This window comes from Lithobates pipiens, unplaced genomic scaffold, assembly GCF_037356315.1.
Source record: "Lithobates pipiens isolate NorthernLeopardFrog02 unplaced genomic scaffold, aLitPip1_a1.2 Scaffold_8, whole genome shotgun sequence".
Classification (NCBI taxonomy): domain Eukaryota; kingdom Metazoa; phylum Chordata; class Amphibia; order Anura; family Ranidae; genus Lithobates; species Lithobates pipiens.
The window spans coordinates 551,207,813-551,496,170 of NW_027507903.1; the positions used below are offsets into that span (position 1 = coordinate 551,207,813).

The 288,358-nt window shown below is 43.4% G+C and overlaps 5 protein-coding genes and 2 long non-coding RNA genes across 14 annotated transcripts in view; 4 read left to right on the forward strand and 3 right to left on the reverse strand.

Annotated features, from left to right (window-relative positions):
- Positions 1 to 36,866, reverse strand: part of LOC143960888 (tumor necrosis factor receptor superfamily member 6-like) — a 60,512-nt gene extending 23,646 nt beyond the window's left edge. For both annotated transcript variants that reach the window (XM_077469876.1, XM_077469875.1), the window contains exons 1-4: positions 36,670 to 36,866; positions 19,501 to 19,618; positions 8,019 to 8,147; positions 4,296 to 4,410 (exon numbers count right to left, since the gene is read on the reverse strand). In XM_077469876.1, the coding sequence (XP_077326002.1) occupies positions 4,296 to 4,410; positions 8,019 to 8,147; positions 19,501 to 19,618; positions 36,670 to 36,762 (455 nt within the window). In that variant the 5' untranslated portion in view covers positions 36,763 to 36,866. The remainder of the gene's footprint in view (positions 1 to 4,295; positions 4,411 to 8,018; positions 8,148 to 19,500; positions 19,619 to 36,669) is intronic.
- Positions 36,867 to 99,515: 62,649 nt separating this feature from the next.
- LOC143960889 (tumor necrosis factor receptor superfamily member 26-like) lies at positions 99,516 to 153,836 on the reverse strand. Of its 2 annotated transcripts, XM_077469878.1 has the most exons (7): positions 153,698 to 153,836; positions 133,538 to 133,643; positions 119,339 to 119,470; positions 116,906 to 117,020; positions 115,455 to 115,537; positions 109,987 to 110,088; positions 99,516 to 100,842 (listed from the first exon to the last, which is right to left on the reverse strand). In XM_077469878.1, the coding sequence occupies exons 1-7, from the start codon at positions 153,830 to 153,832 to the stop codon at positions 100,829 to 100,831; spliced, it is 687 nt and encodes a 228-aa protein (XP_077326004.1). In that variant the 5' UTR covers positions 153,833 to 153,836; the 3' UTR covers positions 99,516 to 100,828. The 2 variants fall into 2 exon arrangements, with proteins under 2 accessions (XP_077326004.1, XP_077326005.1); XM_077469879.1 differs by lacking the exon at positions 109,987 to 110,088.
- A 156-nt stretch (positions 153,837 to 153,992) lies between these two features.
- LOC143960890 (uncharacterized) lies at positions 153,993 to 160,133 on the forward strand. 2 transcript variants are annotated; one of them, XR_013270381.1, is made up of 3 exons: positions 153,993 to 154,154; positions 155,404 to 155,651; positions 158,241 to 160,133. It is a non-coding gene; the product is annotated as an uncharacterized LOC143960890 (long non-coding RNA). The 2 variants fall into 2 exon arrangements; XR_013270382.1 differs by having other exon boundaries at positions 153,997 to 154,154; positions 155,494 to 155,651.
- A 2,261-nt stretch (positions 160,134 to 162,394) lies between these two features.
- CHMP7 (charged multivesicular body protein 7) lies at positions 162,395 to 199,173 on the reverse strand. 4 transcript variants are annotated; one of them, XM_077469882.1, is made up of 13 exons: positions 199,073 to 199,173; positions 197,014 to 197,135; positions 192,494 to 192,755; positions 187,879 to 188,047; positions 186,015 to 186,200; positions 185,793 to 185,926; positions 180,691 to 180,739; positions 177,946 to 178,065; positions 176,616 to 176,714; positions 173,631 to 173,691; positions 172,747 to 172,899; positions 167,677 to 167,769; positions 162,395 to 165,493 (listed from the first exon to the last, which is right to left on the reverse strand). In XM_077469882.1, exons 3-13 carry the CDS (start codon positions 192,742 to 192,744, stop codon positions 165,459 to 165,461), a joined length of 1,350 nt encoding a protein of 449 aa, XP_077326008.1. In that variant the 5' UTR covers positions 192,745 to 192,755; positions 197,014 to 197,135; positions 199,073 to 199,173; the 3' UTR covers positions 162,395 to 165,458. The 4 variants fall into 4 exon arrangements, with proteins under 4 accessions (XP_077326008.1, XP_077326009.1, XP_077326006.1 ...); XM_077469883.1 differs by having other exon boundaries at positions 167,677 to 167,718; positions 192,494 to 192,769; XM_077469880.1 differs by having other exon boundaries at positions 192,494 to 192,769.
- LOC143960892 (uncharacterized) lies at positions 175,876 to 186,161 on the forward strand. The gene is made up of 3 exons (XR_013270383.1): positions 175,876 to 176,010; positions 184,844 to 185,073; positions 186,026 to 186,161. It is a non-coding gene; the product is annotated as an uncharacterized LOC143960892 (long non-coding RNA).
- Positions 199,174 to 199,292: 119 nt separating the features above from the next.
- Positions 199,293 to 221,109, forward strand: GINS4 (GINS complex subunit 4). 2 transcript variants are annotated; one of them, XM_077469885.1, is made up of 8 exons: positions 199,293 to 199,439; positions 202,872 to 202,979; positions 204,800 to 204,886; positions 204,961 to 205,074; positions 210,025 to 210,122; positions 213,354 to 213,442; positions 215,245 to 215,335; positions 220,419 to 221,109. In XM_077469885.1, exons 2-8 carry the CDS (start codon positions 202,884 to 202,886, stop codon positions 220,513 to 220,515), a joined length of 672 nt encoding a protein of 223 aa, XP_077326011.1. In that variant the 5' UTR covers positions 199,293 to 199,439; positions 202,872 to 202,883; the 3' UTR covers positions 220,516 to 221,109. The 2 variants fall into 2 exon arrangements, with proteins under 2 accessions (XP_077326011.1, XP_077326012.1); XM_077469886.1 differs by having other exon boundaries at positions 199,304 to 199,432.
- A 48,120-nt stretch (positions 221,110 to 269,229) lies between these two features.
- On the forward strand, positions 269,230 to 273,169 carry LOC143960895 (protein phosphatase 1 regulatory subunit 3C-like). Its single transcript, XM_077469888.1, has 2 exons — positions 269,230 to 269,417; positions 271,701 to 273,169. Exon 2 carries the CDS (start codon positions 271,725 to 271,727, stop codon positions 272,397 to 272,399), a length of 675 nt encoding a protein of 224 aa, XP_077326014.1. The 5' UTR covers positions 269,230 to 269,417; positions 271,701 to 271,724; the 3' UTR covers positions 272,400 to 273,169.
- Positions 273,170 to 288,358: the final 15,189 nt, after the last annotated feature.

A 288,358-nucleotide genomic window follows, 5' to 3' on the forward strand; every position in this document is an offset into this window, starting at 1 on the left:
TACAAGAAAATGGCCGCGATCTATACCCGGTATTTAAGGGGCAGCGTCCTCCTACAATCTATTCCCTGATGAAGTCACATGTCCAAGTGACGATACGCGTAGGATTGGACTAGGAGGATACCGGAAGTGACGTTCGTAGTACACACTACCTGCTCGTTCGTTTGATGCTGTCGCTTCGTGTAAAGTTTTTTGCATTTATGGTTTATGCTAAATGTGAGTACCCTGGACTGTGTCCTTTTTAAAAAATAAAGTTCGGATTGCATTACATACTTCACTATTAGCATTTTCTCTTCTCCTATGGATGTATATGCTACCTTTGACTGAGGACCGAGAGAGGGGGGCATCCATTGTTGTTTACATCTACCACCTGCTCAAAAGGATATATGCTGTTCCCTTACAGCAGTAAGGTAAGGTAGCCATTGCTACCAGTGTGTGGACACCTTGCACGCTATCACCTATGGAATAAAGAGTCACTCACGGGATTAGCAGATATTTGCACACAGAGTGGACTTTTTTCAGTGCATGATCCGATACGGACTGTGGAATATACTTTATACAATACATTAATCTGTCTATAATTTTATTGTTATATATATTTTTTTCTCACTCACGGGATTACCAGATATTTGCACATAGAGTGGATTAATATATTTTTTTGCAGTGCATGATCTAATGCGGACTGTGAAATATACTTTATATAATTTATTTATTTTTTTGATTTTATTGTCATATATGTATTTTTTCCTTGTTGCACCTTTGATATTAGATTATTGAGTGTTTTTTAATCACGTTGCAGATTCTATTATCACTGCAATCTGTGCACTTTGGATATATTATGTACCTACCCGAGCACTTGTATGCACTTTACTGAATGCACCTTTTTTTCATGCGTTTATAGTTTGTAGGAATATTCACTTTTAATTTTGTACATTGTGTACTTCACATATTTACTGCTATATTTATTTAAGGAGCGCAACACCACTTTCATACATTTGACTTCTGTATAGAAGTCAATGCAAGTCGCCCCAAAAGTCGTACAGGAACCTTTTTCTAAGTCGGAGCGACTTGAGTCGCTCCGATTAGAACGGTTCCATTGCATAGAGCAGGATGCGACTTGTCAGGCGGCTAAGTCGCCTGACGGGTCGCCCCTGTGTGAACCGGCCCTCAATGTACTAAGAATGTATCTAAAACCAAAAAGATTTTGTTTTTAGTTTTGGATTTAGTAGTGAGGGGTTAAAACCCTGGTCATGTTTGTAGATCTGTCTGTGTCCCTATTATGGAGAGTTACTCTTTCAATTTGCCCTGATGACCACTGGACCTGAAAGCATTGAAGAAATGCAAAAACTTGAGCTGTCACCAGAAGAGGAACAGAGAGGAAATCCCAACCGGGACACTTGTTCCTCTCATAACTATCTAACATGGACCTTTGACACTTTGGAGAGATTTGCTCTCACTTCCTGTTGTATCTACAGGAAGTGCCCACCAATGGAACACAGAGGGCAAAAAAATAAATAAAAAAAAATCTGACTGGTTTTAAACCATTCCCTAATTTATTCAAAATGAAAAAAGTTAAAATGGACACAGACACCACTCTCAATTTGACATCCATGTGGGTGCAGATGCATGTGTGTGTCTTTGAACACACTGTGTGTTTGGGAACCAGCACCTGCACGCACACGGATGTCAAATTGGGAGCACCAGCTGTGCAACCAGCCTTACAGTGGTTGCAAGTACATATACACCTCCACACATATCAGTGTTAGGGTTGCACTGATACCACTTTTTTAAGACTACAGCACTGAGTACAAGCACTGATACTTTTTTTTCAAATACTCGCCGATACCGGTTACCAATACTTTTTTTATGTCATGTGATAGTGGCACTTATACGCAGCACTGATGTGCATCAGATGAGGCGTAGAGTAGACTGTCAGTATTTTTTTTTTTTTTTACAAATTTTATTTTTTTACAATGCTTTTTTTTTTTGGGTGGAGGAGGGAGTGTCAGTGTTTTGTTTAATTATTTGTATTATTTTTATTAATTTTACTTTAAAATGTTTAAGTTGTTTCAGTTTTTTTTTTTTTTTTTATTCAACCCTGTTGGGAGGAGGGCTTTGATGAGATGTCAGGGGTTTAGGCATCTCCCCTTTGAGACATGGAAGAGGACTGAGGATAGAGATTCCCCAGTCCCTTTCTCAGCAGCCTCAGCTGCACTAAACATTAATGGACAGGAGACAGGGGCTCCTCTCTCCATTCATAAACTGAAGCATCGTAAACACAGTTTATGTTGCTCAGTTATGTGAATGGATAGAGTCAGTGATCATTGACTCTGTTTATTCAGAAAAGGAAGGAGCCAGTAAATTACATATTTACCGGCAACTTCCTTCTGCTCGCTATCCTGAAAGATATGGGACGGGGGGCGGAGGAGGAGGGGGGGACCAGAGGAGGACAGGAGGAGCACAGAGGAGGCCACAGAGGGGAGCTGGAGGAGGATAGAGGGGACATTCGGGAGCAATCAGTGCAGCGATGGGGGGAGGAGGGTACAAGCACCGATCTCCCTGTGTGGCTTTCAATAAAGCGTGGAGGGGAGAGGAGGAGAATCGGCTGTCCGCTGCTTTATTGAAAGCCACACAGGGGGATCGGTGATTATAACTTTCCCTGCCGCCGCACTAAACTTACTAGTATCAGTATTGGTGCAGCCCTAATCAGTGGTACCAGAAAATTTTAAATAGTTTTACTAATGTAAATTAATGTACTTTAACAAAACCACACTTAAAAAAAAAAAAACCTGCAAGACAATGGCATCTTGTGCTAGTATGCATCACATATAAGCACCTTATAAAATACTTACATTAGAATGAAGCCCTCCAGCGATGAGCTGTCACCGCTGACAGGGCTTCCATCTTCACCCGGTCTTCCTTCTGGGTTTGAGTGCTCCAGCTGTCTGATTGGCCGAGTCATGTCACAGCCGCGGCATGGAGCTCTGAAGGAATGGCAAAGGTATGCCATCCCTTCAGAGCGCATGCACCGGTGACCTCACCGGCTGCATACAGAATATCTCCTAAACAGTGCAAGTTTAGGAGGTATTCGATGTGCCTACAGGTAAGCTTATAATAAGGCACAAGTCAAAGAGATGACTTTACTACCACTTTAACTTTAAACTGATGAGTAGTAATCAGGCATGTACTGGCCATCGGGACTACCGGGAGTTTCCCGGTGGGCCGATGGCTCAGTGGGCCGGTTTCAGTGACAGAGGAGGAGAGAGATACACAGTGCCAAGTGTAGCATTAAAACAACTTTTATTCCACTAAAAGAATGTTACTGACAAAGGGAGTAGGGTGAAAGGCATTAAGACACTGTGCAAGAGTCCAGGCTTATCATCAGTCTTCCTGGTGGCGGTGGAACGCATGATGGGGCGGACATGATGTCAGCAGCCGGAAATGTGGCCCAAAGAAGGAGCGCATCCCACGGCTTGCATAATTTCCAGCTGATAACATCACGTCCGCCCCATTGTGCGTTCTACCGCCACCAGGAAGTAGAAGAACACACCGGTACTCTGCATCTACTGGCACGATAGGTGGGTCCTAATTCAGATTGATAAGCCTGGACACTTGCACAGTGTCTTAACGCCTTTCACTCTACTCTTTGTCAGTAACGTTCAACACACTGCAGCTGCTGACAAGAGACACGGCAAGTGACGCGCTGCATCTGGTGGCAAGTGACACGCTGCATCTAGTGGCAGGCAAAGGTGGCAAGTGACATGCTGCATCTGGTGGCAGGCAAAGGTGGCAAGTGATACACTCAGGGCTCCCATGAATTCTGCATTATGGTGAGTTGAGCTATTTCATTTTATATGACAATGTAATAATAGAAATAATGCACTTCAATCATCCTAACACCATATCAACCATGGTGCCACGATGATTGAAGCGCCAACATCAGGTGTTTTGAGTAAAGTGGGTCGGTCTGGATGAGGTCCAGGGCCAAATTTTTGACCCAGTCCAGGTAGTAATGTTCAAATTCGTCACCTATTTTAAACCCAGGTGCATTTTTTTTTCTCATTTATTCAAGCTAATGTCCAGCAAAAATCTGCATAACCAGTTGCAACATATATCAGGCAGCTGTTTTACCAGCCAAGAGATTTGTATTTCTCTGCATTACAAAGCTTTGGCTGATTAAGAGTATGCAGACAAACTCTGCAGTGCGGTTGTTCTTGTACTCCATCCACATCGTTGCACACTGTATCGACTGTCACCTTGTAGAGAATTGTCTGATGTATAACACAATGACAACTTACCTGCCTGTGCAGGGCATGCATATCTCACATGGCTGGTCTGAAGGACAGAAGGTTCCCTTCTTGCATTGGCAGACAGTGTTCTTATTGATGAAACAGTGGGAGACTTCTTCCTGATCTGTAATGACACAAAGATAAAGTACATTGAGGGTTCATATGTACTAGAGCGTACCTGTGAGCATACCTGGGATCGTTTTCTCTGGATTTACAATATAGCATACTTGTGTTTATAGGCTCAGTACCTCACAAAAGTGAGTAAACCCCTCACTTTTTTGTAAATATTTTATTCTATCTTTTCATGTGACAACACTGAAGAAATGACACATTGCTACAATGTAAAGTAGTGAGTGTACAGCTTGTATAACAGTGTAAATTTTCTGTCCCCTCAAAATAACACTCAGCCATTAATGTCCAAACTGCTGGCAACAAAAATGAGTACACCCCCTAAGTGAAAATCTCCAAATTGGGCCCAGTTCGTCATTTTTCCTCCCTGGTGTCATGTGACTCAGTGTAACACACGCAAGTGTGTTAAATTTGGTTTTATCGCTCTCACTCTCTCATACTGGTCACTGGAAGTTCAAAATGGCATCTTATGGCAAACAACTCTCTAAGGATCTGAAAAAAAGAATTGTTGCTCTACATAAAGATGGCCTAGGCTATAAGAAGATTGCCAAGACCCTGAAACTGAGCTGCAACATGGTGGTCAAGACTATACAGTGGTTTAACATGACAGGTTCCACTTAGAACAGGCCTCGCCATGGTCGACCAAAGAAGTTGAGTGCACATACTCAGTGTCATATCCATAGTTTGTCTTTGGGAAATAAACGTATTAGTGCTCCAGCACTGCTGCAGAGGTTGAAGGGGTGGGGGGGTCAGCCTGTCAGTGCTCAGACCATATGACACACGCTGCATCAAATTGGTCTACATGGCTGTCATCCCAGAAGGAAGATGATGCACAAGAAAGCCCAAAAACTATTTGCTGAGGACAAGCAGACTAAGGACATGGATTACTGGAACCATGTCCTTTAGTCTGATGAGGCCAAGATAAACTTATTTGGTTCAGATGGTGTCAAGCGTATGTGGTGGCAACCAGGTGAGGAGTACAAAGACAAGCGTGTCTTGGCTACAGTCAAGCATGGTGGTGTGAGTGTCATGGACTGGGGCTGCATGAGTGATGCCAGCACTGGGGAGCTACAGTTCATTGAGGGAACCATGAATGCCAACATGTACTGTGACATACTGAAGCAGAGCATGGTCCCCTCTCTTTGGAGACTGGGCCACAGGGCAATATTCCAACACAATGACCCTAAACACCTCCAAGACGACCACTGCCTTGCTAAAGAAGCTGAGGGTAAAGGTGATGGACTGGCCAAGCATGTCTCCAGACCTAAACCCTATTGACCATCTGTGGGGCATCCTTAAATGGAAGGTGGATTAGTGCAAGGTCTCTAACATCCATCAGCTCTGAGATGTCATCATGGAGGATTGGAAGAGGACTCCAGTGGCAACCTGTGTAGATCTGGTGAACTCCATGCCCAAGAGGGTTAAGGCAGTGCTGGAAAATAATGGTGACCACACAAAATATTGACACTTTGGGCCCAATTTGGACATTTTGGACATTTTAACTTAGGGGTGTACTCACTTTTGTTGCCAGCGGTTTAGACATTAATAGCTGTATGTTGAGTTATTTTGAGGGGACAGCAAAATTTACACCATTATACAAACTGTACACTCACTACTTTACATTGTAGCAAAGTTTAATTTCTTCAGTGTTGTCACATGAAAAGATATAATAAAATATTTACAAAAAATGTGAGGGGTGTACTCACTTTTCTGAGATACTGTATATACAGCATACCTGTGTTCATAGTCTCAGCCCTGAATTACTTATAACATGCCTGTGTTCATAGACTCAGTCTTGATTTATATACAGCATATCTGTGTTCATAGATTCAGCCCTGACTTTTATATAGCATACCTGTGTTTAATTAGAAATTGCTGATTAATCAAAATGTCCTGGGTGTGGAGTTAATACAGTAATTTCAACTGTTGAAATTACTGTATTAGCTCCACACCCAGGCAAACAGAGGCGTCCATGTGAAAGGGGCCTAAAGGTAAGCTACACCAAAAACTGACACTGAATCAGCCATCACCATTATATGTTTTCTGGATTTGTTGACTCAGTTTCCAGTAGCTTCTGCTGTAATCTCTATCTCCATTCTCTCCTTTGAGGCCAAAATAAAGGTGTCACCCTCTTCCTGGTGGACTTCCAGCTATTGTTTACCCTACATCATCTATCAGAGAAGAGTGACACCATCACTTGGTTATGTAATATATAATAGTCATTGAGCCGTGACAAGCCTTGGCTGTGATTCAACATCTGGACATTACTGTGATCAAAGAAACCACAAGAGTTGGGTGGGATTGACCTTTAATTCATGAATCACAGAACAGGATAGTTATACATTAATAAAACCTAGAACACACAGGCCAAATGTCAGGCGGCATCAGCCAGTTGAATAGAAACGGTCCAACAGTCGGCCCGTGTGTACTGGCGTCGGTCCAACAGAAGCCTTTTGGCCTCATGGGAAAAAAAAGTAAATTATCAAAAATGAATTAAAAAAAAAAAAATCGCAATGTGCTTAAAATGAATGTCAGGGCATGCCAATGAACTGTTGTTTTGAGTGCATTAAGCCCTTAAAATATGTTGCTCATGTACTGATTTCCAGCTAACATCATCAGGGCATGTACACTGATTACACAGAAACATTGGCCTCATAGATGTATTATGGAGGCTTTTTAGAAGCCACAAATGAAGGGGAAACAGCACCTTTTCTATCAAAAACAGAAACCAAGCATGAGAACCTAATTATTGTTGTAGCTAAACATGAAATGTTCTGTCGTGCCCAAATTTCATTTTTAAGAAGGCACCAAGGATCAGTCCACATGAATGAACATTTGCCAGATTCAACTCCCATTATCTATGGTCCAGACAGTGATGGGACCACTCCATAGGATAATATACGTTCAATTTTATGGATTCTGTCCCTGGAAAAATGCTACTATTGAGAGCACTGCCAATGTGACATTAGACTAAGCATCATCTCAAGGTTCTGCGACTTTAACAGAAGCAGGAAGCTTATGGCCTTGTTCTCTATTCCTGGAATGTCTGAGAAGGCAAACTCTCTATAACAGCAGGACATTAAAGAGGAACTGCAGTCTGCTCACATTATTTGTAATAAAAACATCTTTGCCATTCTGAAGCTTCCCTCCAACCACTTTACATATTATTTTATATATACTGTGATTCTGTACTTGCCAAATATGCTGCAGAAATCTCCCTCCACTGAGTCTGGCTGCATCCATTTCAACAGTGGGCAGCTGAAGCTGCTGCCTGTTCACTTCCTGGATTTACACTGACACACAGAGGCCCTAGCTCTGCAACTCTCATTGGCCCTCTTATGACTTATCCCCCCTCCCTACCTTGCAAACTCTCATGAGAGAGAGAGAGAGATGTGCATGAGGTCATAAGCCTAGGCTTTTTACCAGTCAAGGAACAGGAAGTGTGCTGTATAAGGTATTTACTGGCAGAAAATATTTTTTTTACAAAGTTAAAAGAACAAAGGCAGAAGATTTAATAAATCAAAAAATGGAAAAAAATTACTGAAGTTCTGCTTTAATAATACCTGTTGCATTCAAATTTGTGTTTATAAGGAAGGTACTTACCATCACGGCATGTGTCGCATCTGAGGCACTCAGACAACCCTGACGCATATTGGCTGAAAGTACCTTCCTGGCAAATCTCACACGTTCCTCTTGTGTACTGCACAGTGCAATCTTCTTTGACATAAGTACCTTCAAAAGAAAAAAAGGTTCATCAACATTCTGATAAATTTATAAGAGCTGGTTGATTATGCAGAGAGAAAATCCCCACTGGAAGACATGCAGGACAACGAAGAGAAAACAGGACAAGAAATAACGCCTTATACCAAAAGTGTATCCATGGCTGCTCTTAGGATACTCAGTGGAGCATACCCCCACATATTGAACCTGGTAATATGTTTTATGTGCTGTAGGCATCCATCCACAGGAGGGCTTTAATACTAGTTTTGTGCATTCATTGTGCATATGGCCCATCGTGGCTCTCTTAAATCTTTTGTATTGTGAAAACTTTGAAAAAAGAATTAAAGCGGAGTTCCACCCACTATTACAAGGTGGTCTTAAACTAAAGACCACCCCTCCACCCCTCCTTTTTTATATCTATATAACAGTCAAATATATCAAAATCATTCGTTTCAGCTGTTTTTCTCTAATGTTTCCTAGTTAGTGAGGTTGAATAAAGACACCAGTCCATCCAGTTCAACCCGAGTGAGTGTCTACAATTGCCCCTATCTCAGTACATTGCTACCCTCAAGGAGCCCACAATCCAAGGTCCCCATTCATATACTAGGGCCAATTTTGGACAGAAGCCAATTAACCTACCTGCATGTTTTTGGTGTGTGGGAGGAAACCTGAGGAAACCCACGCAGGCACAGGGAGAACATGCAAACTCCAGGCAGGTAGTGTTGTGGTTGGGATTCAAACCCGTGACCCTTTTTACTGCTAGGTGAGAGTGCTAACCACCACGCCACTGTGCCACCCTGTAATGTCTACAGATTAAACCTAGGGTGACAGTAAGATGTGTAGTGCACTCCTTTCATAATATACCAGTAATAAAAGAGACAGAACCCTTCAGAAAAATCATCTTTAGTCCAAGTGCACCACCCTGGAATCCCCTGAATGCAGGGCGTATCAGCATGCAAATACCAACTAAAACACCAACCCAAGTTAAATCTCAGGCATTTCTCAGGTATGCCCTGTAGACATCTTTCTATAGACATCTAAGGTGCATGCATTGCATTGTTGGGTGTGGATCTAGTATACCTTGTATTTGCATACTGAGCATGCTCTGTATTCTGGATGCTTGAGGTATGAAAAGAAGGAATCAGTTTTTGTACCATTATTATTGGGCCTAGCAAGGTCCCTTTTTTCACTAAACTATGGACTTGATAACTTGACTGATACTTGGCTAAATTCTTGTTCCTAGTTTTTATCCTGAAGAGGCAATGGAGGACACAAGGCCAAGTGATAGATGACAGAAGGTCACTAAACCTATCCCAATTCTTTAGTTCTCTACATCCTCTAACTGCTGCAACTTGGTTATCTCTAGCAAGTGTGCTAATAGGCAAAAGACAGCTGTTTGAAGGCAATATAACATCTAAGCATTGGAATGGAGAAAAATGTATTGCGTTACCCACAACAGCTCACATTTTTTTACTTGGTAGCCTTTAAAGAGGAACTAAACTGTCCTATATTTTACAGCCAAGGAAGCTGCCATGTTAGAATTTATTTCATCTTCAGTTGCCATGGTACTGCACATGTGATCTGCTACGACATCAGTCATCTGATGGCTTGACAGTTTGGCTTAGAGCTAACATAAGCACATTATAATATATGTATAACAGTCATCATTCACACCATGCCTTGAAAGTAACTGTTTTGTTAAACAGTTAAATCGGTGGGTTTAATTCAACGCTCAAAAGAAAACAAATAACTACCATCTGATTGGCCTGTAAGGGCAAAACTACCTTCCTCCACTGCACTATGCATCCTGTGCAAATGACAGTTCCAATTATGAAATTATAGTCTTGATATAAAGTTTCTGCCAATTGGAAAACGCCCAGAGAGGTATGTGATATTACATTCATTCTTGAAGCCATAATTAGCAATAAAAGTTTGAATAATTTAATACACAGGTGATTCCAATCATCCTGATCTAGGTAGCAAGCACTCTATTAACCACTTCAGCCCCGGAGAAACTGGCTGCTCAATGAACAGGCCATTTTTTGCAATGCGACAATGCATCGTTTTAACTGACAATTGCGCGGTCGTGCGATGCTGTACCCAAACAAAATTGACGTCTTTTTTTCCCCACAAATAGAGCTTTCTTTTGGTGCTATTTGATAATTTCAGCGGTTTTTATTTTTTGTGCTATAAACAAAAATTGAGCGACAATTTGAAAAAAAGAACACAATATTTTGTACTCTTTGCTGTAATAAATAGCCCCAATTTTTTTTTTTATCTATTTTTTTCCTCAGTTTAGGCTGATATGTATTCTTCTACATATTTTTTGTAATAAAAATCGCAAAAAGCGCATATTGATTGGTTTGCGCAAAAGTTATAGCAACTAAAAAATAAGGGATAGATTTATGCCATTTTTATTATTATTCTTTTTTTTACTAGTAATGACAGCAATCTGCAATTTTTATCAGGACTGCGACAATATGGCTGACATATCAGACATTTTCGACACATTTTTGGGACCATTGGCATTTCTACAGGGATCAGTGCTATAAAAATGCACTGATTACTGTGTAAATGTCACTGCCAGGGAAGGGGTTAACACTAGGGGGCGATCAAGGGGTTAACTGTGTTCCCTAGTGTGTGTTCTAACTGTGGGTGATGGGACTGACTATAGGAGATGAGAGATCATGGTTCCCAGCTCCTGGGAACTCATGATCTCTCTCTCCTCACAGAACTGGCATGCGTGTGTTTACACACACGCGTCCCTGTTCTGCCTCTCATGACCGGCGGTCATGAGCATCGGCACCCCCGCTGTGAAGCGGACACATGCACGCGCCTGCTATCCCACTTAAGTGACCAACGTACAGTTACACCGGTTCGCGGGATCATGCCGACCTGCCACAGTATGACGGCAGCTGGTCGGCAAATGGTTAAAGTACTAGTGATCCAGAAATAGATTTCTTTCTAATATCCAATTCTTCGAAGTATTGGAGAGCATATGACCTTCCTCATTCCTTCCAAAAGTTAGTGTATGGGCCTGAGGGGCCAACTGCCCTACCCGAACAATGTTAGGTGCGGGGAGGGAAGGGGATCATAAAAGTATGTACGTAAACCCTGACAATTAACTTTTTTTTAACCATTTCAATACCGGACACTTTCAGCCCCTTCCTGCCCAGGCAGATGTATTTCAGCACTGTCACACTTTGACAATTACTCAGTCATGCAACACTGTACCCATTTTTTTTTTGCCATAAAATGAAAAAATAACAAAAATTTAAAAATAAAAAAAAATTTACCTTCAGAAGTCACATAATTAGTGAAATGATGTGCACCTGTGTGCAATCTAAGTGTCACATAATCTGTCATTACATATACACATCTTTTTGAAAGGCCCCAGAGGCTGCAACACCTAAGCAAGAGACACCACTAACCAAACACTGCCATGAAGAAGACCAAGAAACTCTCCAAACAAGTAAGGGACAATGTTGTTGAGAAGTACAAGTAAGGGTTAGGTTATAAAACAATATCCAAATATTTGATGATCCTTAGGAGCACCATCAAATCTATCATATCCAAATGGAAAGAACATGGCACAACAGCAAACATGCAAAGAGACGGCCGCACACCAAAACTCACCAGGCAAGGAGGGCATTAATCAGAGAGGCAGCACAGAGACCTATGGTAACCCTGGTGGAGTTGCAGAGTTCCACAGCAGAGACTGGAGTATTTGTACATAGGACGACAATAAGCCGTACGCTCCATGGAGTTGGGCTTTATGGCAAAGTGGCCAGAAGAAAGCCATTACTTTCAGCAAAAAACAAAATGACACATTTTGAGTTTGTGAAAAGGCACGTGGGAGACTCCCAAAATGTATGGAGGAAGGTGCTCTGGTCTGAGGAGACTAAAATGTAACATTTTGGCCATCAAAGAAAGTGCTATGTCTGGCGCAAACCCAACACATCACATCACCCAAAGAACATCACGCTGTGGGGATGTTTTTCATCAGTCGGCACTGGGAAACTGGTCAGAATTGAGGGAAAGATGGATGGTGCTAAATACAGGGATAATCTTGAGAAAAACCTGTTCCAGTCTGTGTGTGCTTTGAGGCTAGGACGAAGGTTCACTTTCCAGCAGGGCAATGACCCCAAACACACTGCTAAAACAACACTTGAGTGGTTTAAGGGGAAATATGTAAATGTGTTGAAATGGCCTAGTCAAAGCCCAGACCTCAATCCAATAGAAAATCTGTGGTCAGACTTAAAGATTACTGTTCACAAGCGCAAACCATCAAACTTGAAGGAGCTGGACCAGTTTTGCAAGGAGGAATGTGCAAAAATCCCAGTGGTAAGATGTGGCAAGCTTATAGAGACTTATCCAAAGCGACTTGGAGTTTTGATAGCCGCAAAAGGTGGCTCTACAAAGTATTGACTTGGGGGGGGGGGGGTGAATAGTTATGCACATTGACTTTTTCAGTTATTTTGTCCTATTTGTTTTTGGTAATTAAAAAAACATCTTCAATGTTGTGAGCATGTTCTGTAAATTAAATGATTCTAAGTTGTGAGGCAACAAAACACGAAAAATTCCAGGGGGGTGGGGGGGGGGGGTAGTTTTGCAAGGCACTGTATATCTGAAAATTGATCTTAATGTACTGACGGTCTATCTCATTTTATAAAAAAGCTAAAATACCAGGACAGTACAAATACCCCCCCAAAAAACATTTTAGGAAAATAGACTGTACAGGGTATTTAGTAAGAGGAATAGCGAGTTTTAACCATTTAAAAGTGTTTTTTTTTTATATTTGTACAATGAGTGCAAAAAATGCCTGTTGGTTTTGGCAGCAATTTGCTGAGCTTGTAACTTCCTGTGCTTTCTTCCTGTACATAAGGAGGGTCATGGAGATGAGAAATGAGGGAGGAGATGGGTGGAGGTTTGTGTTTCTTTGCTATTTATTAGAAATTAAAAAGCCAGGGCTGGCACAACGTGCTTGATAATTCAGAGCCAACATATGCACTGTGTTGTCATATCAAGGAGGAAAGTAGGGCATACTATATTTCTGGAACATCAAATAACCTTTCTGCACGTGCAGCAAGTTTAAAGTGTAACTAAAGGCAAAACTCAATTTTCTCACACTTCCTCTTTTGGCTATGGGACAGGAAGTGAAGGGATATTTCCCCTATGGAACACAGATGGAAAAATTAAAGTGACAGGGGCTATAACCCTCCCTTACTCTATCCAAAAGTTACACTTCATAGCACATGGGGAATGTCCATGTATTGCAAATATTTGTTTTCTTATTTGTCTTATGCTTTACCTGTGGATTTTACACTCACAGCTCCAACAGAAAGCTGTATCCGAATCACAATAGCAAGTTAGAGGACATTTGTGCAAAGCAAGGGGCATTTCATTGGATCAGTTGTCCATAATGAAAGATTTTCCCTCACCTTGTGTTTTGGATGTACTATCACATTCTGACAATGATCACCAAGACAAGTAGAAAAGGTGGGAGTCTAACTAAGGCAGGCCATACATTCATTTTCCTTTCTTCAACCAGATGTAAGAATGCTCCTAGCAGTTGGGCGCTTTTTCAGCTGTCCCTGAACTCTCCTCTATGTTATCTTATCAGTATATGCACACAGGGTCATTTATAGTAGTTTCCAGGCAGTTGAGTTTAGAAGCATTTTTTGGAATGCAAAAAAATGTATTCAGGATGGATGTTCAAAGGCATTTGAAATGCCAAAGGGCTGTAACAGATTCTAAATATGTGTAAACGTGGTAACTTGTGTTTAGCCATGTTTCGTTTACAGGCGTTTTTCATTTTTTCACTACTTGAAAACATGTAAAAAATATATATATATTTTTAAATGCAAACAAGGCAAAACGCTGCTAAACGTGACAAAATGGAAGTTTTTAAACGTCGATTATATCTGTCAAGCTAAATCGTTCAGGACAGGTTGTAAAATGTCCCATGTACATGAAGCCTTATCAGGTTACAGACAGCCATTAAAAAAATGGTAGGAGTTCTACAGCTAGCCATAAAACCACATAAAAGGCAGGCCCTTTCCCAGTCGAAGCCTTGTATGGGGAAACGCGTCGGACGGAGCTACAGAACTTGACGTCACTGCGCACCAGCTAGCATGAACCTCGGCTGGTTTTGAATACCATTTTGTTTGGCTGTCAGTGCCTATGATTTTTTAAGAATAAATACATTTTTTCATTTGAGTACTGCACATGAAGCCTCTTCATTTCATTTTATAAACACATCCTGTGGAGGAATCTATGGTACTAGAAGGCTCTGAGAGGAGTGTTTTTAAGCAGAGAAAAAGCTGCTACAGGAGGAGGGATGCTGCTATTGGAAAAGTCAGTGGATACAACGCCCTTGGCAAATTGATCCTTCCTCTGTGTGTACCTATCCGATCTCTATAATTTGAGATCCATCACATCCGGTGCTGTTTTTACTTTGCTTGATGAACAGAAAAATCGCTTGTCTTTCTGAAAAGTTCGTTCTGATTGTCCATATTGGGTCGAGCCCTTTCCGACTATACATCTACACTAAAAAAAAATTTTTTTTTCATATTTGTATTTTTTATATTAGTGGAGCGTGTGCTGGCATTTGTATTTGCCTCCTTGTTTGATGTTTTGAATTGCGCATCTTTATTGGATACATACAGCCATAAACACAGCATGGGTTGAGGAATCGGCACTGCCAGCTATTGTATTCAGACAGCAGTCTAAATACCAAACTGTGGCTACATCTGATAGAATGCAGTCACTGTTTGGCCAATAGTTTTCTATCTGGCTTAGTCAGTATTTGAATGAACTTTTGCTGAGCTGGAAGGAGGCTGACGGGGCCACCCACACTAATTTGGCAGCATTTGGACACATTTTGAGCCAGGTATGGCTAGCTTTACCCTTCCCTACCCCCTCCAAAATGTTTTGGCTGTACATATAATAAAAAAATAATAATAATAATATAAAAAACATGAGAGTCTGTGTCTCCCACCAGTTTCATATGAATATTGTCACGTTTTAAGGTTACAAGGCATTCACATCTCACTAATTTTCATTTTTTCTGAAAGGTCAGTTCAAGAATCAAATTGCAATCACATGATTCCTTTTAAAATAACTGAAAACCCCGTCTCCTCCCTCAGAAGTCAGAATTCCCCGGATAGGAACACAAGGCTTGTATCCTTCCTGTACGTTGTATATCATGTGTGCTACCTATTGTATGCAAACAACGTTACACAACTTCTACGCCCCCCTGTTTTCAGGCTGCAAATAAAGCCATTGCTACATCATGTATTGAGTTATACAAGGCTTTGGCCTTTTTTATTTTTTTAAGGCACAATTTGGAATTTTGTGTGACACATTCATTGTCTTCATGTACTTTTTTCTCTACTTCTCAAAACCAAGTTAACCCTTCCCATAAAATTCTGGACACCCAGATTGCTATCAAAGCACATAACTGTATTATCTACTAGAATTTAGCTCATCTGGATATTGGGCTGGTCATACATTGATCCCCCAACAGCCAGCATTCAGTATTATTGTCTTCTGATAGCATGGACTCCTCCGCTGTCAGAATACACACTGATTGTCTGCAGGCACTGATCAAATAAAACATTATGAACAGCCCCATTTGAATGAAGCCAATCCTAAAACCTCATGCACACTGGGCGTTTTCACAGCTGCTGTTTTTGGCTTAAGGCGTTTTGTTTTTTCTGCGGCCAATTAACTCCCCAGCATGTTATCCTATGTGTCCGTGCACACATAGCCCAGGAACTAATGCGTTTTTAAGAGGATTTTTTCCAGCTGTAAAAATGCTCTAACGCTGATAAAAGCTTAAAAACGCAGATATTTGCCATTTATCAGCGTTTTTGAGCCATAAGCTTTTGTGGGAGTAAAGTTTTGCTACAAAAGGAGCTGAGAAACACTGAAAATGCTACAGCAAAAATGCTGCAAAACTCATTCTACAGCTACAGCCTTCTACAGCTAATACTACTGGCATAATTTATAACCTCCAGTGTGGAAGAGGCCCTAGATCGACTTCTCTCAAGCAAGAATGGCCACAGATGGTCACATACCTCCCAATATTTCAAGATAGGAATAAGAGACACCTACTAATAAAAATATGTAGGCATAGGACATGCCCCCTGCAATGCCCCTTAAAGGGGACATAACCAATACAAAAGTTTAATAAAATCCACAAGTGCCTTTTTTACCACTAATATTCCCTTTATATTGGCTTTTAAAACTAATTGCAGCAATTTAGAAATTGGATGAAAGGTTTAGCACTAGGAAACACTTTTTGAAAGATAAAAACTTAAAACTATATATAGTTCAAACCAAAATGAGGGAAAAATGAGGAGGAATGAGGGACAGAAGGACACTGCTCCAAATCAGGGACAGTCCCTTGAAATCAGGGACAGTTGGGAGCTATGGATGGATCACAATTTGTCCAGTCCCTGCTGAACCAGCCGATTTTCAATAGTAGGAGTTCTACAGCTAGCCATAAACCCACATAAAAGGCAGCCTCCTTTTATGTGGGAAACGCGTCGGGGGAGCTACAGAACTTCACGTCACTGTGCACCAGCTGGCTGGCATGAGCCTCGGCTGGTTTTGAATACACTGTTTGGATGTCAGTGCCTACGATTTTTAAAGAATAAATACTTTTTAAATGTGAGTACTGCACATGAAGCCTCTTCATTTCATTTTATAAACACATCCTGTGGAGGAATCTATGGTACTAGAAGGCTCTGAGAGGATTGTTTTTAAGCAGAGAAAAAGCTGCTACAGGAGGAGGGATGCTGCTATTGCAAAAGTCAGTGGATACAACGCCCTTGGCCAATTGATCCATCACATCTAGTAAGCGGCGCTGTTTTTACTTTGCTTGATGAACAGAAAAATCTTTTGTCTTTCTGAGATGTTCATTCTGATTGTCCATATTGGGTCAAGCACTTTTTGGACTATACATCTATACTTAAAAAAAAAAATCTTTTTGTGTTTTTTCATATTTGTATTTTTTATATTTGCATTTTTTTTTTTTTTTTAATACTTGCACCTTTTTGAGCTCATTGGTTTGTTGGAGCGTGTGCGTGTGTTGGCATTTGTATTTGCCTCCTATTTGATGTTTTGGATTGCGCATCTTACACACAGCCATAAACATACAGCATGGATTGAGGAATCAGCAGTCTAAATACCAAACTGTGGCTACATCTGATAGAATGCAGTCACTGTTTGGCCAATAGTTTTCTATCTGGCTTAGTCAGTATTTGAATGAACTTTTGTTGAGCTGGAAGGAGGCTGACGGGGCCACCCACACTGATTTGGCAGCGTTAGGACACATTTCGAGCCAGGCTTTACCCCTCCCTACCCCGTCCAAAAAGTTTTGGCTGTATATATCATTTAAAAAAAACAAAAACAATAAAATTAAAAATAAATATAAAATAACATGACACGTTTTACAGTTGCAAGGTATTCTTTCACATCTCACTAATGTTCATTTTTCTGAAAGGACAGTTCAAGGATCAAATTGCAATCACATGATTCCTTTTAAAATAACTGAAAACCCCGTCTCCTCCCTCAGAAGTCAGAATTCCCCCGGATAGGAGCACGAGGCTTGTATCCTTCCTGTACGTTGTATATCATGTGTGCTACCTATTGTATGCAAACAGCGTTACACAACTTCTACGCCCCCCTGTTTTCAGGCTGCAAATAAAGCCATTGCTACATCATGTATTGAGTATACAAGGCTTCGGCCTTTATTATTTTTATTTTTTTTTTAAGGCACAATTTGGAATTTTGTGTGAAGCATTCATTTTCTTCATGTACTTTTTTTTTCTGCTGCTCAAAACCAAGTTAACCCTTCCCCCCCCCCCAACAGCCAGCAGGCAGTATTATTGTCTTCTGATAGCAGGGACTCCTCCACTGTCAGAATACACTGATCGGCTGCAGGCACTGATCAAATAAAATATTACCATCAGCCCTATTCCCTATTTGAATGAAGCCAATCCTAAGACCTCATGCACACTGGACATTTTTACAGCTGCTGTTTTTGGCTTCAGGCATTTTTTTTCTGTGGCCAATAAACTCCCCAGCATGTTATCCTATGTGCCCATGCACACATAGGCTGTTATCAGCGTTTTTTGGCAGGGGTGTTTTCTGGCTAGAAAAAAAACCCAGGAACTAATGTGTTTTTAAGAGGAGTTTTTCCAGCTGTAAAAACGCTCTAATGCTGATAAAAGTTTAAAAACGCCAATATTTGGCATTTATCAGCGTTTTGCTACAAAAAAAAGTCGAGAAACACTGAAAAACGCTACTGCAAAAATGCTGCAAAAGTCATTCTACAGCTACAGCCTTCTACAGCTAATGCTACTGGCATAATTTATAATCTCCAGTGTGCAAGAAGCCCTAGATCGACTTCTCTCAAGCAGGGATGGCCACAGATGGTCACATACCTCCAAATATTTCGAGATGGGAATAAGGGACACCTACCAGAAAACATATGTAGGCATAGGACATGCCCCCTGCAATGCCCCTGCTTTTTTTTTTTTACCACTAATATTCCTTTATATTGGCTTTTAAAATTAACAATTGCACTACTTTAGAAATTGGATGAAATGTTTAGCACTGGGAAACACTTTTTGAAAGATAAAAAAATCATTTTATATACAACTATACAGATAAGACCAAAATGAGGGACAAATAAGGAGGAATGAGGGACAGAGGGACACTGCTCCAAATCAGGGACAGTCCCTTGAAATCAGGGACAGTTGGGAGCTATGGATAGATCAAAACTTGTCCAGTCCCTGCTGAACCAGCCAATTTTCAATACATCTATGGCTATCTTTAGTCATGAGAAAAATAGATTTTTCACTTAGGGCCCATTCACAATATCTGCAGTGACATATCTGCGCCTAAAAAAAATCCAATCCTTGAAGGGCACATAAAAAAACAATTGATTTCTACGTGCCCCATTTACACCATAATGCTGGTGTGAAGTGCAGTGAGGTGCCGACATGGTGCTTTTATTGCAAAAAATAAATGCATTGATTCCCCCATCCACACATGAAGGGTGGATGGAGAAATCCTCCCCACTGTGCCATTTGTACCCTGACAGAGGGACTCTGTTAGAATATGCCTTTTGGCCACAACTGGCTAATCGACAAAAGTTTTCCAACAGTCCAAATCGACATAAGTCAGTTGTAGATAGACTTCTGTCCAGTGGGAACAGATATAGGTAGACCGAAATTCAGCCAATTCCTGCTGAGCCAGACAAATTTTGATGCATCTATGGGCAGCATAACTTAAATTCCTCATTTGGCTCCAGACATCCATATGTAAAAGATCATAAAGTGGAGTGAATTACCTGCTGGGCAGAGGAGACACAAGATTTGCCCATCCTGTCCGTCTACTGCATAGAACAGATCGTTCTCGGATATCAGTCTTTCTGTCCTTGTAGGGAGGCCATATGCGGTTGGAAGTACCTGCAGAGAAAAGAAGACACCACTGATCAGCTACACCTCCTCCTAGCACCAAATGCATTCATTTCATATTTCATTGCCTTGTAAAGTTTGTAGCATATCATTGTCTGAACCTTTAAAGCATTTCTCCACTTTTGTTGAGAAAAAAAACATTCCCTCTGGGTGATCTATGTACATTGCAGGGACTATAACAACCTTTGTTTCAGATTCCTACCTTTTGTTATTCTTAAGAAATCACTGTGTTCCTCTGCGCAGAGTGGGACTAATGGGAGTAGTTTCATAATTATCTATCAGCTGTGCAGCTACAGAGCACTAATGAGGAAACCTGCTAAGTCTGCATCCATTTAGACGTGTTCCTATTGGAAATATCTCACTAAAAATTTAATTTTTGTTGCAGGGTATGCCTGAAATCTGAATTGTATCTTAGGCAGTCTTCTGGGAAAATTGGTGAGCCAATCACACAAGCAGGAAATGATGTTTCTGGGGAGTGGCCAGTACACATTCTGTGTACAGAACAACTCCATGTAGCCATATTGCATTGTATTTTCAGAAAAATTGCAGTGGCTGCAGATTGAAAAGGAAAGGTAATTTTTATTAACATTCAATTACAATATGACTTATGTCGCAATTGTATACGCTATATTATTTTTTCTTTCTTTATTTGCATTTTTTTCTCCCTACGAAAGTGGAGTTACCCTTTAATGGAACAATAAAGTCAAATGCAATGCATGTTTGTAGCACTGGGGTCCTGGGCTCAAATAACAGAAACCATTCTTTCTGTCCTGTCTTCAAACAGTTTGCATAGTCTTCCTAAACTTCTTAGGGTCTTCCATGACCCTGAACTATGGCAGCAGATAGGAAGAGTGGATAACCCCAAGCTCCAATGTTGTAATATATGCGCCTTCACAATAATTGGACCAGTGGGGTCATCCCTCTCCTCCAGACAGCATATGTGTGTGCAGCAAAGTCTGATTGGCTCAGAGAAATTACCTTTCTACTCTCATTCTAATGTACAGTGCATTATAGGTGGCTATTATCAAATTCAGATTTGAATGCATACACTATTACACCATTTTACCCCATCCCCTCCTCTCTACTCAAACACTCATGTGACATTATGGAGGTGGGCATGGCCACAACCATTTTATTCAATGTCGCTAAACTTAGCTCCACCTAGCAAAAAATTCAGTGTTTATGTTTTTTAGTACCCTCTGTTGTTCTGATACGTACAGTATATGATATGTTATACTACTGTGTAAATCAAAATGTTTGAGTAAATATCATTGTCCCATGCCCATGTTCATTAAAATAAATAAAACATTTTCGCAAATTCAAAACGTGCCATTTTGTTTTTTGCTGAAAGTAATGCTGCCATAAAGCCCAACTCTATGGAGCGTATGGCTTATTGTCATCCTATGTACAGATACTCCAGTCTCTGCTGTGGAACTCTGCAGCTCCTCCAGGGTTATCTTAGGTCTCTGTGCTGCCTCTCTGATTAATGCCCTCCTTGCCCGGTCCATGAGTTTTGGTGTGCGGCCGTCTCTTGGCAGGTTTTCTGTTGTGCCATGTTCTTTCCATTTGATTATGATAGATTTGATGGTGCTCCTAGGGATCATTAAAGATTTGGATTTTTTTATAACCTAACCCTGACTTGTACTTCGCAAACAACATTGTCCCTTACTTGTTTGATGAGTTCCTTGGTCTTCATGGCAGTGTTTGGTTAGTGACACCTCTTGCTTAGGTGTTGCAGCCTCTGGGGCCTTTCAAAAAGTCGTGTATATGCAATGACAGATCATGTGACACTTAGATTGCACACAGGTGGACATCATTTCACTAATTATGTGGCTTCTGGAGATAATTGGTTGCACCAGAGCTTTTTATGGGCTTCATAACAAAGGGTGTGAATACATACACACATGCCAATTATCAGTTTTTCATTTCTGAAAAATTGTTTTATGTATATATTTTTCTAATTTTACTTCACCAACTTAGACTACTGTGTGTCTGATACATCACATATAATTCAGATTAAAAAAATTGAACTAAAGGCTGTAAAGTAACTAAATAGGTAAAAAGCCAAAGGGGGTGAATACTTTTGCAAGGCACTGTATGTCTGCATTTAATTTTGTAGTTTACATCTCCTTCATTTCTCCTTTAATAAAGGATTGGGTTAGAGGGTAAAGTTTGGTTATGGCTCCACATTCCAAAGTTGGGTGTAATGGATAAGAGAGTACAATGTGCAGGGCTGTAATCACCCGACAGTAATCTAAAGCAACTAGGAAAATGTCAATTTGCTGTAAAAGGAGTGGTAAAAGATTAAATCTTTGGTTTACCACTTTTCATGTGCAATCATTACACTTTTCGAATTAGGTTGGCCACAGATGTTTTTTTCCAATTTGTATCTTTATATCTGTAGCTCAGTGATTGCCCATTTTGTATCTTGTTCAATTAATGATCTGCATGGCAAAGCACAGTAGAACCTTCCTAAAACAGATATTTCTTCCAACACAAATTCATAGTGGTTTGTTCTTCATTTTAGGAAAGCATCCCTTTAGGTCCTATGGTTCACTCGGAACTGCTGGTTTACAGGATAGATACAGCCTAATATTACAGCCAATTATCACAAAGTGCATACATTAGCATTCGTATAATTAATTATTATTCCAGACTTTTATGGTGCCAAAGGTATGAGTAGCACTTTACAAAATAAGGTCAACAGTACATTTACAATACAATAAAGGAGGGTTTGGAGGGTCCTGCTCATGAGAACTTACAATCTAAAAGGGAACACCAAGTAATACAAAATAATTATTATTAATTATTTTTGCTTACAAAAACTTCAAAAGCTCTGGCAGGTGTTTTTGGCGAAGTTTTGGTGCGATTGTGATACGTTAAAATTCATCTACTTCTGTCATTTTCCATTGTGGAGCAGTTTTAACCATTCAAACGCTACGAAACTACACATAGGGCATTTAGGGAGCATTTTTAATGCTTGTGAAAAACTCCCAATTCTAAAGCTCATTGGCGCCTGTCTGACGCCCATAATAACGCCCTACAAACACTATAGGAGCGTTTGTTGAGCGCCAGAAATTGAGTCAAGTGTGAACAAGCCCTCATATATAGGGTCACCTTCATCATTCCGGCAAGCCTAAAGCAAGTGGTAGGTCAGGGATAGAGACCCTGCTGCCTGTTCACTTCCTGGATTTACACAAACATAACCAAGACAGCTGTATAAGGTATTTACTGGCAGAAAAAAAATAATGTTTTACTATCCAAAGTTAAAACAACAAGAGCAGAAGATTTAATAGATGGAAATTTGAAAAAATGACTGAAGGTGCGCTTTAACTTTCGAAAATTCTCATACGATAGAATCCAACTTCTGAAGTGATGTAATGTACTGATACTTTCTATTGTAAGAAATACTGTGCTTTACCCTGGTTATATTAATATTTGCCTTGAGATGGGCTTTATTATTTTTAGATTGTAAGCTTTAATGAGCAGGGCCCTCTGATTCCTCTTGTACCAAATTGTAATGTAACTGTAATGTCTGCCCTCATGTTGTAAAGCTCTGAGCAAACTGTTGGCGCTATATAAAACCTGTATAATAATAATAATGATTATTATTATTACATGTACTTACATAGCGCCAGCAATTTAATGGAAGGTTTTTTTAGTCCATCTCACCATAACCAGTCCAGTTATGCATTCTTCTGTAAAAATTATATAAACTAACCACAAGTAAAGTAAATATGTTACATCATATCACAAAATAAAATAAAAAATTTTTGTATCTCCGTGTCACGTCTCCCTTCATCACTGTGTTTTGTATCTCCTGCAGCATTTTGCAAAATGTCTGTTATCAGCCATGCCAGATGGAATGACTCATACGTGGTTTCCAGAATGCCGCAACCTTCACGCAGATAGTAGCGTGTCCTCCGGTGACAAGCAGGGTGTGTACTGTACTTCAGAGGCTACATGAGTAATGTGGAATGAGGACAGGAAATTGAGCCCTGGTTCACACTACACAAGATTCACTGCGTTTCCTCAAATAACACAGGGTCCATGCAATCTTCTGTGGGTGTCAATGTTAGAGTAATGACACCCCCCGAAACAGATTGAAAAATTGAAAAACACAGTGCAATTCCCATGCGATGCTATTCAGGTGCGTGGAAAAAAAAGCGGTCTGCGCCATTTTGGTGCGAATGCGATTTAAGACATACACAATATATGGCTCAAATCGCACCGCACAGACATCACATTGATGTGCACAGGAATGCAGTGTTTTCCACGCACCAGTGTGAACCTAGCCTGAAGAAGAAGATCAATTCAAAAAAGGACCCCAGACTAATATCTACTGGTATTCTTTGTTATACAATTGACAAGTTAGCAAAAAAAAAAAAAGTTTTTGTGCTTGAGTGTTTTGGAGCGTGGGCTCTGTGGTCCTATGACACCTACCTGAAATAAACAGTTGACTTTCTTTCTTTGTGTGCAAGAACCACAGAGCTACAAGATCGCATCGGTACAACATTGTATTTTTGCTTGCTCCTCTTGTAACAAACAAAAATGTGTTGCCAAATTAATCGCATTTGGCGACCCGGCTGATTACAAGCAGTGCTGTTGTAGTAAAGCTGCATGTCCAGACATGCCCTGTCAGTCTAAAATACAAGATTTCCTCAGTTTGCGGTATACGTTTTAACAATACTTAAAGTTGAAATCCAGCCAAAACCGTTTTTTCTCGTATGGTTTGTAAGTAGGGAAGTGATAAAACCTTCCCTAAAACCTTTGTCATTTTATGTCAGGAAGTCCAACGCAGAGAGAATAGGAAAGGCTACTGTGTCCTTGTTGGGGGAATTTTCTACAACTTCCTGTGGTGCCACCTGTACAGGAAATGATGAAAAGCCTCTGCAATAGGAGTACAGATATCTTAAAAAATTTTTTATAGCGGTTCTAAAATCCCATGCAATATCCAAAATGGCTGCAGTTCTACATTAACCACTTTCAGACCGGACCATTTTGCTGGTAAATGACCAGAGGTCTTTTTACACTTTGGCACTGCGCTGCTTTAACTGGTAATTGCGCGGTCATGCAATGTTGTACCCAAACAAAATTTGCGTCCTTTTCTTCCCACAAATAGAGCTTTCTTTTGATGGTATTTGATTGCCTCTGCGATTTTTATTTTTTGCGATATAAACGTAAAAAGACCGCAAATTTTGAAAAAAAATGATATTTTCTACTTTTTGTTATTAGAAAAATCCAATAAACTCAATTTTAGTCATACATTTAGGCCAAAATGTATTCAGCCACATGTCTTTGGTAAAAAAAAAAGTCAATAATTGTATATTTATTGGTTTGCGCAAAAGTTGTCACATCTACAAACTAAGGTACGTTTTCTGGAATTTACGCAGCTTTTAGTTTACGACTGCCTATCTCATTTCTTGAGGTGCTAAAATGACAGGGCAGTACAAAACCCCCCCAAATGACCCCATTTTGGAAAGTAGACCCCCTAAGGAAATTGATAAGAGGCATGTTGAGCCCATTGAATATTTTATTTTTTTGCCTCAAGCGATTGAATAATGACAAAAAAAAAATTTTTTTTTTTTTTTTACACAAAGTTGTCACTAAATGATATATTGCTCACACATGCTATGGGCGTATGTGAAATGACACCCCAAAATAAATTCTGCTGCTTCTCCTGAGTACGGGGATACCACATATGTGGGACTTTTTGGGAGCCTAGCCGCGTACAGGGCCCCGAAAACCAAGCACCGCCTTCAGGCTTTCTAAGGGCGTAAATTTTTGATTTCACGCCTCACTACCTATTACAGTTTTGAAGGCCATAAAATGCCAAGATGGCACAAAACCCCCACAAATGACCCCATTTTAGAAAGTAGACACCCCAAGCTATTTGCTGAGAGGCATGTTGAGTCCATGGAATATTTTATATTTTGCCACAAGTTGCGGGAAAATTACAAACTTTTTTTTTTTTTTTTTTTTTTTCACAAAGTTGTCACTAAATGATATATTGCTCATGCATGCCATGGGCATATGTGAAATGACACCCCAAAATAAATTCTGCTGCTTCTCCTGAGTACGGGGATACCACATATGTGGGACTTTTTGGGAGCCTAGCCGCGTACGGGGCCCCGAAAACCAAGCACCGCCTTCAGGCTTTCTAAGGGCGTAATTTTTTGAGTTCACTTCTCACTACCTATTACAGTTTTGAAGGCCATAAAATGCCAAGATGGCACAAAACCCCCACAAATGACCCCATTTTAGAAAGTAGACACCCCAAGCTATTTGCTGAGAGGCATGTTGAGTCCATGGAATATTTTATATTTTGCCACAAGTTGCGGGAAAATTACAAACTTTTTTTTTTTTTCACAAAGTTGTCACTAAATGATATATTGCTCACGCATGCCATGGGCATATGTGAAATGACACCCCAAAATAAATTCTGCTGCTTCTCCTGAGTACGGGGATACCACATATGTGGGACTTTTTGGGAGCCTAGCCGCGTACGGGGCCCCAAAAACCAAGCACCGCCTTCAGGCTTTCTAAGGGCGTTACAGTTTTGAAGGCCATAAAATGCCAAGATGGCACAAACCCCCCCCCCCCAAATGACCCCATTTTAGAAAGTAGACACCCCTAAATTTAGGGGTACACTAGTGAGACTAGGTAATAAATGGCGGGTGCCCTGAAACTATAAAAAAATAACTAACCAACCAGCGTCACCTGTAACAGTTATATGGTGATCACTGGTGAAAGGGTTAACTAGGGGGCAATCAGGGGGCTTTATGCGGTAGTATATGGGGGTCCCTGGCGCTATAAAAAGCTGCGGCGAACCTAAATACCTACCTGCCTAACTAGCGTCACCTGTGACACTAATACAGCGATCAGAAAAACGATCGCTTATTAGGCTGGGTTCACACTGGAGCGATGCGGGAACGCCACGAATGCGCGGCGGGTTCCCGCATCGCATGCCTCCCGGCGGCAGTTCACACTGCCCTATGCGAACTGCTGGGAGTGTCAGTGAAATGTTAATGACACCCCCAGATCAGTTCGCATATCGCAGTGCGATCTGCAAACTTGGATCGCATGGTGTGAACACCCATGCGATCCGATTCTGCTGCGGACCAAAAAAAGGGTCCCGTGCGAGTTTGCGGCGGGTGCGGCGGGTGCGACACGAATTCAGCCATACTATCTGTATAGCTGAACTCGAATCGCACAGAGATCGGATGTGATTTGCACTGCAGTGCGGTGCGAATCACATCCGTTCTCATAAACCGCTGCAATGTGAACCCAGCCTTAGTGACACTGGCGACGGGGGGTGATCACGGGGTTAAACCTTTATTGGGGGGGTTAGGGGGGTACCTTAGAACTAAAGGGGGCTAACCCTAACTGCCCTAACAGTTATTAGTCACAAATGACACCTGCCGGGTGATCAGGGGGTTAAACCTTTATTAGGTAATAAATGGCGGGTGCCCTGAAACTATAAAAAAATAACTAACCAACCAGCGTCACCTGTAACAGTTATATGGTGATCACTGGTGAAAGGGTTAACTAGGGGGCAATCAGGGGGCTTTATGCGGTAGTATATGGGGGTCCCTAGCGCTATAAAAAGCTGCGGCGAACCTAAATACCTACCTGCCTAACTAGCGTCACCTGTGACACTAATACGGCGATCAGAAAAATGATCGCTTATTAGGCTGGGTTCACACTGGAGCGATGCGGAAACGCCGCGAATCCGCGGCGGGTTCCCGCATCGCATGCCTCCCGGCGGCAGTTCACACTGCCCTATGCGAACTGCTGGGAGTGTCAGTGAAATGTTACTGACACCCCCAGATCAGTTCGCATATCGCAGTGCGATCTGCAAACTCGGATCGCATGGTGTGAACACCCATGCGATCCGATTCTGCTGCGGGCCAAAAAAAGGGTCCCGTGCGAATTTGCGGCGGGTGCGGCGGGTGTGGCGGGTGCGGCGAATGGCTGAACTCGAATCGCACAGAGATCGGATGTGATTTGCACTGCAGTGCGGTGCGAATCACATTCGTTCTCATAAACCGCTGCAATGTGAACCCAGCCTTAGTGACACTGGCGACGGGGGGTGATCACGGGGTTAAACCTTTATTGGGGGGGTTAGGGGGGTACATTAGAACTAAAGGGGGCTAACCCTAACTGCCCTAACAGTTATTACAGTCACAAATGACACCAATGCAAAAAAAAAAAAAAAAAATGACATTGGTGTCACTGTGACTGGGGGGCAGGGGTAATTGGGGGGGTGATCGGGGGGTAAAGGGGGGGTGTGAGTGTGCCTGGCATGTTCTACTGTGTGTGGGATGTGTTGGTGCAACTCACTGATCCGCTCTCCTCCGTGTCGGAACGAAAAATACCGACACGGAGGAGAGAATACATCACTTCCTCTCCTGTGTTTACATTACAGGAGAGGAAGTGATGTCACCGGGGATTTCCATTCGTCGGGAGCGATCGCGAGGGGGTGGCCATGAATGAATGGCCGTCCCCTCGTCCGGGATCGCTCCCGAACGAAAACCGACCGCCGCAGGCACCGGGCGGGGGCCCGATCGGGCCCCCGACCCGCGGGAGGCAAAGGACGTACATGTATGTGCTTATGCCTGCCCGTGCCATTCTGCCGACGTACATCGGCGTGCGGCGGTCGGCAAGTGGTTAAAACAAACCCGTACCTCCCCAAATCTTACAAAACCTAACACAGAGGTGTATACAGTATATGAGCAGGGCCCTCTATTTCCTCCTGTATTGTATTGTAACTGTACTGTCTGCCCTCACGTTGTAAAGCACTGCGCAAACTGCTGGCGCTATACAGGCATACCCCACTTTTAAGTACACAATGGGGTTTATTTACTAAAGCTGGAAAGAGCAAAATCAGGCTCACTTCTGTATAGAAACCAATGAGCTTCTAACCCCAGTTTGTTCAATTAAACTTTGGTAATAAAACCTGGAAGCTCATTGGTTTCTATGCAGAAATGAGCCTGATTTTGTACTTTCCAGCTTTAGTAAATAAACCCCATTGTGTACTTAAAAGAGGGGTATGCCTGTATAAATCCTGTAACTATATATATATATATATAATAAATAATAATATATGCAGTCTTTAAATCCCTTAAAGTGCTGATATGTGCTAGATCTGGGAGCTGTGGGTGTCAGCTGTCGGAATACAGAGGAAACCCACAGTGCAGACTTGTCACCCAACACCCACATTGCACATTGGTCTAGCCATGCTGTTTACTATGGATGGGGGAATCAAGTTACTTCTGTTCAGTAAACACAAAATCCTAATGTACATGGTCAGCTTTAAATGACATCAGTGCCAATGTAATGTCGAGATCTTTGTTATGGTTCTATGAAAACTTTAATAAAAATCATTGAAACATAAACTACATCAGTGGTCTCCAAACTATGGCCCCGGGGCCAGATGGGGCCCTTTGCTTGCTTTTATCTGGCCCCTGGGGCACTGTTTCCATCCACTGATACCAACAATGAGGCATACTTTCTCCCACTGACACCAATGAAGGGTTCAGAATTCCTCCTAATGACACCAATGATGGAGCACAATTCCACCCAATGACACCAACAATGAGGCGCTATTCCTCCCAATGACACCAAATATGGGGCATTGTTTATTCCCACTGACGTCGAGACCTTTTCTACTCCCAATGTCCACAGTCTGCCCCCCCCTTAAGAACAGTAAACTGGTCCTTTGTTTCGAAAACTACGGAGACCCCTGGTCTACATAAAGTGCTAATAGATCCTTTGGAAAATACTATGCAAATATCAGATTAATGAAAGTCAATATTTGCACAGGCATAAGCAGGCACCTCACTCTGCACAACAATGGTCAGACCTGGCAATTCGTTGCTCAGACACCAAGCACTGTGGTGGTAAAGGGACTACTACACTGTATCCAAAAAATCCCAAACACTACACTGTATCCCAAAAATCCAAAACACTACACTGTATCCCAAACTTATCCCAAAATAAGAATACTTCACAAGGCATTTAAAGTGTATATGAAACCAAACCCTTTTCACAATTTTGATAGCACAAGGAAGGATCAGAATCCCTCTTGTGGTTTTATTGCTCTCTAGGACTCCATTAGAGAGATTTACCCCCACTTCCTTCCCTGCTAACAACAATTTCACCAGACAATTATTGAAGGAATATCTGAAACTGGGATCCAGACAAAAAAAAAAACTTCCTCTTTACTACTAAAGATAAGCCTTTTTACTAATGTATTACTATTAGAGAGTTGCTCTCACTTCCTGTCTGATAAAACAACATCAGCAGGACAGGAAGTGAAGATAAATCGCTACAATAGAGCCTTGGATAGCATAGGGCCCTAAGCCCTTCCACACTCTCTATAGAAAATCAAGAAAATAATTTGGCTTGAATAACACTTTCAGTAGAATCCTGGAAAGTTGAAGATGAGATCTGCCATTTTATTGGGCCTACTCTAAGGGTTTGCTTTTAGGTTAGGAAAGTGAACCTGTCACAATCATACGAACAAAAAGCATATACTGACTAATCTTTCTTTTTTTTTTTCGAGGAAAAGTAGCATGATCTCAAGTGACTTCCACTGGTGAGAAGTTCTAGTCTTTGTAAGAAATGTATTCAGATTCATTCACACCACAGCGCGTGCAGTACTTCTTAATAGCACAACAATGCACATGTACAGCGCACTACCACCAGAATACACACACATGAGTACCACGAACAATGCTCTGTGCTACGTTGTACAAAATAGTGCAATACTTATTTTTTCTCGCATTGAGGTGTTTGGACAGCCCATTCAAAACAAATGTGCTGCCTAATGCAATGCATCTCAACACACAACAATGTCTGCATTTAGGTGTGTGTGCGTTATGGTACGCACAGGCCTGAAAATGCTAATTTTACTATGCTTACATGCTACTTTGGGGCAGAGTCATCACTCACAGCTAATTACCTTGAGCAAGAGCATGCATAGGTTACTAGTTACGAGAGGTGGCCATTTTGCCCACCCAAACATTCAAACGCAAATGCAATCTCTGGAAGGAGTGTCTGTGCCATTTTGCCCTCCCTCCCTTTGGTTGCTAGGACGGTGGAGCTGCAACCAATGTGCAGCTGTGGGTCATTGGTTGCTAGGGGAATGGTGGCTGGGCCACACAGCATCAATGGCTGCTAGGACACTGGGATGTACAGTGTTAATGGTTGTTATGTTGCATGCGGCTGCCTGCATCATAACAACCAATGGGGCTGTGAGGCCCAGCCTAAGGCGTCCTAGCAACCAGCTCAGTAATGCTGCTCTGTGTATACAGGGCAATGTTACTGAGCTGCAACGAGCGCTACTTGGGGTGGTCACCTCATTCTGACTCATTGGTGGCATGCCCTTGACCCTGAGATTTACCACCCTAAAATTAGCCCACCAACCATCATTATGTCAGCCACATGTGTAAAATTTTCTAACCCCTGTCACCATGGAAGGACATTATGCCCTGTGTATGCTATGTCTCCTGTACATAGTATCAGCAGATTATATCTGTAAACAGTATTTGCATTTACACAACATGAAAACCAGAATGGTAGCCACTTCCTATTCTGTCTCAGAGTTAGAACCTGTGGTTACAAAGTAGGGCTGGGGTGAAATCTGAGGTCACATGACACAGAAATGAACGCAGACTGGCAATGAAAGAGTCATACAATGGTAACGTCACCTCACCAAATCAGTGTTCATTTTGGCATCAAATTTCCAACTTTTGATTTAATTTTTGTTGTAATCTTTTGCTTAAATGCCATTTTCGTTTTAGTTGCATTTCAGTCATCTGCAATTGTTTTGGTTTTAGTCATATTTAGTCGACTAAAATCTCAAGTACATTTTAGGTGACTAAAATCCTGAAAATTAATAATGAAAATGTTTTCGTTAACAAAAATGAACACTGCACACAACTTGGCTTCCTGAACACCGCCCTGCGTTATCTCGCACTACTGAGGTCATGAGAGAAATATGTGGCCTGCCATTCCGAAAACCATCCTAAACCAGAATGTCTAGTTCTTATGAGGAGGTAGAGGTGTTTGTACAGTCACAGCGAGGCTCCATTCAGCTGCAGCTTTTACAGACCGCATTCCACACATAGGTGCTCATCGGTCACATTCTTCACTCTCCCACCTCACTTTATACACCTCGTCCATTACATTCTCCACAGGAGCAGGAAGCCAGCAGGTCACCCAGTATATGTGGTATTCATAAAGATTATGCAGTTAAATGGCCGCCACCTGTAATTGTTTTCTGAATTCTGCTAAACTTGGCTTCAAACTGAACCTGGAGCCAAACTTAAGCTCATCTCTAGTTAGGGGCTGGAGTTACTTTAGGTCAGTGAGGAACTGAGGATAAACAAAAAAGATAACGGTACTTTCTCTGAAATCGCACATATCCAAAGTGTTTATGTATTTAAAACTTTAAATAAAAAATATTGGATACAGAAAGAAGGGCCAAAAGTCTTACTAGTTTATTTTGTGTAACTCAAAGTGTAACTATCACTCACACCCATGCCCACAGAGAGCTTTACCCATACCGCTGTGCTTAGTGTGCCATGTGTGTAATGGTGGATTACAAAGAGCGCATCACAAGCCGCTACCCAGGCCCAGACTCCAGGGGTATGCTAAAAAATGTTCAAACCCCCGTGCATTTCATGTAAATTAATTAGTGTTTAGACTTTTCTCAGAGTTAGATTAACAATGCCAGGCTTTGTATCTCACTCCATGTACCTGGAAGAAGTGTTTGATAATATACTTTATGCTACTATATTATATCAAAATGTCTATAACAAAGTATATAACATTTGTACAACTCCAAAGTTGGGCTGACTTTGGAATGCAACTTTGATGCAACTTTGGATGGGTGCAATTTGGTTATGACTTTGGCTTTGACCAGTGATAATGGACAATTGTTGTACAACTGTTGCATTGTATAACATTCAGGTACGACTTTCATGAAAGTCGGAGCAAAGTAGTGCATGAACTACTTTGAAGTGGCTGCAACTTTAAGTCGTACATATATGAATGAGTATCATTGGAAAACATGGTGAAATGACTTGTCATGTGACTCTGATGTCCAAAGTTGCATGACATGTCGCACAAGTGTGAACGGAGCCTTAGGGGTTGATTTACTAAAGGCAAATAGGCTGTGCACATTCCAAAGTGCGGTTGCATTCTGCAAGTGCAATGGCTCCAGAGCTTAGTAAATGAGCCGAAGCTCTGCTGACTTCCATCATCCAATCATGTGCATGCAAAAATGCTTATTTTTTATTTTCTGTGCACTTGATTTACCTCATTTACTAAGCTCTGAAGCAACTGCTCTATTTGCCTTTAGTAAATCAGTCCATTAGCATCTGTAAATGGCTCTCTTGTGAATAACAAATGCATCCAATGTATTAATCAGTAATATAAAGCCAGGTACACACCATGAGAATATCGGACAAATGATCGTCTTTTTTTTTTCTTTGCAAGTTAGTCTCATATCAAAAATGAAGATGTTACAGGCATACCCCACTTTTAAGTACACAATGGTGTTTATTTACTAAAGCTGGAAAGTGCAAAATCAGGCTCATTTCTGCATAGAAACCAATGAGCTTCTAACCCCAGCTAGTTCAATTAAGCTTTGGTAATAAAACCTGGAAGCTCATTGGTTTCTATACAGAAGTGAGCCTGATTTTGCACTTTTCAGATTTAGTAAATAAACCCCCTTGTGTACTTAAAAGTGGGGTATGCCTGTACTCAACTTACAAAAATTCTTGTACAACAGAATACAAATTCAGAAGTGATGTAATATATTGGGGGGGGGGGGGGGTTATTTACTAAAACTGCATGGTTTTATTGCCAAAGCTTAATTGAACAAGCTGAAGTTAGAAGCTGATTGGCTACCACTCACCACTGCACTAGATTTTGAGTGCACCAATTTGTTTTTTTGGACCAATACTGTACTGATTAAGCAAAAATTGTATGATCTAGTATCGCACAAGAAAAAAAAAATTGCATTGGTCCCTTTGGATCATTTCACATGCACTGTCATGATGTTGAAAGCTCTGTACTAATGATCAGATTATTGTACTATCACTTGGAAAGCGGTATTTTTGGTCTGAATTTATGATCGTGTGTACTAAGAGTACACCAACCAATTCATGGTTATCAGTCTCCCCTGCCAGGGAGTTCAGTGTGACTGTGAACATTTCCAAGCAGGATCTTATCTCCTGTCCCTGAAACTATGAGTTTATAGGGTGAGACATCTTCATCATGTAATGGGCGTGGATTAATACAGGCGGCTGAGCTCATCTGACGTAAATGCTGACGCAGGTGCAGCATACAGCCTTCCATAGACATGAATGGCTGCGCGCTCCTGTACTTTAGGTATATGCTTGTGTTATCGTAAACAAGATGCAAAAAACAATAGAAAACTTGTCCCAGATGTGCTCAGCTGCCTGTGTGCAAGAGACTAATAATGCTCCTAGTACAAAAAGAGTTGAGCAGATGAAGGGAGTTGTACAGTGCAAAACATGAGCCAAAAATCTGTTCTAGGAACTGGTACCAGGATGGTGGTCAGACATGATAACATATACTAATAATGACACCCAGCATAAAGAATATGAGTGCAACCAAAAGAATCCATACATAGAGAATAAGAAGCCGGACTATGTCACATTTCTATACAAAGAACAGAAAGTTCTATTAGTGTGGATAGCAAAAGACATTCAATATCTTATGTCCCTATGTACAATGTGTCAGATATTAGAGACACCAACCAAACTGCAACATATCAGTTACTTGTTATATAGTGTATTTATCAACATATCAGTTACTTGTTATATAGTGTATTTATCAACATCAGTTACTTGTTATATAGTGTATTTATCAACATATCAGTTACTTGTTATATACTGTATTTATCAACATCAGTTACTTGTTATATACTGTATTTATCAACATATCAGTTACTTGTTATATACTGTATTTATCAACATCAGTTACTTGTTATATACTGTATTTATCAACATATAAGTTACTTGTTATATACTGTATTTATCAACATATCAGGACTATCCCGGTGTCTTGTCAATTAGGGTCCTCTATCAGATGCTGTCCTCTGCGTACTGCGCATGCGCAGTACACAGGAGCACAGATTCCGAAAATTGCCGAGGACGAACGGCGCCTGCGCCGTGAGTCCAGGTTCTATCCCCACTATCCAAGTGGACATAGAGTTAGAATAAAAAAGAGCCGAGCGCAGCGAGGCCGAGCCCGAAGCGTGGCGAGCGAAGCTCGCCCGCGAGGGGCCCTCTAAAATTCTAAACCCTATGTCCGCTTGGATAGTGGGGCTACCTCCTCCACTCACGGCGCAGGCGCCGTTCAGCTTCGGAGATTTTCCGAAGCTTCGTCTGCTCCGTACTGCGCATGCGCAGTACGGAACGGACGCATATCGATGGCCGGACTCTATTAGGCAGAACACCGGCCATACACCACTCTGCTTTCATTGCTTTCTGGTTTATCTCTTTCATTTCTCTCTGGATCATTTTTTCTGTCCTTTATTTCTCTTTCTCTCACTAATCTTTGTTCTCTCTTCCCTCTCTCTGGTATTCCCTTTCATTCCTCTCTCTTTGCTGTCTCTTCTCTATCTCACTGTCCTGTTCCTTCTCATTCCTGCCATCCTCTCTCTCTCATCTCTCACACTCCTGTCCTTTTCCATCCTGCTTCTCTCTTTGCTGTTTCCTTCTCTCATCAGTCTATGGTAATACATGCACACCGTATCTATACATAGAGTATTATATACAGACTATATATCTATGTCTAGAGTATTATATATTGTCTATATATCTATGTATATATTATTATATACTGTCTATATATCTATGTAAAGAGTATTATATACAGTCTATATATCTATGTATATAGTATTATATACAGTCTATATATCTATGTATAGAGTATTATATACAGTCTATATATCTATGTATAGAGTATTATATACAGTCTATATATCTATGTATATAGTATTATATACAGTCTATATAGCTATGTATAGAGTATTACATACAGTCTATATATCTATGTATATAGTATTATATACAGTCTATATAGCTATGTATAGAGTATTACATACAGTCTATATATCTATGTATATAGTATTATATACAGTCTATATAGCTATGTATAGAGTATTATATACAGTCTATATATCTATGTATATAGTATTATATACAGTCTATATAGCTATGTATATAGTATTATATACAGTATATATATCTATGTATATAGTATTATATACAGTCTATATATCTATGTATATAGTATTATATACAGTCTATATAGCTATGTATAGAGTATTACATACAGTCTATATATCTATGTATATAGTATTATATACAGTCTATATAGCTATGTATAGAGTATTACATACAGTCTATATATCTATGTATAGAGTATTATATACAGTCTATATATCTATGTATATATTATTATATACTGTGTATATATCTATGTATAGAGTATTATATACAGTCTATATATCTATGTATATAGTATTATATACTGTCTAAATATCTATGCATAGAGTATTATATACAGTCTATATAGCTATGTATAGAGTATTATATGCAGTCTATATAGCTATGTATAGAGTATTATATACAGTCTATATATCAATGTATAGAGTATTATATACAGTCTATATATCAATGTATAGAGTATTCTGCGATCTGTGAATACAGTGTACACCTGGAGCAGCACAGCACCCCTCCTCTCCGGAGTACAGAGTCCGATGTATGGGGGGGGGGGGGATATGGAAAGCCCCGATTACTATGGATGATGTGTCCGGGCTCTGGGAATACAATGGATGGGTAGATGAGGTGATCTTTTGAAATATTTTGAAATATGGGTCCCCACAACCTACATCCATCCACGGACTAATATCTCCCATACAGCCCATACCATCCGCCAGTGTGAGCCCATACACCACCCGTTCAGGATATAGATAGATCGGAGTCCAGTGTACTGACCATGGGAAGGAGGAAGAAGAGTGTCCCGGTGATCAGAGCCAGGGGGTCCGGTCCAGGGGTCACAGGTCGACGGGGGGCCCCTCTTGGGGCCATAATGATCCAATCCAGAGGAGGAGGAGAGTCCAGGAATGTCACAATGTATTCCCAACCAGAGATCGGCGCGATATACCAGCTCAATGTCAACGGGCGCAGAACATCGACCGCTTATAGTACTTTAACTCCTCCCCCTAGAGGGACGTCATGCCTGCTTGTGTCCTCCAGTGTTCTCATGTTCACCTGTCACCCCACCCCACTCCACCCCACACCACTGTATACCTATATATATATATATATATATAAATTATCAGAGAGCCTAGAGAATAAATGGCAGTCATTGCAATTTTGTATATGACATGGTATTTGCGCAGTGGTTTTTCTAATTTTTTTGGGGGAAAAAATACACTTTAATTGAATCTTAATGCAAACACATAGACCCCCGTCCTATTTATGCAGAGTAACTAGATACACAACATGTCACACTTTACAATTGCGCAGCCTCATGGAATGGTGACAATGATGATACTTAAAAATCTCCATAGACAACACTTTCATTATTTTTTACAGGTTGTCAATTTATTAGTATTGTATATGTAATATAATAGTATTGCTCTCACTATGACATTCATGCTGATATTTCACATGTGGTGCAAACACCATTTACATATGCGTTCACTTCTGCATGTGAGCATGGGGGGATGGGGGTGCTTTAAAAAAATGTTATTCGATTATTATTTTCTTTTTTTGTATTTACACTGTTCCTTTAGGCTCCGGTCACATCTTGGCATTCCGAATTGCCGGCAGGATTGCTCACATTTTGCCTGCAATTCAAAATAGTGGCAAATCGCGGCGGGACACTCATGCGATCCCCTTTACTTCCAATGGCACCCTGATTACGGTGCGATTTTGCCATAATTCGTCGGGCAACAATCGCAGTAAGATTGTGCAAACAGAATCGCAGAACGCCTTTTGCCAAATAGTTTGCCTGTAAGACCCCAAATCTCTCCTCTACCTTTGAAAGCATCCAATCAAAAAAGAAAATGGTGTAGTTCTGCCCTAGACCGGAAGTGACGTCATGTAACGATGTCGTTCCTGGTTCTCCTAGATCATAGAGGTGAGGAGAGATGATCTGGTCTCTCCTCACCTCTGTGTCCAGCTGTGTGAAGCGCCGTATCATTTCCCGGGCTCGCCCCTGCTTCTAAAAGCAATCCAGCAGCTACTCAGCCTCTCAAATCACTTTTACCTGAAAAAGAATCACCAGTTAAAAAAAAAAATACCAGCGTTATAGCTGCCAGCCATAACCCTGGTATACTACTAAATGCATGTTAGGGGGTTTGAAGTGGTTAAAATGTGAATCTGAAATATTACCCTGGTACATGGGTTGGGAAAAAACATGTTTGTGAATCTTCACAATCTTGCCTAATTCAGAAGATAAAAGGGTAGAAACAATACCCTCAGAAAACATGATTCAGAATAAGGTAAAAATAAAAAACCTCAGACAGCCAGATCCAGAAGAAGGTAGAAATGAAAACCTCAGTCAACTGGATAAACTGGAAGGAAGAAATAAAAACTTCAGACGACTGGATAGAGAAGAAGGAAGAAATAAAAAACGAATACAACCCGATCCAGAGAAAGGTAAAAGGAAACTCTCAGAAGACCAGTGTTCTGCCAAAAACTGTCCCTCCATTGGATAGTGTCCGCCCCATACTGCGCAGGCGCAGCGCTTGCGCAATACGGAGGACAAGGAGACTCCGAAAGTCTCCGAAGATGAACGGTGCCTGCGTACTGAGTCCAGGTTGAAGCCCCACCATCCAAGTGAACATAAGGTAGCACTTATTAACAAGGCACCTCGCGGTCTCGCTTCACTCGCCACGCTTCGGGCATGGCCTCGCTTCGCTCCGTAATTTTTTATTCTAACTCTGTGTCCACTTGGATGGTAGGGCTTGATCCAAGCGCAGTACAGGGCGGACACTATCGTGGGGGAACAGTATTCGACAACACCGGATCCAGAAAAAGGAAAAAATAAAATCCTCAGAAAGCTGGATCCAGAAGAAGGAAGAAATAAAAACCTTAAACAACCTGATCCAGAAGAAGGAAGAAATGAAACCCTCAGAAAACTAGATCCAGAAGAAGGAACTGATAAAACCCTCAGGCCGCGTACACACGGGCGGACTGTTCGCCCAACCTTGTCCGCTGAACAGTGTTTGGGCGGACAGTCCGCTCGTGTGTGGGCTTTCAGCGGACAGTTTCAGCGGACAGTTGGACGGACAATGTCTTTCGGAAATTCCGAAAAACTGTCCGCTGAAACTGTGTTTGAGCGAACAGTCCGCCCGTGTGTGGGCTTGTCCGCTGTACTTTCGAAATGAGCGGACTGTTCCCGCTCGGAAAGTCCGCCCATTTCGAGCGCGTGTACAGGTAGGCGGGGCCCGCGAAGGAGACGTCGCGGGCTCCGCCGCCTGGAATGGGCTTAAAGGGGAACCCCAACGCCGAAAAAAATCGGCGTGGGGGTTCCCCCCAAGTCCACACCAGACCCTTGTCCGAGCACGCTACCCGGCCGGCCAGGAAAGGGGGGCGAGCGAGCGCGCCCCCCCTCCTGAGCCGTACCAGGCCGCGTGCCCTCAACATGGGGGGTGCCTTGGGGAAGGGGGGCCGCGCGGCCCCCCCACCCCAAAGCACCTTGTCCCCATGTTGATGAGGACAAGGGCCTCTTCCCGACAACCCTGGCCGTTGGTTGTCGGGGTCTGCGGGCGGGGGGCTTATCGGAATCCGGGAGCCCCCTTTAAGAAGGGGGCCCCCGGATACCGGCCCCCCACCCTATGTGAATGAGTATGGGGTACAATGTACCCCTACCCATTCACCTGTGAAATAAAGTACAAATAAAAACACAACACAGGGGGAAAAAATATTTTATTGCACAGCCGGGGGTCTTCCGTCTTCGGGGGTCTTCTCGCCGGACTCCTCCGCTATGTGTGTGTAGCTCTTTTGCCAGCGGAGGAGTCCGGCTTTCTTCCTCCCCGCCGCCGGCCTCTTCTCCCGACTTCGGGGGTCTTGTCCCCCTCTTCGGTTCTTCTGCCGGGCCACCGCGCCTGGTCCGGTGGCCCGGTCTTCTGTCGCCGTCTTCCGTTCTTCTGTCGCCGCCTTCGGTTCTTCTGCCGGGCCACCGCGCCTTCTTGTAGCTCTTTTACAGGCGGTGGCCCGGTCTTCTGTCGCCGCCTTCCGTTCGTGTTCTTCTTCTTGTTCTTCTTGTTCTTCTCCTGGAGATGTTGACTCGACGAGCTCTCCGGCCGGAATGCCGGGGACGCGCTGTGCGGTCACTTATATAGTGACAATGGGGCGGGGTCACATGGTATATGTCACATGGGTTGGTCACATGGGTTGATGTCACATGGGGACTATGACATCGTAAGGGGGCGGGGTCACCATGTGACATCAACCCATGTGACATATACCATGTGACCCCGCCCCATTGTCACTATATAAGTCACAGCGCAGGGCGGCTCTGGCATTCCGGCCGGAGGGAGCGACGTGTCAACATCGCCTGGAGAAGAACAAGAAGAACAAGAAGAAGAACACGAACGGAAGGCGGCGACAGAAGACCGGGCCACCGCCTGTAAAAGAGCTACAAGAAGGCGCGGTGGCCCGGCAGAAGAACCGAAGGCGGCGACAGAAGAACGGAAGACGGCGACAGAAGACCGGGCCACCGGACCAGGCGCGGTGGCCCGGCAGAAGAACCGAAGAGGGGGACAAGACCCCCGAAGTCGGGAGAAGAGGCCGGCGGCGGGGAGGAAGAAAGCCGGACTCCTCCGCTGGCAAAAGAGCTACACACACATAGCGGAGGAGTCCGGCGAGAAGACCCCCGAAGACGGAAGACCCCCGGCTGTGCAATAAAATATTTTTTCCCCCTGTGTTGTGTTTTTATTTGTACTTTATTTCACAGGTGAATGGGTAGGGGTACATTGTACCCCATACTCATTCACATAGGGTGGGGGGCCGGTATCCGGGGGCCCCCTTCTTAAAGGGGGCTCCCGGATTCCGATAAGCCCCCCGCCCGCAGACCCCGACAACCAACGGCCAGGGTTGTCGGGAAGAGGCCCTTGTCCTCATCAACATGGGGACAAGGTGCTTTGGGGTGGGGGGGCCGCGCGGCCCCCCCTTCCCCAAGGCACCCCCCATGTTGAGGGCACGCGGCCTGGTACGGCTCAGGAGGGGGGGCGCGCTCGCTCGCCCCCCTTTCCTGGCCGGCCGGGTAGCGTGCTCGGACAAGGGTCTGGTGTGGACTTGGGGGGAACCCCCACGCCGATTTTTTCGGCGTTGGGGTTCCCCTTTAAGCCCATTCCAGGCGGCGGAGCCCGCGACGTCTCCTTCGCGGGCCCCGCCTACCTGTACACGCGCTCGAAATGGGCGGATTTGCCTCCTCCTTACGTGGGCGAGTCCGTTCATTTCAAAAGTTGAGCGAACTGTTTGCCCAACCTTGTTCGTCAAACAGTCCGCTCGTGTGTGGGCAAGTCCGCTCATGCAAATTTTGAGCGGACTGTTTGACAAACTGTTTGCCGAACAAGGTTGGGCGAACAGTCCGCGCGTGTGTACGCGGCCTCAGACAACCTGATCCACAAGAAGGTAAAAAAAAATCTTGCATCAATGGTTAATTGATGTCTCTGTGAATCAAGCTACAATAAACTGTATATAAAAAAACTAATATAAATTGTATAGGCTAAAAAAAATATATGTATCTTGGAAGTCTTTTGGTTTGCAGCTTCTGTGGTGGAAGCAGGTGCCTCTATGGACATGCAACTCTAAGCAGATTATACAGTATCTCACAAAAATGAGTACACCCCTCACATTTTTGTAAATATTTTATTATATCTTTTCCTGTGACAACACTAAAGCAATGACACGTTGCTACAAAGTAATGAGTGTACAGCTTGTATAACAGTGTAAATTTGCTGTCCCCTCAAAATAACTCAACACACAGCCATTAACCTCCCTGGCGGTACGATTATTTCGGATTTTAGGTGCTAAAAGCGGTACCATTATTTTGCATGAAAATTTGGCGTTTTATATTGTAGTCCTGCAATTCTTAGGAATAACTCTCTTAAATCTGTCCAAACCAGAGTCTAGCAGACATCCCGGGTATGATAAAGTTTGAAAAATTAAATCATAAATTATAATATAATAAATAATTATAAATAATTGTACCAAATAATAATATAACAATAATAAAAATTATTCAATAATGTAATCAAATCAAAAACACTGAAATTTGCTCAGTTGCAGAATTGTCACTGTCATTACTTTTCAGTATTTGATGACGGATCTCCCACAAATCGCTATCGCTCAATTCTGCGAGTGATTCTAATTTATTATCGCTGTTTTCTAGCTGGTCTAAAATCATTTTTGATGTACAGTGACAGTTTTGGTTGCTATGGGCAATCTCCAGTTTCCAGGCATAAAGAACAGTTTTTATTATATAAAACTGCATGCAGGACACTGGACAGACCACTAGGGACAACGGGGATGTGAAATATTTACATACAGCAATGTAATCTGTAAGATTACATTATACTGTATGTTTACTGTTTGTTTCACTTTTTGAATTTGGCGCCGATCTCCGTCCCCGTGCGTCGCAACGCTCGCAGGGCACGGAGATCGGCGATGTAATGCATCGAGCGAGACACGGCTCGCTCGTACAGCGGGGAGACAACGCTGGATCCGAGGGAGAAGGTAAGTAAACCTCCTCCTGGATCCAGTGATGCAGTCCTGAGTCTGACTCGGGGATACCGCTCTTGGTATAAAAAATCCACCCCGAGTCAGACTCGGGAATACCGTCAGGGGGGTTAATGTCTAAACCACTGGCAACAAAGGTGAGTACTCCCCTAAGTGAAAATGTCCAAATTAGGCCCAAATATCCATTTGCCCTCCCTGGTGTCATATGACTCATTAGTGTTACAAGGTCTCAGGTGTGAATGGGGAACAGGTGTGTTAAATTTGGTGTTATCGCTCTCACTCTCTCATACTGGTCACTGGAAGTTCAACATGGCACCTCATAGCAAAGAACTCCCTGAGGATCTGAAAAAAAGAATTGTTGCTCTACATAAAGATGGCCTAGGCTATAAGAAGATTGCCAAGACCCTGAAACTGAGTTGCAGCATGGTGGGCAGGCCATACAGCGGTTTAACAGGACAGGTTTCACTCAGAACAGCCCTCGCCATGGTCGACCAAAGAAGTTGAGTGCACAAGCTCAGCATCATATCCAGAGGTTGTCTTTGGGAAAAAGACATATGAGTGCTGCCAGCATTGCTGCAGAGGTTGAAGGGGTGGGAGGTCAGCCTGTCAGTGCTCAGACCATATGCGACACACTGCATCAAATTGGTCTGCATGGCTGTTGTTCCAGAAGGAATCATCTTCTAAAGATGATGCACAAGAAAGCCCGCAGTTCGCTGAAGACAAGCAGACTAAGGACATGTAGCCGGGACAAGCGAAGGAAATGAATGTCGCCGCCTCCTTCGGCGAGATTGACACCTTGCTGGCCCCATTACCTGGTATCGATTTAAAGGGGAACCCCTATGCCGAAAAAATAGTGTGGGGTCCCCCCAAAGTTCATAGCAGACCCTTATCCGAGCACACAGCCCAGCCGGTCAGGAAAGGGGTTGGGGATGAGCAAGCGCCCCCCCTTCTGAGCCGTACTAGGCCGCGTGCCCTCAACATGTTGATGAGGACAAGGGCCTCTTCCCGACAACCCTGGCCATTGGTTGTCGGGGTCTGCGGGCAGGGGGCTTATTGGAATCCGGAAGCCCCCTTTTATAAGGGGGCCCCCAGATACCGGCCCCTCACCCTATGTGAATGAGTATGGGGTACGATCTACCCCTACCCATTCACCTGGTGAAAAAAGTGTAAATAAAAAAACACAACACAAGTTTTTAAAATAATTTTTTAGACAGCTCCAGTGGTCTTCTCTTCTTCCGTCTTGGGGGGTCTTCTCTCTGCACTCTTCGTCATCGCTGCCACCATCCAGGGGTCTTCTTTCAACTTCGGGGTCTTGTCCCGCTCTTCGGGGGTCTTGTCCCGCTCTTCAGTTCTTCTGGCTGGGCCTCCACTATCTTCTTATAGCTCTTTTACTAGCGTTGGCCCGGTCTTCTGTCACCACTGCCGCCTTCTTCTCTTCTTCCTTGCGATGTTGACACAACGCTCTCTCTGGCCACAATGGCAGGGACGCGTTGTGCGCCGACTTATATAGGAACAAGGGGTGGGGTCCCCTGGTTATGTTACATGGTGACCCCGCCCCTTATGATGTCACAGTCCCAGCATTCACTTCCTTCGCTAGTCCCGTCTACCTGGAGCCACGTTCAAAATGAACGGACTTTTCTCCGTGTGGGTAAGTTTGTTCATTGCAAAAATCCGGCGGACTACCACACAGATTGGCGGATTGTCCGCCGGACTGCCGAGTCCAGCAGACAATTTTGAGTCAAAACTTCTTTCTAAGTCTGCCTTTTGGAAAGAAAAAGTCCACCTGAGCCCACACATGGGCGGATAGTCCGATCGTGTGTATGCGGCATAAGATAAACTTATTTGGTTCAGATGGTGTCAAGCATGTGTGGCGGCAACCAGGTGAGGAGTACAAAGACAAGTGTGTCTTGCTTACAGTCAAGCATGGTGGTGGGAGTGTCATAGTCTGGGGCTGCATGAGTGCTGCCAGCACTGGGGAGCTACAGTTCATTTAGGGAACCATTAATGCCAACATGTATTGTGACATACTAAAGCAGAGCATGATCCTCTCCCTTCGGAGACTGGCCCACAGTGCAATATTCCAACATGATAACGACCCCCAACACACCTCAAAGATGACCAATGCCTTGCTAAAGAAGTTGATTCTAAAGGTGATGGACTGGCCAAGCATATCTCCAGACTTAAACCCTATTGAGCATCTGTGGGGCACCCGCTAACGGAAGGTGGAGGAGCGCAAGGTCTCTAACATCCACCAGCTCTGAGATGTCATCATGGAGGAGTGGAAGAGGACTCCATTGGCACCCCTTGTAGCTCTGGTGAACTCAATGCCCAAGAGGGTTAAGGCAGTGCTGGAAAATAATGGTGGCCACACAAAATATTAACACTTTGGGCCCAATTTGGACATTTTCACTTAGGCGTGTACTCAGTTTTGTTGGCAGCAGTTTAGACATTACTGGTTGTGTGTTGAGTTATTTTGAGGGGACAGCAAATTTACACTGTTATACAAGCTGTACACTCACTAATTTACATTGTAGCAAAGTGTCATTTCTTCAGTGTTTTCACATGAAAAGATATAATAAAATATTTACAAAAATGTGAGGGGTGTACTCACTTTTCTGAGATACTGTATATATAAATACACCATACTGCTACTATAAATAAATAATAAACTAGATCCCAATGCCAAAGTGTAGGTGGACAAGTGAATGTGAAAAAAATAGATCAATCTTGATCTCTTTTTAAAAAAATGCCATAAATCTATACCCTATCGTGTGTGTGTGTGTGTGTGTGTGTGTGTGTGTGTGTGTGTGTGTGTGTGTGTGTGTGTGTGTTTTTATGCTGCCTAAAACACACTGACACTAACTGACACTGATACCAATTAAAAAAAATGTTAAATTCTACCAAAGATATGCTGACCGTGAGCTTTGACCGCAACCTTGACCTTTGAACCCGACCTTGACCCTAATGCCCCTTACACACGGTTGGACTTTCCGGAGGAAAATGTGCGATCCGATCGTGTTGTCGGAAAATCCGATCGTGTGTGGGCTCCATCGGACTTTTTTCCGTCTGAATTTCTGACACACAAAGTTTGAGAGCAGGATCTAAAATTTTCCCACAACAAAATCCAATCGTTTAAATTCCGAACGCGTGTAGACAATTCCAACAGACAAAGTGCCACGCATGCTCAGAATAAATTACAAGACAAAAGCTATTGGCTGCTGCCCTCTTTATAGTCCTGACGTACGTGTTGTACGTCACCGTGTTCTGAACAATCGGATTTTCCGACAACTTTGTGCGACCGTGTGTATGCAAGACAAGTTTGGACCAAAACCCGTCGGACGGATTTTGTCGTTGGAATGTCCGACTGTGTGTATAACACTAACCCTTGCAACCTTGATCTTTTTTTTTTTTCTTTTTTTTTATTAGTTTTTTTTTCTTGTTTGTTTACAATTCTTCTCCTGAAAGAAGAGGAAGATACAATTTATCTTTCTCTTTATTCAGAAAACTCAGGGGCGGGATCACAGTGACTGATCACTGTGATAACCAATCAGAGGCTATCACAGCGATCAGGTGACCCGGAATTGACAGTCATTAGTACAAGACCCGAGGCTGTGCGGTGCAAAGGGAGCTACGCATACACGCGGCCCCACAGAAAAAAAAGCATATTTTCACTTTTGCAGTCAAAAGGAAACCCCTCTGTATATTTGTTATGTGTTCCCATGCACACAGCATACCTAAAATAAAATAAAAAATATATTTCTTAGCTTTTAGAAGGTGTTGTGGATGATTCTAAAAATGTCTGTAGGGTCTCACAGTGTCTTTTTCCCCACACAGACTAAGCTATCCTTTAACCACTTGAGACCCGCGCTATAGCCGAATGACGGCTACAGCGTGGATCTCCTTTGCCGGGACTATGTCTATTGACGTAGTCCCGTGCACGAGCGGCCTGCGCGCCCCCTGAGGGGCGTATGCGGCGCGCTCTGTGATCGGCGAGTCTATGAGACTCGCCTGATCACCGATCCGAGCAAGGGGTCGATCCCGACCCCTTATCACGTGATTAGCTGTCAGCCAATGACAGCTGATCATGTGATATAACGGAGCCGGTAATCGGCTATTATTCCTCCTCGCGCTGACAGCGCGAGGAGAAAAAAAAAGAGCCGATCACCGGCGGCCGTGATCGGGACATCAGTCCCGATCACGGCCAGCCCTGCCAGTACCCACCTGCCCCCTGCCAGTGCCCACCTGCCCCCTCATCACTAAGCATAATAAAAAAATAAGTGCCCCCCATCAGTGCCACCCAGCAGTGCCCATAGTGCCACCCAGCAGTGTCCACAGTGCCCACAGTGCCACTCAGCAGTGCCCACAATCTGCCTCAACAAAGGTGCTGCACCCCAGTGCCACATATCCGTGCCCATCAGTGTCATCTACCAGTGCCCATCAGTGCCCAGCAGTGCCGCCCATCAGTGCCCAGCAGTGCCACCTATCAGAGCCACCTATCAGTGCCACCTATCAGTGCCCATCAGTCCCATCTATCAGTGGTACCTATCAGTGCCCCTTAGTGCCACCCATCTGTGCCACCCATCCGTGCCATCTTATCTGTGCCCATCTTTGCCCATCAGTGCCGCCTTATCTGTGCCCATCGGTGCCGCCTTATCTGTGCCTATTAGTGCCGCCTTAACTATGCCTATCAGTGCCCACCAGTGCAGCCTATCAGTGCCCACCAATGCAGCCTATCAGTGCCCACCAATGCAGCCTATTAGTGCCCACCAGTGCAGCCTATCAGTGCCGCCTCATCAGCGCACTTCAATGAAGGAGAAAAATTACCTGTTTGCAAAATTTTATAACAAACTATTAAACATGATTTTTTATTTTTTTTTGCATCTTTTTTTGTTTGTTTAGCAAAAAATAAAACTCCCAGCTGTAACTAAATACCACCAAAAGAAAGCTCTATTTGTGGGAAAAAAATGATAAAAAATTTATTTGGGTACAGTGTTGTATGCCCGTGCAATTGTCATTCAAAGTGCATCAGCGCTGAAAGCTGAAAATTGGTCTGGGACTGAGGGGGGTTTAAGTGCCCAGTAAGCAAGTGGTTAATAAAATACAATGCAGGAGGGATGTTTCTACATTTTTACCCCTTTGTTAGAAAGTATTCAAATCTAGTTTAAAACTGATAATAAGAGAACTGTGAACACAGAACAGACAGGGATAATTATGTTAAATATTACTTCACAGTCCCCTTCTAAACATTACAAAGCAGGGAGAGCATGGAAGGATTTTTAACCACTTGCTTACTGGGCACTTAAACACCCTTCCTGCCCAGACCAATTTTCAGCTTTCGGTGCTCTCACAATTTGAATGACAATTACTCAGTCATGCAACACTGTACCCAAATGAATTTTTTGTCCTTTTTTTCCCACAAATAGAGCTTTCTTTTGGTGGTATTTGAACACCTCTGGGGTTTTTATTTTTTGCGCTATAAATGAAAAAAGACCGAATTTTTTTTTAAAAAATGCATATTTCTTTGTTTCTGTGACAGAATTATGCAAATTATAAATTTTTCTTCATAAATTTTGGCCACAATTTATACTGCTACATATCTTTGGTAAAAATAACCCAAATTAGTGGATATTATTTGGTCTTTGTGAAAGTTAGAGAGTCTACAAGCTGTGGTGCGAATCGCACAAAATTGATCACATCTGATGTACTGGTGGCCTATCTCGCTTCTTGTGACCCGAACAAGCCAGGAAAGTACAAGTACCCCCCAAATGACCCCTTTTTGGAAAGTAGACATTCCAAGGTATTTAGTAAGAGGCATGGTGAGGTTTTTGATGTTGTCATTTTTTTCCCACAATTCTTTGCAAAATTAAGATTTTTCATTTTTTTTCTCCACAAAATTGTCATTGTAATAGGTTATTTCTCTCACGTGGCATGTGTATACCACAAATGACACCCCCCAAAAAATTCTGCTACTCCTCCTGAGTATTACAATACCACATGTGTGGGACTTTTTCACAGCCTGGCCACATAGAGAGGCCCAACATGCAGGTAGCGCCATCATGTGTTCTAGGAACATAAATTACACATCTAACTTGTTGACTATTTATTACACTTTTGAAGCACCAGGACAATGACACGTGACACTGATGACAGATGGCACTGATACGTGGCAATGATGACACTTATATGTGGCACTGATGACAGGTGGCACTGATGACAGATGGCACTAATATGTGGCACTGATGACAGATGGCACTAATATGTGGCACTGATGACATGTGGCACTTATACGTGGCACTGATGACACATGGCACTAATACGTGGCACTAATACGTGGCACTGATGACAGATGGCACTAATACGTGGCACTAATACGTGCCACCGATGACAGATGGCACTAATACATGGCACCGATGACGCGTGACACTGATGACAGATGGCACTCATAAGTGGCATTGATGACACGTGACACTGACAACAGATGGCACGTGACACTGACAGGTGGCACTGATGACAAATGGCACTGATACGTGGCACTGATGACAGGTGGCACTAATACGTGGCACTGATGACAGGTGGCACTATGTGGCACTGATGACAGATGGCACTTATACGTGGCACTGATGACAGATGGCACTTATACGTGGCACTGATGACAGATGGCACTGATGACAGATGGCACTGACAACAGGTGGCACTGGGGTGGATGGCACTGGGGGCAGGTAGCACTGGGGTGGATGGCACTGGGGGCAGGTAGCACTGGGGTGGATGGCACTGGGGCGGATGGCACTGGGGCGGATGGCACTGGGGCGGATGGCACTGGGGGCAGGTAGCACTGGGGTGGATGGCACTGGGGCGGATGGCACTGGGTCGGATGGCACTGGGGCGGATGGCACTGCTGGGGGGAGGATGGCACTGCTGGGGGGGAGGATGGCACTGCTGGGGGATGATGGCACTTTTTATTTTATTTTTTTACTTTTTTTTTTTTTTTTTTTACTAGAGGCAGAACGGCTGCCGCTGCAGCCGTTCATCTCTCCCCTCTCACACTGTCTGTGCGAGGAGGGAGAGCGGCGCTGAGAGATGATCTCATATGTTTACATATGAGATCATCTCCCATTGGACACGCCGATCACGCTGTAAACGGCCGCTGTGATTGGGCGTTTACAGCGATCTGTGTTTGCCTGTCCACGGGGGACACGGCGAACACAGAACTTCCGCGATGCGCGCCCGCGGCGGCGTGCATTGCGGAAGTAAACATCAAGACGTCCAGGGACGACCACCCGGACGAACGCGCCTGCTCTACGGCCGTCATTCGGCTATAGGGCGGGCGCGAGGTGGTTAAGCAAGTAAAAAGCATTTTTTTAAATATATTTTTATGTTTTGCTATGTTAAAGCGTAACTAAAGGCAAAACTTTTTTTAAGCTTTGGATAAAGTGGAGCTGGATTAAAACCCCTGTCAGTTTTTTATTGCTGTCTTTGCCCCCACTAGAGAGATTCCCTTTCGCTATTTGTCCTGTTTACCATTATCATTAGCATTATCATTGAAAATGAAAGTAAAAAAAAATTCCAAATTTTGGGTTAAAATCAGAACCCAAATAGAGAAGTCTTTCAATGGGGACACTAGTTGTGGTGACACCCCAGGATTGCCTCACTTTGGAGGGATTTCCTCTCACTTCCTGTTTTGGCTATGGGACAGGAGGTGAAGGGAAATCTCCCCAATGGAAAACAGATGGCAAAAAAAAGCTGACGTATAACCCTCCCTCACTCTATCCACTTATCTACTTTAATGGGAACATGTAACAAATATAAAGTAGGTACTATCCTGAATATAGGTGTGTTAAGTTCCATTATCTAATAAAATTTGTAGGAAATGTTAGGTGATTGACAATATAGTTCACAAAACACATACATCACGCAGTGACGCAGAGGGAATCTCAGCATTAGATTGTGACAGTACATTTGTGACTATGTGGAAAGATGTGACAATTTACACATATGAGGCTTTCCTAATGCAAGAGAATAGTGTCACTACAATGGCAGCTATGACAATATACAGTCATGTGTGGTACTACTGGACATTTGTACCAATACATAGGAAAACGTACCAATAAATAGGAAAATGTGGCAGCTGTGAATCAAATCTGTACTAATACATAGGAAAATGTGCCAATAAATAGGCAAATGTAGCAGCTGTGAACCAAATCTGTACTAATGCATGGAAAATGTGCCAATAAATAGGCAAATGTGGCAGCTGTGAACCAAATCTATACTAATACATAGGAAAATGTGGTAAAAGGCAGCTGTGACAATTTAACTTCAATCCTCACTAAAAATGCTACAACACATAACACTAGGATTTCCATTACTTTTAATGGTGTCCATTCACACCTGTGCATAGTGTCCCTTGAATCTCATATACTAGCTTCAGGATATTTCAAGTGATCAGTAATTACAGTAGAAGGATAAACTTCCCTGTAATCTTCTCACGAGTAGCTTTTCTGGGGGTAGCAGGGTGTTTCTAGGATGTTGACTGCTCTGTAACAGCAATCTAAAAAGCAACCTCTGACAACTGGTTCCTCTGTGAAGCAAATCAGGATCCCTCTATAGCACTGCCCCCTTGAGGACTGCTAAGAATTATCTGATCATCTGCACGGCCATGACCAAGTGAATCTTCCTGCCCACCTGACACTCTGGGTTCAGATATCCTGTTAATACTATAAAGCAAGAATCAAACAACTCAGTAGTATAAGGTTATGAAATATTTTACTGGAACCAAGTATGAAAGTTATTTCACAAAGAAAGGAGTAGATGCACTGAATGGTGATAACAGCGCCAACTCAGCAAACAGACTCCTCCCAACACACAACAATGGTTGAACAATGAAGAATGTTATTTATGCAAGGCTAAACTATATGCAGATCCAAATTCACCTACTGGTGGATGGTTCAGTTAACTACACTAATGGTCACACTAAGACAATAAGATAAATGTAGTCTAAATAGCCTATGCTATATTCCTGCGAGAGCTAATCTCCCGCTGGTGTTAGATAGATATATCTCATATATATATATATATATATATATATATATATATATATATATATATATATATATATATATATTTATTTATATATATATATCCTATTAGGGATAGCAGTAGAGTTCCTGGTGGCAGATCTGTTGTTCTTTGCTAGCTTAGTTGGAACTCATTAATTGTAATCCGTTAGGTGGTGGATGAAATGATAGATTCCAAGTAGTGAAAGCCTAAGGCTTCTGAGTACAGTGTTCGAGCAATTCAGTAAAGTGTTCATGGGTGAAGATGTGTGCGCACTGTGTTCTGTAGTGGTGGTAGTGGATAGATAAAGTTTGAGCAGATTGCAGTCCCAACAGACCCATAAGGATGTTAATGGTCCCGGTGTCCTATCATATACAGTCCCCCATCGGATAGTTTCTGCTATGTACTGTGCATGCTTTCCTGTGCAGGAGCTGACGCCAGCTGGCAGCTTTGGTAGAGGAGCGGGTCGTAGGCGGGTTTGGGCAGTAGCTAGCCCGATGATCGCGCCCTCCTCAGCCATATGCGGGTGTCCTTGGGGAGATGTAGCAGCCCAGGACAGCGGGATTACGAGACTCGTGCAGGGCTTTATGGGGCCGTCCAGGTGTGCGGCTCCAGGACTTAGCGTCCATCTTGGATCCCACGCGCATGCACACCCCCCTTCAGTTTTTTTTCCCATTTCTTTTATTGTGCTTGGAGCACAGCTTTCCCTTAGTACTCCCAACTAGCTCCCTCATTGAGGTCCCTTGAAGTTTCCCGCTGGGAAGCAGAGTTTCTATAACACTCTCAGAACTTCATTAAGCAGTTGGGGGTCGACACTCTCCTTGGGACACTTGGCTCCGAAATGCCTGGCTTCCATAACACCTCCTCTCTAGTCATGGGTACTGTTTTGGTTCCCCTTTACGAGTCCCTTGGTCTTGAACTTTTGCTTGGGTCTCCATTACTCCCATAAGCGTGTGGTACATTTGAGTCTGAGCCTGTGCTACCTGTGCCATCAGTTCTGTTGGCCCTAAAGAGGGGCAAAGGGACTTTCTTCCAAATCAGGGACAGTTCCTCTAAATTAGGGACAGTTGAGAGCTATGCTAGTGAGCTAGATGACAGAAGCACAAGGGACACATCACACTAAAGGTAAATAATGTCCCTTGTGCTTATGTTGTATTTTTTTAGGTAATATTAGTCTTTAAGTATAACTAAGGGCATATTTTTAGCTTTGAATAGAGAGAAGAGGTATTAGAGCACCTGCCAGATTTGTATTGATGTCGGTGCCCTTGTCTATTTGTCATGTTTACCACTATTACCACTAAGAGTGAAAGTGAAAAAAAATCCCAAATGTTGGGTTGCCACCAGGACAGGAATACTAGGGTCACTATTTCTGGTGACCCTGGTGACAACCAGGGATTCCCTCACTTCCTGTTTTGGCTATGGGACAGCAAGTAAAGAGAAATCTCCCTAATGTGACACCCTCCCTTACTCTAAAATAATTCTAATTCTATCTAAAATAGAAAAAAAAAGTTTTGCCTTTATTTCTTTATTTCTTTTTATTTTAAAAAAAGGGTGACAATCTATTTTCATACTTAAAGTGGTAGTAAACTACTTGAAGAAGAAAAAAAAGTGGGCTCCTGAGTGGTTTAAACCATAATGTGCTAGTGTGCTCCACACACTTGAACATTATGACAGACCAGAGGCAAAACTAGAACCTTGCCCTGGTGCAAAAAAACATAAATGGACTCCCTGACCCCACCCCCCCCCTTCCATTGGAGCCCTTGCTTCCCGTTCTGAGAGGGCATTTATGGACATCCTCCTAGAACTCAGACGCAGCTGATCATAGATCATGGGACAGGGCCAATCACAGCTGATCACATGTAAACAGACTTGCCAGTTATTGGCAGTCCATTCCTCCCATGCTGTCTGTGTGGGGAAAAGAGGGCTGTTAACCTGCAAGACTGTCAGTACATTGTTTACACTGATAATCGGGGTACTGATCATCAGTGCCCTGACTATCAGTGCAGCCTATCAGTGCTATTGATTAGTGCCACCTATCAGTGCCCATCAGTGCCACCAATCAATGCTCATCGATGCTGCCTATCAGTGCCTCCTCAGGACTCCGCCCAGGACTCTGAGCAGAGACCGTCCCTCTCATACAGCCCAGAGCCTGCACTCAGTTTTCCCTCCCTACTACCTCGCACAATCTGCTTCTTCTCCTCCCGCCCCTCTCCTCCTGTGTGTGCACCGTGAGAAATATGAAGCCCAGCAGCTGAATGATTAAATTCAGCTGCTTAGCTTTGCACTTCCCTCAGTGCACACAGGAGGAGAGGGGCGCAAAGAAAAGGAATAGATTACCTCTCTCCTGTCCCATCTGTGCAAAGGAGGAGGGAGGGGGAACTGTCAGTGCAGGCTCTGGGCTGCATGAGCCTTATGGTCAGCAACCCCCCTGGGGCCCCCTAACAGTGGCAGAACGCACTTGCGACCTTTGTGACCATGGTAGTTCCGCCACTGTGACAGACTTACCTTAATTTGGACCCCTCCAACCCCCCCTTCCTTCCGAGTACATGGGCTCCAGCTGAATGGCTGAACCGTGATGATGTCATGCCCACGCATGCACATGAGAGTCACAGCCACTGCACGGTGCTCTGAATTGATGCCTCACTCCTTGTACTGTCGATTCAGAGCACAGTACGCATGTGCCGGTGACATCACTGGCTGCTCCCTGTGTAAATATCTCTAAAACATGTTTAGGAGATATTCACTGTACCTTATTATAGGCCTACCTGTGGGTAAAAGTGCAAAAGTGAAATTTACTAGTACGACAGATTTACAGATTGAAGTTTGACTGGTTCAGCAGGGACAGGCTGAATTTCGATCAGTGTGTGTCCCTTACATTGGCTTCTGTTGAACAGACACACTGGAAAAGTTTTGTTGATCAGCGGCTACAGCCAATAGGCATATTGTGGCAGCTCCAGGTCCCGCTGTCAGAATACAATGTCCCAGCAATGGGGCAATGCCTCTTTTCACCCCATTTGTGTGGATGGAAGAATCTGTTTGTTTTTTGGCTGAATGAAAAAATGTACCTATCAATGGCCAGCTTTATTCTCATATAGAGCTGATATTGTAACCTTGAAACAGAATCTGTTTTCTGCCAGACACCACCCATTACCACATCTCATCACATCTCCTTTCCTTTTCCCCTTCACTCCTTTTTTCTTTATAGTTTAATGAACCCAACTCTAAAGCCGCGTACACACGGGTGGACTGTCTGTCCAACTTAGTCCGCTGAAACACATTTCAGCGGACAGTCCGCTCGTGTGTGGGCTTCAGCTGACTTTTTCAGCGGACAGTCTGGCGGACTAAGTCTTTCGGAATTTCCGTAATATTGTCCGTCCAACTTTGGTTTCAGCGGACAGTCCGCTCGTGAGTAGGCAAGTTGGACGGACTAAGTATGGCGCATGCTCAGAAAGGATTTACACGGCGAAAGGTTGCATTGCTGTGTATTGGACGTCCTATTTCTAGTCCCGTCGTACGTGCTGTACACGTCATCGCGCAAGCTTTCAACGGACTGTCTGTTCATCGTGTGTGGTCAAGTCCGTTCATTCAAAAGTAGGACGGACTGTCTGTCGGATTGTCTGACGGACTTAGTTGGCCAGACAGTCCGCCCGTGTGTACGCGGCTTAACAACCATCTATGAAGGTTTTTATGGTCTTCATTTTTTTTCATTTTTACAAATATAATTTAGGGAAAAAGAATTAGGGGGAAAAAAAAAGATACCAAGAACGGCTCTACATCTACAGCTTGTTTTCAGGAAATGACACTGACAACTTAGACGTCTTTGGTAAAGCTCTGGAACACACATTTGTTCTTGTAGAACAAATAACAAAACTGACCACAGCGGAGTGTTGAAGAATGTCTATTCAAGCTAGGAATATCCCCTGGTCCTGTGCCAACCGGTCATCTGACTTGTCTGTAGACATCATAGGAACAGTTGGCTGGATGTATTGCCAGTTGTGTAGTAAGATATTCAGTTATTTCATCAGATCCCCTTGTAAGCTGAATGGTTAGACATTCTTCATAGCCTAGTGCAAGAGCAGAAGGGGAAACAATCATTTACATTATCTTTATAGATGGAAGAGTGGGACAACTTATAGGACAAAAAAATGGGGCAATGATCAAACCCTTGAGCCATTCCCCAATCTCGCAGACCATAATAAATTTACAAATAACAGTGGCCATACACACTTCGATTTTATTATCTGATCCATGTGTGGTTCAATCAAAACAATCGAACAGGCAAACAATGGAATAGCCATAATTTCCATTACATGCAATAGTGACAGATGAGCTTACTATCATTGTCAGCACTGTCATAAGCCTGAGCAGTGGAGTATATGGAGGACCAACTGATGATGTCACAGGCTGGTGGTGAGAAAGATGCAGCAGCAAGGGGACCTACATGCCGCTACATTTTAGATTGATTCTTGCCAGATTCTTGCCAGAGGCCAAGCTGTGCTAAACAAACAGAAAGATCACATCTTATTACATAGCTGTGACACAGAGGCATAACTAGAACCTTCAGGGCCCTGGTGCAAGAAACAATGAAGGGTTACCCTGACTGTCAGGCCCTCTCTATCGGTCCTGGGGTCCTTTACTCCCCTCCCTGCTGCGATTTGAGTGCCATAGACTGCAATGTTAAATCACAAAAGTCGCAAGCAAGTTGCAAGACTTTGTGGTCGCAGAAGTGTGAACCGAGCTGTACAGTGCAGCCGGGGCCCTTTCACATGTTCTGCAGCGGCCTCCTTCATGCCTCTTAGGGCCCCTCCACAGTGGCAGAACTCCAGGATCCAGTCACAAGTGCAACCTTTGCAACCCTAGTAGTTCTGCCACTGCAGTGAAACCTGTCCTGGCAGCTCTGAACACAGATTTGCCTCCACAGGGTCTTTACACATGTTACCCTTTACACTGTCACTTTTCAACCCAAAGGCATGGAGAGAAATTGATGCATAATTCGCAAGGTCTCACACCCCTGTTGTCCAGGCCCAGTCCCCTCTCCTGAACTGGCTGATTCTCTTTTATCTCTCTCCAATACCCAGATAGTTATATAGTTACAACCTTTGTTCCCTGTTCCCATACGCTGTAGGATTCCATTCTCATTATGAATGCAGACAATTCACTTAACCAGTGTCTCCATTTACTTGACTTACTTTTCTGATCTATATAATTGTATATAAAACGCATTATTTATCTATAAAAAAAAAGTGTTTTTCAGAGCTAAACCTTTCATTTAATTTCTAAATTGCTGTATTTGTAAATGCCAAAAGCCAATATAAAGAAATAGCGGTAAAAAAATGCACTTGTGGGTTTAACCAATCTTTTTTTATACAATTCTCCTTTAACTACTTACGCACCGCCCACCGCAGTTGTACATCGGCTGTTTGAAGAGGAATACCGTTGTTATGGCAGCAGATAGCTGTCATAACCCCAGTATCCTCTTCTTCAGCGGGCGGTCCGCTTTAAGATAAAATTGGTCTCAGCAGCAGATTTGCAGCGAGATCATTTTTTTATCGGTGGCGGGAGAGGGACCACGCTCTGGTCGTCTCTGCCGCTTACCGGAGCCGCCGGTAGCGGCGGAGACGATTGGGTCCTCTTTCCTCACAGGCTGGATGCAGAGTGAGGGAAAGATGGCCCCCGCTCGGCTCCACACCATTGGACTGCGGAAGTGACATCCGCCCTGTAATTTTTCATATAGCCCTATAAATTATTCTTATAATGTAAACTGAAGGTTGCCTATTTTGTGGTAAAAGTACCATCATTCTCAAGCTGTAATATCATTTTGGTAGCAGGTTATTACTCTTAGGGCCAGTGTCGTTTGGCTTTTATTGGCATCAGAACTGCTTTCTCTTCAGATAAGTCAATAAGCAGCTTGAAGATAATTGATGCAGCTTAGAAGAAAGTCAAATGCAGGTCAGAAGGAGGTCTACTGCAGGTCCAATGCATCTGTCAATGAACGGCAAATAATCTGACAAGCATCTAAGGCCTCATTCACGCAGGCGTAATGATCTGTACATCTGTGCAAAAGGGGCGTCTTCACATGTGCTGGGTGTTCTATGCAGACCTGTGCAGGTGGCTGTTCAGATCAATGACAAGCAGGTGGCTGCATGGACCTGCATGTGTATGTGGTGTGCAGCATGGTGCGATGACAATAATTCACACAGACGGGTGCAATAAATACCTCGTATTGAAGAATGCAGTAACAGTTCACAACAGAGCCTGATTTGCAGCAATGAAGATGAGGGGATGCTCTGCCAGACTGACAATGTTTGTAAGCAGGATGTGGCCTGGCCATCCAGTGCCCAATCGGGAAGGTGTCCAGAGGAGTCACAGACCATTCAACAGGTGGGGTACCTTTCCCTATGCTAGCCACTTGCATACAGTGCACCAATCCTGAGAGCAAGGGCCTTAAATAGGCTCTGCCTGACACAAGTTGGCTGCTAGAATCACATGGGACAGCAGCATCCAATGGAATAGCTTCCCCAGTGACCCAAGGAAACCATAGAGGAACCATGTTCCTTTTGACTTCCTCCTCCAACAACAGTGCTGCTACCGGAGAGCGCCACCTGTCCTGGAGAAAGTAGACTCCACCTGCCTACACACGGATCTTCATGCACATCCTGTAGTGTACATCTGATGCATTGATCAGACAGACTCCAGGTCCATGCAGCCTTCCACCTGTCATTGATTTGAACAGGCTGCCTGCATGCACAGGTCTGCACTGATAACCAATACATCCCGCACACGTGCAGACGGCCCCTTCACATGGGTGGATCGGTATGCCTGGGTGAATGAGGCCTTAAAGTAATATAATGCTTTTATTGAATGAATAGCTAACTGCATGAAATGTTTTATATCGGCATGGAATTTATGCAAAGTATTCACACCCCACCCTGTCAGTCACGCCATGTCGGTTCAGTGGAATTCACTCTATTGCACTCCATTAATTTCTTCTTCTGTTTCCTATTTTTCAGCTCTGGCCCATCAGCCAGATTTTATACTCTTTCAGTGTGTTACTAAAAATAGATGCACAGGATATGTGGCAATTCTGTGACCGCCTGTACCTTGATTGAACATGTAGAAACCGGTCTGAGAAAAAAAAAGCAACCTCATCGAAACTCAGCAACTTGTCTCCAACTTATCTACGACAATAGACATTGTTTCTTGATTTGTTTTGTAAAAGCAAAAAAAAACAACAAAGCCTAAAGTTGGACTCCAAGTAGAAATGCACAGTTTTATTGCAAATATGGAAACTGTGCTACCAGCTAAAGGATTCTGTGCAGACAAGATTTCATCCAGGCACCACTGCCAGAAAGATTAGCACGATCCTTAAAGCGGAGTTCCACTCACAAATTCTACACCTCGGCATCCCTCACTAGTCTGTGCACTAGAGACAAATTGGCATTTATTTATTTTTTCTGCATCACTTACTGTATAATTCCTGTATTCATTTTCAGGGCCAATCGTAGGGTCACAGACGTCTGGGTGCAGAAATATTTCTGGCGCCCCCACATGGGCGTGATCATCTTACCAACTCCTCCCCTTTACAAATGTTTCTATGATAATGACTCAAGCACAGAGATGTTCCCCTAAGAAGTCTTTGTTACCCCGGGATCTTCCCATGATCTTTTACCAATAAAGAAAATACAGGAAAAGCGTACACTAACGAGACCTGGAGGGGAGTCTCTCTGATGCACACAGAGGGGGCTTTTGTTAGAGAGTCGGTTAGAAAGAGCCCCCCGAACATAGTACAGGAGATGGTCAGAGACTGTAGACATGATACAAGAGACAGTCAGAGACTGCAGACATAATAGAGGAAATGGTCAGAGACTGCAGACATAATACAGGAGATGGTCAGAGACTGCAGACAGACATAATACAGGAGATGGTCAGAGATGGCAGACATACTACAGGAGATGGTCAGAGACTGCAGACATAATACAGGAGATGGTCAGAGATGACAGACATAATACAGGAGATGGTCAGAGACTGCAGACAGGCATATTACAGGAGATGGTCAGAGACTGCAGACATAATACAGGAGATGGTCAGAGACGGCAGACATAATACAGGAGATAGTCAGAGACGGCAGACATAATACAGGAGATGGTTAGAGACGGCAGACATAATACAGGAGATGGTCAGAGACGGCAGACATAATACAGGAGATGGTCAGAGATGGCAGACATAATACAGGAGATGGTCAGAGACTGCAGACATAATACAGGAGATGGTCAGAGACTGCAGACACACATATTACAGGAGATGGTCAGAGACTGCAGACATACTACCGGAGATGGTCAGAGACGGCAGACATACTACAGGAGATGGTCAGAGACTGCAGACATACTACCGGAGATGGTCAGAGACGGCAGACATACTACAGGAGATGGTCAGAGACTGCAGACATACTACCGGAGATGGTCAGAGACGGCAGACATACTACAGGAGATGGTCAGAGACTGCAGACATACTACCGGAGATGGTCAGAGACGGCAGACATACTACAGGAGATGGTCAGAGACTGCAGACATACTACCGGAGATGGTCAGAGACGGCAGACATACTACAGGAGATGGTCAGAGACTGCATACATAATACAGGAGATGGTCAGAGATGGCAGACAGACATACTACAGGAGATGGTCAGAGACTCCAGACAGACATATTACAGGAGATGGTCAGAGACTGCAGACATAATACAGGAGATGGTCAGAGACGGCAGACATATTACAGGAGATGGTCAGAGACTGCAGACATAATACAGGAGATGGTCAGAGATGACAGACATAATACAGGAGATGGTCAGAGACTGCAGACAGGCATATTACAGGAGATGGTCAGAGACTGCAGACATAATACAGGAGATGGTCAGAGACGGCAGACATAATACAGGAGATGGTCAGAGACGGCAGACATAATACAGGAGATGGTTAGAGACGGCAGACATAATACAGGAGATGGTCAGAGACTGTAGACATGATACAATAGACAGTCAGAGACTGCAGACATAATAGAGGAAATGGTCAGAGACTGCAGACATAATACAGGAGATGGTCAGAGACTGCAGACAGACATATTACAGGAGATGGTCAGAGACTGCAGACAGACATATTACAGGAGATGGTCAGAGACTGTAGACATGATACAAGAGACGGTCAGAGACTGCAGACATAATACAGGAGATGGTCAGAGACTGCAGACATAATACAGGAGATGGTCAGAGACTGCAGACATAATACAGGAGATGGCCAGAGATGACAGACATAATACAGGAGATGGTCAGAGACTGCAGACAGACATATTACAGGAGATGGTCAGAGACTGCAGACATAATACAGGAGATGGTTAGAGACTGCAGACATAATACAGGAGATGGTCAGAGACGGCAGACATACTGCAGGAGATGGTCAGAGACTGCAGACATAATACAGGAGATGGTCAGAGACTGCAGACATAATACAGGAGATGGTCAGAGATGACAGACATAATACAGGAGATGGTCAGAGATGACAGACATAATACAGGAGATGGTCAGAGACTGCAGACAGACATATTACAGGAGATGGTCAGAGACTGCAGACATAATACAGGAGATGGTCAGAGATGGCAGACATACTACAGGAGATGGTCAGAGACTGCAGACATAATACAGGAGATGGTCAGAGATGACAGACATAATACAGGAGATGGTCAGAGACTGCAGACAGGCATATTACAGGAGATGGTCAGAGACTGCAGACATAATACAGGAGATGGTCAGAGACGGCAGACATAATACAGGAGATGGTCAGAGACGGCAGACATAATACAGGAGATGGTTAGAGACGGCAGACATAATACAGGAGATGGTCAGAGACGGCAGACATAATACAGGAGATGGTCAGAGATGGCAGACATAATACAGGAGATGGTCAGAGACTGCAGACACACATATTACAGGAGATGGTCAGAGACTGCAGACATACTACCGGAGATGGTCAGAGACGGCAGACATACTACAGGAGATGGTCAGAGACTGCAGACATACTACCGGAGATGGTCAGAGACGGCAGACATACTACAGGAGATGGTCAGAGACTGCAGACATACTACCGGAGATGGTCAGAGACGGCAGACATACTACAGGAGATGGTCAGAGACTGCATACATAATACAGGAGATGGTCAGAGATGGCAGACAGACATACTACAGGAGATGGTCAGAGACTCCAGACAGACATATTACAGGAGATGGTCAGAGACTGCAGACATAATACAGGAGATGGTCAGAGACGGCAGACATATTACAGGAGATGGTCAGAGACTGCAGACATAATACAGGAGATGGTCAGAGATGACAGACATAATACAGGAGATGGTCAGAGACTGCAGACAGGCATATTACAGGAGATGGTCAGAGACTGCAGACATAATACAGGAGATGGTCAGAGACGGCAGACATAATACAGGAGATGGTCAGAGACGGCAGACATAATACAGGAGATGGTTAGAGACGGCAGACATAATACAGGAGATGGTCAGAGACGGCAGACATAATACAGGAGATGGTCAGAGATGGCAGACATAATACAGGAGATGGTCAGAGACTGCAGACATAATACAGGAGATGGTCAGAGACTGCAGACACACATATTACAGGAGATGGTCAGAGACTGCAGACATACTACCGGAGATGGTCAGAGACGGCAGACATACTACAGGAGATGGTCAGAGACTGCAGACATACTACCGGAGATGGTCAGAGACGGCAGACATACTACAGGAGATGGTCAGAGACTGCAGACATACTACCGGAGATGGTCAGAGACGGCAGACATACTACAGGAGATGGTCAGAGACTGCAGACATACTACCGGAGATGGTCAGAGATGGCAGACAGACATACTACAGGAGATGGTCAGAGACTCCAGACAGACATATTACAGGAGATGGTCAGAGACTGCAGACATAATACAGGAGATGGTCAGAGACGGCAGACATATTACAGGAGATGGTCAGAGACTGCAGACATAATACAGGAGATGGTCAGAGATTACAGACATAATACAGGAGATGGTCAGAGACTGCAGACAGACATATTACAGGAGATGGTCAGAGACTTCAGACATATTACAGGAGATGGTCAGAGACTGCAGACATAATACAGGAGATGGTCAGAGACGGCAGACATAATACAGGAGATGGTCAGAGACTGCAGACGTACTACAGGAGATGGTCAGAGACTGCAGACGTAATACAGGAGATGGTCAGAGACTGCAGACATGTTACAAGAGATGGTCAGAGACTGAAGACATGGTACAGGAGATGGTCAGAGACTGCAGACATACTACAGGAGATGGTCAGAGACTGCAGAGCAGCGGGGTTCTCTCTCTGATGGTGTTCTCTCAGCACTGTCCTCTCCCTCTGGAGTCCTGGGTGTACTTCCCTGAAAGCTTTCCTGGGCTCCTGGCTCCCTCTCTCTCTCCCATTCAGCTAAGCATGCTGTGTGGGCTGCAGTTTCCATGTTACAGTGGGGCTGCCAGTGCTTGGGACCACATGTCCCACAATACTCTTTGCTCCTTTCTTTTTTCTTCCCAGGCCAATATGAAGGCGGGGGAAGAAACATAGTGTGCCTCTCATTAGTACAGTTACAGCATGAGGAGGAGAGGGAGAGGGGAAATAAGAACCCACGGCTGCAGTGGCGTCACTAGGGTTGGTGTCACCCGGTGCAGTAAAACATGGTATCAGCCCCCCTCCACCAACTATAGTCGCCCCTCAGTATAGACCCTCCTCCATTAAGTATAGACGCCCTCCGTCAGTGCAGACCCCCCACTAAGTATAAACACCTCCCTCAGTACAGACCCCCTCATCAGTATAGACCCCCCAGGACAAACCACCCCCCCATTAGTACAGACCCCCTCAGGTCAAACCATCCCCCCTCCATTAGTACAAACCCCCCAGAACAAACCACCCCCTTCCATTAGTACAGACCCCCCCAGAACAAACCACCCCCTACATTAGTACAGACCACCCCAGAAAAACACCTCCCCTTCATTAGTACAGATCCCCCCAGGACAAACCACCCCCTCCATTAGTTTAGACCCCCAAGACAAACCACCCCCCCACATTAGTATAGACCCCCCAGGACAAACCATCCCCCCTCCATTAGCACAGACCCCCCCAGGAAAAACCACCCCCCCTCCATTAGTACAGACCCCCCAGGACAAACCGCCCCCCCTCCTTTAGTACAGATCCCAGGACAAATCACCCCCTCCATTAGTATAGACCCCCCCAGGACAAACCACCCCCCCACATTTGTATAGACCCCCCAGGACAAACCACCCCCCACATTAGTATAGACCCCCCCAGGACAAACCCCCATTACATTAGTACAGACCCCCAAGGACAAACCACCCCCCACATTAGTATAAACCCCCCCAGGATAAACCACCCGCCACATTAGTATAGACCCCCAGGACAAACTCCCATTACATTAGTACAGACCCCCCAGGACAAACCACCCCCCACATTAGTATAGACCCCCCAGGACAAACCCCCCCACATTAGTATAGACCCCACAGAACAAATCCCCCCACATTAGTATAGACCCCCCCAGGACAAACCACCCCTACATTAGTATAGACTCCCCAGGACAACCCCCCCACGTATAGACCCCCCTAGGATAACCCCCCTACATTAGTATAGACCCCTCCAGGACAAACACCCCCCAACATTAGTAAAGACCCCCCAGGACAAACCCCCCTACATTAGTATAGACTCCCCCAGGACAAACCACCCCCCCCCCCATTAGGCAAATTAAAATCACCCAGGCGGCAACTGGAGAGGAGAGCAAAGTGTGCAGCCGCACCGTCTCTGGAGAACAGAGCATGTGAGGCTTGTGCTGCTGGGCAGCAGGCAGGAGTTACACACAGGATGAGAAATGAAACATGTCGGGCTCGGCCTCGGCCTCGAACTTGACTGGCCTGCACAGACTCCTGACCTCAACCCCCATAGAACACCTTTGGGATGAATTTGAGAGGAAACTGTGAGCCAGGCCTTCTCATCCAACATCAGTGCCTGACCTAACAAATGCGCTTCTGAAAGAATGGTCAAACAATCCCATAGACACACTCCTAAACCTTGTGGACAGCCTTCCCAGGAGAGTTGAAGCTGTTATAGCTGAAAGGGGTGGGCCAACTCAATATTGAACCCTACGGGCATCCCAATACTTTTAACAATAGTGTGAAGGTGGAGATACGCTTTAAGGCAATCACTGCAAAAATATCTGAAAGTATGTGTTCATTTTAAGTACGTTGTTCTTACCATTTAAAGAGGAAGTAAACCCTTTCAAACCACTTTGACCTACAGGTAAGCCTAGATTAAGGCTTACCTGTAGGTCCAAGCAATATCTCCTAAACCTATATGGTTTAGGAGATATTTGCCCGAAAATGTGTGGAGAGCTCGTCGAGTCAACATCTCCAGGAGAAGAAGAAGAAGAACAAGAAGAAGAACAAGAACGGAAGGCGGCGGCGGCGACGACAGCGGCGACAGAAGACCGGGCCACCGCCTGTAAAAGAGCTACAAGAAGGCGCGGTGGCCCGGCAGAAGAACCGAAGGCGGCGACAGAAGAACGGAAGGCAGCGGCGACAGAAGACCGGGCCACCGCCTGTAAAAGAGCTACAAGAAGGCGCGGTGGCCCGGCAGAAGAACCGAAGAGGGGGACAAGACCCCCGAAGTCGGGAGAAGAGGCCGGCGGCGGGGAGGAAGAAAGCCGGACTCCTCCGCTAGTAAAAGAGCTACACACAGATAGCGGAGGAGTCCGGCGAGAAGACCCCCGAAGACGGAAGACCCCCCGGAGCTGTGCAATAAAATATTTTTTCCCTGTGTTGTGTTTTTTTTTGTACTTTATTTCACAGGTGAATGGGTAGGGGTACATTGTACCCCATACTCATTCACATAGGGTGGGGGGCCGGTATCCGGGGGCCCCCTTCTTAAAGGGGGCTCCCGGATTCCGATAAGCCCCCCGCCCGCAGACCCCGACAACCAACGGCCAGGGTTGTCGGGAAGAGGCCCTTGTCCTCATCAACATGGGGACAAGGTGCTTTGGGGTGGGGGGGCCGCGCGGCCCCCCCTTCCCCAAGGCACCCCCCCATGTTGAGGGCACGCGGCCTGGTACGGCTCAGGAGGGGGGGCGCGCTCGCTCGCCCCCCTTTCCTGGCTGGCCGGGTAGCGTGCTCGGACAAGGGTCTGGTGTGGACTTTGGGGGAACCCCCACGCCGATTTTTTTCGGCGTTGGGGTTCCCCTTTAAGCCCATTCCAGGCGGGCCCCGCCTACCTGTACACGCGCTCGAAATGGGCGGACTTTCCGAGCGGGAACAGTCCGCTCATTTCGAAAGTACAGCGGACAGGCCCACACACGGGCGGACTGTTCGCTCAAACACAGTTTCAGCGGACAGTTTTTCGGAATTTCCGAAAGACTTTGTCCGTCCAACTGTCCGCTGAAACTGTCCGCTGAAAGCCCACACACGGGCGGACTGTCCGCCCAAACACTGTTCAGCGGACAAGGTTGGGCGAACAGTCCGCCCGTGTGTACGCGGCCTTACGGAATTTCCGTAAGACAGTCCGTTCAAACTTGGTTTTGTCCATCCAAACTTGGTTTCAGCGGACAGTCCGCTTGTGTGTAGGCAAGTTGGACGGACTAAGTATCGCGCATGCTCAGAAAGGGTTTACACGGCCGAAGGTTGCATTGCAGTGTATAGGACGTAGTTTTTCTAGTCCCGTCGTACGTGCTGTACACGTCATCACGCACGTTTTCAGCGGACTGTTCGTTCATCGTGTGTGGTCAAGTCCGTTCATGCTAATTTTGAACGGACTGTCTGTCGGATTGTTTGACGAACTAAGTTGGGCGAACAGTCCGCCCGTGTGTACGCGGCCTTACTCTCTTTAAAATGAAAAAAAAAATTGTCTTAAGTTCTACTTGAATTATTTGTAATCGGTATAAAACTGCATTCCTTACAACTTCCTAAGGTTCAGCTTTAAACAGAAATCTTTTTGACTAAAAACTCTCTTTAAAACTAAGTATTGAAAAGCTTCAGTCTAACCACACATCCTTTACCCCCTTTCCCCCCCCTCCACTCCTTCTACCCCTACCCGATCATGGAGGTGCTTAACATTGTTACCCTTAATGCGAAGAGACTAAGGCTGCATTCACACCTGAGCGTAGCGTGTTTGAACGTTTTTACCGGCGTTTTGTCGCGCGACAACGAGCGTTTTGTCACACTACAACGCGCGACAACGAGCGTTTTGTCACACTACAACGCGCGACAACGAGCGTTTTTTAACTTCGGCGTTTTTTTTCAGCCAATAGGAAAAATAGTTTTCATCTGCTTATTTTTTCTTGAGCAGATACAGCGTCAAAACGCCTGTAGAAACGCTCGTTGTTGCGCTAAACGCTCGAATCGAGCGTTTCCATTAGTTTCTATGGGAATGAAAACGCCCAAATCAGCCCAATTCGCACGACAAAAAAGGGTCCGGAACTTGTTTGAGCTTCAGGCGTAGGGCTTCAGGCGACATGGAGTGGAGATGTGAACCATCTCCATTGAGAATAATGGATTTTTTCCCCTCCAGCGTTTTGTAGCTTCAGGCGTAGGGCTACAAAACATTCAGGTGTGAACGGGCTGTTAACGTCCCTGAGAAGAGACGCATGTTGCTGAATAGGGATGAGCCGAACACCCCCTTGTTCGGTTCGCACCAGAACCTGCGAACAGACCTAAACTTCGTGTGAACTTTAGAACCCTATTAAAGTCTATGGGACTCGAACGTTCACAATCTAAAGTGCTCATTTTAAAGGGTAATATGCAGGTTACTGTCCTAAAAAGTGTTTGGGGACCTGGGTCCTGCCCCAGGGGACATGGATCAATGCAAAAAGAAGTTTTAAAAACGGCCGTTATTTCAGGAGCAGTGATTTTAATAATGATTAAAGTGAAACAATAAAAGTGTAATATTCCTTTAAATTTCGTACCTGGGGGGTATCTATAGTATGCCTGTGAAAGGGCGCATGTTTCTGGTGCTTAGAACTGTCCCTGCACAAAGTGTCATTTGTGCAGGAAAAAAAGTATTTTAAAATCACTTGCGGCTAAATTGTCGGCTCCCCGTAATACAGAGAACACTCAATGAGTGTTCTCGTTATTAGCCGACAATTCATTCATTCAGGTCTGACATGGATATTAAGGGGAACCCCGTGTCAAATTTAAAAAAGAAATTGGCGTGGGGGTCCCCCTAAATATACATACCAGACCCTTCAGGTCTGATATGGATATTAAGGGGAACCCCGCATCAAATTTTAAAAAAAATTGACGTGGGGGTCCCCCTAAAAATCCATATCAGACCCTTTATCCGAGCACGCAACCTGGCAGGCCGCAGGAAAAGAGGGGGGGACGAGAGAGCGGCCCCCCTCCCTCCTGAACCGTACCAGTGAAAAAAATAAAAAAAAGATTCCAGCGGTGCTAATCCATTCTTGCTATCCAGCGACAGATCTCCGGGGTCCAGCGGTGGATGATCATATACAGCGACAGGGGATCTCTCAGTCCAGCGCTGTCCATACATCCTTCTTCTGTCTCCACTCCGGAGACACTGCAGAGATCCCAGCGCTGACGTTTCTTATATTAGGAGGGCGGGGCCACCCGTCACCTGACCCCGCCCCCTCTGACGCTGGTGAAGGGAGCCATCTCTGGACCCCGGAGATTCGTCGCTGGATAGCAAGAGTGGATTAGCACCGCTGGAATCTTTTTTTTATTTTTTTCATTTTTAATAAAGGAATTTTTCAAAAGTGTGTTTGTCTTATTTAACCATTTTGACACTTTCTTTGTGAAATGGTAGGGGTACTTTGTACCCCCTTACCATTTCAAATAGGGGGGGCCGGGATCTGGGGGTCCCCTTGTTAAAGGGGGCTTCCAGATTCTGATAAGCCCCCCGCCCGCAGACCCTCACAACCAACGGCCAGGGTTGTGAGGATGAGGCCCTTGTCCTCATCAACATGGGGACAAGGTGCTTTGAGGGGTCACAGACCCCCAAAGCATCCTCCCAATGTTGAGGGTATGTGGCCTGGTACGGTTCAGGAGGGAGGGGGGGCCGCTCTCTCGTCCCCCCCTCTTTTCCTGCGGCCTGCCAGGTTGCGTGCTCGGATAAAGGGTCTGATATGGATTTTTAGGGGGACCCCCACGTCAATTTTTTTTAAAATTTGATGCGAGGTTCCCCTTAATATCCATATCAGACCTGAAGGGTCTGGTATGGATATTTAGGGGGACCCCCACGTCAATTTTTTTTTTTAATTTGACACGGGGTTCCCCTTAATATCCATGTCAGACCTGAAGGGCCTGGTAATTGAATTTAGGGGAACCCCCACGCTTTTTTTTTTTTTTTTTTTTTTTTTAATCAATGAATGAATGAATTGTCGGCTAATACAGAGAACACTCATTGAGTGTTCTCTGTATTACGGAGACCCGACAATTTAGCCGCAAGTGATTTTAAAAGACTTTTTTTCCTGCACAAATGACACTTTGTGCAGGGACAGTTCTAAGCACCAGAAACATGCGCCCCTTCACAGGCATACTATAGATACCCCCCAGCTACGAAATTTAAAGGAATATTACACTTTTATTGTTTCACTTTATTCATTATTAAAATCACTGCTCCTGAAAAAACGGCAGTTTTTAAAACTTTTTTTTGCATTGATCCATGTCCCCTGGGGCAGGACCCTGGTCCCCAAACACTTTTTAGGACAGTAACCTGCATATTACCCTTTAAAATTAGCACTTTAGCTTTCTCCCATAGACTTGTATAGGGTGTTCCGGCTTTTCGAATTTGCTGCGAACAGCCCAAATTGTTCACTGTTCGCTGAACAGGCGAACAGGCAATGTTCGAGTCGAACATGAGTTCGACTCGAACTCGAAGCTCATCCCTATTGCTGAATGACATGAAACGACAGAACACTGACATTGTTTTATTACAAGAGACTCACTTTAGGGAAAACAAGTTCCCTATCTTCAAAAAGCAGATACTACCCGACAGTCTACCACTCCACATACACGGAGGCCAAATCTAGAGGGCTCTCTATTCAAATAGCGGCCAGAGTACCGTGGACTCTGTTGGACCTAAAATCAGACCCAGAGGGACGGTTTTTATTCCTTAAAGGCCTGGTTGGTGGTGTGAAGGTTACCATTGCTAACTTATACGCCCCTAACAGCAGACAAGACCTGTTTGTGAAGAGACACATAAACCTACTTCAAAACTTTACGGAAGGCCAACTGATCATAGGCGGTGACCTAAACATCCCCCTAATACCCGCAGAGGACACCTCCACAGGGCAGTTCTCCTTCCCGGGGGGCATGCGGAGAGCCGCCCACGCAGCTTTACATGCTGCACAATTGGTGGATGTATGGCTCCTCTTCCACCCCGGGGAACGGGATTACACCTTCTTTTCTAGACCGCACCACGGGTACTCGCGCATCGACTATTTCTTGATGCCACGCAATCAGCTACAGGCAGTCAAAGGATCCACCATAGGGTCCATCACGTGGTCTGACCATGCCCCGGTTACCTTACAGACTTTTAGAAGAGACAGAAGAAGCCGTGGAGACTCAATGAGAATCTCCTCCAGGACGCCACGGTAGTGTCAGAAGTGACGACAGAAATATCTCATTACTTCCACACTAATGGTACGGGGGAAAGCGATGCGGGCCTAGTTTGGGAGGCACACAAGGCGGTGATTCGCGGGGTACTGATAAAACACGGCGCACGACTTAAAAGACAGCGAACAGCCCAACTGTCTGAGTTATTCGGTAAACTTCAAATGTTAGAGGCTAACCATAAACAGACACACTGAGTACTCCCTTGAGTAGTGAGCTGGATACGATACGCTCCCAGATAAATGACCTCCTCCTTTTTAAAGCTAAGGCAGCGCTCCAGATCTCCCGTAAAAAAATCTATGAATAAGGTAATAAATGTGGTAGATTACTCGCGCAAACTTTGAAAACCCAATGGGCGGCATCCTATATCCCTTCTGTTCTCTCCTCCCAGGGGACGCGAGAGACGCTACCCCAACAAATTACTAATACATTCAAATCCTTTTACGAATCTCTCTACAACCTAGACACTACCCGACCCTCCCCAGTACAAATAGCTGACTACATAGCCTCTTCCAATATGCCCACCCTGTCGACGGAAATACGGGTCGTCTTGGAGGAGCCTATAACACTGTCCGAAATCCAACAGACAATTAGTAACACCAAGAGGGGGAAGGCCCCAGGTCTAACACTACAATATTATAAGACCCTACTCCCATCTCTTGGACATCATCTTTTACACCTTTTCAATGATCTTACTAAGGGGAGCAGGCTCCATGAGGCCACGTTACAGGCTCATATAGCTGTGATTCCTAAAGAAGGCAAGGACCCGTCTCAGTGCGGGAGCTATCGCCCAATTTCTCTTTTGAACACTTTTTCATTTCTGCCACACTACGCCATATAGGACTGGGCAACACCATGTTAGGATGGATCCAGGCCATATATACCACACCGTCGGCCAGGGTTAGGGCCAATGGGGTACTGTCCGAACCATTCCGGATTACAAATGGGACGCGACAGGGTTGCCCGCTTTCACCCCTCCTATTTGCGCTGTCCCTCGAACCGTTCCTTTGCCACATTAGATTAAATCCCAACATAACGGGCATTTCGGTTAGACACACCCAATATAAAGTGTCAGCCTACGCGGACGACTTGATGTTCTCACTCTCCAACCCGGTGGTATCCCTCCCAAATTTGATGCAGGAATTTGAAACGTACGGGATGCTCTCAAATTTAAAGATTAACTTTGCCAAGTCTGAGGCAATGGGCGTGGGGATACCGGCGGCGCAGCTTAATCACCTTCAAGCCAGCTTTGCCCTGAAGTGGACGAACAGGGCTCTGAAGTACCTAGGTACGTACATCCCACATACACTCTCAAAGCTGTACAAGTTTAACTTCCCTCCACTACTGTTGGAAATAAAAACACTCCTGTCCCAATGGCAGTCGGGCATGCACTCCTGGATGGGACGTTGCAACATCTTAAAGATGTCTGTCCTCCCGAAAATCCTCTACCTGATGCAGGCCCTACCTATACATATACCTTCCGCCTTCTTTAAAAGGGTTTGTTCCGCATTCACAGAATTCGTCTGGGCGAAAAAAAGACCTAGACTCGCCAACAAACTTTCGGTGCTCCCCAAATTACATGGCAGCTTAGCCCTACTGAATATTCGAGCCTACTATCAGGCTGTTCATCTGGGGAGACTCATAGATTGGTGCCACCATCAGGGTACCAAGCTGTGGGCCCAGCTGGAACAGTCCCAAAGTGTGATTCCGCTCCGGAGGGCGCCATGGTGCTACTCGGCTCTGCCAACTGCGATAAAACGTCACCCACTGATTGGTAACTCAGCGAAGGTCTGCGCACGGATAATTTCGCAAACGCCCCTCTCTTCCCCGAACTCGCCCCTCTACCCCGTCATAGGCAACCCCTTATTTACTCCAGGTCTTTACGATGGGAGTCTTCGGAACCTGGGGGAGGCGGGACTACATCAAACCTCCCACTTTAGTTCAGGGGGGCACTGGAAAACGATGGCAGATTTTCTGGACCCTGCGGGTCCGTTCCATCTAGACTTCCTGAGGACGCTCCAACTCATACATTTCCTCTCTACGATTCCACCCCCCAAGGCAGACGCTCAGGCGCTCACGACCCTGGAGGTGCTCTGCACTGACACGGGTGTCCTTTCACACACACTCTCACTGACCTATAATCTTCTAAATGCTCCCTCAGCAGACTTTATTCCCCCGGGACTACTTAACTGGGAAAAAGAGTTAGCTTGCCAATTCAACAACACCAAGAGACAGCGTATACTCAGATTTACCCACAAATCTTCGATCTGTGCCAAGATCCAAGAAACAAACTACAAAATTCTTTCACGTTGGTATAGGACCCCTTCGCTACTCCATCGGCTCTACCCGAATACATCAGACCTGTGTTGGCGATGCCTTGCCGTCAAGGGGACCATGCTACATATCTTTTGGTCATGCCCGAAACGTACACACTTCTGGAAAGTGGTGCGTGAGACAATTCAACAATTCACGGCCCAGCCCCTCACAGACAACCCAGCATTCTTTCTCTTACATGCCTCCGACATACCTGATAGGAAATACCAGAAATCAATGATCTGCCATCTACTTGATGCGGCTAAGGCCTGCATACCACTCCATTGGAAATCGTCCCCCCCGCCGACCATTGACCTCTGGCTTCGTAAAGTGGAGGAAATCAGGAAAATGGAGGATCTTATCCTCACAGCGCAAAATAGAGAGGAGACCTTCACTAAAACCTGACAGGGCTGGACTGTGTTCATATACTCGGCTGAGGGCCAGGCCCTGAGATGTTCTGATACAGACGGGTGACACCGCATGCAGTGTCCAGGATATGTTGAGCCTGGGGGCCATAGGTATAGGCCCCGTATCTGTACTTCCGAATGGTCATCTGCGCACTCCATGATCGGGTAACACACCTTGCTCCCCTTTTCAACCCCCCCTTCTCCTTTTTTCCTTTTTCCTTTTCTCCCCCCATCCCTCTCCCTGTATCCCTCGTACTTGATATACCCCCTTTTCTTCTCTTCGCCCCTCTGTTTTTCTTCCTTCATTGCTTCTCCTCCTTTTCTCCAGTACACTGGAAGTGGTGTCAATGTAGATACCCAGTCAGTTAAAAAGAAACTGGGAAGTGAGACCACAAGATGATGTGAATTCCCAACTCCACATACATACTGCGGTTTATTTTTCTTGGCGCTAATGCTAGCAGGGTATTGATGTTGTATTCCATGTACTGCCTCGCTATCAGTAAGCTATGTGGAAAGTCTGTAACCTGTTGGTCTATGTGGACCCATTTCCTGATATAAATAAAAAAAAAAAAAAAGAAAATCATCAGTCTCTATTTCTGACAATGCTAAGTGCCTGGCTGCATCTGGCTATACTGCAGGTCACTGACCCAGAAACTGATATGAAGCCAGAGGGGTCAGAATTCATCATTGCCATGGTTATGTTGAGTCATTGACTCTAGGCAGCCAGGTAACTTGTATTTTCAGATAGAGGCCTCATAGTCTTTTAAATACAATTGTCCTTTAATGACTCCTTCTTTCATGAGAGTTTTGGAAAGGGTGTACGTTGTATAATTGAGAATATTGCTCTCTGCTTTATGAGTATTATTGTAAAAATATTCTGATTTTATCTTCTCTAAACATTTACAGTATATGTTGGTATATCAATGACAGCAAGACCTATTTTGCAAATTTACAGTGTGTGTTTAGTGGCCCCTTTATGTACAGTTAGGTCCATATATATTTGGACACAGGCACAGTTTTCATACTTTTGGCTCTGTATGCCAGCAGAACAAAATTAAAACGAAGCAATACAAATTAATTTTAACTGCAGACTTTCAGCTTTAATTGAAGGGGTTAAACATAAATATCAAGTACAAATTTTAGGAACTGCAACCATTTTTGTACACCCCCCCCCCCCCCCCCATTTTCAAATGTAATTGGACAAATTAATATAATTATAAATGTTAATTTTTAATATTTTGTTGAGAATCCTTTACTGGTAATGACTGCCTGAAGTCTGGAACCCATGGACTTTACCAAAGACTGGGTTTCCTGATGCTTTGCCAGGCTCTAATGGCAGCTGTCTTCAGTTGTTCTTTGTTTGTGGGTCTTTCTGCCTAGTTTTGCCTTCAGCAAGTGAAATGCATGCTCAATTGGGTTGAGATCAGGTGATTGACTTGGCCATTGCAGAATATTTCACTTCTTTTCCTTCAAACATTTCTGGGTTGCTTTTGCAGTGTGTTTTGGATCATTGTCCATCTGTACTGTGAAGTGCCATCCAATCAACTTTGGTCCATTTTCTCTAAATCTGGGCTAACAGTATATCTTTAAACACTGCAGAATTCATCCGGCTGCTTCTGTCACATCATCAATAAACACAAATGACCCAGTGCCAATCCTCTGTATTTGCTCTCATGAAGTCTTCTCTTGATTGTAGACTTTGAGAATGATCCACCCACCTCCTGGAGAATGTCCTTCACTTGTCTGCAGGGGTCAAGTCCTGGGAAAAAAAGTGTGGGAACTCCCACCCAAGATCCATTCTCCCACCAAAAAAAAAAAAAAAAAAGTACGCTCATATGCATATATACTTCACAGAAAATACAGTACAACATTTATTGTAAAGTGCCAGTTTACAAAAACAAAATAACGTGTCAAACAAAACAATCAACACAATGGGTGATGATCTTTCCCTCGCAGGGAATTTCTACCACAAATACACCCTGTTCCAAATTCTGTTACACAGCCCATTAGAAAATATCCCACAAACAGGAATAAGTATTGGCAGAGTATTGAAGAGTATTGGCAGGGTATTGCAGAGTATTGATAGGGTATTGCAGAGTATTGGCAGGGTATGTATTGAAGAGTATTGGCAGAGTATTGCAGAGTATTGGCAGGGTATTGCAGAGTATTGGCAGGGTATTGCAGAGTATTGGCAGGGTATGTATTGAAGAGTATTGGCAGAGTATTGCAGAGCATCGGCAGGGTATGTATTGGCAGGGTATTGCAGAGTATTGATAGGGTATTGCAGAGTATTGGCAGGGTATGTATTGCAGAGTATTGGCAGGGTATTGCAGAGTATTGATAGGGTATGTATTGTAGAGTATTGATAGGGTATTGCAGACTATTGGCAGGGTATTGCAGTGTATTGGCAGGGTATGTATTGGCAGGGTATTGCAGAGTATTGATAGGGTATTGCAGAGTATTGGCAGGGTATTGCAGAGTATTGGCACAGTATTGCAGAGTATTGATAGGTTATTGCAGAGTATTGGCAGGTTATTGCAGAGTATTGGCAGGGTATGTATTGTAGAGTATTGGCAGAGTATTGTAGAGTATTGGCAGGGTATGTATTGGCAGGGTATTGCAGAGTATTGATAGGGTATTGCAGAGTATTGGCAGGGTATGTATTGCAGAGTATTGGCAGGGTATTGTAGAGTATTGATAGGGTATTGCAGAGTATTGGCAGGGTATTGCAGACTATTGGCAGGGTATTGCAGAGTATTGGCAGGGTATTGCAGAGCATTGGCAGGGTATTGCAGAGTATTGATAGGGTATTGCAGAATATTGGCAGGGTATTGCAGAGTATTGGCAGGGTATGTATTGCAGAGTATTGGCAGGGTATTGCAGAGTATTGATAGGGTATTTATTGCAGAGTATTGGCAGGGTATTGCAGAGTATTGATAGGGTATGTATTGCAGAGTATTGGCAGGGTATTGCAGAGTATTGATAGGGTATTGCAGAGTATTGGCAGGGTATTGCAGAGTATTGGCAGGGTATGTATTGCAGAGCATTGGCGGGGTATTGCAGAGTATTGATAGGGTAGTGCAGAGTATTGGCAGGGTATTGCAGAGTATTGACAGGGTATTGCAGAGTATTGGCAGGGTATTGCAGAGTATTGATAGGGTATTGCAGAGTATTGGCAGGGTATTGCAGAGTATTGGCAGGGTATTGCAGAGTATTGGCAGGGTATGGCAGGGTATTGGCAGGGTATGGCAGGGTATTGGCAGGGTATGGCAGGGTATTGATAGGGTATTGCAGAGTATTGATAGGGTATTGCAGAGTATTGGCAGGGTATCGCAGAGTATTGATAGGGTATTGCAGAGTATTGATACTGATAGGGTATTGCAGAGTATTGGCAGGGTATCGCAGAGTATTGATAGGGTATTGCAGAGTATCGGCAGGGTATCGTAGAGTATTGATAGGGTATTGCAGAGTATTGGCAGGGTATTGCAGAGTATTGATAGGGTATTGCAGAGTATTGGCAGGGTATTGCAGAGTATTGATACTGATAGGGTATTGCAGAGTATTGGCAGGGTATCGCAGAGTATTGATAGGGTATTGCAGAGTATTGATAGGGTATTGCAGAGTATTGGCATGGTATTGCAGAGTATTGATACTGATAGGGTATTGCAGAGTATTGGCAGGGTATCGCAGAGTATTGATAGGGTATCGCAGAGTATTGATAGGGTATTGCAGAGTATTGGCAGGGTATTGCAGAGTATTGATAGGGTATTGCAGAGTATTGATAGGGTATTGCAGAGTATTGGCAGGGTATTGCAGAGTATTGGCAGGGTATGTATTGCAGAGCATTGGCGGGGTATTGCAGAGTATTGATAGGGTAGTGCAGAGTATTGGCAGGGTATTGCAGAGTATTGACAGGGTATTGCAGAGTATTGGCAGGGTATTGCAGAGTATTGATAGGGTATTGCAGAGTATTGGCAGGGTATTGCAGAGTATTGGCAGGGTATTGCAGAGTATTGGCAGGGTATGGCAGGGTATTGGCAGGGTATGGCAGGGTATTGGCAGGGTATGGCAGGGTATTGATAGGGTATTGCAGAGTATTGATAGGGTATTGCAGAGTATTGGCAGGGTATCGCAGAGTATTGATAGGGTATTGCAGAGTATTGATACTGATAGGGTATTGCAGAGTATTGGCAGGGTATCGCAGAGTATTGATAGGGTATTGCAGAGTATTGGCAGGGTATCGTAGAGTATTGATAGGGTATTGCAGAGTATTGGCAGGGTATTGCAGAGTATTGATAGGGTATTGCAGAGTATTGGCAGGGTATTGCAGAGTATTGATACTGATAGGGTATTGCAGAGTATTGGCAGGGTATCGCAGAGTATTGATAGGGTATTGCAGAGTATTGATAGGGTATTGCAGAGTATTGGCATGGTATTGCAGAGTATTGATACTGATAGGGTATTGCAGAGTATTGGCAGGGTATCGCAGAGTATTGATAGGGTATCGCAGAGTATTGATAGGGTATTGCAGAGTATTGGCAGGGTATTGCAGAGTATTGATAGGGTATTGCAGAGTATTGATAGGGTATTGCAGAGTATTCGCAGAGTATTGCATAGTATTGATACTGATAGGGTATTGCAGAGTATTGATGAGTATTGGCAGGGTATTGCAGAGTATTGATGAGTATTGGCAGGGTATTGCAGAGTATTGATAGGGTATTGCAGAGTATTGATAGGGTATCGCAGAGTATTGATAGGGTATCGCAGAGTATTGATAGGGTATTGCAGAGTTTTGGCAGGGTATTGCAGAGTATTGATAGGGTATTGCAGAGTATTCGCAGAGTATTGCAGAGTATTGATACTGATAGGGTATTGCAGGGTATTGCAGAGTATTGGCAGGGTATTGCAGAGTATTGATACTGATAGGGTATTGCAGAGTATTGGCAGGGTATCGCAGAGTATTGATAGGGTATCGCAGAGTATTGATAGGGTATTGCAGAGTATTGGCAGGGTATTGCAGAGTATTGATAGGGTATTGCAAAGTATTGATAGGGTATTGCAGAGTATTCGCAGAGTATTGATACTGATAGGGTATTGCAGAGTATTGATGAGTATTGGCAGGGTATTGCAGAGTATTGATGAGTATTGGCAGGGTATTGCAGAGTATTGATAGGGTATTGCAGAGTATTGGCAGGGTATTGCAGAGTATTGATAGGGTATTGCAGAGTATTGGCAGGGTATCGCAGAGTATTGATAGGGTATTGCAGAGTATTGATAGGGTATTGCAGAGTATTGGCAGGGTATTGCAGAGTATTGATAGGGTATTGCAAAGTATTGATAGGGTATTGCAGAGTATTCGCAGAGTATTGATACTGATAGGGTATTGCAGAGTATTGATGAGTATTGGCAGGGTATTGCAGAGTATTGATGAGTATTGGCAGGGTATTGCAGAGTATTGATAGGGTATTGCAGAGTATTGGCAGGGTATTGCAGAGTATTGATAGGGTATTGCAGTGTATTGATAGGGTATCGCAGAGTATTGATAGGGTATTGCAGAGTATTGATGAGTATTGGCAGGGTATTGCAGAGTATTGATGAGTATTGGCAGGGTATTGCAGAGTATTGATAGGGTATTGCAGAGTATTGGCAGGGTATTGCAGAGTATTGATAGGGTATTGCAGAGTATTGATAGGGTATCGCAGAGTATTGATAGGGTATCACAGAGTATTGATAGGGTATCGCAGAGTATTGATAGGGTATTGCAGAGTATTGATAGGGTATTGCAGAGTATTCGCAGAGTATTGCAGAGTATTGATACTGATAGGGTATTGCAGAGTATTGATGAGTATTGGTAGGGTATTCGCAGAGTATTGATGAGTATTGGCAGGGTATTGCAGAGTATTGATGAGTATTGGCAGGGTATTGCAGAGTGCAACTTACACACTAGTGACTAACCTGGTATTCTCTTCCCTTCTGTTCTCCGGGGAGAAGTAAACTGCGTTCTCATGCGTTCCCGCAGGACTCGAGCCCTGCTTGTCTGGATGTTGTGAATAGGTTTTTCTTTACCATAGAGAGGATGCTTCGATCATCCACCACTGTTGCCTTCTGTGGATGTCCAGGCTTTTTTATGTTGCTGAGCTCACCAGTGCATTCTTCTTTCTTCAGAACGTATCAAACTGTTGATTTGGTCACTCCTAATGTTGCTGCTATCTCTCTGATGGAGCTGTTTCATTTTTAAAGCCTTACAATGGCCTGTTTCACTTGCATGGACAGCTTCTTTGAATGCATGAGGTAGATTCACAGCAATAGATTCCAAATACAAAATACCACACTTAGAATCAACTCCAGACCCGTTACCTGCTTAACCACTTCCCGACCAGCGCACGACGATGTACGTCGACAGAATGGCACGGGCAGGCATATTGGCGTACAGGTACGTCCAATATTCAATGCCGCCCTGCCATCGGGAGCGCGCCGGCGGCGGCGCGCTCCCGCGCTGGTCGGGACCCCCGTGAGTCCGGTCGCGGGACCCGCGGACTCGATCGCCGCGGGCATCCCCGCGATCGTCTCACGGAGCGGCCGAATGGAGGAAATGCTGTGTAAACAGCATTTTTCCATTCTGCCTAGCAACTAGTGACGCTGATCTCTGCTCCATGTGATTGGAGCAGAGATCAGTGTTCACTAAATGAAAGCCCAACCCCCCCACAGTTAGTAACACACCCCTAGGAACACTTAACCCCTACACTGCCACCCACTGGTTAACCCCTTCACTGCCAGTGTCATTTACACAGCAGTATATATAGCATTGATTACTGTATAAATGACAATGGTCCCAAAAATGTGTCAAAAATGTCTGATAGGTCCCCCACAATGTCGCAGTCACAATAAAAATCACTGATCGCCGCCATTACTAGTAAAAAAAAAAGATAATAAAAAATTATTAATAAAAATGCTATAAAACTATCTCTGTTTTGTAAACGCTATAACTTTTGCGCAAACCAATCAATAATCGCTTATTGCGATTTTTTTACCAAAAATATGTAGAAGAATACGTATCGGCTTAAACTGAGGGAAAAAAATTTTTTATATATATTTTTGGGGGATATTTATTATAACAAAAAGTAAAAAATAATGCGTTTTTTTTTAAATTGTCGCTCTATTTTTGTTTATAGCGCAAAAAATAAAAACCGCAGGGGCGATCAAATACCACCAAAAGAAAGCTCTACTTGTGGGGAAAAAAGGACGTCAAATTTGTTTGGGAGCCACGTCGCACGACCGCGCAATTGTCAGTTAAAGCGACGCAGTGCCGAATCGCAAAAAGTGGTCTGGTCTTTGACCAGCAAAATGGTCCGGTCTGCAAGTGGTTAAAGCTGAGTTCCACCCAAAAGTGGAACTTTTGCTCATTGTACTCCTCCCCCCTTCTGGTGCCACATTTGGCACCTTTCGGGGGGGACACAAGATACCTGTCTTTCACAGGTATCCTGTCCCCACTTCCGGGAGCCTCAGCCCCGAATATTTACGTCACCACTCGGGCTCCCTTCTCCTCCCTTACTCGTAATGGAGGCGACGGCACCCGACAGCTGATGGAAACCTCAGCTGCAGTGCAGACATCGCTGGACTCCAGGACAGGTAAGTGTCCGATTATTAAAAGTCTTTTAATTTTTGCAGCGGTGGGCTGACCTCGGCTTTAATAAGATGAAGAAATAACAAAAGAGTAGCCCACATCTGGCCATGAAACAGCTTTTGGCTCAATTGTTCAATTACTTTTGGTCCCTTAAAAAACAGGGGATGGCTATTCTTAAGAGCTGTAATTCCTAAACCCTTCCTCTGATTTGGATGTACATACCCTAAAATTAAACCTGAGAGTGTGCACTTTCACCCCATATCCATTATATAACTATAGCTTGAATATGTTTTGGTAAATACCTGAAAAAATATAAAATTGTGCCTGTGTCCAAATATATATGAACCTAACTGTATATTCACAATTTAGTTCAGCCCCACTTTTATGTAGTTTTTCTGTGTTGTATTGAACTGTATCAGGGATTTATTGTTTTGTAGTATGCTGTCATCCAGTAACAGTTTTAGGCCACTACAACTAGTTTACTATGTGATTTGGGTTTCTTCTTCTGTCCTCCCCTTATGTCTAGTGCTGGTTAATTTAGTTCTAGCTAGACCCGCTCTTCTTCCATAATCTCTCAGTCAGTGTTAGTTCATGGCAGAGACAAGGCTCAGGAAAGTTATTGTGTTCTTACCCTTTATAATACAAGAAATACTTCCCCTGTTCGGCAGCTGAAGTAAAATTGTATTGGATTCAACTTCTGTATCTTATAGAAGACTAAGGCCCCTTTCACACTAACGTCCCGTTCAGGCCCGCCTGTCAGTTTTTCAGGCGGACCTGAACGGGTGCTCCATAGAGCTCTATGGAGCGTCGGATGTCAGCGGTGACATGTCCGCTGACATCCGACCCGCTCCGATCCGAAAAAGTGTGACGGAGGAAAAAGCTATTTTTCCATCCGTCTGCGGATCGGATCGGATGACGACGGGCACTGCGGTCCGTCGTCATCCGATCTCCCATAGGGGAGAGCGGCGCTGTGACAGGTCCGTCCCTGCACAGTGTGCGGAGACAGACCTGTCATCTCCCTGCTCAGCGGGGATCGGCGGAGTGATCCCCGCTGAGCAAACGGACATCCACGGGGCGGATCAGAACTGATCCGCCCCGTGTGAAAGGACCCTTAAGCTATGAAAAGTACAGGCAGATAACCAAACTGGGCAAACAGACTGGGCCTAAGGAGGTATGTCAATGCATAAACGGGCATTTGAAACTGAAAAGGGAGTTGTTGCCAATGTTATTATTGGACAAATATCATAAGGTCATTCATTTTTCCCAGAAAAGGAGGCAACCTTAGTAAAGAGGAATAATCAAGTTCTCCTTTTTATTTTTAAAGCATTTAAAACTGTGTTCCAACCACAAAATATTTTTTTTAAAAGTCAGCAGCTACAAAAACTATAGCTGCTGACTTTTAATAAGGACATTTACCTGTCCAGGGAGCCTGCGATGTCAGCCCCCTGAGGCCAATCCGTCCATCAGATCGGGTGCAGGTGCCACCATTTTAAATAAGGGAAACCCGTTTCCTACTGCACATGCATGAGTCACTTTGTGAATGGCCTGGCTGTCTTCTGGGACACACACGGGTCCCAGAAGACAGCGGGGGGGGGGGACTCGCTGAAGAAGAGGATATGACATCTTGCTCTGCGGACTGGATAGATCAGAAGTACAGGCTGTACATCATAAAAAGGTACATTCGAAGAAACAATAATAATTTTACTAGCCAAAAACGAGGGGTGGAATGGTGGTCTTACATTTAAGACCACCTCTCAAAAGTGGGTGGAACTCCGCTTTAAGTGTTTATTGAGAAGTTCTTTTACCACATCAGTTTAGATCCCAAAAACGTATTTTTATGGTTGTACAAAGACTGGAGAGGTTTTTATTAGGGTTTTTATTGCTGTATGTGCCATTGGGGAGATTTACACTCCCTTCCTATCTTGTTTAGAGGATGTCACTAGGACAGGATGTGATGGGATATCACTCTGATGGGGACAGAGACAGCAACATAAGCACTTTATTTAGTAGAGTGGTGAGGTGTCAGAACATCTATCAGGTTTTTTGCTCTCTGTGTCTTCCATTTATTCTCTCAGATTTCTTGTCATGGTGTCACTGGGACAGAAAATAAGGTGAAATCTCCCTGATAAGGACATACTGTAGATCTCAATAAATAATTGAGAGATGTTTTAATTCTTAGCCACAGGCAGTATTGTTTTATTCTGTTGGTGGGAGAATGCCAAAAATGCCATAATTTCAATGCTTTTGAATAGACCCTCCAGATGAATACATGGTTCATTTCCATGTTACCTCATTTATAGAGGTATGGATGTGGGATGTTTTTGTTTGACATGCGTCACGCTTCCATGTGCTCATTGCTGTTAAAGCCAGTTAGGGGTTGGGGCAGTTGCCGTTTGTTTGTACTGTTTCTTATTTGGTGGGGGGCACACTGGACACCTTTGCGGCCATTGTGCTATTTGCTGGGTGTCCTGTGTGCCCCTGTACCTTTAAGGAGGAGTGGGGTCCCTCCAGGCAAACCTGCCCTTAATCCATCCATCACTATACTGTATGTGCTTCTATGGGGGCTCTCAAAACTTAGGACTGCAGATAATACTGGGGTGCTTTGTTGTGGCCTCTGCAGCTTACGCATGTATTTGCTAATGTGTACAAACTAAACCCCTATTTTTAATGTGAACTGTTTGACAGGACGATTCGATATATTGCAGGCAGGTTGGTAAGTTGAGCTGGGAATTTTTCTTTGATTTTGTTTCACAAGCGTCACCCTTTTATGTGCTCTTTGCTGGTAAAGTGGAACTTCAGTAATTTTTTTCATCTTTCCATCTATTTAATCTTCTGCCCTTGTTATTTTAAAGCGGGAGTCCCGCCTTTTTTTTTTTTTTAAAGTCAGCAGCTACAAATACTGCAGCTGCTGACTTTTAAAATAAGGACACTTACCCGCCCAGCTCGCCTGCGAAGTCGGCACACGAAGCCGATCTCTCAATCGGCTCTCGGGTGCTGCCGCCATCTTGGGTATGGGAATCAGGAAGTGGAGCCTTGCGGCTTCACTTCCCGGTTCCCTACTGCGCATGCGCGAGTTGTGCTGCGCAATAAGGATGGTCCCCGCTGTCTCTGGGATCCGTGTGTTTCCCAGCAGACAGCGGGGGACCCACAGGAAGTGGCGTAAATATCCGCAGATTCTGCGGATATCTATGCCGAAAGTGGGTGCAAATACCTGTACTATACAGGTATCTGCACCCCCCTCCCCCCTGAAAGGTTCCAAATGTGGCGCCGGAGGGGGGGAGGGTTTCAATGAGCAGAAGTTCCACTTTAGGGTGGAGCTCCGCTTTAACTTTGGATAGTAAAACATTTTTTTTCTGCCAGTAAATACCTTATACAGCCCACTTCCTGTTTGTTGTCTGGAAAAAAGCCTAGGCTTATTACATCATGCACAGCTCTCTCTCTCTCTCTTCAGAGAGAGAGAGAGAGGGGGGGGGAGAGGGGGAGGGAGAGAGAGAGATGGGGAGGAGGAGAGAGAGGGGGAGAGAGAGAGGGGAAGAGAAGAGAGGGGGAGAGAGAGGGGGGAGAGAGAGAGGGGAGAGAGGGGGAGAGAGAGAGGGGGGAGAGAAGAGAGGGGGGAGAGAGAGGGGGTGAGAGAGAGAGAGGGAGAGAAAGTTTCCCAGGAAGAGGGGTGGGGTGATTCATAAGACGGCCAATGAGAGCTGCAGAGCTGGAGATGTGTCTGTGCATATTGCAGGAAGTGAACAGGCAGCAGCTTCAGCTGCCCACAGTTAAAATGGTTGCAGCCAGACTCAGTGGAGGGAGATTTCTGCAGCATATTGGCAAGTACAGAATTGCAATATAAGTAACATAATATACAAAGTGGTTGGAGGGAAGCTTCAGAATGGCAAATATGTTTTTATTACAAATTATGTGAGCAGACTGCAGTTCCTCTTTAAGGCCAGTTATGGGTTGGGGCAGTTATTGTACAGCGTATATAGGGTGGACTCTAACCCTTGGCCAATTACCTTTGGATGGGTTACCTGTTCTGGTGTGAAGAGAGTCATTGCCTTTTAAAGTAGCCACTGGCGTTATCAATGAGTTAGTTCCGATGACTGGATTGGGTTAGGAGTTGCGATATCAGTGCAACGATCCAATCGCAAAAAAGTTCAAACAACACAGTTGCTGCAAAATGGATTTATACAACCATTCAGTCAGTCCCCAGGGGGTTTTATAATAGCAAGATGTACCATTTTGCAACCACATAGAGCTCAGATTGCCTACTATCAGAAGGAATAATTGTAATCTCCCAATGCCTAACATTTAGGATTTTATTGGAGATGAAATATATATTCTCTCTGATTAAAGAAAATTGCATGGTGTGAGCAGTCAGTCTGCTCCCTGCAGTATGGGATGACCTCACCCCTCCGCTGATTTTGGAGCTGCCAGGTCTAAAGGATTCTTTTAGGGACATGAGATATGATACCATTTTAATGTCTAATGTGATAAAGACACTCCTGCAATGGACTGGATTGTCTTCTCACAGAATTTGGGCTGCTCTGCATTTCTTTACAGATAGCTTTTACATTTGTGTTCAACAGGCAATTCTTCTAGGGGGAGGGGGTCCAGGTATTATAAGCAGGTCTTTAACCACTTAAGGACCAGGCCTCTTTTTCAGACTCAGTGTTTACATGTTTAAAACTGTTTTTTTTGCTAGAAAATTACTTAGAACCCCCAAACATTTTATATTGTTTTTTTTTCTAACACCCTAGAGAATAAAATGGCGGTCATTGCAATAAATTTTTTCACACCGTATTTGCGCAGCTTACAAGCGCACTTTTTTTGGAAAAAATTCACTTTTTTTGGAAAAAATTCACTTTTTTTGAATAAAAAAAAATAAGACAACAGTAAAATTAGCCCAATTTTTTTTTATATTGTGAAAGATAATGTTACGCCGAGTAAATTCATTCTCAACATGTCATGCTTCAAAATTGCGCCCGCTCGTGGAATGGCGTCAAACGTTTAGCCTCAAAAATCTCCATTAAAAAAATTCTACCGGTTGCATTTTTTACATTACATAGGAGGTCTAGGGCTAGAATTATTGCTCTCGCTCTACCGATCACGGTGATATCTCACATGTGTGGTTTGACCGCCGTTTTCATATGCGGGCGCTACTCACGTATGCGTTCGCTTCTGCATGCGAGCTCGTCGTGACGGGGTGTTTTTAAAAACCTTTTTTTTTCTTATTTATTTTAATTTATTTTATTTATTTTTACACTGTTTTAAAAAAAAAAAATGAATCACTTTTATTCCTATATATGTAAACATCCCTTGTAATAGAAAAAAGAATGACAGGTCCTCAGTATCAGATCTGTGGTCAAAAAGTCCTCAGATCTCATATTTGGACTTAAATGCAAAAAGAAAAAAGGTAATTTGAAAAAATGACATTAAAAAAATATACCTTTATACCTTTATACCTTTAAAACGTTACTTCCGCCCTCCTATGGTATAGAGACGAGTGGGGACCATCTTAGCCTCACTCGTCTCCATACCCAGCTAGCAAAAGGACCTGATCGCCTCCACCGCTACCGACGGCTCCGGTAAGCAGCGGAAGGCATGGGAGGGCGGCGGGAGGGGGGGTGGCACCTCTCTCGCCGCCGATACCGGTGATCTCGCGGCGAACACGCCACGGAGACCACCGTTATCGTACAGACGACCGGCGCCTGAAGAGATGGATATCTCGGTTGTGGCAGCAGCTGCTGCCGTTACCGAGATATCCCTCTTCAAAAATAGATCATATAGCACATATTTTTTCCCATAAAAGATGGCACATTTAGTGAAGGGGAACCTTTATTTTCTCTTTTTAAACACCAATTTGAACCTATTTGTAGTATTGGATATCTACCCCCTCAAGTACAGCAAGAGTAAGGTATTCAAAAGTAGCCATGTTGTATTTTACACATATTTTTAGAGTAAAGTTTTCTAACTGGTTGACCAAATAAAAAACTGCAACAATTAGCATACGTTTTATAAAATGCTTTTTGAAAAGAAAAAAAGTCACCTAAGAGCCGGTTCACACTGCGGGCGATGCGAGGCGACACGACTTGCCTCGCCTCGATCTAACAAGTCGCCCCCGTTCTGTACAATGGAACCGTTCTGAGAGGAGCGACTCGAGTCGCTCCGACTCAGAAAAAAGGTTCCTGTACTACTTTCGGGCGACCTCGGGGCGACTTGCATTGACTTCTATACAGAAGTCATCTGCAAGTTGCCGCTGAGGTCGCGGCAGGTCGCGGCGAGGCAAGTCGGTGTCGCCTCGCATCGCCTGCAGTGTGAACCGGCCCTTACTCTTTAGGCAATAGAGCCACCTAGTGGGATTAGGAGATGTCATTAGTGAAGCTGGGCACAAGAGGGAGCTATTGTAGTGCTCCAAAGAAAATGGGTTATGCATCACTTACAATCTGTATATATATATACAAATATTATAATTTTACATGCAACATGTCTCCAACTGTAACAAATCTGCAGTTTCCTGTATGATGTCCATAGACAGTCTTCTGCGTTACATATAAGAACAATACCTGGTATTTGCAAGAAATACATGTATTAATCATAAACCTTTCTTTTCCTATGTATACTTCTGCATGCCAGGCACATACCACAACTATAGACCTTCTCATAGGAAAATGTATATTTTTTTCTTGTTAGATGGATCTATGATACGTGGGGCTAATATATTTTTTATGTATGTTTAAATAATAATTTGTTACAAAATAAATTTGTTTATGTTGAGTATAAAAATGATTGACTATAGCCCCCGATGGACTCCATTATATATATTCTTATAGGCAAGGGGTCTCCAAGCTTTCTAAACAAAGGGCTGGTTTCTTGCCCATCAGACTTTAGGAGGCCTGGACTGTCGCCAGCAGGAGTGAACGTTTTCCTGGCATCAGTCTGAGTAAACATCGACATCATTGGTATCATAGGGGGGAATAGTGTCCCATTATTGGTGTCAGCGGGAGAAATGGTGTCCCATTGTTGGTGGCAGAGGGCAGAATAGTGTCTCGTATCAGTGGGAGGAATAGTGCCTCAAGGACTGGATAAAGACAAGCGAAGGACCACATCCAGCCCCCCGGGACTCAGTTTGGAGACCACTGTTATAACAATGAGATCACTTCTGTCCATATTTACCCGCTTGCCGACCACCGCATACAGATATACATTTGCAGAATGGCACAGGCAGGCAAATGGGAGTACCTGTATGTCCTTTTAAATTTGCCTCGTATCAGTCGTGCGCCCACCGCACGCCCGGGAGCGTGCCCGAGGTTCAATGTTTGCCGGTGGCCCTTGATTGCGGTGTGGATACGTAGAACAGGGAGATGCCTATGTAAACAAGGCATTTCCCCATTCTGCCTAGTGACATGACAGGGATCTACTGCTCCCTGTCATCGGGAGCAGTGATCGCTGTCATTTCAGTTGTAGCCCATCCCCCCAGAGCTAGAATCACTCCCTAGGACACACTTAACCCCTTGATCGCCCCCTAGTGTTTAACCCCTTCCCTGCCAGTGTCATTTACACAGTAATCAGTGCATTTTTATAGGACTGATCGTTGTATAAATGACAATGGTCCCAAAATAGTGTCAAAAGTGTCCGATGTGTCCGCCATAATGTTGCAGTCATGATAAAAATTGCAGATCGCTGCCATTACTAATAAAAAATAATAATAATAAAAATGCCATAAATCTATCCCCTATATTGTAGATGCTATAACTTTTGTGCAAACCAATCAATATACACTTATAGTGATTTTTTTTTAAACCAAATATATGTAGAATAATACATAGCCTAAACTTTGTTTTTTTTTATATATATATATATATATTTTGGGGGGATATTTATTATAGCAAAAAGTCAAAAATATTGTTTTTGTTTCAAAATTGTCGCTCTTTTTTTGTTTATAGTGCAAAAAATAAAAACCACAGAGGTGATCAAATACCACCAAAAGAAAGCTCTATTTGTGGGGAAAAAAAGGACGTCGATTTGGTTTGGGTACAACATCGCACGACTGTGCAGTTGTCAGCTAAAGCGATACAGTGCCAAATCGCAAAAAATGCTCTGGTCATTAAGGGGTTAAAACCTTCTGGGGCTGAAGTGGATAAAGCAATCTACTAAGCTTGCCAGAACCACCTCTGGAGGGAGTCTATTCCACATTTTCACAGCTCTTACTGTTAAGAAACCTTCCTTTTTTGGAGAATAAATCTTTTTTCCTCTAGACGTAAAGAGTGCCCCCTCTGTGATGACCTTAAAGTGAATAACTCAACACCAATTCATTATATGGACCACTTATGTATTTGTACATATTGATTATATCCCCCCTTAATCTCCTATTCTCAAGATGGAATCAATTTAGTTCCTCTAATCTTTCCTCATAGCTGAGCTCCTCCATGGCTCTTAACAGTTTGATTGACCTTCTCTGCACTTTCTCCAGTTCCCCGATATCCTTTTTGAGAACTGGTGCCCAAAACTGAACTGCATATTTCAGATGAGGTCTTACTAATGATTTGTACATAGCCAAAATGATATCTCTCTCTCTGAAGTCCATACCTCTCAATACAAGAAAGGACTTTGCTCGCTTTGGAAAACGCAGCTTGGCATTGCATGTTATTATTGAGCTTATGATCTACCAAAACCCCCAGATCCTTCTTCACTATGGATTCCCCCAATTGTACTCCCCCTAGTATGTATGATGCATGCATATTCTTAGCCCCCAAGTGCATAACTGTATGTTTATCAACATTAACCACTTAAGCCCCGGACCATTTTGCAGCTAAAGGGCCAGGCCCCCTTTTGCGATTCGGCACTGCGTCGCTTTAACTGACAATTGCACGGTCGTGCAACGTGGCTCCCAAACAAAATTGGTGTCCTTTTTTTCCCCCACAAATAGAGCTTTCTTTTGGTGGTATTTGATCACCTCTACGGTTTTTATTTTTTGCACTATAAACAAAAATAGAGCGACAATTTTGAAAAAAATTCAATATTTTTTACTTTTTGCTATAATGAATATCCCCCAAAAATATATGAAAAAACATTTGTTTTCTTCAGTTTAGGCTGATACGTATTCTTCTAGATATTTTTGGTAAAAAAATGTGTAATAAGTGTTTATTGATTGGTTTGCACAAAAGTTCTAGCATCTACAAAATAGGGGATAGTTTTATTTCATTTTTATACATTTTTTTTTTCACTAGTAATGGCGGCGATCAGTGATTTTTATTGTGACTGCGACATTATGGTGGACACATCGGACAATTTTGACACATTTTTGGGACCATTGGCATTAATACAGCGATCAGTGCGATTAAAAATGCCCTGATTACTGTAAAAATGTCACTGGCAGTGAAGGGGTTAACCACTGGGGGGCAGTGTAGGGGTTAAGTGTGTGTGTGTCTTTTTTTTACTCTAGGGGGCGTGGCTTGACATGTGGCGTCACTGATCGTTTTTCCCTATGACAGGGAACAGACAATCAGTGACAGGCTCCCTAGGAAGCACGAGGAGAGGTTTGTTTACACTTACTTCTCCTTGTTCTTCAGCTCTGTGACCCGATCGCGGGACATGGAGCTCAGGACCGGGTCACGAGTGCGCCGGCGGTGCGCGCACGACCCACGGCTGGGCACTTAAAGGGCAACGTACCTGTACGTGCTTGTGCCCAGCCGTGCCATTCTGCCGACGTATATCGGCGTGAGGCGGTCCTTAAGTGGTTAAACCTCATTTGCCACTTAGTTGCCCAATTAGACATGTGCATTGAGGCCGGCTTGTAAATTGGTGACATACTGTAAGGACGTTACTCCACTGCATAACTTAGTGTCATCTGCAAAGACAAAAATGTTACTTTTAATCCCAGACCCAATATCATTTATAAAGATATTAAAAAGTAAGGCTCCCAGCACTGAACCTTGGGGTACACCACTGATAACCTTAGAGCATTCAGAGTTATGCCCCGTACACATGATTGGACTTTCCGAGAACAAAACCATGGAATTTTGTCTGAAGGGCATTGTCCCAAACTTTTCTTGCATTCACACGGTCACACAATTGTTGGCCAACAATTACGAATGTAGTGATGTACTAGACGTACTACCTGTTTTTTCAGCTCTTTAGCGCCACCCTTTGCGCTCCTGCTGCTAATTTCGCTTTTCTTTTTGCGTTTTTCATTTTGTGCTTTTCAGTTCTTTTCTGAATGCCGTTCATCAACCAGCCATGTTGCGGAATTGGAGGAGATAACTTGTTAGTTATTATTGGCCTTGGAGTTATTGATTTGACATTATTTTTTGGGTTGAATAATGATTTGATTTAGTATATTTCCTATATTTTTGGATGCATAGAATGCACTTTTTGGTTAAGTTCTATTAGCAGATAACATGTCTAATTGTATTTGTTTTCTTTTTTTCATGCACAATAAAAAAATTGTGTAGAATGATACTTGGCTATGTGTTTTACTTCAAATTACATTTTGGGAGTAGGCAGTTACATTTTAAAAAATACAATGTAAAATTAACAAGGAACACCAACATTTGTTGTATCTTTGATCTTAAAAACTACGGGATAATGGTGTTGTGGTAACTTGCCCAAATAAAAAAATAAAAAGCATAATAATATTATTCTTGATATCACTAGAAAAAAAAAAGCCTTTGAAAATTTGTTTGCAATAACTCCATCAGTATCACCAGCAAAGCAGCTTCATTATTATCCCTTTAAAGAAGAAGAGAATTGTACGCTACATTTCAAGATTTCATAATTTTCCACATGTGATATCTCTATTACGAGCGCTAGTTTACAAGACCGACTGCTTCTGGCTCGTCCTTGTTTCCGAGCATGCGTGTTTGTACTTTGGACTTTTGTCCGGCGGAATTGTGTACACATGATTGGAAAATCCAACACACATTTGTTGGCGGAAAATTTGAACACCTGCTAGCTAAGATTTTTTGGTGGAAAGTCCAACAACAATTGTCCGATGGAGCATACACACTGTCAGATTTTCTGCCAACAACCTGACATTGAACATTTCCTGTCGGAAAATCCAATCGTGTGTACGGGCCTTAAGAGTTATTAACCACTACTCTTCTTAATTCTGTCTTTTAGCCAGTTTTCTATCCATTTACAAACTGATCTTTCCAAGCCTGTACACTTTACCTTACACATGAGCCGTGTTTGGAGAACTGTGTCCAATGCTTTTGCAAAATCCAAGTACACCACGTCCACAGCCACCCCTCTGTCCAAGGTTTTACTTACCTCTTCATAAAAATAAATCAGGTTTGTTAGACAACTTCTGTCTTTCATGTTCATGAATCCATGCTGTCTGTTGCTTAAAATATTTTTTTCCAGCAAGAACTCTTCTATGTGGTCTTTTGTTCAACTCTCCAGTATTTCCCAGATTATAGAAGTTAACCTAACAGATCTATAGTTACTTGGTAAAGACTTTGTAATACAGTGGTACCATTCCAGTCATTAATGAGTGCCTAAATATTAGAAACAATGGCCTTGAAATGACAGAGCTCAATTCTTTTAGGATCCATGGGTGGATGCCAACTGGTCCATGTGCTTTATCCACCTGTATTCTGTCTAAATATTTCTGGACCATATCACTATTGAGCCATTGTTGATCATTTGGTGCTGTGTCACTACCACCCATATTATAGACATGAACTCCCCCCATGCTCTTCTGTAAACACAGAGTTGAAGAAAGTATTTAATAAATGTGCATTCTCTTTGTCCCCAGTCACCCACTCTAGATTATTTTGTAAATGACCTACATGCTCAGATCTGACCTTTTACTATTAATATGCTGCAAATTTTTGGGGGTTTGTCCTACTATCTTTTGCAATCTGTCATCCGTTTTGAATTTTTGCATCCTTGATTTCCTTTTTACATATTCTATTATATTCTTTGTAACATTTAAACAATGATAGCTTTGCTTCATTTTTATATATTTTTTTAAAAGCTTTTCTTTATTATTTATTGCTATTTTAACTTTGGCTGTGAGCCACATACATTTTATTTTTAGCCTTTTAAACGTATTGGCTATGGGAATATATTTTGCAGTGAGTTTACATACAGTCACATTGATGAATTCCCATTTCTGTTCTGTGTTCATTGATGCCAATAAATCCTTCCAGTCTAAGCCCCTGTACACACGGTCGGAGATTTCCACAACCAAATCCGTCGGATTTTGCCCGTCGGATTTTGTCCGAAACTGTTGCATACACACGGTCGGGCCAAGTTGGCGAAAAATCCGATCTTTCAGGACGTGATGACATAATTTCGTTCTGATGGGACTACGTTCAGGCTAGTAGCCAATAGCTTTGATGTAGGAATTTGATCTGAGCATGCGTGGCACTTGGTCCGATCAAAATTCTCTACACATGATCGGAATATGTCCGACCGGCCCAGTTGGTCGAGAAATATTTCCAACATGTTGGAAAATTGGGTCCAACGGAGATTCGGACGGAATCAATCCGATGCATACCACACACAGTCGGATTATCTGACGACACGGTCCGATAAGACGCATTCCGACAGATTCTCCGACCGTGTGTACGCGGCATAAGTCTGGAGAGCAGCCCTCATCCTTTTAAAATTGACTCTCTCTTAATAAAGTTAAGTGTTTTTTCGTTCAACCAGACTAATTATGTAACTATGTGCAGTGCCTTTAAAAAGTATTCATACCCCTTGAAATGTTCTACATTTTATCATGTTACAACCAAAAACGTAAATGTATTTTATTGGGATTTTATGTGATAGACCACACACAGAGTGGCACATAATTGCGAAGTGGAAGGAAAATGATCAATGATTTTCAAAAATTTTTACTAATAAATATCTGAAAAGCGTGGCGTGCATTTGTATTCAGCCCCAATACTTTGTAGAACCACCTTTTGCTGCAATTACAACTGCAAGTGATTTGGGGATGTCTCTACCAGCTTTGCACATCTAGAGAGTGAACTTTTTGTCCATTCTTCTATGAAAAATAGCTCAAGCTCTGTCAGCTGTGGCTGGAGAGTGTCTGTGAACAGCAAATTCCAAGTCATGCCACAGATTCTCAATTGGATTTTGTTAGACTACTATTCCAAATTCATAATTTGGCACTTATAGGTTTTATATTATATTCATGGCAAGCTTGCAAAACATATTTGGTTTTATGATTAGTCATAATAAATATAGTATGTGTGAATGACCTTGATCAATTGATTTGATATGATTCTTCTAAAGCTGAGTATTGCTAGAAGTTAATGGTGTATGACAGGGATATGCAATTAGTGGACCTCCAGCTGTTGCAGAACTACAAGTCCCATGAGGCATAGCAAGACTGACAGCCACAAGCATGACACCCAGAGGCAGCGGCATGATGGGACTTGTAGTTTTGCAACAGCTGGAGGTCCGCTAATTGCAGATCCCTGGTGTATGAGAATTACATTTTTGGTTTCTTAGTATAGAATGTCATAAGAAGACAAAAATAGACACGTATCTACGTAGCTAAAGGAATAATATATATTTGTTTATATCCTGTTAAATTAGTTAAGTGTAGTCTCAGTCATATTAATAAGTATTTGTGTATAGTTACTTAATATAGTTAAAGTCATATTAGTAGATGTTTGGTTATATCTTTCTGAATTAGTATCTCCCTTTGTATAGCATATTGCTGAAGTTAGCAGAAATGAATGTGTGGCATACAAGGTTCTAAGTTTTTGTGAGGTTATGACGTTCACATGTAACATATAAAGCCAATGCTTCCATATTGAAGGGCAGACAGACACACACACACACACACACACACACTAGGAGAGATGACACAGACATATTCACACAAAGACTTTGACAATTTGGAATAGCTGAATTCTTCCAGAAGTCTAAGAACGTAATTTCCTACCTCTTTTTGGTTACTCAAGACAGCATGGAGACAGAAGGCAGCAGCCATGAAGCACACATGCAAGCTTATTACAGCTTTATAACTATTTATTCTGTTTCATACATTTTTACCTACACTGAACTGAACTATTATACTTTTTACATTGTATTTATGATGCCAACTGTGTGATAATAAACTCACATTCTGTTTTAAGTCAGTCTGACTATCAATGCTATTCATCCAGAAACGCCCTTGAGATACAAGAATATTAGATATTAATTCTAATCTTCAGATTTAGGTCTGGACTTTGACTGGGCCATTCTAAGACATGAATATGCTTAGATCGAAACCATTCCATTGTAGCTCTGGCTGTATGTTTAGGGGCGTTGTCCTGCTGGAAGGTGAACCTCTGCTCCAGTCTCAAGACTTTTGCAGACTCTAATGCCCTGTACACAGGGTCAGACTTTCCGACGGAAAATGTGCGATCCGATCTTGTTGTCAGAAAATCCGATCGTGTGTGGGCTCCATCTGACTTTTTCCGTCAGAATTTCCGAAACACAAAGTTTGAGAGCAGGAGCTAAAATTTTCCGACAACAAAATCTGATCGCTTAAATTCTGATCGTGTGTAGACAATTCCGACGGACAAAGTGCCACGCATGCTCAGAAAAATTACAAGACAAAAGCTATTGGCTGTTGCCCTCTTTATAGTCCCGTTGTACTATGTGTTCTACGTCACCACGTTCTGAACGATCGTATTTTCTGACAACTTTGTGCGACCGTGTGTATGCAAGACAAGTTTGGGCCAAAATCCGTCAGAAAAAATGTGATGGATTTTGTTGTCGGAATGTCCGACCGCGTGTACAGGGCATAATGCCGCGCACACACGACCGGTTTTCCTGTCGGAATAAACTCTGAAGGTTGTTCCAATGGAGTTCCGCTGAAAATGTCCTGCGTACACACGATCACACCAAAGTCCGATTGTCAAGAACGCGGTGACACAACACGTACGACGGGACTAAAAAAAGGAAGTTCAATAGCCAGTAGCCAATAGCTTCCGTCTCGTACTTGCTTCAGAGTATGCATCATTTTTGGTCCGTCTGAACAGCATACAGACGAGCGGTTTTTCCTGATAGGAATTGGTTCCGTCGGAAATATTTACAACATGTTCTATTTCTAGGTCCGTCAGTATTTTCTCGCTGTCAGCGGGGAAATACTGGGCTCCTCCATCCCTCAGAACACCTGGAGATCAGAGATCCCATCTCGCTGCTTTATGCACCCTGTCCAAGTGACGTTGGTGCACTTCCGACGTCCGCTCGGACCGGCCCGAAATCACCGCGCATGCGTCAAGGGAGAAACTAAGAAATTGTGTTGAACACCAAGGGTGGTGAGTTCACACTGTATGCATATATGATCACACATTGATACATGACTTATGATCATTGTATAATTTGTTTATAATTGTAAATGTATCTCTTTTAATTAAACAGAAGCTCCTGAAGAAGCGATAATCGCAAAATCTCAAAACATGTTGAGCCAAAAGTGTTTTTAAATCTTCAGGACCTATGACCTATGTTTCTCTGACTTGTTCATTAATACCCCACAGGAAGTATACAAGTGGCATCCATCTTTTGGGTTGATCAATGCGTCCTTCTTTTTCTTGTATTTTCTAATTAATTTGTATTATTCAAAGTGTATTTGTATATAATATATATGCGATCTATTAAAATTTGTTACAATATTTTACATGTGCCGTTAAAGTCCATTTTTCTCTATCCTTCAAAAATCATTGAGGAAAGAAAAGGATCCTGGACAGCCGCACACCATAGAAGGCATCTTTATTGATATAAAATAATAAAATCCAAATGCAGTCACCTCATGTATAGGGAAAAATAGTGCAGATACTAACGCGTTTCACACTCTATCACGGCGCTTAGTCATACCTAAATGATTTAAGTTTGATCGTGGGTATATATATATATATATATAGAGACTTCAGATCTTGATAGCAATCAAAAATAGAGACCTGCCCACATATTCAAACCTTAAAACGACACCCAAAAGGTAGGGGACACCTGGGATGTGAAGTTGAATATTAAATCAAAGGCTAAAAACAAGTTAATATGAATAATCACCCAGCTGCTTCTACGCGTTTCGCAATTGTTGATTGCGTCATCCTGATGATGCAATCAACAATTGCAAAACGTGTAGAGGCTGCTGGGAGATTTTGGAGTCACTTCCTGCTCAATGGGAACGAGGCTAGGAACGCACACGGAATAGGATTCACACAGGGGAACGCGTACCGGCATTCCGGACCCTGCATACACAGCTGGAACAGCTTGGTTTCCGGCTTATGGGCATAAACATGTGAGTGCAATAGTCTTTTTATAACTTTTTTAAATAAACAAGTTCAGATGTACTACACCATGATGCCCATTTATTTTCCATGAGAACTGGTAGTTTGAAGAGGGTGCAGATTGATCCATTGTGTGGAGTGGTTATCCAACTAATGAACCAAAGGCGCACATTCACCTGTTTCTGGTGAGTGGGCAATTTATAAGTGGTGGTGGAATCACAATATGGTGCGACTTAGTTGCACAGTTAAGAGTTGAATCCATAGGAGCTGGCTGATCATTCACTGAGGCGATTCATCTGGAACTTATTAACTACTTGTAATCATCCACTGCACTGAGTGCATTGAACTTTTCACTATAGATATATATATTGAATGATTTCTTTTATTTCATAGTAGCAGTTTAATTTCTTCATTTTGGTTTGTATTTTCACGTTGGTATTGTACATATGGTTTTGAATCCTATGGTTTATGACACATACTTTCATATGTTTTTTTATTTGGGCACATGAGCATGTATATATTTTTTTGAAGGGTATAATTAATAGTGTCTGACACTGGACATTTTAATAGCAATATACACTATTAAGGTCTATGGTTATATATAGTAGTGGTGGTACACAAATTTATTTAATAGTTGGCGCAGTCCATAAACACGTTTTTTTCTTTATAACCTCACCCTAGAGTGGGGAGGGCAGTTTTTTTTGACTGCAGCAGACACAAATGATTGGTATAATATATTTTTGATTCTTTGCGCCAGTACCCTGTATATATATAATATGAATAATGCCTAATAATGTCCACCAAACAAGGAAAAATGTATTAAGTAAACCAATGCGCATATATATATGTATGCGTTAGACACATGATTATTTCCATTGTTCGCACTCATTCAACTTCTCCCATTGTGTACTCCCATAGTCTTGGGACAAAGACCATGATAAATATTAAAACAATATTAAACAATAACTAAGTACAAAGTAACAACATCACTCTTCAAGTCATAAATAATAAATACTCTCAAGGAGACCTGTGTGTAAATAATGATAAACAAAATTCATGACAATTTCTAAACATGCAAAAATTATACAAAATTGTAAAATAGCAAAATAGCATATACATGAAATTAGTGTGGAAATACCAGTAACCCTATTCCCAACACTATCCATAATGTCTTGGTAACTGTATGTATATATATATGTATATATATATATATATATATATATATATATATATATGTGTGTATGTATATATATATATATATATATATATATACACATCATCCCAAAATATATAAACCTAATTACATTTGAAAATTATGTGAATAAAACCTTAATTTTCGTTAAAAATTATTATGTGTAAATCATTATTTCCACAATCCATGCACTCAAGAGAAACGCAAACCCCACTCGACGACATCTAGATTCTATTAGTATTGGATTCACAAACAAAGAATATATCTAAAGTTTGCAACAAAAATCGTCATCAGATGGGGAGGCATTTAAACGGTGCATGGAAAAGGTGGAAAAATAAAGAGGGCCCCTAGAAAAGTTATGTGAACATCTTTTTAATGAACTAATTATGTATGCTAAATAACATAAACTTCAGACGGTGATCCAAAATTCCCAGAGATTTATAGATATTACATGAATGGCTATATAAGAAACAATAGACAAAGAGCAATGATCTCATAATATCTGTGTTTGCTATGGAAAAGTTGGTCAGGCTGCTGGTTTTTTCTTCCCCTCCCCGTTGAATTTCAAGGAACTCTAGAAAAACAATAGGTGTCACGTGAGCAGATATGTAGGAGACAGTCTCTCTATACCTGATGCAGCAACAGGATTGAGATGATAATTTTGCTACAAAAGTGATCATTTAAACTTTCAGGCTCTAGAGTAAATCACAAAGAGCAACCAGAAACCAAAAGTGTATAAAATCGCAAAAAAAAGAACAGAAAATCACAAACAAACGCAAAAAATCGCAGAAAGTCACAAAAATCACAAGAATGCAAAAAAAAACACAGAAAGTCACAAAATTGAGATTGGAGCAGCAATCTTCTGCTTCAAATATCATTATTCGGATGTGCCACTTTTTTATCTAGGGTGTTCTGATTGCCACCCCAGGGCCTAGCAATCAATCTCTTTTCTAGATTTGTGGAGAGCACAACTTATATTTGTCCTGTGGACAGATTCTCCCACCTGAGCTGTGGATCTCTGCAGCTCCTCCAGAGTTACCATGGGCCTCTTGGCTGCTTCTCTGTTGAGTGTTCTCCTTGCCCGGCCTGTCTTGGTAGGTTTGCAGTTGTGCCATACTCTTTCCATTTTCGGATGATGGATTGAACAGTGCTCCGTGAGATGTTCAAGGCTTGGGATATTTTTTATGACCTAACCCTGCTTTACACTTCTCCACAACTTTATCCCTGACCTGTCTGGTATGTTCCTTGGCCTTCATGACTCTGTTTGTTCACTAAGATTCTCAAAAAAAAAAAACTATGAGGGCTTCACAGAACAGCTGTATTTTTACTGAGATTAAATTGCACACAGGTAGACTCTATTCTCTAATTAGGTGACTTCTGAAGGCAATTGGTTCCACTAGATTTTAGTTGGGAGTATCAGAGTAAAGGAGGCCAAATACAAATGCATAATAACAAAAAGAGACCTATGGGAATCCTGCTTGATAGATAGGATTCATGTAATGATACTAGGAGGGTGTGTATCATGAATCGAAGACTCAAAACACAAAAAACAAAAAGAAGTATCACACCCATAAGAGTAACCTTTCAAATTTATTAAAAATACAAAATATAAAACATCAATGTGTGGCATCAAGCTAAAAAATGACCCCCCCACACACTCACACCCACCTTCCCTACAGACAGCCCTTCCTCTGGCCCAACCACAGGTCCTTCAGCACAGCTGACTCCCATTGGTTGCACCTGTTATATTATGTTAATTTATTAAATCCTTAATTTTGGGAATGTACCATTGTTGCACTTTATTTAATGTTAGTTTATTTTTCTTTATATTCTATAATAAACATTTATTTTGAACATAATGCAGAAAAATTCTGTAACGAACACATGTAGTGTGGGCAGTGCAATATGTAGGTGAGGATTTGTGTGGGTGTGGCTTGAATGTGGGCGGGGACACGAGTGAGTTGTCAGTCCGCCCTTGCGTGGGACCCACCTTGGTCGGAGCTGGAATCACTGATTTGCCGCAGCATCGCTCCCAACTGTCCCTGATTTCGAGGGACTGTCCCTAATTTGGAGCAATGTCCCTCTGTCCCTCATTCCTCCTCATTTGTCCATCATTCTGGTCTGATCAAAAAGTGTTTTCCAGCGCTAAACCTTTCATCTGATTTCTAAATTGCATTTGTAAATTCCAGAAGGAATAGCAGTGGTTAAAAAAAAGCACTTGTGGGTTTAACCAATCTTGTTTTTTTGTACAATTCTCCTTTAAGGGGGCGTGATCAATGGTGTGTCCTATGCTCTGCATACTTTTGCTGATAGGCGTCCCTCATTCTCATCTCAAAAAGTTGGGAGGTACGTCGCAGTCCTCTCGCACAGGAGGGGACAAGCTGGGAAGCAAGAGAGCTTGGGCCTAGTCTGCTGACCCTTTTAAAGCTTCTCCCAGAGTTCATTCTCTGTAGCAGTTGGCATGCTGGGATGTGTAGTCCATAGATAGTTCTGTAGATCCAGGATATCTGTTCGGAGAGACTACAGTCCCCACAGTGCTCTCTGCTGGGCTCAGGAAGATGAGTACTTTCACGCCCAGCACTAGCGGAACACAGAGACAGTCTAAGAAAGGAGAGGGTAAGTCTGCAGTGTCTGATAACTGTAGTCCACCGTCGGCTACAAATGCATGGAACCCTTTACCTTTATATGTGTGCATCAACAGTTCTGCCATCAGTCCATGGCTTGCTCTACAGATAATTGTACCCTAGATCCTCCAACTATATATAAATATACTGTATGTCTTAGGTAAGTTTCACATTTGGATGGATCCGTTTTTTTAGTTCAACATTTTAGAGGAGAATGCCATGGTGTATAATAGTATAATCTTCTGTAGTGTAAATCTTCATCATACTACAGTTCCTGTGAAAGAAAAGAAGAGAACCTGATGATTGTACTGCGTAATAACACTTGGTATTCAATAACCGCAGTCTGTAGACTGTAGACAAACAGCCTATGGTGGACAAAGCAGTTCAACTAAGATCTCCTTTTTAACAAATAACATTTTCTCCTTTTATTGATTCTAATTTTCCTTACATTTGACAAACACGGTTAGATTTTCATTTGAACATTCATTCATCAGAACATTATTTCTTGCCATCATTAAAAGAGAAGTATGGGAATCACAAAAAAAATAAAAAATCATATTCACCTAGATGGCTGCAGCAATGATCCCAGCTGCATCTGCCCCCCGCTGCCTCTAAGACTGGGAATGAGTGATCAAACCCCACTGATCACTCAGTTCTCGGTCCTCAGCCTGCAAAGAGCCGAAGACTGTCAGTCTCTGGCTCTCTGCTCTGTCCCTCCAGTGCTCACTGGAGCATTGGCTGTGGAGGGGGCAAGAGTGACTGGCTCAGGCTCTCAACAGATTGCTGAGAGCCTGAGGCAACAGTCGGTCCAGGCTTCTGAATGGGTCGGGATCTTTTCAGAGCCTGGACTGGGAGCGAGCTTTAGCCCACAAGAGAAGAATAACCAAAAAAGCTTAAAGCCCCACACACACTATCAGATTATCTGCTGAGTTTTTCCTTCAGATTTACCAAAACCATGTAGTAGAAGGGCCTGCCTGATTGCATACACATTGAAACTCCTAAGGTTTGTCCTCATATTATATGGGTTTGGTAAATCTGAAGGAAAAACTCAGCAGATAATCTGATAGTGTGTATGGGGCTTTAGCCATACTTCTCCTTTACCCGGTCCCTGACCAGCGCATGCCAATGTACGCCGGCAGAATGACACGGCTGGGCAATTGGCCGTAACTGTATGTCCCTTTAAATTTGCCACCATGCCATTGCGTGCATGCCACCGGAGTTGCACGTGTGTGCTGACCGGGACCTCCGTGAGTCGGGTCGTGGGTCCCGTGGACTTGATCGTCGCGGGGATACCCGCAATCGCCTCATGGAGAGGGAAAATGGGGAGATGCTAATGTAAATAAGCATCTCCCCGTTCTGCCTAGTGACAGTATCACTGATCTCTGCTCCCTGTGATCGGGTGCTCGGTGTTCAGTGTGCTCCTGTACCTTTAAGAAGGGGTGGCTCCCCTTCAGTCTACCTGCTCTCACCTATCCATCAGAATGCATGTGCCTCCACTGTGGGGACACTTATAAGTTAGTATTAGGTACCACAGATACCGGGGTGCCTTGACAGTGCTCTGTGGCTTACGCACGCTTTTGCAAATGTGTGCAGACTAAACCCCTGCTTTTAACGCATACTGTTAGACAGGTTATTTGGTTGTCTGTGGGCTGGTGGTAAGTTAAGCTTGGTTTTTTCTTTGGTTTATTCTTGAGTTTGTTTGTATCCCTGTGATCGGGAGCAGAGATCAGTGACATGTCACACGTAGCCACGCCTCCCCCATAGTTAGAATCACTCCCCAGGACATACTTAACTCCTAGACTGCCCCCTAGTGGTTAACCCCCTTCACTGCCAGTGTCGTTTAGGAATCAGTGCATTTGTATAGCACTGATTGCTGTATAAATGACAATGATCCCATAAATGTGTCAAAAATGTCCAATGTGTACGCCATAATGTGGCAGTCACGATAAAAATCACTGATCACTGCCATTACTAGTAAAAAAAATATATATATATATATTAATAAAAATGCCATAAAACGATCCCCTATTTTGTAAACGCTGCAACTTTTGCGCAAACCAATCAATAAACGCTTATTGTGATTTATTTTTTATTTTTTTACCAAAAATATGTAGAAGAATACGTATCGGCCTAAAAAAAATTTTTATATATATTTTTGGAGGATATTTATTATAGCATTTGTTTGGGAGCCACGCCGCACAACCGCGCAATTGTCAGTTAAAAAAAGTGCTCTGGTCAGGAAGGGAGTAAAATCTTCCGGGGCTGAAGTGGTTAAGTCAACTAAGTCAACTTGAATGGAATTTCAGCTGTATTAAACAGATTTCATTACAATATGTTCAGTTCATTGTCTCCAGCCCTGTCACACCTTTTGACAACCAATGGTTTGTACCTACCAAATTCCTTTATCTTTAAGTATAATGCAAAGATCCTAATTAACCACTTCAGCTTCAGAAGATTTACCCTCCTTCATGACCAGGCCATTTTTTGTGTTACTTTAACTGTCAATTGCACAGCTGTAACTAAATAAAATGTATGTCCATTTCTTCCCACAAATAGAGCTTTCTTTTGGTGGTATTTGATCACTTTTGTGGTTTTTATTTTTTGCGCTATAAAACATATCCAGTAAAAAAAAAATGTAAAAAATCTAATTTCTACATCAATTTAAGCCAATATGTATTCTGCTACATATTTTTGGTAAAAAAATTCCAATAAGCGTATATTCATTAGTATGTGCAAAAGTTCTAGTGTCTACAAACTATAGGATATTTTTATAGAATTTTTTTTTTTTTTTTTTTTTTTTACTGGTAATCGGGACGATAAATGACTTGTAGCGGGACTCTGATATTGATATTGTGGACAGTCAGGACAGTAACTGACGGTGATCAGTGCTAAAAAAATAGACACTGTCACTGTACTAATGACACTGGCTGGGAAGAGATTAACATCAGGGGCGATCAAAGGGTTAAATATGTTTCTAGCTTGTACTAGAGGAAGGCATAGATCCATGTCCCTGCTTTGCAGGAACACAGGATCAATGCCTTCCCCGCTGACAGAATGGCAATCTGCCTTGTTTACATAGGCAGACTGATATTCTGCCTGTGTAACAAACTATCGCCGCAGATACCCGCAGATCAGCGGGCAGCCGACACAGGCGCACCACCATCCAAAAGTGCTGGCTCATGTACTAGGTATGTGATCCAGAGCAGGAGAGTCACCTTGCTGCCGTATATATATACAGTATATGGTTAGCAAGCAATTAAAATGGTATTCCCTTTCCATCTCCCATCCATTTGGTTTCCCCAGTTCTTTTTTCACCAAACACTTTGCTTTACTTATCGGGGCTGATGTTAAATTTTTCCTGAAGAAAAAGTACATCCACAGCTAGAATTTCATTTGTTCGAGAAAAATTTTCCATCCTGCTAATTTGAACTTTCTCACCACTATAGTCCAACACCAAAGCTACAGTGCCTTGCGAAAGTATTCGGCCCCCTTGAGCTTTTCAACCTTTTGCCACATTTCCGGCTTCAAACATAAAGATATAAAATTTTAATTTTTTGTGCAGAATCACCAACAAGTGGGACACAATTGTGAAGTGGAACGAAATCTATTGGATATTTTAAACTTTTTTAGCAAATAAAAAACTGAAAAGTGGTGCGTGCAAAATTATTCGGCCCCTTTACTTTCAGTACAGCAAACTCACTCCAGGAGTTCAGCAAGGATCTCTGAATGATCCAATGTTGTCCTAAATGACTGATGGTGATAAATAGAATCCACCTGTGTGTAATCAAGTCTCTGTATAAATGCACCTGCTCTGTGATAGTCTCAGGGTTCTGTTGAAAGCGCAGAGAGCATCATGAAGACCAAGGAACACACCAGGCAGGTCCGTAATACTGTTGTGGAGAAGTTTAAAGCCGGATTTGGATACAAAAAGATTTCCCAAGCTTTAAACATCCCAAGGAGCACTGTGCAAGCGATCATTTTGAAATGGAAGGAGTATCAGACCACTGCAAATCTACCAAGACCTGGCCGTCCCTCTAAACTTTCAGCTCAGACAAGGAGAAGACTGATCAGAGATGCAGCCAAGAGGCCCATGATCACTCTGGATGAACTGCAGAGAACTACAGCTGAGGTGGGAGAGTCTGTCCACAGGACAACAATCAGTCGTACACGGCACAAATCTGGCCTTTATGGAAGAGTGGCAAGAAGAAAGCCATTTCTCAAAGATATCCATAAAAAGTCTCGTCTAAAGTTTGCTACAAGCCACCTGGGAGACACACCAAACATGTGGAAGATGGTGCTCTGGTCAGATGAAACCAAAATCAAACTTTTTGCCCACAATGCAAAACGATATGTTTGGCATAAAAGCAACACAGCTCATCACCCTCAACACACCATCCCCACTGTCAAACATGGTGGTGGCAGCATCATGGTTTGGACCTGCTTTTCTTCAGCAGGGACAGGGAAGATGGTTAAAATTGAGGGGAAGATGGATGCAGCCAAATACAGGACCATTCTGGATGAAAACCTGTTGGAGTCTGCAAAAGACCTGAAACTGGGATGGAGATTTATCTTCCAACAAGACAATGATCCCAAACATACAGCAAAATCTACAAAGGAATGGTTCACAAATAAACGTATCCAGGTGTTAGAATGGCCAAGTCAAAGTCCAGACCTGAATCCAATCGAGAATCTGTGGAAAGAGCTGAAAACTGCTGTTCACAAACGCTCTCCATCCAACCTCACTGAGCTCGAGCTGTTTTGCAAGGAAGAATGGGCAAGAATTTCAGTCTCTCAATGTGCAAAACTGATAGAGACATACCCCAAGCGACTTGCAGCTGTAATCGCAGCAAAAGGTGGCTCTACAAAGTATTAACGCAAGGGGGCCGAATAATTTTACACGCCCCACTTTTCATTTTTTTATTAGTTAAAAAAGTTTCAAAAATCCAATAGATTTCGTTCCACTTCACAATTGTGTCCCACTTGTTGGTGATTCTTCACAAAAAATAAAAATTTTATATCTTTATGTTTGAAGCCTGAAATGTGGCAAAAGGTTGAAAAGTTCAAGGGGGCCGAATACTTTCGCAAGGCTCTGTAATTTGACCCAACTATCCATAAGAAAATCAAATGAATGTTCTGAAAAAGAAAAACATTTTGTTTAGAAATTTTACTGGTGTATATCCAGGCATGTACTGGCCATTGGGACTACAGGGAGTTTTCCGGTGGGCCGATGGCTCAGTGGGCCGGTTTCAGTGACAAAGTAATGGCTGCGCAGCTCGCCCTCAACTTCACGCAGTGATGTGAGAAAGATGAGAAAAATACAGAGGAGAAAATGAAATAATAAAAGAGGTTAGTGAGGACTCCTTATGTTATGCTACTTATGTTTTTTTTGCACAATTGCGTATAGTTTTATAAACAGTTTTTGTGCTTATTTGCTAAATGAAAGTGGGCTGGATGAAGTCCAGGGCCAAATTTTTGTCCCAGTCCAGCTCTGTGTATATCCATCTTTAGAATGGTGTCAGAAAAAAAGCCTTCTCTGTTGCCTATAGACACAGGTCTGCTGTGATAAATAGTAAATCTGGTCCTGCTTTTAATACCATATCATGATATTTTTGCTGCTTCTGACTCTGTGCACGCACTGCTCCACATCTGACTATACCTTATTACACCACGATCAGATTATGAAGATGTTCCTGTTCTCGGTACGTGTTTCCATCTAATGTCCTCAGGCAGTGAGAAGGTTGTGTGCCATACAATGAAGGTGGTCAGCCTTGCATGTCCACCATGATCACTGAACAATCTTTGTGATGAAGGATCTCCTACACACAAGTTTGGAGTAGGAGAACAGGAGAACATCTATATTTGTGCTTCGGTAGGAGAAACGGCAAAGATTGCTAATTTTTTAATACAATACAGCATTGTGAAAACACTATTGATTGCTTCCAATTAACCACCTCGCGCCCGCCCTATAGCCGAATGACGGCCGTAGAGCAGGCGCGTTCGTCCGGGTGGTCGTCCCTGGACGTCCTGATGTTTACTTCCGCAATGCGCGCCACCGCGGGCGCGCATCGCGGAAGTTCTGTGTTCGCCGTGTCCTCCGGGGACAGGCAAACACAGATCGCTGTAAACGGCCAATCACATCGGCCGTTTACAGCATGATCGGCGTGTCCAATGGGAGATGATCTCATATGTAAACATATGAGATCATCTCTCATCGCCGCTCTTCCTCCTCACACAGACAGTGTGAGAGGGGAGAGATGAACGGCTGCAGCGGCAGCCGTTCTGCCTCGAGTAAAAAAAAAAAAAAGTAAAAAAAAAAAAAAAAAAAGTGCCATCCTCCACCAGCAGTGCCATCTGCCCCAGTGCCATCCACCCCAGTGCTACCTGCCCCCAGTGCCATCCACCCCAGTGCTACCTGCCCCCAGTGCTACCTGCCCCCAGTGCTACCTGCCCCCAGTGCCACCTGTTGTCAGTGCCATTTGTCCCCAGTGCCATCTGTCATCAGTGCCACGTATAAGTGCCATCTGTCATCAGTGCCACGTGTCATCAGTGCCACATAGTGCCATCTGTCATCAGTGCCACGTATTAGTGCCATCTGTCATCAGTGCCACGTATCAGTGCCATTTGTCATCAGTGCCACCTGTCAGTGTCACGTGCCATCTGTTGTCAGTGTCACGTGTCATCAATGCCACTTATCAGTGCCATCTGTCATCAGTGTCACGCGTCATCGGTGCCATGTATTAGTGCCATCTGTCATTGGTGGCACGTATTAGTGCCACGTATTAGTGCCATCTGTCATCAGTGCCACGTATTAGTGCCACGTGTCTTCAGTGCCACGTATTAGTGCCACGTGTCATCAGTGCCACGTGTCATCAGTGCCACATATTAGTGCCATCTGTCATCAGTGCCACATATTAGTGCCATCTGTCATCAGTACCACGTGTCATCAGTGCCACGTATAAGTGTCATCATTGCCACGTATCAGTGCCATCTGTCATCAGTGTCACGTGTCATTGTCCTGGTGCTTCAAAAGTGTAATAAATAGTCAACAAGTTAGATGTGTAATTTATGTTCCTAGAACACATGATGGCGCTACCTGCATGTTGGGCCTCTCTATGTGGCCAGGCTGTGAAAAAGTCCCACACATGTGGTATTGTAATACTCAGGAGGAGTAGCAGAATTTTTTGGGGGTGTCATTTGTGGTATACACATGCCACGTGAGAGAAATAACCTATTACAATGACAATTTTGTGGAGAAAAAAAAATGAAAAATCTTAATTTTGCAAAGAATTGTGGGAAAAAAATGACAACATCAAAAAGCTCACTATGCCTCTTACTAAATACCTTGGAATGTCTACTTTCCAAAAAGGGGTAATTTGGGGGGTATTTGTACTTTCCTGACTTCTTCGGGTCACAAGAAGCGAGATAGGCCACCAGTACATCAGATGTGATCAAGTTTGTGCGATTCGCACCACAGCTTGTAGACTCTCTAACTTTCACAAAGACCAAATAATATCCACTAATTTGGGTTATTTTTACCAAAGATATGTAGCAGTATAAATTGTGGCCAAAATTTATGAAGAAAAATTAATAATTTGCATAATTCTGTCACAGAAACAAAGAAATATGTGTTTTTTTTCAAAATTTTCGGTCTTTTTTCATTTATAACGCAAAAAATAAAAACCCCAGAGGTGATCAAATACCACCAAAAGATAGCTCTTTTTGTGGGAAAAAAAGGACAAAAAATTCATTTGGGCACAGTGTTGCATGACTGAGTAATTGTCATTCAAAGTGTGAGAGCACCGAAAGCTGAAAATTGGTCTGGGCGGGAAGGGTGTTTAAGTGCCCAGTAAGCAAGTGGTTAAAGTATAAAGTCGTTTGTTTGTTTTTTTGGATATATTAACCACTTTCCTGGCTTAAGACCACTTTTTGCGATTCGGCACTGCGCCTCTTTAACTGACAATTGCGTGGTCGTGTGACATGGCTCCCATACAAAATTGACGTCCTTTTTTCCCCAAAAATAGAGCTTTCTTTTGGTGGTATTTGATCACCCCTGCGGTTTTTATTTTTTGCGCTATAAACAAAAATAAAGCGACAATTTTGAAAAAAAAAACGCATTATTTTTAACTTTTTGTTATAATAAATATCCCCCAAAAATATATAAAAAAAACGTTTTTTTTTCCCTCAGTTTAGGCCGATACCTATTATTCTACATATTTTTGGTAAAAAAAAGCGATTATTGATTGGTTTGCGGAAAAGTTATAGCGTTTACAAAATAGGGGATAGTTTTATGGCATTTTTATTAATAATTTTTTTTTACTAGTAATGGTGACGATCAATGATTTTTATTGTGACTGCAACATTATGGCGGACACATCGAAAATTTTTGACACATTTTTGGGACCATTGTCATTTATACAGCAATCGCTGCTATACAAATGCACTGACTCCTGTGTAAATGACACTGGCAGTGAAGGGGTTAACCAGGGGTTGCAGTGTAGGGGTTAAGTGGTCCTAGGGGCATGTTACTAACTGTGGGGGGCTGGGCTTTGTGTTAGTGAACACTGATCTCTGCTCCAATCACATGGAGCAGAGATCAGTGTCACTTGTTGCTAGGCAGAACGGGGAGATGCTGTTTACAATGGCATCTCCCTGTTCAGCCTCCCCGTGAGACGATCGCGGTATCCTGGCGGCGCACACACGATGGCAGGGCGGCATATAGAAATGGACGTACCTGTGCGCAAATATACCTGCCCGTGCCATTCTGCCGACGTACGCCACTCGGGAAGTGGTTAAGGAAGGGTTATAAGCCCCGTCAGTTTTTTGTTTTTTTTTAAATCTGTGCCGCATTGGGGAGATTTTCCTTCTCTTCCTGTCCCATAGCCAAAACATAAAACAAGAGTAAATCCCTCAAAAGCGAGGGGATCTCTGGTTGTCACCAGAACAAATGCCCCCACTGGAAGTTTTCCTCCCTTTTCCTGTTCTGGTGACACCTCAAAATTTAGGATGTTTTTTTTTCACTTTTGGTGGTAAAGGTAAACAGGACAAATAAAGTGAATCTACCTAAATAAAAAAAAACTTGACATGTGTTCTAATCTCTTTTCACTACAGTCAAAACATTTTATTCATTTTGGATAAAGCATGGAAATTTTAGAATCTCTGTCATGTTTTTTTGCCAGTTTTTTTTATTGCTTCTTGACTGCTTCCCTTTCAATTTTTGGCGGAGAAAGTCCGGGCAAATCTCCTCAATTGGGTAACAGAGAGAAATCTCTCTAACCTAACTGTATCCAAAACCAAATGATCTTACAATAACATGTCAGAGTCATATCACTAGTTATTAATGAATGTTCATTGAACACATTATATGGCTGTTTCTGCTTGTATTATCTACAGGTACACAGGCCTTTGCCCACCCACTCACCTTGTTTCCTCCTCTTTACAGAAAGTAAAAACAAGAACACCAAGGAGAAGATTAAGGTACCGAGAACAGTGCTGATGGTGATGATAAGGATATTTTTCAAATCTGTAAAATAACATACATAAAATTGAGAATTCAAAGTCCAAGAGCAAGGGTTAGAATAGAACACAAGCAACATATGGTTCATTCTCAACAGATGTGCTGGAAAATGTACATGAGCTTGTTATGATTTGTTTGTGTACCTGGGAGAATAGAATTCTAGGATGTATCACTAAGGCCCCTTTCACACTGGGGCGGTGCGGCCGTCGGCGGTAAATTTTTAGCGGCGCTTTACCGTCGTTTTTGCTGCGGTCTGCGGGGGCTAGCGGGGTGGTTTTAAGGGTTAAAAGGGTTAAAACCGCCCGCAAAGTGCCGCTGCAGCGGCGCTTTGCCGGCGGTATTGCCGCGCTATCCCATTGATTTCAATGGGTAGGAGCGGTTTAGGAGCGGTGAATACACCGCTCCTTCACCGCTCCAAAGATGCGGCTAGCAGGACTTTTTTTTACCGTCCTGCCAGCGCACCGCTCCAGTGTGAAAGCCCTCCGGCTTTCACACTGGAATGAAAGGGGCCGTTTTTTTCAGGCGCTACACAGGCGCTACACAGGCGATATTTTTAGCGCTGTAACACCTGAAAACTGCCCCAGTGTGAAAGGGGCCTAAAGGAATAATCAGCAGGAGGAAGGAGGTCCTGATTCTCTATGTAGATCTTCATTGATCATTAGATCATTAGAGGGGTCATTCCTCTTTATAGATCTTTAGTTATCATTAGAAGAGTTAAAAGCAGAAGAAGGAGGTCCCGATTCCTCTATATAGATCTTTATTTATCACTGGAGAGATCATCAACAGGAGGAAGGAGGTCCTCATTCTCTCTGTAGATCTTCAGTGATCATTAGATCATTAGAGGGGTCATCAACAGGAGCAAGAGGGTCTTCATCCCTCTATATAGATCTTTAGTTATCATTAGAAGAGTTAAAAGCAGAAGAAGGAGGTCCCAATTCCTCTATATAGATCTTTATTTATCACTGGAGGGATTGTCAACAGAAAGGAGGTCCTGATTCCTCTGTATAGATTTTTAGCTATCACTAGAGGGATCACCAGCAGAATTAAAGAGGAAGTAAACCCTGATGAAACCCCATTATGTGTCACTTACCTGCAAACGAGGCCCACGCTGTCCCCGCTGCAGGAAGCATCCATCTTCGCCCCTCTTCCTTCCGGGGCCACGCACTCCGGCTGTGTGACTGGCCGGAGCCGCATGACGTCACTCCCGCGCATGCGCGCCGGAGCCAACAGTCACGGCACATGCTCGAGAAGAAACGGTACAGAGGTCCGCTTCTTCACAGCGCATGCAGACATCATCGGCGCACTACAAGGTAAATATCTCCTAAAAGATAAGCCTTATTCTAAGCTAACCTAAAGGTAAAACTCACAATCGGGGGTATACAACCACTTTAAGGAGGTCCCGATTCCCCTAATATTGATCTTTCGTTTTCACGAAAGGGATCACCAACTGGAGGAAGGAGGTCCTGATTCCAGTATACAGTATATATCTTTAGTTATTATTGGAGGTGTCACCTGCGGGAGCAAGGAGGTCCTGATTAACCTATATGGCTCTTTAATTATCATTAGAGGGACCACCAGCTGGAGGAGAGAGGTCCTGATTCCTCTATATAGATCTTTGGTTATCACTAGCAGAGTTAAAAGCAGAAGAAAGAGGACCTGATTCCTTTATATAGACCTTTATTTATCAGCTATTTATCAGCCATCAGAGGTATCGCCAGCAGAAGAAAGAAGGTCCTGATTCCTCTTCCTCTAAACAAATCTTTAGTTATCACTGGAGGGATCGCCAGCAGGAAGAAAGAGGTCCTGATTCCCTTTATATAGATCTTTATTTATCACTAGAAGGATGGGCAGCAGTAGATAGGAGGTCCTGATTCCTCTGCAGTGGAACCTTGGATTACGAGCATAATCCAGGAGAATGTTTGTAATCCAAAGCACTCGCATATCAAAGCGAGTTTCCCAATAGAAGTCAATGGAAACGAAGATCATTTGTTCCGCATTGGCGGAATAGCCTCGGAAACACTCAGGAAGAGTATTTCCGCGTGTTTCAGAGTATCTCCGAGTGATTCCGAGTATTTCGGAGTGTCACCAGCGCCCACGCACCTCTGGCCAAATGCGGTACTGCACACCCCATTAGCTTGATTTCTGATAGTTTTGCAAGACAACACTCGCAAACCGAGTCAGAATTGTAAAAAAAAAAAAAAAATTTCATCTTTCAAAGCGCTTGTTAAACGCGTTACTCATTAACCAAGGTTCCACTGTATATAGATTTTTAGCTAGCACTAGAGGGATCACCAGCAAAATTAAGGAGGTCCTGATTCCCCTAATAAAGATCTTTCGTTTTCGCTAGAGTGATCACCAACAGGAGGAAAGAGGTCCTGATTCCAGTATACAGTAAATCTTTATGTATTATTAGAGGAGGTCCTGATTTCTCTATATACAGTAGATCTTTAATTATCACTAGAGAAGTTAAAAGCAGAGAAGGAAGGTCCTGATTCCTTTATATAGATCTTTATTTATCACTGGAGGGATTGCCAGCAAGAGAAAGTAGGTCCTCATATCCTCTATATATAGATCTTTAGTTATCACTAGAGGATTAAAAGCAGAAGAAGAAGGTCCTGATTCCTCTATCCTCTATACAAATTTTAGTTATCAGTGGAGAGATCGCCACTAATCACTACAGGGATCACCAGCAGTAGGAAGGAGGTCCTGATTGCTCTATATAGATCTTTTGTTATTACTAGGGGGCTCACCAGTAGGAGACCAAATAGCAAGCAATTGTGCTGCAAGTTTGAAAATGACTTGCTGAGCTATTGCTAGACTTGTCAGGCTTCACAAGTTTGTTGCACAATTGCAGCAAGTCCGCATTGCATGACACCAGATCTACTTTCTTTGCAAACCTTCTGCAAGTTTGCTGCAAGTTCTGGTTCAGTTATGTTGTGCAATAGTCATCCCACCACAGGGGTCACTGTGGCTGAATTTTAATGCTGTAGACTTGCAGAGCTCTTGCTGTAGACTCACCACTGCAACTTTGTTCTTGCTAGAGACTTGCCATGCAAAATTTGCTACAAATTGGAAAAGTGTCAATCAGAACTTCAAGCGCTCTGCAAGTGCACAACTTGCCGGTTAAATTGTGTAGCAAGTAACAGAATTACAATTCAACACTGCCACAAATTTGTGGCAAGTTATCCTTGTTATCTGGGAGTAAGGAGGTCCTGATTCTGCTATATAGATCTTTAGTTATCACTGGAGGGATCGACAGCAGGATGAAGGAGGTCCTGATTCCCCTTAGGTCTCAATGATCATTTATTATCATTCTAGTATTATATGCACTCAGATTCATACAGCAGTGATGTGTTGGGTCCATTCTTCATTGAACGCATGTAAGCCCTTGTACACACGGTCGGAGATTCTGACAGCCAAATCCGTCGGAGTAATTTCGACTGATTAATTCCGGAAGAGGTCCGGAGGCGATGTTGCATACACACGGTCGGACTAAGTTGTCGGAAAATCCGATTGTACATAACGTGATGACTAGCACCTTGTCCGTCGGAGTAGGCTACACATGATCGGAGTATGTCTGATCGGAGCATTTTGTCGGAAAATATTACCGGCAAGTTGGAAAAATTGGTCCGTCGGATATTCCGATGGAAACAGTCCGATGCAGACCACACACAGTCGGAATATCCAACAAAACGATCCGATAGGAAACGTTCCGACGGAATCTCCGACCGTGTGTACAAGGGCTAAGAATTTAATATGGGTTGTTTTATCAGTTCTGTAACATAAGTTCTTGAACTATAGCTTTGAGGAATATTATGGCACTTCATGTTAAAATATAAAAATTATAAATATACTTTTTTCTTCATCTTTGGATAACCTGGGAAGTATTAAGCCGCGTACACACGGGCGGACTGTATGGCCTACTTAGTCCGTCGAAACACATTTCAGCGGACAGTCCGCTCGTGTGTGGGCTTCAGCGGACTTTTTCAGCGTGCAGTCTGGCGTACTAAGTATTTCGGAATTTTCGAAATACTGTCCGTCATACTTTGGTTTCAGCGGACAATCCGCTCATCAGTAGGCTAGTTCGACGGACTAAGAATGGCGCATGCTCAGAAAGGATTTACACGGCGAAAGGTTGCATTGCTGTGTATTGGACTTCTTATTTCTAGTCCCGTCGTACGTGCTGTACACGTCATCGCGCAAGCTTTCGACGGACTGTTTGTGCATCCGTGTGTGGTCAAGTCCGTTCATTCGAAAGTACGACGGACTGTCCGTCGGATTGTATGACGGACTAAGTAGGCCATACAATCCGCCCGTGTGTACGCGGCTTTAGACTCTTAAGTTTTTATTGCAGTTTCTGTCCCGTTTCTGGAAATTTACCACCATTATCACCAAAACGGTGAGATGAAATCCAATATTTTAGAGATTTCATGAGAATCAGAGGTGAGGAAAAATCTTTTAATGAGGACAAATGTTCTGATGACACTTATCTAAATCAGAAATCCTTTCATTTTGGGGGACTTCCTCTCATTTTCTGTTGCATCTTCAAGACTGGAATTTAGGGGATATCTCGCCAGCAGGGCACAGCTGACAGGGCTTTCATCTTACCCCGGTCTTCCTTCCAGGTTCGCAAACTCCGGCTGTATGTTTAGCCGGAGCTGTGATGACATCACTCCCGTGCATGCGTACGGGATTACTCAGTTCCAGCATGGTACTCTTAAGGTCCGGCACTGTATGCCGGTGTTCTGGCAGATAGTGCCCTGCCATCATATAGTGTCCGCCCCGTATTGCGCATGCGCAGTACGGAGCAGGCGAAGCTTCGGAAAATCTCCGAAGCTGAACGGCGCCTGCGCCGTGAGTGGAGGTGGTAGCCCCACCATCCAAGCAGACATAGGGTTGTGAAAATGAGAGGACCCCTCGCGGCGAGCTTCGCTCGCCACGCTTCAGGCTCGGCCTCGCTGCACTCGGCTCTTTTATATTCCTACTCTATGTCCATTTGGATGGTGGGGATAGAACCTGGACTCACGGCGCAGGCGCCGTTCATCCTCGGCTATTTTCAGAATCTGTGTTGCTGTGTACTGCGCATGCGCAGTACACAGCGGACACTATCTGATGGGGGACCTTATATGATGGGACACCGGTATCTGGACCTTCAGATCGCATTCGCAGGTTGTGTTGCTGGCTGCATCCATTCCATTGTGAATATCTCCTAAACAGTTCCCGTTTAGGAGATATTTATTTTAATCACAGGTAAGCCTTATTATAGGCTTACCTGTAGGTAAAAATCACAAAATGGACTTTACTGCTGTTTTAATAGAAACCAAATTTAATGTAGGCGCACAAACAAGAAAAGAAAATTATTTAAAACGTACGCGTTCCACCATAAGTTTCAGGGACACAAAGTATATCCATAGTAGCATTACAGGCCTGCTTCAGAACCTGGCCCTCCGGACAGCTGGAAAACAGGGGAAGGAAAATGTTGATTGGACTGAGTTATAATGTATACAGATATAAAAATAAACTACAGAGTTTCTTTGACCAAGTTTATAAATCCAAATAAGCCATTATGAAGAAGAAAGAACAATATATTTATTTATCTGTTTCAACCCTGTTTTTTTTTTTTTTTTTAGATCAGCGTGGCTCTGTCCACACAAATGTCCCTCCATCTAGGCTTCGCCCCCTGTTATGGATATACTATCAGTGTGGAGGAGGAGCCATGGTCCGTCGGCTCTAAGGCATGTAATTGTGATAGGCAGCCGGAACCTCTCCCTGCCTGCCTGTCACAATAATAGGCGATTGCAGTGTCGGTTCCCGGAGGATATGTGGGCAGTGGGCTATGGGATTCCAGAGCGGCCTGCCTCTGCCTCACAATTCTTAGCAGAGATATTGGCGTGTGCAGGGGAAGGAGGAAGAGGCGATAGCCACGGTGCCTTCCGCAATCCTGTGCCATGCCAGGTGCCACGCTCTGGTGGGTGTCACCCCCCCTAGTGATGCCACTGATCTACAGTACAGATTGGCACTGCCAGATAAAGCTGACAGCGCTGATTGGTGTATTCTGATAGCATGAAAGTTTCTCTGCTGCTAGAATATAAAGACACAGCAGGGAGTCATTTGCTTTTTTCCGTTCATGCCACTGGTTGAATGAAAAAAAAAAAAGGAATCCCCCATGGACTGCCTTAAAGTTTTACTAAACCCAGGACCCTGCATTCATTATATCTGGTCGCCCACAGTACATGGAAATGCAATTATTTTAGTAAATATAAACTGCTAAATACCTTTTCTCATCAAATGTATATAGCAGTCTTGTGACTTGTATCAGTGTCTGGTTAAAGCTTGTAGGAGGAGATTTCATTCTCCTCTGACTGTCCTTTGAGGCTGCAGGACCCCTGCCCATCTGTCTGGACAGTGCTGATTGGCCCTGTGCTGATCACATGCACTCTCCCAAGAAACAACAACAACTTTCTAGCAATACACACCAAATTGAGCACGTGCAGCTTGTCCCCAAGGCTCTGTTTTATCAGGAGATGGATTGGGGAGGATCAGAGCAGACAGGATCCAACAGCCTTTTTACACAATGCACAGGATTAACCTCTTAGGTTCCACAGTGAGTATAACAAGCATGATTTACTGCATATAAAGACTGATTTTACTGTTGTGGGTTTAGTAATACTTTAATGAATGGTTTTAGGTCAATTTTTAACACATAGAACAGAAAGGATGTGAAGTCGGCCTTTATATTTGGCAAATACTTTCATCCAGAAAGAGAATTAGCAAGAAGAAAAAGAGATTGGCCTTTATATATAGGTACATTTCCTCTCCTTACTTTGCTGTACAGGGCAGGCATAAGTCACATGGATATTTTGCAGGGCAGTAGGTTCCCCTCTTGCAGTGGCAAAATGTGTTTTTGGTTATGTTACATGGAGACACTTCTTCCTGATCTATAAAGGTAACAAGAAGAAATAAAAACACAATTCCTTTTCAATAGTACAAATGTAATGTGCTAAGGATACGCTAAAAGCTGAGAATTCAAATTATCTGTCAAAATGGAATATCCATTGTCACATTGCTTTCACACCCATTGTTGACTCTTCTACATTTATCTGTCGTACTTGGTCACATGACATAACAGAACACATAGCCAACCGAAAAAAGATGAATGGGAAAGCATCATGATACTAGTCTAGGTACCAGCCTTTGGTGGCTACCTCCCTTCCAAAAGTACCACCCTTTGGTGGTTACTGAATTTTACCCAGCCTCATGTTATTGCTGATAAAGGTTTTCTGGTTCAATGAATTAACCTATACATTGCCAGATGATCACATATGTGTGCAAAAATCTTTAACATTGAGTAACTATTTGATTGCACGTTTAGACTGTGTGAAAAACCACCATGCCTCAAAAGAGAAAATAGCTTAATGCTTATTTGTAGAAGAATTTAGATAGGCCAGTTCCAAAAACTAAGCTTGAATCACAATATTTGAAGCTCATTGCTATGATGGCTTCTATGGGTGTCAAAAGAAGGCAATAACATAAGACAGTGATGGCGAACCTTGGCACTCCAGATGTTTTGGAACTACATTTCCCATGATGCTCATGCACTCTGCAGTGTAGTAGAGCATCATGGGAAATGTAGTTCCAAAACATCTGGAGTGCCAAGGTTCGCCATCACTGACATAAGAGTTGATAGTCTTCTTCTCTAGAGGGGACTCAACCAACTGTACTTTCTTATTATGCTGTGGGGTAAGTTGCCCATGTGTAGATAAGCATCTGAGATCACTTTGAGATGTTCTGAGGTCTAGCTGAGTTTTTTCACAAGTGTATCTGACCGCCTTCTGATCTGGATCAAGTTGCGTCAAACTACTTCTTTTACATTTGTATTCTTTTATACATGTAGAGGAGCAGTTGTGATGGGACCAAAAGACCACGTGCAACAGGCACTTTGCTGTTGCTTGTATTGTATTGTTGTAAGTGGTATAAAACAAAAAGTAAAAAAAAAATCACATTTATAGTGAATGCATTCCAACAATAGCACTACAGTGGCTTTTGGGAAGTGTGAAGTTGGTTGTTTTTGGTGTGGGGCTTGTGCCTTTAAAAACAGTATTGGAGCCAGAGACAGCCTGGCAGCTGGCATTCAGACAGACACCAGCAGTGGAAGTTCTGCTTATTTCTCTTATGACAGATGTATTTTAATAATCTCCTTATGCAGGTCTTTGAAAATGTAACCTGATTCCTTTAATTACCTCAACGCTTAAAGCAACCCATAAAAATCCCAAAGTTGACCAAAAAAATGCTCTACGAAAGAACCATGTAACTACTTACCTTTCCCATTGCCCATACAACCGATCACCAGTGCTCACTGGTTCCTCATGCTGAGCTCCTGTAGTGTGTCCTGCAGTGTTATGGAGGTTGCTGTTTCAGAATTCTTGCCTTCAAGGCTACATTATTCACAACTAACATGCCTCACACTGTCTGAAGAATAAGGTTGAGTCTAGGTCTGCATTGACTTTACCCGCTAAGCAATACCACTGAGGCCGCGTACACACGGGCAGATTGTCTGGCCAACTAAGTTCGTCAGACAATCCGACAGACAGTCCGTTCAAAATTTGCATGAACGGACTTGACCACACACGATGAGCAGACAGTCCGCTGAAAGCTTGTGCGATGACGTGTACGGCACGTACGACGGGACGAAAAATTCGACGTCCAATACACTGCAATGCAACCTTCGCCGTGTAAATCCTTTCTGAGCATGCGCCAAACTTAGTCTGTCGAACTAGCCTACTCACGAGCGGACTGTCCGCTGAAACCAAGTTTGGACGGACTGTCTTACGGAAATTCCGTAAGACTTTGTTCGTCAGACAATCCGCTGAAAAAGTCCGCTGAAGCCCACACACGAGCGGATTGTCCGCTGAAACACTGTTCAGCGGACTAAGTTGGGCAGACAATCCGCCCGTGTGTACGCGACCTCACTTTAACCTAGCCCCGACTTTATCAATAGGAGAACTTCTGCTTGTCTTCTCCTGAGCTTAAAGTGTTAGCATCAGTAGCACCATTAGCTCCCAGTCATATGCGCAAAACTACCTGCACCAAATGCGACTGTTTTTTTTTCTAAATTAACATTGGCTAATCCACTTTATTTACTTTTGAATGGTTGGGAAGAAATGAAAACTGTCTGCAAGCTTTTTTAAACAAAATAATTTATAATAAGAAATATTCAGTTCAAATAATGGTTAAATTTTTTTAAAGAGCACTATACCTGGTCGGCACTTAGTACAGGTCAGGCAGGTTGGTAGGCCGGTCAGGAACTCACTGAAGGTAGCCCCTGGTTCACACTGATGACATACACCCTGCGTATTACTGATTGTGCAGTCTTTCATCACATAAGTACCTATAATGAAGACAGTAATACTCACTCATGTGTATAAAGGAGAACAGAATACATGGAGGTAAGATTCATTTTATAACCCCTGATGTTTATTTTCAGCAGGGCTGCCCCCCTTATCCTGTCCCCAGTTTTTTCTTCCAAAGTTTGCCTTAAAAGCTAAGTTTACCCTTTGTAAAAAAAAATAGTAATGTGGGTGCGCATTTATTATTGTTTTACACTGTAGCTTGCATAGCATTGCACCCATGATCACTTTCCACACGGGCAGACAGTTACTGAAGTGCAGGAAGAGTCAATGAACTAGGAGGGCACTCGTCAGTGTTGTCAGCATCTTTCAAGTCTACAGACCGCTGTTTAAAGTTCATAAGTGGCTCCAGACAGTCATGCCTACCTGCCAAGCCTAGTTGTAAATTGTTGAACTTTTCTACATCATATTGCTCTTGCATCTTTTGGACTCTGTGTGTTTACTGCCCATCACACACATGCTGTGACAGGGCAATAAGAGAACATAGACCATGGTGTATTACATGCATAAGGACCTTCAGGCAATTATCAGCACAACTGTCTTTAGAGCTCCATAGTCAGGCAGTGGGCATTTTCTAGCATCCTCCTTCCAAGGGACCCTCGGACCCAGTGGCGGCCCATCCATAAGGGGCGCTGCTCCCCTAATCTATGCTCCCGGGCCCTTAATCTACATCTAGGGCATCAGATGCATGGATTTTAATGTTTTTTTTTTTTTTGTTGAAGCACATGACTTCAATAAAAGGGTGCACCTTGAGCCCACCTGGTTGTGTGACAATAGCGAATTAATATTCGCTATTGTCTTCCTGATTCTCCTCCCAGCCAATCAGAAAGTGGAACTTGACACCCGTTTGGGACCCACTTCCTGTTTGGCTGAGAGGAGAAGCAACAGCCCCGGGTCTTCCCTCGGCAAACTGGAGCGAGGAGCAGCAGCCCTACCCCGGATCCTCGTCCTCTGCCTCCTTAGGCAAGGCCTCTGATCGTCGCGTTCCCGTCCTTCTCCTGTGGGTGTGGGGGGTGGCGTTAGTGTGAGTGAGGGTGCAGGTTTGTTTGCCACCCCACCTCCCCAAAATATTGAGCCCCAGCCTCCACTGCCCGGACCCATCCCCTCCAGTTGGACTTCTTCCCCTGGCTCTCTACCTTTGGTGCCATACCCTCTGTGACCAGGCAGTGCAACTTGAGGATTTGTGTTAGGTCCGAACAGGCTTCTTTCTTCAAATATTTACATCCTCCTGCAGCATGCAGTGTCACTGACAATAAACCTCCTAGTGATTTGCCAGGGTAAGGGGGATATAGATATTCATAACACAGCGCTATGGCAGCTCCCTTGTCTATTGCCAGAGGTGTCAGTGACACCTACTGGCAGCAGCCAGTATAAGAAATGAATATTTCATATAGCAACACTGCTACTCAGTGGACTCCCAGACAGCTATGAGACAAGTTACAGCCAGGGCAGTCTTAAAAGCATGATGGGCCCCTGGGCAAAGTAATGCTCTGGGGCCCTACAATGGACACAGTTCAGGTAAACAGACATCAAGTAGGTAGGAGGCAGACAAGCGGAGCTTCCCCTATTGGGTGGAGCTCCGCTTTAACTACATGAACAATCATACTGTACAGCAAAGAAACAGTGGGAAAATACTACATACATAAAGTAAGAAAGCTGTCCTGTGCATATAATATATCTGCTAGAATGATGCTCAGGACAGTTGCAACAAGTATAGACACAGCCGCCAATAAAAATCATGAGGTACCATCCAGCCTGACAGGACCTCAGATAACCCCAACAGCACTGTGACCCCTTTACACCCCAGATATCTCCCCCAGCACTCTGACCCCTCTACACCCCAGATATCCCCCTAGCTCTCTGACCCCTCTACATCCTAGATATCCCCCCAGCACTCTGACTGCTCTATACCCCAGATATCCCCCCAGCACTCTGACCCCTCTACACCCCAGATATCCCCCCAGCACTCTGACCCCTCTACATCCCAGATATCTCCACAGCACTCTGACCCCTCTACAACCTAGATATCCCCCTAGCACTCTGACCCCTCTGCATCCCAGATATCCCCCAGCACTTTGACCCCTCTACACCCCAGATATCCATCCAGCACTCAGATCCCTCTACACCCCAGTTGTCCCCCCCAGCACTCTAACCCCTCTACACCCCAGATAATCCCCCCCAGCACTCAGACCCCTCTACACCCCAGACACCCCCCCCCCCAGCACTCTGATCCCTCTCTGCCCCCTAGATATTCCCCCAGCACTCTGATCCCTCTCTGCACCCCACATATCCCCCAGCACCCCGACCCCTCTATACCCAAGATATCCCCCCAGCACTCTGATCCCTCTCTGCACCCTAGATATTCCCCCAGCACTGTTACCATATACCAAAAGATACCACTTGTATTGTGACCCCCCTACATCCCTGATACCCCCTACACTGTAGCCTCTCTGCATCCCTGGTACCTCTAGCACTATAGCCACCCAAGATACCCCAAGCATTGCTACCCCCTAAACACCCCAGATCCCCCCTCAGCATTGTTTCCCCCCATACACCCTTGATGTCCCCCAGCACCATTATTCCATCCATGTAGTACCCCCACTTCCAGTGGAGATACAGTGCATGTGAACTTTTGGCTACACGCCCACCTCTAGCCCTGGGACAAGGACTCGCCTATACCAATCAAGTCATGCAGGCAAAAGGAGGGGTGGGGGAGGGAGCATCCCTCCGGGAATTCCAAGCCCTTCGTGCAAACAGTGCTGGACATCTGGGCTCACCATGACACCATCCACAATGCCACTTCCGCAGGTGGACTCTCAGTGCTGCCAACTCAGCAGCTCCCACTCCAGCTCCTACCCACTGTCTCCGAGTCCCGAACATTCAAGCTGCATGGGGTGGGGTCAGAGCATCACTGGCTCTCTGACCCCTCCCCTCCCTGCTGGCTGTGAAATAGGTATCGATCTGCACAGCCCCCCATGCAGCTGGGGCCCCTGGGCAATGCCCAGGTGTGCCCTCTCATTAAGACGGCCCTGGTTACAGGACTTGATTCTTGTCTAGATGATGAGCTTAACCCAATGCTCCTATGGTAGAATCTGCCTTAAAGCGGTTCTGCACCTAAAATAAAAATATTAAAAGCCAGCCGCTACTAATATTGCAGCTGCTGACTTTTAATAAAATCACACTTACCTGTCCCAGGGTCCAGCGATGTCGGCGGCAGATGACGATCGCTCGTCTCGCTGCTGCCCCCGACGCCATCCTCTGTCAGGGAATCGGGAAGTGAAGCATTACAGCTTCACTGCCCGGTTCCCTACTGAGCATGCGCGAGTCGCGCTGCTCGTCTCTTATGGTCCCCGGTTCCCCGGAACTGTGTGTTTCCCAGAACACAACGGGGGGGCGGGGCATCTGCGGGGGTCTGCGGCCGTCTGCCCGGAAGTGGGTGCAGATACCTGGATTATCCAGGTAACTGCACCCCCCTCCCCCCTGAAAGGTGCCGATTGTGGCACCGGAGGGGGGGAGGGATCAGATTAGCGGAACTTCCCCTTTAGGGTGAAGAACCGCTTTAAGAACCAACAGCCCCATCAAGAGCAATATGCAGCATGAAACACCTAAATGTTTTGTGTGCAAAAAGACACGTCACTTAAAGGCAAACTGCGGAATTTGTAAAGCTAGAAATAATCAGACAGGTGAAACAACCAAAGACTTACAGTGTTAAAGAAGAAATAGAAGAGACTTCAGATAACGAGTTTACCTTTGACTTAAGGAGGGGCCCTCATAATTTTTCACCAGTTGCATAGACTTTAGAGCTGTGTGTCATAAAACCAATGATAAAACATTCTTCACTCAGCTTGCTCAAAGCAAAAGGGAAATAATTACTACAGCTAATTGACAGTATATGCTCTCAGAAGGAATAGGGGAAGGTTAGCGACACATTGCCTACATATTCCAAACAATCACCAAAAAGGGTACCTGTCAGAGAGGTACTATATGTTCCTACTCTTGAAAGTACTTTGTGCCAATATTGCCCCGCATACTTGCACTACACCATCTACTCTATACATACCCAAAAACAGCTCAAACATTAATGTGCAACTTGAAGTTTACTGTGTGAATGGAAAATTAATTGACAATGCCAAAAAAAAGTGGTAGAGTGGTATGTAACAAGCATAAGACAAAGCATAATAGGCAGGGGACTACTATGGTTGCCTGTGGGTAGTTTCAACAAAGGCCACTAGGTGGCAGTGGAATATAGAATAATATTATCTAAAACAGGGGCAAGGCAACCTTAACCACCTCAATACAGGGCACTTACACCCTCTTCCTGCCCAGGCCATTCTTCATCTTTCAGCGGTGTCAAACTTTGAATGACAATTTATCATTTTTATCATATGTTATCATTTTCTTCACACAAATAGAGCTTTCTTTTGGTGGTATTTAATCACTCCTAAGTTTTTCTTAGTTTCTGTCAGTAAATTTTGTAAATAAGTAATTTTTCTCCTTCACCGATGGGCGCTGATGAGGCGGCACTGATGGGTACTGATTAGGAGGCACAAATATACCGCACTTATGGGCACTGATAGGTGTCACTGATGAGCACTGATGGGTGGCACTGGTGGGCACTGGGCACAGATGGGCGGCACTGGTGGGCACAGATAGGCAGCACTGATGGGCTGCATTGATGGGCACTGATGAGGTGGCACTGATGAGGAGACATGAATATGCCACACTTATGGGCACTGATAGGTGTCACTGATGAGCACTGATAGGCGACACTGATGGGTGGCACTGGTGGGCACTGGGCACAGATGGGTGGCACTGGTGGGCACAGGTAGGCGGCACTGTTGGGCACAGATAGGCAGCAGGGATGGGCGGCACTGATGGGCATTGTTGGGTGGCATTGATGGGCAGCACTGATGGGCATTGATGGGCAGCACTGATGGCCAGCACTGACTGGCATCACTAATGGCCACTGATTGCTGGCACTTGTGGGCACTGATTGCTGGCACTTGTGGGCACTGGTTGGCACTGATTGTAATCAGGGCACTGATGATCAGTGCCCTGATTACGTACCTAGCTGTCCCCTGTGAGGAAATTCCGCTTACTGGCTCTCCTCTCCTCACACTCTGTCAGTGTGAGGCGAGGAGTGCCGATTACCGACATCTCCGTGTTTACATGTGGACACAGCCGCTCACATGGTTAAAGAACCATGGCCGCGGCTCTTTACACAGATCGGGGTCGCGCCGTGTCCTAGCAACACGGGGGTTGTGATTGCCTTGCTGTGCACCCCCATGGGCACACGAGAGCGATCATTCTGGGAAGCCATCATATGATGTCCACTGAGAAAAAGAGCTGCACCGCCCAGCCGTCATTTGGCGGTGGGCAGGTAGCAAGTGGTTAAAGAGGTTGACATCTCCCTGAGCAACATAGGAGAAGTCAAAGATCAACGACACAGTGTCACCTGATTTAAACCTTTAACTGCAGTACTACCGTGTCGCAAACACGTGCATTGTACGGAATTATGGGTTTAAATCAGGTGGTGAGGAGGCAACATATAACCTCCTCACTACCGATCAACACACACTCAGATCGCTTTTCAGAGGAGCAGCACTTGTGCTGCACTTGTAAATGAGCTTTTAGTTGCATTCAGCAGCGGCCCCCTTAGGGCTCGTTCACACGTAAAGTTGGGGGTGGCAAAACAGCAGGATATAATAGAAATCTATGGCTAAGTGCTGCATTATTATGCCCAGTGCATTGCTTCAAACTGACCTGAAGATCTCTTCTCGCCTTCTGCTGGCACCACTCTGGAGATCGCTAGCCAGAATAAGAGGTGGAGTGCAGTTGGTGTCACTCCACATGGAATAGGAGCCAGCACTACAGAGGAGGCATCAGCTTATGTGGCTCTTGCTCCCTACTACAGATCCAACTTCACAAGTACTCCCTCTGCATTGCACTCTCATGCTCTAGAATGGCGAGTCAGCAAGCCCAGACCACGATCTACCAGTCACCTGTCCGAGATCCACTGGTAGATCACAATCTACAGGTTGCTGACCCCCCGATCTAAATGAACAGAGTATACAAATGAATCACTAATAATAAACAACACAGTACAGTTCAGCTTGGTGCAAACACAGTTACATGCAGGAAACTGAAGTAGTCTCTGGTCTCAATGTTTAGCTAATGATCGAAGTCTCAGGGATGGGTGAACAAGGAGTTGACTAAGGATACAGTCGCCCCCCCCCCCCCCCCCCCCACTGGGAAGGCATTATTCTGGGGTCAGCTAGCATAGTGCAGTACAGTCACCTGGAGAATTTAGTAGCAAGCACGAAAGTCACTTTATTTCTGCTGGATTTGCACAATCAAGGATTTTTTTTCATTTTTTTCATTTTTTCTTTTTTACACGTGTGGACATTAATAGACTCTTTTTGTGGTTTCTCCTTTTTCTGTTTTTTTTTTTCTTTTTTCTTTTTTGGCTTTATTGTTTATTTAATATTGTTTTTTAAAAAAAAAATATTTCTGATTTAAACAAATTTTTTCACATATTTAGGCACAGAATTATATATATATTTTTTCCCTTTTTTCTATAATATATAAATTTCCTGGTTGATATATATTGCTTATGCATATACTTAGTTAGATTCCTTTGCAATTTTGCACATTTAGATACATGAGGTTTGGGGTTCTGTGTATAAACATTTTTATAGCCATATTGTTCTGGCTTTTTCATGAGGTTGCACTTTAGCTTGATTATTTGATAGCTTGTAGTTTATTAATGTTGATTAATATAACACATATAGGGAATTGTGTGAATTACATGTGACTCACATCAAGTATTATATACAGCACTTATCCTTGCACAAAAGCACTTTATAAGATTTTCTGTAGTGCCTCTATGCACAGTCTATTGAATTTTTATGGTGAGAATTCGATTGCTTTCAACGAATTTATAACGAATAACTTACTGTCTTGTGGTAATATTTTGTCTAGTGGAAATAAGGGTGGCACTCATCTTTAATATTAGGTAGCGCCGGATACCCCACATTCTCCTGAGATTACTAATTATTTTGAATGACCCTTGCGGGGATTTCTTGGTTGGGGGGCTGCAAGGTGTATATACAGATATTTGTATGCTTTTTGCTCTTTGTATTCTTTCTGCTTCCTGTATTGCATAAGCGCGGCTCTGTCCAATCTTTTTAATTTTAGCACAGTGCAGTGCCCACCACGGCTAATGGAGTTTGCACTCCCATCTGGTGTCCCACAAGCTTGGAGCAATGAGTTAGCACAGCCAGAATGGTGACCTTGCTTATCTTCATGCCTCCTGCACATGATAAGCTGACAATCTTGCTGCTAATTGGCTTAGTGGCTTAGATTTAGCGGAAGTGCTGTTACTGGCAGGGCCTCCAGGTAAAACAATTTTTAACAGAGTAACAAAAAATATTTGAAAGAAACTGTATATAGTGATGCATGATGCCAAAAATACAAAAAAAAATTATTTTGGGCTTGCATACACTTCAATTCAGTTCAGCTTTGCCACCTACCAGACCCTGTCTGTTGACTGGAAAATTCTGTGTTTTTCTGACCTGTAAGCATATTTATACTAGAAAAGGAAGTGAGGGGAAAATGTACTCAAAGGGTCTTTCAAATCCAGGGAAGTCTAAATACCTATGTAGACCTGTTCTCAAACACTTTAGCACATGTTTCTCACCTCAGGCTACTAAAAAAGCACATGTCCATGTGGTAACTCAAGCTTGAGCCTCCTTCCAGTTGTGCCTTGTAGGGATGAGCCGAACACCCCCCCGGTTCGGTTCGCACCAGAACTTGCGAACGGCCCCCACGTTCGTTACGAACGTTAGAACCCCATTGAAGTCTATGGGACTCGAACGTTCGAAATGGAAAGTGCTAATTTTAACGGCTAATATGCAAGATATTGTCCTAAAAAGGGTTTGGGGACCTGCCTCCTGCCTCAGGGGACATGGGTCAATGCAAAAAAAAGTTTTAAAAACGGCCGTTTTGGCGGGAGCACTGATTTTAATGACGATTAAAGTGAAAAAAAAGGTGAAATATTCCTTTAAATATGGTGCCTGGGGGGTGTCTGTAGGATGCCTGTGAAGTGCCACGTGTTTCCCGTGTTTAGAACAGTCCCTGCACAAAATGACATTAAACGGAAATAACACCATTTAAAACTGCTTGCGGTTTTAATGTTATATCTGGTTCCTGCAATATGGTTGAAAATCATTGAGAAAAATGGCATGGGTAGCCCTCCCTGCCCATTACCAGCCTATTTGGGTCTTGTACGCATATTAAGGGGAACCCAGTACCCATATTAAAAAAAGCAAATGCGTGTGGCCCCCAGGCCCTATATACTCAGAACAGCAGTATACAGGCGGTGCAAACAAGACAGGGACTGTGTAGGTTTGTTGTGTTAAGTTGAATCTGTTTGTAATTTTCAACCGGTACATTTTTAAAGTGTAGCTCCAGTCAAAAAAACTATTTTTAAGCTTTTTGGAAAACATAGGGAAGGGTTATCACCCCTGTATAATTTGTTTTGTCGTCCATCTTTTTTCATCTCACTTGCTGCTGTCTCCTTGCGTTTGCAAGTAGGAGATGTTTGTAAGTTGGATGTTTGAAAGTAGGGGCCTGCCCTATATTATAGCGGTATGTACTGGGTACAGAGCACGCAGACAGCACGCACTATCTCCTAACACTACTGACTGCAAGCTCTATTATTAACCACTTGACCACTGGGCACTTAAACACCCTTAATAACCAGACCAATTTTCAGCTTTCGGTGCCCTCACATTTTGAATGACAATTACTCAGTCATGCAACACTGGACCTATAGGAAATGTTTGTCCTTTTTTTCACACAAATAGAGCTTTCTTTTGGTGGTATTTAGTCACCTCTCAGTTTTTTATTTTTTGTGCTATAAAAGAAAAAAGACCGAAAATTCTGCGAAAAAATGAATTTTTCTTCGTTTCTGTTATAAAATTTAGCAGATTAGTAATTTTTTCTTCATAAATTTTGGCCAAAATTTATACTACTACATATCTTTGGTAAAAATAAGTACAAATTGGTGGATATTATTTGGTCTTTGTGAAAGTTATAGAGTCCACAAGCTATGGTGCCAATATCTGAAAATTGATCACACCTGAAGTACTGACGGCCTATTTCAATTCTTGAGACCCTAACATGCCAGAAAAGTACAAATACCCCCCAAATTACCCCTTTTTGGAAAGAAGACATTCCAATGTATTTAGTAAGAGGCATGATGAGTTTTTTGAAGTTGTCATTTTTTTCCCACAATTCTTTGCAAAATCAAGATTTTTTTTCCTTTTTTTTTTCCACAAAATTGTCATATTATCAGGTTATTTCACACACACAGCATATGCATACCACAAATTACACCCCAAAACACATTCTGCTATTACTCCCGAGTACGGCGATACCACATGTGTGAGACTTTTACACAGCGTGGCCACATACAGAGGCCCAACATGCAGGGAGCGCCATCAGGCGTTCTGGAGCACCCAGGCCAATTCTGACATTTCTCTCCTACATGTAAAAATCATCATTTATTTGCTAGAAAATTACAGAGAACCCCAAAACATTATATATATATATATATATATATATATTTTTTTTTTTTTTTAGCAAAGACCCTGGAGAATACAATGGTGGTCGTTGCAAATTTTTATCTCACACGGTATTTGCGCAGCAATTTTTCAAATGCGTTTTTTTGGGGGAAAAAACAGTTTTGTGCTTAAAAAACAAACAAAAAAAACAGTAAAGTTAGCCCAATTTTTGCATAAAGTGAAAGATGAAGTTATGCTGAGTAAATAGATATCAAACATGTCACTCTTCAAAATTACACATGCCCGTGGAATGGCGCCAAACGTCGCTACTTAAAAAATCCCCATAGGCGACGCTTTAAATTTTTTTTTACTGGTTACATGTTTTGAGTTGCAGAGGAGGTCTAGGACTAGAATTATTGCTCTCGCTCTAACATTCTCGGCGATACCTCACATGTGTGGTTTGAACACCGTTTTCATATGTGGGCGGGGCTTACGCATGCGTTCGCTTCTGCATGCGAGCACATGGGGACATGGGCGCTTTAAATTTATTTATTTTTTTTATTGTTCATTTTACTTTATTTACGGTATTTTAGTTTGACATTTTTTTCCCCAAAAATATATTTTTGATCACTTTTATTCCTATTACAAGGAATGTAAACATCCCTTGTAATAGGAATATGGGATGACAGGTCCTCTTTACAGTGAAATCTGGGGGTCAATATGACCCCACATCTCACCTCTAGGCTGGGAAGCCTGAAATAAAAAATAAAAAAAAGATTCTGGCTTTGATCGTACTGGCGAGTTGGTAGAAGCACCGGAGGGCGGTGAGGGGTGGGGGGCGTCTATGGCTGGGTATTTCAGGGTATCACCGAGTATGGCTGGGTATCTCCGAGTATGGCTGGGTATGGCAATTTATGGCAGGGTATTGCAGAGTATTGGCGGGGTATTGGCGGGGTACTACAGAGTAATAGCAGGGTACTGCAGAGTATTGGGGGGTACTACAGAGTAATGGCAGGGTACTGCAGAGTATTGGGGGGTACTCCAGAGTAATGGCAGGGTACTGCAGAGTAATGGCAGGGTACTGCACTGCAGAGTAATGGCGGGGTACTGCAGAGTAATGGCGGGTACTGCAGAGTATTGGGGGGTACTGCAGAGTAATGGCAGGGTACTGCAGAGTAATGGGGGTTACTGCAGAGTAATGGGGGGTACTGCAGAGTAATGGCAGGGTACTGCACTGCAGAGTAATGGCGGGGTACTGCAGAGTAATGGCGGGTACTGCAGAGTATTGGGGGGTACTGCAGAGTATTGGGGGGTACTGCAGAGTAATGGCAGGGTACTGCAGAGTAATGGGGGTTACTGCAGAGTAATGGCAGGGTACTGCAGAGTAATGGCAGGGTACTGCACTGCAGAGTAATGGCGGGGTACTGCAGAGTAATGGCAGGGTACTGCAGAGTATGCACTGGTATTGCAGAGTATTGGCAGGGAATTGAGGGGTTAAATTCGGTGAGCAGCGATGTGGGCACTGCAGATGCAGCCCACATCGCTGCTGACACCGATCTCTTTCCCCTCCGCTGTACCGATCGGTACAGAGAGGGGAGGGAGGAACCGGCGTCATAACATGATGCCGGTTTGTTTACAAGTGATCACTCTGTCATTTGACGGAGCGATCACGTGGTAAACGGCCGCTATGAGCGGCCGTTTACCGTGATCCGTGATGCGCCGGGTCCTGTGGACCCGGCGGTCACGGATGCTCTCGAGTGCGCGCCCCAGGGGGCGCGCGAGAGCAGAATTCTGGGAGGCCGTTAATTAACGGCCTCTCAGAGTTAAACAACCGCCCTGAAGCCGTTAATCGGCAATGGGCGGTTGTTAAGTGGTTAAAGCTAGATCACTAGCTATATAGGTGAGGTGAATATAGTGGTGTATACTGCGGTCAGGGCACAGACAACAACCACTACACAGCAGCAAGATAGGAAATCAGCCAAAAACGATCGGTGTGTACTGTGTTGAAGGTACACAGAACACCCACTGCTTCAGATGCCAACACACTACACGAGGCCGCCTCAAAGGCGGCCTTATATAGTGTGGGGCGTGCACTACACAGCCTGAGCTATGATTGGGCAATCATGGCTCTCCTCGCTGCTGGCGCTGCGATTGGCCAAGCATGCGGGGTCACAGTGCATGCTTGGCCAATCATGAGCCAGCAATGCACTGCGCCACCGCAGTGCATTGTGGTCCGTGCACGCCACACGAATTTTGACGCGAACGGACCAAGAGTTCTGATTTTGTCGAACGGACGAACAGCCAATGTTCGACTCGAACACGAAGCTCATCCCTAGTGCCTTGTGCATTGCAATCCCCCCAAAAACACAGGGGTAGGGAGGGCTGGGATACTCAACAGCAGCACCATGTTCTCACTGCTAGCAGTCCCTGCTTGGAGCCCAGACTTTGCCTACCCGCATCACAATGGAAATCCAGACCCAACTGGGACAGGAACTTTTGGGAGGGACTGCAGAGTAGCCTTGTGCCTACTGGCTATGGGCCCTGGCTTTTGAAGGGGCTCTATTCTTGGGAGGTGTGTGCCTTGGGGACCCTTGGAGTAGTTTTGGTTTGTATTCGGGTCCATGTCTCCCTACAACACACAGACTCTGGGAACCTTGGACCTGCATACAGATTTGGGGGATGTCCCCAACCAGCAATGACTGCTTCACCCTCTTCTAGACTGTGAGACTCAGAATAGATGTTAATATAATCATCTCAAAACAACCTGATGCTGGGGTCTCCTGCTATAATCTGTTTAAGGTGTCTTTCTGTCATGATATCATTCCCCCATTAGGTGCCTCCTAGGTGTGAATTCCCATTGATAATCAAGTCACCTATTGTTTCTGTCTGTCTGCTAGTATTGTGCACAATTTACCTTGTTACCAAACTATTGTGGGATGTTTATATTAAATAGATTACTGTTCGATTAGATCACCATTAGCTGCCAGCTGTTGATTACCTTACTGTTTATGTTAGCTGTTCATTAGATGTACTGATATTGCTGTTTACAGCTGGCATTGTTATGATAATGTGATCAAGCTCTTATCTGATTTTGTGTGGTATATATTCTGTGTGAATTAACAAAAAAGTAATTTCCTGTTTGCAGCTAAGCTAATGTCGTCTAGTTCTTGGGTGCAATGCTCAACTATAATATTTGATTCCTGGTTCCAGAGTGGAAGAAGCTGTATCTTGACGGAAGCACCCAGGCGGGGTGCCAGGTGGTCCTTCACATTCTAATTTATCTGTGCCAGGTAATAGCTGCAGCTCTGGACTAGAGGATGTTCAGGTATTGCTCCTCTGTCCCCAGAAATGTCTCCTTACAACAGTCAGTCAGTCAGTATGGGTAAGTCAATCTTAAATAGTAAACAGCATATGGTGGACCTGAGGGCCGAGGCCGTCCAGGCCTAGCAGGAGCCAGCACCTCTAACCCAAGTAACCCAAGTAACAACCTGGAGGTACCGATTTTCCAGAAGGATGCTGAGGAGTTTTGTTGAAGCTAGGCCCAACCCGCTGGCAACAAGCCCATCATTGGTTGGCTAATCATGCTGTAACCTTGGTGCAAAATTCTGAATCTCTCAACATACTCAGGCAGACAAAACATTGCATAATGGCCTTGGGAACACTCTACTGGTGAAATCAGTGCACCACAGCAAAACCAAAAAATAAATACAGGTCTAAGCTGGCTTTAGTGGGCACATCCCTACTTTTACTTTGTGAAGATCCCAACACATTTATTTCCTTAAATTCTGTGACACATAGTCACTATGCCCGATGAGCAGGCACTGTTGTGTCACACATTTCACGGAGCCTGCCTTCTGATCTACTGCTGAGAGGGGAAGTAAAGTCAGTACAAGAATCACAGCTTGCAGGCAGCAAGGTACCATGGGATATGTAGTCATTGAAAATTGAAAGCAAACAGCAAAGGAGCAGCTGCAAAGCATGTTGGGAATCCAGGAAACTGTGGAAAGAGATGGCAACACTCACAATATGAAAGGAGATTTTTCTAATAAACTTATATTGGGTTATCAAATATAACTATAGTTTATATTGCTATTTCAATACTGATGTAAAGACTGTGTGCTCTGACCATAGAACTTGTCTAATTTGTCCCCAGCTTGCTTGTCCCTCATTCTGTGTAAAGCTCTTTCGTTAGGTCTGGTTTTATGTAAATCTCTTGTTTTAATACTAGAGTTGTATGTGTTAGGTTTCTGTTGACTCAGTTGGGTTTTCAGTCCAATAAATGGCTTGACAAACATACGGCTTGTGTGCAGTTCCAATAACGTCTTCTCTAACATAACATTGCAGATCTGACTGCTAGCTGGTTGCCAGTGTCCTATGTGTGGCTCACTGTAGTATTCCCTATGGGCTATTTCATACTGGAACTCACCTTTATCATAAGTCAACTTGACTTTCAATTTAGGTAGGTATTTATCAAGCACTTACCTGCAGGGCATTTTAGACACTTGCGTTTTCCTTTTCTGTAATAAGAATTATCTCTTGTTGTACTGTCTGTTCTCGTGGTAACAGAAAGGCTTTCAACATTCACCACCTATGTAATTAAACAAATATGTAATATGCCGGATTCCACTTTCATTCGATTTTTATTGAACATTTTTAAAGCACGTTAACATAGTTACAGAAATGTATACAATTGTACACTTGGTAAGCGATTGTCAAGAAGGTAACATTTGTGTAAATAGAAAAATCAATCAGTGCAAAAAATCTAACACGTAACAGCAGCTGAACACTAAGGGCCAAAATATCAAATCCCCAAATGTAAATATAATAAAAGCAGTGCAGCACATAAACTAACAAAGACATTAAAAGAAAAAAAAACATATAAAAAAGTCCGTAAGAGAGCACCATCAAGTGTCCATATAAGGTGATCCTATAAGTAGCAGGCAAGTGACAGCCTCCACCTATAGTAAATACTAGCCGCTCACCTCATAATAAAATAAATAGCGTATTTATTAAAAGTATTGCACTTACAGAAGCATGCACTGTCCCCCAGTACTAAGGATAAACAGCATAGTATCAGTGACCACTAGGATGAACAGAGGACGTGGGTGACGTCACATAAGTCATGTGGTTCCGTACGCGTTACGTCCCGGCGCGGGACTTCATCAGCGGTGAAGTAGATTACAGAAGCATGCACTGTCCCTCAGTGCTAAGGATAAACAGAGCAGTATCAGTGACTACGAGGATGAACGGAGGACGCGGGTGATGTCACGTAAGTCACGTGGTTCCATGCGCATTACATCCCAGGGGGCAGGACTTCATCAGCGGTGACGGAGATTAAAGAAGCATGTACTGTCCCTCAGTGGTAAGGATAAACAGAGTAGTATCAGTGACTACGAGGATGAACGGAGTCTCCATCACCGCTGATAAAGTTCCGCCCCCTGGGACGTAACGCGTACAGAACAACGTGACTTACGTGACGTCACCCGTGTCCTCCGTTCATCCTCCTGGTCACTGATACTACGCTGTTTATCCTTAGCACTAAGGGACAGTGCATGCTTCTGTAAGTGCAATACTTTTAATAAATACGCTTTTATTTTATTATACGGAGACCACTATTTGTACCATTATTACTATTTCATGTACACATATGATGGAGCATGTTGGAGCCTATAATCTGGATGTATGAGACCTACGTTGTTAGCGTGTATACCTCTCTCCAGTGATGCAGATATCAGACGGACCAGCATATGTACCCATATAAAAGGGCTGCTTGTTTGACCTAACTGATTTTTCAGGGGTCTATTCAGTGAGGTGTGTGGCTAGTATTTACTATCGGTGGAGGCTGTCATTTGTTTGAACATTCACCTTGCCTGCTACTTATAGGATCACCTTATATGGACACTTGATGGTAACATTTGTATGTGTATGATATCAACAGACCAAAGAGTGTGTGAACCAAGATGACATGGGAAGGTAAGTTGGAGAAATGTGGTCTGTTCAAAAAAAAAAGAAGCACAGGTAGGTAAAGTATGTGCGAAAAAGAGGTGGGGAGGAGAGGGGAAGACACCAGAGCTTTCCAGTTGTTCCCCACTGTTGCCTACAAAGAGGTGTAGCTATCAACTGAAAGTAAGAGCTGAGTATATTAGATCCATGGGGTCCAAACTTCTTCTGGGTGTCCAGGAGAATACTAGTAGGTTTCCTGTTAATGAAGAATGTGTCTACAGGTTGCCTGACTTTGGCAAATTGCGTAAATTGCTTTTTCAAGTCCCTTGCAATGGTTTGTTTAGTAGGTAGTCATATATATGCAGCTAGTTTAATTGAGGTCTAGGGAGGATGGGAGGTTTGAGTAGAAGTACAATCCAAGGGTTCATGGGAAAGGGCAATTGAATAAAGTATGTAGAAGTTCAAGCACTTTGGTCCAGAATCTTCTCAACACTGGAAAGGTTCACCAGATATACTATACATCTCCTGTGGCAAAATGTGACTGATTTCATTGTTGCTCTTCAAAAAAATATTCATTTATGGTCTGGTTTTATGTGAATTCTTGTGAACAGGAGATATAACCACTTGTAGCCAGCTTTCAAGCTTGTAAATATACAGGGAAATATTTCCACATAGCCAGCATAGACTGTGGCTTTAAGCCCCGTACACACGAGCGGACTTTTCAACATCCAAAGTCCGACGGAATGATTCCGTCAGACTATTCGATCGTGTGTGGGCTGCAACGGACTTTTGATTCGCAAAAGTCTGACAGACTTTAGAAAATGGAACATGCTTCAAATTTTTCCGACGGAACTCCGCCGGACCCAGTTCCTACCGAAAAATTCGCTCGTGTGTATGCTATTCCGACGGACTAAAACCGACGCTAGGGCGGCTATTGGCTACTGGCTATGAACTTCCTTATTCGAGTCCAGTCGTACGTCATCACGTTCGAATCCGTCGGAGTTTGGTGTGATTGTGTGTGGCCAAGTCCGCTCAGTCGAAAAGTCCGTCAGAACTCTGTCGGAATTCCAGCGGAACTCCGGCAGAACTCCTTCGGAAGTCTGTCGGACATAAGTCCTCTCGTGTGTACGGGGCTTAAGGCAATGGGGCTGCCAAGGTTAGCACACAGTCAACCACATATCACATTGCTGGCCTTCAGAAATACTATTCCGTGTATAATACAAAGTTCCCAACTTCTGTCATGCCTGCCAATCCAGTCTTGGCTAGGTCATAATGTGTACTGCTCTGCAGAGCTTGTGTATTGTCATAGAAGAATTCTATAGTGTGAACACAAATCATAAGTCTGCATGCTAAAACCGTACTTCTAGGAGTGAAGGGCAACTGTTTTCGTTACTGCTCTATTTGTTATATTTAGATGACAAAGAATGAGCTGACTGTCTCTTTCAACTTTTGGACTCCAAGGGGTTGATAGACTGCTCAGTTTACAAGGAAAGTTGCGCTTTGCATGGGGAATTTTCCCCAGAGCTCAGTAAATGCGGTGAAATTTTACTTTGTAAAGCATACTTAATCATGTGCAAGTAGTATTAAAGAAACACAATTTTTGGCTTGCACGTGATTGGTTTATGGAAGTTAGCAAAGCTTCACCTCTTTCACTATGTTGTTTGCAAATTGCACTTAACAAGTGAACAGCCTGTTTGCCTTTAGAAAATCAACCACCAAGTCTCAGCGTGCCTCGAGGGGCTTTGACACCTGATCTTGTTAGCATAATACTAAGTCTAGCCAGTCTAATGCAGTAAGAGTGGGCAGTAAAAGGCAATTTGCATGGAGGGAAAGAAGTTTGAATATGGCCTAGGTAACACTGAGCCAATTGTCAATAAAGTGGTCTAAGGCAAAGTGGAAATACAATGCCTTGAAAAAATATTCATACCCCTTGAAATTTTCCAAATTTTGTCATGTTACAACCATGAATGTAAATGTATTTTATTGGAATTTGATGTCATAGACCAACACAAAGTGGCACATAATTGTGAAGTAGAAGGAAAGTAATAAATGGTTTTCCAAATTGTTTACAAATATGTGAAAAGTTTGGCGTTCATTTGTATTCAGCCCCCCTGAGTCAATACTTTGTAGAACCACCTTTCACTGCAATTACAGCCGCAAGTCTTTTTGGGGACGTCTCTACCAGCTTTGCACATCTAGAGTGACATTTTTGCCAATTCTTCGTTGCAAAATGGCTCAAGCTCTGTCAGATTGGATGAAGAGCGTCTGTGAACAGCAATTTTCAAGTCTTGCCACAGATTCTCTGGATTGGATTTAGAACTGGACTTTGACTGGGCCATTCTAACATATGAATATGCTTTTACCTAAACCATTCCATTGTAGCTCTGGCTGTATGTTTAGGTTTGTTATCCTGCTGGAAGGTGAACCTTCGCTTTAGTCTCAAGTCTTTTGCAGACTCAAACAGGTTTTCTCCTAAGATTGTGAAGTAACTGATCAATACCCTCTATTCTTATTATTATCAGTTATGTATTCCTTTGTTTAGTCCCTATAGTTTAGCTATCAATCAATAAGCCAAGCACATGTTATTGTTACTATCACAATGCTATCACCCTTGGCTATGAAATCAATACACGTTTAAGGTCAATTAAATCTCATTTATTTCCCAAGGAAATAAGGAAAATGTGCATCAAGTATCAATTAATGTTACAATAATATACATAGCATACAATCACAGTGCAATCTAAGCCATACTTATCCGACCTTCGCAGCCACACCTCATGACTGGATCTCCTGATGGAATACAGAGGGACAGAGAGAGAGCTCAGGTCACAACCCTTTTTGTCAAACATACCTCAGCCATACCACACCCTACTGCCAGTCCCATTTGGTTTGGACCAATCAGTGTTCACATGACAGCCCTCCTAATATTACTGACTGTTCTGCCATATTTGGCTTTGTGGCCAGTCCCATCTGATGTGCCCTGGGCCGTCTTTGTCATCAATCTCTTTGAAGCTTGTGTGCACCATTTGGGCTGAAGGTAACTCCTTTGATATGCAGATTCTGCCACATTCCTCTACACATTCTAAACATGTGTCATGCAAACATCAACATGGCTGAGTTCGGCTGTACAAACAGCGGTGTAGATGTATAATAATAATTCCTGTCTGATTCCAACAGATTGCCCTGTGTTTGGCTCCATACATTTTCACATCAACTCTGACCAGCTTCCTTGTCCCTGCTGAAGAAAAGCATCCCCACAACATGATGCTGCCACCCACCACCATGTTTCACAGTGAGGGGTGGTGTGTTCAGGGTGATGTGTGGTGTTAGTTTTCCACTACACATACATTTTTCTTTTAGGCCAAAAAGTTCAATTTTGGTCTCACCTGACCAGAGAACCTTCTTCTACATGTTTGCTGTGTCCTCCACGTGGCTTCTCACAAACTGCAAATGGAACTTCAACTGGCTTTCTTTAAACAATTATAATAATGCTCAATCAGCGCAAAATGAAAACAATCAGAATAAATTAAGCAGCTGTACACTCAGGGTCAATCAACCAAAATCCCAGTGGATTAATTATAAATAGAATTAGTGCAGTGCTATAACATTAATTGAATACACTCATGTATTAAAATTCATGTAATAAAGTTCAGTTCAGTATTAGAGCTCCCAAAGCAGTGACCACTTCAGAATCATATTCATATCTGCGACAAAGTGCAGAACCCGCACCACTGGTATCACTAGCCGCTCCCCTCGTGGACCACCTGAATTAAAAGATAGGTCAAATACACCTTCCCATAATAGGTTAATTCCAAATCAAATCGATCAATGAGGGAACAGTCAACATCAGTATATGCAGGCATCAAACAATCCAAGTCCTTATTGCCAGATTGGTGTCAGGAGTTGCAGAGTTTAAGAGTTGCATGCCTGATGAGCTGCATTAACTCATAGTTTAAATTCATGAAATTTGTGGTTGCCATCACACAGTCAGTGGAACAACTTTCAAATTTAAAGTGTAAGTAAACTCCCCTATCGTTTTCAGCCAAGGAAGCTACCATCTTTGCCTCTGTTTAATCTTCAACTGCTATGGTGCTGCACATGTGATTCATTATGACACCAGCCATTGGATGGTTTGATAGTTTGGCTGAGAACACAGCCAATGTGCAGTTAGCATTCCCGGCATGCCTTTTTTTTAACTGTTTAAATCCATGGGTTTACTTCCACTTTAAATTCTGCATGTATTACTTTTGGCCACTAACTGTCCTCTATTACACACACCCACCCGCACTTACATACACAATCACTCTCCTGAATTATAGGGATTACAATCTCCCTTGTAGTTTCAGTTTGGTGATAAGGTGTCCTAAGGTGGTGATAAGGAGGGCATCTATCTATGCACTGTACAGAAAAGCACATACAAACTGGCTTTATGCTGTATGCAGAAGTTTGACCACACTTTATGACAGCATGCCCCACGTACCCAGGGCCGTCTTTAATATTGATTGGACCCAGGACAAAATTTTTGTTGGGGCCCCCCATGCAATTTCGCTCTCCACCTTCTCTGAGACTTACAATAAATAGCAGCTAGACTTAAAATAATTTTACTGTATCAGATCAGGCAGCGATTGCAATTGGTTGCCAGAGGTTACAGCATATCATTACCGCTTACTGACTGGTTGCTAGAGGTTACAGCACACATTAAGGCTCACTGATTAGTTGCTAGAGGTTACAGCACATGATTTCTGTTGATTGGCTGCTAGAGATTACTGTACAGTAATACTGCTCACTGGTTGCTATAGGTTACAGCACATCTTCTCCTCACTGCAGGGGGCATGATATACATATGAATGCCACCTTTATTTACATATCAATGCCACTGGCATCAGCTATTTACATATGCATGTCGCATGTTGCTTACAATGGTACAGAACAGTGCTCCTAGAATAAATGCAGGGTGCAGGTGCTGTCAGTGGTGAAGCTAGAAATTCTTACACCCGGGCAAAGACTCAGTTTGGTGCCCCCCGCTTTACCTCAGTGTGCCCTCCTCTCCCCTTACATCAATGTGCCCTCCTCTCCCCTTACCTCAGTGTGCCCTCCCTTTCCCCTTACATCAGTGTGCCCTCCTCTCCCCTTACCTCAGTGTGCCCTCCTCTCCCTGTACCTCAGTGTGCCCTCCTCTCCCCTTACCTCAGTGTGCCCTCCTCTCCCCTTACCTCAGTGTGCCCTCCTCTCCCCTTACCTCAGTGGGCCCTCCTCTCCCCTTACCTCAGTGTGCCCTCCTCTCCCCTTACATCAGTGTGCCCTCCTCTCCCCTTACCTCAGTGTGCCCTCCTCTCCCTGTACCTCAGTGTGCCCTCCTCTCCCTGTACCTCAGTGTGCCCTCATCTCCCCTTACCTCAGTGTGCCCTCCTCTCTCCTTACCTCAGTGGGCCCTCCTCTCCCCTTACCTCAGTGTGCTCTCCTCCCCCCTTACCTCAGTGTGTCCCCCTCTTACCTCAGTGTGCTCCCCCCCCCCCCCCAGAAGAAGACAGTGTAGGGCAGTGGATGATTTTTTTTTTTTTTTGTATTATGTTTACAATTTTATTATATTCTATTAGTATCCCCTCTTGTAATAGTATCCCCCTTATATCAATGCCCCCCTTACATCAGTGTCCCCTTTACAGTACATACCCCCTGCTTCAGAATCCCCCATTACTTTAGAATCCCCCCTAACATTAGAGTCCCTCCTGTCATCAGAATCCCCTTTTACATCAGAGACCTTTGACACCTTACATCAGTGTACCCCCTTATATCAATGCCTGACCTTACATTAGTATCCCCCTTTACATCAGTGTCCTTCCTCACATCCATGTCCCCCATACTTTAAATTCCCCTCTTATATTAGTGCCTCCATTATATCAGACTTCCCCCTTACATTACTGCCCCCCTTACATCAGAGCCCTCTGTTACATCAGAGCCCCCATTTACACAAGAATCCTTTCTTAAATCAGTGTACACCCTTATTTCATAGTCCCCCCCCCTACTTCAGTTCCCTCTTTATATTAATGTCCCCTCTTACATCAATGCCCCCTTACGGTATGCACTGCAGCGCTGCTGTGTTAATGAATACAAAGAGATTTTGACTGGGAGGAAAAATATGATCATAATCCTATCTGTATTTGTTTTTCTGGCACAATGAATTCTCCCACAACCCAAAAACTAGGCCTTTGGTTTAGGCCTCATGTACGCTGCTGCTGGTAAACGGACGTTTAGGAGCAGTTGGGCAATTTTTTTAATTGCTCCTGAACCCTCCTCTATGTTATCTTACCAGTACATGTACACTGATAATAGTCGTTTCTAGGCAGTTGTGTTTAGAGGCTTTTTTTGGAACCTAAAGGCATTTCAAACGTGGCTAAAAGCGACAACTTGCGTTTAGCCACATTTCGTTTACAGGCATTTTCATTTTTGGCTATTTTTGGAAAAAAAAATCATTTTTTTCAAATGCTTCTAGACGCAAACTTGGCTAAACACGACTAAACGTGACTAAATGTGGCAACTCGCGTTTAGCCGCATTTTGTTTACAGACGGTTAAAGGCCAAGGGCTTTCACACTGGAGCAGTGCACTGGCAGGATGGTAAAAAAGGTTCTGCTAGCAGCATCTTTGGAGCAGTGAAGGAGCGGTGAAATCAATGGGGCAGCGCGGGTATACTGCCAGCATAGCGCAGCAGCACTTTGTGGTGGTTTTAACCCTTTCTCGGCCGCTAGCGGGGTTAAAAGCGCCCCACTATCAGCCGAATAGCGCCGCTAAAAATAGTGGTGTTTTACTGCCGTCGTCGCCCCTGCCCCGTGTGAAAGGGGTCTTAACCTTTCAGTTTGGGTTTTTATTATTGCAAAGAGCAACGATGAGCTGTCCTTCAGATAGACCGTCAACAAGAACCTTTATTCACCTGCTGGAATTACCCGGGTTTTTGCAGGAATGATTATCTCAAATGTAATCTAAATTTAACCATAGGTAGGGTTGAAAGCAACAATATTATATTGTGTTATTGAATTGATCCTGTATTTGAGATTATTGCCTTGTTGAATCATCCAACTTTCTATTTTTAGATGTTTAAGGCAGAGCCAGATGGGAGATGTAGGGGGTTGCTGGGATGGGCTGTGCAACCCCCTGATTTCAGTCATGCCTGCCCCCCCACCAAGACCAGCAACATTTGTATGAGCATCCAAAGACACCCAGGACACAGAAATCAAACGTGGTCTAAATCAATTTTTGTTCAAACACCGCCATGAACCAGGTGAAAAAAAAGAGTGACAGATAAGCACAGGGTTTAAAGTGTATTCTTATGTGCTGTTTAACTTTTCCAAGATGTATTGCTTATTTCTTAGGTTTTTGTTTTTCTTAGGTTTTTCTAAGGCCCCTTTCACATGGACGATCCATTCAGGTCCGCCTGTCAGTTTTCCAGGCGGACCTGAACGGATGCTCCATGGAGCCCTATGGAGCGTTGGATGTCAGCTGTGACATGTCCGCTGACATCCGACCTGCTCCGATCTGAAAAAGTGTGATGGAAGAAAAAGCTATTTTTCCATCCGCCATCGGATCGGTAAGGAGGGTAGTAATCAGATGGGGAAGGAACGATTTGATAGAGCACCACAGGTTCACCTGCAGTATTTCTACTGATCAACTTCTGTTCAAACGCCATGTTGGCTTTTAGCTTCTCAATCAGCACCCCAGGCAAAAGGTTGCAGCACTGATCTGTGTATTCTTTGAAGTCTCCCCGCTGTCATAATACAATAACGCAGCAGGGAGGATTCCCACAGCCCCCTCAAATATGTGGATCGGGTCAGTTTTTTCATTCTACCCATTGGTTGGCCAAAGCCATAACAATAGCATCAACTTTCTGATCAGACAAAACAGGGAGGTGTTAATCTATCTCAAAATAGGATAGATTTTGCACAAACATTCAGTAAAGCAGAGGTTAATTCTGGGTACTTGTGTGAGCACTGGGTACTTGTTTCCTTCAATTTACATTTAAATTATATATTGTTTCCTTATTACTCCTATCACTGTACTCTGTACAAATGTAATCCTTATTTGCATATTCTCATATCTGAAAATATCCTTGATTTCTGACCTTTAGTTTTTAAAAAAACAACAGAAACATAAAACATTTGCTTTTGCAAGTCTATTTTTTTTCTGGTTTTAGAGTAGGTTGGAATGTTTTTCTGGGTTCTCGTTGGTGTGATTTACTCTTACTCTAATTATTTTGTCCTGATAACTATTGTCATGGGCAGAAAAGTTATGGAAAGTCCAAAATGTTATAGTGGTAACCAGAACAAGAGACGAGGGGACTCCACTTTCCAACCAGTGCTAGTGACAACTATCAAAGAAAACATAAAATGATGTCCTGTTTAGGGATGAGCCGAACACCCTCCGGTTCGGTTCGCACCAGAACTTTCAAACGGACCCCAAATTCGTACGAACTTTAGAACCCCATTAAAGTCTATGGGACTCGAACGTTCGAAATTAAAAATGCTAATTTTAACGGCTAATATGCAAGATACTGTCCTAAAAAGGGTTTGGGGACCTGGCTCCTGCCCCAGAGCACATGGGTCAATGCCTAAAATATTTTTAAGAATGGCCGTTTTGGCGGGAGCACTGATTTTAATGACGATTAAAGTAAAAAAAAAAAAAGTGAAATATTCCTTTAAATATGGTGCCTGGGGGGTGTCTGTAGTATGCCTGTGAAGTGCCATGTGTTTCCCGTGTTTAGAACAGTCCCTGCACAAAATGACATTAAACGGAAATAACATCATTTAAAACTGCTTGCGGTTTTAATGTTATATCTGGTTCCTGCAATATGGTTGAAAATCATTGAGAAAAATGGCATGGGTAGCCCTCCCTGCCCATTACCAGCCCCTTTGGGTCTTGTACGCATATTAAGGGGAACCCAGTACCCATATTAAAAAAAGGAATTGCGTGTGGCCCCCAGGCCCTATATACTCAGAACAGCAGTATACAGGCGGTGCAAACAAGACAGGGACTGTGTAGGTTTGTTGTGTTAAGTTGAATCTGTTTGTAATTTTCAACTGGTACATTTTTAAAGTGTAGCTCCAGTCAAAAAAACTATTTTTAAGCTTTTTGGAAAACATAGGAAAGGGTTATCACCCCTGTATAATTTGTTTTGTCGTACATCTTTTTTCATCTCACTTGCTGTTGTCTCCTTCCATTTGCAAGTAGGAGATGTTTGTAAGTTGGATGTTTGAAAGTAGGGGCCTGCCCTATATGCTCTGCAGAAATGGCGGAACAAGGTGTTGGTTTTGCCACAACATTGTAAGCCCTCAAAGTGACTCTTGGTGGGCGCTGGAGCGCCCTGCTGTGAACGATTATATCAAGAATTGTAATTACATGCCATTGTTGAACAGTGGTAGAAAAATTGACCTTTGGTGGTTGTGGTGCTGGTGCCACAACACTATAAGTCCTCACAGTTACTCTGGGTGGGCACAGGAACGGGCCCTCCTGTGAAATATTATATCAAGAATTGTAATTACATGTCCCTGTTAAACAGGGGCAGAAAAATTGGGCCTTAGGCACTGGTGCTGGTGCCACCACACTGCAACCTCTCCCATATACTCTAGTTTTATTGCAGGAATTAGCCCTGCTGCAAAGCATTGCATCAAAAATTGTAATTAAACGCCCCTGTTAAACAGGGGCAGAAAAATTAGGCCTTAGGCACTGGTGCTGGTGCCAACACACTGCAACCTCTCCCATATACTCTATTTTTATTGCAGGAATTAGCCCTGCTGCAAAGCATTGCATCAAAAATTGTAATTAAACGCCCCTGTTAAACAGGGGCAGAAAAATTGGGCTGATGGCATCACCCAGAACCAGAAATGTTCTTCCAACATATCAGCGGAGGAGGAAGAGGATAGACAATCAACATAACAGGACGGTCACTCAGCATCAGCATAGGCAGTCTTGAAGGGATGTGATATTTCAAAAAAAAATATTCGGTTACATCAGCTTCAGGTGCATTGTAGCTGTGGGTGATCCAAGACCTCGGTGATTCGGTGGACAGGCGCACCCTGTGATCGGTAACAAAGCCACCAGCAGCACCGAAGGTGCGTTCCGAAAGAACGCTGGATGCAGGACAGGCCAGTAGCTTAATTGCATACTGTGCAAGCTCTGGCCAGTGATCCATCCTCAAGACCCAGTAAGCCAGAGGATTTTCGGTGGGAAAGGTGTCCAAGTCTGACCTTGCCCCTAGGTATTCCTGCACCATGTAAATCAGACGCTGGCGATGGTTGCTGGAACCGATCATACCTTGGGGCTGCGGACTAAAAAATTGTCTGAAAGCATCAGTCAGACGGCCACCTTCTCCATCGCTCCTTCTGACCAATGCCTCAGCAACCCGTTGTCCAGGACCAGGAGTTTGTAACCTCCCAGTCTCTGGGAACGCGTTGCACAGACCTTTCTGCAAGGCCTCCCGGAGATGTCTCATCCTCTGCTCCCTCTGCGATGGCAAGATAAGGTCGGCAACCTTACCCTTGTACCGTGGATCAAGGAGAGTGGCCAGCCAGTAATGGTCCCTCTCCTTAATCCGAAGAATACGAGGATCCTTCCGCAGGCTTTGCAGGATCAGGGAGGCCATGCAGCGTAGGTTAGCTGAGGCATTCGGTCCGGAGTCCTCTGGGTCACTAAGGAAAACATGATCCGCAGCTACCTCCTCCCAGCCACGTACAAGTCCATGTGTTTCTTGGGACTGTAAATCATCCCTACAAGACTGCTGCTGCTGATGCTGAGTGCCAGTCTCCACCTCCATGCTGACACAATCATCCTCCTCCTCCTCTTCCTCCTCCTCTTCCTCTTCCTGTGTGGTGGGTGGCACAGCAGGAACACTGTCTGGATAAAGGGGGCCTTGAGAGACAAGGAAGTCCTCCTCTTCCTGCCTCTGTTCTGCCTCAAGTGCCCTGTCCATTATTCCACGCAGCGTATGCTCCAAGAGGTGGACAAGAGGTACAGTATCACTGATGCATGCACTGTCACTGCTCACCATCCTTGTGGCCTCCTCAAACGGTGACAGGACAGTGCATGCATCCCTGATCATGCCCCACTGGCGTGGTGAGAAAAAACCGAGCTCCCCTGACCCTGTCCTGGTGCCGTAGTCGCACAGGTACTCATTGATGGCCCTCTGCTGCGTGTGCAGCCGCTGCAGCATGGCCAACGTTGAGTTCCACCTGGTGGGCATGTCACATATAAGGCAGTTCTTGGGCAGGTTCAACTCCTTTTGGAGCTCAGCCAGCCGAGCACAGGCATTAAATGATCGGCAGAAATGAACACAGACTTTCCTGGCCTGCTTCAGGACATCCTGTAAGCCGGGGTACCTGCCCAAGAACTGCTGCACAACCAGGTTAAGGACGTGACACAAACCACCATTCCTGGCTTAAGCTGGCGTGGCGTCAACCACCTCTCGGCCTGCCCCTGCAGAGCTGACAAAACATCCGCCCCAGTGTGGCTCCTGTCCCCCAAACAAACCAGCGCAAGCACGGCATGGCATCGTTTTGCCTGCGTACTTGCGTAGCCCCTGGAACGCCTACGGAGCACCGCTGGTTCTGAGGACAGAGCACTGGAAGAGGCCATGGAGGAAGAAGAAGAGGAGGGGGTTGAGGAGAGAGGTGTGTCACAACCAATAGTAGCATTTTGGAGGCGTGGTGGCGGAACAACCTCCAACACTACTGCACCTTGTCCTGCATCCTTCCCAGCTGCCAGAAGAGTGACCCAATGGGCCGTGAAAGACAGGTAACGTCCCTGTCCATGCCTGCTGGACCATGAGTCAGCGGTAATATGCACCTTACCGCTGACCGCCCTGTCCAGCGAGGCAAGGACATTGCCTTCCACATGCCGGTAGAGAGCCGGAATCGCCTTCCGTGAGAAAAAGTGGCGTTTGGGGACCTGCCACTGAGGAACCGCACATTGTACAAACTCACGGAAGGGGGCCGAGTCTACCAACTGAAAAGGCAGCAGTTGAAGTGCTAGCAATTTAGCCAAGCTAGCATTCAACCGCTGGGCATGTGGATGGCTGGGAGTGAACTTCTTTCGCCGGTCCAGCAGCTGGGGCAGGGACATTTGCCTGCTATAATCGGACGTGGGTGTACTGCTAGCAGAGTGCCCGGAAGCACTTGGCTGTGACACACCTAATTCTACACCTTCATTCCTCTCAGAGCAGGTTTCAGAGAGGACTGAAGGTCTAGTGGGGTTGGAGATGCCAGCAGATGAGGAGCAAGGAGAGGTCCGCTTTGTTCTTTGGTGTGGGTCTTTGAGGTACGTTTGCCAATGAGCTGCATGGCAGGTCAACATATGTCTGGTCAAGCATGTGGTGCCCAAGCGGCTGATGTTTTGGCCATGCGAGATACGCTTGAGACATATGTTGCAAATAGCAGCGGTGCGATCTGATGCACTCGTCTCAAAAAAGGCCCACACCAAAGAACTTTTAGAATAACGTGCAGAGGCAGCGCCCTGCACAGGCGGAGCTCTGCGCTTGTGGGACATGACTGCCAGATTGCTGTCCTTCTTGAGCATCCCCTCTCTCTGCATTCACGCTACTGCCTTCCTCTAGCTGAGTGTCATCATCAGAGCCTACAAAACACTGGGCATCCTCCTGGAGCATGTACCCAACACTGTGCTCAAAGAGTTCAGGAGACTCCTCAGGAGGACGTGGTGGGTCTAGGGAAGGAGTCACTGATGATGACATTGAGACGAGGGAAGACGATGCATTGGCAGCTGCTTTGCTAGTACCCTGAGACTGGGTGAGAGAGGATGAGGAGGATGAAGAGGGCTTGGTCATCCACTCTATCAAGTCGTTGGCATGTTGCGGTTCAACATGTCCAGCTGCCGAAAAGAAGGACAAGCGTGTCCCATGGCCACGTGCTGATGACAATGCACCGTGTCCACGACCAGCACTGTTGTCTCTAGACACAGAGCCTGCTTGCCCTCTTTTATCGGCTTGTGCCTGTCTGCCTCTCCTTGCTGGCCTTCCAGACATGGTAATGGCCTGAAGGGAGTTGGGTAAAACAGCAGTTGGGTAGTGTATATTGTGCTGGAGGCACACAACACCCACTAACTCCTGCAGATGCCTTTATTATAGAACACCAGAGATAAAGGGGTATACTGTAATGGAGTCACACAACACCCACTAAGCCCTGCAGATGGCTCTATTAGAGAACAGCAATAAAGGGTAGATACAGGTGTATATTGTGCTGGAGTCACACAACACCCACTAACTCCTGCAGATGCCTTTATTATAGAACACCAGAGATAAAGGGGTATACTGTAATGGAGTCACACAACACCCACTAAGCCCTGCAGATGGCTCTATTAGAGAACAGCAATAAAGGGTAGATACAGGTGTATATTGTGCTGGAGGCACAAAACACCCACTAACTCCTGCAGATGCCTTTATTATAGAACACCAGAGATAAAGGGGTATATACAGATGTATACTGTGCTGTGCTGGAGGCACACACAACTTCCAATAACTCCTGCAGATGGCAGATGGCTCAAATAGAGAAGAGCTATGTAGGTGGATATAGCAGTGTGTACTGGGTACAGAGCATGCAGACAGCACACACAAGCTCCTAACACTACTGACTGCAAGCTCTATTATAAAAGATAGATCACTAGCTATATAGGTGAGGTGAATATAGCTCTCCTCGCTGCTGGCGCTGTGATTGGCCAAGCATGCGGGGTCACAGTGCATGCTTGGCCAATCATGAGCCAGCAATGCACTGCGATGACGCAGTGCATTGTGGGCCATGAGCGCCACACGAATTTGGCGCGAACGGCCCATAACGTTCGGAATTCGCCGCAGAAATCCAGAAATCCCATCAATGTGGACACAGTCGGGAATGCAGTAAGACTCTGACATACAGTAGGTTCTAATCCTTCTTTTATCCAAAACTAGAAAAGCTTTGGATTTGTCACCCCTGTAACATACAGTGTGCCTACCTTAAAGTGGAATTATACTCACATCCCCTGCTGCGATGTGACATCTGCTAATGCCCTTGTCGAAGCCAACATCTCTGCCCGGTATTTGTCCGGGTTTGGCATCTTGGCCAAATTGATTTGTGTCCATGACAGTCAGGGCTCACAGTAGAGTCGGTGTCTTCTAACCTGGAATGGAGCTTGTGGCTAATGGTGGAAGAGGACATTAAGGGCAGCGCTGGAGCAGGGGGAGCAGGTGGTTGCTTTGCAAGCCTCTTTTTCCCACGCAGAAGGCAGAAGAGATTTTTTAAAAGGAAAAAAAAAATAGCTGGGCTTTGACATGGAACTATGGGTGAACATATACAGGTATGGTGCAGTCTGTCAGTAGCAATAACAAGGCAGTCTTTGTTTTCCCAAGTTCACCCGTAACAAAGTTGTAATACCTGTTGATCCTGCCAGTAAGTCTGTTATTTTTTAACTTCCTTCATCAGCTGCAGTGGCGTATCATCCATGGGCGCTAAGTGTACAGTGCTCATGGGCCCTGGGGAGCAATGGGGTCCACTGTGCTCCGACCCACTCTGCAGCCATGGATGAGACAATTTAGGGAGGGGAACTGTGCAATGAATGGCTCTCAAAAGTGCCTGTGGTCAAAAAGTAACTGTGCTTCAAAAAATAATTCCTTCTATAGTGTCACACTCTTCACCACCAGCCTTCCACTATGTGCAAACCTTTCCCCCGATGGGACCACACTCACTGAAATAATATGACCACCCTAGCTTACACCAAGGTAGGTCATTAAGGCTCGTTCCACAGATCTGCTGTGCGTGGCAGTTTTCCTGAATGCAGCCGTTGTTACTAAGATCCTCAATATGCTCCCGTGCATGGAAGGAATCAAGCAGAGAGGCAACTGGTAGCGCATAACTTTTATTAAATTCCAGAACACTCACAATTGCTGATGCCCCTCCTGGCACTCGAGGGTCATCTGGCAATTGTTTTTGTATAGCTTGTTGCCACTCTGCATGCATGGGTTCCAGACCACGGAAGCGGCTGTCAGACCGAGTGGAATTCCAGCCCCTAAGTGTATGTTTCGTCACACCAAAGGACATCATCAGGAGGTGCTTACAGTGTTAGCTGGAGTTCAGCTTTAATTTGTTAGTTACTTATGTAAAGTCAATCTAGATCTACCAGTCCATCTAATGCCATGTACACACGATCGGACTATCCGGCGGACAAACCGCCGGACTTTGAAGCAGAGGTCCGCCGGACTTTCCGAACAAGCGGCCCTGCCCACACATGACCGGACTTTTCTGGCGGACTAGGTGCGGAGGACAAACTGCCGGACTATGGCGGAAGTCCGCCGGACTGTCGAAATGAACGGACTTGCCCACACACGGAGGAAAGTCCGTTCATTTTGAACGTGGCTCCAGGTAGACGGGACTAGCGAAGAAAGTCAATGTCGCCGCCTTCAGCGGCGAGATTGACATGTCGCTGGCCCGTCACCTGGTATGGACTTAAAGGGGAAGCCCTAAGCCGAAAAAACGGCATTGGGGGCCCCCCCAAGTCCATATCAGACCCTTATCTGAGCATGCAATACCAGGCTGCGTGCCCTCAACATGGGGGGTGCTTTGGGGAAGGGGGGCCCCCACCCCAAAGCACCTTGTCCCCATGTTGATGATGACAAGGGCCTCTTCCCGACAACCCTGGCCGTTGGTTTCAGGGTCTATGGGCGGGGGGCTTATCGGATTCCGGGAGCCCCCTTTAATAAGGGGGCCCCCAGATACCAGCCCCCCACCCTATGTGAATGAGTATGGGGTACAATGTACCCCTACCCATTCACCTGGTGAAAAAAAGTGTAAAAAAACACAACACAAGGTTTTAAAATAATTTATTGCACAGCTCCGGTGGTCTTCCGTCTTGGGGGTCTTCTCGCCAGACTCCTCAGCTATCTTGTGCTAGCTCTTTTACTAGTGGAGGAGCCCGGCTTTCTTCTTCTTTGTGCCTCCGCCCGGGGGTCTTCTTCCGACTTCGGGGGTCTTATCCCCCACTTCGGTTCTTCTTGCTAGGCTTCCACTTTCTTCCTATAGCTCTTTTACTAGCGGTGGCCCGGTCTTCTGTCGCTGAGCTGAGCTGGAAGAAGGAATCAGAGGCCCGGCAAGAAGAACCGAAGAGGGGGACAAGACCCCCAAGATGGAAGACCACCAGAGCTTATGTTGTGTTTTTTTTACACTTTTTTTCACCAGGTGAATGGGTAGGGGCACATTGTACCCCATACTCATTCACATAGGGTAGGGGGCCAGGATCCTGGGGCCCCCTTATTAAAGGGGGCTCCCGGATTCGATAAGCCCCCCGCCCGCAGACCCCGACAACCAGCGGCCAGGGTTGTCGGGAAGAGGCCCTTGTCCTCATCAACATGGGGACAAGGTACTTTGGGGTTGGGGGGTGCACGGCCCCCCTTCCCCAAATCACCCCCCCCCATGTTGAGGGCACACGGCCTGGTACGGCTTAGGATGGGGGGCGCTTGCCAATCCCGACCCCATTTCCTGACCGGCCGGGCTGCGTGCTCGGATAAGGGTATGATATGGACTTGGGGGGGACCCACCACGCCGTTTTTTCGGCGTAGGGCTTCCCCTTTAAGTCCATACCAGGTGGCGGAGGCAGCGTCTTGTCAATCTCGCCGCTGAAGGCGGCGACATTGACTTCCTTCACTAGTCCCATCTACCTGAATACCTGGAACCTCGTTCAAAATTAACTGACTTTTTTCCGTGTGTGGGCAAATCCGTTCATTTCAAAAGTTCGGCGGACGATTTTGAGTCAAAACTTCTTTCTAAATCCTTCGGACTTTTGGGAAAAAAAGTCCGCCGGAGCCCACACACGGGGGGATTGTCCGGCGGACTCTGGTTCACCTGACCAATTCCACCAGATAGTCTGATCGTGTGTACGGGGCATAACTCACACTCTGTCTACAGGATGGCAATGCTATTGTCCAAAGATGGTTGTATTGCTCTTTCATAAATACAATGGAGGAGTGAGTAGAAAACTAACACAGCTACAACATCTAAGGATTGGTACACTGCATTGTATTTTGGTTTTTGAATTCAGATACACTTTAAGGGCTCATTTACACCGGATGCAGTCAGTTACATTTTAAGTGCTTGCCGTCCGCCCACCGTCAAAAGACGGAGGGAAGGTGCGGCTCTCGTCATACAGCAGCATCCCAGAATGACGCGCTGTTACTAGGACATGGCACGATCCCGATCTCTGTGAAGAGCCACGGCCGTGGCTCTTTAACCATGTGATCGGCTGTGTCCAATCACAGCCGGTCACATGTAAATGCGGTAAGTGCCGTGAATTGTCTCTCCTCGCCTCACACTGGAAGAGTGTGTGGCAAGGAGTGATGATCAGCGGCATCTCCTCCCAGGGGAGACCTGGGCAGGTAATCAGGGCACTGATCATTAGTACCCTGATTACAGGTAAGCCCAAGCAAGGCCCATCAGTGCCACCAATCAGTGCCTATCAGTGCCACCAATAAGAGCCCATTAGTGCCACCAATCAGTGCCCATCATTGCCACCAATCAGTGCCCATAATTGATGCCAGTCAGGGCCTCCCATCAGTGCTGCCCATCAGTGCCACACATCCGTGCCACCAGTGCTGTCCATCAGTGTGGCATATTAGTGCCACCTATCAGTGCCCATCAGTGTGGAATATTAGCGCCTCCTCATCAGTGCCACCTAATCAGTACCACCTCATCAGGGCCCATCAATGCAGCCTATCAGTGCCCATCAGTGCAGCCTCATCAGTGCAGATCAGTGAAGGAGAAAAATTACTTATTGGCAACATTTACTGACAGTAACTAAGAATTTTTTATTTTTTTCCAAAATTTTCAGGCTTTTTTATTTTCTTTAGTAAAAAATAAAAATCCCAGCAGTGATTAAATACCACCAAAAGAAAGCTATATTTGTGTGAAGATATTGATAAAAAGATTTATTTGGGTACAGTATTGCATGTCCACGCACTGAAAGCTAAAAAATTGCCTGGGCAGGAACGGGGGAAAGTGCCCTGTATTCCGGTTGTTAAACACAGAATGAACACAGCATAAATGCATACTAAATAAGTGCAAATGAAAGTGTGAAACACATGTAAACGCAGTTTAGGAAAAAAAGGAAAAAATTTAAATAAAGGAATTTTTTTTCCAAAAAAGCACTGCAAACACACTTAAATTATAGAATTAGCCAAAAAGATGATTGTAATGATTGTATTTTATGAACGTTATTAGATTCACTCTCTAGTGGTACAATCCTGCTGAGACTGCTAAGATAATGATTACTGTATTCAGACAGTCTGAGCAAAAACAGAGAGTTAGTACCTTACGGTGACTGAAGCTTTACTCTTCATGTACACTAGCCCTACTCTAATATTTACTATGGCCCTGGGAAAACGCAAAACGTGGCAAAATAACCGCAAAAACGTGGTGCAGTTTTCCTGCGGTTTGCGGATTCCCACGGCCAGCAGTCTAAATGTTCCTATCCTGAACGCAATATTTCTGCCTAAACGCGGCAGCTCCTAAGCTCTGATGTGTGCACGGACACATAGACTATTATGGAGTCGAGTTTAGGGGCTTTGACAAACAAAAAACACCAAAAGCTCCTAAACTCAAGTTTTGCAACTGCCAGAGTAGGTTTGTGTACATGAAGTGTCTTTATCAGACTTCTTGTGTGCTCTGTCGGTGCCCTCTTACACTCACCAGCAGTAGGATGATTACGAGGCACTGAGAAGTCCGTGACGTCCAGAGGGAATCGCACGTTTTTTGACCAGATGGGAACTCTGGACACACTCTCTCCATTCTGATCTGCACAGTGTGTAAGCAACAGTCAGTCATAATAAGGAAATGCACCCATTTGTATGATTTTTTTTTTACTTCCTTGTATTTTCCCCCGCCTATTAATAATTATGTGATTTTCATACACAAACAAACCCAAGGATAAACCGAGGAAAAAAACAAGCTTTACTTACCACCAGCCCACAGACAACCAATTAACCTGTCTAACAATATGCGTTAAAAACAGGGGTTTAGTCTGCACACATTTGCAAATACATGCATAAGTCACAGAGCCCCGCCAAGGCACCTCGGTATCTTTGGACTGAATATGATTTTCATGCAGCAAAACAGGCAAGCCTGGCAATGTGTGCATTGAGCACAGGTAAACGCACATGCATTACTGTTCTTTGGCATGCTGAGTTGTATTTTAACATGCACAGCATTTCGCTGTAATACTTTATTTTTTACTTCAATAAGCTTTATTTGTAAAGGGCACTTCAATGGACTGTTTGGCTCTTGCGTTTATGCAAGTTGCAGCAAACCTACAACTGTTTACATGCACTGTGTCAAATTGTTAAAAAGTGTATCTTTATTTGATATTTTCATTTTTTATGTGAATGAATGAGGGTACTATGTACTCCTTATGCATTCACATGGGGGGGGGGGGGTATATGATCTAAGCTTGTCACCTCATCCCTTTAAACCCAAAACACATATTAAGTACACAGGTTCTGTAGCTGATTAAAGTGCAGAATGTTTTTTTTACATTTTTTTTATCTTAATGCATTAAATGCATTAAGATAAAAAACCTTCATTTTGCAGCAGCCACCTAAAATTTACCTGAGCCCCATCTTGATCCATGCTTAGGCCATCTGATTGGTTGAGATGCAGAAGCGTTGCCATTGGCTCCCGCTGCTGTCAAATTCAGTTAGCCAATCAGCAGACAGAGGGGGCCCCCATAGCAAGCTGCTTGCTGTGGGGGCACTTGACAGGAGGGAGGGGCCAGGAGCACCAAAGAGGCACCTGAGAAGCAGAGGATCTGGGCTGCTCTGTGCAATACCATTTCACAGTGCAGGTAAGTATATAACATGTTTATTTAAAAAAAAAAAAAAGACTTTACAATCACTTTATGGTAGTAATTAAGGTGGTTGTAAACCCTTTCCAACCACTTTATACTACAGGCAAGCCTATAATTAGGCTTGCCTGTAGCTATACTGGATATCGCCTAAACCTGCACGGTTTAGGAGACATCCCTGTATTTGCATGTGACAAAGTCATCAGCACATGCACACTTAAGCAAACTGAAAGTAAAAAAGCAAAGCAAAAAAAAAACGTACGTGCCGTTGCTTCAGTTGTACTGTGCTGTTATCAGCGGCTCCTGCGCACATGCGTGGGAGTGATGTCATTGCAGCTCCGGCCAATCACAGCGCTAGAGCCGTGATACCCGGAAGTAACCCCCCAGATTGATGTCAGAGCTGGGAATGAGGACCGCTGTGGAGGCTTCGATCTCAGGTAAGTAATTCATAATGAGCTAGTATGCCCCAGTAGAAGGATGAAACGCGTAGGGCCCGGTTTCTTGCTTTTTAATCTCGCGATCACTGTTTTATTTTGTTTTGTATACTTTTTTGTAGGTTTTTATGAAAATAAACAGTCATTTTGCTTTTTGATCTACACCATTGGGAGCTTGTGTTTTTCATGTTTTACATATCATCTGCTCCAAGATTCATTGTTTCCATTGTGCAAAAGTCTCCTGATGACATCACAGACTGGCTCGTATTAATGGAGGATCATCCATGACCCGGCATATAATCTCTGCATGATCGGGGCTTTACATGCTTTTATGATCTGGTGTTGCTGACATGCAGGTCCATCAGCTCTGGTAAGAGTATCCATCTATATTGTTGTACTGATGTCATCATCTTTAGAGGTTTACTCAACTGCTGGCCTTTTTCCTCTATAAACCAGTCGGCTTTGTGGCGGATCCATCAAGTATCTGGACAGACACTTTATGGACTTACTTATATTTATATATTTTTTAATCTTTATTTTTATTTAATCACTGATTAGCATATTTAGGTTGATGGTCACTTTTAGTGTGTGCCATAAACATATGGTATTTTGACACTAGCTCTACATTTTATATTTCTTTTTTCACATGAATATTTGTCACATTCGTATGTAGCAGCTTTCTTTTTGATTGTTTCACAAATTAGCACAGTATTGTTTCTTCTTTTTTTGCCTTAAGCATACTAGCTCATTATGCCTTTGTCTTGCATTTGTTTTGGATTTTTTTTACAGTATTTACAACCACTTGAAATTCACTTAATGCCTTAGCTGCATTAAATTAGCGTCAGAACCTGTGTAAATAATATGTGTTCTGGGATGGGGTGGCAACCATAGCTGTATCTGTGGCCCCTCGTATTTTTAAGGGGCTTCCAGATTCCAATTAGACCCTTACAACCACCAGGCCGGGGTTTTGGAGAAGATGCTCTTGTCCTCATCAACATGGGTACAGAAAGGGTTTTGCCAGTGCTACCCTCCCCATGGTGAAGGCATCACATCACAATTTTCTGGTTTTCCTCGATGTTTCACAGCAAGCAGGAACCAAGGATAGAGATAATGTATAGAAATTATCGTACGGCAAAGGCTTTTTTTTGTTGTTTAGTCTTTCTAATCATGCGCAGTCTGTCATATCTGATTTTTCTCGTACAAAAGCATACATTAAGCGAAAATTGTTCATTCTGGTGATTTACAAAAGTAAATTTGGAAGTTTGTCCCTTCAGAAATTTTAATTTGTAAAGTCTGAATTGGATGTCGAAAGTTGTGTACACGCTATACGGAAATCGAACGCTCCATGCAAGATTTTCTTATAGTGTGTAGCCAGCTTTATAGGTTTACTTGCCTTCTGATTTTTTTTCCATATGTGTTGGGAATAAAAATAGACATACTGCTTTTGCTTTTCTTATGAGTGTTGGCACAGTGGTGTGGTGGTTAGCACTCTCTCCTAGCAGTAAAAAGAGTCGCTGGTTCGAATACCAACCATGACGCTACCTGCCTGGAGTTTGCATGTTCTCTCTGTGCCTGCGTGGGTTTCCTCCCACGCCCCAAAGACATGCTGGTAGGTTGTTTGGCTTCTGGCCAAAATTGGCCCTAGTATATGAATGGGGACCTTGGATTGTTGGCTCCTTGAGGGTAGGGACCAATGTGAGCGTCCAATGTACAGGGATAGGGACAATAGTAGACACTCAGGTTGGACTGGTGTCTTTATTCAACCTTACTAACTATGTAACTTAATCAGTAAGTGGTCTACAGGGAGCTGGTTAAACAGGTTGTAAACATAAAAAAAACTGTAAGACAAAGGCATAATGAGCTAGCATGCATCTCATACTAGCTCATTATGAAATACTTACCTTAGATTGAAGCTCTGTAAGTGGCACCTGCACATTGCTGAGTCGGCTAACATTTGCCCCAAAGTTTCTTCCGAGGTCGCAGGCTCCAGGGCTGTGATTGGTCAGAGCCACAATTACATCATTCCCACACATGCATGTGGGAGCCGCCGTTCATGGGTGGTTGTTTCTTCAGAGCGCATGTGCCGATGACATCAGCGTATATAGTAAATATCACCTAAACGCCTTATTATAGGCTTACCTGTAGGTACAATTAAAAAGGAAGCCTTACTTCTACTTTAAGAGAATAGGTTTTCAAAACAATGATGTAAATATGTTTTGAATTTCTGAAAATTTAAGGAATGTTTTATCATAGGGTGTCTGTGTCAGTCAGTGTGAACCTATAACAGGTAACAGCAGTAAGTCTTGAGTAGGGTTGTAGGCCCAAAACCTGTAACAGTAACTAAAAGACTACATACTAATTCTTGAGCAGCAGTGCTGGTTAAACATATGCAATGGTAGACACAGATATGCATTTAATTGGGGGGTCAAAGAAAAAATTACTCAACATTCTACTTGTGTATGTTCTTAGTACAGATCTGCTCCATTGCCTCATCTGAGCTAGCAAAGATCACTTTCCCATTATAAAGAATTCAGAGACAGGCTTGGTATGCCATCGTGAAGATGAATCCCTTAGCTTTTTCTTCACCTCTGCAAAGGTGGCACTGTGTTTTTGTAGCTCCAAAGAAAGGTCAGGGAAGATGGAGTTCTATTCTCACAGGCTAATGTAGCTTTCTGAGATTAAAAAAAATGTAGCGCCAAAGATATTGATGGAAAGACTGAGGGATTGAGTCAGAATGCTGCTGCAGACTTGTCAGTGGTACACCGAAAATGTTATTACAAACATTTTCACCTTTTAAATACAATGCTATGTGTTGGATTAAATTCATATAATACTTCTGGTATTTGTTCATGGTTGAGGTAGCCACTTAGCCTCAGTTGAATGAAGCACATGAAAGCTTTGTAATCAGAAGAACAATAGCTGGACTCAGACTCACCTGCTGTGATATGTGTGATTGCAGGCTTCAAAGGGAGTAAGAGCGAGCTAGATGGCTCATCGTTAATAGAGACACTGATCAATAGTGGACAATACAGCATGCTTCCTGAAGAATGGACATACATGTGAAGGAATACCTCTTGGCGAAATCTATTGGATGGAAGGCAAATGGGGGTGGCTACGAGTGGGCGTGTATGTTTGAATGAAAAAGCTCACACACAATGCTGTCTCTCTGTTTGCTGCAAGAGCCTGCCATGTGGTGGTTCGGCCTACTCTGGGTGATGGCTCCGGCCTAAACCTCATGGTGAAGGCCCTCTCCTGGTCTGAGCCTAGACGATGCAGCAAAGCCTCACGGAGGACCGTGTGATAAGTATCTTTCATATTCTTGGATTATATGTTCTGATTGTAAGCTTTGTGATATTGTAATGTCTTTTTAATACTTTATGTTAGCTTTCCCCAATTTCTTGGGAAATAAATAAGATAGTGTTTTACTAGCAGCAATGTGTGTGTTTTCATAAGTAACTTTATATCAGTGTGCCTAGTAGGGTTTTATAAATTAGATAACTATGGGAAGAGAAAAGGTAATAATAGTTTGTAGAGCACAGAATATCTTTCACTATGAAATGTAATTGCCCCCTAAACCTAATAACTGGTTGTGCCAACCTTGGCGGCAACAACTGCAATCAAGCGTTTGCGATAACTGGCAGAGTCTTTCACATTGCTGTTGAGCAATTTTGGCCCACTCTTCTTTGCAGAATTGTTTTAATTCAGCCACATTGGAGGGTTTTCCAGCATGAATTGCCTGTGTAAGGTCATGAAAAAGCATCTCAATTGGATTTAAGTCCAGAATTTGACTAGGCCACTCCAAAACCTAAATTTTTTCAACCATTTGGAGGTGGACTTGCTGTTGTGTTTCAGATCATTGTCCTGCTGCATAACCCAAGTGCACTTGAGCTCACAAACTGATAATTGGACATTTTCCTTTAAGGATTTTCTGGTAGAGCTCAGAATTCATGGTTCCATCAATTATGCCGAGTCGTCCAGGTCCTGAAGCTGCAAAGCAGCCCCAGACCATCACGCTACAACCACCACCATGTCTGACTGTTGGAAGGATGTTCTTGTTATGAAATGCTGTATTAGTTTTATGCCAGATGTAACGGGCCGCACACCTTCCAAAAAAAGTAACATTTTTGTCTCATCAGTCCACAGAATATTTGCCTAAAAGTCTTGGGGACAATGTTTTTTTTTTAGTAAATGTGAGAGGAGCTGTTGTGTTCTTTTTGGTCAGCAGTGGCTTTGGCCTTGGAACTCTCCCATGGATGCCATTTTTGCCCAGTCTCCTTATTGTTGAATCATGAACAGTGATCTTACCTGAGGCAAGTGAGGCCTGCAGTTCTTTAGATGTTGTTTTGGGTTCTTTTAGGACCTCCTGGCTGAATTGTCATTGTCATGCTCTTGGAGTCATTTTTTGTAGGCCGACCACTCCTGAGAAGGTTCACCACTGTTCCAAGTTATCTCCATTTGGGAATAATGGATCTCCCCATGGTTCACTGGAGTTCCAAAGCCTTAGAAATGGTTTTAAACCCTTTCCTAGTCCGATACATGTACATTACTTTGTTTCTAATCTGTTCTTGAATATATTTTTTTTTAGATTGTGGCATGATGTGTAGCTTTTTGTGATCTGTTAGCATGCTTAACCTTGTCATAAAGCTTCTATTTATGTGATTTCTTGATTCAACAGGTCTGGCAGTAATCAGGCTTGGGTGTGGCAAGTGAAATTTTACTCAGCTTTCCAAAAAATTGTGGTTAATCACAGTTCATTCTTGATTCAGCATGGGAGGGGCAATTACTTTTTCACATACAAACAGGCAGGTTTGAACAGCTTTATTTCCCTTAATAAATGAAATATTTTGAAAAACTGCAGCTTTACTCAGGTGATCTTTGTGTGATATTAAAATTAGTTTGATGATCAGAATAATTTAAGTGTGAGAAATATGCCAAATAATAAGAAATCAGGAAGGGGGCAAATACCTTTTCACAGCACTGTATAAATTAAATATATATATATATATATATATATATATATATATATACATACATACATACACAAAAAAACAAAAAACTTATGTAAGTTTTTTGATGTTGACAATGCACATTGCTAGAATAATGTATGTTAGGGATTGGTTAGATCCCAATATAAAGATGGCGTGGTGAGGTCAGAAGTCCTACTGCTTCGGGAACACGTTGAATGACGAAACTAGCAGGGCAGGGCTAGGACATGGGGTTCATCATGCTTGCTGGGTCCCCACACGTGGCTTGTCTATTGCATCCGGAGGCTATTGCCACACATTATCTACCGACGGTTTCCTTGTAAAAAGCATTGACTGGGACTCCATTCCCAGTCAATGCTTTTTACAAGGAACCCCCGTCGATAGAGTGGTCTGTGACATCACCACACACCAGCAGGCAATGTGAATGAATTTTTGTTGCTGCCGAGTGTATTTTTATATTATCCTTTTAAATGTGCTTGGAAAAGTTTTTATCGTTGGAATAAACTCCTAAAGAATTTACCGCACATGAGTTCCCGTCAGTTTTTTTCTCCTTTTATAAAACCTGAATGGAATCGCTGAGCTGAGCTGGTAAAATAAAGAACAAAACTCTATGAAAATGGCTGTGTAACAAGACCGTGAAAGACCTGTGGCTCAGCATCCAGGAACACAGCCCCGTGACCGAGGAGAAACACAGGCAAGCGGAATCCTTCAGTCACTCTTGCGAGAACAACTCCCGTAATTAGGAGTCCATCAGATCTGGTAAGAAGCCATCTGGCCGCTTGTTTTTGTCCCCCGTAAGGATAGATGTTCAATATCTGATATACCTGTGTAGGATGAATCTGATACAGCCACAGAGTCTGTAGGATCACACCAGCTGTTTTCATCTCCCGCTTTGGACTTTTTTTCTATATACATATATAAATTTATTTTTTGTATGTTTTTGGACTTTTTTTTGAGGTTTTACCATCACATATACACATTTTCATATGCACTTGTGTGTTGAATTGTTGATCGTTTATTTTTGTCTGTAGGTGGGTGTGTTTCAGAAGCTTTTTTACTGTCATTATTTCACATGCAACATGTAATGACCCATCTTTACTTTTTTTTTTTTTTTTTTCCCCCCACATAGTCCCTTCAATTTTTATTTAGATTTTTTTTTGCATTTTTACACAAATAATTTATTGCAATTTTATCCAGATTTTTATTAAAATTACCTTATTTCAAGGGTGTTTTAACACATTTTCACTATTTATATTTGCGCAACTTTTTGTGTTTAGTAATATTGTTTGGATTAAGTATTTAATTTAATTTTTTACCTTTTACACACCTTTTTTAAAATTATTATCTAAAAGGAATAAAAGACTAAACATGTTGGGTGAAGAAAAAAAAACGTTTCCGTTTCATGCTATAACATTTTGAAAATAATCTTTGTTTATAAAAAGGTTAAAATGTATTCTGCTACAATTCTTTGGTTAAAAACAAAAGCAAAACAAAAATAGGTGAATCGTATTTAGACTGTATGAAGTTAGAGTCTACAAAACTATAATAAATTTGAAATTGATCAATCCTGATGTACTGACTGTCTGTCTCATTTCTTGAGGCTCTAAAATGCCATGACAGTACAAATACCCCCCAAAATTACCCATTTTTGAAAAGTAGACAATACAAGGTATTTAGTAAGAGGTATGATTTTTTTTGAGGTTGCAATTTGTTGCCACTTTTTGGAAAGTGAAGTAAAAAAAAAAAAAAATATATAAGTAATTTGTTACATACAGCATAGGCACTATTCCATGCCAAACACATTCTGCTACTCCTCCCTAGTATGGAGATACCACATGTGAGATTTTTTTCAAAGCTTAGCCACAAAGATGTGCCTGAAATCCAAGGAGCACCTTCAGGCTTTCAAGGATCATAAAATTAGGCATCCAATTTCCTGACTGCCTATCACGTTTGGAGGCCCTGGAGCACCAGGACCTTAGAAACACTCACAAAATTACTACATTTTGGAAAGCAGACACTTCATATATATTTTTTATTTTTTTATTTTAATTTTTTTTAGAGGCATGGAGAGTAGTTGATTTCATTTTTCTGACACAATTTTTCAGCAAAAGCAGGAAGAAAATTAAAATTTATCTTTACAGAGTTTTTATTAAGTTTTATAATATATGCACGTACAAACCATGCAATTGGTGAGTACAGTACATTGGATGTGAAATAAAAGTTATATACCAAGACAGGGTTTTTCTACACACACAGAAAAACATAGTGCAAGTAATACTAATTTAACTAAATGCAACTAATAGTCAGTCAGTCTCAAGAATGAAACGATTTTGGGGTGGCGAGGAGCAAAAAGGGATGTGATGTAAAGTGGGAGTCAGGTATAGGGGGCATGGGTGAGGCCTCCCATGCGGCCTGTACAATGCATTTACTTAAAGAGGAACTGCAGTCTGCTCATATAAATTTGTAATAAAAACATCTTTGCCATTTTAAAGCTTCCCTCCAACCACTTTGTATATTTTATATATACTGTGATTCTGTACTTGCAAAGTATGCTGCAGAAATCTCCCTCCACTGAGTCAGACGGCATCCATTTTAACTGTGGGCAGCTGAAGCTGCTGCCTGCTCACTGGATTTACACAGAGGCACACCCCCATCTTTGCAGCTCTCATTGGCCCTCTTAAGACTCCCCGCCCCCCTTCCTCAGGAGGAACTCTCAGGAGAGTGGGAGAGAGAGAGAGAGAGAGCTGTGTATGATGTCATATACAAAAGTCTAGGCTTTTTTTCCAGACAAGAAACAGTAAGTGGGCTGTATAAGGTATTTACTGGCAGGAAAAAAAAACAGTTTTACTATCCAAAGTTAAAGCAACAAGGACAGAAGATTTAATAGATAGTAAGATGAAAAAAATGACTGTAGTCCCACTTTAAGGAATGGGCGCTGTCTGGCATCCCAAGATAGAGCTTGGTAGCATTTGAGGGAGTGGGGAAAGAGGGAAAAATTGGAGGTGCACTCGTGTAAGTGCTGAGAATAATGATCCTAGCAACACATTCATGAGAAATAGTAAGGAAGTAGAAAAAAAAAAAAAAAAAAAAGACAAAAAGGAGTAGTGAAAAAGAGGAATTTGGGGGTGGTAGGGGAAAAGGAAAGTAGAAGGGGTCCAGCCAGATGTAGCCTCTTTTCCAGTCCCTTATGTAGTCAAAAGGGAAAGAAGTGAACAATCGAAGTTAAGGTTTTGGTTATATTTCAACCAAGGGGTCCATTGGCTTCAGAAATTTGGAATGAATATCATGAAGTATAGAAGTAAGTTTTTCATGAATCATGGTACCCATAACCCCTGCTACACCTCCATGAAGTTCAAAGTTGGCAATCTGCATGCTTTAGCAATAGTTTGGTGTGACTAGAAAAACAAAGGATATTAGTTTCTCATCAGATCTATGAAGGTCAAAACACAGGTGTGTGCAATAACGCTTCCCATGGATTTCAAGCTTGCATTTTGTTAACAATGGTTTGGATTAAATGATATCTTCTAATCCACAATCTCTGGACCTTGAGGCATTGCCACCAGATGTGGCACATTGCTGGAACCCTACAGCCACGACATCAGAATGACGAAGCTTAGGGTGTAAATTTGGCTATCCGCTCCCAGGTCATATACCGGCAGTACAGTACTTTGTGGGCACTCTCCTGGGCTAGGACATTGGTGGAGCATGTAGCTGTAGCTTTCCAAATCTTATGAGTCGGAAATGTCTAGTGTTTTCCCTCAGTCTCATTACCACTGAAGACTGTATTGTGGCTTAGATTGTTGTGTGGGGGAGGTTAAAGTGGTGTATGTAAATTTGTCAATAAGACATTGCTAACACGCAATATGGGCATACATAGGATTATACCCCAAATCACATTCCGCTACGCTTCCTTAGTATGGGGATGCTACATATATAAGACTTTCAGTGTTTGGGCCGATTATCTACTGGACCTTGTGTATCACAAACATCAACCAATTGACATAAAGAACAGTGTACTGTAATGCTCACCTCTGTATGAGTGGTCAGGGAATATAGCTTAAATCAGCCATAGATGGATCAAATCTCGGCCAGTTCAGGAGGGACTGGCTGAGATTTGATTTATGGGCAGGCTTTTTATTGAAGTCAATCCATCGATGCGAATAATTGCTAGCAGCACTGGTTTGGCAACATTGTGACTGGTGTGGCAGTAAATCAGGGACACTGTGGCTGATTGCTCTGGTATGGTGACACTGTACTGATGTGGAAGTCATGAGGGACACTGTAGTTGGCTGTACTTGTATGGAGACACTGTATTGATGTGGAGGTCATCAGGGACATACAGTGTCACCAGCACAGCTAATCACTAGCCACCACAGCAGAGCGTCACCCTAGTGACACTCTACTGGTGTGGCCAATGATCCGGGACACTGGCTGGCTGCGCTAGTGACACTATGCATTAAAAAAAAAAAAAAAAAAAAAAATCACAGAATGTTTCTTGCAGTGTCAATCACTAAGAACAGAACACTGGCTGCAACATGAAACACTTGTTTACATATGTAATCACTGGGAGTGGTATACTGGCTGAGCGGCAAGTATTCAAACGTTATTTTCAATCTTTTTAAATCTACAGATTTAAAAATAATAGCTATTGATCCTGCTATGAAGGTATTTGTTCAAGCACTTCTTGTTATGCGATAACATTCTCTACCCCTGTCCCAGTTCTACTCTTGCATTGTCATTCTGTCACTTTAGGTGAAGACTGAGCAGCTGTGCAGATGCTCAATATACAAACATAGTCCACCTTTGTCACCATCAAAAAATCTACCGTGAGAAAATCACTGCAGCTATCGTTAGATTACATAAAAAATAAAACAGGAAGTGACTGCAAAGAGGTTGCAGTAAGTCAGCAGTACTCAGATGCAAAATAAAAATAAAATAGGTCAAAACAGTGTTTTCAAAAAGGCAGAAAAAAAAAAAAAAACACTTTATGATACACACTGCAACAGCAAAAATGGTCATGTAGTTTGGGCTTACATCTACTTTAAAAAGTTATTCTGTAAGGAAGGATAATTTAAAGATTACTTGGTGGGCAGAGAACATTACAAGAGCAGAATGACAAGAGCTTGCATACAAATATACTGCCAGGTACAGTCAACTTCACTTTTGGTTGGATCATCAGGACTCTGAGGTGGTCACTGGGGCAATAAATACGGTGTCCGGGGTGCATCTGCAATCAAGAACAAGGCAAAAATAATAAGATAGTCTTCCTTTACATTGGGAAATCTTTAGGATTGCATAGACCTGTCCTGATAAGAATGATCAATAATTGCTTTCCAGTGTACAGCACTCTGTGAAACACATTTCCTCTGTTAAAGCCACACTAAACCCATCGATTTATCGATACCCAAAATAGGTAACATTGAAGGCATGCCGTGCATGGCAACTCTCAGTTACTTGGGCTCTCCGCTGAACTGTCAGGCCAACAAAAAGCTGGAGTCATAATTGATGCATAACTGCATGTCCAACACCATAGAAACTGCAGATCAAATAGAGGATAAGATGGCAGCTTCCTTAGCTGTAAAGGACAGAAGGGTTTAGTTCTGCTTTAATAGAGAATGTAAAAATAGTTTTCTACACATTTAACAATCAGGACAAAAATTCATTTAAAAAAATTGTATTCAGATTATTATGAAATTTTGCACATTTGGTGTATTTTGGCTGCAATTTCTGACCTCTCCTTATGAAAGGGTTAGTTGCCTGGCTGTCCTACGCATTATAGTCACTGACTCAATAGTTTTGCAGATCCCGAGTTCTGACATCACAATGACTTCACCTAGCATGTGCAGTGCCAGGAAGTACTGAAGCCAGAAACAGCCAAGAGTACTGAATCATAAAATGTGCCTCGTACACAACAACCTATTGAGGCTTACCAAGACTATAGACTCACCTTGTTTTTTTCTCAGTGTAAACAGTGAAAGGATCTCTGCGACCAGCGTATGCAAGGGCATTTATAACATCAGAGCGCCTGAAGCTCAGCAATCAAGGCATGAAAGAGCGCCTTGGAGCTCAGTAATCACCATATGAAAGAGCGCCAGGAGCTCAGCAATCACCATATGAAAGTGCGCCAGGAACTCGGCAATCACAGCATGAAAGTGCGCCAGGAACTCTGTGTTTACTGCATGGAAGAGTATCTCAAGCTCTACGATCAGAGTGTGGAAGAGAACCTTGAGCTTTGTAATCACCGTATGGAATATGGAGCTCTGCAATCAGCCTGTGAGAAAGTACTTGATAAATGAAACAGAATGCAGCGCTCTCACCAAGGGAGTCTCCTGAGTATAAAAGTAGAGTCCAGGATAGGGTGCTCAGGCTGTTGTGTCCTCCATGGACAACACTTAGGCAGTCAAAATAGGAAAAGCCAGAAACTCCATATCCATATGTAAACATTTATTGGTACATGTAAAAAAGATACAAGGGCTGATGCATTTTGGCACACCGCCTTGGTCACAGCAAGTCGGTGTGCCAAAACGCGTTAACCCTTGTATCTTTTTTACATGCACCAATGAACTTTTACATTTGGATATGGACATGGAGTTGCCGACTTGTCCAATTTTGACTGTAGCATATGTATATATATATATATATATATATATATATATATATATATATATATATATATATATATATATATATATACACACACACACACACACACACACACACACATACACATACACTAATATATATATATATATATATATATATATATATATATATACATACATATATACACACATACATACACACACACACACACACACACACACACACAACTATAAAAGACAGAAACAGTTGAAACAGTCAAACTCCAAATCGTTTTTTGGATTGGATATAATTTCTTACCCGACAGTTTCAAAGATTAGCAAGTCTGATATTAATAAAAAAAAAAAAAAAAAAAAAAAAAAAAAGGGGGATGGAGTAGTAAGAGAAAGATTTAAAGGTTTAAAGTGAAAACTGATGGTAGATAATAAAGAGTAAAAATAAAGAGTAATTAAGCTGGAAATTTCATTGATTGCTTCTGATCGATCAAATATCTGTGTTTCAGGAGAACTGGTTGCAATTCAGAGGAATTAAGTAATCATTTTAATCGATTTTTTAAAATTTAGATATTTTCAGTCAAATCGCAAATTGTGGAACAATACCATGTGTGCATGATTGTTTACGATCATTCATATTTAACTCAATCACAAATTGTTACATGCATTGGCACCTTATTGCCTTATTGTTATCCCATCACATCAGGGCCAAGTATACAGGAATTGCCATTATTATTGGCAATAAGTGAATGAATTACATTATAGATGTGTCTTGTATATAAAAATCTGTTGCTGGTTACCATGAAAAGAGACTCACCTCTGTTTCTCTCAGGTGTGACAGTGATTGGAATCTTGGGAGCTGTGATGGGAACATCAGGAAGATTTACATACAATTGACTCATGTCAAAAGCTGAAATTAACAGAGAATTAATTTTGAGGGAAAAAAAAAAAAAACACGACAGACCTCCAATCTACAAAAGATTTACATTAGAAAGTAGAAGGTGGGTTATAACCCATGCATTTCTTTGTTGTTTGCCACACTGGGGAGATTTTCCCTTCACTTCCTGTCTGACAGTTGCAACAGGAAATCTCTCCAATGTGATGGAAATCCACTCGGATACAGGTACCTGCTCCCACTTTCACCCCCCCGCAGTCTTCTGGGACACATCACAGGTCCCAGAAGACTTCGGGTCCATTCACAATGCACAGTCCGGCTCAGGCATACGCAGTATGTTAAGATGCCGGTGCTGAGGACAGAAGGTGAAAATAGGCGAGCACAGCGCCGCATCGTGGCACAGATGAGTGGCTGTTTATTAAAAGTCAGCAGTTACAGTTTGTGTCACTGCTACCTTTTAATTTTTTCACAGGAGACTGGAGCTCCTCTTTAACAAGTAGTAAAAGGCATAAAAAAAAAATAAAAAAAAACACAAACACACACAAGACCTAACTGAACTCTCTAGCAGCAGGCACTATGAAGGAATTCATCTGAAGATTTTGACGGTAGATTGCAGTTGGGTTCAAACAGTTTACTCTTTTTTTTCTTGTTTGTCTTGCTCTCCATTGACATTAGAGGTCAGACAGGCTGCCAAGTATCTGCTGCCTCATAATACGAGGACAGGAATTTTGATTTCTGAGTCTTTTGTGAAGATAGAAGATGAACTTTCCTGCAGTGCCTGCAGCTACAGTGGTCAGGGAGGATGCGTTACAAAGTACAGGTTCACATGGGTGTGCGCAGCTCATTGCATTAGGGTGTGCACCCCAAAGCTCAAACACGTGTCTGTGTGTGTGTGTGTGTGTGTGTGTGTGTGTGTGTGTGTGTGTGTGTATATATGGTGTCAGTATGACCTTGGATGGTGTCAATAGAGCAGTGGACATGTCAGTAGCACAGTGAATGAGGTCACTAGGACATAATATCGTGTCACTAGGGTAGAGGACAGTGTCAGAGCAGAGATTGGTTGGCAGTAGGGCAGTGGATGGACTTTTTTATTATTTTAGTATTTTTTACAATATATTTTTTATTCTGTGGGTTTGAAAAGAAGAATCGCGGTCTACCCACTACCTGCCTGCGATTGGCACACCCGGCATACCCTGTGCGCCCGCCTATGCTGGTTCACTTTTGTATCAAAACCTTTTATGGATTCCCCCAAATGCCATCAGTCCAAGGTGCCTCCACACAGACCTCAGATACAGTGCTAACCAGTCTATCATTCACCTCTACATAACCTGTGGTCACACCCACATACTGCAGCATGGGTACCGGGTATGACAAAAGTGAGCCTGTGTTTTGTTTCAATAATTTTTATTGTTTTACAAGCAAGACATAATACTGAATGAGGCACCATACAAAATAAATTGTGTATATAAAAGTGTCACACAACGTCAGGTTATGTAAATTGTACAAAATACAAAGTTCCACACCCCCTAGCGTTATATACAGTCTGTTCATTCGAATGGGGCATAAACCATGTTCTTGATGACAACACAAGAAAAAGTGCTACAACACCTGTATAAAAAGCCCCCTTCCGTGAACCTGCATGTTAAAGAATAAGTTCACCTTTGGGAACATGTAACATGCTCTCTCTCCTGCAGCCACTCCCTGATCTGAGCACTCTGTGACAGAAGGTGGGGGAATCTTCTCCCCAAACCTGCTGTAACTGTTTGTAAGCAACACGGCTGTTGAGCAGTCTGGTAGTTCATAGATTCTGGAATCACAAAAAATAGAACAGAGGGCACACAGACCTATCCTTAATATGAATCTTTAATAAGTAAAAAGAATAAAGGAACCCACGTGTGTACACACACACTTGGGGTTGGATGTGTGCATGTATACATGTACACAGAGATAGATCGATCGCTCTCTGTATGTGCATGTGTGTTTATATATGTATGCAGGTTTTTTTTGTATCCTATGTATGTGTACACTTCCTTTATGTATATGTGTACCTCCCTCTAGACCAGCAGGTTTAAGCCTGCGTGCTTTCAATCGGGTAGAAATAGAATATAAGAGGAACATTGGGAAAAGTAGCAGCACAATCTATAGAATTTGTTTTATTCACGTGTGGGAGTACACACACACACACACACGTGTACATGAGTTTAGGTATTCACATTTATACTTCTATATATTTTTATTCACGTATCGGTGTACACACATACATCATTGCCTAAGAGGTATAGCTATGAGTGTAAATATATATATATATATATATATATATATATATATTTTTTTTTTTTATTAATATCTTTTAAAAATTGTATAGGTGTATGGCTGTTGAAAATGCTAATAAATACAGACCTTCACATTTTTAAGATAATCCTTTAGAATTATATATGTCTAATATTGTATTTTAACCTGGAGCTTCGACTTGTGATCGAGATTGATATCAGTTAGGATCATATGCAACCTCTTTCCTACTTGGTATCGGCTTAGAAACATTATAATAATAATAATAATAATAATAATAATAATAATAATAATGAGGTTACTGATTCAAATAGGTGGTCTCTAAGAAATTCATGGCAGGTGAAATTCTGGGGACCGAATCTCATCTCCCGGTGGCATTCTATTTGTTAATGTGGAGAGCCATATAAAATGAGTCCTTATGGAGATTTGACTTTGATACAGCAGTTGCCACAGGTTAAGTATATTAATGCTGTGGAGGCCAAAAGTATTAGGATGCCTCTTGCTATATCATCCCGGCTCCTTCTGGCAGCATGTGCCCCAGCTTAGAGCGCATGCTACGATTACCGGTTTTACGGCAATCCCGCGGGTGGCAGTGACATCAGAGGGCTGCTTTTTAGCCATGTTACACATTGGAAGATTTAACCACTTCCATACTGGGCCAATTCTGGCACTCCTCTTCTACATGTAAAAATCTAAAATTTTTTGATAGAAAATTACTCCAACCCCAAACATTCTATTTTTTTTAGCAGAGACCCTAGGGAAATAAATGGTGGTCATTACAACTTATGTCACGTGGTATTTGCGCAGCAATTTTTCAAACACAATTTTTTTTGAGAAAAAACACAAAAAAACAAACCAAAAAACAAAACGAAAGTTTGCACAATTTTTTTGTATAGTGTGAAAGATGATGTTACGCCAAAGTAAATAGATACCCAACATGCTTTAAAATTGCGCACACTCGTGGAATGGTGCCAAAGTACTTTAAAATCTCCATAGTCAACGCTATAAAAATGTTTACAGGTTACAGAGAAGGTCTTGGGATAGAATTGTTGCCTTCGCTCTAACATTTGGGGCAATACCTCACATGCGTGGTTTGAATGCGGTTTACATATGTGGGCGCAACGTATGTATGTATGCGTTCACTTCTGCGTGCAAGCACATGGGGATCGGGCGCTTTATTTTTACTTATTCTTTTGATCACTTGTATTCCTGTTACAAGGAATGTAAACAGCTCTTCTAATAGGAATAGGGCACGACAGGTCCTCTTAATGGTGAGATATGGGGTCTATAAGACTCCACATTTCTCATCTAGGCTGGAAAAACCACGATCTCGGCTTTCCATCCAAATACAGCCGGACATGACATAACATCGCGCCCTGCTTCCGAAGGTCATAGAGACTGCCGGGGACCATCTGGTCCACCGTATTCTCTATGGTGAAATTCCGCTGCCTGTGGGTTCCTTCTCTAACTCGCCGATCGTACGGACGAGCCAGTAGAAGCACCGGAGGGAGGGGGAGGCAGTTGCAGGCATCAGATATCACCACTCAAAGCCCAGGATGTCATATGACATACTGTGGTATTTAAGTGGTTAAAATACCAAGGGAAAGTGGCATTGGAAAGGCTTCCTCTGCTGAACAGTTGACTGGCCAGGGACACATCCCCGGATAGCCATGTATCACAATTTCCTTTTTTTATAGCAACAATTATATATTATAGTTTATCCGACATCCACTTGTGAATCCCCTTTAGACATGCTGCATCATAGGTGGGCTGCAATAAAGACATTTATTCATGAATACATTTTTTTTTAAATAATACTATTACTCTTACTATGCATATGGACTTAATCAATAAGATGGGCTGTACATAACAGTTGTTCTTGATTGGTGGATCTCAAGTTCATGCCCATTGGCGGGGGTGAGTTACTCCCACCATACTGATGTCACAATTCATTATACAAGTATGGGAACTAGACAGTCCTGTTGGCTCTGAGGAAAAGGCAAGTCCTCGAAACTCGTTAGCCTGCTGTAAATTTCATCTGCTATGTGTTATGTCGCAAAAGCTGCCGTTTGCATGTTGAGCTGTGATACATGCGTACTTTGAGTGCATTACCTATTATTTTACTTATTAAGATTCATCTTTAGGATACCGCACTAGGCCTGTGCGCCCTCTGTTCTATTTTTTGTGATTCCAGTGTACTTAGACGTCCCCAGTCTTGAGGGCAGCAAGGTGCGACTTATTCAGACAAGCGAGGACGCGAGTCTAGACAAGCAACATATTTGGGCCCACTTCCAAGAGCAGGAGATTTGTATTTTGTACCTTGAAGTTCATTGATTCTTCCTATTTTTTGTGAAACTGCCTGGCCATACAAGCAGTTTACACTCACAGTGTAACTATAAATGCACATTTCTTTGCAGGTAAAAAAAAAGTGTGCATTTCCTATGTATTTTTTTTGTAGGAAATTACCTGCAATAAAAAAAAATTAAAAAAAAAGCGGCATTTTTTTTTTTATTGAACTTATCCTTTAACGTTCAAAGTCTGGAAACAGGTGCATCTTACCAACATACTTTACCAAAGTGTAAATGTGTGAATGGAAAGCTAGAAAACGGGTGAAAAATTTGACATGTAATATTAGGTCTTCTTTTTAAACCAAGCTCAGAACAAAATTAAACGAAAGTGTGTATGTATATAATGCATAGTCACCTTCATTATTCTGCACAGTAGGAAGCCTTTGTGGGGAGATGCCCCCCGCTCTGATTGGTCCCAGTGGGACATCAGGAAGGTCTGTATAAATTTCTGTATGCGTTTCTTGGAGAATCTCGTTCAGCTCTCTCTCCAGCTCGTCTGCATCCACATCTGCAGGAAGAGAATATGTCAAACATGAGAAGTGATAACATTTATTCTTGTTTACTTTCATACTGAATTTCTGCTAGCTACATTGACTTGACCCATCAAAGTGAAGATTTAAATGTAAAGCTTAAAATAGACTGCAAGCAGGCAGGCTATTATCATAGAAGAGACATGAAATATAATACAATGCCTGGCTGCATAGCTCAGCATACAATCGCCAACACCGTCCCTGCACATGTGAAAGAAATTGGGTCATCCCGTGCCAGCAAATAGAGCTGCCAGAAGATCCACACCAGGGGAGAGGATGCCAGTGCCAGCGAGGGACCCAGACTGTTAGGCACAGAGTGTGTAATCTTCTTTCCTGCAATCATGCGTTGCAGGAAAGAAAAATCGCTTGATTCTCTCTATTGTGTTCTCCAGGCAAGGGGGGGCACGCAGGGACTCATCCCTGTCAGGAGAACAGAGTGATTACTGCTAGCAGCTATAGCCAGTGGCAATAATTGCATGATAAAAAGCCGACATGCTGGTTGTACCCAAATCAGTCGATGGATTGACTTGGGTACAAGCAGCCTGCTCATAGATGGATCGAATCCCAGCTGGTCCCCGCTGAACCGACTGAGATTGAATCCATCTATAGTCAGCCTTAGCAAGTAGGTAAGTATATTTCCTTTAGTTCTGCTTTAAGTAGAACATTTGATTACAGTTCTAAAAAGGTGCACAAAGAGAACTCTACTTACCGATATCCCCAGGCACTGCCCGAGCCAAGGTCTCACTAACATCATCCTGAAGGTCACAAAACTGCAAGAAAGTGCAAAAGGCAGTCAGTCAAAGTAATCTGAGTGCAGTGTTGCATCCATAAAGAGGAAAACATGGCACTATAGAGGTCAGCTCTGTGGATTGTAAGTGCAGATGCACAATATACAGTATTGTACATGAGATGGTACACAAAATATGACTTTAAAATTAAGTAAATTCTTAAAAAATAATAATAATATTACAGCTGTATCGAAAATTTTGAAAACAAGATTAACATGAAAACAGATAAAGAAAAATCTTTACAAGACCAAAAACTCTCAAAAGGGCCTTTTACTACTTGTAAGTGGTGCGAAGCATAAAGGTTATGTGTGGAGACCTAGGTGACATATTTATTCAATATCAAAGCTGAAGGCCATCCAAAACTATTGCTTGTCAAAATATACATGTAGTGATTCAAGATATTTTCTAAATGATGTTACCAGTGATGGCAAATGCATTATTTTTAGCTAAAAGGATTCCTGCAATTTTCTGCCTTGCAATCAATGTTTTTGCATTATGCACAATCCACAAAATAAACGTGGCCAGTCTTTCTTAGACAGATGAATGACATGTTTTTCAAAGACTGCTACCTTATAGCAATGAGTAGCCACACACCAGGCACTGCAGAGTGCTGTCCAATATCTGCTGTCAGTCACACTCCATGGCCGCCACATTGTTTGCTGTAGTTATATGACTCACTTACTTCCTAGGCTTTTGCTCACAGGACCTGTCCCCTCATTTAATGGAAAGTCTAGGTCTTTGTAACATTCATCACATTTATAATATAGACATGGGATAAGCAGCTGGGTCTGCTCCACTTTGTGCATTCAAACGTTTGCCTGCCCTTTGGAACAGTTTGTGTGCCACAGAGCTCTTGCAGCCCCTGCTCTGTCTCTCCTGGCTGACATCTGAAGCTTGTCCCTAGTTGGAATGGAGGACAGACTGATAAAAAGTCGGGAAGGACAAAACACGTCAGGCGTGAGGAGACTATGACATCACGCTAGTCCAGCTGTTGGAAGCACTGCGTTCACGGTCTGGTAACTGGGAGTGTTTTTCTGATGCACTATTACTATAATGCCAATGTGAGTGTATTTAGGTTTTATCATAATAAATAGCCAGTGAGCACTATATAGTCTTTGTGAGTACATGGAAACTTCCTTTCACAAGTGGACCCTCTTAGTGGAGAGGATCAGGGAAGACTGTCACAAAGTGCTGTCCTTGACCTCCTTTTAATAATGAAGTCCATCAGATGAGGGGACTATACATCCGATTATGCACCTGAGTGGATTTATGATTTTTTGGCACTGAAGAATTTGGATTGATTCACTGCATTTGTTTTGTATTTCATTATCAAGCACACTGGGAGACTTTATGGACTCAATAATTATGTATAAAGTGTAAAATCTGGTGCAGCTCTGCAACTAATCAGCGTCCAGTTTTTTTTTTTTTTTCCCCAAAAAAAAGTTTTATTGAAAAAAGGTATGAATAGATACAAAATGATGAACAGAAATAAAGTACATCAGGTACTCAACAAGTCATTCAAACGTGACAGATCTATGAGGTGTATAAATACCCTAAAATGGTACAATACTTTGAAATAACTTGACTAGCTTTGGATTCTTAAAAGGCTCTACAGGAATATAGACCCCAAGGAGGAGAATAATAGATTAACCCAGTATCAAGGATAATAGATGTTCACATTCTCGAGTATATTTCTAACAAAAGGACACCAATAGACAAGTTACTAGACAGGGGTGAATGAATTAGGTACATGCCCTAAAAAAATGGTGCAAGGTAATATATAACTGCCAGGACTTAGGAAAGTAATGAGGAGTATTCCGATGAGCTTCGGAAATGCTGCCAGCAAAGCGTCCAGTTTTTTTTGTCAAACCTTAACTGAACAAGCGGATTGAAAATTCCACAATCCTCAGCATGCTTGCATCAGCCAGCCTTACATGTTTCATCCAAGAGGGATATTATCAGAGGCTCCATGTGGATGATCATGGAATTTTCATTTTATCTTTTCTGATGCCCGTATGTGACTTCATCACTGTAAGTGCACTACAATAAGATTTGTTCTTTCCTTGTACGGGCTTCACTATGTTTTCTTGCTTTGCATGTCATATGTAAACATTGGATTGCTGTGGCTTGAAGTTATGTTGGTTATTTGGATTGCTTCTTGGATACATTCACACTTGCTGTGGGAGAGTGACACCTGTTATGGTTGGCTGTTTCCTGGATATAATCATATTATCTGTTGGAGAGTGGGAACTATATATTTCCTGGGAATTATATTTGATGCTCACCTTTACTTGATATCTGGTAAGCAGATTTTATACACCTGGGTGTTGTGTGCCCCTTTCTGCACCTATTGGAAGTGGTGGAAGTTCTCTCTCACTATCATATAGTGTTTACAGCTTTCTCTTCAAATGAATGAACTTTGATTTAAATAAGCGCTGCATTTTGGACTATATTTTACTGAGTTTGATGATCAAAAAACTGTGCTGGCTGCTATTTTCATTCCTTTTATGATTTTCTATGTTATATTGTTTTTAGCGCCGATACCCACCTTTAATTATACTGTTATTTGTGCACATCCATTTCTATTTGTGTTAATATTTAATATTTTTAGTAGATTTTTTTTTAGCACTGCACTATTATACATGATCCTGGTATAACCACTTGCTGTCCAGGACGTTTATATATGTACAGTGGACAAGTGGTTAAACTATGTGTCTGTAGTTCAAGGTTGTAAGAAACCATTTATTTTTTTTCTGAATTTTTTTAAACTTCTCTGAAAATACAAGGTTGGCAAATGGTTGGTAGCGCAGGACACTCCTGGTTTCCCTACTGCACCAAGCAAAAACCTGTTGTGTAAACATGCCTCTATAAGAAAAATACATTGAAGAATAATCATCTTTTGTTACCTCCTGAATCTGATCCACCAAGTTCTCTGTCTTCTCCAGACTGACATCCTTCAATGAAGTGCGTAGTGCCGTTACCCCCATCTCGTATGCAGATACCACCTGTCATTGATTGAAAGGATGGATTTTAAATGTATAACGTACACAATAAATGACAGGAGGACAAGCTGTAAATAAATGGCAGCGTCAAAGCCAAAAAGGGGGTCAAGCCAGGGGCGGCCTGTCCAGTAGGGGCGCCGCCCCCCCCATCCTACATGCATAATGGATAGATTCATGCATAGCATGAATCTATCCACTGCCGCCATGACTGCCCCCTTTCAGGTCCCCGGGCATATAAATTACATCGGCCAGGGTTTTTTTTGAAGCACTGATTAGAGCCAAAGGCTCCAATGGGCTTAAAAATAGGGTGGACGCAGAGCATTGCATCTGGAGCCTACTCAGGTGTGTTGCAACAGACCGGCGGCCCAAAAAATAAATAAATAAAATAAAATTAAAAAAAAACATCACCAGCCACCACTGGGGTCAGCTAAACAGAAGCCACTTAAAAATTAGCATATAGAGATAAAAAAAAAAAAAAAAAAAAGAGACACTGTTTAATCCAGTTAACCATTCGTTAAAATACTTTTACATTTCGCCTATTTTCTATTCCTATCAAGACACTGGAAAACTGGACATGTGCTTCATGCTGAACATTTTCAGTGGTGTATTACCTATATTGAATTCACATGTAACTGGGAAAGTTCTTCCTAAAATATGAATTCCAGGTATGGTATATTTTTAGTTACATTGTTCCAGCTTGGACCAATGTAACCAATACCATATATGGCCAATCCCCCCAGAAATCACTGAAGTAGACACCGCTACTAATCATTGTCTGAATGACGTCCATACTGAGAGGCCGACCTTCTATGTTCACAATGCATTAGGCCAGCCACTCAACATGGGACTTGGAAAACAAGGGGAGATCACTGGAGTAGCGGTGTCAACTTCATTATTTCCAGCTTCCACTGCATCAGCCAGGTACGACAGATGATGGAGAGATTATATAGATTATATATATATATATATATATATATATATATAAATATATATATATATATATATATATAAATATATATATATATATATATATATGTGTAGAGATTGAGATCTCTATCTCATTTAATTGGTCCAATCTGGACCAATGTAACTATGTATATACAATTCCTCTTTAATAAAGGCTCCCAATCCCCTGACAGCCTCCAAGCAAGATTCAAAGCAGCTGAGCAGGGGAGGTCTGGGGAGAGGAACACCTTTTAATATGCATCATGGCTCTGGGGTCACAAATGTTTACCATGCGGTCAGTTTCTGCTATTGATATTCTCTCCAGGATGCTCTGCACAGTGTCCAGCTTATTCTGAAGCTCTGACAACCGTCGTTCTGACAACTTCCTGCGTCTCATACATCGCAGAGCCTAGAAAATAAAGACAGAATCAGTAGAAGATATATAGCTCAAAGCATGGTTGGGTTTCCATCATATATTGAAGAGTCCTTACTTCATCATTAAGGTCTGTAAGAATAGGTAATTTAGAAGGAAATTTTCTTTGTACAAGCTCTATAAGCAGGATTTTATTTCAACAAAGCAGTTAGACCCCTTTCACACTGCAGCACTGCTAAAACAGTGCTAAAGCACCAGATATTTTTGCAGTGCTTTAGCAGCACTTTTCGGGCACTAGCGGGGCGGATATTTTAAGGTCCTTCATTTATGAGATACGTTTTCCCCACGTGCATTATTTCTGATGGGATCATTTGAATAGCGTCTGTTCCTGGAAGGATCTGTGACAGCTGATCGACGTCAATTTACATAGCTGTGCGTTTTTTACTAAATCTTACAACAATAACAAAAAGCATGTGCTCACTGAAAATTCACTATAAACATTTCATGTAAGTGATAAAAAAAATAAAAATAAATAAAAAACCCACCACACACTTGACCCCAAACCATTATAATTGAATCCCATAACTGCTCCTAAGGAATGACATTCAATCATTGCCAAAATATACAGACATACATTAGTCTATAACAAATAAACTGAACCTATACTCCATTATAAGTGGTTATAAATCCTGCCTAAGAGTAGAAACCACGATGCCTGACTACTGCCTAAATACTGGAGGTCACTTTAAACAAGCTGCTAGCAGGCTTCAGTAAGCTTGCAGTAGCACAGTAAGCACTGCTTGAAACACATTCAAAGCCTTCTAGCAGCTTGTGCACAGCGACAGTCGGCACCTTTAGATCTGTCCATAACATTAAACTGTTAAAATTACAGTTCACTATTGCAGCCAAATTTGAACAACACTTTATATTTCGTACATGTTCTCATTCACATAGCTTAACCACTTCAGCCCCAGAAGAATTTACCCCCTTCCTGACCAGAGCACTTTTTGCGATACACCACTGCATCACTTTAACGGACAATTGCGGTCGTGCAACGTTGTACCCAACAAAATTGAAGTCTTTTTTTTCCCACAAATAGAGCTTTCTTTTTGTGGTATTTGATCACCTCTGCGATTTTTATTTTTTTGCACTAAAAACAAGACAAAAAGCGACAATTTTGAAAAAAAAAAAAAAAAAAAAAAAAAAAAAAAAACTTTTACTCTAATAAATATCCCCCAAAAATATATAAAAATAACTATTTGTTTCCCTCAGTTTAGGCCGATATGTATTCTTCTACATATTTTTGGTAAAAAAAAATAAAAAAAAATTAAATTTCCAATAAGCTTATATTGATTGGTTTGTGCAAAAGTTATAGCGTCTACAGAATAGGGGATAGATTTATAGCATCTTTATAATTTTTTTTATTTTACTAGTAATGGCGGCGATCTGCGATTTTTTCATCATGACTGCGACATTATGGCGGACACAGACAATTTTGACACATTTTTGGGACCATTGGCATTAATACAGCGATCAATGCTATAAAATTGCATTGATTACTGTATAACCGACCGTCGGCACGAGCACCAGCACCCCCCCGCTGATGCAGCGGGCGCGTGTGCCTCCAGTGGTGCGAGAGCCTGCTATCCCTACCCGGAAATCCGACGTATAGCTATGACGGCTCGTGCAGGGGAGGCAACCTGCTGTAGTATAACTGCAGCGGTTGGTCAGGAAGCGGTTAAAATAAAAATTGCTGCTTACAAAATTTACTTGCTCTTTTATGAAAACTGCTACGCAGAGGGGGCTGGGAAGTTAATGTTTACCATATTGCATTATGTCTGTTCTATGTTGGCAGATCTCATCAATTGTAAACTAGACTTGAACACAATCTGTCCTAACAAAAAGGTTAATGATCTAGATCAGGGATATGCAATTAGTGGACCTCCAGCTGTTGCAAAACTACAAGTCCCATGAGGCCTAGCAAGACTGACAGCCACAAGAACGACACCCAGAGGCAGAGCATGATGGGACTTGTAGTTTTGCAACAGCTGGAGGTCTGCTAATTGCATATCCCTGATCTAGATGCTGGGCTTCTTCATTGTATGATAATGAGGGGAAACTCAGTGTGTCCCTCTTTGTGAGAGGGGAAAGGCTGAGCTTCCTCTCATTCCAAATTGTTTGAAGAAGCAGCAGGCCTCGGGCAGAACACCTAGAAAGGAGAAAATAATAAATATATATATATATATATATATATATATATATATATATATATATATATATATATATATATATTTTTTTTTTTTTTTTTTTTTTTATTTAAGTATGCTGTGTGAATGGGAAAACAGAACAGGCACATAATGGTGTTTTCTCAGATTTGCCTGCAATACTGGAAATATTGTTTACTTTAAATGCTTTAACAAAGCTGCTGGAAGTCTGCTGAAAGCTTTGCAAATTCTTTGTAAAAGCTTGCAGCTCACAGAGCTCTTATACGAGGTAAAGCCTTTGACAAGGAGTCCAAAAGAGGGACATGAGGATTTTCTGGGATAAACTTGGGCTTCTTGTGGTGTCTGTTCTTCAAAGGGAACACTCATTCTTAAAGTTTAAAACGGAGTACAGGTTCACAATTAAGACCGCAAAGCATTGATGAAAGATGATCCATACCTGCTGCTTATTTCCAGCTCTTTTAAAGCTTATTGCCTCTTCCTTCAACCTGTGAAAAATGAACAAAAAGCCATTAGGATAACAGTTCAACTGCTGCAGTCAGAGGTCTTTTGGGCCTTTTATCAAATATTTTGTTCTCTACTACAGGCACAATGTAGCAGTCCACCTTAATTGTTGACAAAGCCGGCCATAGACGGATCAAATTTTTCTGCAATCCGTGGTTGCAGGAAAGAAAATTGCTTAATGTATGGTCTGCTTTAGGAGGAGAAAAAATAAAAAAATAAAAGGAGTACAGATCAGAATACTCTGCAGTGTCAGGCCTTTGCTTTACAACACTACCCATCGGGAATTTAGTAATTCTTAAAGAGCATGCCAAGTAAAATGCCAAATACACAGTTGAAATGTAAATAGGTTTTTTTCTGTTTTACCTGCCAAAAGGATTTTTAATTCTGTACAGACAATCTGGGGATTTACATAAAACATTTCTATACCAAACAGCATTGTGGTTGTCCTTACTGAGGCAATGTATATAAATCGACAGCACACCACGTATCTTTGAAAAAAAAAAAAAAAAAAAAAAAAAAAAACGTCCAAACGTTTATTCAGGTGATCACATCACAGTGGTAAAGTACACTGTTTTGGGACCACGTAGGACCTCTTCATCGGGCATATAATAAGTGCATTATACAATGCAAGGAACATCTAAAGTGCCATTCACCAATTGAAAACCAGTAGAGGAAGCCACTTTCTCACCTCTGACTTCATAAAAACATAGTTACATAGCTAATCAGGTTGAAAAAAAAAAATAATTAAAAAAAAACACACACCACCACATACACTTTTATCCAAAAGTGAAAAACCCCAGAAAAGTATGATCCAATTTGCTACAGCAGGGAAAAAAAAAAAAAAAAAAAAAAAAAAAAAAAAAAAAAAAAAAAAACATTCCTTCCCGATTTCCACCTTATAGTGAAAACTCAAACACCAAGTTCACTATATGGACCACTTATGCATTTGTACATATTGATCATATCCCCCCTTAATAAAACCACCAATAGTACTGTAAACAATCAGATACCTGGTTAAATGGCGACGTTGACATCTAGGAAAGTAATGCTCTGCAAAGAGGTTTCCAGATTAAACACTAACCCAGAAAAAACAAAAGCTAAAAATTCAATCTCATTAGAAGCCCATATGGAGGAAGATGTCATCAAAGTAACATCCAGATTTAACAAGGTCTAAAAAAAATATATAAATAAATAAATAAAAAAAGTGATGGATGGGTGGATAGATGTCATGTTCCTTAAGGTGTTTTGCTTTTATTTTTTTGGTTGCTTTGCGGTAAAGCAAAGAAATGAAAAACACTGTATGTTGGAAATATTTCCCGACCAACTGGTCCGGACCTAATCCGATCATGTGTAGAGCATTTTCATCGGACCAAGTGCCACGCATGCTCAGATCAAATTCCTACATCAAAGCTATTGGCTACTAGCCTGAATGTAGTCCCATCGTAACGAAATTACGTCATCACGTTCTGAAAGATCGGATTTTTCGGCAACTTGGCCCGACCGTGTGTATGCAACAGTTTCGGACACAATCCGTTGGACTAAATCCGACGGATTTGGTTGGCAGAATCTCCGACCGTGTGTACAGGGGCTTAGATGTGTAGATGTATAGTGTCACCCCAAGATGAGATCCTCTCTGGCACAATCTTCTTTGGTCTTATGAAGTCCCTCTGGCACACATCTTCTATAGCATTATAGAGTCCCTCTTTCAGCTCATGCTGCTGGCCTTTTTATTGTTTTTTTTTTTTTTAGAAAGTATGTTTAGCCATTCCCACATGGGTGCATCCCATTACCTTTTCCTTCATAAATCAGTTTAGATCAGAGAAGCACAAGTCCAAACTCTAGATGGCACTTCAGTAGCAATCATGCCTTAGGTCAATTACTGTGGGGATTATTTAGAAAACTGGGGAGTGCAAAATTTGGTGCATTGATTTCTAGCAGCTTTATTGCCAAAGCTTAATTGAATAAGCTGAAGTTAGAAGTGGATTGGCTACAACGCACAGCTGCCCCAAATTCTGAGTGCACTAGTTTTAGTAAAATATCCCCTGTATGTAAAAAAAAAAGTCACACTATTGTTGACTTTTATTGATGTAGCCTGGGTGCAGTGTTTGACCAGAACGCGTTTAAAACAAAGTGAGCAGATAAAAAATGTGTACATTCCCATTGAACCATTTACATCGTTCAATATCTATTTTCCCATTGTGTTAGATGGACAGCATGTGCAAACCTTGTTCCAATGGTACTTGTTCTTGTCAACAGTCTGTTTTATTGACACACTGCACACTTTGCATTTGATTACCGTATTTAATCGGCGTATAACACGCACTTTTTCCCCCTTAAAATCGGGGGAAAGTCGTGGGTGCGTGTTATACGCCGATCCCCACTGTCTGTGAGTCTAAAAGAGCGAGCGACGCCGAAAAAGACCGAGCCATCTGCTCGGCTCCGCTCGTAGTCCCGCCTCCCTGCTGTTTCTGGAGCAAGCGCTGCCGAAAAAGACCGAGCCGACTGTACTGTGTACTCTGCTTGGCTCGGCTTGTAGTTCCGCTTATACTGGGCGGGAATGCGAGCCGAGCCAGGCCGAAAACACAGTAGAGTCGGCTCGGTCTTTTTCGGCAGCGCTTGCTCCATAAACAGCAGGGAGGCTGGACTACGAGCGGAGCCGAGCAGACAGCTCTGTCTTTTTTGGCGGCGACCGGTCGGTCTGTCTCAGCGCCGGGATATTTAAACATGGGTAAGGCTGCAAACGGCGCTGGGCAAACTGGAAATTACACTGGCAAGCTGCAAATGACACTCTGCAAGGCTGGCAAGCTGGAAATGACACTTATCATTCTGCAATGATGGACAAGGCTGCAGATGCACACTGATAAGGCTGCATTGACGGGCATTTAAATGTACGTTTTTTTTCCCTTAAACTTCCCTCCTAAAACTTTTTTCCTTAAAATGCCCTCCTAACCTTGGGGTGCATGTTATACGCCGGTGCGTGTTATACCCCCGATAAATACGGTACTTGTTTTCCCCCCTTCCTCTTTCTGCTACCATGCCCTGACAGCACTGTGTTGCCTTTGATAAACAATATGATTTTTTTATTAATCAGACATAACATTACATGGGACAGACTGTTTAGTAGTTGGTCATAGAAAAATAAATCAGGTTACTATTGAGCTTCTCAAACAAATGGCTTGGTAACAAGTATACAAGCTGTCCTCAAACAATAGGAACTGTTGACAGATGGAACAGTCGGTTGTTTTGGTAAAACAGCCTGACATATAAAAAGGACACGACTCTCATGCCTTAAAGTGGTTGTAAACCATTACAAACCACTTTGACCTACAGGTAAGCCTAGATTAAGGCTTACCTGTAGGTCCAAGAAATCTCTCCTAAACATACACGGTCTAGGAGATATTTACAAAAAGACAGGCACCGCTGTCTACAGCGCATGCGCCGTAGACAACGGCACGCAAGCGCAGTGAGCATGCTGCTGCTAACGGCGATATGCCGTTAGTGGCGGCTCCCGTGCGCATGCGTGGGAGTGACGTCATCACTGCTCCGGTGCTGTGAGTGGCCGGAGCAGCGATACCCGGAAGAAGATGGACGGCTTCGTGCTACAGGTGACATAAATGGCTCCGGTGTCAGGTAAGTGACACATAATGGGTTACTATGCGATACATAGTAGCCCATTATGCTTTACCTTTGCAGGGAGACAAAGAGGAAGTAAACCCATCAGGGCTTACTTCCTCTTTAAGACCAAAGAGGGGGGAAAAAAAAAAAAAATTCTGTACCAGCCCAGAAGGTACCCATTTTCCAGCAACTGCTTATAGAACCTTTAGATCATCGTTGCCAATGGAGATCACAAACACACAGTAACCGGAATTAAGTAACTTTTAAGCATATTTATATTTCTTATTTGCTAGGCATCTTGCCTTGTACTGTATTCCTAATATTGTAATAGGTTTGCAATGTATAGCAATTTTGTTCAGTAAAGACACATTTATACACTGAAGAAGTCTGAGCTTCCTTGCTTATACCGCAAAGTAACCTTGCTAGATAAATGCAAGCATAACAAGCACATATTATACTTTTTGTTTTGACAGCTGCTGGTGCCTGGATACTTTGACATCACATGTTTGCCAGCTAGCATCTCCAGTTGTTATGGTCCAGGCAGCGTTGGCTGCATTCAGCTGCTGCGCACTGAGCTGTGAATGGCTGTTCGATTGCCTGGCAATTGGGACGCTGAAGCTAAAGTAGGATTGCACATCTCCTTGATTGGGTGCATCTGACATATGTGCCAGATCGGGTGAGGCGTGGTCCAAGCTTCAAAACGGTAACATTCTGCTTCATACCCACTCGATAAATTTTACCCAGTGCCTGCATCCATTGACGTAACTTTCATATATGTGATGTATTGTGAGGCAGGGCTATTTATTCTGTTTACATTATTTTTTTTTTTTTTTTTTTTTACATCATGTGAGGTTTAGAGGTCAGGGAGTGGCTTCCTATACTGGTTTTAGATTGCTGGATGACACTTTAAAAAGTTATTTGCTGTGTATTATGCACTTTGCATGTATCTGAAAAAGGGGTCCTGTGAGGCCCCGAAATTTGCACTTTACCACTGATTTAATCAAAAAAAGGGGGGGGGGGGGGGGAAGAGCAACGGGGGCGGGACTTTAAATGAAGTGCGAAATTATAATAGAATAGTATAAATTGGTGAACAATTGGGATTTAATCACCTGAAGATTTGTGGTGTGCTCGCAATATATACTTTGGCCTATGGTAGTGGTAAAAAACGGCTAGACCTAAACAAGCATAAACCTTTTCAGTGTGGGATCAGCCCCACTGCAAGGGAGCATTGTTATTTGCCTTGAGTTATGCTTTATTCTCTGTTCAAGTCATTACTCTGCTGGTCATTACAAAAAAAAAATAAGAATGACTTTCTTTCTGGAAGTGGAAAGCAATATTGGAAATCTGATCTGAAGCTGCTGTGGGTTATTGCTCTCTCCACCTCTCGATGAATGTATCAGGCAGACAGGGATCAGTACTTACCGGTCAGACTCCTCACTCGCCTTCTGCACTCTCAGTGAAAGCAGCTTCTGACTTTTTTGCAATTCATAAATGCCCAAATCGGATTCTCCTATTGGGGTCACCTGAGTCCTTCCACCCTGTACAAACTTCACAAGCTACAAGAGAACAAACCCATAAATGGGAAGGTAGAAGGGTACAATCACCTATGCAAGATTTTACTGAATTAGGTATGCTTTTTTTTACCTTCTCCCCAGGTCTTTGCAAAACACAGATCTTCTTATCTCGCTGCAGCTGTAATAAAACCAGATTAAAGGTAGACCTTTCCAGAAACTGATCCTTGCAGAGTGCGTATACTTCATCATCTAACAACAAGGAAGTAGAACTCAGTGGAGATGACTGGTATTTCTTTACCACCAATTCTGCCTGCTCCTGGGAAGATGAGAAAACAAAAAAAAAAAAAATTAAAAAGTAAAAAAAAAGTCTATTAAAGCAAAAATGTTCACCCTGTACCGTAGTATATACATATATCTCACACACTTTAAACGAAAGGTACAACCATGGTTGCTGTAAGCCCTTGTACACACGGTCGAAGATTCTGACAACCAAATCCGTCGGAGTAATTCCGACGGATTAATTCCGGAAGAGATGTTGCATACACACGGTCAGACTAAGTTGTCGGAAAATCCGATTGTACATAATGTGATGACGTTATTTCGTTACAACGGGACTACGTTCAGGCTAGTAGTCAATAGCTTTGGTCTAGGAATTTGATCTGAGCATGCGTGGCACTTTGTCCGTCGGAGTAGGCTACAGATGATCGGAGCATTTTGTCAGAAAATTTTACCAGCAAGTTGGAAAAGTTGGTCCGTCGGATATTCCGACGGAAACAGTCCGATGCAGACCACAGACAGTGGGAATAGCCGACAAAACAGTCCGATAGGAAAGATTCCGACGGAATCTCCAACCGTCTGTACAAGGGCTAAGACTGTTTACAAGAGTTCCAGGTACTATAGGATGCATAAGCATAAACATAAAAAAAGGAAGGAAGAACAACAACCTTTCTTCACCTTCCCTGACTAAGCTAAAGCCTCCTTCATTTATATCTCCCACAAATAAAAATGGCAGACTTAATAGACAACTTGGTCTTTTTTCTGCTGTCACTTTGCTACGTATAACAAAGTTGGGAGGACCGTCAGTGTTATTGAAGGACATGTAGCACCAGAACGAAGCCTTCCTCCTGTGTGGCCCATTCATTATCCCTCCCTTCTCATCCTCAGTATTGCAATCCCTTCCATAGCGACTCCTTCTCCCTTGGCTTTCATCTCCTGGTTTCCAGATCTTCCAAGTCTCTTTTCCCTATTCTGTAAACATTCTTTCCTGGGAAATCTTCCCCCCCCCCCCCCCCCATAGCCAATTTATGGTACTTCATGCTCTGTTCTTTAACCTATCCATTAGTACCTCTTTTCTCTCCATCTACAGTCACTGATCCCCTCTCCAGAACCCGATTATTCTTATCCCTCATCCGTGTCTCTCTTCTACGCCTGCTCCCCCCCCCCAAAGTTCTATATCTTCATATCTATAAAGATTACTCCATTTCTATTCCCCGTTTTCTTAAGTGTCCCTCTTCTGTTCTCTCTTCTTAGTGTTTCATTAGACAGAAATGGATGCTCTGTATATGGCCTGGATCTGGGATAATTTTCAGGCACACAGGGACCAATATAGATTATAAAAAGAGTACTTAGTCACCTTGTGTTGAAGGCACCAAGCAGTACTCATAGCTCACGCATCTTTTAAGAAGTGCCAGGTTTGTGTGAAAGTATGTAAACCTAAATCCTACCTACTGGCATCTTTGGCTTTTGACTATTAAGATGATGAAGTGATTTACTGTGATTGCTTTCTTTTATGTATTGGTTTTCATTTTTGTCTGTATTGTGTTTTTTTTTCCTTTTGTAAACCTGTAAAACTCTGAACAAAATTTGGAAAAAATAAATAAAAAATTACGACAAAGAGAAACTAGGCAAACTGGTAAAATAGAAAACACATTGACTTTACAACAATGAAGCATGGCATGCTATATCACACAATGGAAGTCAATATAGCTATGTACCTTTAAGGCATCAAGAATGACAAATGGCTCATCTGGGTTAATCTGACCACCTAAAATTGTACTGAGGGTCCACTGTAGCGGTTTGATTACGATTTGCCTCACGCCCCAAGAGACCCAGCCGCTGGAGATTCTAGACACAAAATCCGACTCTTGGTACAGGCAACCACGTCTGCCACATCAGAGCAGGAAAAAAAAAAAAAAAAAAAAAACACATTAGCCCTATATTATAAAAATATAAAACAAATACTTGAAATATTGATTTTGTCAACTAGCCTGTATTTGATGTCAGGGTTTGAAAGCAAGCTGGAATTTAAAAGCTAAACTTTGGTCGTTTGCTATGGCTAATCTGTCTTACCAGACCAGTCTCCATGGTAGGTTATGTTTTCCATCTCTTGCAGAGTATAAGGATGGAAAGTTGGCTGTTGGGGTATAAGAGAATGATGTGAACTGCTCTGCCCACTATGAAAATAAATTTTTGAGAGAGAGGGAATCTAGGCAGGCCAGGATACCACGTCCCAATGTTAATAGATACAACAAGGAAAAGAAAAGGGCCAAATAGGGGCTGGGGGATCACCAACCCCTGGGACTTTAATGGTATCAAATCAAAAAAATATATTTGCAGAGAAAAATTGATATATAAAATGTTACAATTTTATTCATACTACACACAATTATAATTTAAACAATTCATAAAACAATGATTTAACATTAATTTGCAAGAGAAGGCACACTGATATTAGATTCCATTTTTCACCAGACAAGAAGGATGAAAAAACGGGCAAGCTGCAATCATTCTCAACATGTTTCGCCCGGAACGGGCTTCTTCAGGAAAAACTGATTGAGCAGCCACGAGAAACTGGGATAATAAAACAACAAAAAAAAGAAATATATATGAATGTTACCATAAATTGATGCATAGAATAACAAACAGTAAATGGAATAAATAAGCAAACAAAAGTACATTGATATTAAGATTAATAATCTCAATAGATTGAATAGTATAAGGCAGATGCATAATGTATTTTGAGTAATCTTCACTACAATAAAAAATATATATATCTCACCGATGCTGCCAATGCTCCACATATCAGAGAGAAACCAAACGGTAATTATTTTTAAATTTATTTATTTATTTATTTATTTTATTTTTTCTGTGTGATCTGTAAATCTCTCCTATCTTGCCAGTGCTCCAGCTGTTTAGGAGTTTCTGAGTATTCTATTGTATTAATTTTTGGAAATTACTTGAAATTTGTACATGCGACTTCCCGCCTGTGTTTTGAATTGGGTCTCTGCATGGGCGTCCCGGGGAACTAGAAATATTTCTGTTGCGACCTGTCAATCAATCAGCGTCTCAACCTTTTATGTTCCCCACGCCAATGGGATTTTGTATTGGCTGGCACTGGCTTTATGTTAACTCTTGCAAGCTGTCTCTTATTTTGGCTGCTTTCCTGTAGTATTACAGAAATTAGGGAATACAACAAAGCATGCTAATTTAGGGATGTCTGTTATTGTTTCCTTCTTTGATCTGCCGAATTAATAGACTATTGACCCTTTCCTAAAATGGCCGTTCCGGCTTCTTACGCCGTGCGCAGCACCGTTGTGTGACAACACGATTGCGTGCTTTGTTTTGGATTTTCCAAAATGGCCGCTGAGGTTGACACGTATCACGTCCTATGCGCGGAGCCGTGACGCGATGTCCGCGCATGCGCACCTCTCTGTGAATTCGCCGGTTCCAGCTTCTCTTTCCCCTTGCTTTGTCTCCGCCCGCAGCTCGGCGGTGACGTCAGGCGCCGCCGAGCTGGAGGGATTTAAAACCTCTGAGTCTAATCAGTTGCCTCTTGGCAATTGAAGTGACCAGACGTATACATTGAAGCAGCTAACTATAGGTAAGCCCACTGAATATCTTCACTACTACTTGAATCCCTTATGATTTTGTGAATGACCCATACTAGTGAGTCTTATTGAAGGCGTTTCCTTATGTGATAGTGCATTCACTCCTTTAATATAATATACCCTTCTTATAAGGCAATTTCTTTTCTCTTCATTTCAGCCTTACTATGTCGGTTTACAACATACTATATGGATTTGGATCTCTGATCTATTACTGAAATTAAAACTACTTAATTGTAATCCCTATTGATTCAACTCCACCATTAAGGTAACGATTACACCAGGTTACACCCATTGCTATCTCCATTTTTGGCCCCCTGTTAATTGGGTGCAATATTTCTTTTTCCTTTCCTCTTTGCTTCATTACTCTATTATTGTTATTTCTCTCTGCAGACTCCCAATAGGCGGAAAGTCTTTCTTGTTCTGCGATTTCATCGCTAAAATGACCATACTCTCTTTGATAATACTCCAAAATAATTACCGTTTGGTTTCTCTCTGATATGTGGACCATTGGCAGCATCGGTGAGATATTTTTATTGTAGTGAAGATTACTCAAAATACATTATGCATCTGCCTTATACTATTCAATCTATTGAGATTATTAATCTTAATATCAATGTACTTTTGTTTGCTTATTTATTCCATTTACTGTTTGTTATTCTATGCATCAATTTATGGTAACATTCATATACATTTCTTTTTTTTTTGTTTTATTATCCCAGTTTCTCGTGGCTGCTCAATCAGTTTTTCCTGAAGAAGCCCGTTCCGGGCGAAACATGTTGAGAATGATTGCAGCTTGCCCGTTTTTTCATCCTTCTTGTCTGGTGAAAAATGGAATCTAATATCAGTGTGCCTTCTCTTGCAAATTAATGTTAAATCTTTTTTTTTTGAATTGTTTAAATTATAATTGTGTGTAGTATGAATAAAATTGTAACATTTTATATATCAATTTTTCTCTGCAAATATATTTTTTTGATTTGATACCTTTAAAGTCCCAGGGGTTGGTGATCCCCCAGCCCCTATTTGGCCCTTTTCTTTTCCTTGTTGTATCTGCTCTGCCCACTATGCTTGAATAGGAAAAAATCTTTTGGTGCATTGGTAACAAAAATGAAGTCAAACTTTTTTAACTCGGTGAGTTAATGCCAAATAGCTACATTTTGGTCCCCTCTGACCACAGCACTTTCTCCAAATGTTTCTGTAAATCATTTAGATGTTCATTGACATGACTGTACATGCACCTTCTTAAGGAGGGGGACTTGCTGTGTTTATAGGAAGAAAAATGCTGACCATGACCCTAAGAACACCATCCCTACAGTCAAGCACAGAGGTGGAAACATTATGGTTTGGGGCCGTTACCCTGCTAAAGGTACAGACCGACTGTGCCGCATTGAGGGTCCAATAGACGGGGCCATGTATTGTAAAATCTTGGACGAGAACCTTCTTCTCTCAGCCAGAATACTAAAGATGGGTCATGGAGGGGTCTTTCAGCATGACAATGACACAAAGCAAACCACCAAGGCAACAATTAGTGAATCAAGAAGAAGCATATTAAGGTTATGGAGTGGCTTAGCCAGTCTCCAGACCTCAATCCCATAGAAAATGTATGGAGGGAGTCGAAACTTTGAGTTGCCAAGCGACAGCCAAGAAACCTTTAGGATCTAGAGAAGATCTGTAAAGAAGAGTGAACCAAAATACCTCCTGTGATGTGTGCAAACCTGGTCACCAACTGCAAAAAACATCCTACCTCTGTGCTTGCCAACGATGGTTTCTCCACCAAGTCATGTTTTGCTTGGGGATCAAATACTTATTTTACTCACTAAACTGCTTTTTGAGTTGTGTTTTATATTCCGTCTCTATCATTTAAAATACATCTATGATAAAAATTATAGACCATTCATTTCTTTGTAAGTGGGCAAACTTACAAAATCTGAAGGGTGTCAAATAATTATTTCCCCCACTGTAGATTTTGAGTTTCTCATTATACACATTAGTTCGAACACTGTGGATTAGTTCTACACAGGAGGCATTATCTCTTATTTACAGTTTGTTCAGATGAATGTTCTTAATAATATACTGTAGGTAAGACTGGTACATTGAGGACTTTACATATTTGTGGTGTGTTAATGCACGTTATGTTAATTGTTAACGTTCACTGCGTTAAGGCAGCCCAATTAAAATGGATTGGGCTACCAATGCACCTCAACAGACAACAATGTATTGCCTTAAAGCAGGGGTCTCCAAACTTTCAAAACAAGAAGGTCCACTTTACTGTCCTTCAGACTTTGAGGGGGCTGGACTGTGGCCGGTAAGAGCAGAAAATTACTCCCATTGATGCTAAGGCAACAGTGCCCCATCATTGGAGTCAGTGGGAGGAATCGTGCCCTGAGGGCCAGATAAAGGCAAGCAAAGGGCCACATCCGGCCCCAAGCCATATTTTGGAGACCACTGCCTTAAAGTAATTGTAAATGTTAGGAGGAAAAAACTAAAACAACAAACATATTATACTTACCTGCTCTGTGTAGAGCAGCCCTGAACTCTCTCTTCTCGAGTTCCCCATCGTCACTCCTGGCTCCTCCTTACTTTGGGGGGCACTCGTACATGCGCACTTCTGAGCCCTGCTGTGTGTCCATAAGACAGAGTGGGGCTCAGCTTTGCCCCTGCTCCCTTGTCACTGGCTTTGATTGAAATCTTTAGCCCTAAATACAAACCACTAGGCAATCTTCACCTGAGCATCTCTTGGATCACCGTTGCCAAACCCAATGGAGTGCTGCCCTTGCGGGTGAAGTGTGACTGCAGTTGACGCAGTGTGACACTGACCATTCCTTGAGCCTTGGCATGCTGCAAAATCAGTGGCATCCAAAATGTCATTTTACTGTCCCAGTCCGCACTGTTCACATCTCGTGTCGCTTTGAAAGCAGAAAATAAAAATGACATCCGTTCATCATCATCCCAGTCTGCAGGGTAAGGCGGGGCCATAATCACTGTGGCTTAAGGGGTGGACCTAACAGGAACAGGCAATAGAAGATTGACATGTGTAATTTAAAAAAAATAAAAATAAAAAAAAAAGGTTATGAATACTACCATTTACAAAGATGGTGATTTTTTTTTTTTTTTACTTTACAGCATTAAAAACAGTCAGAATGGGTTAGATTCTAAAAGGGACAGTTTACCCAAAGTGGAGTCCTTAAAGTGGTTGTAAACCCTTACAAACCACTTTGACCTACAGGTAAGCCCCACGGAGACCCACCAAGAAGATGGATGCTCGGAACTACAGGGGACAGCGGTGACTTCACTGGCTCCTGTGTCAGGTAAGTGACACATAATGGACTACTATGCGATGCATAGTAGTCCATTATGCTTTGCCTTTACAGGGAATGAAAGAGGAAATAAACCCATCAGGGTTTACGTCCTCTTTAAAGTGTTACTAAACCCAGTAGCTGCATTCACTATATGGCTCCATGTGCACTGGAGTTCAAAAAAGCTTTTTCTGGACACCAGATTGCTGCCAGAAAAAGCTGGTTGGAAAACGCGCTTTTAACAGCATTTTGTATTAGCGTTTTTTTTTTAGCGTTTATAATAAAAATACACAGAGGACACTCCAAAAATCCCACAATGCATTGAAAAACTAGAACGCCGAACGCTAACGGATGACCATTGCACAAATAACTGATCCAGAACTTGCAGAATGTTTGCAAAGAAAGTTGATCTGGAGTCATGCAATGTAGACTTGCTGCAATTGTGCAACAAACTTGTGAAGCCCGACAAGTCTAGCAATAGCTTAGCAAGTCATTTTCAGACTTGCAGCTCAATTGCTTGTTATCTGGGTATAAACTACTAAATACCTTTTCTCATCAGCGGTATATAGCAGTCTTGTGACTTCTATCAGTGTCTGGTTAAAGCTTGTCGGAGGAGTTTTCATTTTACTCTGACTGTCCTATGAGGCTGCATGACCCCTGACTCTCTGTCTGGACAGTGCCGATTGGCCCTGTACTGATCACATGCACCCTCCCAAGAAAAAAAAAAAAAAAAAAAAAAAAAAAAACACCTCTCTAGCAATAAACACCAAACTGAGCATGTGCAGAGTGACCCCAAAGGCTCTGTCTCATCAGGAGATGGACTGGGGACAGTACAAGAAGGGAAGGATCGTGGATGATTAACCCCTTAGGTTCCACAGCGAGTATAACAAGCATGTTTTACTACATATACAGACCGATTTTACTGTTGTGGGTTTAGTAACACTTTAATTTTAGGCGGAGCCGATTCACTCACAAGCTTCTTAAATCCCCCACAGAATCAAGCGCAGAAATATCTTTGCCACAGTTCCTTGCATAAAAATATGTGAGCAACACAGCAGGGAGAACGGGTCTTTATTATGGCTGGCTTGCACATCTGGGAACAAGAAGCACAGAGATCTCACCACTGGAGTATCTAACAAACATGGAGACATCAGTTCTAAGTGGGCTGTTTCTTAAAAATAATTTCCTGCAAAAGTCTGCTGCTGAGCAGACAGATGTGAGGCTGGTATCAGAAAACATTTAAAACACTCAGTCTGACTTGGGCTCCTTTCACACTTGTGTGACTTGGGACTGCAAAGTCGCATGACAAGTCATACCCCATGATTTCCAATGAGTACCATTCATATCTGTGCGACTTCAGAGCAGTTCCTGCACTACTTCGAGTATACAATATAAAGACATTAGTGCAGTGCAATATAAAATAAAGAAAGTCCATCCATAAATGTAAAAGAACTACAAGTCCCAAAAAGGACATAAGGAGGAACAGATTGCAATTGAGATCCAGAGCATTGGGAACCTGGATCGAACCCTTTTATTTGCGGATTCCAATAAGATTAAAAAAAATTAAATAAAAAAGACAACAAGTTTGAATATAAAATTATCTTAGATTACAATATAGAAAACAAAAAAATTTGTTATGAAACATTGGGAAATCTTAAAGAAGGATAGAATTCTAGGTACAATGCTGCCCCACGCCCGAGATTCATTTACAGAAGACCCTCCGAGACGTTTTGGCCCAGAGTGTAGTAGAACCCCCCGTGGTTAAAGATGGATTGCCTTTTTGTTTGGATTTTACGCTTGTGGAAAATGCCCTGCATGCAGGTAACGTAAACCTAACCTTGAAAAAGGATTTTGTCTCCACAGCCACTAACAGAAAATACCCTATAAAAAAAATCTTATCACATGTGATACAGTGGGGGTCATGTACATGCTAGAGTCCGATTGTGAACTCCAGTATGTGGAGAGGACATCAAGACCTATGGGTGTTCGCATGGTTGAACATAATATCCTCTACATTCTGTAAAAAACGCTGTCTAATCCCGTCTTCTCTGATCCTCCCCTTCTTCCACTACCCCTAATCCATCTCCTGATAAGACTGAGTCTCTGCACATGCTCAGCTGGATCCCTTTCACACTGAGGCAGTTTTCAGGTGTTTTAGCGCTAGAAATAGCGCCTATAAAGTGCCCGAACACTGCCTCCCAATGCCGCCTCCCAGCAGCTTTGGGGCGGTTTGGGATCGCTGTATAGAGCGGCCTGCCCAATTAAATGAATGGGCAGCGCTTCCGAAGCACCAGAAAAGCGCTTATGAAGCATCGCAACATGGGCGGTTTTTAATCCCTTCTTCGTGTATTGCTAGAGAGTCTTTTCTTGGAAGGGTGCACGCAATCAGCATAAGGCCAATCAGCACTGGCCACACAGAGTCAGGGGTCCTGCAGCCTCATAGGACAGTCAGAGTAGAATGAGAGAAAAAAAAAAAAAAAAAAAAAGAACTGCCTACAAGCTTAAACCAGACACTGATAGAAGTCACAAGACTGATATGTACTGCTGATGAGAAAATGTATTTAGCAGTTTATATTTACTAAAATAATTGCATTTACATGTTCTGTGGGAGACCAGATATAGTGAATGCAGGGTCCTGGGTTTAGTAACACATAAAAGGTTAAGTACACGAAAACACCTCACCTAGTAAATGAGTACAGTTATAAGATAATACCCCACATAAACACACACAAGACAGCTGCAGATTGAAATCTAAATATCAGGTATGCATGGAATTAACCTTCAGCCTAGAAATGCCAAGGAAACATTTAGAGTCATTTAATATTTTGTATCCTTTTTAATAGAATGAGTAAGGCAAAAAAAAAAAAGAAAAAGAAGGACTATACAACCACTTTAAAGTGACTGTCAGGGGCGTAACTATAGGGGGTGCAGCAGTCGCGACCGCAACTGGGCCCTGTGATGCAGGGGGCCCATGCAGCCCCCTCTACATATGGCCGGCAGCAGCATAGGCAGCTAGGGGTACCAGTGCACCATGAACACGGGTGGCTGGAGGTGGAGGGTGACTAGCAGAGCTCCATGCTCGACTATTGCACTGGCTGCTCTTTAGTTGTGTATTCCCCGCATGACCTATGTCCTCGGCCAGCTCCTCAGAGTACCCGTCTCCTGCTCCATGCATTGCCGCTCAGTCCGATGTCTGTTCTCCCCAGCCAGAGTCCCGCCCCCACTGAGTCCGTCCCACACTGCACTGCATACTTCTCCCGGATAAACAAACTAAGCACACAGATGCAGTGCAGCCCTATGAGGTCCACGGAGGACACTGCAGGCTTGTTTGCCAGCCCCCCTCCTCCCCCGTCATACACAGATGATGAAAGGTCTTTCTGGGAGATAGGGGAGCTATTCTGATCGCCCGTCCAGCACACTGGATGGAGCCCAGGCCAACATGGATGAGTGCGCGGCCTACAGCTTGGTCATGGTGAGTGAGAGGACCCCATCCCCCACACACCAATACATACCCCCTCCATCTCCACCTGGGGACAGGGACCCCTTCTCACGTGGGGACAGGGACCCCTTCTCATCTGGGGGCAGTAACTTCATCTGCCCTGGAGAAAGGGACCTCATCTCTTCTGGGGACGGGTCCCCATCCTGCCTAGGGACAGTCCCCCAATGGGGCACCTAAAAATAAAAAAATAAAATAATAATAATAAAAAATAAAAAAAAACTACTGATACCAGTGGTGGAACTATAGGGCTCACAAAGGTCATACCTGTGACCACGCCCTGGAGTTCCACCGCCGGACTCGGAGGGAAGGGCCCTGGCTGGGGTTCAGGGGGGCCCTTCATGGTTTCTTGCATCGGGGCCAAGAAGGTTCTAGTTACGCCACTGGTGACTGTCGCTTGGTGTAAAAGATGTAGCAAAGCAAGAACTGCAAAACAAGAGGCTTTACATTTACCTATAACACTGCGATGGCCTGTAGAAACTTCACAGGGGTCACACTTCCAGGAGTGTGGAATGCCTGCATCCCCTGCCGCCTACTGGGGTTCCTTATGCTGAATGATACGCCATGGCTGTGCCCTGTAGTAAGGCAGAGAACACACACACCCATAATTCAATCATGCAAGTTATAGATCAGAGCATATATGTACATGTATACTTATACAGTGGGTATGGAAAAGAATCACCCCTTTAAAATAATCACATTTTGTTGCTTTGCAGCCTGAAATTAAGACAGACACAGTTTTTGCTTTATCTAGCTATATTTACTAGTGCAACTTACAACTTCCAAGTGAAAGGCATAAGACCAAAACGGGTCAGAAATCTTTTTTAGAAATTCTAAAAGAGAATCTTTGAGTTGGAAAAAGGATCACCCCCTTGTGTCAGTATTTTGTTGAACCACATTTTCCTTTAAATACAACCTTCAGCCTGTTGGGAGGTCTCTACTAACTTTGCATATCTAGACTTTGCAATAGTTGCCCACTCTCATTTGTAGAACTGCTCTAGTTCAGTTAACCACTTCCTGACCGGCGCACGCCGATGTACGTGGGCAGAATGTCGCGTACAGGTACGTCCAATTTTAAATGCCGCCCTGCCATCGTGAGCGTGCCCGCGTGACGGTTGGGACCCCCGCGAGTCCGGTCGCGGGTCCCGCGGACTCGATCGCTGCGAGCATACCCGCGATCGTCTCATGGGGCGGCTGAACGAGGAGATGCCATTGTAAACAGCATCTCCCCGTTCTGCCTAGCAACAGGTGACGCTGATCTCTGCTCCATGTGATTGGAGCAGAGATCAGTGTTCACTAAAACAAAGCCCAGCCTCCCACAGTTAGTAACACGCCCCTAGGAACACTTAACCCCTACACTGTCACCCCCTGGTTAACCCCTTCACTGCCAGTGTCATTTACACAGGAGTCAGTGCATTTGTATAGCAGTGATTGCTGTATAAATGGTCCCAAAAACATGTCAAAAATGTCCGATGTGTCCGCCCTAATGTCACAGTCACAATAAAAATTTGCTGATCGCGGCCATTAATAGTAAAAAAAAAAAATTATTAATAAAAATGCCATAAAACTATCCCCTATTTTGTAAACGCTATAACTTTTGCGCAAACCAATCAATAATCGATTATTGCAATTTTTTTTTTTAACAAAAATATGTAGAAGAATACTTATCGGCCTAAATTGAGGGAAAAAAATGTTTTTTTTAAATATAATTTTGGGGGATAAGCAAGCGGTGGAGAAGTAAGCGAATGAGCAGTTGTACGGTCGGAGGAGCAACTGCGTGAAGGAATGCAGGAGGAGCAAGCAAACGGCGGTGCCACTGGGAGGTGCGGGGAGCCGGCGGTGCCGCTGGGAGGTGCGGGGAGCCGGCGGAGGCGCTGGGGAGGTGCGGGGAGCCGGCGGAGGCGCTGGGGAGGTGCGGGGAGCCGGCGGAGGCGCTGGGGAGGTGCGGGGAGCCGGCGGAGGCGCTGGGGAGGTGCGGGGAGCCGGCGGAGGTGCTGGGGAGCCGGCGGAGGCGCTGGCGGAGGTGCGGGGAGCCGGCGGAGGCGCTGGGAGGTGCGAGTGGTGGGACTGATGACAACAAACTCTCTTCTTTTGCATATCTTGCTGTTCTGCTTAGTGAGTGATTTCCTCTCACTTCCTGTTCCCCTCACTTCTGACAATCAGACAGGAAGTGAGAAGAAATCTTCCCAAGGCAACACAGGCAGCCATAAAAAAAAAAAAAAAAAAAAGTTCAAAGGGATATGTGCATGAAATAATGTTGTTATAATGAAGTAACAATATACTGTACCGGCAACACCGGGTATCACACAGGACGAGTATGAGGACTGAACACAGAACTGTCATCACAGATGACAACAAAATGGGACAGAGCAACACCAAAGTGAAAGTGTGTGGGGGGGGGGGGGGGGGGGTGTGTGTGTGTGTGTTATGAGTAGACCATGCAGAGTGTATGACAAACAGGAGAAGGACTGACAGGACAGACAATACAGAGGACAGTGTCCCGCACACTCACCCCAGGCTCTTCTCCTCGTATTGCTCCCTCTAGCGTTGTGCGCTGTTGATCCCTCTCAGCTTCCGTACACATAGACAGCCCACACTCCACATGATTCATAGTCCGAGCTGCACGGGCGCCATCTGCCGGCCTCTTGTCAGCATTGCAGCCTGGGTGTATGACATCGGTATGACATCGACATTGGACGGGGCGGGGCCATGTTTGGGTTGTACGCTTCACACTTTGTGGGCGGAGCTCCGCGCTATAGCGGCCCGCTGTGTAGTCCAATATTCATGAGGAGGCGGGGTTCTGCGGGGAATCCCTCCTCGGAGTGACGTCAATGTACGAGCTGGCGGGAAAAACGAAGAGTCCGGAGAGGAGGTGATCGGTGTGTGTGGGGGGGTCGGTTAATGCGGTGATAGGAGATATTGTGGGGGGAGGGGGATAAAGCGGACTTGTGCTCTCTTAGTGGAGGGTCAGTGTAATGGCGGCCCTACCAGCTGTGCAGAGGGGGGAGGACATCATCTCCTGAGTTACTCCTCGCTGTCTTGCTTTTCTCTACAGTCTACACAAACCCTGCAACTTGTCTCCAGTCTCCATGGGTCTGCGCGACCCATGACCACCACCCCCCCCCCCCCCCGCACGCCGTTCTGCGCGACCCATGACCACCACACCCCCCCCCCCCCTCCCGTGCGCTGGTCTGCGCGACCCATGACCACCCCCCTGTCGCCGTTCGGCGCGACCCATGACCACCACCCCCCGCGCGCTGGTCTGCGCGACCCATGACCACCACCCCCCGCGCGCTAGTCTGCGCGACCCATGACCAACCCCCCCCTGCGCCGGTCTGCGCGACCCATGACCATCCCCCGTGAGCCAGTCTGCGCGACCCATGACCGCCCCCCCCCCGCGCGCCGGTCTGCGCGACCCATGACCAACCCCCCCGCGCCGGTCTGCGTGACCCATGACCACCCCCCTCCCCTGTCTGCGTGACCCATGACCACCCCCCCCCCCCGCGCCAGTCTGCGCGACCCATAACCACCCCGCCGCCGGTCTGTGCGACCCATGACCACCCCCCGCCCGCGCTGGTCTGTGCGACCCATAACCACCCCCCGCCGCCGCTCTGCGCGACCCATGATCACCACACCCCTCCCCGGCGGTCTGCGCGACCCATGACCACCACACCCCTCCCCGGCGGTCTGCGCGACCCATGACCACACCCCTCCCCGGCGGTCTGCGCGACCCATGACCACACCCCTCCCCGGCGGTCTGCGCGACCCATGACCACACCCCTCCCCGCCGGTCTGCGTGACCCATAACCAACCCCCCCCGCGCCGGTCTTCACACTGTGATTGGACACAATTGATCACATGGTACACAGCCTATGTCATAGGCTCTTTATCGTGATGCAGCGTGTCCTAGAGACCATTGATCGCCGCGCTGCATGCCAAGAATGGGAGGACGTCATATGACATCCTCTCAGAAGGAGGGTCGTCCTGCCCGTCCGTCAATCCACTATACGGTGGGCGGGAGACAGGTGAAAGCCTTTCCAGGTTACCAGTTAAGACAAGCCCCATACACACTATCAGATTTTCTGCAGATTTTTGTCTTCAGATTTCCCAAAACCATGTAGTAGAAGGGCCTGCCTGATTACATACACATTGAAACTCCTAAGGTTTGACCTCATATTATACGGTTTGGTAAATCTGAAGGGAAAACTCGGGAGAAAATCTGATTGTGTGTATGGGGCTTTAGAGATCTGGAGCTAGAATTGATGCTCTCACTCTGATATTTGTCTGATATGTGAGGTACCTCATGTGTGGTGTGATCTCAGTTACATATATGTGTGGGACTTATGCATGTTATGGCACAGGGGGGGGGGGGGCACTTTAAATGTATTTTTTTACATTTTGTTTAAAACTTTTTTCCTTTTCTTTTTTTTCCCCTCTTACGCTGTCCCTTTTTTTTTTTTTTTTTATCAATTTATTGATACCACATGGGATGAACATCCGCTGTGATGGCATGAGAGTGACAGGTCCTCTTTATAGAGAGATCTGGGGTCTATTTAGACCCCAAATCTGTGCTCTGCTCTCCAAAGCATCTAATCAAACGGAGATCGGTCTGATCAGATGCTGTATAAACTGATAACCAGGGTGGAAAGAAATTGATGATTTTTTTTTTAAATAAATTTAAAAAAATCTATTTTTTATTGAAATATCTTTTTTTTTTTTTTTTTTAACTTTCATCTAATTTATTTTAATAAAATGGTTTTGGACTAGAAAACTGTCTAAAGATAGTTTTTCTATTTAATATACAATAATTTAGTTTATTCATCATGAAATGGAGCTTGGTTATGTAGCATGAAGCTGTATATTCTACAATAGTTACATTTTTGGTAAACTCATTCAATGAATCCAAGCTTTTCCAGCTGAGATAACATGCATTGTATTGATGTATTCACACAGTTTCACAGTGACCAAAACAAAGTTCAGGAATATTCCTTTATCCCATGGTATTGCAAATCTGTGTACATTAAAAACTGTATGATTGTTTGAAGAGAAATGAATCTGTACCAGGCTCTACGTGTGAGGAGGAAGGGCAAGCAGTAAAAATGAAAGTGAAACCTTCTAAGCAGCTTATAAACCTTGTGATCTTTCTGCACATATCTTGAAGTGCTTTATTTCTCCCTTGAGGAGGAAAATGGCATCAGGCTGTAAAAGAGACCCCGTTTGGGATTATTTTAAAGAGGAACTGCAGTCTGCTCACATAATTTGTAATAAAAACATCTTTGCCATTCTGAAGCTTCCCTCCAACCACTTTGCATATTTTATATATACTGTAATTCTGTACTTGCCAAATATGCTGCAGAAATCTCCCTCCACCGAGTCTGGCTGCAACCATTATAACTGTGGGCAGCTGAAGCTGCTGCCTGTTCACTTCCTGGATTTAAACAGAGGCACACCTCCAGCTCTGCAGCTCTCATTGGTCCTTTTATGACTCATCCGCCTCTCTTCCTGGCAAACTCTCACGAGAGTTAGTGAGAGAGATATGTATGATGTCATAAGCCTAGGCTTTTTAGCAGACAAGAAACATGAAGTGGGCTGTATAAGGTATTTACTGGCAGAAAAAAATTGTTTTACTATCCAAAGTTAAAACAACAAGGGCAGAAGATGTAATAGATGGAAAGATGAATAACTTACTGAAGGTCCCCTTTAATGAGGTTCCTCTCCCTATGGGTAAAGCAGGGATGTATGCAAAATGCAAGCAATGCAACAAAGAGATACGAGGCCTGGTGGCCTGAATGAAGCGGCATCATGAGAAGACTCGCTGCGATGAAATGATCGTGTTTGAACTTTCAGATCCATCATGGCAGTGCCTGTTAGCGGGCATCCACTCACCTGCTGCCGCCGCGTCCCTCACCTTGTTGTATCACTGCCACGTCACCAGCTGTCCCATTAAAGTGAATGGGACCATCGGTGAGTCACCAGCGGGTCAGAGGAGGAGTCGCTGTGGGACAGAGATGACAGCTGCTCTTTAAAAATGATGATTTAAATTGAGTTTATTGATTAACCGCTTCAGTCCCGGAAGATTTGGCTGCTGAATAACCAGGCTATTTTTTGCGATTCGGCACTGCGTCACTTTAACTGACAATTGCGCGGTCGTGTGACGTTGTACCCAAACAAAATTGATGTCCTTTATTTTCCCCACAAATAGAGCTTTCTTTTGGTGGTATTTGATCATCTCTGCGGTTTTTATTATTTGTCCTATAACCAAAAAATAGTAGTTTGATGTAGCAATTTCTAAATCTGTTTGTTCCTTGCAGTCTTCACTGTCCATGATGGAAGAGGATCTGGCCCTGTCTGATGAGGCCTCTGATGCTGGAAGTGAAGAAGTCCTGACGCCTGCAGAACTCATTAACAAGCTGGAGGAGGTGAGAAGTTTATTGTAGTAATAGAATATAAGACGCTACTGTGGAGCCCAGCTCCTGTGTAGTGCAGATGTACTTGTCACTCATACTGATACATTAGTAATATGGCCAATCGCTCTTCCTCCTTCTTCTCTTTTTTTTTTTTTTTTTATAAATTAACCACTTAAGGACTGGGCCTCTTTTTGAGTTGTGTTCTTTACAAGTTAAAAACATTTTTTTTTTGCTAGAAAATTACTTAGAACCCCCAAACATTATACCTTTTTTTCCAACACCCTAGAGAATAAAATGGCAGTCATTTCAATACTTTCTGTCACATCATATTTGCGCAGAGGTCTTACAAGCGCACTTTTTTTAATTAAAAAATAAGACAACAGTAAAGTTAGCCCAATTTTTATTTTTATTTAGTGAAAGATAATGTTACGCCGAGTAAATTGGTACCCAACATGTCACGCTTCAAAATTGCACCCGCTCCTGGAATGACGACAAACTTTTACCCTTAAAAATCTCCATAGGCGATGTTTAAAAAATTCTACAGGTTGCATGTTTTTAAGTTACAGAGGAGGTCTAGGGCTAGAATTATTGCTCTACCGATCGCGGCGAATCCTCAAATGTGTGGTTTGAACACCGTTTTCATATGCGGATGCTACTCGCATTTGTGTGTTCGCTTCTGCATGTGAGTTTGGCGGTACGGGGTGTGTTTAAAAAAAAAAAAAATATATATATATATTTTTTTTACACTGTTTTAAAAAAAAAAATTGTGTCACTTTTATTTCTATTACAAGGAATGCAAGCATCCCTTGTAATAGAACAAAAAGCATGACAGGACCTCTTAAATGAGATCTGGGGTCAAAAAGACTTTAGATCTCATATTTACACTAAAATGCAAAAAAAAAAAAAAAAAAAAAAGAGCTATGGGAGGAAGTGACGTTTTGATGTCGCTTCCGCCCTGCAATATCATGGAGACGGGTGGGGGCCATCTTTCCCTTACTTGTCTCCATACCCAGCAAGGGTGAAGATACGATCGCCTCCGCCACTGCTGACGGCTCCGGTAAGCGGGAGAGGGCACCAGAGCGCGGCGGGAGGGGCTCCTCTCCCGCCGCCAATAAAAGAGATCTTGTGGCGAATCCGCCGCAGAGACCACTCATGATGGAAAGAGGACCGCCGGCCAAAGAAGAGGATACCGGGGTTATGGCAGCTAGTATTAGAAGGTTATAGTGGCTACAGGTTTTCAATACAATTAAATGAAAGCCCATCACCAGATGTTCCTAGGCAGGTTACATGTGCAAGCAGACTGCCCTTGATAAACCCCACATGTGATGAGGAGCCTCCATTGCTAAAAGAACTGGAATTCAATGAATGAAAGGGACAGGGGCAGCAAGGCTGGGGAGAAAAGAGCTAGATGATGCTCGACATCCTGCAGCCAGAAAATGAGGCAGGCTCTATCTGACTTGCTGCAGTTTCTAATGCATGCTGAGAGAAGCTCTCAGTGTGCAGTGAAATCGGAGTGAACAATTTCGGTACAGGAGAGGAAACTGTACAAGACTGAATGTAAGGCCGGAGTTCAGTTTTACCTGTATGATAATTAGAGATGTAATTCACACAGATGTTTGGCTAGATCTGGGCAGGAATCGCATGTGTATATTTCCTGTACACTATATTGTTCATTCAGACAGGGCTGAATGCTGTGTATATGGGGGGGGGTCATGCACCATAAGACACAGCAGTAGAGCCAAAAATGACCTCTGTCTGATCCATGTTTCCATGTATTTGTGGTAGGTACATGTTACACACTACATTAATGATGTGACCTGTTATCTCCCCAGGCTTGGCTCAATGAGAAGTTTGCACCTGAACTACTGGAGAGTAAATCTGAGATAGTGGAGTGTGTGATGGAGCAGTTGAACCATATGGTAATCGATTTGATGATTGTTTTTTCTTGCTGATGGCGGTGTGTCTGAGAACTAAACACCTTTTTCTATTCTAGGAGCAAAATTTGCAACGAGCGCGACAGGGAGACCTCAAGATCAGCTTCCATCACATGGAGATAGAAAGAATCCGATTCATGCTCAGCAGTTATCTACGCAGTCGATTACTCAAAGTATGGAATTTTTATTCATTTATTGGATGATGTGTAATGGATGGAAGTTAATTCACCCAAAACGAATATTCCAATTTAGGGTGCATGTCAGCCGGTTTTATCACCCACTGGCTTCTTTTTGTTTTCCTAGGGACTCCAGAAATAAGAGCTTTGAGTTGGAATTCCCAGCTCAACCTGCCTGCAGCCACCAGCAAAGATGTGCTTGTCTTCATAGAATGTGGTGCTTGGGCACATGAATATTATCCCATTGGAGTCTGAGATCCCCAAAACATAATAGGTGCTTCAGCCTGGCGGTGTGCACACAATCACAATTTAGATTTTTAAATATTGCATTGGACTTCCTTGTGTGGCACCCTGCAGTGTTACTGACAGCATATGGGAATATCCATACACCATTAATAAATAGATCCTGCTCCTTCTCTGTCCAGGCTGCTGTATATCCAGGCTTATTACCTAACTTCAGGGAGGTCAAGGACCCAGCCATGCTACACAAGGCTGTCTGGGCAGGATTACTAATTGTTTGGAAAGCTTTATTTGTATTTAACTGTTTGCCTGGAGTTCAGCATTAATACATACCCAGCTATTGTGTTATCTAGATCGGACAAAACCCAGAATAAACAGAGTATGTAGTTTGAGAATAATGGCCCTCTTATTTATTCTGCTGGTGTCCATCACATGTTAGTTATAAAATTCTAATGCTGAGCTTCTTTGTACTTCATCTGTTACTCTTCATTACTGATGCTGCTGGTCTAAAGCCCTGTACACACTACCTGACAGCTCAGGTTGGAGCCCTGTACTAATAATCAGATGTTAGTACAGTGATATCCCCTGCTTTTCTATTGTGTTCCGACAGGGGGTGCCCCCCTTTACCCTGACCTAAGCAATTTCATATTTGCCTTGATTTGACAGCTATGGCCTCTAGTGACTGTTCACATGCTGGTTGCACCTCTGTATTAGTGTTCTACTGACTTCTATGGGACTGTGTCCTGAGGACAGAGGCAAAGGGACTATGGGGCAGTAATACACAGATAAGGTAGGGCCATCATGATTTACAGCTCTGGATGTATGCAAATGCCACACTCTGTGGCCACTGAATTAAAGGAGAAGTAGGGCCAAAGCTCTTTTGACCATACTCCACTTGTGGGTCACAGGAGTACACTCTGTTCTGCACTCCGTGATCTGTATTCAGTCAACAGCAGGATAAAGTTTGCTGTTGCCTGACGCCATGCAAGCAAATCCTGACTTTAATGTCAGATCCACCCAGATCCCTGACTGGCAGCTGGCTCAGCCTCTTAGTGCCCTGCTGGAAGACTGAGCCAACCTCCTCTGCCCCCTCCACAACCAGGCACTCCAGTGAGCACTGGAGGGGCAGAGCACAGAGCTGGTGACTGACTGCCATTGTCTCTCTGCTCCTAGAGGACTGAGCGGCAGTCTTTAATCACTCAGCTCTTGGTCTTAGAGGTGACAGGGGAGAGATGCAGCATTGGACCAATGCTTCATCCACTTAGGTAAGTATGTGTGTTTTTTGATTATTTTTTTTTGTTTGTTTTTTAACCACTTAAGCCCCAGACCAATTTGCAGCCAAAGGACCAAGACCCTTTTTGCGATTCAGCACTGTGTCATTTTAACTGACAATTGCGCGGTCATGCGACGTGGCTCCCAAACACAATTGGCTTTCTTTTGTTTCCACAAATAGAGCTTTCTTTTGGTGGTATTTGATCACCTCTGCGGTTTTTATTTTTTGTGCTATAAACAAAAATAGTGCGACAATTTTGAAAAAAATGCTATATTTTTTACTTTTTGCTATAATAAATATCCCCAAAAAATATATAAAAAAAACTTTTTTTTTCCTCAGTTTAGGCCAATACGTATTCTTCTACATATTTTTGGTAAAAAAAAATCGCAATTAGTGATTATTGATTGGTTTACACAAAAGTTATAGCGTTTACAAAATAGGGGATAGTTTTATAGCATTTTTATTATTATTATTTTTTTTTTACTAGTAATGGCAGCGATCAGCGATTTTATTTTTTTATTTTTATTGTGACTGCGACATTATGGCGGACACATCGGACATTTTTGACACATTTTTGGGACCATTGTCATTTATACAGCAATCAGTGCTATTTAAATGCACTGATTCCTGTGTAAATGACACTGGCAGTGAAGGAGTTAACCACTAGGGGGCAGTGTAGGCGTTATGTATGACGTTATGTGTTTTTTCTTATTGTGGGGGGGTGTGGCCTGGCATGTGACGTCACTGATCGTCCTTCCCTATAAAAGGGAACAGACGATCAGTGATAGCCACACTAGGAAGCACAGGGAGCGGTTTGTTTACACAGACTTCTCCTCGTTCTTCAGCTCTGTGACCCGTTCGCGGGACACCAGCGGCGATCGGGTCCGCTGGTCCCGCGGCCACGGTCACGGAGCTCAGGACTGTGTCGGGAACGTGCCGCCGCCGGCGCGCTCCTGACCCACGGCTGGGCACTTAAAAAGCAACGTAACGGTACGTGCTTGTGCCCAGCCGTGCCATTCTGCCGACGTATATGTGCAGGAGGTGGTCCTTAAGTGGTTAAATCCATACTTTTTTAAAGTGGTAGTAAACACTATTTTTATTTTAATCTACAGGTAAGCTTATAATAATATAATAAAGCTTACCTGTAGTTTAAATTAATATCTCCTAAATGTGCACCATTTAAGAGATGTTCTAGTGGGCAGCAGCAGGTGGCATCACCAACGCATGCCCGTGATGTTCCTTCAGAGCTCTGTGCCACGGCTGTGCGTGCAGGAGTGACGTCGTCTCGGCTTGGCCAGCTGCAGCCTACGAACCCAGAAGGAAGACACTAGAATATGAATCTTTGGGATAGGGCTGCAACTAACGATTATTTTCATAATCGATTAGATGGCCAATTATTGTTTCAATTAATCCAATAATAACCTTAAACAAAAGTATGGTGTGTATAATTTAGTTAATATGTAAAGTTTAAAAAAAAGGCAATTTATTCTTAAATACCTATATACAGTGGTAAATATAAATAACCAACTATATGGTTAGGGAGCAAAATCTTTAATCCACTCTGAGAATAACAGACAGAAGAGATATACTGTATATACCATTAGAGTGTGAATCTGGTAAACATCATCGGACTCGGAGATCAAATTTTTTATTTAAAGACTGTTTTGCTGATTTTCAGACAGAACTGTAATATATTATGCTGGCCATACAAAAACAATGTCTTCCTTTAAAAAAATGTAATTTTAAAAACATTAATTTGATTGTCTAATCGTTAGTGGGGTGAAATCAACATTCTTTTTGACCACAGTGATGGGAAGGAGCAGAATAGAAAACTTCTTGGTCAATAGAACTTTCCCTGTGTATGCGTTTTTCGTTCAGAAATTACATTAATTTTAAAACTGAATGTTAAAAGGAAGTGAAATTTTCAAACGTTATTCTTTCAGCGAATGTACAAAGATTTTTCGTATGAATATTCTCATCCAAAAATTGATACATGTATGGCCAGCATAAGGCTATGCTGTTTGCCTTTGATCCCATTCATTTTTGCACACGCGATTTATTTTTATTTATTTTTTTGGAGCCAATTTGTTGTTGGGCAGATTAAAAAATGCAAATCGCTGCAAAAATGCACTACATGCTTTTATTCAGCTTCTCCATTGAAGTCTATTGAACCAAAAAAAAAGCACTTTTTTACGTTGAAAAAAGTCCTCAACTCTTTCCAAATACGCAGCGGCAGAAAAAAACATACATGTGAACGTGCCAAAAAACACATGGGTATGAACCAGGCCTAAGACGTTTAGTAGCGACAGCTTGCCTTTTTTGTATCACCTGTCATAATGGGGTTAAAATAATTAAAATTGTCCCTTTTATAGTACAAAAAGAGCAGATAATTATCTAATTCATAAATACACCAAGGAGTAGGATATTATAACTAGGAGTAAGACATGAAGCTATATGAAGGGTGGAAGGGAGATATAAATCTTTTATATTAAAGTAGGACTTTTTTTTTTCACGGATATGATCATTTTATATATAAATGCACAATTCTGGTAAAAGTTTACTTTAAATGTAATTGTAATCCCTCCTATTACCTCCAGTCTATCAGCCTCCACCTTCTCTAGGTTTTTTTTTTTAATTAACAAACATGTCATACTTACCTACTGTGTAATGATTTTGCACAGAGCAGCCCCGATTTTCCCATTCTGGTGTCTCCCCCCACCCCGACCCGCTGCTTCTGGCTCCTCCTGCCTTCAGAGTGCCCCAATTGCAAGCTGCAAAGTACAGTACAGAGCGCCCCTATACTATAGCAACCACTCACTTCCTGCCCAGGACTACATGTCCCATGAGGCATTGCTCCTCACACATTCACAAGTTCTCAGGCACTTGCATGTATGGACGGTGTATTGAGCTGTATGTGTGTTGCACTGTAGTTCCTGATATGTAAACAAATAATGCTTTCTGTATGCAGGCCAACTAATCGGCTGGGCGATTAATCGATTATGAAAATAGTTGACTATTTTCATAATTGATTAGTTGTTAATTAATGAGTTAGTTGTTTCGGCCCTACATTGGGATAACTTTCAGTAAGGACAGGTGTGCTTGGTGACATCACAGAAGGAATTTTCCCTCACTTCCTGTTATGTCTCAGGGATTGTAAATGAAGGAAATGGTGATTCCCCCCGACTTCAGTGATTTCTGAGCTCACTTACTGGGGCGGTATGCAGAAAGTGATGTCAGAAACTCATTTATATTGTTAAGCGATCTGCAAACTGATGGTGCCAATAAGAATTCTCAATAAGAAAGGGTAAAAGAAAGAATCTGACAGGTTGTAATTGTTTCCTGCGCTCTCTACAACCAAAAAATAAAAGTTGATGTATTATTTACTTATTCAAGTAAGATTTTAAACAACTATTTTATGTTCGATCTGTTATCAGATAGAGAAGTTTTTCCCGCATGTTCTGGAAAAGGAGAAGGCTCGCGGGGAAGGAGAGCCGCCACATCTGTCCCCGGAGGAGTTTGCTTTTGCAAAAGAGTGAGTCATTTTTCTGGAATTGGTTACCTGGCAGTAATGTATCTGAGAGAAGATAGACTGGCACATACCCTAATGCCGCGTACACATGACCAGACTTTCCGCCAGACTAGGTCCGATGGTCTTCCTGATGGACTTTCGGAGGAGTTCCGACAGACTTTCCGAATGAGAGGACTAAGTCCATTCGAAAGTCTGTTCATTTTGAAAGTAATGACGTAAACGGGACAAAACAAGGAAGTTCAATGCCAGTAGCCAATAACTGCCCTTGCGTCATATTTGGTCCATCGGACCAGCACACAGGCGAACGGTTTCCCCGATTTTATTTATTTATTTTGTCCGTCGGAATTGAGCAGTCGGATAGATTTGAAACATGTTCTATTTCTAGGTCCGTCAGATTTTTTTTTTCTTTGAAAAACGATCGGATTAGCCCACACACAATCGGTTTGTCTGACGGACTGATCACGTCGGACCTAGTCTGCCGGAAAGTCAGGTCATGTGTACACGGTATAAGACTGAAAATACCAAAATAATTTTCTCTTGAAACTGTTCTCATGAGTGTGAGCTCCAAGGTCCACCATATCAAATGAATAGATGCTGTTGCATTCTGTGAAGAGCCTATAGCAAGCGTCTGTTTCACTGTAAAGTCCATCTACATGCCTAAAGCATATGTAAACCCTCACCTTGTAAAAAAATAAAAAACACATTGAGTTTAAAATAGAAATGAAAGGAAAAACATTTGTGTATACATATAAAAAAACCCATAAACACTTTTTCCCCCTTTTTTTTATAATTGATTACATTCCCTCTGTTCTCGGGTGCATGAGAGATGGGGGGTGGAGAAGCAGCAGTACACTGAGCTTCCCAGTGATTGGCTGTGGGGGCGGGGATTGATGGGGGGGGTTGTGTCAGGATAAATCTGATTTTTGGAAGAGAGCAGGTTGAGTTCCAAGCACGGCTAGAAAACTGACCACGTTCTCCTGCTTAATGTGGTCAGTTTTCAATAAGAAACCAGGGATTTCACACAAAGGAAGCAATACAAATAGAACAGGAGACTTTCTGATACAAGTAGATGGTAGAGTAGGCAAATATCAGGAATATGAAATGATGGGTTTACATAAACTTTAAACTGGAAGCATGCTAAAGGATTATATTGTAAGTTGGGTAGCAACATTTGCCATTTTATAAACTCTATTTGTAATTAAAGTCATAGTCCACCCTTTTAATACCAATATTGATATAAAAAAACTTTTTTGTGTGTGTCCCGGGTGCAATGCACAGACTCAGTGTTTACATTCAGCCTTGGGTCTGTACAGAGAGGTACAGCCCTGGCTGGAGGAAATGCCACTAAACCAAAGAGCAACAATGGAGGTGTGCTCTTACAAGTCCTGTCTCCCAAGGTGGCAGATGGGACTTGTAGTCATTACTGGCAAAGAATCCCCAGCCTGGATGATGTGGTTGTGCATGACTGATATATATATATATATATATATATATATATATATATATATATATATATATATATATATATATATATATATATATATATATATATATATATATATATATATATATATATATATGAAACAGTATTTAAAAAAAAACCCTGCCACCCCCAAAACCCATCACTTTTACATTAATTGCAAGGTCCATTTTTTTTTTTTTTTTTAATCCTGTTTCATGTTTACAACCTACATATGAGTTTATCATGAAACATGGCATAAAATATGGACTATGCCTTTAAATTCTCACTCCAGCCAAAGCTTGGCTTCATTTTGAATGACCTATGTTTACATTTAATTGCTCTCTGTTAGGGCCAGTTCACACCATAGAAATGCAGTGCGGATGCGTTCCATGTGCTTCTCTGCATGTGTATTTTTGGTGCGTTTTTGATGCAGTCCAGTGTTTTGTCCCCCCCCCCTTTTTTTTCTTAACCTTTAGTGCCAGTTCATACCATAGAAACGCAGTCTGGATGCATTCCAGGTGCTTTTCTGCATGGAAGTTTTTGATGCGTTCCAGTGCGTTTTTGATGCAGTCAAGTGCTTCCCCCTCCCCTCTTTTTTCTTAACCTTAAATAAGGACAAGTGTGTTGCAGTGCGTTTTTGGTACATTTCGGTGCGTTTACAGCGTTCCCGTGCAGAAAAAATGCAGCATGTTCGACTTTTTTTTTCTGGAATGCACTGGAACTGACTGCACTGGTGTGAACTATGCCATTGAAAACCATATAGCCTACTTTCCATGCGTTTTTGATGCAGAAAAAAACGCACTGGACTGCATGTGGTGTGAACTGGCCCTAAATAAGGACAAGTGTGTTGCAGTGTGTTTTTAGTGCATTTAGCTGCATTCCAGTGCGCTTTTGATGCGTTTTACAGCGTTCCAGTACAGTCCAGAAAAAATGCAGCATGTTCTACTTGTTTTCTCTAACTGCAAGCACTGGGGTGAACTATGCCATTGAAAACCATCCATGCATTTTTGATGCAGAAAAAAAATGCACTGGACTGCATGTGGTGTGAACTGGCCCTTACTCTTGGCAATATTTCAGGAAAGAGTAGATTTATTTTCAGCTTTTTTTTTTCTTCAAATCTGTCAGGACAGGATGAGGGGAAATCTCTCCAACAGGGACTCGCACACAAAAACACATTTAGAGGAGTTCCTTTTATAGGAACAGCATAGTAGGATAATAATAAATGAAAGTTGTAGTTGCAGGAGGTGTGAACTGGTAATACTACTTCAGCAAGTGTCCATAAATTCATGCCCCGATGTGTACCTCCACCAACCACTAGATGGCTCTTTCTTACAGAACTCTTTGACCCCTTATTACAGAGCAGTGAAAACCAGCTTGTTATATGGGCAGACTTCCACCACAGAGCCACCCGCAAACTCCATGTCAGGTCAGGGGTCACGGATCGCCCTCCGCTTCAGCAGTGTGCTATAATTAAAACATAAACCGGTGGAACGGCATAGTGTAAAGCTAATAGAGAACACGTCTCTTTTATTTAAACCAATTGTCATAGTTAAAAAAGACAATAAAAACAGCACATTACGTCCAGGGGGTTCACAGAGCGTGATGATGTCACAAACTTAGACTCTGGCCTACGCGCTTTGCTGCAAATAACCTCTTCTGGAAAGGGCCCCAGAACCTCCCTTTCTATTTTTTGTTCTCATCAAAGCAGGGATTTTATCAGTTTTTTCATTCTACTATCAGCCACGGAATAAATCTCTGTCCTGTCCCTGCAGGTATATGGCAAACACTGAGACTTTACTGAAAAGTGTGGCTCTGCGCCACATGCCCCCCAACCTACAAACACTGGACTTATTGAGATGTGGTAAGTAACTGGTAATATGGGAGGGAGGTCAATAGAAAGCTTGTTGATTTGTGTACATTCTGTCTTCCTGCTTGTGTTGGAGACCGTGCTGGATTAACTGGATTGATTCCTGGCCCTGAGTGGTTATGCGTGTGGGCAGAAAGAAGGAAATGCCTTACAGTGGATAGTGCCCAGTGATGGATGGAGGCGATGGGCCCTCTTAGGGATTGGGCTGCTGCCTTTTCTGTGCAACCTTAAAGTGGAGCTCCATCCAAAAGGGGTGGCGCTCCACCTGTTTTTACCCACCACTGCCACGTTTTCCCTTTTTGGGGGGGGGGGGGCAGATACCTGTTTTTTGACAGGTAACGGTCCCACTTCTGGGTAAGATCGCCGTCGGCGATGTATGACATTTCTGGCTCCTCCTTCCTCCCCACTGCCTTCTGGGACACACACAGGTCTCAGAAGATGGCGGGACCATTCACAATGCACAGCGCTACTCGCACATGTGCAGTAGGAAACTGGCTGTGAAGCCAGAAGGCTTCACTGCTGGTTTTCCTTACTTGTAATGCTGGCGCCTCACCCTCTATGTACACGTGTACTTCCATGCAATGTTCTGTAAGGTACCAATGGATATACTGTAAATTTACTTAAGTGACAACAATAAAGAACCTTTGTTTGTTAAAAAGAAATGCTGGTGCCTGCACCCGAAGCCGATTTATGAATGGGGTGCAGACATTGTGGGCTCCCTGGACAGGTAAGTGTCCTTATATTAGAATTCAGCAGCTACAGTATTTGTAGCTGCTGACCTTAAAGCGGAGGTCCACCCTAAAGTGGACCTTCCGCTCATTGGAACTCTCCCCCCTCCAGCGCCACAATTGGCACCTTTCAGGGGGGAGGGGGGTGCAGGTACCTGTACAGTACAGGTATCTGCACCCACTTCCGGTGTAGATTCTGCAGAAGGTACGCCCCTTTCCGCAGAATCTACGCCCCTTTCCAAAGGTCCCCCGCTGCTTGCTGGGAAACACACGGATCCCAGAAACAGCGGGGACCATCCTTATTGCGCAGCGCGACTCGCGCATGCGCAGTAGGGAACCGGGAAATGAAGCCGAAAGGCTCCACTTCCTGATTCCCATACCCAAGATGGCGGCGGCGGCACCCGAGAGACGATCGAGAGATCAGCTTCGGGTGCCGACATCGTGGGCGCGCTGGGCGGGTAAGTGTCATTATTTTAAAAGTCAGCAGCTGCAGTATTTGTAGCTGCTGGCTTTAAAAAAAAAAAAAAAACGGCGGACTCCCGCTTTAATAATTTTTTTTTTTTTTTTTTTTTTACAGATTGCAGCTCCTCCCTTTTAAGATCGTTTTCAGCTTGTAGACTTATATCAAAAAGAAAGGAGTGCCTGGTGTCCAGAGAAATGTGACTTCTAAAATATGATTTGTCGAAAAATGAAAAAATTGGCAACATGCACATCAATCCAATGCGTTTTAGGGTAATAGACCCCAATCCTCCCCCCTTCTTCAGGGCTGTTGTGCACACTATTTGCTGCCTATACAACTGTAAAAAAGATCCTGCCATTCAGAAACCTTGGTCCAACATAACCACTACATGGAAATTGTACACACCAAATAGTTCGCAGCAACAGCCCTGAAGAAGGGGATGTCTATTTCCCCAAAACTCATTGGCTTGATGTACATGCTACAAATTTTTAATAAACGTCCACAAATCCATATTTTAGACGTCGCATTTCTCTGAACACCGGGCGCACCTTTCTTTTTTATCTAAAACTTTTTTTATCTAATTATATCATCCTGTCATCTTTTTGTAGTGCCCAAACCAAACCTGGACTCGTTTGTGTTTCTGCGGGTGAAAGAACAACAACAGAGCATCCTGGTGGAGCCGGAGACAGATGAGCAAAGGTGGGGACAGAACTGTGTTGCCTTTTCTACATGATGGTGAAGCGGCATACACCTGTGTGTCTGTGATCAGTGCTGCAGTTACACTGCCAGAAAACAGAAGGCCGGCCTCCCTGAGGCTATAACCCCTCCCACCCAATCACCTTGGGATTACTGCATTCTGCCTGCAGTGCAAGTGTCACACAGCCAGCCCTTTGTCCATTATACCATTGGGTACGCCTCTACTCAGCTAATCAGGAATATTCCTGGGGAAGGAGTAGCACGTTTTTATTCAAAGGAGCAGTAGTCTTTTATTTTAGTAGCATGTCTGGCACTAAATGGAATGGCAGTCCTTTGCAGACATCTCACCTACTTGGGACCCAATTTACATTATGTGCAATACTGGACTTGGCACAAGTTGATTTAGTAAAACTGGAGAGTGCAAAATCTGGTGCAGATCTGTACGGCAGCCAATCAGCTTCTAACATCAGCGTGTTCAATTAACAATTTGCAGACTGCCTACCGTAGATAAACCTAGTATGTGATCTGACACTTCTGGGTCTGGGGCATGTGCGGCGCCGGCGACCTGCTCCTGTTGTGATCACACACAGCGGGAGCCCAGTGGCTGGTACCGTGGGCTCGATGTCCACTGCCGCTGTGGATGACACAGGCAGAACGACAATCGACCTGTCAGAAGGGAAGGTATCGATACTGTGTTTCTGCTAAGCAGGAACGCGGATCTGTGCCTTCCTCTAGTCAAAGCACCTCCCCACGGAGAGTAAGCACAACCTAGACACACAGTTAACCCTTTGATCGCTCCTGATGTTAACCCCTTCCCAGCCAGTGTCATTAGTACAGTGACAATGCATTTTTTTTTTTAAAGCACCAATCACTGTATTAGTGTCATTTGTCCCCAAAAAGTGTCAAACGCATGAGTTAGTGTCTGATTTGTCTACCGCAATATGGCATTCCTGCTATAAGTCACTGATTGCTGCCATTACTAGTAAAAGAAAATAAATAAAAATATCCCATAGTTTGTAGACGCTATAACCATGCACTTATTGGATTTCTTTTTTATTTTTATTGGCTGTGTTTTATAGCAGAAAGTAATAAAAAAAAGTTATATATAATTAATTTTTTTTTTTTGTCTTTTTTTTTTTTTTGTTTATAGCACAAAAAATAAAAGACCCAGAATTAATCAAATACCACCAAAAGAAAGCTTTTTTTGGGTGGGGGAAAAAAGAAAAAAACGTATTTCGATACAGTGTCGCACGACCGCACAATTGTCAGTTAAAATAACGTAGTGCCGTATCGCAAAAAAAATGGTCTGGTCAGGAAGGGGGTAAAACCCTCCGGAGCTCAAGTGGTTAAGCTTTGAGGGGAAAAAACGAACAAACTGGAAGCTGATTGGTTTCTATGCAGAGCTGGATCCGATTTTGCTCTCTCCAGTTTCAGTAAATCAACCCCACAGTCCACTATTCGGGCCAAACAGGGAGAGAAAGGAAAATAGTAGCACAGTCCAAGTAGCCCTGCAAAGCAGAAAACGCTCCTGTACATGGAATGAACAAATATGGATGCCCATGTGTACAAGCAGAATTAGAAAATTGCCTAGAAAACAAGCTGTCTAAGAATATATAAGATTTATACTATGTTGCAAAAATAACGAGGAACTAAAAACAAGCATCAATGTAGGCTATGCTGTTAAAGTGGACCTTCAGTCATTTTTTCAACTTTCCATCTACTAAATCTTCTGCCCTTGTTGTTTTAACTTTGGATCATAAAACTTTTTTTCTGCCAGTAAATACCTTATACAGCCCACTTCCTGTTTATTGTCTAGTCATTAGCCTAGGCTTATGACATCATCCACCCCTCTCTCTCTCACTCTCCTGAGAGTTGGGGGGGGGGGGGGTTATAAGAGGGCCAATGAGAGCTGCAGAGCTGGAGGTTTGTGTCTGTCTGAATCCAGGAAGTGAACAGGCAGCAGCTTCAGCTGTACCCAGTTAAAATGGATACAGCCAGACTTAGTGGAGGGATACTGCAGCATATTTGACAAGTACAGAATTGCAGTATACAGTATCTCACAGAAGAAAGTACACCCCTCACATTTTTGTAATTATTTTACTATATCTTTTCATGTGACAACACTGAAGAAATGATACTTTGCTACAATGTAAAGTAGTGTACAGCTTGTATAACAGTGTAAATTTGCAAAATGACTCAACACACAGCCATTAATGTCTAAACTGCTGGCAACAAAAGTGAGTACACCCATAAGGGAAAATGTCCAAATTGGGCCCAATTAGCCATTTTCCCTCCCCGTGTCATGTGACTCAATAGTGTTACAAAGTCTCAGGTATGAGTGGGGAGCAGGTGTGTTAAATTTGGTGTTATCGCTCTCACTCTCTCATACTGGTCACTGGAAGTTCAACATGGCACCTCATGGTAAAGAACTCTTCTGAAAAAAAGAATTGTTGCTCTACATAAAAACAAACCAAATAAAGTGCTGTCCCCAATATGCCAAATCCAACAGCAAGCAGTCTGAATGTATAAACTCCGCTCTAGGTGTTGCAGCTCTCCAATAAGTCCACTGGGTGGCAGACACAGATCTGTAAATATAGAGCAAAAGAGAGCACACGACAGCCCTAGTGTGATTCCATTTAATAATAAAAATACATTGAAAGGATTGAGGGTTGCACAGGACCTGAGCGGCGTTTAAGACCAGGAAGTAGGTGGGCTGTGTCTACAGTTCCCCTGATAAACGCCACTAGTTTCTGTGAGCCAACTGACTTGCAGATCAGGAGAGGAGGCTTCTATGGATATGCTACTGTATACTGGATGTTTGTGAGTGCAACCCTCAATCTTTTCAATTAATTTTTATTATTAAACGGAATCACACTAGGGGTGCCGTGCGCTCTCTTTTGCTCCATATTTTTTGCTCTACATAAAGATGGCCTAGGCTATAAGAATATTGCCAAAACCCTGAAACTGAGCTGCAGCACGGTGGCCAAGACCAAACAGCGGTTTAACCCTTTCATGACTAAGCCTATTTTTGGAATTTGGTGTTTACAAGTTAAAATCCATATTTTTTGCTAGAAAATTACTTGGAACCCCCAAACATTATATATATTTTTTTAGCAGAGACTCTAGAGAATAAAACGGCGATTGTTGCAATATTTTATGTCACACGGTATTTGCGCAGTGGTGTTTTAAACGCAACTTTTTGGGAAAAGGGACACTTTCATGAATAAAAAAAAAAAACTGTAAAATTAGCCCAATTTTTTGCATAATGTGAAAGATAATGTTACGCCGAGTAAATAGATACCAAACATGTCACACTTTATAATTGCGTGCACTTGTAGATTGACGACAAAGTACAGTACCTAAAAATCTCAATAGGCGACGCTTTAAATTTTTTTTACGGTTACCAGGTTAGCGTTACAGAGGAGTTCTAGTGCTAGAATTATTGCTCTCGCTCTGACGATCGCGGCGATACCTCACATGTGTGATTTGAACACCGTTTACATACGCGGGCGCGACTTCCGTATGCGTTTTCTTTGCTTCGCGAGCTTGCGGGGACGGCGGGCGCTTTAAAAAAAATTGTTTTATTTTTTTATTTATTTTATTTATTTTAAAAAAACCAAATTGTTTAAAAAAAAAAATAAAATTGATCACTTTTATTGCTGTCACAAGGAATGTAAACATCCCTTGTGACAGTAATAGGTGGTGACAGGTCCTCTTTATGGAGGGATCGGGGGTCTAAAAGACCCCCCCACCCCTCCTTTACACTTCAGTTGAGTGCACTTGCGTCATATCCAGAGTTTGTCTTTGGGAAATAGACGTATGAGTACTGCCAGCATTGCTGCAGAGGTTGTAGGGGTGGGGGGGTCAGCCTGTCAGTGCTCAGACCATACGCCGCACACTGCATCAAACTGGTCTGCATGGCTGTTGCCCCAGAAAGAAGCATCTTCTAAAGATGATGCACAAGAAAGCCCACAAACAGTTTGCTGAAGACAAGCAGACTAAGGACATGGATTACTGGAACCATGTCCTGTAGTCTGATGAGACCAAGATAAACTTATATGGTTAAATGGTGCCAAGCGTGTGTGGCGGCAACCAGGTGAGGAGTACAAAGACAAGTGTGTCTTGCTTACAGTCAAGCATGGTGGTGGGAGCGTCATGGTCTGGGGCTGCATGAGTGCTGCCGGCACTGGGGAGCTACAGTTCATTAAGGGAACCAGGAATGCCAACATGTACTGTGACTTACTGAAGCAGAGCATGATCCCCTCCCTTCAGAGACTGGGCCGCAGGGCAGTATTCCAACATAACGACCCCAAACACACCTCCAAGATGACCACTGCTTTGCTAAAGTAGCTAAGGGTAAAGGTGATGGACTGGCCAACCATGTCTCCAGATCTAAACCCTATTGAGCATTTGTGGGGCATCCTCAAATGGAAGGTGGAGGAGCGCAAGGTCTCTAACATCCACCAGCTCCGTGATCTCATCATGGAGGAGTGGAAGAGGACTCCAGTGGCAACCTGTGAAGCTCTGGTGACCTCCATGCCCAAGAGGGTTAAAGGCAGTGCTGGAAAATAATAGTGGCCGAAAAAAATGACAATTTGGGCCCAATTTGGACATTTTGACTTAGGGGTGTACTCACTTTTGTTTCCAGCGGTTTAGACATTAATGGCTGTGTGTTGAGTTATTTTGAGGGGACAGAAATACAAGCTGTACACTCCTTCACATTGTAGCAAAGTGTAATTTCTTCAGTGTTGTCACATGAAAAGATATAATAAAATATTTTCAAAATTAGGAGGGGTGTACTCACTTTTCTGAGATACTGTATTTAAAATAATATGTAAAGTGGTTGGAGGGAAGCTCCAGAATGGCAAAGATGTTTTTATTACAAATTATTTAATGCAGAACTCCTGGTCGGCATTTTCATTCTTTTAGCTGGCAAGAAAACTTTGGAACTAGAGGATCAGCACAACATGCAACTAGCAATACCAGCATTGTTTTATAGGGAAATCATTTCCAATAAAGGGTAGTTGGTAACTTATTACCATTTAATGATATGACTTGTTTAACTTAAAATTGTCCGTTCCCACAGTGAATACGCTATAGACATGGAGGTCGGATCTCAGCATCTTATCCGATATCGTACAATAGCGCCCCTTGTGGCCACAGGAGCTGTAAAACTCATCTAAAATCACAGAAAGAACATCTGCTATGGACTGAGATGCGTGGTGCAATGCCTGTTCTGACCAGAGGATGGCAGCGGAGGTGTAGTGAAATGACTGAGCCTGGAAGCTAAGAATCTGAACTTTTCTACATTTTCATTAGTTCAGTGTACCGTGTGACTTCGAGTAATGAGTGGTATTGGATTACAGCTTAGCAGTGGACATTTTTCCAGAACTGATGAGCAACTTGAATCCATAGAATTTATGTGTATGCTGGAAATGGCTGTGGATTAGAGAGAGAATTATTATTGGCTTGTGAAGTTTCTAAGATGTTGTGTTGATGTGCAAGTCTACAGCCATACGTATCGGTGTCTATACAGACCGTGGAGCCATGTCACGGTGCATACAGTAGAGTTTATCTATTTAATGCAATCTTCCATCATGCACTGCTAGGAGGATGTCATGTAATGTGTGCACATAGAAAATACTGACACGTAGCATATATGTTTTCTTATTGTTTGCTCAGTACTCTCTGCAAATGTGTACTTGGACAATTAGGGGGTTTGATCCTTAATGCAAGTTTTGAAGTATCAACAGAGAATAAAGATATTGTTACAATTTGTCATTGGTTGGTAAAACTTTAATAAACATTTAATTTATAATATACACTATATTGTCAATAGTATTGGGACACCTGCCTTTACACACACATGAGCTTTAATGGCATCTGTCTTAGTCCGTAGGGTTCAATATGGAGTTGGCCCACCCTTTGCTGCTATAACAGCTTCAACTGTTCTGGGAAGGCTGTCCACAAGGTCCGTAAAGACATGGATGAGCGAGTTTGGGGTGAAGGAACTTGACTGGCCTGCCTAGAGTCCTGACCTCAACCTGATAGAAAACCTTTGGGATGAATTAGAGTGGAGACTGCGAGCCAGGCCTTCTAATTCACATCAGTGCCTGACCTCACAAATGCGCTTCTGGAGGAATGGTCAAACATTCCCATAAACACACTACTAAACCTTGTGGACAGCCTTCCCAGAAGAGTTGAAGCTGGTATAGCTGCAAAGGGTGGGCCAACTCAATATTGAACCATACAGACCAAAACTGGGATGCCATTAAAGTTCATGTGTGTGTAAAGGCAGGCATCACCATACTTTTGACAATATTTTGTGTGTGTGTGTGTGTGTATATATGTGTATGTGTGTATTATATTATTATTTATTATTATAATTTGCTAGTTCTAGATTTTGACATTAATCGGAAAACTCTAGATGTTTCCAGAGCTCCAGACACTTTCTCATAGGCTACAGTCAAAATCGGAAAATCCGGCAACTCTACGTCCGTATCCAAATGAAAAAGTTTATTGGTACATGGAAAAAGATGCAAGACAGACACGTTTCAGCACACCAACTTGCTGTGACCAAGGCGGTGTGCCAAAGTTCATCAGAGTATGTGTGTGTGTGTGTGTGTGTGTGTGTGTGTATGTATGTATGTATATTTATATGAAGGGTAACCCCTCTGTGTGAGTCTCTTTTCTATTTCATTAAGTTGCTGATAGCATCTTTCTGTATCATTTACAATCCTAGTTACCTGAGTCAGTTGGCTTTTGGGAATAGATTTAAATACACATGGAGGGTAAAAGCTGGTCTAATGTGATAACTGATTATGATCTGTAGCTTTTATATACAGATCACTCATAATTTTGGATCCCTGTATGGTCAGCATGGTCTCTAAAAGACACCTGTGTTGTACCATAGGTAATGTTAAATTGCAGACCTGGCACAAGATAATTCAAATAATCATGAAACAATAAAAGTGATTCTATGTCCATATAGCGAACACATCATTAATGAATCTGGACCACCCCTTACAGTGGTCCAGAAACAATTTGTTATTAAAAATAAACGAGTTCTCCATTCTGTCCATAAAAGTGTTTGCATATGGAGGCGCAACACTAGAACCCATTGCTGCTCCTTTCAATTAAGCAAAGTGAGCCTCATACAAAATCTCTTCAAAAAGTTTCCACACTTTTATATTTTCGTTGGATACGATACTGGGAAGAATGCATTGCAAAGGAAGGTGACTATGTAGAAAATTTATGTCATTTGTTTTTTAAATTCTTAATAAAAAGAGTTTTAACCACTTGCGGACCAGCTGCCCTTCATTATACTGCGGCAGGTCGGCACGATCCTGCGAACCACCGTAGCTGTATGTTAGCTCCTTAGGGATAGCAGGTGTGCGTGCCCACTGCATTGCGGGGGTGCTGATGCTTGTGGTTGCGGTCGCGGGCAGTGTTAATTTAGTAGACTAAAATGTTTTAGTCTACTAAAATGACTAAAACATTTTCGTTGACTAAATGAATATTATTTTAGTAGACTAAAATACAACTAAAACAATTGAGATGCCTAAAATATGACTAAAACTAAAAGCCATTATAGTCAAAAGACTATGACTACAAATAAATTGCAACTACTGAAATGTACTAGAGATTTTAGTCGACTAAAATGTACTGGAGATTTAGTCGACTAAATATGCCTAAAACTAAAACAATTGCAGAAGACTAAAATGGAACTAAAACTAAAATGCCATTTTAGTCCTAAGACTAAAATTAACACTGCACGAGAGGCAGAACAGGGATGTGTGTGTGTAAACACACACATCCCTGTTCTTTGAAGAGAGGAGAGGCATATCGTGACTTTCTAAAATATGTAGAGAATTACATATCGGCATAAACTGAGGAAAAAAAAAAAATTGGAGATATTTATTATAGCAAAAAGTACAAAACATTGTGTATTTTTTTTTCCAAAATTGTCACTTTTTTTGTTTATAGTGCAAAAAATAAAAAATGCAGAGGTGATCAAATACCACCAAAAGAAAGCTCTATTTGTGGGAAAAAAGACGTCAATTTTGTTTGGGTACAGCGTCGCGCGACCAAATCTTCTAGAGCTGTGGTTAAAAAAAAGTGCGGAAACTTTTTGAAGAATCCTCGTGTGTGTGTGTGTGTGTGTGTGTGTGTGTGTGTGTGTGTGTATACACCCAATACACTGATTAGGGCTACAACTGCTGATTGACTTCTGGCTTCCAGCAGGATCATTCAACAGAAGCCGGGCTGATGATCGTTTTAGGTTGAACATAGAGAGCTACACACAGTGAAGATCGCCTTGTTGTATCAGCTGAGTTTCAATAGATGTATACCCAATTGAGGTACACTTTATGCATTCTGTCCCTAAAGTGTTTCTAAAGCCGCGTACACACGTAGCCGTCTGTCCGACGTACTTAGTCTGGCGGACTTCCCGCCAGACTGTCCGTCGGACTTTCCGAACGGGCTACTTGCCCACACACTGCACTTTTTCAGCGGACTAATACGGCGTACTAAGTCCGCCGTACTATCCGTCCTACTTTTGAAATGAACGGACTCGCCCACACACGTGGAGGAAAGTCCGCTCATTTCGAGCGCGTCTCCAGGTAGGCGGGGCCCGCAAAGGAGACGTCGCTGGCCCCGCCGCCTGGTATGGACTTAAAGGGGAACCCCAACGCCGAAAAAAAATCGACGTGGGGGTCCCCCCCAAGTCCACAACAGACCCTTGTCCGAGCACGCTACCTGGCCGGCCAGGAAAGGAGGGGCGAGCGAGCGCCCCCCCCCTCCTGAGCCGTACCAGGCCGCGTGCCCTCAACATGCCGCGCCCCCCCACCCCAAAGCACCTTGTCCCCATGTTGATGAGGACAAGGGCCTCTTCCCGACAACCCTGGCCGTTGGTTTCGGGGTCTGCGGGCGGAGACTTATCGGAATCCGGGAGCCCCCTTTAATAAGGGGGCCCCCGGATACCGGCCCCCCACCCTATGTGAATGAGTATGGGGCACAATGTACCCCTACCCATTCACCTGTAAAATAAAGTACAAAAAAAAAACACAACACACAAGATAAAATAATTTATTGCACAGCTCCGGGGGTCTTCCGTCTTCGGGGGTCTTCTCGCCGGACTCCTCCGCTATCTTCTTGTAGCTCTTTTACTAGTGGAGGAGCCCGGCATTCTTCTTCGTCGCCGCGGCCTCTTCTTCCGACTTCGGGGGTCTTGTCCCCCTCTTCGGTTCTTCTGCCGGGCCACCGCGCCTTCTTATAGCTCTTTTACAGGTGGTGGCCCGGTCTTCTGTCGCCGCGCCGCCTTCCGTTCTTCTTCTTCTTCTTCTTCTTCTTCTTCTTCTTCTCCTGGAGATGTTGACTCGACGTTCTCTCCGGCCGCAATGCCAGGGACGCGCTGCGCTGCCACTTATATAGGGACAAGGGGCGGTGTCGGGTTGGTCACATGGGTTGCTGTCACATGGCGACAGTCCCAGCATCCTCCGGGACTGTGGCATCGTAAGGGGGCGGGGTCACCATGTGACATCAACCCATGTGACACCGCCCTTTGTCCCTATATAAGTGGCAGCACAGCGCGTCCTTGGCATTGCGGCCAGAGAGAACGTTGAGTCAACATCTCCAGGAGAAGAAGAAGAAGAACGGAAGGCGGCGGAGTCGGAAGAAGAGGCCGCGGCGACGAAGAAGAATGCCGGGCTCCTCCGCTAGTAAAAGAGCTACAAGAAGATAGCGGAGGAGTCCGGCGAGAAGACCCCCGAAGGCGGAAGACCCCCGGAGCTGTGCAATAAATTATTTTATCTTGTGTGTTGTGTTTTTTTTTGTACTTTATTTTACAGGTGAATGGATAGGGGTACATTGTACCACATACTCATTCACATAGGGTGGGGGGCCGGTATCCGGGGGCCCCCTTATTGTAGGGGGCTCCCGGATTCTGATAAGCCCCCCGCCCGCAGACCCCGACAACCAATGGCCAGGGTTGTCGGGAAGAGGCCCTTGTCCTCATCAACATGGGGACAAGGTGCTTTGAGGTGGGGGGGCCGCACGGCCCCCCCCTTCCCCAAGGCACCCCCAATGTTGAGGGCACGCGGCCTGGTATGGCTCAGGAGGGGGGGCGCTCGCTCGCCCCTCCTTTCCTGGCCGGCCGGGTAGCGTGCTCGGATAAGGGTCTGTTGTGGACTTGGGGGGGACCCCCACGCCGAATTTTTTCGGCGTTGGGGTTCCCCTTTAAGTTCATACCAGGTGGCGGGGCCAGCGACGTCTCCTTCGCGGGCCCCGCCTACCTGGAGACCCGCTCGAAATGAGCGGACTTTTCTCCGGGCGGGAAACGTCCGCTCGTTTCAAAAGTACGGTGGACTGGCACACACACGGCCGGATTGTCCGCCGAAATGCGAGTCCGGCGGGAAGATTAGAGTGTAAAACTACATTCTAAGTCCGCCGTACTTTCGGGTCAAAAAAGTATGCCGGAGGCTACACACGGGGGGATTGTCTGGCGGACTTGAGTTTGCCGGACTTTTCCACCCGCTTGTTTGATCGTGTGTACGCGGCATAAATAACACATGGTCATTTATTCAGAGCAATACACACTGACATCAGGACAAACCTGCTCCAAAGAAACAAGTAGAAAGTAAGAAATTTGAACAGTGCAATGTGCTCAGAGTGATGGGAAGCATGGGGTTGGAGAAGGGGGATTTAGGTTAAGTGCGGAAAGGTGAGCTAATCTTTTCAGATAGGAAGGCTGCATTTATGATGTTTCAGTATACGTTTTCAACAGTGTCAGCAGGACAGAGTGCACAGAATTATTTAAATGCCCCAAATTAGCTTACTGCCTTATCAATTCAAATTATTGTCTGTGTTGCTGGACATTTTTGTGCAGCAGTTTTATTCACCTCTGAAATCGTTCTGAATTAACATGGTTCCAAAGTCTAAAAGTTGTTGACCTTAATGCATTCCCTGCTTTAAGTTTAAGAAATTCTGAGCTACCCATACTACCACCCTGCCCTAAATACTTACCTGCCTCCACTGATTGATTCAGCGCTGTCCTGACTGCAGCTCTTTTCTCTTCACTTCCTGGTCCCACAAGAGATCGTGAGAGCAGTGGTGGCAGCCATAGGTTCTTGCTGTTATCAGTCAAATCCTGAGAGGAGGGAGCAGGAGCATGGCCAAGTCGTGCTGTGTATGTCTATGGACACACACAGCCCAGCTCAGGAGCATGCCTGCATGGGTGCTTCCTCAGCACAAGGCTTGCTATGGAGGCACTCACAGGGAGGAGAGGACAGCGCCAGCAGGGGACTGCTAAAGAAGAGGTAAGGGATCACTCTGTGCAATATCTTTGCACAGAGCAGGTAGGTATAGGGATTAATGCACACTGGGTGTTCGGCAATGTTTTCTAGATGCTTTTTCTCCTGGAAGCAGCATTTTGGCAGAAGAAACGCTTATAAATGTGTGTAAAACATTTAGGTGCATCAAGCGCTAGGGTGTAAATTCATTTAAAGTGGTTGTAAACTCTTTACTACTACTCTTTTACTACAGACAAACCTATAATAAGGCTTACCTGTAGCTACCCTGGATATCTCCTAAACCTTTACAGTTTTGGACATATCCCCAGTATCTGCTTGTGCCGAAGTCATCGGCACATGTACACCGAAGCAATGACTTGTATGGGCCTATGCTTTAGTTAGTGCGCCATTACTGGCGTCTCCCATATGCATACGTGGGAATGATGTAATTGAGGCTCTGGCCAATCACAGATGCTCGGACCCTGCAGTCTGGACTTGGCACTCTGTTTCCTTCTGTCTTGTGGTGGTCTAATTGTGCACTAAGGGTTGGAAAGTTGTGTCAGGGGGCCCTTAGGTAAGTTTCATTTTTTAGGGAAATCCAAGCATTCAAACCCACCAAGTCAGAGCAAATGTCCTTCCTGCAAGAGCCCCCCCAGAGATTCATGGCAGAAGGCAATGTGCAGGTCCTGTATTAAGTAATTGGTAGAAGAGAAAACATCCCAGCAATACAAGGATTTGTTCTCTTCAGTACAGGAACTTACAAATTCATTGAGTTCGGGTGAGTCCATGCTGGTTCAGAGCCAGGCTAAGCCCCAGCATCCACCATCCAGCCCGAGGGCATCCTCCTCTAGACCAGTAGAGGTTGTGGAATCAGGGGATGAGGTGGCAAGTACTCTTCCCTCCACTCAGGGATTCAGACGAGAAGGAAGAAGAAGATGATAGCTGAGCCTCTAGGTACAAACTATCTTTGGAGGAAGTGGATGACCTTCTGAGAGCGATCTACATTACCCTCAAGATCCAGGAGGAAAGGGTGCAACTATCGGTTTAAGATAAAATGTATCAAAGACTAGGCAACGCAAAACATAAGGGTGTTCTCAGTTCATAGAATCTTCCCGGACATGGTAAAGAAAGAATGAAAGGACCCTGAAATGGGCCCCTTCTTTTCCAAGACCCTTAGGTAAAGGTTTCCCTTCAACGATAATGAGTCAGAGGTATGGAAGAAACCCCCAGGTAGATGCCGCATTCTTGCAGGTTTCCCGCCAGACCTAGCATTCAAGGATATGGGGTTGCTGACGGATGCGATGGATAAAAGAGCGGACTCCCTCTTGAAAAAAGTGTGGGATTCCACATAGGCCAGCCTCCAACCCACTATGGCTTCCACAGTTGTCACAAGGAACCTAGAATGCTGGGTAGAGAAGCTGAAGAGTTACGTAGAGGTCATCCTGTAAAGATCTTCTGGAGTCCTTCCCATTGATACTGAAGGCAGTGAAGTACATGGCTGATGCATCAGCCGAATCAGGAAGTCAGCAAGGTCTTCAGCACTGGTGAATTCAGCCAGGCGTGCCCTCCGGTTAAAAACTTGGACACATAGCCTCCAAGATTAAGCTATGTGGCCTACCTTTTTTGGGTGATCTTTTTGGTCCAGACCTGGAAACAGTCCTGGATAGGACAGCCGACAAGAAAAAGGTTTTCCCTTCCAAAAAGAAACAACCAATCAAAAAGAAATTTCATGCTGTTCAACAGCCCCACAAAAGTAGGAATCAAGACCACAAAAACGGTTGGGTCTCCCAAAGGGGTAAGAGAAGAGGAGGAGTTCTTTTTAGATCTTCCCCAGACCAGCCCCCTTAAAACAAATGACGATCTTAAGATTGTCTGCCTTTCGCCTACAGTGGATCAAAACAACTTCAAACCTGTTTGTGAAGAACTTCATCTCCCAGGGATACAGTCTGGAGTTTTCAGAGGCCCCCCCCAAGCAGATTTTGTTACAACCCTTCCAAAGGATCAACAAAAAGCTTCCGCAATGATGAGCCTGCTACAGGATCTGATTCAACAGAAGGTGATTATCCAGGTCCCAAAACATCAGGAAGGCCGAGGCTTCTGTTCCCACATCTTGGTGAAAAAGCCTTTGGAAAAATATCGGTTGATGCTGAACTTAAAGATTCTAAACAGATCGATCCGTTACAAACATTTCCGGATGCACACGATTCATTCAATAACACATTTTCTGACTCCACAGACTGTTTCATGGCAAACCTAGATCTAAGGGATGCCTATTTATATGTCCTGATAGCTCAAGCTTCCCAACGCTTTCTCCGCCTAGCCCTCACCCTGGGGACTTCAGTTTGGCATCTCCAATTCAGAGCTCTGCCATTCAGACTTTCATCCCCCAGGATCTTTACAAAAATAATGGCGGAAGCCCTGGAGTCTTTGAAGCTAAGAGGGCTTTCAATCATCCTATACCTAGACAACCTGTTGTTTTTCGCAGACTCCAAAGAACAAGTCTTGACAAATCTTCAGTTGTCTCAGACTCACCTCAAGAACCTAGGGTGGTTCCTGAATCTAGAGAAATTGAATCTAGAACCAATGCCAGAGATGAGGTTTCTGGGCTATACGATAAACTCGGCTCTCCAAAGAGTTTTTCTGCCACAAGAAAAGATGGAGAAGATGCAATCTACGGTGAGACAGATTCAACCAATCTCTCAACTTCAGTTCGATCAGCCATGGCAGTCTTAGGACTTCTTACAGCATCGTTCCCAGCTGTACAGTGGGCCAGATTTAATTCCAGACCTCTTCAGATGAATATCTTACAAAGATGGTCACACCAGGAGTCCTTAGAGAAACAAATTAAACTTACCTCAAATGTAAAACGGGCGCTCTGGTGGAATTCAACCAACCTGACAAGAAGTCTCTCCTGGGTCTTTCCACTAGACAAGCATCTAACAACAGACATGAGTTCTGGGGATTGGGCAGCCCACCTGGACGGCCAAACCTCTCAGGGGGTTCGGTCCAAAGTGGAAGTCTGAAGTCCTCAAATTGGCGGGAACTAAAGGCCATCTTTCTCGGTCTCCTAGCCTTTCAACAAGCGGTAAAGAGACAACACGTTCTTGTCCTTTTGGACAATACGACTGCATTAGCTTACGTACTGAAACAAGGAGGACTCCTGGAACTAGCCAGACAGCTACTTGCCTGGGCAGAACAGAATGTGGCCTCTCTGTCAGCGGTCCACCTAAAAGGATCCCAGAATCTGCTGGAAGACCTACTAAGCAGAAGGAAAGTGGTGGAAGCAGAGTGGAGTCTGAACCAAGAAGTTTTCTTGATGATCTCCGAAGCGTGGAGACGGCCTCAAATAGATCTGTTTGCCACCCAACAGAACGCTAAAGTACAGAAGTTCTCACTCCACCGAGAAGACCGGGCTGTAGGCATAGATGCTGTCGCACACCCGTGGCATTACCAGCTGTGCTACGCTCTTTCCCCCTTTCCCCTGATACCACCGGTCCTAATGAAATTCAGGGAGGAAAATACCAATCTGATTCTGGTCACTCCTTTTTGGCCAAGAAGACCCTGGTTGGTGACACTACTAAACCTGGTCGCAAAACCTCCACGGAAGCTGCCACGCAGGAAGGACCTGTTAGCGCAGTGGTCTGTGAATCATCCGGAAGCAGACCGATTACATCTAACTGCTTGGTTTCTGAAGAAGACCTCCTAAAAGGGACTGCCGCGATAAATGAGTGAAGACCCTACTCTCTAGCAGAAAGGAGGTATCTCGGGCCATATACCTGCAGGTTTGGAAAAAGTTAAATTCCTGGTGTACGTCTGAAGGCCTCCAGGTCAAAAGTTTAGTGTCAGTTTTAGAATTTCTCCATGAAGGAATGGAGAAGGGACTGGAAGCCAGCACCCTGAAAACCCAGGTGGCGGCTCTACTGTTTTTTTTTTTTTGTTTTTTTTTTGAGAATACTCTATCCAGAGAGGTCTTAATTTCAATACTTTTTTAGGGCACTTGCACGAAATAGGCCAGTGTCCCTTAAAGTTTTTCCCAGTTGGGAATTGTCTGCTGTTTTACAGGGTCTCATGGGAGCTCCATTTGAACGCTTATAGGAAGCGTCCTTAAAGCGGGAGTCCACCGGGACTCCGCATTTTTTTTTTTTTTTTTTAAAAGCCAGCAGCTACAAATACTGCAGCTGCTGACTTTTAAATAGTGACACTTACCTGTCCAGCGCGCCCGCGATGTCGGCACCCGAAGCCGATCGCTCGCTCGTCTGACAGGTCCTGCCGCCATCTTGGGTTTGGGAATCAGGAAATGGAGCCTTTCGGCTTCATTTCCCGGTTCCCTACTGCGCATGCGCGAGCCGCGCGGCGCAATCCGGACGGTCCCCGCTGCCTCTGGGAGCTGTGTGTTTCCCAGCAGGCAGCGGGGCACTTGCTGAAGGGGGTGGGCGCTTGCGGAAAGGGGCGTAACGTACGCCCCTTTCCGCAGAGAGCTAGCCCGGAAGTGGGTGCAGTTACCTGGATTATCCAGGTAACTGCACCCCCCTCCCCCCTGAAAGGTGCCGATCGTGGCACCGGAGGGGGGGGGATTCCGATGATCGGAGGTCCATTTTAGGGTGGACCTCCGCTTTAAAAAATTTTTTTGGTCGCCATCACGTCGGCAAGAAGAGTCAGCGAGCTTCAGGCCCTGGCAGTCACAGAACCCTTTCTAAAGGTTCTTTCAGACCGGGTGATCCTTTAAACAGATCCAGCTTTCCTGCCTAAGGTTTCTTTGTCTTTTCACTGTTCACAGGAAATAGTCTTGCTCACTTTCTCCTCAGCTCCTGCCAACCCAGGAGAAGAAGCTTTCCACACATTGGATGTGAGGAGGTGCCTACTACACTTTCTAACAGTCACAAAGGAATTCAGAAAATCAAACACTCTCTTCGTGATTTTCTCACGTAAAGGGGAGATAGCTTCCAAAAGCACGCTGGGCAGATGGCTTAGATGGGCAATCATGGAGGCCTACAAAGCAAAGGGAGAAATACCCCCCTCAGGTATTGCTGCTCACTCTTTGAGATCAACGGCAGTTTCCTGTGCTGAAAGGGCTGGTGCTACGACTGAAAAAATTTGCAAGGCTGCCACTTGGTCTAACTACTCAACATTTCTCCGACATTATAGGTTGGACTTACTGTTCGCTGCAGATCAAGCCTTCGGCAGGAAGGTACTGCAGGCAGTAGTCCCACCCTAGGGTAAGCTACTCGGTTATCCTCTCCATGGTTGTCCTGAAAGGCGATTTGAGAAAGACTTAGACTTACCGGTGACAGTATTTCTAAGAGCCTTTCAGGACAACCGCTACTTCCCTCCCTTTTATCTTAGAGGTGGTTTTAAGTGTCTATCATGGTTGTTTGTGGTTTTCTGTGCTTTGTTTTCCAGTATGTCGGAGACCACACAATAACTGAAGCCATGGGGGAAGAGGAGGGATTTAAAGGCTGCATGTGTTTCCTGGAAAATGGGCGGAGCTGCACTCTCTCCAAGGTTGTCCTGAAAGGCTGTTAGACTTACCGGTGACGGTATTTCTAATTCTTATTCTGGCCATTTGAAATTAATTACTGCTCAAGCGCTAAAAACGCCTATCGTTAAGTTGTGTTTACACGCGTTAGGTATTTTTTCTGTCAGAATGCTGCTGCCCCTGGACATGCTTGTAGTGGGTTTTTTCTGCCTCTAAACCCCCCTATCTCTAAACTCCTCTAAACACAGATGTGTGTGTGGACACATGTGCGCTTAACCTACCTGTATCTTTCACCATGCCAATTTCTTGTTGGAATATACTTAAACTACCTCACAGCAGATTATAACTTGGTTGTACTTCCCTATATGTTCTTTTGAAAACCATGACCTCCCGACCATTGAATGCTGTTAATGTGATTCTTTCCAGCACAGAAAATTAGAGTCCCATTCATGTTATAAATAATTTATGAAGGGCATTCTGTTGTTGAAAATTCTTTGGTGCTAAGTAACTTTATCTATCTCTAGAATGTACATCCTAGCAAACAATTGGGCTTGCAAAAAACTGTGTAATATCCTCTTACAGGCATGTGACATGACATTTGTGTGTGCAAGGCACCCACCTGTGTACATTTACAAACATCTTTAAAAAAGAAACCTGCAATGAGCATATGAAAATGTGATAAAAAAAATCCAGATCATGCAATCTGGGGGGAAATTATGTAGTGGTATTGCATGCTGCTAGGAGAACTATGTGACACAACATGTATGTACAGAAGTATTAGTGCAGCACTTCACCTTATATAAACAATAAAAACACTCTCAATATGTGCATCAACTCTTATATCAACATGGATCCTGCCATGAAATTACTTGAACATTTACTGTAGTACCAAAAAACAGGTTTATACCATGAATTGAAAATCCACAAAAAAAAATTCTAATATAAATAATATAGGTATTATGCAAAAATATATAAAAATTTAAATTAAAAGTTCATCAGTGACAAAAAGTCCAATAAATGCTGCCTAGTAATGTTAGGCTAAACTCATATAGCCCAGTGGTTATTCAGTACACTTAAATAAACAATCCATAAGGTGTGCTTCACTCGTGCTGCATGCTGTGCTCTGTTCCACCACTGGGTTAAAGGATCATACACTATATTACCAAAAGTATTGGGACACCTGCCTTTACATGCACATGAACTTTAATGGCATCTCAGTCTTAGTCCGTAGGGTTTAATATTGAGTTGGCCCACCCTTTGCAGCTATAACAGCTTCAACTCTTCTAGTAAGGCTGTCCACAATATTGAACCCTACAGACCAAGACTGGCATGCAATTAAATTTCATGTGCATGTTAAGTCATGTGTCACAATACATTTCACAATATAGTTTATATACATTTTCATATTCCCAGTACACCACTCCTGGACTATGTACAGTATGTTTACTTTAAAAAAAAAAGAAAAAAAAAAGTTGTCCGTATGGCATTAGCCAGCTTGGTTATTATCAGACTCAGTCTGGTCCCAGGCTAACCTCTCTATACCTTACTGTTCTGCTGAGCTCTTTACCAGGCAAATGGCTCGACACAGAAACCGTGACCCTTACTTGTAAAGCCGGCCATATACCGATGCACTCTAACAGATTCCTCCACCCACACTAACAGTGCGGATAGATGAATCCCCCCTGCTGGGCTATTGTTTTCTGGTAGCCTCCGGCTGTCAGAATACTGCATATGAATGGATTTAGCAGTAGTTTGACAGTTTTCTACCCAATGTCAGAATGGAGTGGCTTGACAGGGCCACCTATCAAGAGAATTTCAGCCAGTTCATCAGGATCTGGCCCAATTTTAATCAGTGTATGACTAGTTTGTGTTCTTTAACCACCTCAATACAGTGCAATTACACCCCCTTCCTGCCCAGACCAATTTACATACAGAGGACCAACATTGAAGTAGTACCTTCAGGCGTTCTATGAGCATAAATGACACATCTCATTTGTCAACCAACTATTAAAATTTTGAAGGCCCTGGAGCACCAGGACAATGGAATTGCCCCCAAAATGACCCCATTTTGGAAAGCAAATACCTCAACATATAATCTATGAGGCATAATGAGTCTTTTGAACGGTTCATTTTTTTTCCAGAAGTTTTTGGAAAATGTGTAAAAATAATGAAAACGCATTTTTTTTACACAAAGTTGTTAATTTATAAGATATTTCTAACACATAGCATGTATATAGCAAAAATGACACCTCAAAATACATTCTGCTACTCTTCCCGAGTATGAAGATACCACATGTGTGAGACTTTTACACAGCCTGGCCACATACAGAGACCCAACATTGAAGTAGTACCTTCAGGCGTTCTTGGAGCATAAATTACACATCTAATTTCATTCCTACCTATCACACTTTTGAAGATCCTTGAGCACCAGGACAGTGGAATTACCCACAAAATGATTCCATTTTGGAAAGCAAACACCCCAACTTGATGAGCTGCAGACAGGTACTCGGTTACTCTGATGGGCTGGTGACAGGTACTCGGGTACTCTGATGGGCTGGTGATAGGTACTCGGGTACTCTGATGGGCTGGTGCCAGGTACTTCGGGTAGCCTGATGGCCTGGAGACAGGTACTGGGGTACCCTGATGAGCAGTGACAGGCACTCAGATGGACTGTGACAGGTACTTGGGTACTCAGATGAACTGTGACAGGTACTTGGGTACTCAGATAGACTGTGACAGATACTCAGATGGACTGTGACAGGTGCTCAGGTACTCAGATGGACTGTGACAGGTGCTCAAGTACTCAGATGGACTGTGACAGGTACTCAGATGGACTGTGACAGGTACTCGGGTACTCAGATGAACTGTGACAGGTACTCGGAAGGACTGTGACAGGTACTCGGATGGACTAGGACAGGTAATCGGTTACTCGGATGGACTGTGACAGGTACTCAGATGGACTGTGATAGGTACTCAGATGAACTGTGACAGCTACTCAGATGGACTGACAGGTACTTTCATGGCTGTTGACAGGTCCTTTTTATTGGGGGGGCAATCAGTGTGTTTTGTTGTACACTGTAAGCGCTAATGAGATCTTACTGCAATCTCCTTCTCACACACGATTGGTGCGTAAGGAGGAAAACCCGGTAACATCTCGTTACCGCTCTATGTTTACATTTAGTGTTTGGCTGTGAAAGGATCACAGCTGATCACGTGGTAAACAGCCATCGGTCAATAGCTGTTTACCAGCGTCAGTGATGAGCAGTGTTCCCGGGAATACACTGCCACAAACCTCCACGCGCATCCCATGCATGCGCTGTGCAAAGTGGGGCAGTACCATCTGTGATCACCCGTGACTTCATCACGGCCGATCATGTGGTAAACAGCCATGCCCAATGGCTGTTCACCCCCCTCGTTGGCGAGCTGTGCCTCCAAAGGTAAAGGGCTGCATGCACACGATACGCGCATGCCCTGTTTAAATGGACAGACGTCACATGACGCCCGCCCAGAACAAGAGCCACGCCGCCTGGCCGTCATATGACTGCTGGCAGATGGCAAGCGGTTAAAGCTGAAGTGTGGTTATGCGTCCCACTTGGACCAATGTAAGTATACATGTACCATACCTAGCCGATCCCTGTGGAAGTTGTAAATCTTTTTAGTAGGCACTGCTACCACAGTTTTCACTGCTGGCTTCCAGGTCCTATGTCAAGTAGCTGGCCTGCTACTTGGGGAACACAGGTGGTTGCTCGCTCAACATGGGCACCTTTCAGCGAACCCTTACATTTTTGCAATGAATGCAAAGTGTTCTCTGTTCAGATAAGGTAGAGATCATGAGGTCACTGCCCTGCCTCTCTATCTTGTTCAGAAAACACTTTACATTTATTGAGAGAATGCAACGTGTTCTCTGAATGGCATGTTAAGTTAGCAACCTCCTTTTCAGCAGGACAGCCACTTGGCATGGGACTCAGAAGCTAGCGATGATCACTGTAGTAGAGATGTCAATTACAGTGAATTACAGCTTCCACCGGGAAGATACCCATGGACGCATACATACTACAAGCTCGACCAATATAACAGCAAAAATATACTAATATTTTTTATATACTATAGATATGCTATATCTAAACTTCATTTTTAAGAAGTAATTATATTGTCAAGAGTTGTGTTGAGGTTAATGTAATTTGGATGGACTTTCACATTTTAAAAGTTAAAGAAGTTTTGTTTTCTTTTAAAATCACATTGTTGCATAGATCCTGGTGGCACAAGAAGCTGCTAAATCAATTATAAACACCTCCCTAATAGGGGTAAACTATAAAAGTACTAATGGTCCCCGCTAGAATTGACCGATGGGTTTCCGGGAGCCTCACCCCTGTGTTTGCGGCTAAGAGAGAACAGCATATCATGTATGGTGGATGTGCCCAAAAGCTTGTCGATTCTGGATCCATATCTAATGTTATCTATTCCCTCACAGGGACTAGCTTGACTAAGTCCCCACAACAGGCACTCCTCGGAAACCCTGTTGGAGGAGCCCCGAGACCCACCCAACGCCTAATATATTTATTTTTTACAGCAGCCAGAAAACCCATCTCAAGATCTTGGAAATCCCCGGTGCTACTTTTGGACCTCTTAAATGACAAATTGTCCTGGATAATGTTAAACAAACGTCTCTCTGCCATCCTGCAGGACAAGCTTCCCTAATTCGATAAAACCTCGGACCCCTGGATCATCTACATGACGGGGCAGCCTCGTCAGATCTAAGCCTAGCCTCTTGGTGCCCTAGGAGAGGCTCTGTCTCTTTTCCCTTTCGTCTTTCTTTTCTTGCCTTGTTCTCTTCTTCCTACTTATTAAACCTTTTGGTGGTTTGGGAAGTGATGTAGGACTTCTGGTCAGCCACCATTGGTCCCACTCCCCATCTGAGGGCTGCGTTTGCAAATACAAAGCCCAACTACCGTGATTAATTCATAGCTGACATGACACCTCGTCTTCGATGAGGATGTCCCCTGGTCATGCAGTTCCTCTTCAGAGGATGTACGCTTTGTTATTAAGAATTATAGTCATAGCCCCAAATTGCGTTATATCGGTTCCTTAGCGACCAATGGTGTATGCCACTAATCTTCTCATGTCCGGTATTTTTTTTATACTGTCTTGTATGGTTTTATATCTGTATGGTTTATAACCTTAATAAAAATGATTGGAAAAGAAAATCACATAGTTTCAGTTATATATCATAATGACCTTCATTTGTCAAGAGGTCCTAAGGAGGTCTTTGTAGCAACCCAATCCAATTTTTCCTTTTACCTTCAGGCTAGCACTGGTAAATGGCAGAAGCCAATATGGGGCAGCACACAACCCGCACACTTTGACAAACGAGCTTTTCAGGAGGCATGAGTTACATAAGCCTACTTTCTCAACTGGCTGAGCAAGTCGGTCACTTACCTGAAATCAGCAGTTCAGGTAAAAAAAGTTCAGTAGTCAGCAAACTGTTTTTTTTTTTTTAAAGCCGGAACATTTCTTGCAGCAATAAATGAATCAATGAGTCATTAGGCCATGCTGGCCAAGGTCAGGAAGAACAATGCTTATTTGAAGTTCAAGCCTCTAGGGGGATTTTAATATGACAGCTGGTTTAACTGGAAGCCTGTCATTACAGAAATAGTCTGGCCATTGCGGTCTTTGTGAAAATGCTAGTTGCCTGCTGTTCCTGGCTCCAGTACTTGGGTCTCAACATATGAAACTGTACTGAAACAAGCATGCGGGAAGGGAAGTAGGAAATCTTGATCTGCATAAGTCCTCTGCGTCAGAATGTAATAAAGCTACTGGATCAGCTCGGCATTTACCCTTTGACAGATGGCACATGGCCTGCCACCAGGACTGGGTTTAGGTGGTGACGAAAGGAGCCTCACATTGCTAACGTGTAGGTATTACCCAGCTTTTTTATTATCAGGTCAGATTATAGGATGGCACGCTGGGTAAAACTATCCACAGACTGCTCTAATTTCAGCCGATTCCTGCTGATTCAGACAACATTTGAGCTGTAGACATCCCTGCAAGCACCACCCAGCTTGATAAACGTTCATTTAAAAATCAACCAAGCTGGGTGGAAAATGATTGGCTGAAGTGTGACTGCGCCCTATTGAATTCAGCCTAAATACAGTGGCACTGCCAAACAGTGACTGCATCTGATCGGACGCAATCATTGTTCATCCCATATTTTTCTGCCCAGCTCAGTTGATTTTTAAATTGACTTTTTTGTTGAGCCAGGTGGTGCTTAACCGCTTCAGCCCCAGAAGATTTCCCCCCCTTCCTGACAAGAGAACTTTTTGCGATTCGGCACTGCCTTGCCTTAACTGAAAATTGTGCGGTCGTGCGATGTTGCACCCAAACAAAATTGACGTTTTTTTTTTTCCCACAAATAGAGCTTTTTTTTGGTGGTATTTGACCACCTCTGCGTTTTTTATTTTTTGTGCTATAAACAAAAAAAGAGTGTCAATTTTGAAAAAAACGCAATATTTTTTGCTATAATAAATATCCCCCAAAAATGTATAAAAAAACAATATTTTTCCTCAGTTTAGGCTGATATGTATTCTTCTACATATTTTTGGTTAAAAAAAAATCACAATAAGCGAATATTGATTGGCTTGCGCAAGAGTTATAGCGTCTACAAAATAGGGGATAGTTTTCTGGCATTTTTATTATACATTTTTTTTTTTACTAGTAATGGCGGCGATCTGCGATTTTTATCGGGACTGCGACATTATGGCGGCCACATCGGACACTTTTGACACATTTTGTCATTTATGCAGCGATCAGTGCTATAAAAATGTACTGATTACTGCAAAAATGCTGGCAGGGAAGGGGTTAACCACTAGGGGGCAATCAAGGGGGGTTAATTGAGTTCCCTCTCTGTGTTCTAACGGAAGGGGGGATGGGACTGTCTAGGGGATATGACAGATCGTTGTTCATACTTTGTATGAACAGACGCTCAGACACTTCTCCCCACAGAGAACCGGAAACTGATTATTCTGCCGCAGTAAAACTGCGGCGGTTTGTCGGCAAGTGCTTAAAGGGTAACTCCATGTTCGTGGGGGAAAAAAATAGCAAATAAAGAAAAAATAATATAGCTTGTACAATTGTGACATAAGTCATATTGTAATTGAATGTTATTAAAAATTACCTTTGCTTTTCAATCTGCAGCCACTGCAATTTTCTGAAAATGCATTGCAATATGGCTACCTGGAGTTGTTTTGTACACAAAGTGTGTACTGACCACTCCCCAGAAACATCATTTCCTTCTTCTGTGATTGGCTCACTGATTTCCCCAGAAGTCTGCCTAAGATACAAGTCAGATTTCAGGCATCCCTTGCAACAAAAATGTAATTTTTGGTGAGATATTCCCAATAGGAAATCACGTCTAATGCTGCGTACACACGATCAAACAATCCGGTGGAAAAGTCCGGCAAACTCAAGTCCGCCGGACAATCCGCCTGTGTGTAGCCTCCGGCGGACTTTTTTTACCTGAAAGTACAGCGGACTTAGAAAGTAGTTTTACACTCCAATCTTACCGCCGGACTCGCATTTCAGCGGACAATCCGGCCGTGTCCGCCGTACTTTTGAAATGAACGTACTTTTCCCGCCCGGAGAAAAGTCTGCTCATTTTGAGTGCGTCTCCAGGTAGCCGGGGCCAGCGAAGGAGGCGTCGCTGGCCCCGCCACCTGGTATGGACTTAAAGGGGAACCCCCACGCCAAAAAAATCCCCTCAGGTCCACCTCAGACCCTTGTCCGAGCACGCTACCCGGCCGGCCAGGAAAGGGGGGGGCGAGCGAGCGCCCCCCCCCCCGAGCCGTACCAGGTCGCGTGCCCTCAACATGGGGGGTGCCTTGGGGAAGGGGGCACGCGCGGCCCCCCCACCCCAAAGCACTTTGTCCCCATGTTGATGTGGACAAGGTCCTCTTCCCAACAACCCTGGCCGTTGGTTGTCGGGGTCTGCGGGCGGGGGGCTTATCGGAATCCGGGAGCCCCCTTTAATAAGGGGGCCCCGGATACTGGCCCCCCACCCTATGTGAATGAGTATGGGGTACAATGTACCCCTACTCATTCACCTGTGGAAGAAAGTAAAAAAAACACAACACACAAGGGTTAAAATAGTTTATTGCATGCGCAGTACACAGCACACACAGATTCCGAAAATAGCCGAGGATGAACGGCGCCTGCGCCGTGAGTCCAGGTTCTATCACCACCATTCAAGTGGACATAGAGTAGGAATATAAAAGAGCTCGCCCGCGAGGGGCCCTCTAATTTTCCCAAACCTATGTCCGCTTGGATGGTGGGGCTACCACCTCCACTCACAGCGCAGGCGCCGTTCATCTTTGGAGATTTTCCGAAGCTTCTTCTGCCCCGTACTGCGCATGCGCAGTACGGGGCGGACACTATATGATGGCAGGACACTATCTGCCAGAACACCGGCAGTGAAGCTTTCAGTCCCTGTGAAAGCAGTATATGTTGAGCTGAGAGAGTTAATGCGATTGCTGTGTTATCTGAGCAGAGTTATGTGGAAAGTTTCCTGCAAGCTCTGCAATCAGGTCAGTGAGTGCACAGTCATGCAATCTGTACAGAAGCCTTACATCAGACTGACCCCTGCCCTGCTGAACAACTGCAGATACCTGTCTCCTGCATTCCTTCCAATAGCCCCCCTGGCCTAATACAGACATTGAGATAAAGTGCACTTGGTGCCATCCATGCTGCTACAGCTATACCCTCTAGGCTGAAAGCTGAGCTCAAAGCAGATATTCACACCAGTTAAAGCATTTATTTATTCTTAAAAAAAATGAAATGTATTTTCAATGCAGCTAAAATAAGTACCTGCATCTTACTGACTGCCATTTTTTGCCTTCCCTCTAAACACCCCTGCATGTTAACCTATATATCCATGCACACATAGGTAGCAAGAGGCCGAAAAAAAATCCACAACCAACACATCCTGGTCGCCATTGTGTGTTGGCAGAAAAAATGCCCGATGCCAGACTGTGTCCAAATGCATGTTTAGCACTTGAGGGTTCATTTAAAGTGGAGGGCCACCCTGAAAAAAAAAATACATTAAAAATTAGAAAAAAAATCAGAAAAAAAAAATGAAATTTTTTTTTTTTTTTAAACTTACCAGAAATGCCTTTTGCTAGGCACATCGTCCTAATCTGCCTCTTCCTCATCCGCAGAGATCTTCTGATCTTCTCTCCTCCGTGCGGCGTCTTCTGGGTAATGGGTCGCGCTGTGTTCTGGGAACTGTGTGTCCCAGAACACAGCGCGCCCCATTCACAAAGAGCTGCACGACTCGCGCATGCGCAGTAGGAAACGGGCAGTGAAGCCGCAAGGCTCCACTGCCTGTTTCCCTTAGCCAAAATGGCGGCGCCGGGACCCGAGAGCCGAGGGACGGGTCAGCCTCGGGCGGCCGACATCGCGGGAGCCCTGGACAGGTAAGTGTGCTTATTAAAAGTCAGCAGCTACAGTGTTTGCAGCTGCTGACTTTTAAATTTTTTTTTTTAAAACCGGCCCTCCTCTTTAACTCAGTGGCTAGAATAAACGATTATTCTGGCCAATGAAATTAATTCATTGCCCAAGCGCTTGCACACCTAAACGTGTTACATAAGCGTCAAGATTTTATTTTGTCAAAATGCCACTGCCAGGAGGAAAGGCATCTAGGAGCGATAGCAAAATGTCCCGTGTGCATGAGGCCTTAGTATCATCCTCTTATTGTCCTAGGGTTGCCACCTGTCTGGGTTTTGAATCATGTGTCCGGGTTTCAGGTGGACATTATTCAGATAGTAATGTGGCTCAGAACAGAGCCTGACAGGAAGGTAAGGGGGGCACTGTGCTAGACATGTGCAATTCGTTCGCTCCTAATTAGTTTTTGGACGAAATTCAACAAATTCGCTATTTCGGAAATATTCAAATTAACAAAAACTCGTTTAAGGAATTTTGTTTCAAAGATTCGTAAATCCGAAAATGCAAAAATAAGAATACAAATCCAAAAATAAGAACGAAAATCTGAGAATTAGAAAACCTGAAAATTCGAACATCTGAAATAATAACTAAGTAATAATAATAACTATTACTAACTATTACATTATAGGTATTGGAATTTCCTTTCAAATTTGTCTGTTAGTGAATGAAATAAGAATTTATCCGAAGTTAGGAATTATCCAAAATATTGAATGCAGCATCTAAATAAATGGAACATAACAAATTATTAACAATAATAATAATAATAAATAATAATAATAAAGTATTATTATTATTTATTATTATTAATTAGTTACGTTCCATTTATTTCGATGCTGCATTCCTTATTTTGGATAATTCATAACTTCAGATAAAATCGTATTAGTTACGTTCATAAACAGCCAAATTTGAAAGGAAATTCCGATACCTATAATTTAATATTTTGTTATTATTAGTTATTATTTTGGATTTTTTATTTTTAGTTACGAATATATTTGAAATAACAAATTTCCATAATTATGAATGACTCGAAAGACGAAAAAAAAGAAAATTAATGAAACGAAACAGAACAAATTTTTCAGCAGTGCACATGTCTAAGAGCCCCCCCCCCCCACCCCAAAGCTCCCACCCTCCCAGGTTGAGGACATGCAGCCTGGTATGGTTCAGGAGGGCTACATGCTCTGATGAGGGTCTGGTATGGATTTTGGGGGGACGTCACGCCATTTTTCTTTTAATTTTGGCATTTCTTTTTTCATATTTTTTAATTGTGGCCTTTTTTTTTTTAATCAACTGTGAGCGGGGGAAGCCAGCTGAAAGCTGATGAATCATCGGTTGTTAAGGATGCGTCGGTCAGCTTCCTGGCCAACTCCTTAGCAACCACCTCAATGCTGTATTTACTGTTAACTCAAACAAATACTGAATGCGGTATTTAACTACACATTCTAAGTGAATTGAACACTTAAACTATTGTTTCTGCATGCGGTATTTTACCAAATAAAATTAGCCATTATTTAAGCTCTAACGAGCAGGGCCTACTGATTCCTCCTGTATTGTATTGTAATTGTACGGTCTTCCCTGTTGTTGTAAAGTGCTGCGCAAAGGGTTGGTGCTATATAAATCCTGTATTATAATATTAATAATATTTTAACTCTTAGTGAATTGAACCCATGTTGCTCATTAGCCACCTGCCTCTCCCCTTGTCCATTCACAAAACGTCTTGCATTCTTTTCAGGAGGGATATTCTGTGAAATGAACAGAAGACATTTTGTGAATGGATGAGGGGACAGAATCTTGGAGAGTGAGCAACCCACTATCCTTCGCTGTCAGGACCTATATTAGAAATCATGGACCACCATACGGCTTGCCTGAGGGGGCCCCCCACCCCACACAGAGAATGGTCTTTAATTACCTCACTGTGCATGTACAATTCCATCAGCTCCAGCTGCCAGCAACTAAATAAAAGTACCTTGGGACTCGTCGGTTCAGCAGCAGGGGTGGGGGACAGAGAGGGGACTATTTACTAATTTTCAGGATCAAGCGAAGTAATCATCTGTACTGCAGCTGCAAGTAAATGAAATGCCCGGTCTTCCCTGGCAGATTAATAAAGAAAAAGAGGCAGGGGCATCGGGGGGTGACTAGGGGGGGGGGGCTGAAGCCCTGAATGTGATCCCCTAAAGCCCCAAGTGTCAGCTCTGCAGGGTCTCCATTGCTAGCCCTGAGCGCCGCGGCGAGCGCAGGGACCAATCTGATCCCGAGCACCGCCGAGTGTGGCCGAGTGCCATAGCAGGTCCCACCTTCTGGAGCCTGCAAGTCTATGATGGACATCCCACTGGTCCAATGCCGGGACCACGGGACGTGTGATGTCCATCATAGGCTCTGTTGGATCCAGTAGCCGGGAATTACAAAGCGGCTGCCGCACCACATCCCTGCTTGGCGCTCGGGCGAGCCACTCTCCTCTCCTCCTCGGCTCCTCCTCTGAGGACTGGCTGCTGTGACACTGCACCGAGGTAGGTCAGACAGTGTATGTGGGTCAGTGTAGGTAAATGTCAGTGTAGGTAGGTCAGTGTAGGTAAATGTCAGTGTATGTTAATGTCAGTGTAGGTAGGTCAGTGTATGTTAATGTCAGTGTAGGTAGGTCAGTGTATGTAAATGTCAGTGTAGGTAGGTCAGCCAGTATAGGTAGTTCAGGCAAGTCAGTGTAGGTAGGTCAGTGTATGTAAATGTCTGTGTGTGTGTAGGTCAGTCAGTGTAGGTAGGTCAGGCAGGTCAGTGTAGGTAGGTCACTACCATTAGTGTATGTAGATCAGTGTATGTAAATGTCCAGTGTATGTAGGTCAGGCAGGGGAGTTAGTGTAGGTAGGTCAGTGTATGTAGGTCACTACCGTCCGTGTCACGTGTCCTTTTTCCACCTAGCAACGCCCCTGAGAAAAGGCCAGAACGTTGATTGTCAGGAGCCGTGTGAAGGAGAATACCTGATCTACCTGATGAACTTTCTGATCCTGAAAATGAGTAAATAGCCCCCTCTCTGTCCCTGGCCCCTACTACTAAACTGTGGGGGCCCAGCAAACTTTTATTTAATCTTTGGGAGCCACGGCTTGTGAGATTACTGTACATGTGCCCAAAGATTTAAAGAGTCTCCGCTCTGTACAACCCCTGCTGAACTGATGGGCCCTGGGCCCGGTACATAAGGGCTGGCTCTACCCCCTATTGGTGACCCTGTTCACTGTACTAGAACGGCCAGTTTTAGTTTAGAAGGTTTGGCACTTACAGTAGTGTCTTGGAGGAATGAAACTAATAGTTTTAACTAACACAGCACCATCTAGGGACCCATTATACCCATTAGAGGTCATTTATTAGAGGTAAGTTATCATAGGCGGAACTTCTGCTTATCAGCTTCCTCCCCCCTCCGGTGCCACATTTGGCACCTTTTCGGGGGACAGGGGGGAGCAGCGAGGTATGTCCCAAGTTTGGCCCCTCTCCTCCCCCCTCCTTCCCCTGCTTCCGGGCCAGTAAGAGAGTGCAGCACCCTTCGCACATGTGCATTAGGGACCCGGCTGTGAAGCTGCAAGGCTTCATTGCCGAGTTCCCTTACTGGCAATGGCAACAGCAGCACCTGACAGCCGATGGAAACCGATGGATTCAAGGACAGATAAGTGTCCTATTATTAACACCGCTTTAAAGGTAGTTTATTTTTACAAAGCAAATTTCCCAAAAAAAAAAAATTTCCCTGGAGTTCAGCTTTAAGGTAACCTATGACCCACTCCCACTGACACATGCTGGTGTCATATTAACCATACATAATGATCAATAAAGTCGCATGCACATAAAAAAAGGTGTAAATACGTCTCTCTTTCCTCGACTCCAGAGACCGGCTGTACCCTCATGGAACAGCTGCAGCTCTGCTACTACATTCCATCCATGATCCACCCAGCTTCACAATGAGATGTTGCATCAGTTGGGTCTATTGCATCAGTTGGGTCTATACTACCTCATTCTTCTCATTTATCTCCCGGCTATATACAGAGGCCCGGTGTTACCTGCTGCACTCATTGCCCTCCACACACCTGCGGCTGCCTGTCTGACATCTCATTTCTTTCATCAGTCCCCCGCCATTATACAGAGGTCATGTATGAACACTTTATGTACATACATCTGTAGATGTCTATCTCCACCACACTAATTTCATCAGCAGCCTTAGATTAGACAAGGGTGTTGTATTACCTGCTTTATCCAGGGCCTGCTATATTCAGACCAGCTGTCTGATTCCTTCCATTCCCCTCCAGAATTTACAGAGATTGCCTTGTCTGGCGCGTACCCAGTTCCCTCTACACACCAACCAACTTGATCTTTTTTTTTTTTAAAGCTGGCTACACATTATTCAATTTTCTTGTTCAATTTCCTTTAGATTTGCCTTCAACTATGTAGTGCAAGGGCCTGCCTGATTGCATACAAATTGAAAGTGTTTAGGTTTGACCTCATATTATATTGTTTTGCTAAATCTGGGGTTCTGCCAACTGGAGAACCAAGTAGTTGCCACAGGTGTAGCAAAGCAGTTGCCGTCAGAGATGGCCACACCTGTCGCCAGAGGCAAGAGAGAACCAGAGTCAGAGGTAAAGGGGACACAGTCGCCAGCAAGGGACAATTTCTCCTGCTTTCAGAGGCCAGGTTCTGTGGAGACTGAAGAAGTACCAGAGCAGCCTTTATCACTAGCCGCGGACAGTGAAGAGGTTGGGAAAGCTTCAGTAGAGGAAGCTTCAGCTAGGGACCCAGCAGAACAATGGGGGTGACGCATGCAGAGAATTGAACAGGTTAACTGAAGAGCCAAGTCAGGGACCCAGCGGGTCAATGTGGGTGACACTTGGAAGCCACAGCGGGTTAGTTGTGAAGGAGCTCAAGGGATACAGTGGCGGCTGGTATCTGAAGAGTCTAGTGAGAGACTGGGAGCTCAGTGAAAGGATCGACAATGGGATACTGTGAGTTGTGATCTGTAGAAGTTGATGCTACCGGATCAGTTTCTATAGGAGACAGCGGTCTACAGATACAGTTTGCTGCAATTCACATTGAAGGCCCTTGAACTGTATAGCTGTTCTTCTATTCCGATTTTTGCCTTAGAGTTTGCCAAGTATTTTGCATCTGCCTAAGGGTGTTCAAGGCCTAACCCTCTCTCCTCAGTTCTGTTAAGAGACAATAAATCTCTTTTTGCATTCTCAAAAGTGTCTGACGCCCAACTTACTCTAGCTTCACCACACTCATTATGGCTAGTAACCCACACTATGAAGATGGATGTCAGCTCTCCCTGACTCACTATTCGGTCACCATTAGGCCTCTAGGGGTCGGGGCCATTGCTACATGTACAAGAAAATTGTATAATGTGTAGCGAGCGTAAGAATAAATATTTTGTGGCATATCTGCAAAAATGCACAAACCGCATCAACAACTGTTTCAAGGATAGAGCCCACCATAAGTCCCAGGATTTTGTGAAGCTTTCATTAGCATTGGCCAGTAGCTCTCCCATCCATATGATATAACTTCAAGTATCCTTTACTGGGCTTAATCTGGAGTCAGTCTTCTCCAATGAATACTTTATAAATACATTTGGCTATAGGGCATGCGGGGTGGAAAATTCATCGGTCATATTACCACATCTGCCAGTATTGCAGATGTCGACTAGCTACCTCCATTGTTCAAAAGTCTGGTACAGAAACCTGACCCTCGCATATTTCAGATTTGTCATTAATAATCTATAAAAAGATTCTTTAAAGTGGAATTCCAGGCAGATATAAAAGATGCACATTAATGCCGCTCTGTAATCATAAATACATCTTTAAAGCTGAGGTCTGTGGAGTTTCAGTTTCCTCGCAACACATGTGTTAAATGCTCCTTATGTCTAGGGGGTAGTGGAAGATGCTGTATTATTTTTCCCTATTACCCATTCCAGGCTCTAGTGATGTCTTCTTCTCCCCAAAGCTCAGCCTGTGGACAATCACTCAATGCCATCATGTACAAAGCAGGGCTATTAACCCTGCATTGTATATGGAGGGGATAAGCATGTGACTGCAGCTGTGAGCAGCTTAGGGAGGAGGTCGCTGGAGAACAAAATTAGGTAAGTACATCTCATTATTTTGGCACCCCTAGATATAATGAGCATTTAACCCTTGCAGTTGGGAGGGGACCGACTGCAACGTTTTTAGTTCTAGCCTAGCGTTGACTAAAAAGGGGGGAAAGGGGAAGGGGATTGGTGGGACTTTAAATGAAGCCATGGCCCGGTAAGGCCAAGTGCCTCCATCGATATCGGTATACGATATAAGAAATAAAACAAGAACAGGAGGTTCTGTCAGAAACCATGAATCAGACTGAGACAGATGTACAGTTAAATCAAACTTGTTTAATAATAATAATAATAACAAAAGCGATCCCTGACCCAGTGATATGGGCCAGGGTTGGCATTAAACAACTGAAACATGTAGTGGGGGGGACGAAGCTACTTATGTTTGACCAACTGAAAGTTAAATATAACCTTCCAAATTGGTACCTTTTTCAATACCTCCAGTTGCCGCATGCCTTTCTCTCGCAGTTCGGTTCTGAGGTGCTGGAGCTGGGAGTGTCTCCACTAGAGAGGTTGCTGCGGACGGAGGACTTGCTGAAGCCCCTGTCCGCAGTCTATAAAGAGCTGTTCGTAGACAGGCCAAAACAAATGTAGGGATACTTGGAGCGCCCTAGTGACAGACTTCGGGGGGGAGGACTGGGACGACATGTGGGATCACCCATTTCAAACCCTGGTATCAGTCAGAGACAGACTTATTCAATTCCAAATCCTCCACAGGGTGTATTATACCCCTGTAAGACTAGCTAGGATGTATGGTACGGGATCGGCGGGATGCTGGCGTTGTACAGCTGATCGCGCTGACTTTGACCATATATTCTGGCAGTACCAGCAGATCGGGGACTTTTGGAAGGGAGTGACGCACACCATACAAACAGTACTCTTGGTGCCGATTCCTCTTACAGTTGCGGCATGTCTGCTGGGGCTGGTGGAGGAGTTAGCGCCTCGTAGGGCGCAGAGAACTATGATTTCCTTGTCCTTATTTTATGCACGCAAAGCTATTCTGCTATGTTGGAAAAAACCCAAACCGCCTACGGTATCATATTGGAAAAGCTTGATAAATAAGGCACTACCATTCTATAAGGCTACATATCTAAGTAGGGGATGCCCCAATAAATTTGAGAAAGTGTGGCAGGGCTGGTTGGATAACAAGGACACTTTGAATTAAATTCCTAGGTGGGGGGGGGCTACCCCCAACCAACTGGCTGGTTTAGGGGGCAGGGTGCTGCTCTAAGTCTTATTGGCTCCTTACTTTTATCCGGGGGTCAGGAACACCATTACTGATGGGTAGTAAGCTTTCTGAGGGGTACAGCTGGTGTACATGGTATGTGATTTGGTGTTATTGGAGGGCTGCACGGGAGAGGTTTTTTGGGGGGGGGAGGGAGGGATGTGGGGCATATGTTTTGTATGTTTTGTATTACATGTGTTGAAAACTGTTAACAAACACAAATTTGCAAAAAATAAATAAAAATAAAATAATAACAAAAGGTAAACAGAGCAAACTTAGTCAAAACATAGCCAGAGTTCAGGAATCGGAACGAATAGTCAGACAAGCGAAAACATCAGGGAGTCAGAGATGAGCGTAGTAGAACAGCAAGCGGGATCTGGAGCCAGAAGGAATGTGAGTCAAGCAAGTCTTAAACAGCAACACAGGAGAGTGACCAAGGCGAAGGCAGAGATCATCTGGGCTGGACGGCTTAAGTAGGCAGGACTGAAGAGCAGGATCATCAACAGGTGAGTCACTGTGGAGAGAAAGGAGCTGGCAATTAGCTGACAGCTGAGCGGCCAGCTTTGAGAAGGAAGGCCTGAGCCCAGCCCTGACAGGTTGGGACTTTGAACGAAGTAAGAGGTTTAGGGCTGCAACTAACGATTATTTTCATAATCAATTAGTTGGCTGATTATTGTTTCGATTAATCAGTTAATAACCTTAAAAAAAAGTGGGTCAAATTGACATTCATTTTCAACCACAGTGATGGGAATATTTGGAAATAATAGAAAACTTCTTGATCAAAGGAATTTTCAGACAGTGTATGTGGTTTTTGTTCAGAAATGAAGTGAAAATTTCAAACAAAATTCTTTCATTCAGCGAATATACAGAAAATTTTCATCTGAATATTCTCACCTGAAAAATTGATCCGTGAGGCCAGCATAAGGCAATATGCAGTTTTTGCTTTTGATCTGTTTCTGCAGTGCTTTTTGCCGTGTGTTTTGTTTTTTGCGCATGTGATTTTACTGAAAAATGGGCGTTTTTTGCATTTTTTTTGTCAGATTAAAGTGGTTGTAAACCCTTACAAACCACTTTGACCTACAGGTAAGCCTAGATTAAGGCTTACCTGTAGGTCCAAGAAATATCTCCTAAACCTATATGGTTTAGGAGATATTTGCCCGAAAACAGGCACCGCTGTCTACGGCGCATACGCCGTAGACAGCGGCGCGCAGGCTCACTGAGCGCGGCATTCTCAACGACGGAGCTGCCGCGCGTGTCGGCTCCCGTGCGCATGCGCGGGAGTGACGTCATCGCGGCTTTGCCGAATGACAGCGGCGGAGCTGCGAGACCCCACCAAGAAGATGGATGCGGGGGACTACAGGGGACAGCGGCGACTTCGCTGGCTCCTGTGTCAGGTAAGTGACACATAATGGACTACTATGCGATGCATAGTAGTCCATTATGCTTTGCCTTTGCAGGGAATGAAAGAGGAAGTAAACTCATCAGGGTTTACTTCCTCTTTAAAAAACACAAATTGCTGCAAAAATGCATCACATTCTTTTCTACGGCTTCTCCATTGAAGTATATTGAACCAAAAAAAGCACAGTTAAAAGTCCCTGACCCTTTCCAAATATGCAGCGGCTGAAAAAAGCACACAGATATGAACGTGTCCCATAGGAAACCATGTAAATGAACTGTAGTGCGTTTCTGCAAAAAGCACCAATAAATATATATATTTGAACTAGGCCTAAGACGTTTAGTAACATAATGGGGTTAAAAAGACTAAAATTTTCACGACTGCAAATACCTCTTATATGTGAGACTGTTAATGAATATGCATACTTGTCTCTAGTGTATGTTTATGGTCATGATGTGCAGGACCAGGTTTATTTGTGATTGTTTTGCTTACTATATCTGTCCTGCTTTGAAAACTGAATAAAGGAATTAAAAAAAAAAAAAAAAGACTAAAATTAGCCCTTTATAGTACAAAAAAGCAGATAATCACTACTGGAAGGGCTTCATTTTTACAGTGAAAGTAATATTTACAGTAGTGATTATATTTTTGTACTATAAAGGGCTCATTTTAGTTTTTTTTAACCCCATTATGCTACTGGCCGATTAATCGATTATGAAAATAGTAATCGATTCATTTCATAATCGATTAGTTGTTTCAGCCCTAAAGATGTTTGTAAAAGAGTAATTTGATGAAATATAAAATGTTTATTATTTCATATACATTGTTTGATTCATATAAAGAAGTGTACAAGCATGATCTCAATGTCCGATTGAAAAAAGTTAACATGATACTAGAGCTGCACGATTAATCGTCAAGAATCGTTATTGCGATCTTGACTAAAGTGTTTCACAATTCTTTCTATGCAAAGAATTCTCTCTGCTCTTCTGAAGCCACAACCATCAAAAGAAAGGAAGAGAAAAATTGGGCAGTCTGCCAAGAATCAAAACATTCTTTATCATATCATAAACATTGTAACAATTTCTCAATGAAAAAAAGTTTAACCACTTAAAACAGTAAACCTTTTTCTGACATTTGTTGGTTTCAAGTTAAAATCTTGTTTTTTCATTCTAGAAAATGGCTTAGAACCCCCAAACATTATATATATATATATATATATATATATATATACAGTGGGGCAAAGAAGTATTTAGTCTGCCACCAATTGTGCAAGTTCTCCCACTTAAAAAGATAACAGAGGCCTGTAATTGTCATCATAGGTATACCTCAACTATGAGAGTCAAAATGTGGAAACGTCATTGTCTGATTTTTGCAAGAATTTATTTGCAAATTATGGTGAAAAATAAGTGTTTGGTCACCTACAAACAAGCAAGATTTCTGGCTCTCACAGACCTGTATTTTCTTCTTTAAGAGGCTCCTCTGTCCTCCACTCATTACCTGTATTAATGGCACCTGTTTGAACTTGTTATCAGTATAAAAGACACCTGTCCACAACCTCAAACAGTCACACTCTAAACTCCACTATGGTGAAGACCAAAGAGCTGTCGGAGGACACCAGAAACAAAATTGTAGACCTGCACCAGGCTGGGAAGACTGAATCTGCAATAGGCAAGCAGCTTGGTGTGAAGAAATCAACTGTGGGAGCAATTACTAGAAAATGGAAGACAAACAAGACCACTGATAATCTCCCACAATCTGGGGCTCCACGCAAGATCTCACCCCGTGGGGTCAAAATGATCACAAGAACGGTGAGCAAAAATCCCAGAACCACAAGGGGGGACCTAGTGAATGACGTGCAGAGAACTGGGACCAACGTAACAAAGGCTACCATCAGTAACACACTACGCCACCAGGGACTCGGATCCTGCAGTGCCAGACGTGTCCCCCTGCTTAAGCCAGTACATGTCCGGGCCTGTCGGAGGTTTTCTAGAGAGAATTTGGATGATCCAGAAGAGGACTGGGAGAATGTCATATGGTCAGATGAAACCAATGTAGAACTGTTTGGTAGAAACACAACTCATCGTGTTTGGAGGAGAGAGAATGCTGAGTTGCAACCAAAGAACACCATACCTACTGTGAAGCATGGGGGTGGCGACATCATGCTTTGGGGCTGTTTCTCTGCAAAGGGAACAGGGCGACTGATCCGTGTACATGAAAGAATGAATGGGGCCATATATCGTGAGATTTTGAGTGCAAACCTCCTCCCATCAGCAAGGGCATTGAAGATGAAATGTGGCTGGGTCTTTCAGCATGACAATGATCCCAAACACACCGCCCGGGCAACAAAGGAGTGGCCTAGCCAGTCTCCAGATATAACCCCATAGAAAACCTTTGGAGGGAGTGGAAAGACTGTGTTGCCCAGCGACAGCCCCAAAACATCACTGCTCTAGAGGAGATCTGCATGGAGGAATGGGCCAACATACCAGCAACAGTGTGTGACAACCTTGTGAAGACTTAGGCCGCGTACACACGCGCGGACTGTTCGCCCAACTTTGTCCATCAAACAGTTTCGGCAAACAGTCCGCTCAAAATTAGCATGGACGGACATGGCCACACACGACGGACGAACAGTTTGCTGAAACCGTGCGCGATGACGTGAACGGCACGTACGACGGGACGAAAAATACGACGTCCTATACACTGCATTATAACTTTCGGCGTGTAAATCCTTTCTGAGCATGCGCGGAACTTAGTTTGACGAACAAGCCTACACACGAGCGGACTGTTCGCTGAAACAAGGTTTCAGCGGACAGTTTTTCGGAAATTCCGTAAAACCTTGTTCGTCAAACTGTCCGCTGAAACTGTCCGCTGAAAGCCCACACACGAGCGGACTGTCCGCCCAAACACTGTTCAGCGGACAAAGTTGGGCGAACAGTCCGCCCGTGTGTACGCGGCCTTACAGAAAACGTTTGAACTCTGTCATTGCCAACAAAGGATATATAACAAAGTATTGAGATGAACTTTTGATATTGACAAAATACTTATTTTCCACCATAATTTGCAAATAAATTCTTTCAAAAATCAAACAATGTGATTGTCTGAATTTGTTTCCACATTTTGTCTCTCATAGTTGAGGTATACCTATGATGACAATTACAGGCCTCTCTTATCTTTTTAAGTGGGAGAACTTGCACAATTGGTGGCAGACTAAATACTTTTTTGCCCCACTGTATATATATATATATATATATATATATATATATATATATATATATATATTTATTTTAGTAGACACTCTAGAAAATAAAATGGTGGTTGTTGCTATATTTTATGTCACACTGTATTTGCGCAGAGGTCTTTCAAATGCAATGTTTTTTTGGAAAAAATGACTTTAATGAATTAAAAAAAAAATAACTAACCAGTAAAGTTAGCCCCCTTTTTTTTTTTGTATAATGTGAAAGATTTTACGCTGCGATAAACATGATTTTTTTATTCTAAAGCCGCGTACACACGGGCGGACTGTCTGGCCAACTTAGTCCGTCGAAACACATTTCAGCGGACAGTCCGCTCGTGTGTGGGCTTCAGCGGACTTTTTCAGCGTGCAGTCTGGCGGACTAAGTATTTCGGAATTTCCGTAATATTGTCCGTCCAACTTTGGTTTGAGCGGACAGTCCGCTCGTGAGTAGGCTAGTTCGACGGACTAAGTATGGCGCATGCTCAGAAAGGATTTACACGGCGAAAGGTTGCATTGCTGTGTATTGGACTTCCTATTTCTAGTCCTGTCGTACGTGCTGTACACGTCATCGCGCAAGCTTTCGACGGACTGTTGTTCATCCGTGTGTGGTCAAGTCCATTCATTCGAAAGTAGGACGGACTGTCCGTCGGATTGTCTGACGGACTAAGTTGGCCATACAGTCCGCAAAAAAATTGTAATTCAGATTTTGGCCAGAATTGTGCAGCTCTACATGATACTAACATGGGTAGCAATAAATATCACAAGGTTACAATTCCATAATTGCTCAACATATATATATATATATATATATATATATATATATATATATATATATATATATATATACACACACATAATTTGTATGAAAAATGACTGCCTAGCCCATGGCCTCATGAATCCATATCATAATGGTAAAAAGCACATAGACACATAAAATCTCATAAAAATATCTGGAACACGACATATGTGAGCTCTACAAATTTCATGGCTGTAGCCAATCTTCAGGAGCAAGCATGTGATGTATCTGAAATGAGAAAGTTTATATATATATATATATATATATATATAAATGTAGGTGTCTAGATAGTCTGACTTTTATCGACACATAGGAGGATAGTCTTACCGTATATCCTAGAGTTTAGATTTACATGTATTGTTTAATGCAAGCAACCTGAATTTAACTTGGTATAGCCTCTTGCAGAGTACGGTACAGCAGAAGCAAGAAGTGGGGAGAGAAGAGGCAGCCAATCAGGTGTGCTGCAGGGTTTAAAGCATGCTAATAGGAGAAGAGAGCAGATAATTCATCAATGATTTGCTTTTATATTCACTGTCTAGTCTCAGGATGGAGGGTGGGTGGAAACCTGTAAGAGAAATTGCATCAGAGAAAGCTCAGGTTCCTCTCTGCCAAGCAGGACTGAGCTATGTGGCAGAGCTGTATATATTTCAGGATTGGATGGATGGAAATAAGGTTAAAGCTCATATATCTATTTCATCTCTGTATTTAGCTGTTTGCCTGGAGCTTGTCTTTAATACTTAAAATGTTCATGTTAGATTGTTACTGCCTGATTATTTTACTTTGGTGAGTTCAGGTAACAATTTATTTATTACAGGTATTTATATAGCGCCGTCAATTTACGCAGCACTTTACATATCTATTGTACATTCACACCAGTCCCTGCCCTCAAGGAGCTTACGATCTAAGTTGCCTAAAGTCTGGTACACATGGCCAAATATCGGACCATGTGTATAGCAGCCTGTCTGACAGAAGCCGGCTAAACATCCGTCTTCTGTTGAATGGGCATGCTGGAAAACAGCTTCCAATCAGCGCTCGCAGCCAATGGCTGTATGAGCTGACCGGAGTGTTCTGGCAGGGTGGGGGTCAGTGGGGCAGTTTCCTCTGTCAGAACAGTTAGGGCAGTTTCCTCTGTCAGAACAGTTAGGGCAGCACAGTGGTGTAGTGGTTAGCACTCTCGCCTAGCAGTAAAAAGGGTCACTGGTTCGAATCCCAACCACGACACTGCCTGCCTGGAGTTTGCATGTTCTCCCTGTGCCTGCGTGGGTTTCCTCTGGGTACTCCGGTTTCCTCCCACACTCCAAAGACATGCAGGTAGGTCAATTGGCATCTGTCCAAAATTGACCCTACGGTAGTATATGAATGGGGACCTTGGATTGTGGGCTCCTTGAGGGTAGGGACTGATGTGAGTGTGCAATGTACAGGGATAGGGACAATTGTAGACACTCAATCAGGTTGAACTGGATGGATTGGTGTCTTTATTCAACCTTACTAACTATGTAACTATGTAACACAATAGCTCAGCAGGGAGAATGCTGTATTAACATTGCATAGTTAGTACAGCAAGTGCCTCAGTTTTTCATTTATTCATACATTCATACTAGATCAAATTTAGACAGAAGCCAATAAATCTACCAGCATGTTTTTGGAGTGCCCAGAGGAAACCCACGCAGGCACAAGGAGAACATGCAAACTCCAGGCAGGTAGTGCCATGGTTGGGATTCGAACCGACAACCCTAGCGCTGCTAGGTGGAAGTGCTTACCACTTTGTGGTCATGTTAGTGTGAATTGCATTAGGGCGGCCCATTCATGTTTTTATGGGTTGCCCAACACACCACAATGGACCAGATATAATTTATGCTTCAATGCACACCTGTTGACAAGATCTGTTGGGGTGCCATTCAGAATGAATGGGCCGGTATCGCACAACAGCATGTTACCACAACGTTATACTGTGAATAGGATTTTAGTTCTGAACAGCTGTTTTTTTTTTTGTGTAGGGAGTTCTAAGCAAATTGGCGCCAGTGGATTTGTTCCCCAAAATAAGGCATTCATGCTCATCATTGGCTACCTATCTAGTGTCTATGGCCCATGTCACAGTCCATCCGGTCTATTTTGTGTCTCTGCTGGATAGCCTTTCTCTACACTGTGTAGCACAACCTCGGAATAAGCATGCACAATATGACAGCTGGCCTGGGTGGAAAGGAGGTCTATTGACCAAATGCCAGCCTGTGTTGACCTATTCCAAAAGTGGATTTCCAGGAAAAATAGAAACCAACAGAGGAGACAGCGCAGAGAACAGTGACGTAAACCCATGCAAATGCAATTTCTATGGATTTTTTACAGAATACTGCAAACAAATTGGAAGGAGCCGCATCCATGGGCTGCACATTGACGCATCAAATACATGAACCATGTGCACCACGTCCTAAAGAAGAACAGTAGGCATAAAAAAAAAAAAATTCATTTTGGATAGAGTAAGGGAGGGTTATAACCTAACCCCTGTCAGTTTTTTTTTTTGCCATCTGTGTCCCATTGTGGAGATTTCCCTTCATGTCCTGTGACATAGCCACACAAGAACTAAGAGGAAATCCCTGCAAATAAAGGGGGAATGCTTTGGGGACCCAGAACTAGTGTCCCCATTGGAAGATTAAAACAGAGGGTAATCCCATGCTACCTACAATGTGCAATAAAAGGAATTTGGTTTCAGCAAACACCGACAGGGGTCAAACACAACTCATTTAATAATATAAATAAATCAATTTATGGTGTTGTGCTCCAAAACCTATTAAAGTGCTAACGTGATCAAATAAAGTCCTAAATGAATGGCATCCCAACCATACAGATAAAAATACAAATGTCATAGATTGCAAAAGTGAGTGAACACAAGCAAATATAAAATCCAGTAAAATTGACTACAAAAGAATTCACTGTGCAAAATTACATAAATAAAACTCTGTGGATAAGTCCATAATAAAGTGCAGAAAAAGGGTGTAAAATATTTATAATGGAGCAAAAATGTATAAAGTGACAGTTCCAAAAAATTGCTTTTGAATAGACACCATTGATCTTTAGTCATAAGCAATTTTTTGGAACTGCCACTTATACATTTTTGCTCCATTATAAATATTTTTTAAATTTTTTGCTGCACTTTATTATGGACTTATCCACCATGTTTTATATATGTCATTTTGCATAGTGAATTCTTTCGCAGTCAATTTTACTGGAATTTAGATTTGCTTGTGTTCACTCACTTTTGCAATCTATGATATTTGTATATTTATCTGTATGGTTGTGATGCCATCCATTTAGCATCTGTTATTGTACCAATAGACTTGCATTTGTCTACGATGAGCCCTGTATGTAGACAGAGGTAGGAACTGCCCCTATAGTGTTCAGTAAGACCTACCACCAGCTATGCCTGTCCTGCATGAAATGACTCCAGTCCTGGAAAAGAGGCACTCTAGCCATACACTAATAAAATTTAGTTTGAAAATTTTCATTTTAACAACATTTCTTTCATTTTCTAACTCTAATGCCCCATACACACGAGTGGATTTTCCTTCGGAAAAAAGTTCTATGGTTTTTCCGACAGAATTACGCTCAAGCTTGGCTTGCATACACACGGTAACACAAAAGTTCTCGGAACTTTAGACCGCCAAGAACGCGGTGACGCACAACACTACGACGAGCCAAGCAAATGAAGTTCAATGCTTCCGAGCATGTGTCGAATTGTTTCCGAGCGTGCGTAGGAATTTTGCACGTCGGAATTTGTACAGATGATAGGAATTCCCGATCGAAACTTTTTCCAACAGAAAAAAATTGAGAACATGCTCTCAATCTTTTGCTGGCCGAAATTTCGCCAGCAAAAGTCCGATGGAGCATACACACGATCGCATTTTCCGACCAAAAGATCTCATCGGACTTTTGCTAGCGGAATTTCCAATCGTGCGTACGGGGCATAAGTGGGTTGAACTCGATGTTCATTTTTGACTGAAGTGACGAGGAAATTCAAAGGAGCAGAATGGAAATTTTTTCTCGGTCGAATTTCTAACTGTGGATGTGTTTTTCCTTCACTAAAGTCCATTTGTTCCAAAATCAAAAACTGGTATAAACGTTCATTTGAAAAGCCAGCTTAAGAATTCAATTGTGTAAACTCCATTCCCTGCTTTCCGCATCGTCTCTTGTCATCTGTGAATTAAAGAAAAGAAAAATAAATCTGTATCACACACATGCAAAACAAAGCTTGGATTGGGTTCATTCAAATCAAACCACCTCCAATGTATAGGCACACTACTGAGACCTACTTTAAATTGCATTTTTGTCTTCCGCTCCTCTCTCTTCTGTCTCTTCCTCCCTTCTGGTCAAATTCACAGATTCCTGAAACTGACGTTACAATGGAGGGCAATTAATGGCATTTCCCAGTATACACTGGGGGGAGGGTATAGATGCTGGGAATCCAGCGTGTCGTCTTGTCACTCCCTGCCCTTTTTTTCTCATTCCTGTCATTATTTAGAGCCCTCTCTTCCCTGGGTGACAATGGCTGGAATGTGTTGACACAGCTGTGCTGAGAGCAGGGGGTGCACAGGATTTAACAGGCCTATAACACTGCAGCTTCTCCTCCTGGGCCCAAATCTAACACTATCTAGAGTATGGAGCTATAATGTGACCCCAGTAAGCTTATTTCACATGGGTTTTCTCCATGCATGGAAGGGTGCATGTGGGCAAAGATAAAAAATTGGTATTTTAAAGAATACGATTTTTTGCACTTTACAGATTATAACAGTACAAGCGGTGAACTACTTGGGCAAATTTGGTAATATTTGGGTTTTTTTTTGTTTTTTGTTTTAGTATGTAAAATATAAATAATACAATTTATATAGGAGCATTTTATTACATTTTATAAGCCCTGAAAAATAGCACTTCTGCCTTGTAGTTCTGGGGCCCTCGACTCGAATCAGGACACTATCTGCATAGAGTTTGCCTGTTCTCCTTTTACTTGTGTTGGTTTCCCTCCACCCTCCAAAGAGTGCTAGGTTAATTGGCTCCTGTCTAAATTGGCCCTAGTATGTGCATGTATGAGGCTGGGTTTACACTATTGCGATGTCAGACGTCGTGAGTGATTGGCACCGCATTTTTGTGCAGATCACATGCGATGTCTGTGCGATGCAAATTCAGCCATAGAGATTGTATGGCTAAATTTCCATCGCATTCGGACCAAATTGGTGCAGGACCCTTTTTTTGGGCCGTACTGGAATCGGATCGCATGGGTATTTACAACCATGCGATCCAATTCCAGCACCATTTCACAGTTTGCACTGCCATCTGGGGGTGTCATTAACTTTGTATTTACACCCGCAGTGGTTCACATAGGGCAGTGTGAACTGCTTGCAAGAGACATGTGATACTATAATTGTGCTGGTTCCCACTGGTTCTATACATAGAATAATCCATTTTGAGTTAGATAAGATATATGTGATCATCTGCAGATGTGAAGACTGTGGCAGGCCGAAACTGTTGGTTTCAGGTAAGTATATATCTAAAATGGAGGAAAATGGAGGAAGCTATTCAGGCAGTACTATTCTGAAAGTACAATTATCCTTAACTTAGCAGCATGCATCCTGGCAGTGTAGTAAAAAGGTTTAATGAGCTTATCTCTGGGATCGTTATTCAGTGATCTTAATGACATGCTGCAATCTATAAATGACCACTAGAGGGAGCATTTACAAATTTGTATTAAAAATAATAATCAAAATATGCAACAGCAAGTTAAAAATGCACTGAAGTTTGCATTTTAAATTTCCTAAGCATAAGTTATATCCATTATTTAGGTTTATACGTAAAGTATCTACTATAAAAGCCTCTATTCAGAATGGCTGAAGACAGCCTCCATTTTAGGTTGTTTTTATTAGGACCCATCAGCCAGAGGTGAAAGCACGTCACCCTTGACCATTAGTCCCCATTGTTTGTGGGCTGTGTAAACGTCCTCTTAAAGCGACAGTGTTTTGGGGATTGTTTTGTGGAGGGACAGCTGGCACCAGGCCATTTCATTGTTTGCACGGAGATTTGCACTTGAATGAAAGCTGCAGATTTGTTCTAATTGCATTCAGACCATCTCCTTAAACTGAATAAGAAAAAAAGACACAATTTAGCATAGGCACCAAAAAAATGTATTACGTGTCTTGAAATATGGCTGCTGCCCCTTGGACCTATTGTGTCACTTAATTAATCTATATGCGTGAAATGAAGTTAGGCCGGATTTAGTAAAACCTGAAAAAAGAAACCTTTCATAAGAGAAATATAGAGGGATTACATTGCTGACCACCTTCTACATGTGCCTATTACCTGGCTGTTATTCTTTAATTTATAAGTCAATAACCCAGAACATGTGTAAAAATTAGGAAAGTTAGGATAAAGTCAGATGGCCTCACCTGCATAGTTTATACTTGCAGCTGGGGAGGGGACATAAAAACGTGCCCCCCTTAAGCTGCAAGGACAGCAGTATGGGGTATACACATGCCGCAGCAGCAATATTTTTATATCGCAGTGTGACAACAATTACCCCTGTCACATTTGGCGAGCAGTACACCCTGCAGAATGTGAACCCATTCACGTGAATGGGGGCGTGTCACAACTGCCACACAAACAAATGCAAAGCACACAGTTGCAGCATGGGCTTTTAGGGGTTCAAACAAAGGGTGAGGAGGTGATAACAACTTCTTGTCTCTGTATAGAGTTTTGGCTATATTAGCGTTTCAATAAAGCAGGTGGTGGGGATTGAAAACTGAACACAGTCAAACCTGACGGTTCACTTTTGTGTTGATAATGGAGGTTTAATTCCCTGGTTTCTCATCTTTCTTTGTGGTTTCAGCTAGCCATAGACATCAGATATCAATCAGAACATCCAACCATCAAATGACCATCATCATACCTCCCAACATTTTGAGATGGGAATGAGGGACACCTACTAACAAATGGATGTAGGCATAGGACACGCTTCCTGCCACACCCTCTTAAAGGATAATTAACCCAAAAAAACGTTAATTATATGCACAAGGACTTTTTTTTTTTACCACTACTATTGCTTTATATTGGCTTTTAAAATGTACAAATGCAGTCATTTAGAAATTGGATGAAAGGTTTATCACTGGGAAACACCTTTTGAAAGATAAAAAGTGCATTTTATATACAACTATATAGATCAGACCAAAATGAGGGACAAATGAGGTGGAATGAGGGACAGAGGGACATTGCTCCAAATCAGGGACAGTGCCTCCAAATCAAGGACAGTTGGGAGCTATGCATCATGAGTAAAATTTGTGTATAAAAATGCAGGCATACCCCAGCACTAGGCATACCCATCTGGCACCAAACTAATCCCCAGGGAACAAAAGTAATCAAATGAGAAGATCCATTCTGGACATTAGAATTATCTAAAGCTGCCCATACACTAGTAGACTTTCATTAAAAAAAAAAACGTTCATACTAAAATTCTTATCAGGACTTTCAACATTCTTCTTATTAAATCCATGAATTATGTTTGCAAGCTATTTAAATTTCATCCAAACCTGTTAGTTGAATGGAATACATTTGCACATAGAATTTCGTTTGTTCAAGAAACCTTTTCTATCCTGCTCCATCAATTTTTTGCCACTGCACTCAAAAAGGACTGCCCACTAACCATTAGAAAATTGAAGAACGTTTGCAGCAATCAGTTTTACAAAAAACTTAATATTTTTTTCTCCAGCTTTAGTTGGATATGTTTTACCTGCTTGTTGTCCATTTATTAACACAGGATTCAGCATTGTTTCTTATAAAGCAAGACAATTTTTTTACATTTTGAAGCTGCCTTGTCCTTTAGACAAACATTCTAGATTGGCAGCTGCATCTGAACATGGGAACTAATCCTCAGAGCTGCCTCCTTTTGCATCGATTGAAAGAACAGATTTTTTGGAACAAGATATCATATAGAATATATAACCTAAAGGATAAAAAATGGAGCTGCCTCCTTTTTGCTTAGAACCCTTCAATTCCTGTATGTATGTAAATTTTACTAATGTATGGCTACCATAAGACTGAAGGGGCTAACAGGAGTCTACCCAGAGAAATACGAACACTTCTCTGTCCATCTGACCACTTTTCTGGCCATTATAGTCTAGCTATCCTACCATTATAGACCATCTACTCCGATCAGCTATCTGACTAATATAGGCCAACTACCAATTATTATAGACCATTTACTCAGGCCATCTATCTGACCATTATAGACCATCATCTATCTGACCATTATAGACCATCTATCCGACCATTATAGACCATATACTCTAACCCATCTATCTGACCATTATAGACCATGTACTCTCACCCATCTATCTGACTGTTATAGACCATCTACTCTGACCCATTTATCTGATCATTATAAATCATTTATTCTGACTATCTGACCAATTATAGACCATTAACCTTGACCAGCTATCGGAACATTATAGACCATCTACTCCAACATCTATCTTACCATTATAGACCATCTGCTCTGACCATCTATCCAACTATTATAGACCATCTACTCTGCCATTTAGCTGACTATTATAGACCATATACTGTGACTATTTATGTGACTATTTATGTGACCATTTACTTCGACCATCTATTCTGATCATTATAGACCATTTACTTCAACCATCTATCTGACAATTATAGACTATCTACTCTGACCACCTATCTGACCAATATAGACCATTTACTTTGACTATTATAGACCATCTACTCTGACCAACTATCTGACAATTATAGACCATCTACTCCAACGATCTATCTGACCATTATAGACCATCTACTCCGACCAACTTCTGACCATTATAGACCATTTACGCTGACCCATCTATCTGACCAAAATAGACCACCTACTCTGACCACCTACTAACCTAAGCTGGATCAGGGGATGTCCATGGCTCATGTCTATGGTTTGCTTTCCAGTCTAAAACTGAGACCCATACTGCATTCATTGTAAAGCCAAGTAAGGTTCTTCCTCTAAGCTTGGATAGCAGAAAACATGGAGAATCCAGCAGTTAGGGGTCACACTGATGCTTTGCATTCTGCAGTCTCCATGACTCTGCTGCACTACAGAGGATATTGGAAGCATAACAAGCTAGACTGTAAAATAAGTAGAGGGCTTGAGGTGTCAATGCTGGAATCCTACTATTCATTCACTGACCTCCTGGAGAGGGAGGAAGGAAGTCACACTATCCATATATACTGAGGCAATGCAGTACAGTCCTATCTCATTCTTTTACCTAGACAGTTGGGCCTTCACAAAACAAGTGTTATCTGCATGATTTCCATCCCCATTACAAATTCAAAAAATAAGAGGCTTACACCTCATTTTCGGATAATGGCAATAAATCCTTATTTGCCCCTGGGCCAAATGCATACCCTAAAATGCTGGTTTACAGCATTTTATCCTTTTATCCCAAACTTCATACTGTTGTTTCAGGCTTATTGGCCATCATCAGTGCAGCCCATGGAACCATGGCTTTTCAGGAGTAGGGCTTCTGGACCGACAGACTAGTAGAGTAGTTATGGTGAAGGGACTTTTATTTCCATATAGCCCACCTCACTATAACCTGTGTGGTTGTGCCATTGTTTAGTTTGTAAAGTGTAAAAAATGATTGCGCTAATCTGGGAGCTGCTACATATGAATGTAACAAAATTCATAAGTATAAAGATGTAAAAATGTAGTGCTAGTGATTAAACAGTACTAATATACTGTAAAGTGCATAAATATCATGTGCTCATAACAAATAATAAATAAAGTAAAACACAAAAAATGGACATCAACATAAATAAGTAGCCAAGATACAAACATAAGTCCGTGAAAGGAAATATGCCAAATTATCCCAATAATCAATAGGTCTGCCACAAACACGGTAGTTCATAACAAACCAAAAGTGGTTACAGGATATCTGAAGAAAATTACATCAGTGGTATAATAAAGGTGGATACTCTTACCATAACCAATGTCAGCGACACCAGGTCAAACAAGCATAAAAAGATGGAACCACGATCATGCAGGAACAATGCGGCAGTTCGCAGAGAATCCCTTAATCGATATGGAACGATCCACGGTGTCCTCAGGAAATCCAATCCTCTCTCAATGGAATCCAGATAATGGACAAATGGCCACCAAACAATGAATCACCAAAGGAGATTCAAACAAGCTCACAGAGCAGGTGATATGCAAAACAAAAGGAAAAGGGCTTCCAATGGTGTAGGTCAAAATAAGATGGCTGTTTATTTCCATAAAAACCAACATACAAATAAAATAGCGATCACGATGTATAAAAGCAATATGAGAGTGGAGAAACCAGGCCCTTTACCTGCAAAAAAGAAGGCAAAGAGAAAGCTAAAAGCTTAGCTGTAAATATGGAATGCGAAAGGGGTACCTGGAAATGTAGTCAAAAACAGGGGGACATGTGAGTGTTATTACCGGTATTAGGGCTCATTTACAGGGTGGCTGTAAAAGCAGATAGTTGAGCCGCTAACTGCCACCTAAACACAGAAATGCAGGCGATCAGGTCTCTACCCATGCCAAATCTGTGATGCTTGCTTTAGGGCCAAATTGGGGAAAAAAAATTAACAGAATGTCACATTTGGCAGGCAATTTGCCTGATGAACACGACCCATTCAAGTGAAAGGGCTTGTGCAGCAACCACCTCATGGCACAGTGGGTAAGCATTTTGAGGGTTAAACCAGGTGGTGAGGATCCTTAAAATATATGGGGAAGTATGTAGGTGCACATTCCCCTAACGTACATCATCACAGTATGGTATCTAGAGAACCTGATGCCCTCACATAGCAAACTTTGACAAGGTTAAGTGACTTTCCCAGTTTAGTGACGGTGCAGATAATCCGGGAAGAGTCATGTCACCTTCAGTGATCAGATTGCAAAATCCAAGCAAACAGAAATGGCCTTAATAGCTGGCCTTCTGGCTGAGATCTTCCCTCTGGTGGGGTTGTTCAACTCTGAATGACTGAATCAGACACACAACACAACTTGCGTATTTGCTCCAGGTTAGTGTCGTGGAAAGTCCTGAACCCCCAGGATTACCATGACAGCCACAGCACCAGCATGTTCAGAAGATGGGACAGCAATGGCAGCCTACATATACTGTATCCTTCCTTTACATTTCCCATTTGATTAAAGCCTTGCTTTAGCCAAATGTTTTTTCCAGTTTGGGATTGAGTGGAGAAACGTTTTTTCATCTATATTTGGGGAGATATTCCGTGACTTCCTTTCCCTGTGACACCTATACAAGAAATGAGGCAGGTAATAGTCACTGGACAAGAAGGCACAGACATAAATAAATAAAGATTGCTACAGAAAGAGAATGTTTACCCATCCTGGCTGTTTATCATGGACCGTTTGGTAACAATTCTGCATGAATCAATTCCTGACATTGTTCAATGTACAACAGTATAATATTGTAGAAAAACTTGCTTATGCTACAGTCAGTGACTTTGCTTAGGCTGAGATAATGCCATCAGTCTGTTGCAGGCAGGAGAAAGTGTTTCCCCAGTCTCCTCTCCCCCAGTGACCAGACTACAACACTGTATGGCCGCATGGCCCCCCCTCCCCAAAGCACCCCCCGTGTTGAGGGCATGCGGCCTGGTATGGCTCAGGAGGGGGGGGGGGCGTTCGCTTGTCCCCATCCCCTTTCCTGACCGGCTGGGCTGTGTACTCGGATAAGGGTCTCTATGGACTTTGGGGGTTCCCCTTTAAATCCATACCAGGTGACGGGGCTCGTGAGGTGTCAATGCCGATGGAGGCGGTGACATTGACTTCCTTCGCTAGTCCCGGCTACCTGGAGTCACGTTAAAAATGAACAGACTTTACTCCGTGTGTGGGCAAGACCTTTCATTTGAAAACTCCACAGGACTAGCACATAGACGGGCGGATTGTCCGCTGGACTGCCAGACTTTTGGGAACAAAACATCCGCCGGAGCCCACACATGGGCGGATTGTCCGGCGGACTCTGGTCCGTCAGATAATCTGATCGTGTGTACGCGGCATAAGTAGTCAGGGGGTTCGGAACACTATATCAGAAGAAATGGCTGTATATAATGTAGCTCTATATACCATTACTCTATATACCATGGCTCTCTATACCATGGCTCTATATACCATGGCTCTGTATACCATAGCTCTGTATACCATGGCTCTATAGACCATGACTTTGTATACCATGGCTCTATATACCATAGCTGTATATACCATGGCTCTGTATACCATATCTCTATCTACCATGGCTCTGTATACCATGGCTCTGTATAACATGGCTCTGAATACCATAGCTCTATATACCATAGCTCTATATACCATAGCTTTATATACCATGGCTCTGTATACCATAGCTCTATATACCATGGCTATATATACCATAGCTCTATACACCATGGCTCTATATACCATGGCTCAGTATACCATAGCTCTATATACCATGGCTCTATATACCATAGCTCTATATACCTCTATATACCTCTATATACCATGGCTCTGTATACCATAACTCTGTATACTGGAGCTCTGTATACTATCACCCTATAGCTTGGCTTTTCTAAAAAAAAATCAGTCCCAGCACCCTTTAAACATATGGAAAATCTTGAGGCACCCCAGCCTAAAATGTAAAAAATGTAAGATAATTGTTGTGAGCCTCGGAAGATACACACAACCACCTTGATGAAGCTTAGAGCCCTTTCACACTGGGGCAGTGGGGGGCGGTAGCGGTAAAGCGTCGCTAGATTTTGTGGTGCTTTACCGCTGTTATAGCGGTGCTTTGTCGCCACTATTCGGGTGGGTGCGGGGCGCTTTTACCCACTAGAAGGGGTTAAAAAGGGTTGATAGCATAGTGTAGCACCACTGCCAAAGCGATTTGCAGGCGCTTTGGCAGTGCTGCCCATGCATTCCAATGGGCAGGGGCGGTAGAGGAGCGGTGTATACACCACTCGCAAACCACCCCAGAGATGCTGCTTGTCGGACTTTTTCTAACGTCCTGCAAGCGCACCGCCCCAACGTTAAAGCACTCAGGCTTTCACACTGGGCCTGCAGATGAGGCATTTTTCAGGCACTTTACAGGTGCCCCAGTGTGAAAGGGGTCTAACTTCACATCATAGGTCCCCCAATACATGATTATCAGAGATCCCCTATCACATCAGAGATCCCCCATCACATCAGAGTCACCCCATCATCACGTCAGAATCACCCCATCATCACAGAGTGTGAAAGTAATGAGGTAACCTTTAATGTGATAGGGAGAACTCTGATGAGAAGGGAGGGTTCTGATGTGATGGGGGGATCACTGATGTGATTTTGTACCTCTGATGTGATGGGGGAACCTCCTGATGTGATGGGGAGATCTGTGATGTAATGAGGAGATCACTGATGTGATGGGGGATCTCTGATGTGGTGAGGGGACCTCTGATGAGATGGTGGACTTCTGATGTAACGGTGGACCTCTGATGTGATGAGGGGACCTCTGATGTGATGGAGGGATCTCTGATGTGATGGTGGACTTCTGATGTGTTGAGGAGATCTCTTATGTTATGGGGGACCTCCAATGTGATGGGATGATCTTTGGAGTGATGGTGGACCTTTGATGATATAAGGGACCCCTGGTGTTACCAGGGGACCTCTGATGTGATAGGGGGGGCCTTTGTTGTGAGGGTGGACCTCTGATGTGATGATGTGACCTCTCATGTGATGCGGGGATCTCTGATGTGATGAGGGGACCTTTGATGTGATGGGGGGGACCTTTGATGTGTTGAGGGGACCTTTCATGTGATGGTGGACCTCTGATGTGATGGGGAGATCTTTGAAGTGATGGTGGACCTTTGATGTGATGAGGGATCCCTAATGTGATGGGGGGGGGGGGGGTTTCTGATGTGATGGGGGACTTCTGATGTGATGGGGGGATTTCTGATGTGATAGGGGACCCTCTGATGTGATGAGGTAACCTCTGATGTGATGGGGGGGCCTCTAATGTGAAGAGGGGACCTCTGATGTGATGGGGGACCTCTGATGTGATGGGGGACTTCCGATGTGATGGGGGTCTTCTGATTTGGCTCTATATACTGAAGCTCTACATACCATAGCAATATATACTGCAGCTCTGTATATTGGAGAACTTAGTATAGCTCTGTATTTAATGGCTCCATATACTATAAGTTTCCATAGTGTAGCTGTGTGAATATTGTGGCTCAGTATACTGGAGGGGTGTGCACACTGTAGCTCTGTGTATTCTGTGGATCTGTACATTGTTGGACTCCACTACACACAGGAACGGTGCATAGCTCCCAACTGTCCCTGATTTGGAGGAACTGTCCCCCATTCAGAACAATGTCCTCCGTCCCTCTGTCCCCCTCATTTTGGTCTGATCTATATAGTTGTATATAAAATACACTACTTATCTACCAGAGAGTGTTTCCCCAGTGCTAAGCCTTTCCTACAATTTCTAATTTGCTGCAATTGTACGTTCCAAAAGCTAAAAATAAATAAATAATAGTAGTTAAAAAAAAACGCTTGCAGATTTTAACAATCATTTTTTTAGTAAAATTCTCCTTTTAAGGGGCGATTGCTAATAGGTATCCTTCATCATCATGTCAAAAAGTTGTATTCCATGGCTCTCTATCACTACATTGCCCCCCTCCCAGGACACGTGACCCTCCTTGTGATGACGTCGCTCGCCGTCTGATCTCTGACGGCACTCAGGTGGACAGTTACATGGTTTGTAGGAGATCCCGCTTAGCCCCACCCCTCCGTAGCTGGTTGGCTCCCCTATAATTAGAGCGCTGTGCGATTGGCTAGTCCCGGTCTGATCACATGATAGTAAGAAAGGCTATAGTGGCGCTCAGGTCTGCTGGGGGTCAGTGGGCGCAGGACGCCGGTGGGAGAAGAAGGAGGGTGTATTGTGCTCGGATTTCAGGACCCCCCTACATTGCCATCTACATCTCCCCCGGTGTTCCTCTCACTCATCACACCCATCATCTGTCCATCGGGATCCGAGAACTCCGAGCCTCTTCACTAGGTGAGATGATCCTGCTGTGCCCGGGGATGGGATGGAGGGGGGGGGATGCTGAGTGTTGGTGGAGATCAGCCTGGGGAATGTTATAACTGCACAGTCATTTCCGGGGCTAAGTCGTCTCCATTGCCCTCTCATTGTATAATGGTGTACTACTCTCCGCTTCTACCCCCCCCCCCCCCGCTCTCCGCTTCTACCCCCCTCCCCCCCACCCCGCTTCTACCCCCCCCCCCCCCCCCCCGCTCTCCGCTTCTACCCCCTCTGTACAGAGTGTAACTTCTCCATTGGTATTTGGGGGCGCAACATCTGTGTGCAGAGGACATGCACGTGATTAAAAGGTGGGGGGGATTTTTAATATACTTAAGGAAAGGGGGGGACAACTTTAAAAAAAAAAAAAATATATATATATATATATATATATGTATGTATGGGGGTGCTCTATAGCTGACCAGGTCAGCAGGGACCGGCTGAGATTGAATCTATGGGCAGCTGGTTGTACAAGTTAATTAATTGATCTTCTTCTTTGGTGAACCAGCCTATCAGGTTCTTTTGCATGTGACCACTGCTGGTGGCTGTGATTAGCAGTGATTGAATTCTGCCAGCAGGGAAGGCTGACTGTTGGCAGAACATAATAGTGCTGTGTGAGCTAAATTCCCCCCCCCCCCCCCCCCCCACCAAATCAACACTGACTGTGAATTGGGGGGGGGGGGGGAGGGGGATCAAGCTTTTCTTTCCTTCCACCTGTGATGGTAGGAAAGAAAATTGTATAACCTTTAGCTGGCCTTAGACAATGGTACGGCTCCCTCCTTGTGACCTGTCTGCAGTAATGAACCTTAGCTGGACAGCACAATGTTATAACTGAATGCAGGGACACTATTTAAAGTGGTTTTAAAGGCACAAGTTTTTTTTTTTTTTTTTTTTTTTTTTTTTTTTTTTTTACCTGCATGCGTTCTGTGCATGAAGGTAAAATAAACCTGTGTGCAGCAGATTCTCCCCCTCCCCCCAAATATTTACCTGTGCCTCCCCTTGTTCCAGTGATATCCATGAGAGCCTTGCCTCTCTGGGGACTTGCACTCCTGATTGGCTTGTGGCAGCCATTGGCTCACTGGCTGCGATTGGCTCCTGCTGCAGTCAATCTGTTAATTTTGCGGACTAAAATGACACATTTTAGTTGACTAAAATACGACTAAAATGGAATTTTAGTCAAGACTCAAACTAAATTGAAATTTGACTTCAAAATGAACACTGGCTATTAACACATGTTCATACCTCAATACCATAAATAACCTATGAGATTTTTTCACGCCAGCAGTATGAGTTTGGAAATTGTAGAAAAATGTTAACTAATGTGTTACAATTTAATTACATCCATTTGATTTCAGATGACTAAAATGAGTTTTGGTTAACTAAAAGGTAGAACATCTATTTGTATTGGGGATTTAATCGACTAAATACGACTAAAGCAATTTTAGAAGACTAAAATGCCATTTTTAGTCCTAAGACTAAATTGAAACTTGCTGCCAAAATGAACACTGGAGCCAATTGGGAGATGGAGGGGGCAGGGCCAAATTGCAGCTCTGTGAAAGGACACAGCCATGGGTCAGGAGTGTGCCTGATTTGGTGCCCCCACAGCTTGCTGGTGTGGATCTGGTGTGTAAAACAGATTTTAGCCTATATTTACACAGGTTGCTGTCACTGAGACACCTGAAGATTGCTTTTTAGAAATGTTTGCCAGGTGGTGATGTGAGGAGAAGATATCGCCACAACTTATTTATTGTAAATGCTGTGCCGCAACCTTGTCCATAGTATGAGGCTGTGGTGCAGCCCAGTTCATGGTCAGCAGGTAGTGCCACCCACCGAAGGTGATCGGGGAGAAGTGCTGAGGCATGTGTAATTTCTGCAGAGACATCAGTGGAGTATTGCTCCCTCATTGGTGTAGTTTGATGTGGGGTAGTAAGAGATGAGCATTTAGTTCTTTTTAGGGACAATTGCTCTAGGATGGACTTTTACAAGAGTTGTCCTAAAGTAGAAGTAAACCCTCCTATCATTCTCAGCTAAGGCAGCTGCCATCTTGACCTCTGTTTTTTTTAATCTTCAACTGCCATGATGCAGCACATGTGATCAGTTATGAGACCAGCCATTGGGTGGTGTGACAGTTACATTACTGGCACTTTGTTGAATCGATGGGTTTACTTCCACTTTAAAACAATGGGGGATGTATTTGGATGTAGCTATGGTGAATGCATTTGACAGTTTGAACTAATTCTTCATACTTGGTTTTTTTCTTAGGCTAACTTTACTTCTGTATTCACCATGCCTGGCGACTTCTCCATGTGTCTGTGTCTCAGTCCACCTCCTCCACTACAGTTGCGGCGTCCATCTAAAGGAACACTTCGACCATGCCTGGTTCAATTTCCTCGTCCTCCTGACCCCCGTAAAAAGGGTGTAGTCTTTGCTGATGCACTTGGACTAGCTCTTGCTACCGTTCGCCATTTCTCGCGCTCATTCTTTGATGAGGATCCCCTGGTACTTGCATTGGCATCCTTGCGAGTCTTGCGTCCCTTCTCCACCTCAACATACACGCTGCAATTTCAGCCTCCTGCTCATGACTACACTGGCTTTCGAGCTAAGCTTAACAAGCAGCAAGTATCCCTGGAGCAGTGCGCAGTCCAGGGGGCTGTGGTGGCAGGAACTATAAAAGTTCGTAACCTTGGCTATGAGAAACGGGTGACTCTTAGAGTGAGCTACGACAACTGGAAAAGCCACTATGACCTTCTATGCTCTTATCTCCATGATCCGTATGGTGGACAGGAGACGGATATGTTTTCTTTCAGGCTTCCACTGGCACCAGGCACCCAACGTGCAGAGTTCTGTATCTGCTTTTGGTGCCAGGGCAAGGAATACTGGGACAACAACGAAGGCAAAAACTATGCACTGCACAAGGAGACCGAACACAGCAAATACCTTCTTCAAAGCGTGTATTGGTGAAATGGGCCAAATTGGTGTTTAGAACTATGAAAGGGGCTGGTCCACTGAACACGAGTACTGCATTGTATGTCCCTTTTGTGGATCAAGAGGGAAATTCCATTCTTTCAGCTGTAAGGATAGACTAGATGGAATGCTTATTTAATGATGTGGTTGTCATAGGCTTCTACTTGTAAAACTTGGCAACTTAACAAGCCAGTTAACTGAGGGGGCCTACTCTCCCAACAACACTGAGGTTTAATTATAAATGTCTTCACAAGATACTCACAACTTTCACTCAGGATGCACATTTTTTCCGTATTGGAAATATGTGAATTTAAAGTTATAAACCTCTAAGTTATATTGTATATAAGCTGTTCATTAGTCTATGTGCAACTTGCAAGGATCATGTGGACCTGTTGCTTTTTTTTGCAGTGAATGTAGATCTTTGTAGCTTGGTCACTATTTATTAAAGTTACAAAATGCCTCCTTTCTCTGCATGTGATGGGTTTATATTCAGTCTGTGTGTTTTTTTTTATTTTTTTTTTTTTTTAATCAAATTGGGTGTTTGAACACATGGTTGTCTAACCTGGTCAATAACTTGTGCTAAAGCTCACTTGCTTCACCACTCCCTAGTGATTGAATATTTGCAATTTTTCACTCGATAAGCTGTAAGTAATCACCTATTTTCTTCTGTATTTTTAACAATCTACCTTTTTTGGGTTGGGATTGCATATTTGCACAGTCTATTTTATCTCTGGTTTTATGGCATTCAATAAACATTCTCAAATTTTGCACTTTAGTGTCTTTTTATTTTATTATCACTCTTAAAACAAAACCGAGGTGTGTTTGACTTAAGGACTTGCTATAAACTTACCTGGTTTAGGCAAATGGGGAGAACTGATGGCCATAGAGCCGCACTAGGATTGAAAGAGTAAGGCCCCTTTTCAGAGTAAGCTTATCTGCCTCCTCAGTGGGAAATCTGTCCGCTGCCCTTCAGAGAACCATGGGTGGTCTGATTGGGCAGACCTGAATGCTCCACTGGTGTGAAAGGGGCCTAACAATTTACCAGTGATCAACTGGAAAACTGAGATCCATAATTAGGTGTTTCCCTCCCTGCTGTGAAATGCATATAGAGCTTGCTCTACCTTCTGGCAGTTAACTTGCTACCTCCCTTGGTGGTTGGTATGAGATCTATTGCTGGACTATAGGGGAGGGAAATCTGTGCCACTACAGATTTATGTATTGCATGAATGGTGACCTTTTTTTGTAGGTCCTTTGAAGCTGTAGGTCTTGCTGGGTATGGTAATTGATCCCTGGCCTGACTGCAAAAAAGTGAAATGTCTGAGGGCTAAAAACAGACCTGTACAGCCTTGAGGAAAGGGGAGACAAAATTGAAACCTTTTTGGATGTATGAAGGGTGTGAAGATTCAGGAGGGCAGGATTTTCATTATGAAGCTAAGAACATGGGACATGGCCTCTTAACTTGCAGGAGGAAACTTCTAAGCTCAAAGTATTTTCCTGAAAGAGTAGCTGATGCTTGGAATGGATTTCTAGCAGAGTTGGTAGATTTAAGCTTGTTTGGCATAAACCTGGTATTTTTACTAGGCTAAAGCCAGAGGGTCTTCTTACAGGGTGGTACTTCAGGCCACACAAACTCCTCTGTAGCCTCAGTTATGGTAGCTATGCTCTTCTGTCCCTAAGATTTGTATTGTATGACAAAGGTTGTCAAGTCATGGGTGTTGGTCAGCAGGTCCTAAAACCTGCCTCTCCTCCATGTCTAGACTTGGATAACTTTCTTGGGCAGGGCATGAATAGCCCTGAAGGGAAAGTACTAGTTTGTCTAAACAGGCAGACCATTAACACTACCGCTTTAAACTGTGATCTGCCCTAGCTTGCTAACCAAACACATGAAAAAGCAGATATTGGTAAACCACCTGTTTCTATAGCTAAATTTCTACATACTGGGGTAGATTAACTGGAGAGTGTAGCTGTGCATGGTAGCTAATTGGCTTCTAACTTCAGCTTGTTCAATTAGTCTTTGACAGAGAAACCTGGAAGCTGATGGTTTCTATGCAGAGCTGCACCAGATTTTGTGCATTCCAGTTTTAGTTAACAACCCCAGTGTAACAGGTGGGAAGTCTTGCACTATTGTCATCTCTGCTGCTATCAACCTTATCTTAGAGTAAATGCAAACAATGTTATCTGTTCCCTGTTTCTGCTGATGATCCGGGGGTAAAGATTGCAAAAGATACTTAATTTTGCAGTTCTGCAGACAGCATGTCTCATTCAACCCCTGAGTGACAGTTGTAATCTGACTATAGTATAGACAAGTTCTGTATTTGCACAGTATGTTGTGTGCTAGCCGAAGTACAAACATACAATGCTAGGACAGAGGTTTCTATACCTAGAGAGGTCCAGAGCAGGCTGGGAGAAAGTCATTATTGGGGGGGGGAGGCTTCTATGGGTGGAGTACCAAGCTGAAGCCAAGTCTCATTGCAGGCTTTACAATCTGCTGAGGTTTGGTGCCATTTTCCTGTAGTCTAAGATTCACCTAATGAGCCTTACATCCTGACCAGCATTTGCCTTCTGGGGGCTTTAAAGATGGGCCATGCATTAGTCTCTTTAAAAAAAAAAAAAAAAAAAGAGCTCGAGCCTGTTAAAAAAAAAAAAAAAAAAAAAAAAAAAATTTAAATTAAGTCAGTGGCTACTTTTAATATAAAGGCACTTTCCTAGCAAGGTAGCCTGTGAAGTTTGCACCCAAAGCTGACCCTGCCCATTGGCTTCGGGTGCAGGCGCCTGCATCCTTACTAAGGGATACAAAGTGAAGTCTTGCCCTATTTCCGCATGCATGAGTCATGCTGTGCTTTCTGAACGGTGTCCTGCTGTCTCCCAGAAGGCAGCGGAGGCATGGCCATAAATGACGTAGGTCACCCTTTGATGGGTATCTGGGCCCTCCCAGTAAGGTGACAAATGTGGCACCAGAAGGGGGTGGGGGGAAGCAGATCTTCCACTTGTGTGGAACTCCCCTTTTAATAATATCTGGTAAGTAACTTGCTCATCTTATAACTTTTTTTTTTTTTAAGACACAACTTTGTAGGTGTTGTGCGCCCCCCCCCCCTTTTTTTTTTTTTTTTTTTTGTTGGCGGCAGGCACTGCTGTGTGGCATAACTGTCATGCATGCTGGCCTTCTATGCTTCCTTGCACTGTGAGGACTCAAGCCCAAAGGACGGATCCATGACCGCCTAGCCTCAGAGGTAGAAGTATTTTAGGCTCTGTTCACACTGCTGTGACGTCAAAGTAATGCAGCTTCAGGGAATGCCTGTGTAGTCTTCCTTGTAATGTTGGATCCAAATCATATCGATTAAGATGAGGCCCTGACTTGGATGTGTCTTCCATTCAATTCTTTAGGCAGAAGTTGGACCAAAGCAGTGCAGGGACCTCTTCCAAAGTTGTACTGATACAAGCTGTACCAGTTAAAGCAATTGTAAAGTCCTGCTATTCGGCCAGTCCCCTCGCTCTCCTGCTTGGCTAACTGAGTTCGATTGGCAGCACCACCACTGGCTCCCACTGCTGTCAATCTCCACCAATCAGAATGGCCAAAGCATTTGTGAATATTACTGGGTAGAGATGGGGCGGGGGGACTGCTAAACACTGACTTTACATTTGCTTTAAGACAGCTCTCATAGGGAAACTTTTTTTTGGCAAAAAATAAAATAAATAATCTTGGTAAAGACACTAGGGAGGTGTAGAGGTTACTATTGGTAACAGAAGGATCATACTAATCTAAAATTTTATTTGGCAACAGGTAAAAAGGCAGTGTATGTTACTGCTGAACCAAATTATTCTACAGCTTCACACAGATACCGGTAGTCACATCTATACTTCACAGGGTGCATAAGGTGTGGAGTCCAAACAGACACACGACAACATGAACACCAATGTTGCTGGACATCCAGATGGTGTTTAGCTATACACTGCGTTGGTGTCCTGTAAAAAATCTCGCTGAGATATTTGGTGCAGGTGGGGATTCCTAAAAGATGACATATCTGTCTATAGCCCCTGGGGGATGGAGCTGACTGGTGATCCTGTGTAGCTAAGGTAAGAATGGTAGTCCAATAACCAGTAGGTGAATGAAGGGAGGAAGGTGATAGGCTGGGGAAAAAAAGAGTCAGATCCTTCAATTCAAAGGAGCCGTTGAGCCATGGAGTTATGCTAGACCAGTATGAGGCAAAGTTGCTGATAAACCTGGTAAGCAGAGTAGGATGAGGAAGACAGCAATTGTTTAGGCAGTCCATGGTTGTTGAACGACTCAAAGGAGCTTGTACAAGCAGATTTACATTTTGACTGGCCAATTTTACAAAATGTACCCAATCGTGAAATGGGTTGACAAATTGTAATTCTCTGAGTTAAATACTGTAGAATGGCCCACATCTCATATCGTCGTTGGTAACATGAATTGGATTGCTCAGTAAACAAAGACCTGAGATAACAGTATCCCAATTTGGCCAACAATAAATTCCCCCATACACACAGGTGAGGTGGATGGAGAATATTCCCCGCTGTGCCAATGTATTCTGAAAGTGGGACTCCTCAGCTGTCAGAATACACCGGTCGGTGACTGAAGCTGCTGATCAAGCACAAATTTACAACAAGCCCATTCTAAAGATTGACTTCTGTTGAGCGGAAAAGACCACACATGGATCAAAGTTCAGCTGGCTGGATGAGTTTTGATTCATCTATGGGCAGCTTAAGTTCATTAGGCATATAGGCTTTCCGATCAGGTCCGCCTGTCAGGTTTTCAGGCGGACCTGGTCGGACGCTCCATTCACTCCTATGAGTGGTAACATGTCCGCTGACACCCGCTGCTATGCGAGCCTATCTGTGAAATCCAGACGGACGGTGACCCTATTTTCTATCTGGCGCATCAGATGAAAATGGTCAGGCGGTCTGTTTTCATCTGATCTCCCCATAGAGGAGAGCTGGGCTCTTGACAGGTCCGTCTCGGAGTGTTCCCCTGCTGAGTCGAGCGGACCGCCCATATGAATGGACCCTTAACTCGGCTAGTTGTCTGCTACTGAAAAAACAATGGTTAGGGAGGTTAGACAGCCTTCTCCAACAATTGTTTTACCCCCACTATCTACAGGCTAAATGCAAATGTCCGGCTAAGCTGAACATTCGCTGGACATGCTGGAGATTAGACTGATTTTACATCCAACTGCCCTCTCGTGTCTATGGCACCTAAGTGTATCTATAGTCAAATTATTTTTTTTTTTTTTCAATAGAGTGTGAAATGGTTAGAACTTCATGTCATTTTTTTTTTTTTGCTACCTGTGACCCATTGGGGAGATTTTCATTTCTTTCCTATTCTATGACAACCAATGAAAAATACACTAGTGAAGGGAAATCCCCTCCTAGATGGGTGTGACCAGAATAGATGTCCCCAGTGGATTTTTTTATCTTCCATACCATTTCATAAACAATTGTAAAATTTTCATTTTTGGTCCAGGTGACATTGGTCACTAATACCAGACATAGACAATTCGAATCTTGAACCGTGTGTGGGCAGGCTAAATGTACCAAGTTGATTGATCAACTTGGGTACAACCAACCTGCCAGATTCACTTGTGATTATTACTAGTGGTTGCTATAGCCACTAGCAACAATCATTGTCTTCCCCCGAAGGGGACAGCCCCCCTACCAGGGGCAGGCAATTGCTTGGCAGGAGGGATTTCCCTGTTAGAACTGTCTGTTAATGAATGGAATCATGCAAATTTCTTTCCTGCAACCCGTGATTGCAAGAAAGAAATTTGCATGGTCTATGGCTGGCCTAAGGCAAGAGATGCACTTTAAACGTAAAAATAGCTACGTTTGAAGCAGTGTTAATTTCGTTGACTAAAATATTTTCGTAGACTAAATTAATGCTATTTTTTTCTACTAAACTTTGACTAAAACTAAAATGAAATTTGACATCAAAATGAACACTGCAATAAGAATGAGTATGGGGTATCTACTAAACAGCTAAAAAGGAAAAAAAAAAGGGCTTTTCTTATTTGTTTTTTTCCTGATATTTAATGTCGGTAATATATTCAGGTATTATTTGTAATGTTTGTAATTACAGCCTTTAGACATTAGAATTTACAGTGTTTTTTTATTTTTTAATTATTATACTTTTGTTTGTCAAAAACAATATTTTTTTTTTGTTTATGAAACTTGGTTTAATTTATAAAGATGTTATATATCGCAATAAATCTGTGTCTGTATTGCATGTTCAATACCATAAAAAATAACATGTTATTAGATTTTTACTCCAGGAGTATTTGAGTCTGACAATTCTAAAGAAATGCTTAAATAATGCATTAAAATGTAACTAAACCCATTCGATTTTGGTTGACCAAAATACGACTAAAACTAAATCGTAAATTAGATGTCAAAATTAACAGTGGTTTGAAGTTACATTACCATGTTAAAGTTTTAAGGACATTTTATTTATTGGATTTATATCTACTTTAAATGTTTAGATATTACTAGAAATATACTAAAGAGGAAGAGAAAAAAAACAGCACTTTTAACAATAGGGCATTGTCCAACATTGTTACCATCAGAAAACCCACCCTGGAATGCATGTTGACGGAAAGTGCTTGGCTGTGGGAGGGCAGCAACACTGTGTACAACAAAGTATGTTAAAAAAATAAAAAATAAAAAAAACATTGAGAACAAGTATTTTACTTAAAAAATGCAATTGTTTGTTGGCTTTAGTGTTTTAGCAAACTAAATATTGTTTAGTCAGATTTTTCGTCTGCTTGATGACTAGGAGAACAAAATAAAGCAAGGTAAAAACATGAATAAGTAATTACAATGAAACTCCAACTTGGGTGGGACTGTTTATCAGGACAATGGTCCACATGAGGACACCATTGTTTTGGGAGGGGATGGCCTGCTTGTTCCTAAGTGTGATGTTATTGAATAGTACCAGTTTTAGGATAAGTGGCCAAGAGACTGGACACCGCAGGGGGCATGTTGACTACTGCAGCTCGGGCAGCCATTTCCAAGAGAGGTACCTGAACTGAGCTCTGCAGGGAATGCAATACTATGTTGTCTAGATAGGCGATTTCAGTTCAGACATTTTAATTTTTGGAACATTCAGTTCTGTGATAATTAGTGGGGGTAAATCCACATTCATTTTGACTGTTATGGCAAGAAAATTCAAAGAACCAGGATGGTAAATTTTTCTCCAATGAATGATTTTCTAACTGTGAATGTGCTTTTTGTTCAAGAGAAATTGTACATTTTGTAATGAAATTTGTATAATATATTTGAGATTCTATTTAAATAGCAGGTCTGGGTGAAATTAAATGGGCTTGTGAACAAGATTAGTTGACTCAATGGTGGCATTGGCAAGAAAAAAATGTCTCACAAATAAGTTTTCTGTGAGCAATTCAAAAAGTACCGTATATACTCGAGTATAGGCCGACCCGAATATAAGCCGAGGCCCCCAATTTACCCCCAAAAAACTGGAAAACTTATTGACTCGTGTATAAGCCGAGGGTGAGACATGGCTGTCCATCCCTGTGTGTCCGTCCATCCCTGTGTGTGTGTCCGTCCATCCATCCCTGTGTGTGTGTCCATCCATCCATCCATCCATCCATCCATCCATCCCTGTGTGTGTGTCCGTCCATCCATCCCTGTGTGTGTATCCATCCATCCATCCATCCCTGTGTGTGTGTGTGTGTGTGTGTGTGTGTGTATTCATCCATCCATCCATCCCTGTGTGTGTGTGTGTGTGTGTGTGTATCCATCCATCCATCCATCCATCCGTGTGTGTGTGTGTGTGTGTGTGTGTGTGTATCCATCCATCCATCCATCCCTGTGTGTGTGTGTGTGTGTGTGTGTGTATCCATCCATCCATCCATCCCTGTGTGTGTGTGTGTGTGTGTGTGTCCGTGCAGCCTTGTGTGTGTGTGTCCAGCCTACCTGTGTCCAGCCTACCTGTGTCCCAAGCCTCCGTCCCGAGCCGCCTCCATCCCGAGCCTCCTCTGTCCCGTGCCTCCTCTGTCCCGTGCCTCCTCTGTCCCGTGCCTCCTCTGTCCCGTGCCTCCTCTGTCCCGTGCCTCCTCTGTCCCGTGCCTCCTCTGTCCCGTGCCTCCTCCGTCCCGTGCCTCCTCCGTCCCGTGTCGTGCCGATGGATCGCCGCTCCAGGATCGCCGCTCTTCTCGGCGGCCATTCTACAATTCAAAAGCCGCGCCTCCGTCCTCCGCCTGTGATAGGCGGAACACTCAATTTCCCAGCAGCCTGTGTTCCGCCTATCACGGACATCCTCTCATACTCGTCCGTAGTATGAGAATGAACGGATGTCCGTGATAGGCGGAACACTGACTGCTGGGAAATTCAGTGTTCCGCCTATCACAGGCGGAGGCGGAGAAGGAGGCGCGGCTTTTGAATTTTAATGTCCGCCGTCTGTCTGCTCGATACGCTGATCGAGCAGTCAGACAGCGGTGACTCGAGTATAAGCCGAGGGGGCACTTTCAGCCTCAAAAAAGAGGCTGAAAATCTCGGCTTATACTCGAGTATATACGGTAATTAAACAAGTTTAATTGAGAGAACCACAACTAAATCCCACTATGGCAGGTTCCTTGCGAATTAAGAAGGCCAATGGTTCCACAGCAAGGGAAAATAGAAGGGGGAAGAGAGGACACCCCTGTCTATTGTCCCTGTGCAGAGGGAAAGAGTCAGACAGGACATTATTTATATGCAGTCTAGTCCTAGGATCAGAGTAAAGAACACGCACAAAATTGATGACGTGTTCCCCCAACCCAAACCGATAGAGAACTTCTCAGAGGTAGGGCCATTCGACATTATCAAAAGCCTCGGCTGTGTCTAAAGAGAGAATGGCGGATTGTCCACTGGCACCTGTAAATTAACCACTTGAGATTCGCGCTATAGTCAAATGACGGCTACAGCGCGGATCTCAATTTCCGGGACTACGCCTATTGATGTCGTCCCCTTTAAGAGCTCCCCGAGCGCTCCCGGGAGTGCGCATCGGGGAAAATCTGTGTTGGCCGTGTCCCCTGGACACAGCCAATCACAGATCGCTGTAAACGGCCAATCACAGCGGCCGTTTACAGCGCGATCGCCGCCTCCAATGGGTGATGATCTCAAATGTAAACAAATGAGATCATCACCCATTGCTGAATCTGTCTCCTCACACAGCGATAGAGTGTGAGTTGAAGAAGTTAACTGTTTTGTGCCATCTGTTGCCATATATACCCTGCCAGTGCCCATATATACCCTGCCAGATCTACCCTGCCAGTGCCCAGATCTACCCTGCCAGTGCCCACCTGTGCACCGCCAGTGCCCCATCTGTGCACTGCCAGTGCCCATCTGTGCACCGCCGGTGCCCATCTGTACCAATCGGTGCCCATCTGTGCCTCAGCAGTGCCCATCTGTGCCGCCTCAGCAGTGCCCATCTGTGCCGCCTCAGCAGTGCCCATCTGCTGCCTCATCAGTGCACATCTGTGCCGACCCATCAGTGCCCATCTGCCGACTCAGCAGTGCCCATCTGTGCCGACTCAGCAGTGCCCATCTGTGCCGCCTCAGCAGTGCCCATCTGCCGCCTCAGCAGTGCACATCTGTGCCGACCCATCAGTGCCCATTTGTGCCACCTCAAAAGCACCCATCTGTGCCACCTCATCAGTGCCCATCAGTGCTACCTGGGCTAAACGTGTCTTTTCCGCTGAGGAGGCGTACCAAATTATTTCCACGGCCGACGAGAGCAACGGGGAGCTCTCCTCTTCAGATTCCTTTTCAGATTCGGATTCTGAAGCCGACGTAAATTATGAGCCAGTCCTCAGCAGTGAAACACTGACTGAATCCGAGGAGGAAGATATCCGGCCCATCAAGCGAAGGCGTTCTAGTGAGGCAGTGCCGTCCACCAGCACCGAAGTGCCGTCCACCAGCACCGCAGTGCCCCAGCAAGAAAGGCCAAGTACCAGTGGGGTGTCATCTCAGCCCCAAAGGGTTAGGAGCCATGCTGGCCTTCCCTATGCCCTTCAGAACCCCTTGTGGCTTCCTCCTAATTCAGGAGAGGCCAATGTTCCCCCTTTCACCGCCCAGCCAGGAGTCCAGGTGGACACGGAGAATTTTACGCCAATAGATTTTTTTAATTTAATTTTTACGGAGGATATGTTATCGTCAATTGTGGCCCAGTGCAACCTGTATGCACAACTATTTATTTTTCAAAATCCAACCTCTTATTATGCCCGTCCCTACGAATGGAGAGACCTAACGGTGGAGGAGTTCAAGGTTTTTTTAGGCCTCACATTTAATATGGGACTCAACAAAAAAAATCAATTACGTACCTACTGGTCAACCCACCCCCTCCACCACTCACCGCTCTTCTCCGCGGTAATGGCCAGAAGCAGGTATCAGATGATCCTGAGGTTCTTACATTTCAGTGACAATTCCCAGTGCCTTCCACGAAATTATCCAAATTATGACCGGCTTTACAAAATTAGACCAATACTTAATTATTTTTCAGAAATATTCCCCAAATTGTTTACCCCAGACCAACACATATGTGTGGATGTGTCACGTACCTTACAGTGGAGTCAGACTGCTGAGGGTGGCCTCTCGCACGGTTCCGGTCTCCACGCCCCTGAGGATGGGGACAGGGAGCGTGAGGACACGAAAGGGTGCAGGTGCCTGAAGGTGGAAGTAGCAGACCTTGGAGATGCTGGGTCCTCACGGTAGAAGAGATGTTGACTGGTCACGTAGGTAGGCACCGGAAGATCAGCAGGTGTGCAGGAAGCACTGCGTGTCTGTAACAGGCAAGGTCGGCAACTGGCAGGCAATGCGGTACAATAACAGGAGGCAGGTGCGTAATCAGGAACAAGCAAGGGTCTGGCAACGTGCAAGCAAACGAGGTACAGATTCAGGAGACAAGCCAAAGTCGAAGTCCAAGCCGGGGTCAATGGTAGTCCAGGAGATAGTAGCACAGGGTATCCAAAGAGCGGGTGTCAGGAACGGGTCACAGGAACAAGGGTAACAGGAGCAAGGTCACAGGAGCAAGGTCACAGGAGCAACGATCAGGTCTACAGGAGTAGCTGAAGACGATCCAGCACTGATGTCAGGCCAGGATCCTGTTTATATAGAGGGGAGTGAGCCAGGATTGGTGGAAGTGGCCGGCCGTCCGTGCGTGAATACGTACATCCGTTCAGTTTGCGCGGGTGTCTTCGCGTGTTCGGATTGGCGTACGTCCACGTGTTCGGATTAGCATACGTCCGTTCGTCCTGGAATTCGTACGCCTCTGACGGGGACACCACGCATGCCGCCTGGAACGAAGGGAAACTGTCGCTATACGGGGACGGGCATACGTATGGTGAGTTCCCTGACAGTGCCCCCCCCTTAAGGGCAGCCTCCGGGTGCCCCTTAGAACCGACCTTTGGGAGCGATGAAAAGCCCGTATAAGCCTCTGGGCATGAAGATTTGCTTTGGGTTCCCAGGAATTTTCTTCAGGGCCAAAGCCTTTCCACTTAATCAAGTACTGGTTTTGTCCTTGACGCTTCCTGTAATCCAGAATGGCTTCGATTTCAAACTCCTCCTCCCCGTCTACCAATATAGCTTCTGGAGGGCTTAACTCCAGACCTGGAAAGGAATTAGGTACATCAGGCTTAAGTAGAGAAGTGTGAAATACAGGATGGATTTTAAATGAGCCGGGAAGTTCAAGTTCATAGGCTACTGAATTAATTTTCTTCTTAATTGGAAAAGGTCCCAAATATCTCGGTCCCAATTTTTTAGAGGGACACGCTAGTTTCAGGTTTGCAGTTGACAGCCACACACGATCACCGATTTTTAAATCCAATTCCCCCCTTCTCTTCCTGTCAAAATTTTTTTTATCGTCCTCCTGAGCCTTAGAGAGGGTTTCTTTAAGTACCTGATTGTTGATAACAAAGAAATTCAGCCTATCCTGGACGGCTGGTACAGGAGAATCCGGTAAGGATGTTGGCAGGAAGGAGGGATGAAACCCATAGTTGGAGTAAAATGGTGACTGGTTTGTGGCGGAATGAGTAGAGTTGTTAAATGCAAATTCTGCCAAGGGTAGTAACGAAGCCCAATCCTCCTGAGAAAAAGAAGTGAAACAACGTAAATATTGTTCTAACGTTTGATTAGTGCGTTCAGTCTGCCCGTTTGTTTGGGGATGGTAGGCTGAAGAGAAATTTAACTTGATACCCAGAGCTTCACATAATGATTTCCAAAATTTTGACGTGAATTGGACTCCACGATCAGAGACAATATCACCGGGAATTCCATGGAGTCTGACAATTTCTTTAATGAATACTCTGGCTGTCTCGGTTGCAGATGGAGTTCCCTTCATGGGGATGAAATGTGCCATTTTGGAAAAGCGATCCACCACCACGAAGATAGAGGAGAATCCTTCAGAGGGGGGAAGCTCAACAATAAAGTCCATTGCGATCTTATCCCATGGTCTTTCAGGGATAGGTAATGGCCTCAACAATCCCCAAGCTTTATTCTTGCTGTTTTTATTCCGGAGGCAGTTTGAACAAGAGCTAACATAGTTCCTGCAGTCTTTCGCAAGGTTTGGCCACCAGAAATGCCTTTGAACTAAATTTATCGTCTTGTGACCCCCAAAGTGACCCGCCAGGGGATAGTCGTGACAAGCCTGTAGAACGGAGGTGCGAAGGTTTTGAGGAATGAATAGTTTACTTCCTCGCCAGAGAAGACCATCTTTTTCTTGGAGGTTAATATCTGGAGGGACTGATGCACCTTGAGACGACTGCCGAACCTGTGACAGAAAACTGGTTTGTGTTAACAGAAAGTTCCCGGCTTGCAAAATGGTGTCCGGAGGGGATGAGGCTTCGGTTTCAGAGAACATACGGGATAATGCGTCGGGTTTACTGTTCTTGGATCCTGGTCTGTAGGTTATGTGAAAATTAAAACGGGAGAAGAAGAGAGCCCATCTTGCCTGCCGGGGCCTGAGATGCTTAGCTGTTCTGAGATATTCCAAATTTTTATGATCTGTAAAAATTAATACTGGATGTGTTGCCCCCTCAAGTAGGTACCGCCATTCTTCTAAAGCCAGTTTGATTGCCAGGAGTTCCCGATCTCCCACATCGTAGTTCTTTTCTGACGTATTTAGTTTTTTGGAAAAGAATGCTACAGGATGCATTAATGATTTAGGTCCTTGGCGTTGGGACAGGATGGCGCCTACAGCGTTCTCTGAAGCGTCCACTTCCAGAGTGTAAGGTAGAGCAGGATCAGGGTGTTTGAGTATTGGGGCCGACGTGAATAGCCCTTTTAGTTTGTCGAACGCAGCTTGGGCCTCGATGGACCATCGGAAGCGGTTTTGTTTGCTGGTGAGTTGCGTGATGGGAGCTATAACACTGGAAAAGTTTTTAATAAACTTTGTATAAAAATTAGAGAATCCAATGAAGCGCTGTACCCCTTTCTTATCAGTTGGAGGTGGCCAGGATAAAGTGGCTGAAACCTTTTGAGGATCCATCTCTATTCCCTCCGTTGATATTACCAGACCCAGAAAGTGAATGGTCCGTCGCTCGAATTCGCACTTCTCGGCCTTGGCGTAGAGCCCATGTTGTCTTAACCTCAGGAGAACTTGTTTCACATGGTCACGATGGGTTTCTAGAGAGTCTGAAAATATCAAAATGTCATCTAAATAAACAATTACAAACAAATCCAAAAAGTCCCTGAAAATGTCATTAACAAAATGTTGAAAAGTAGCTGGTGCGTTGCAGAGTCCGAATGGCATGACCAGGTACTCAAAGTGGCCAAAACGTGTCCGAAAGGCCGTTTTCCATTCGTCCCCCTTACGGATTCTGATTAGATTATAGGCCCCTCGTAAATCCAGTTTCGTAAATATTTTGGCTGATCGAAGTCTCTGGAATAATTCTGGAATCAAAGGAAGGGGGTAGCGATTTTTAATCGTCACTTTATTTAAATCCCTGTAATCCACACATGGGCGGAGCGAATGATCTTTCTTTTGTCAAACACGTCCAGGAATCTGTGGTATGTGACTGGGACCAACCTCTGGAGCTCAGATGTAGAACCCGAACAGGCAATGACCGGAACCAGGTGGTTTGAGGTCCTGACACAATTTTGGAGGCAGTAAGTGGATCGAAACACGACCTCACCAGTTATCCAGTTTATTTGGGGATTATGGGCTTGTAGCCATGGCATTCCTAAAATAATTGGGAAGAGTGGTGAAGAAATGACATCCAGGCAGATTAATTCTTGGTGATCGGATAGAATGTTGGCAAGTAGTGGCTGAGTCTCATGGGTAATAGGACCTGATCTGATGTTGGATCCATCTGCTAACCTTATAGAAAGTTGGCGTTGCTTGGGTACCAATGGAATGTTGTGTTGTAGAATGAGAGTATGGTCAATGAAGCAACTACAGGCGCCCGAATCAATTATAGCTTGGACCTGGAGTGTTCCTCCTGGAAGCTGTAAGGACAAGGGAACAGCTATATGAATTGATTTTGTCAGAGGTAATGCATTGGATACAAGAGGTGAGTCTTTGAACTTACGAATCTTATTTGGACATGTATTCGCATAGTGACCAGTTTCCCCGCAGTAAAGGCAAAGGTTGTTCTGGCGCCGGCGTAGCTTCTCTTCAGGAGACAATGGTGAGCGAAGTAGCCCTAATTGCATTGGCTCTGGAGCTTCGGAAATGGGAGCAGGTGTGGAAGCAGGAGGATAATTCGGAGCCTTGGGTAACATCCAAGTGGGGCGAAACTGGCCAACTCTTTCAGACCTCCGTTCCCTAAGACGGCGGTCAATTTGGATCGATACCTGTATGAGGTCTTCCAAAGAACTGGGAACTTCGATACGGGCCAACTCGTCTTTTAATGATTCAGACAATCCGATGCGGAATTGGTAACGTAGGGCGGCGTAGTTCCATTGAGTGTCAGAACTCCACCGCCTAAAGTCCGTCACATAATCCTCTACAGGTCTGCGACCCTGTCGCAGGGCATGGAGACTGGGCTCAGCAGTTGTGGCATGCTGAGGATCGTCGTATAATTTAGCCATCTCATCCAGAAAAGAGTCCATGGTATCAAGTAAAGGGCTGGCCTGTTCCAAGAGGCGATGGGCCCAGGTCTGAGGTTCCCCCAGAAGCAAGGAGACGATGAACCCTACTTTTGTGCTTTCCAAGGAGAAGGTGCGAGGCTGTAGCAGGAAGTATAGTTGGCATGCATTACGAAAAGCACGGAATTTGCTGCGATCTCCGGAAAATCGCTCTGGAGTAGGAACTCGAGGCTCCGGGGATGGCACCACTATTGCAGGCATGGATGCTGGGGTTGCCGGACTGGCGGACCGAGATGCTGTAGCCCCTTGGGAGGCAGTAGTGTTTGGAGTTAATGTCTCCACCCTCTGCTCGAGTTGATGGTAACCATCCTGCAGGCCTTGAACTGCTTGGGTAAGGGCAGAGATTTGTTGGCACAGAGCTTCCAAAGGTGAGGCCCCCCTGTCTGACTCCATGTTTCTGGCTGGATCGTACTGTCACGTACCTTACAGTGGAGTCAGACTGCTGAGGGTGGCCTCTCGCACGGTTCCGGTCTCCACGTCCCTGAGGATGGGGACAGGGAGCGTGAGGACACGAAAGGGTGCAGGTGCCTGAAGGTGGAAGTAGCAGACCTTGGAGATGCTGGGTCCTCACGGTAGAAGAGATGTTGACTGGTCACGTAGGTAGGCACCGGAAGATCAGCAGGTGTGCAGGAAGCACTGCGTGTCTGTAACAGGCAAGGTCGGCAACTGGCAGGCAATGCGGTACAATAACAGGAGGCAGGTGCGTAATCAGGAACAAGCAAGGGTCTGGCAACGTGCAAGCAAACGAGGTACAGATTCAGGAGACAAGCCAAAGTCGAAGTCCAAGCCGGGGTCAAAGGTAGTCCAGGAGATAGTAGCACAGGGTATCCAAAGAGCGGGTGTCAGGAACGGGTCACAGGAAC

Bases quoted from the DNA above. Each gene is read 5' to 3' on its own strand.
- LOC143960889 (XM_077469878.1), bottom strand. From the start codon at position 153,832: ATGACTGACTGTTGCTTACACACTGTGCAGATCAGAATGGAGAGAGTG. The intron at 133,644-153,697 runs GTGAGTGTAAGA...TTAATTACATAG, and splicing joins TCGTAATCATCCTACTGCTG to GTGGTGAATGTTGAAAGCCT. The intron at 119,471-133,537 runs GTAAGTGCTTGA...TCTTCATTATAG, and splicing joins GTGTCTAAAATGCCCTGCAG to GTACTTATGTGATGAAAGAC.
- CHMP7 (XM_077469882.1), bottom strand. From the start codon at position 192,744: ATGGCCCCGCCTTACCCTGCAGACTGGGATGATGATGAACGGATGTCA. The intron at 173,692-176,615 runs GTAACAAAAGAT...ACTTTCTTGCAG, and splicing joins TGGTGGATCAGATTCAGGAG to TTTTGTGACCTTCAGGATGA. The intron at 165,494-167,676 runs GTGAGTCTCTTT...TCTTGATTGCAG, and splicing joins CACACCTGAGAGAAACAGAG to ATGCACCCCGGACACCGTAT.
- GINS4 (XM_077469885.1), top strand. From the start codon at position 202,884: ATGATGGAAGAGGATCTGGCCCTGTCTGATGAGGCCTCTGATGCTGGA. The intron at 205,075-210,024 runs GTATGGAATTTT...ATCTGTTATCAG, and splicing joins TACGCAGTCGATTACTCAAA to ATAGAGAAGTTTTTCCCGCA. The intron at 213,443-215,244 runs GTAAGTAACTGG...ATCTTTTTGTAG, and splicing joins ACTGGACTTATTGAGATGTG to TGCCCAAACCAAACCTGGAC.
- LOC143960895 (XM_077469888.1), top strand. From the start codon at position 271,725: ATGCCTGGCGACTTCTCCATGTGTCTGTGTCTCAGTCCACCTCCTCCA.